At 42.4% G+C, this 232625-nt stretch overlaps 14 protein-coding genes across 23 annotated transcripts; 10 read left to right on the top strand and 4 right to left on the bottom strand.

Annotated features, from left to right (window-relative positions):
• The first annotated feature begins 9068 nt into the window (after positions 1–9068).
• On the top strand, positions 9069–60993 carry flrt1a (fibronectin leucine rich transmembrane protein 1a). Its single transcript, XM_053847606.1, has 3 exons — positions 9069–9433; positions 46211–46366; positions 53558–60993. The coding sequence occupies exon 3, from the start codon at positions 53620–53622 to the stop codon at positions 55666–55668; it is 2049 nt and encodes a 682-aa protein (XP_053703581.1). The 5' UTR covers positions 9069–9433; positions 46211–46366; positions 53558–53619; the 3' UTR covers positions 55669–60993.
• Positions 60994–65930: 4937 nt separating this feature from the next.
• zfpl1 (zinc finger protein-like 1) lies at positions 65931–72090 on the top strand. The gene is made up of 8 exons (XM_053847347.1): positions 65931–66205; positions 66874–66991; positions 67070–67181; positions 67605–67798; positions 69832–69907; positions 69981–70154; positions 70684–70807; positions 71484–72090. Exons 2-8 carry the CDS (start codon positions 66890–66892, stop codon positions 71668–71670), a joined length of 969 nt encoding a protein of 322 aa, XP_053703322.1. The 5' UTR covers positions 65931–66205; positions 66874–66889; the 3' UTR covers positions 71671–72090.
• Positions 72091–74342: 2252 nt separating this feature from the next.
• Positions 74343–80096, top strand: si:dkey-273o13.3 (LIM domain-containing protein A). The gene is made up of 8 exons (XM_053847449.1): positions 74343–74380; positions 74587–74796; positions 74957–77522; positions 77600–77628; positions 77744–77905; positions 77984–78050; positions 78142–78246; positions 78681–80096. Exons 2-8 carry the CDS (start codon positions 74600–74602, stop codon positions 79464–79466), a joined length of 3912 nt encoding a protein of 1303 aa, XP_053703424.1. The 5' UTR covers positions 74343–74380; positions 74587–74599; the 3' UTR covers positions 79467–80096.
• A 1146-nt stretch (positions 80097–81242) lies between these two features.
• rom1a (retinal outer segment membrane protein 1a) lies at positions 81243–84749 on the top strand. The gene is made up of 5 exons (XM_053847363.1): positions 81243–81373; positions 81543–81773; positions 82882–83312; positions 83577–83823; positions 84240–84749. Exons 2-5 carry the CDS (start codon positions 81624–81626, stop codon positions 84441–84443), a joined length of 1032 nt encoding a protein of 343 aa, XP_053703338.1. The 5' UTR covers positions 81243–81373; positions 81543–81623; the 3' UTR covers positions 84444–84749.
• Positions 84750–86683: 1934 nt separating this feature from the next.
• Positions 86684–95519, top strand: frmd8 (FERM domain containing 8). Its single transcript, XM_053848045.1, has 11 exons — positions 86684–86960; positions 87489–87587; positions 87657–87824; positions 87921–88022; positions 88750–88808; positions 90033–90199; positions 91116–91331; positions 91820–91943; positions 92039–92188; positions 93525–93753; positions 93823–95519. Exons 2-11 carry the CDS (start codon positions 87497–87499, stop codon positions 93933–93935), a joined length of 1419 nt encoding a protein of 472 aa, XP_053704020.1. The 5' UTR covers positions 86684–86960; positions 87489–87496; the 3' UTR covers positions 93936–95519.
• A 579-nt stretch (positions 95520–96098) lies between these two features.
• Positions 96099–102742, top strand: vps51 (VPS51 subunit of GARP complex). Its single transcript, XM_053847147.1, has 12 exons — positions 96099–96174; positions 96272–96483; positions 97570–97699; positions 97774–97920; positions 98017–98236; positions 98534–99434; positions 99763–99978; positions 101057–101140; positions 101220–101354; positions 101429–101550; positions 101615–101702; positions 102002–102742. The coding sequence occupies exons 2-12, from the start codon at positions 96310–96312 to the stop codon at positions 102260–102262; spliced, it is 2478 nt and encodes an 825-aa protein (XP_053703122.1). The 5' UTR covers positions 96099–96174; positions 96272–96309; the 3' UTR covers positions 102263–102742.
• Positions 102743–103008: 266 nt separating this feature from the next.
• Positions 103009–112253, top strand: tm7sf2 (transmembrane 7 superfamily member 2). The gene is made up of 11 exons (XM_053848076.1): positions 103009–103061; positions 103130–103212; positions 103642–103838; positions 104173–104227; positions 104816–105010; positions 105748–105851; positions 106482–106601; positions 107179–107347; positions 107418–107498; positions 108659–108781; positions 109412–112253. The coding sequence occupies exons 2-11, from the start codon at positions 103140–103142 to the stop codon at positions 109570–109572; spliced, it is 1278 nt and encodes a 425-aa protein (XP_053704051.1). The 5' UTR covers positions 103009–103061; positions 103130–103139; the 3' UTR covers positions 109573–112253.
• A 2023-nt stretch (positions 112254–114276) lies between these two features.
• cnih2 (cornichon family AMPA receptor auxiliary protein 2) lies at positions 114277–129140 on the bottom strand. Of its 2 annotated transcripts, XM_053848010.1 has the most exons (7): positions 128814–129140; positions 128186–128484; positions 123611–123679; positions 121032–121079; positions 119650–119762; positions 119430–119573; positions 114277–119354 (listed from the first exon to the last, which is right to left on the bottom strand). In XM_053848010.1, exons 2-7 carry the CDS (start codon positions 128264–128266, stop codon positions 119327–119329), a joined length of 483 nt encoding a protein of 160 aa, XP_053703985.1. In that variant the 5' UTR covers positions 128267–128484; positions 128814–129140; the 3' UTR covers positions 114277–119326. The 2 variants fall into 2 exon arrangements, with proteins under 2 accessions (XP_053703985.1, XP_053703984.1); XM_053848009.1 differs by having other exon boundaries at positions 128186–129140.
• Positions 129141–138051: 8911 nt separating this feature from the next.
• Positions 138052–166089, top strand: slc8a4a (solute carrier family 8 member 4a). The gene is made up of 9 exons (XM_053847491.1): positions 138052–138813; positions 139018–139086; positions 145265–146668; positions 146806–147323; positions 158692–158798; positions 158918–159036; positions 161967–162066; positions 163227–163499; positions 164698–166089. The coding sequence occupies exons 3-9, from the start codon at positions 145325–145327 to the stop codon at positions 165075–165077; spliced, it is 2841 nt and encodes a 946-aa protein (XP_053703466.1). The 5' UTR covers positions 138052–138813; positions 139018–139086; positions 145265–145324; the 3' UTR covers positions 165078–166089.
• Positions 166090–176068: 9979 nt separating this feature from the next.
• si:dkey-175m17.7 (uncharacterized) lies at positions 176069–201794 on the top strand. Of its 6 annotated transcripts, none has more exons than XM_053846726.1 (5): positions 176069–176379; positions 187908–187995; positions 190449–192532; positions 193916–194218; positions 195628–201794. In XM_053846726.1, the coding sequence occupies exons 3-5, from the start codon at positions 190465–190467 to the stop codon at positions 195891–195893; spliced, it is 2637 nt and encodes an 878-aa protein (XP_053702701.1). In that variant the 5' UTR covers positions 176069–176379; positions 187908–187995; positions 190449–190464; the 3' UTR covers positions 195894–201794. The 6 variants fall into 6 exon arrangements, with proteins under 6 accessions (XP_053702701.1, XP_053702698.1, XP_053702700.1 ...); XM_053846725.1 differs by lacking the exon at positions 176069–176379 and adding an exon at positions 177722–183408 and having other exon boundaries at positions 183565–188179; XM_053846727.1 differs by lacking the exon at positions 176069–176379 and adding an exon at positions 188095–188179 and having other exon boundaries at positions 183343–187995.
• A 5678-nt stretch (positions 201795–207472) lies between these two features.
• Positions 207473–210573, top strand: gng3 (guanine nucleotide binding protein (G protein), gamma 3). The gene is made up of 3 exons (XM_053846731.1): positions 207473–207702; positions 208093–208192; positions 209105–210573. The coding sequence occupies exons 2-3, from the start codon at positions 208094–208096 to the stop codon at positions 209231–209233; spliced, it is 228 nt and encodes a 75-aa protein (XP_053702706.1). The 5' UTR covers positions 207473–207702; position 208093; the 3' UTR covers positions 209234–210573.
• Positions 210490–213379, bottom strand: banf1 (BAF nuclear assembly factor 1). 2 transcript variants are annotated; one of them, XM_053846730.1, is made up of 3 exons: positions 213237–213379; positions 211638–211803; positions 210490–210741 (listed from the first exon to the last, which is right to left on the bottom strand). In XM_053846730.1, exons 2-3 carry the CDS (start codon positions 211761–211763, stop codon positions 210595–210597), a joined length of 273 nt encoding a protein of 90 aa, XP_053702705.1. In that variant the 5' UTR covers positions 211764–211803; positions 213237–213379; the 3' UTR covers positions 210490–210594. The 2 variants fall into 2 exon arrangements, with proteins under 2 accessions (XP_053702705.1, XP_053702704.1); XM_053846729.1 differs by lacking the exon at positions 213237–213379 and adding an exon at positions 212061–212157.
• A 734-nt stretch (positions 213380–214113) lies between these two features.
• prdx5 (peroxiredoxin 5) lies at positions 214114–219004 on the bottom strand. The gene is made up of 6 exons (XM_053846932.1): positions 218687–219004; positions 217837–217971; positions 217623–217754; positions 215913–215951; positions 215780–215844; positions 214114–214415 (listed from the first exon to the last, which is right to left on the bottom strand). The coding sequence occupies exons 1-6, from the start codon at positions 218783–218785 to the stop codon at positions 214310–214312; spliced, it is 576 nt and encodes a 191-aa protein (XP_053702907.1). The 5' UTR covers positions 218786–219004; the 3' UTR covers positions 214114–214309.
• Positions 219005–219704: 700 nt separating this feature from the next.
• esrra (estrogen-related receptor alpha) lies at positions 219705–231250 on the bottom strand. Of its 3 annotated transcripts, XM_053846928.1 has the most exons (9): positions 230865–231250; positions 229634–229715; positions 226714–227101; positions 225670–225786; positions 224805–224918; positions 224670–224735; positions 224325–224492; positions 223841–224110; positions 219705–222433 (listed from the first exon to the last, which is right to left on the bottom strand). In XM_053846928.1, exons 3-9 carry the CDS (start codon positions 227090–227092, stop codon positions 222180–222182), a joined length of 1368 nt encoding a protein of 455 aa, XP_053702903.1. In that variant the 5' UTR covers positions 227093–227101; positions 229634–229715; positions 230865–231250; the 3' UTR covers positions 219705–222179. The 3 variants fall into 3 exon arrangements, with proteins under 3 accessions (XP_053702903.1, XP_053702904.1, XP_053702905.1); XM_053846929.1 differs by lacking the exons at positions 229634–229715; positions 230865–231250 and adding an exon at positions 228783–228941; XM_053846930.1 differs by lacking the exon at positions 224670–224735 and having other exon boundaries at positions 219707–222433; positions 230865–231248.
• Between the last annotated feature and the right edge of the window lie 1375 nt (positions 231251–232625).

Here is a 232625-nt window from a genome sequence, read left to right as displayed (position 1 = left end):
AAGAGGAGATTGATGGAGGTGGTGAAGGAAGGAGGACATGAGGTTTGTAGGTTTGAGAGAAGAGGAAGCAGAGGACAGGGTGAGATGGAAGAGGATGATCCGCTGTGGTGACCCCTGTAGGGAGAAGCACTCATGTGAAAACCAATAGCTATTCCCAGTGACATGCGGTGACGTTTATGGCTGGTGAGGCCCCTGCTCACCTGCCTCCCCTGACTGCACGTCACTGGCTATGCCTCAGGAACCTTTCGTTGTCATATACCAGCATACCCATGTGATAGTCACGGCCGAGGGATTCTAGCACACCTCTTGGTGGCTACAGGACGTTGGCTCACCTGATGCTTATGACTTATATTTTCCTGAATTAAATCACAGCTGCTGTCAGGCTGTTCACGTACTGCAGTCATGATCTGGACTTCACTGGAATGGAGCTTGCTCTGTCTGCTCTTCGCTCCCAAAGTTCATCTGCTATAAGCCCCTCTGTGTTTTGACCCATGCCCCCCCTGCACAAGTGCACCTGGATCCAGGCTTGATCTTAAAGTGACCTGCACGCTTTTTTCCCTTGTTCTGGAGCTTCTGCATGCCCGGTCAATTGACCCCGCTGAGAGGTGCAAGTAGCCGTAACATCGATTGTGTGTTGACCTTCATCAAACATGGCGGTTAACCTGAATTTCTTCATGGTGACACACCACCTCTCTGGCTGTACAGTCAACGCAGAAGTCAGTTTGAGTCATTCCACTTTTGTTGCATTGCAGCCGTCCGTCCCTCAGATGCATGCAGTGATGCTGACCTGGATTGGTCTGATGACCTAAACCATATACAGTGGTACCTCGGTTTTCGAACTTCCCAGACTTTGACAAATCGGAGTTTGAACAAAAATTTTGAGATTTTTTTGCTTCGGATTTCGAACGAAAATCCAGAACGCCCCCGAAAAAACCCGGAAAAAACATGATGTGCGCGGACCGATCAGCTGACCCACGATGCGCTTTGTAATTGTGTATAACGCAGCCTCTGTATGCAGACGTTGTCTCCGCACTGGACCGTGGTAGAGTGTCACAGGGGAGGTGCTCGCTCTCCACACCTCCGAGGCTGGAGCGCACTCCAGGGTTTGATGTCCTGTTGTGGGCTGGAGCTGGGACAGGGATGAGGCGAGTCTGGGACAGAGCGTGACTTGGTTTATGACTTTGTCACAGCCAAACTGCACAGAAGCGCACATTCAGAGCTGGACACGCACCGGGCACCTCTTCACTTCTGGAGAGACGCCACTCACTCGGCAACCCCTCCCACATGCAGCGGCCACACACATAGAGGAACAGCGCACCTGCAGCAGACACTCTACATTCACTCCTACAAAAGTCTATTTCAAGGCTTGGAACGCATTATTTCTTTTTCCATTCATTGTAACGGGAAAAATCGATTCAGATTTCAAGCAAATCGCTTCTCCAACGGCCGTCTGGAACGGATTGTGGTCGAGAACCGAGGTACCACTGTACTCCAGATAGCAGCAGTTTGTATTCCACAACAGTTTGCACTGCCTAGATGGCTGAGAAGTCTTGTCTTCTTTTGCCTCAGGTAATGACTCATTTCCATTTCCTTGGAAAATGATGGACTTCACCGTCCCGTTGCCAGGGAGACAATAGCCTTTTAATGAAACGTAATTGTGGGGATACTGTGATCATTTAGACAACCTTGCCTCAATACTTGGGGACGTCCATGCTAACTCAGAAGGTCATGCTTGTTCACTGGCAATACAGGAAAAATAATAAGTACAGACCTTTAGCTGCTTTTTTTAAATCAGACTAGAAAGACTCAACTTCCAAGTAATTGAAATACAAGCAGAAAAATAGTCAAATGAATCACCTGATACTCACACGTCCGCCCCCTGTTCTCGGGAGCATCAAAGCAGGATCTCTAGGTATTTTCATCTCTCTAAACATTGAAGCACACGACCAGGACGGCGCATGTGTCTATGGAAGCTTAACAGTGTCAACGCTCACCTCCCACAAGACTGTCGCTGAATACCGCACTAAAAAAATGAGATTCTTTTTTGAATGAACTTGAACATTGTGAAGAACATGATCTCCCATTTAAGTTATTCCCAAAAACATTCAAGGTAGCCTGGAGTCAAACCTAGAATGTTCTGATCCATAGTCCGACATGCCATCCATTGTGCCCACAAATGGCGTGACACAGCTTCAGCGGGAACAAAAAGTCACACAGCCCTTTTAAAGTTGGCCGATGCTGTCTCACCAGTTCTTCTTTTCCAACTCATGAGTAAATGCAGTGAAAGTCAATTATTTGAAGCACCTTAACATTGCAATGCATATGATTCACGGCATGTTAGACCACACAGAACAACTGTTCGCTGTCTGATCTGGTGCAGGGTGCAGTGAGGCAAGACTCAGGAAGCAGTTTTGAACGATGAAGTCTTGTTTACCTTGGCATCACAGTCATTGCAAATATGAAGGTGAACCTTGGGAAAATTCCAGACCACTGCTACTGAAAAAAGCAAGGCACTCGCTAGTCACAACTAGCCACACTTTTGCTGTCATTGTTTTGCCTCCCAGTGCAGTTAGAAGAGCTCACGAGTCATGCTTGTAAACGTCTCATGTGTCCTTAAGCATTTCGGTGAAATCCTGGCATTCTGATGTTATTTGTCATTATTGAAGGGAACAACACAGATATTAGATACAGTACTGGTGGGATGATATCAGCACACTTACCCTCTGTCCACCTCGCAGAAATTTGGATTCTGGAACATAAAGCCAACAATTGTGTGAACACTCAATCATGATTCTCTATAATGGATTTGGATCTGAAACGAGTCAATATCGGTCTGGTGTGAAACGTCAGTGAGAATTTCTTTTGTTACAATACAAGTCGTACGCCGTACAAGATTTGAAATTGTAAAAAAAACGTATAGAATATGGGGAAAACGTTTCAGTTGACCGGTATAGCTGATATATATGAATATCAAGGAGGAGGAAATGCACAGATGCAAAAGGAAACTCTGTTTGGAAAAACATTCTGGCTGTCAGATTGCAAATGTCCTCTATATCATCCAGCACAGAGCCTTATAATAAAACCAGAAACAGGAACAACAAAACAGTGTTAAAGTGTCTAACATGACAATTGTGTTGGACTCACTGGACTATTTTGTTTTGACTAAGATTTTTTTTGATTGAGCTAAAAAAAATAACCCAAACAAAATTCAAGTCAAGCACCTTGAGAAAATGTAGTGGCCCATTTATGGTATGTGGACTCATTCTTAAGTTCTAAGTCAATAAGAAACACTGGAGGTGGAGAGTTGTTGTGGCCGTGTGACTGTAATCCATACTGCTTATGTCAACATGGTTCAAGGAGATTTGAATTTGAGGGGATATCGACGCCTGGCCTTGAACAACTGCAACATTATGCAGAGAAAAAGACAATATTCGACTCCTGATACTGTGATACCCATTTTAGAAGGCCAGTAAGTGAATTGACAGCCCTCGCTGCCATTCAGTTGTTCATACAGGCACACAGATGTCATCTCTTTGGGCAGTTTAGATTTAATGCTCATGAAAAGAAAACACTTTTTTTGCGGACTGTTCACTGACAGTTCAGTAACAACAAATGAACCTGACTGAACGTGCCACCTTCCTGCTCCTTCAGACATATTTCAGTCATAAACAGTGCTGTATCCACGTCATCTGCCCCCTTTCTCCTGGTCACCATTGCTGGAGCTCTGGTTACGTTATTATTAAAATAAACAAAGGTTTAGAAAACATGACTGTGAGGATATTTTCCCATAGTGGCTAATCCGGATGGTCTCCCCTCCAAGGTAAACCATATTCTTTAATTAATTCATTTAAATATATTTTAATAATTCTGATTTAATTGGCTATATGGCTGTTCTTTTTATGAATTAAACTTGATGTAATTACTTTATCTTATATATTTTTGTCATTATTTCATTTTTTTTTGTTTTACCTATAGGAAAGGGTAGCAGAAAAAGCAAGGAAACACAACAAGAAGACGCTGGTTCCGTTATTCCTGCCCATCCTTTAGGCTTCCCTCCACACCTCCTCCACCCCCTGGTTGGACGCAGACACAGAGCAAGGTAACAACACACTACAGTTAAGACATTATTTATTACTATTTAGACTTAAATACTGAAGACTGACTGGTAAAAAAATGCAGAACTGCAAACCCATCTTATCCTGGCCTCGCTACATTGGCCTCCAGTGGGCGCTATAGAGTGCTAAGTTGTTGGGCTCAAACCGCTTCTTTCCTTGGGCCACAGTTGAACTGAGCTGTCAAGAAAATTCTCCAGCTGCAAATTCACAAATGGCATTGACCACGTGGACAAGTTGCATTATGAAGAATACTTGGCACTAAGGAGTCGCCCACACGTGTCCATCAACAGCAACATATGCTGCCTCTTCCATTCACACTGCTCTTCGCCTTTTCACACTGGCTGTCGGGGCTGTAAATTAAAGTGAGGGAATTACAGCTAACTGTTGGAATAAATGAAAGTGCTTCTGCATCTGTAAACACGGTCTTACTGTGTAATTACACACCAATTCCTCTGAGGCTCGCAGAGAGACGGGATGCGGATGGGAAGAGAAGAGATTAGGTGCAGGAAATGTCAGGTTAATGCATGATCTTAACTCTGTTTCATCTGTGTAACATCAGAATCACCAATACAGCAATGACAAAATATGTTTTATGGTGAGACAATAAAATGAATTTTGTATCGGCCGAGAAACAGTCCCACATCTTTTTTTGAATTTTGCCACCTCTGATTAAGACCAGCATCTCCTAAACAAGAATATAGAAGGTGTCTTAGTGGTTAGCTGGTGAATTTTAGAGAGTCGCACTCTTGTCCAATGTGCACACACTTGCACTGGATCGATCCATGTCGAGCACTTAAAGTGTGAACATGCTTGAGACCTATGTCACAGTGGTCTTCTGACATCATCACACCAATCTCCTCCCCAATACAACCTTGACTTGGTCCAGAGATGGTTTACACAGGTTTGGGAGACAAAGCTTTTTTCTCATAACAAGCAACAGGCAGACTTTATATTTCATGTGTGGCATCTCTGACAGATGCCACCTATGTGTAAGCAACAGTCAAAAAAAAGAAAAAAAGGAAAGAAGTCGACCTTATTTTCTGTGTTGTATTGATGATGGTAGAAATCTCTAAAGTCGTTGTTCATTTTCTCATGGTCAGTTGTCATCCCTGATGAAGTTTGACCTGAGGCCGACATCTGCCAGCAATTTACTGGCCCTATCTCCACACTCAGAACTGTCCAAGTTTTAGGAAAAAAAAGTTTTAAAAAAATCTTAATAGCCTTGTCTTTGGATTCTACGTCAAATTTACTTTTTAGGGAAAAACACTCCTTGTAAAATGGCAAGTGGAAAGGGTGCACAGGTGGACTCCAGCTGTGTGATGTGTGTTAGTCACTTTTATTCCATTTAATCTTTCTCTCACAGGACGAGTGGGAGATTAATCCATGAGGGCCGTCAGTATTTCCCACTGCACTGAAGCGGACACTTCTGTTGTCTTATTATCAAAGAAACCTACTAGTCTTGAGTTAACCTACCTACTCACTGTTTGGTTGTGATTCAAGTGCCACAGGCAGAACTATTATCAACAAGAAAATGATCTCTCTGTGTGACTGTACGCTGGAATTTGACTGCTCCTTACAGACAGATTGTGAAAGTGCGAAGGGTCAGCCATCGCAGGGGAGTCCCAGTCAGCATAGAGTCATTTTGATATCTGCATACACATCTGTATGATACGGATATTGGGTTATTTAGGGGCACCATTGATGTTCTTCACTTCTGTTGGATCAACTACTTTCATGAAACGTGTGCTCTCCACGAACCTTGCTGTCTAACTTCTTTTATTCGATTAACAAATAATATGAACAATCTGTGAATGAATGATTTCTTACTGGGGTTTTAAGGTCTGTGTTGTTACCGCTGCTGAAAAAGACCCCAACATAGAGAGGACTGTGTTCACTAGACACAAAGGAACCCTTCTCTTCCGTTTCTGTGAGGGATGCTGAAGAGATCAGAGACCAAATGTGGATGTTGAAAAAACAACAGGCAACAAGGAACAAAGTTCAACAACTTTAGGACAAAGCTCCAAAATACAGAATCACAATTCAAAAACACTGAATCCAAAAAAAGCACAAAGTCCTCTAAACCAAAATTTCCTCCAACCTAGGGATAAAACAGAATTAAGTGCAGCGGAAGATCTGAAAGAACTAACACCACATGCAGAACTCCAAGTCCATTTATGCAGAAGAAAAAGGCAAAAGGAGAAGGGAAGTGTGCGTACAAAATAAAATGAAAATTAAAGCACATCATGACAGTTTCCGTCACCTTATTTAGGGCCCCACATTATCCTCTTTCTTATCTTTTTTTTCTAAATTCTGTTTTTTGTTTTAATTTTGGGGACTCCTGTTTTAATAACTGTCACATATTTCAGCACAAAATGGTGTTTAAAGTAATTGAGGCGAGAATATAAACAACATTATTCCTCAATACTGATTCATGCAGCAGATGAACATTCAACCATTTTGAACTCCTTCAAAAGTAACTGAATCGGGTTATTTTTAGCTACAATAGTTGCGAGTCTTTGCGAGCTACTCTTGTCTTTAGGCTTTAATACAAATTCTAGTCATATCTCATGAGATCCTTTAGAGAAGACGTCATGTCTTTGATTATGAAACGTCTATCCTTGAGCACTCTGTGTCCCCAGAGTGTGGTGCAACATGTTGTATGACACAAGGAGCGCTATGCTTGTTCTCACCTGCTGGTTCAGCTGCAGCCAGCTGTCAGTGTGTTTGGCGAAGAGTGAGAAGTCCTCTGGGTGGCGGGTAGGCAATGAAAATATATATCTATCACCAATGGTCATCCATCGCAGCCATTTGAAATGTACTACATCGACACATCCAGCATCAATTGCATGCATCTGAAGGCCAAACTTTGACTTACCTTGTAGGAACTAACACTATAGGTAGATTTATAACTAGTTACCATTTCTGTATTCACAAACCTTCACTTTAAGTTGTGTCTATAAGATGGATAAGCAACAAGACTTTTATAAGGCGCTCTCTCCGTCTCCTGTTGCTGACACATTGCAGTAATGCAAAAATGGATGGCTATCAAAGTATTTGCATTGTTGTACAGACTGAATTTGTAATTGTATCTGTAATTTTGTACCACACACATATTTTATATGCTAATGCTTTCACCGTGCGATAACACGAACGGCCCATTTGTGCTCAATGTTCCATACGGATCCGGATACGGAGCGAGAAGTCCGAATGTCTGCACGTGTACACATGGCAGAAACTCTCCTCCAGTCCTCCAGTCACAATGTTACTAACGGAAACAACGCAGAAAGCTTGCATGAACGCAACCACAGACTCACATCCTCCTCACATGAGCATCCACTCCTTCACTATCCTTTGCTTAAAAAATGTTCATCTGTTGATAGATATATGTGGATAGATATAGATGGATGGATATACATACAGAAGCAGCAGAGTGCATCAGCTGCAGTCTTTCAACAACGTGCTGAATCATTAATGCAACACTCTCAAGTGCTGCATCCCATAATAGCACCCGTTTATCTCTCTTGGCTTTTCATATTTTTGCATGTAGTTTTTTTCCGGAAATAAAATGCATACATTTTTTTTCTGTGACACCTCACCTCACATCGTATTTCATTGCACATATGTTTGGACAGAATGGCAGCGCAGCAAACCAAATATCCTATTCAGGAAGGATCAGGCAGACAAGCGCTGGTTCTTGATGCACAGCTGAGACGTAAGCATCTGGTGTGGGCTCCGGCTCACCGTTGGGAGCTTCTTCACTGTGGGCCATGCTCCAAATCACACTGGGGACTGAAGCAGATGTCCAACCAAACTGAGGGCCACAATACCCTGTCGAACGTGGGCACACAGCCCTGTGATTGGACGGAAGCGCTACCTGGCGCTGGTCTGCTCAAACAGCCTTTTTCATTAGATGACTGTATTTGGCAACATCTGAAACCCAGGAGAATGGAAAACTGACATCCCAATAAAAAATATGAGTGTTAGGCCCTGTCCCTGTGAAAAAGGTTTGAAATGGTTAGCTTTATCTCGAGCAACATACTGCCCTGTAAAAGACCAACCTGCTTTTGTCACAGCCCCGAGTCAGAGAATTTCTGACCTGCGTTTCTGACTTCAGATTTACACTGACTTATCATCTTATTCTGTTCGCTCGGTCCCTGCAACCGACCTTATCTTCCGTACGCAGCACTGACTCAGTTTCTGGACCTCGTACCATCTTCTTCTGCTTGGTCTTGGTCATTGCAACATAATGTATATACAGCATAGTATATATTTCAAGGGGCAGTGAAACAAAGAGTACTGTAAATGTTTTCAACACAGATGCTAGTGAAACACTGCTACAAAAGGAAGCAGATGTTTGTTGCCAGATGAACATTATAGTACAATGTGATCTTATCAAAAGTATCAAATAAAAACTTTTGAGGGCTCAAGAATGTGCTATACTGCTCTGGGGGTGGAAACACATGACTAGTCTGGCGGCCCCTGGAGGTTGCTGTTAGACGGCGCGAGTAGACAAGTCTCTGAGAGGTGGACTGATGGCACCCACATTGTCTGGCAGTAATCCAACCAGACCTGGAGCATTCCCCTGGTGACAATCTTGGCTTTGTTAAACATCTTCACCGAAGAAAGTACTGTGGAAATGAGAACTGCAGATTGTCTTTTATTATACCCCTCACTGGCACATTTTCAACTTCAACCTCCAACTGAGTGGTGTTAATGATAAAGATTCTTTCTGACATTTTTGTTTGTTTTTTTTTCTCTCGGAGAAAACAGAACATTCATTTGATTGATGAAAGGTGTAGCAAGACTATATCTAATAGTGCACCAACAGCAGCTATGTTTGCCACCGAGATGGAAGGTTGTGCTTATAAAGGATCATGTACGTGAGTCAACTGAACAGGGACAATGTTCAAGCGCTCATGGAGTGACGTAGTTGAGAAGAAGCTTTGACAAACGCGCTCCAGCCTCCTCCTCTAATCCCCTCTGTCCTCCCCACTCTTCCTCCTCCTCGTCCTCAACCGCATCCTCTCCGATAAAAGGCACATCGGGGCGTATCTGGCTGACGAATAGCCATCTGACGGGCACCATATTGGCTTGGAGGTACGCGGATCAGCGTCCACGACTCTGCTCGCGGACACAAGTTGCCCACTGCTGATGGTGCGATTGAGGAGCAGCCAGTGACGCAGCGGGGAGAGGGAGCGCGTCCACGGAGGCGCTTTCTTTGGGAATATAGCGAGGCGAGATCGCGGTCTCACCTGGTTCACGACTGGACCTGATCGGACGAAAGGTTCGCACCAGCCCACTGGGAGGACTGGGAGGAGGTGAGTGCCGATTGATGTGCGCTGACTGTCAATATGCCGCTCATCATCGCCGCTGTCCGCATCACCGTCTCATTGACATTTAACACACACTCCCACACACTCTCGCACACACATCCGCGCTCCGTTTGCATTCGTGCTCGACTGTGACTGAGACTGAGAATGCGGGCAAAAGCAAGGTGGCTCTGTACAGTCAGTCGGCTCGAGTTCGAAGGCCCAAAATGGACACGGTTACTGAAAATAAAATAAAATAAAATAAAGCTGCATTCAAAGCAAATATAAATACATAGAAGAAACAAGCGTTTTGCAGGCTGTCTTTGTGCTGTGCGGTTGAGCGGCGCGTAACTGGACGAAGAACAAAAGGTTCGTCCGGTGATCATCTTCAGGGTTCGATTTCCAGACTTGTGTTGCGGTGAATACGAGTACTTGTGTCGTCCAGGTATATTTTGCAGGAGACCACTCCCCCATCATCAGGTATAAGGATTGATTTTGTAGATTGGATCAGCAGGAGGTGATCATTAATATTCATGAGGCTCAACCATTAACAGTTTGTGCTCCGTTACAGCGGATGAAAGGACAGTGTTCCGTTCTATCGCGTTGAAAAGGGAGGCACAGATATACTCTTCAGGACACCCAACTGGGTACCAGCATGTTTGAGTGAAATAGAAATATATGCGTTTGTGAAAGACATTTTTTTTTGTCCTCAGCCTTTTTTTGAATTATTGTTCTTTTATTCTGTCAATTCGAAGACACATGTCACGTGTTTTCCTCTCCTGTCTAGTTCCTAGCGTAGAATATTTTTTATTTTAGTCTGCGTAAGTTACCTTTTTCAAGTCTGTCTAGCAACACACAAAACAGGGTACCAGCCCTCTCATTTGTTATGGCATTGATTGTGATAGATTCTCCGTCGATTGTTGTTTTAACAGTGATTATTCAAAGTTAAAAAAAATGTCTGCGTCTAGGGTAAATTCATTACTCAAGGCCTGCACTGCTGACCTAAACGTAATCAGAAGCACTGACCTGCGTTTACGCTATAAACTCTTATATGTGTTCTGTTAAACTGGATGGAGTGTTTCCCTCCGGTTTCTGCTCTGATTCCCGTCTGTGTGTTTATGTGGCTGTGCACAGTCGTGCTGCTGTGTGGATTAATAGCAATAGCAATGAGACTGGTCCTCTGACCTATCAGAGTTCAGATTCACCTCACAGCACCTTCACTGCGTCATTATTCTCCCATCCCCTGGTTGGCTGCCCTCGTACGAGGCAGGTTTGATTCTCGAAACACGTCCGAGGCAATCTGCTCTCATTTAGTTGGATTCTTTTATGGCCACTGCAGCTGAGCGTGGAATAGAAGTGGAGTTGGTTAAGAGCATAATCAAAAATCCATCTTCCAGATGGGGACAGTTGGGTATCGTGAGGACCGGTTCCCTTAGCTGGTTAGCTTGACTCGGTCCAGCCTCGGTCTAAGCTGTGGAGGCCGAAATCTCCCTGCACTAAGAAATGATGTTGATTTCGTCGGCATCATCAGTGCAGTGCAAAAAAAAAAATGTTTCAATGCCACTTAACAGATCACTGACAGGATGTGATGGAAAATATTGAGAAAGTCTCTCATGCACTCACACACACCTAAGACGAATACAATTCCAGTCATTGTCGGCATTTACATCACTCACTGGTTTTTCACTGTTTGTTATTCTATTTGCAAATATGTGTGTGTGGTTAAGTACATTCATCATTTAATACAAAAATCACTTAATACTGAATGGTATAATATTTCTATGATTTCAGTCATGAATGAGTGGCGATCACACTGTTCGCTCCTTTGTTGATCCTCTCCATCTCTTGTTGACACCTTGTCATCAGACACTGTTGATTCTCATGATGTACGTGGTAACACAAGGCTTTGTTTCACTGTGCTTTTGCTGTAGAGCTGATGTTCGCTGTTTTTGGGACATGATAGTGGGGTTTTCGAGAAGTTTGGTCTCCAGTAATGACCCAGGTGCCAGATGCTAAAAACCCACTTCAGCATGAAATGTGCCGGGAGACCTTTGAGGAGTTCTCGCTGAATCCACAGATCCGTGAGCGGGATGCCTGTCTTTGTCCTGGGAAAGGGCTGATATCCATAAGTCCAACCTGAGGGGGGAAACAGGAGAAAATCATAAACAGTGATATCCTAAAATGGATGGTTGACAATCAAAATGTCATTTTTTTAATTTAGAAAAACAAAACAAAAACACAACATCCAAGTTTATAAGGACATCCGTGTTCAGTTACCACCTTGGTTTTGCTAATGTCTGGATAGATTGGGGACAGAATACCAGATTTATGTTTCATAATTTCAGACAAAACTAAAAACATGGCTCTATATTCTTGTCGAAAGCTTCTGTGGAGAAAGAAGCTTGTGCGATGCACCGGGAGTGAGAATGTGCTGGCGATTCATGCAGCTCTTGCCTCATAAATATTAATATTCCTCCAGTTTGAGCCAATATAACATTTAGTATTCATCCAGTCATGTGACAATGATAGCGGAGTGGGTTGACTACGGCGCCTGTCAGGCTTCCACCATGAGTTCACATGAAATTATCATTAGGCTGGTTCATCTGCAGGGGTTTCAACGCTTGAAATAAATAATGCAAGAAGAGAAAAATGCTCATCGATAAACCCCTGAGCTCATCTCACAACTGTTTAAAAAATGTACAAAATGATTTGCAAGACAGCACTGTCCGTCCTTCTTTACGCTCACATGATGATGCTGTTAGAGAAGGTGTAGCAGAAGCTGAACTGCTGCACCATGATAGACAAGCAGATGGCGTCTCCAAAGGACTTCATCTTGGGAGTGTTGGAAAGGATTTTCTTGAATGCCCTTCCGACTCACTGGCACAGACGCTAGTGTCTGGCAGCATGTTGGTCATCACTGTGATTGCTTTTTGTTTCTAAAATATATTGTTTTAAAACTTACAAAAATGATGTAATTTCCAGGCGACTGAGTTCGTCCTGAATATAAGCCACACCCACTAGATTAAGAATTTTTTTTTTACATCCATAGTCACACTGATCTGTAGACCACAGCGGTATGCATGCAGGCCAATGAAATTACTGGTGTTTTATTGACATTAAAGGGCTCAATGAGGATTCCACGGTGCAGCTGAGACAGGCTGTGCAGGCGGAGCCACTGAAGTCGCAGGGTTCAGAGTGTCAGACAGAAGTAGTCCAGAAATGACTGTATTGTACATTCAATAAAAGGTTTTAGTTACTTGTATTGAACACTACAGCAACCACAATTATTAAACAAATAAGTGTCAATGTCCTGTGCTTTATAAGATAGCACATTGTAATAACATGAGACATTTGTAAGACAGTTACGTTATTGATACTTTACATACAGTACAGTTTAATTTAAACTGCGCGGCATTAAGTAACCAATTAAACATAATTCTTTTGTGACAATACATCAACAACACGTGAACTACAAATATAGAAAAATCTAATGGCACACTCTAACAACAAGGCAAATATAAAAAGTAAATAGAATACTGTAATAATATTATAGAGGGTTGGGTAAATGCCAAGAACTTCACATTACGATATGTCAATTACGGGCCGTGCGTTTTACACCTTGGCCTTCAGTCAAGTCCATCCCCCACACATACATACATATATATATATATATATATATATATATATATATATATATATACACAATTTTTGAAAAAGAGCTATTCAGGAAGTGATACAGAAACAGAGTTTTGTCACTGACTGAATTGGAGACAGCAAAGAAACAGTTTTTTATTGAGTAAACCTGTCGCCAAACAGCAGCAGTCCCTCTGCTCATATGTCCGGCCGGAATCCGCGACTTGAGTTCTGCCAGCAACAGACTTCAGTTTTCTTTCCTCTGGGATTTTTTTCGCGAATAACACGCAAAGGCCAACACGTTCAAGACCACCTCTTTGATGTTTCCACTTTGTTTTAATACATGTGATCATGTGAGATTTCAACATTAAAAAGAGATCCGTTTTCTGATGGCGTGGTGGCTCTCATGTAAGCTGTGCCGCACTGCTAGGCTACTTTTTAAATGGCGGAAGCACTGTTGTACTCTCATTTACCAGAGTAGAATCACACAGCTGCGCCAGTGCGGCCTGTCATTACCTTGTCAAACGTGAACAAACGTCTGCACTCACCAAGCTAAGTCTGTGGTGGCCACTTGATTGGAAGTGGCAAACTTTCTCTGCCTGGTTATCTCGTCGGTGTAGATGCGGGGGAACAACAGGGGCGGAGAATGTCACCAAACATCTGTGGTTTCATTGCTCTGACGCTAGTTTGCCCATAAATGTCCTCATATGTTTAAGCCACAGGCTTCTGAGAGCGAAAAACGAGTAGCCAGTTAGTCCTTAAATGACGGTATGAGTATCCAATCACAGGACGCGTACAAGTCACGTGAAGTCAGCTTGAATGCCTCGCTGTCCCCAACTCGTGATATGCAACTATCCATCAACTATATGTGTCCGTTCCTCTCAGGGCACCTGCACCTGCACTGTTGCTGCTGAAGGCCTTGGACATGACGACACAAGCTCGCTGAATTCTCATTGGACGAAAAGTCTAACCTGGAAAAACAACACTGGGATATACTATGACATATACTATATATAAAATACATAACAATGAAATTCACATTTGTCATAAATACGCTCATGATTTCGGGTTATGTTGGGCCAGCAGAGAAGGCCTTGCTGTCCCTGACGGCCTTCCACTGCGATATACAGTATATTGCGATACATGGCCTTCAAGGCGATACCTATCCCAATATCCACATTACATCTACATTTACCGACATTTTTAAGTAAACTGACATACATTTATCCAGAAGATGGCTTTATTGGAGGGGATAACTTAAATAAACATGGTATTCTTGCGTTCTTCACAGGAGAGTGACGTGGCACAGATCACAGGTCGAGGTTCTAAGAAACGCTGTAGCATGTCACACACGCCGTTCCATCTGCTTGGTACGTCCGTCCTTAGTTTGTTCTCAGGTAGGTTAAGAAGCTTTTGCTATTCCTGGAGGATATGGCTGGTGTGTGTGTAAGGAAACAGTCAGGCGAATCCTTCCCAACAGCTTGAAAACTGTGGTGGTCTTCAGGGCTCGTTGCTCTCCTAGATTAAGCGTATGAGCAAAGCATCTCACATACATTAATTTAGCAAGCTGTGCTGCTATAGCCATATTTGCCTTGTCGTCGGTGTGAACCTCCCGCTCAACAAGAACCTCCTGCAGTACCTCCGCTGTGGCTGATCCAGCGTGGCTGTCACACATAACTGTGGAACTGGAGTACGTATGAAACCGCTTCCCATTCTGAAGAAGTGTGGTGGGATGTTCGCGTTACGTAGGACTTCGTCGCCCTCGATATCCACGAGTCACAAGTAATGGCGACTGTGCTTGCTTCTGAAATGGAATCGTTTACATGATGTTTGACATCAGCATGTAAACAAGGCACAGCTGTTTCTGTAATGAAGGGTAGGAAACAGCAGCGTGGCTCACATTCCAGCAATCGCTTACCGAACCCTTCGTTTTCAACACAGCTGTACGGGCGTAATTCTTCGCAAACGTAAGAGACAACCACTGCAGTCTACTACTGTCAGGCTTGTTTGTTTTGCTGCCGAACCACTTTTAGCATTCCCTGCGAGCGGCACCTCAGTGCGATGTTAGGTGAGGCGCAGATTTGCCGACTCCCCGCTGTACTTAGCTTTGTTCTGCAGTGCGTGCATACTGCAAATGTCATGTCATTTTCCAATTTTCCAAGTACTTTAAGAAATCCATAGTGCTTCTGACTGCCTTGAATATCGCTGGCTGCAAAACTAGCTTTTCATCGCAGCCGTGCTCCCATATGGATATTTTGAACATACCCCTACTTTGCATGCAGATGTCATCGGAACAGGGTGACTAATGATAATCTATTTATTAACTGAGATCGATAAATCGCCGAGCTCCACCCTAGTTCAATAGATCCCAAGCAATAGATAGACAGTGCTATATATGTCCGACAGTGGGGAAATTTGATGCCACATCCGAAACAGTAAAGACATAAAGACATTAAAGACACAGAATAAACACCAAAGATGTACACAAAACATCAGCATACATAAAAACACAAAGCCACCCCTCATTGCACATTGACACAAATTCAATAAATAAATACATTTTGACAACAATAAGTCAACAATGAGGCAAAGTTGCAATGAGGCGGCTGCAGGTAGGGCCAAGCATCAGTAACCTTCAGCTAAGATGCCTTTACTTCTAACTGCGCCTCAGCTGTGGTGAAAACAGTTTGAAAGTGTGGCATTTAGAAGTGGCATTCTTGATGTTGTTGTTTTCTTGCTCTTTGAGCAGAATACATGCTGATTTATTTTTAGACCTCTATTTTGTTGGTGGCTGTCAGAGATTCTTGTGTAGATTAGGTTATTAGAAAATAACCAAAAGTTTGGTTTACCTCAGGATTTTGAAACAGGGCGTCCATAGCCACGCCCACATTCCCCGCCCCCAACACATTCCCCTCCACGGCACACCAGGATGACTGTTGTCCAGTAACATAACTTGCTGTGTAAAAAAAAAAGACTCACATATATTTGTACGAAAGTAACTTATAATTTTATAAAACCAAACATATTGCATTAAATATCATAAATGCCACACTAACAAATTCATAATACAGAAAGGCCTGGGTGTCTGGAGGTATATTTCTCAAGCAGCTGCAAAATCAAAATCAGCAAATCCACTTGTTCTTCTTTCGTGGTGATGGAGCCTCTTCTTCGCTCTCCTGATCTGATGAAGGGATGGGACTCTCTCCTTCACATAACTGACCCTGATGAATTCCAAATAATATAATTATTTCCCTTACTACATGCTATCTCATCAACAGTTTTGTTCTTCTTCCTTCATATAGTGATGCAAGACAAGCACAGAGTTATATCAGCTGTGAATCTGTGATGGTTTTCTGAACTTTCACTCATTTAAACATTCAAACAAGAATTTTTTCACACAAAGATTTGGTTTGGAAAAATGTTTTGTAGCCTTTACATTAAAAAGGGATCGCAACAACTGTATATTTCTATATATAATATGTACACGTTGTTCATGCGTTGTTCGGCAACCGCTGCATGCAGTTCTCACAGGAGTTCATGTGGCGCTGTCACCATGAGGCTCGTCCGATCAAAACACTTTCAGTTTGTTTTGTAAAGTTTTGAACTTACCTGGCCGTGCCGTGTCAACCAATGAAAACGTGTCGCAAATCACGAGATGTGAATAATAAGACGCAGGAAATTTATCATATTCAGCGAAAATAGTGCGCGGAAACTTCCTTTTCACTGAAGTATGATGAAACTATGATTGAGGCATTACGTCCACGGGACGCCCAGACGCCCCTCTCACACCTTCTGTCTTGGCACATATGTTGCACAGGGGAGAAGAATCAGTTCCTTTGGCTTTGTATGGCACATGAAGAGTTTGGTGTCCACCATTGTTGCTTACTTTCTCTAATGTCCTGTTAGTCTAACTTGGCAACCTAAAAAAGATCCGAGACTGATACTGCCAGCAGGAAACCCATCCAAACGCATTAGTACTCATTTCAGTTGGCTGTGCAAAGTAAGATGACTTACCTGCATTTGACTCATTGATGCTATTGATTTGTGCCTCATGCTCAGATCATCATATTGTGACCCACAATGGATTTTTATATTGCTACATGTGACATCTCTGCTGACCCGAAGAGGATGAAGTGAAAAAAGGTTTAATGGTAGAATTATATATATATATACATATATATATATATATATATATATATATATAAAGTGCTATAAAAAATAAAGGGAACACGATGTAACTCCACGTCAACCACACTTCTATGAAATCAATGATGTTTTGGTCACTTTTGAATGCTGGCCGTTTTTGCACAAGTCTACAACAAACACAATTGGCTCAGGTAGTGCAGCTCATCCAGGATGGCACATCAATGCCAGCATGTGTCTGCTCAAACAGTGACAAACAGACTCCATGAGGGTGGTTTGAGGGCCCGGCGTTGACAGGAAGGGGTGGTGCTTACAGCCAAACACAGTGCAGGACGTTCGCCACTGGTGCCCTGTGCTCTTCACAGATGCGCAAGTTCAGACTGAGTACATGTCACAGACGTGACAGAGTCTGGAGATGCCGTGGAGAGTGTTCTGCTGCCTGCAACATCCTCCAGCATGACCAGTTTGGCAGTATGTCAGTAATGGTGTGGGGTGGCATTTCTTCGGAGGGCCGCACAGCCCTCCATGTCCTCGCCAGAGGTAGCCAGATGAGATCTTCAGACCCCTTGTGAGACCATATGCTGGTGCGGTTGGCCCTGGGTTCCTCCTAATGCAAGACAACGCTAGACCGCAAGTGGAGTGTGTCAGCATTTCCTGCAGCACGAAGGCATTGATGTTATGGACTGGCCCGCCCGTCCACATCTGGGACATCATGTCTCGCTCCGTCCACCAACGCCAAGTTGTCCAGGAGTTGGTGGATGCTTTAGTCCAGGTCTGGGAGGAGATCCCTCAGGAGAACATGAGGAGCATACAGTATATATATATATATATATATATATATATATATATATATATATATATATATATATATATATATATATATATATATATATATATAAATGCCTCGCTGTTTTTAAAATTCTATCTGATACAAAGTGTAATATTAGTTAACATGGAGATGATGGATGATGAAGATGAAATTAAAAACAACACAGATCTCAACCAAACCAAAATATACAGTAGTGTAAATGACACAGGTTAACTGGAGTCTGGGGCTGACTGCTTATGTGATGTGTTACAATTCTGCCTGTAACATGAAACAGAGCAGCCATTATACTGATGACAGCGCAGTCATCACAAATGACAGCTGCTTTAACCATTCTTGCTATTACAGCAGAAATGGATGGCTTCTGGAGCTGCAGACAGCAAGGGGGTTGGAAGAGTGGCTCAAATAAGCCACGTCCTCCAGCAAAAATGGCAGTCACTTTATATCAATTGTAAGGATGTTCTTTAAGCTAATAATGTTAAAAAAAAAACTTATTACGGGTTTGAAAAAAAAAAGTGCCGAAAACAGCAGGAATATTTCGGGGGTAGCCTCCACCATCACAGGCGTCGGTCTCAAACTATCAGCTGTACATTTGAGCAAATGGCACAGTGAGCCACGGTGGACAAATGTGAGGCCCACTGGGCCAGTCAGCTGACTAGCACATGAGCAACATGGCCTTTCAAGTCCTTGGCTGTGGACTGCCTCCGCCTCTTCACCCCAGAGCGTCAGCTCCACCTCACGGAAACCAATTACCCCAATTTTCCTCTTGTAAATTCCTTCTCTCCCAGATGGTAAACGTCCGTTATCATATTATTCACATGCAAATCGGGCGGTTGCATCACCTGTGTATTGCTTTTCATGTAGCTATTACTGTCTTTCCTCGCAGCCTCATTGGCAACAGTGTCTTTCTTGGATTTATTCAGACATTTATTGCAAACTTGCTGCCATCCTGTGCATCGGATGCTTGAATTTTACGAGTCTTGGTTATTTGGCAGAGTGGGAGCAGCGATAAAAGTCGATACACTCCAAACCCATATCTTTCCAAGGCATATAAAACTCCAAGACAGGGAATGGGCTTTTCCAATTGTCCCTTAATTGCTGTCGATGGATTTCAAAGCCAGTTGAAATATGATGTCATCAGTAGTTAAAATGGAGTTTACCAAGGGTATGTATTAATGAAGATATATATATATATATATATATATATATATATATATATATATATATATATATATATATATATATATATATATATATATATATAGTTGTATGACATGGCTGCATTATTACATACAATTCAGTCAATATTTCGTCTTACATTACACAGAGATTGAAAAAGAACAAGATGATTTGCGTCAACATACAACACTGCTGCCTTTGGCGTCAGTATAGGACGCAAAAGTCCACTTCCCCAACATCAATATATTACACCATGACAGTGAGGATGGGTTGGCCAGAGACCAATGTTTCTCAATGTTTTCAATGCTTTTAGCTGCTCTGTGGTGACCTGCTACATGCTGCATCAACACTTGTTTGGATTTCAATTCCATACGTTCTTGTTACCTAGATTAGATTAGGTAATATTTTTGACTGTGCTGGTTTGTCTGTTTTCAAAATTCAACAACCTGAGACACGCACAGAAAAGTTTGGTATCTCCTGTCACGTTATGTGCCTTTGTCAAAATATATTTTTCATCGTGCGGATATGGCGTTAACATTTAATCACCCACGACGCCAGAGAGAACAGATACACAGTTTGTGTGAATTCTGAATTATTCAGAGAAAATAACAAATAAAAATGTCTGACTGTGAATCATGATGTCACACACAAGGAGCATAGTGTGCAGTCGTGCACACACACATATCCATTGAAGTGTGTCGGATAAAAACAAATAACTATAATCCATTATATATATCACATATGTTATATATATTTATTTGTTTTTTTGTTTTTTTGACGACTAAAACTTGAACTAAGTCTAAAACAATGTAGATAGCAAATTGGAGACTAAAACAAAATTGCATTTTAGTGGAAAAGACTTCAGTCAAAGAAAAGGGTCACTGGTGATGGGGGTGGCCAAACTACCGCTGTCAGTACAAAGGGCTGGATGAGGCATGAATGTAGAGCCAGTCTTGCAACCTGAATGTTTTAACACATAAAATGATGCTTACCATAATACCAGCGATATCTTATTCAAAGGTGTTTTTTTTTAGATCAGCTGTGACCAACACACAAATACCATATTCATCTTCTCGGGTGAGACAACAATGAGCACATACTCCACTCCATCTCATCTCAGCCGCTCGAGTTGCTGCAAAATAGGTCCATTCTGTCATTTTTAAAGGGGAGGACACTGTTTACAGAGTTGCCGTAAAACCATCTCATACTGTTGCCCCAGCTTAAACCGTCTGTGGTGGCTATCATAAAAGCATGTCTTGGTGCTGTATGTCGCAAATCACGTCATAGTTTATGGAATTTCTGTTTGACCTACACAACTTTGCCCTAACTGTAAACCAACATTTCACTGTTGTTGTCTAGCTCTTCGGCTACAATGTGCTGACACTTCAGACCTTGGATGAAAAAGGACTCTGGGCCTCGTAAGTGACAAAGATGCTCCAAATAACCAGGATAGCAGCCGCAAGATGCCTAAACATCACTGTCAACACAATCGCTGGTCTCATGTTGGTGTGTTCATGGCACTTCAGGGTTTGTATAAGTGAGAGTGAAGTCAAAGCAGGTGTGTTGCTGCTCCATCCAGGTACCATGCTCTAGTGCCACTTGGTTAGCTAAGCTTGCAGCAAGCAAAGGCAAAGTCGACCATCTCCGTTTGATCATCTGACATTATTTTGGAGTTCAATTCATTTTTTTTAACATTGCAGGTTCATGACATGTTTAAATCAAACCCTGTGCTATGCTGCTTCACAAGTATCACGTATATAGGACAGATCGAGGCAGCAAATAGAGGCAGAAGTCAATCATCTCTCTTCACTCAGGAGATTTATTTTGAGTTTAAAACAAGGTTTCAATCCCAATTTCACCAAAATAGGTGTTTGTGCTGTTTCATAGCATCGCTCAAAGGTGGCGCCGACCACGTCTGTTCATTCATTTTGCATTGCATCGTAGCTCACCTTCATTTCCGTCAATTTCTCTAAACTTTTCAAGGTACTCAGCCTTTGGACTTTTCCTTGCATCGATGGATGAGTCTCTCACAGCGCTGCATTCAACAATGTCTGTTGACCGTAAACATGGTGACCACGGCCAACTATGCCTTGCAATATCATGTGACTTTTTGATCTCTGTGGGTTACAGCCATGATTCTGATTCTGCTTATCTATTCTCGCGTGTGAATACACTCACATACAATGAATAATAAGTCTTTTCAGGTGGTGACGCATGAAGCGGACATTAAAAAACTACAAGCACAACAAATGATTTTATTCATTATTTAGCTTGAGCTCACTGGTTGCATGTGTTTTTGTAGCACAGAAGTGTAAATCAGCCCCTCAGTTTTGGGCATGGTCCAGTGGCTTCAAATGTGGCTGCAGAATAAATCTGCTCGATTTCCCCCCCCCCCCACTCGCAGTAAATGAGGGAACTTCAAAAACATCATGCGGTGTTTGTTTGTCCATAAATGTGGACATGAACACGAATCGTCTGTGTTTGCCATCAGTGTAATTGGCTTCAGCCCCTGATGACCCGCAACAGTCCAGAGGAGCCAGATGAATAGAACTGAAGGCAAATGAGCGAGTCGCAACAAGAAGCAGCGCTTTTAAAGACTTTTAATGGGATGGCAGAGTATCAGGCTAACTCCCATTATGACGGTGGATATCCTGATTCAAGTAATAAGTACACAAACACTGAGGTATTCTGCTGTTTTGCTCTGGCTGAGTGTTTTCTTTCCATCCTGTGTGTGTGTGCTCTTCTATTTCCACCTCTTCAGGCGCTGTCACAGCTGATCAGCCATCTGCTATTTTCATTTTCAGGCATTTGGCTTGATGCCCTTCCTGACACCTTTGCTGACCTTGGCAAGGAATGATGTTACTGCTCTGCCTATCACTTACATTTAATACCACGTTACGCTAGTATTTGAGTTAAACACTAATGCTGGGAAGACAGATTTCAACTAGGGGTGGGATTCAATTAAAAAAAAATAATCTAGTTCATTTGAGAATTTATGATTAATTCAACTAAATTAATCACAGTTTAATGGTTTAAGAATATTTGCCACAAGAAGCCACAATTTTCAATTTGAATGAATTTGGTACTGAATCAAATGATGGACCAATACATACATTTAAACAACACAATATTGTTTATTTTGCATCAGTTTGACAACGGCACAATAAATCACGATGGTGGCTAAATTCAAGTTTTTTTATCACCTTATTTAAACTAAAGCTCTTTTAATGTCCTGAAAGTATTTGTATAAGAATTTCAGTGTTATAAGAATTTCAAGAACATTCAGAGTAGTGGAAACCCTGGCCATTGTGTAGCAAAAAACATCCCTGAACAAAAGCAAACAGATGTTTTGTTTGCTTTTGTTCAGGGATTCCTCCATGTTTGTTGTTGTTGTTATCATCCTAGCTGTGTGCATCAGTGGACCAGGAACTCCTGCACTTGCAAACGTTCTGTGTTGTCTGGAGAGCAAACTGTTCAATTAAATTAAATTAAATTAAATTAAATGCTTTATTTTTCTAATTAATTAATCGTCATTAACTCATTAAAGTCCCACCACTAATTTTAACATATTGATGAATTGAGTTTTAAACAATTCACCTGATGAAAGGGGCAGTTTTACATTTGTGTGTAGTTTTGGTTAACATAGTGTAACAATGCACGCAGGTATCAGGCATGTTGGAATGCCATGGGTTCACAACATGAAAGAAAGCCTGGGAATATTTGCTCGAATTTTTCTCTTTGATTAAGTGAATCCTTAAGAATGATGTCTTCAATTTGGTTCCCATGGATACAAAAAAAATCCACACAGTAGAAGTTAAATATTTGAGAGTCTACCTGTGCAAACTCCTTCGACACGCTCCAGGCCGGTGAACGGAAAAGTATCATCTCTATTTCGCATTCACTCAGAAAGTGAAAAAAAAACCAAAATGTCAAATTAAATATTTTATTTGAAAGTGTTATGGTATATATCTCCTGCCAGGCTTTTCTGGAAAATGTATGTGAATGAGTCCACCAAGTTCTCTCCTCCTGCTCCAGTCATGATGCTTCCATATAGTGCATTGTCCTGCATTCATTTTGTTTATATCTGCCATTTTGAATGAATAGATCTCTCTGTTTAGTTTGTTCCCGACAGACTGTGACAGACATGGTCGCTGTATTTACTATTTTTGATCTATTTTAATGTGCTTTGGTCCGTGCTCGGGCGAAAGCTGCTCAAGATGAAAGGGCATGGGACAATAATCAGCTCCGACACCTCTCAATATCTTGCTCGGCTTTTGAAAGTGCTGTTCACTAAAACGCATGTCCGAACTTGGAATATTGGTAGTTATGCAAGCAGGCAGTAATAGCTCGAAGCTGCGGGTGAAAACTGAAATCAAACCACAGTGTATTTCTCTCCAATCTGGCCATGTTGGTGGCTCTGTCATTGCAACACAGAATGGAATTGTAACACAGGCCTGGAGTGCTGTGTGGTAATCGTGGCTGTCTCACACAGCCACCAATAAAGTTCAAATGCAAAACAACGGAAGTTAATTATGATTGCCTTAATGGCGTTTAAGCTTAAGCACTGCAGGCTCTCAGAGAGGCAGCGATGTGAGCGTTTGTTTGGAGCTCACTTCACTTAAGTCGCAGATTGTGTCTCCCATTAACGTCCTGATCTGCTAAGTTGTTGGTGTTTATTGCATTCAAGCTGCAGCCGCTATTTGATTTTACGCACGCACACACACACACACACACACGTTTGTATTGCCTTCCCTGTGGGGACATTGTGAGGTTTCTCATTGCCATATTGCTCTCCCCAACCTCTCCCCCTTAACCTAACCCTCCAAAACACACGGCTGACCTTAACCAGGACTCTGAACCTAACTGAAACACAGTTATAATCTCCTCTTTATTTTAGTCTTCCTCCTCAAATTGAGGTTTGGACCTGTGGGGACTGGCAAAAGGTCCCCACAAAGACATAAGGTCCCCACGAGGATAGTGTTTTGTCAAGTATTGGTCCCCCACGAGGCAGTATAAACAAGCCCCCCTCCACACATACGCACACACACACACAGTCGTGTCTCACTATTTTTGTGAGGACCTCTTATTCAAATAATGCTTGCCCCAGTCTGTCACCCTTCACTCAACCATCCCAAACACATGGCTAAACTTAATCCAGAGTCTGAACCAAACCTGCACCCAATTGTAATAAACTATAAAAAAAAACTAGTACTACTGCAGTTTCAATCCTCTAAACCTTGTGAGGACAAGCCAAAATCTCCTCAATGGCTTGTGAAGACTTGGTACTCCCAAGTATGGCAAAACATGCCCCCCCCTCACACACACACGGGCACACACATACACTCACTGGACACTGTGGCTTAACACTCTTTCCCCTGAGCAGAAATTTGAACATGGTCCATGTAGGTCCTTGCTGTGTCGTACAAAAGAAATCTATTAATCTGTAAATCCGTAGCAGCAGAGCAAAGACAATCATGCAGCTTCATGTTAAATCCACGGTCCACTGTGTGTGTTCATAGGCAGCACTTTCGCTGAAAAACCCGAGCTGCTGACGCTTCTCAAAAAAAAAGCAAGCCAAAATTCAGCACTGTGACTCCATTGATTGATGGTCCTAAAGGGAGTGAGAAGTCATGACATCAGATTTTGTGTGCGGTGTTGTTCTCGCAGCTTGGTGCACTTTCACCAAAGTCTGTATTCATCACAAAAAGGGAAGCCTTTTTTTGGTTTGTTTTTCCACTGAGCCATCATTTGCCACTATCAGCATTGCAAGGAAACCTCACAAGGACCTTGTGAGTCCTGGAGTTGGCAGCTCACAATGTTTACCATAAAAAAAAAATAGTAATAATGACAATAAATAAAAAAAACTGTTGGAAAGTAATTCCACATAGTTGCACAACTTAAAGTACAAATGAATTTGAAATAAATAAATAGCTTTTTGTGATGGCGACCATGACTTGTTAAATACACGTCCGGATAAGCTCCATGAGCAAGACTAAAGAAATCGTGTTCAAAGACAATCATCCTGCCCGGTGGATATTTTAATCACCAGTCCCTTTCCATTTTCATGAGCAGAGACTTTTTGCACAGAAATAAATTGTCTCCCCGTCTGTCCTAATTACACGGAGGAGTGCTGTAATAAATACTGCTGCAGGCCGTGGGTAAACCTGTCAGCAGAGAACGTGAAGCAGAGTTTGCATAAAGTAGCACCTTGTTGTGTGCGGTTAGCGCCGTGCAGAAGAGTAATGCAAGAGGAATCCCAGTGCTGTAGCTTTAATATTTAGCCATTTTGGGCCATCAACATGAGGAATGGTTCCATTTATTTCCCACCTCATGATCAGCAACGTTTTTTTCTTTTTCCCCAACCTGATGTTGTTTGTCATTGTCAGGGAGACATATGCAGAAAGTACAGGGAGGAAATCTGTGCATCATCCCCACTGCCTTTATCTGCTTCTGCTCCCCTTTTGTTCTTCATTCTCCATCTTTACGTAATCCTGAATGACAGCTGGCAGTCAGTGCGCATGCCAACCCGAGTTGAGATATTTGCCAAGCGAATTGAGAAAAATTCCCATTTGTGACTGACTCATGCATCTCTTCTTGATGCTCTTTGTTCTCAAGCTGCTACACATGCGGCGCACATTTGACTCCCTGCCCACAGAGCTCATTAAGACATGCAACAATAAGTTCATGTGCAGACTACAAACGAATTCATGGGGAGAACCCGAAGCTAGATATCAGATCAAGTGGCAAGGCATTGACTGATAACTTTAGGTAGCGTACCTTAGGATGCCTTCCAAATATTTGTGTCTGAAACCAGTCTCATGTGAGCAACATATTCACACTGGTGATGCGTAAAGTACTGACAAACGTCAAGTAAGATTTCGCAACAGCCAGCCTTCGGCGTTGGACTTGATGCACAAGTGTTGCAACTGAATAAAATAAAATTTATTTTTTGAAAAGGAACTTGGAGTTACCCCTAACTCACACCAAATCCACTTTGTTGTGGAGCGTTCTTTTGCTGTGCTGCAAATATTCACGCCATTGAGAGAAGTGGTAGCGTGTCCAGCCTCATCCACACTCAACTGGAACAAACCTCATGGGGATTTGAGTTAGGATGTGGGTGTGTCAACCATGAGCCACTATTGTTGTGATATTACTTGGTTTATACAGCACTACATGTGTCAATGACATGAGTCAAGCTCATGATCACTTGAGGTACTCCTGTATACTGTATGTACCAAGTGGCATTCAATTGTGTTCAGAGAGTGGAAGCTTAAGGTGTGTTACCTCACGTCTTTAGCCTGAACCCCAACCTTGGTTTTTAACCCTTTCAAATGAATCAAATACATAACATATTTATTTGATTCACCTGAATGCCTAATGCGTCAACATGGAAGTCTGGGACACTAAAGTCCTCGTGACAATCCTCAGTATGTTTGTGAAGATGTGTTAAAGGTCGACTTCTCTGTATAGAAGAACTTTCTTTTTCCTTTGAAAAAGTCTCATTTGGCGACACAGAGGTTTTTCCATTTCCTTGCAATAATGAGTTGCTCAGTGCAGGGTACAACCTCAGCACTAATGTGTCACTGATAAAGTACAAATGTTTTATTTTGAGAGGAATGTTGTCTTGGTCATCACATTCTGCTTCAGGGCCGTGAGTAATAGCATCGAGTCAGTGCAGCAGCTCAAGCCATCGCTGACAATGGTCACATGAAATCCAACAGAACAGAAACTCATTCACAATGAGTGAGCTGGAGTCTGCTGCCTGATGGCTGCCGCATATTAGCAGGCCTGTGCTGGGTGTCCGTGATGGAGGAAAACAGCAGACGTTGTTGGCCTTGGAATCAGCAATGCAGCCGGAAAGAAGCGCTTCTACTCAGGAGGGGTGAGAAAACATGCTGCTATTATACAAGCAGGAATATTGCAGACTCATTGTGGTCCTCCCTTTGGGACTGAGAAGTTCTGATCAAAACAAAAGCTAGACACAAGTAACAATAACAGCATAATAATAATAATATTTTAGACACAGAAATGTAGTGAAGTGAATAGTTATTTATATGCCATGTGCATTGGTTGATGATTTCGTGATGGAAGCTTAAAGGAAATAGTGTCCAGAAACAGACAGTCGGGCTTGTTTCTCACTCTCAATTAGCCCTGGGTGTGAATGTGTGAGTGAAATGTTTTCTTGTGGGCCTGCAATATGTCCAGGTCATCCCCCATCTCTTGCCCAGGGACAGCAGGGGTCTGCTGCAGAGCCAACGGACATGCCAGCATGGCTTGGGCCGGACTGAATGAATGACCGTGAGCAGCAGGCTAAAGCGGGGAATACACACGAGGAGTTTCAGGATGTTTGGACACGTTTTATCTCGCAGAGACTCCACACATGAAGATTAAAAAAATCTGGTGTTGATTTCTGTGTGTGCCACCCGATAATCTCAACACAGCAACACGTCACAATTCTGTCCCGGCCAGAAATCTTGCCTGACCACTCATGATAATACAAAGTGGAAACATCAAACAGCCTGAAACCACAGCATGCTCCGTGGAAGTGGACAGTTGAAGTGTTGTCCAGACACCTGAGGGGGCGGACCAGGTGAAGATGACTGCGGATGGGAAAAGATAGCAGTTTCATTCATTTTATTATTAGTAGAACATCAACTTGCTTTTCTGTTCCCGTCACTGTCAGGAGATTTTTGAACATGTTACAACCATTTCATTCACGACCAACATACCCCTGACCACAGGATTATTTGACAAGAGATAAGATAGTTGGACCACCCTTAGTCGGCTCGGCTGGGGGCCAAATCGGGACAAAACCACCCCAGTTAGTGTAATATAGCTACCCCTCTGGAGTAAAGACTGAATTCATTGGTTTCATTGATTTAAAACCAATCGTATTGAACTGCATCTACTGATAGTTCTTCTCATTGAAATGAATGTAGACTCAGAGCAGTGGCGCTACCTTTTACTAGGGATGCACCAATCCCAAGCCTGGTATCAGGTATCCACCCGATCCAGCCTCTTCAGGTATCGGTGAAAAAGGGCCTGTCTGGGAAGCCAATCTTGGCATTAAAACTTGATGCTTTGTGCTCAGGTTGACATCACATGTGGCACCGACCAGAATGCTAACATGGCAGCAGCTAACAGCAGATCCTCAGGTTTGTGGATACTGTCACCCTCCTTACACTGACACCTTCAACGGCGACATGTCCAAGTGGACGTTTCAGGTTCTGGGAGTGACCCCAGATGGTTCACCACCAACAACTTAATTTAGCACCTTAAGAACCACAGTGCCATATTTACATACGTTATGTTTGCCTTTTACTCAAAGCACGACAAGTGTTGTCCATAGCACGGCTAGAAGATTCATACTTTAACACTGGCATCGGTGTCAGTCGATAACCAAAGGTCTCAGCATTGGTAACGGGTCCATAAAAGTTGGATAGGAGCACCCCTTCCTTTTGCAAATCTTTTGAAGACATCTTTTATGTCTTCACCCATTTTTTGAGAAGTGGTGGTCATGAGATTCTTTGACCTGTAACATGTCACGGCTGTTGTTCCTTTGCATCTGCTATTCATGTTTAAACCAAAATCCATACCTGGATTTAGCGTACAGGTTTTCTTGGTGCTGGAGTTATATATAAGTATATTTATATATAAGTGACTGTCTTCCATTGGGCAAACCTAACAAATAGAAAAGCAACACCAGTTAATGTGATACGTATCTCATTTAAGTCTCATTTAGGCTTCATTGACTAGAATTCCATTTCACGCGTCCACTGAGCAGAATGGCCTTTAAACTGTCAGTTGGCCTCAATGGAATCATGTCATTATATCACTGAAGTACCGTATTTTCCGGACTACAGAGCGCACCGGAATATTAGCCGCACCCACCAAATCCAAGAAGGAAAATGGATTTTGTTCATACATAAGCCGCACCGCTCTATAAGCCGCGGGTGCACCGTTGCTGTCTGCGCCACAGAAAATGCATGAGGATCACTTCTAGCGATCCTAGTTTTGAAAACGGGGTCCAGTGTCGAGACTGACTCATGAAACAATCTTGCCAATGTTCTGAACTCCAGTCATGAACTCCTCACATCTAAAGTGTTCAGAAAGCGCTGTTTTCACCCTCCAGTACATCGTCTGTGTCAGCAGAGCTGCGGACACGCGGGCGAAAACAGCGCAATTTGAGCCCTTTAAAGGTAAATAAAACGCCCGTGATGTCATCGGTTTGATGTGACGAAGCTCAATATTTTTGCCAGCAAAGAGCATGCTCATTAGACTGTAAAAACTCGGGATGCTCCGAGAGACAGGGAGAGCACTCAGCTGAAGCAGCTGTCTTCAACCTCTTTCATGAAAGTTCTCACTCTGGACGGTTGCAAACGTTTCAGATTCACCGCGAACGCTGCATCTGACACGCACAAGACTGCAGCGGATTTGGTCCCGGTTGATTCCGTCTTAAAACGACACCTGAGAAAGGCTGCTCATCTGGCGCGGTGAAATTAATGATTATTTCTCGGGCAATATGCTTCGCGTTCTGGACGTCACGCTCAGACCGGCGAGTGTCGCGAGTGACCGCTGGTTCGTTAGTTTCACTTTCATGAGCACCAGAAAACTCTCTGTGCTCCGTCAAGTGCTGGTGTTTTAAATATCGTATTGAATTCGTGGCGTTGACGCCTTTTAACGTGCATGTGCTGCAGGATGCAAACTTGACATGACAGACTGAAAAGAGCTTCCGCGATAGACACGCCGTTGCCAAGCGAGTGGCGAGTCGGGAGGGAGGAGCAGACGCATCACAAACCGCGGGCGGTGCCTCATCAGAACGGCTGCTGTCACATGTGATCGGATTTTGTGACCAGCAATGACAGGCAGTGGTCGGCTTTCACAGATCACAACGAGTTCAGCCTTTCATAATCGGTGGCCGATTGATTGGAATATCCCTGTAAAAATCAATATATTAGCCGCATCGTTTTATAAGCCGCAGGGTTCAGACCTCGAGAAAAAAGTAGCGGCTTATAGTCCGGAAATTACGGTACTCGCGAAGTCTGTGTGTGTGTGTATACGTTTGTGTGGCCGATGTGCTGGAGCTGCCAGTGACTGGTCAACGGCCAAACGGATTTGCAGCAAACATGAGAAAATTGAATGGTAGATTAGAGGCTGATTGTCTTGTCTTTGTGCGAGCAGCAAAAAAAATGATTGGAGAACAGATATCGAGGTCAAAAGAGTAACATTCACCCAAGGGTTTAAGTCTCGGACCATGTAATTCCGATGATTCGGGTGTGACTGTCCACCCCGGGCCATGGTTAAGCCGATTAGTCCATTAAGTTTTTTTTTTTGTTTTTTTAACTACCCACGTCAAAAAGGGAGAAGAGGAAAGAGACTGGGGTGATTCTGCACTCAATCGATAGGATGCAGTTTTCTCTTTATTTCATTGTAGTGGACTTTCCAAGGCCTCAGTTTACATTCGTTCTGTGCATGTGTCAACATATTGCACGTTGCGTACGGAAGGCTGCCTTTGGCATCAGTATAGGACGCTAAAATCCACCTCCAACATCAATATATTAGGCCATGAGCGTGAAGGTGGGTTGACTATTTCTCTGAAAGTTTCATTTTTTAGGTGTGGTTTCATTTCATACTTTGATTTTTGACTTGAGTATCTAATCAGATATACAGCTTTTTTTTATAACTCTGAGACCAAAAGCAGAGCTTCAGGAGCCACATTAATGTCCTTCTTGTATTAAAAACCAGGCAAAAACAATACGAACAAGGGGCTGTATTACGTAGAAGGCATAATATTTTATTTTTATGTGAGATGTGTCACATGTAAACTGCCTTGTATGATTCTTTCCATTACATATTATATCATAATTAAAAAAAAAATTGTATTCAACAAATGTGACACTGCTCCACAAATAACTGAATTTGAAAAATGTACAATGGAGTGTCAAACTCCTGTTTCAAGAGAGAGTAAAAAGGCTGAGAGAAAGGTATGTAAAGGAGACCAAACACATATAGATTTTTTAAATCTCAACCGTTCTTCGTCTGTCAGTGACCCCACCCATGAAAAAATGTGGTGTCTCTGGTACACCCCGATAATCTCAAGCCAGGACACCTCACTTATCAAGATTCTGTCCCACGGAAATCCTGGTTTACCAAGTACATGTACAGTACGTTTTCCAAACTCAATAGCATGCCTTTGTATAATGAAAATAAAATTGCATTTTTTTTATTGAGAGTACTTATTGAGCACAGCCATACTCTCACTGTATTTAGTACCATTGTGCAATTCATTGTCGTGAGGAGGAGTGGTTTCGAAATTGCCCTTGTCACAATACAGTTATGATGGATGAACTGAAAGTTCTGTGGCCAATAAGTCAGCACTCAAAGTTTTATTTTTATAGGAACCAGCATATTAACACCCATGCTAATTTATACCTATAGTAGATGCAATCCATTTCAAACCATCTTAAAAAAACACATGGTACAATATGTTCCATAGTGTTGGGCATAGAGCCTGTTTTAGGAAATCAAACCCAAAGCCCACAAAACAGCTGATCCTGCACTCTGAAGAGCTACCTGCAGCGATGAAACGTTCTTCCTCCCCGATCTTTTATCAGCTCACCAAATGATTGTTTTCATTTTCTTTTCTCCCGTTGCTGTTGTCTGTTATTTCCCTGTCAGTGTTGTGCATCTCTGTCTAGAGTATGTAAATGAAACAATTAGTTGCACCACCTGTGCCTGGCATCTGGGCTCTTGTGTGTCTCTTTCAACCTGCTGCAGGTCTGCCGTGAGGGAAACCTCTGATGTTGACATGGTTTCTTTCTTCTGTGACTGTGGAATCATGTTTGTCGACTCTCCAGCTTGCACCTAAACGAATCGCTGTCACTGCGAGTGCGAGGAGCATTGGTATATACGTAAAGCCCTTGACAAGGATGAGCTGGATCTCTCCATTTTTTTCTGTAAATGAAAAAAGGACCCAACACAGACACACACAATTGCACACAAAGACTGTTCTGAAAGACAGGGAAAGTAGGAATATGGGGCAGACATTATAAGATCTGCCCTTCACTTGACTCATTTTCAATCTGAGATGAAATATGGACTGAATTATATGCAACAATTAGGAATCCATGTGATGTAATAGTTGTAAATGTAATACAAATATAATCTTAATTCTACACACTAGGTTTCTCTGAATTGAAGTTGCTCACAAAATAGTGAATTAACAGTTAATACTGATGTTTTGTTTGTTTGTTTTGTTGTTTACGTCCTGCAGTGAAGTCACTTTTGGCTTTTAAAGGACTTTCCATTTCTTCATTTCATAAATCTGTGTTACAAAACACAATATCATTCCTTGCAACAGGCCAACGAAAGCATCTAAACAATTTAAAAATCGCTTCTCAAATACAGAATCTGCATGAGACCAGATCACATAATGGCACATTGGCGAGCGGCGTACAGTGCGGATGCCCCGCTAGGGTGCGATAACCAGCCACCCACACAGATGGGGCACAGATGGACACGTTTACTGTTTCTGATTCCACCCTCCAGTCCTTTATTCGCCTACGCCGACTTGTCTCTCCTTTCTTTAGGGCCCGAGCGTTCTGAAATAGTTGCTAAAATTATTTGAGCTGAAAATTTCTCTCAAGGTTTCAAGTGGATCTGCATGTCCCAGGCCTAGCTCTTGAATTTTTAAAATTTCCTGTGCACTAGAAGACAGATGACTTCTCTTTAGGGCACCGCCGGTGGCAAGTCGATTCTTGTGGTGCTAAATATTACAGAAGATAGTTGTTAAATATATAAACACGCTGTATTATATAATTTACATACGACTGCATCTGTGCTTCTTTTGTGCGGGAAGAGGACGATCCACCGCCTTCACTTCATGTCATTTGGCTTTCCATCACATGCTCTCTGTCAAGTGAAAAATATTCAGTCAAATATGCAAAACATAAAAATGGCTGATCGGTTCGGAAGCAGAAAGAAGTTTATGAGCTTTTTAGAGGAGACAAAGGAAGGTAATTTGATTTTGAATGATAAAATCTGCCAGAGAGCTAATGAAGTATTATACTGCGGTCAATGAGGTAGAGCAGCACACAGTGAGAGTTCTCATGGAGGTGCTAGAGGTGTGTGTACGTGTGGGGCTCCATTATCTGTTTGTTTGTCACAAGGTGATAATGCTGCCACTAGATAGTGTTTCAAGGTAGATTGAGCAGAAATAATTTGCAGGAAACCACAGACTCCAGATTTTACATTCTCAGTGTCGGCAAATACTTACTCGTATTTAGCTTAGGCTTAAGTATAATATCTCTTGATGGCAAGAGAGTCTAACTCCATGTAAACAGGGAGAGCTTCTCTCTCACTGACAGGCAGAACTCCGTGCAGGACTAAGTACAGCAGGCTATGCCTTCAAGAGGAGCTTCCCTCCTCACAATTTTCCCCGAAAACACTTCCCTTCTCCAACAGTACAACATTCACATTATGTCAAATTCCATTTAATTGAATTTAATGTACGTAATTGCATTAGATGTGCAAAGACAGGAGCGTCAATATTTGCCTCTGAATTTTTTCCGCAATTTCAGGGCGTTTATTCACGTTGCCTTCAGTGTGCAAGGACCTTTAAACTGGCGATTTGGGTGAATAGTGATGACTAGTCTCTGAATTCTGCCATGAATTGGCGGTGCATAAACTCTGACTCCAACACAGGATCACAGTGTGCTAGGATCATGGGGTCAGGACTAGTGGTCGAAGAACGAACTATTCTAATGTTTATGGTATTTCTGATCTGTCATCTTCAGATACACTTCATTCATGGGGCTTGAATCCTCAACGTATCTCAGTGAGAAACAAATGACCTGGGCTTACAGGCTTTATTCATTAATGCCACACATTTATATATCTGAGCACTTTTTAACCTGGGCACTTCAGTGTCTTGATGATCTTTAGACAACTGCCTAAGCTGTTTGCACTGCTGTTTGAGCGCATAATGATTGCTTACTGAGCAGTATCTTTGCTCTAAAATGGCTACTAAAAACACATTTGACCCGGTTTGGAAAAGCCACTGGATGCCTTTGGGGGCTAAGTCAAAATGACATGTAGTTTTCTACTGATGATTTTCCTTCACTGTCACTCTTGACAGACTAAAAGTTCAGGCTACTTTCTGAATCCAGTGGAGAAACCTGCACCATGAGACCTGAACAATGGGCCATAAATGTCCAATGGGCTTGAACTGAAAAGCCTGTGTTAGGCCATCATGCTTGTTTCCATGTGCTGGCGAGTGATGGTCTGTGATCTTCTAGCTCTTATACCCACGCAACCTTCTGCAGGCATTGTTTTTATTATTTTATTAGTCATCTTAAACCATCATGTCTGGCTGTGCTAAGAATACTACACAGAACAATGGGTTTTTGGATGGAAAATAGACATGGAACAGCTGAAGAGCTCATGGTGCAAATCAGCTGTGGATTGGAGATTTTCCACGAGTGGGATGTTAAAATGCTAGTTAAAGTTGGTTGGTGAAGGGAAAATAGCTTGTAGCACATTTGTTTCAAACACCATTGTGACTAGTTGTGGGATTACATTGACGTTACCAGCAGACAAAGATGCTTTTTTTCACCATAAAGTTACATGTCATGTCAGCTTTGACTTTAAAGTAGTGTCAAAACTCATCTTTCATTATCTGTCTGCGGTATCTTAAAACTATCAACAATTTGGGTTTTTTATTCTCTTCCTTTACTTGTGTGTCTGCGTGCATCACAAATGTTATCGGATCCTTTTCCATGCTGCTTTAATAAAACTAAGCAAAAAAAAACAACTTCCATTATCATAAAGTTGTGATGCCTCTTCTCAGCACTGACAAAAAGTCACCTCTTTCCCGTGGGACATGAACTCATGCACACGTAGCTTGTGCCTTCTGCTGCTTTGCAATAGTTTCGATCTTATCATTTATGCTTCTGCTATTACACTTAGAGTATAGATGTAAGAGCAGCCCATGGGACATGTCAACGTGCAGGACTCTTAAACTATTAGACCTCTTTTATTATTAAGGTGACGGCACACACAACCGGCCTGTCTTCTAATATTCATGCTGCACGAGTGGTCCAAGTGTGAGCACAGTTGTGGAGGATCTGATGAATGTGGTTGCAAAATAAGGCAGCGGATGATGAGGCAGGTTTTTTTCTTAACATCCTTTCATTCAGTAGTCCATTTACCGTTTAAAAGGAAACATTTCTCTGTTCAACAGTTCAAGGTTTTTAAAACTGTGAAAGCAGTGATGACTGGGATACATGAATGGATACATTTCAAGTTCTCATCGATCATGTTCTTCCTTGGTTGCTGTGTTTACATGGGCCCCTCTCATCGCATCAACTGTCTGATCTGAATGAAAATGCTTCATAGAAATGTGTCTTTCAAGCTTGTTCATGCTGATTGTCGGGCTTCCGCCTCTTATGGTTGTGTGGCCACGCGTCACGGCTTACATGAGAGCTGCCACGGCATTATGATCATGATCTCTTTGTAAAGATGAAGTCACACCTGATCAAACATATTAAAAGAAAGTGGAAACATCAAAACAATCAGATAACACGTAACACATCATGGAGGTGGACATGAACAACACAGATTGTTCCTGAAAGAAACATCATAATGTCTGAAGTCCGTTGCCTGCAGAACTCAAGTCACATTCTGGCCAGACAAATGAAGAGACGGACCGCGTGAGGATGACGTGGATTCGAGAGAGATTTACTTCTCATGAGTTCACAAATTCAATAAATGACAAAACGTTCCCCTCTTTTTCTCTGTCACTTCTGGATCGGCTTTTTTGTATCACTGTGCATGTGCTCCTTTCTCTCACCTCCTTCACTGAGAACAGAGCTGGAGCTGAAGCTCTTAACCATTCTGTCCAGTGTACAAGGTGATGTTTTTTTTTTTTAAAACTGACACTAATTTGTTTCGGTAAGTAGAATCATAAATCTACCATGCAGCACCTTTAAAGCCTGGCATCTACTGACACTACCATCCAGGCAGGAAGTCATTCCCCTCCCTGCACACTCCTCATGTGACGGCGAGCGCAGGAGTGACTGATAAAGGAAAGCGCTCTGTGGCGAGCAATTGCTGCGTCCTCATGGGACGGTGACGTGTCATTTAATAAGCCGTTCAGACCTGAGTCATCTGTGACATTAGTCACTGTTTTCAGTTTGTTCCGTCCTATTCTTGCGTGATTTTCCCTCACGTGGCTGTTTTCCTCGCTAGCTTGTTGACCTTGTCGCATGGCGCCAGCGTTTTCGATTATGAGATGGTCCACCATGTTTTGGTCTAGTGTGTGTGTGTTATGGTGGGACAAAGAGTAAAGCCAAAAGTGGGCGGAAGCAGCGGAGAGTGGAGGAAAGAGAGGGAGAGCAGCGAGGTGTCCAGCACTTAAATTGCCTGTTTATTTCCGGCCATTGCACACGTGACATTGCGAGCTTTCGTATAAGTGTGTCTGCATGTGTTTGTGTAATGTGAATGTAGGAAGGAAATATAAAGTATGACATTGAATTATTGCGCTTTTGTCTTTCAAATCTGTCCTTAAACCAGCGCACACAGACGCCTGTCAGCAGGGGCTGCTGGAGCTGGATTCCGATTAGGAACTCTATATAAGAGGGGTGCACAGTGGAGTGTGAAGGAGGCTACAGTGGTGTGTCTGCAAGGCTGCATGGTGGTGTTTGCGAGTGGCTGCTCTTAGATCAAGACTCTCTTGGGGGAGAGGGGCGTGTCTGTGACGGGCCTTATTGATTACTGGAGCTGGCAGAATTTATCAGACGCGGCTTGGGCCATGAACCATTTTGGCTTGTGACGCTGCACTTTGGCTCCTGTTCTCCCAGCATTACATGTGCGGACAAATCTGAAGGCAGATTAACAGATGTTCCCCACAAATTGTGGGGAACAAATGAATAAACACACAGATCTATCTGGTCAGGTCTTTGTGCTCTCTAAAGTATTTTCAGTTGGTGGTTTTGAAACATCACCCCACCAACCTTTTCCAGAAGCTTTTGTCCCCACGTGTCCATCATACCCAGATGTTGGGGTGAAAAGACGACCGAACTACATTGGTTGGAGGCACTCATTTATTTATAAAAACACAAAAATAAAAATAATCTCCAGTCTGTAAAACAGTAAGGAACAATCAATTCAACAATTCAGTCGAATATCTATATATTAATATCTGGTGCGGGTAGGCACAGTGAATACCAACCAATTCACAAGTCTAGAAACATGTAAAGACTCTTAAAATGTATTTCATTCATTTTATTTGTTTGTTAATGGAGGTGAGTTGCTCTCCAGATCACACAGAAGCCCAGAATTAGAGCCTGAATTCACTTTCACTCGAGTTCCCACACTCAACATGAACAGGATAGGATCAGTGATAGAACTTCAAATGGAAAGTTTCCTCTGTTTCTTCTTACAATCGTGAAGTTCAATTTTCACCTGTGCTGCATCTCATTCAAATTCAGTGACCACTGAAGGCTGCAGACGGATGATAGTATCAGAACCACAGAGTCCGCCATTATCTGAGCTGCAGTGCGAGAAAACCCTTAACTAAAGTCTTAAAATGATTCAACTACACCTCTCAATAAGGTTTTTTCTGCCAACTTCCATCTTTAATTTTAAAGAACACACACACAACTACAATGATGTTTTTTCTCTATACATATTATTTCTTGTAAACAATCAGTTGAATTATCAACCTCTAGCCCTGATATTTAAAAGATAACAAAGATGGATGATCACTAAAATTGTGGCCAATAAAACATTTAGAAGCACTGCATACTTTACTTTAATTCATTTGTGTTTAGTCAGCTGGTCAACACGCTCATTACTGACAAGTGTGGGGAATGATGACAGATTTAGTGTCTGTTCCTGCTCCTCTAGGATGCATGCAAGCTTTCTATGGGAAGAGAAACAATTCATCACAGGGTAATTCATCAGGGGATAACTTTTAATTCATGTTCAAACTTGCAGAGATTTATGTGCATGATGGCAGCACTGTTTGTCATCTGAGCATCCTCAACTCCCCTTCCCTTTTTTTGGAGCGCATCATCCATGCTGTGACATTACAAGGACTTCCAGAGAGAAAATATTGCCACAACCACACGTGTACATTCTGTGGACTGCTGGCCTACCCATTATCAGAGGCACTGTCCGACAGTATAAATCCAAATACTGAGATTCAGGCAGCTGCTTACTTACAGGGGTTGGACAAAATAATGGAAACACCTTAAAACTTTTTTAGGTTTAAGGTGTTTCCATTATTTTGTCCAACTCCTGTATCTGCTGTTGACTGGAAAAGCAATGAGTATGTTTATTTGACCAGAGTTCAGAGTGCTGCGATACAATGACACAACTATCCGTCCTAAGATCGGTTATTCAAGTTCTATGTTACATCTCCTATCATTATCATGTTCAAGATGTATTTTTTTATTCCCAGCTTTTGGAGGAGAAGAGGGAAATGACTTTTATCTGACCTGCTTAATATTAATTGAACTGTCAGTGTTCAAAATAACTTGAAAAGTTATGACATTTTTGGGAAATCTGTGGTACAGGGACAAGTTAAAAAAAACAAACGGTGAAATCAGTTAAAACTGATTTTCAGTAAAAAGTGTTTGAAATGGTTTGTGTCTCTGTTGAGGTTGAAGATGCAGCTCACACCATGACGGCTGGTCTGATGCAGCTCATCTACTGTACAAGTGATGTCATGACATTGCACTGCACAAATGTATTGAAACAAAGTGGAAACACTGAAACAAGTGGGAAACACAGAACACATCATGGAAGTGGACATGTGTTTAACGGAAACGTCCCAAGAGAAACATCATAATAACTGAACTCCGGGACTGGCGGAACTCAAGTTGCGCATCCAGCCGGACAAATGAAGAGATGAACCTGGTGGTGGGTGTAAAGACTGATTGTGTGGACTGTTGCTAACTTGTACAAATGTGAATTAAATGAGGCTATGTTTCTGATGTTTTAACAACATATATTTGACTGATAAAATGCAAAAAAATGTACGGCAAGTGAGGGACAGCATTACAGACACAAAAGCCGACACCAGCACAGAGGAGCAGCATCGCCCAAACACCCAGCGGCAGGCACTAGTCTTTGTGTTGTAATAATAAAAAAGCACTTTATTAAACATATATTGGGTCTGTTGTAATGCATCGCTCCGCTGAAGTCACACACTGACCTGAGTGGTCTGGCATTTATTTAACCAGAATGAAACAGAAAATCACTGATGAACACAATGTAACCACTGCTCCGCCCTCAGACGAAAACAAGTCACCTGAGTTATTGGTAAATTCAGTGGCCGTGCATTTAAAACCAAGGCCTTCAGTTTGATCTCATGTAAGCCGTGTCACATCGCCAGGCTAGTTTTTACGTGGCAGAAGCCCTGTCGTACACTCATTTGCAAAGTCGCAGTTTCGTATCAGAAAGACTCGGCAACAGAAACATGTCAGAGTAGAATCGCACAGCTTTCTCCGCCTGGTTATCTCGCCGGTGTAGATGCAGGGGAAATGAAGGGGTGGAGAGCAGTGTGATACACACAACATCTGTGGTTTCATTGCTCTGAAGCTAGTTTGCCCATAAATGTCCTCATATGTTTAAGCCATAGGCTTCTGAGAGTCCTGAAATGACGGTATGAGTATACAATCACAGGAGGCGTACAAGTCACGTTCAACGTGAAGTCAGCTAGAATGCCTCGCTGTCCCCAACTCATGATCTGATTGGCTATGGCAACTATCCATCAACTGTATGTGTCCGTTCCTCTGAGGGCACCCACGCCTGCACTGTTGCTGCTGAAGGGCTTAGCCCTGACCGTCTGCCACTGGGAAAATAGAGATGTGAGTGTTCTCTGAAAGACGCAGTATTACTAACCATGAAAAATGTTGTCACTCATATATCATTCATTGTGGTAACAGTTACATCCCTATGGCCAAGTAATAAATCATTCAATTTCAGGAGTAGTCTGGATCACCTGGTTCTGGATCCAGGATTTTGTTTTAAAGGATTGTGCGATGTGAGTGCTTTTCTAGTTTTGCTTTGGCGTTGCATTGATGGTTCCTTTTGGGGAGGAATCAAGTCCTACAGGTCCCCACTGAAGGCTATTCGTTGATGGTTCATCTGCTGATACTGCTCCTGTGGAAGTTCAAACACTTCTTATTCCACTGAGCTGGATTGGCTCTTTGCTCTGCAGAGCATCTTTCTTCGCCTCACCATTGGAGTGGGGTTATGCACTTTCTGAGCCAGTATGGTGTCTTCCTCTCCATGTTGTACATTACACTGAACGTCACAGAAAATGTTTCAGTGGTGAGTTCAGCTTTGCATCTTTTAAAATTGTTGCACATTATATAACGTGATCATAACTTACCTGAAATTGAACCTTACTTAAGTGGTATGTTAAATGAAGTAATGGTAGGAAGCATTTGTCAAGGTGACGTTGAGCTAGACTTGAACTAACTCCTCTGATGTAGCCTACACTCTGGCCGCTTTGAGCACAGCTAAAAGTGGCACTAGACAAGGTTCAATTTTTGAAACTCACTTTCCTGGCTCATCCAACCCTGTGTGGAAGACAGTCTCCACAGCAGGAATCCCGAGGACCTGAAGTGGTTCATGGGAGCAACACGGACCACATGGCACCTGAGTGTTCATCATCTCAACCACTGCAGACCTGAGGCACTCTCAACACTTCTTGCTAACTGCCTGGGGAGACTGATGCTGTGACACATCAGGAAGATCACGCCAGGCTCTTTCATCCCACACCAGTTGGCCTCCTGGGGAAACAGATCCTGACTTGTGTCAAGGAGAGTGGGCGTGTCCAATGTGAAACAGACATCAAGGCCTACAATTTCACTGGACAAAGTCAAATGAGGCTTCATTTTCAGGAGCCTGTCTGACTGTCTCATTGAATGACTTGAGTCACTCAATACGTTTTGTCTGAGTCTGAGGATTGTGACGTTATTAGAGGAAAGAGAAGTACAAATACTTGCATTCCATACTCTAGAGGTCAGGAGCAGGGATCGAGTCGGCCACCACTCAGTCACAGGCCGACCACTATACGATCTGAGCTATGTCACCCCTCTAACTAGGCACCGCAGTGAGAATAAGAGGCACAAGTTAGTTTCCATGTTCAAGCAATATTGGTATAAATTGACTGCAATATCCCAAACCAAAATAAAGTTAAATCAGTCTTCCACGGAAAGAGCACTGTGGGAGATAGAAAGTGTGTCAACCAACTCACACAGAACAGCAGTCCGTGACAATAAAGGAAACATCTAAGAGCAGTGACATGACCTGACCCTTGTGACACTGTGACACACACTTACAGATGGATGGAGAGCATGAGACAATGAGAAGGAGTTGGTGGCCATAGTGGACGGAACTCATTTAATACTTTATGTAAAATTAATGCAGGTGTCAAGTGCGTCTATTTCCCTGAAGGGAGTCATCTATCAGAATTTATTTCACGCTTTTGATGTTATGAGACTTAGTTTGCTTAGTGGAAAAGCTGGCAGTGCACATTCATAGCAAAGTTGGGAATGACCGTAGCTTGGTGTCTTGCAGGAGAGTAGATGACGTTTCGGATGATGAATAATATTTTGGAGGCTTGATAGGACACAAAGTCGAGTGTTTAAATGGGAGCAGTGTAGATATAGAAGTGTGGTGTTCATTTGTTTAGCTGCCTGCCTTCATTTTACCACTATCTTGTTTGGCTGTTTCTGGTTTCTTCTTCACTCACTATTCCGTCACTGTTTACATTTCTTTCCCTGGCAAGAAAATGCTCTTCACTCTGTGCCAATATTTGTGTTATGGTGAGAGCCGTCACCTAATTCCTGCATTTTATCATCCTCACATCCGCTCATACAACCTCATTCATTTTCCAATGCCACTCTCTCCATCTCCTTCCATCAAGCACGAGTATCCGAGCTGAGATTTCAAATGGCTGAATACTGAAGTGCTGGAGAGGAGGAAGCAATCTTAGACGCCCGAACACAAACGTGATGCACTGGTTGTATTGTAGAGGCTGTAACAACAAGACTGAATGAAATGGAAAGAAAAATGCTTATGGCCAGTGAGACATTACATAGCAGTCGTGACATACACTTAAAAAAGAGGTAATTACAATGGGAAAACAAAACTCTTCAGTTAGAAATTTGCTAAATCGGCAAAGATTAAAGGAGAAATTATACCACACTATACTGCAGTGAAAACAGCTGGTGGATATTAATATAATGAAGAAAAGTCTGTTCTCATTTATTGCAGTGTACTCGCTGCTCTCGTCTCTATTATGTGTCATCTTTGTCATGAGAGTCGAAAGTGCCTTCAGCTCAATCGCCGTCGCTGAATGGACATAATGTGCTGCTGCATTAGCAGTCTGATCACGTCACAGGAGATCTGTGTTTTGCAGGAGCTGCTGTGTGCAGGAGAAGCGTGTGCAGACCTCCGTTGAAATTGTTTCAGCTCGCACTCTTTCCCTTCGCCATCCTGACCTTTGTGGTTTGAAATGAATGAAAGAAATTAGGTCAATAAGGAGAACGATGCACGATTCAGTGTTCATTCTTTCAATCTTCAACACCAAACATGTATTTACACTCCATATGAAACACAATGCAAGTAAGATCAACTGCTTCATTCACATTCATATCAGTCTTTTGGTCCCGATCCCACTTGATTTATCAGGCTTCATGTAAAGGCATTAGAGTGATGGAATCTAGGCAAAAAGAAGAATGAAATACAACAAGAAGGGGGCAGATATTTTAAGATTTTATCTTTGTGAAATCTCAATTACTCAAAATTGAAGAGTTATTAACTGTATGTTGTTATGTGTTAAATGTGTGCTCAGAAACCAACCTGCTCTGGATTGTTTTGAGCCCACACACATCAATCAATGGAAAGAGCATACGCCGCAGGAACCTGAGGTGTAATAGATACGCCTCCAGTGAATGTCAAACTTGTGAGTTTAACAACTCTTGGATGTTTAGATCTCATTACGACACCTTGGGTAGGAGCATTGCTTTGCATGCTAACACTGTTTCCGAGCCTTTGCCATCTTGTCAAGCTTGCAAGACAAACCTTGTGGCACCTGTCTGAATTGTGTTAGCATAAGCAGGGGCACTTTTTCCTGGTCCTACAGACGTCTTTTCTCACCATCAGAACACACATATTGTGTCACGTGCAACAAAGCCAAGTAATTTCAACGAGAAAAACTTTATACATTGCAGTGTACATTATTAGAGTGTATTCTTCTATTTTGTAATAACAAAGACAGTTGACTGTGGAACATTTAGGAGCGAGGAATTCACTGAGCTCCTGAGAGCAGGGCGAGCAAATACTTTTGGACATATAGTGTAGGTGTCTGCCTTGGTAAGATTGTGACGTATTTCACATCATCATATTTATGTATAAGTCTGCTTGTGCATCAACATCTGACTCAGCAGATTTTTTGCACACTGCCACAGCATTTTGCCACTATGAAATTATTAAATGACAGTGAGAACCAAAGTGCTTGCCTTTTGATTGACGGCTCTTGTTAGGGAGCAGGACGTCTCTATTGGAGAGCAGCAGGTTATTTCATTCAGACAAAGTGAGGCTTGGAGCCCACTAGGAGATGGGCCACTCAAAAGGTCAGTTCAAGTGTCACTGTGATGATGGAAAGAGAAATGGGACGTGGAGATGCCATCGGCACGGAAAAAAATATATACTATAGCTGCAGTCAGGTTAAAAGTTTCTTTCTGTTAACAATTTCATGGGTACAGAGTTGAAACCAAGACATCTGTTAAGTATATATATATATATATATATATATATATATATATATATATATATATATATATATATATATATATATATATATATATATATATATATATATATATATATATATATATATATACACACACACACACACACACACACAGTGTCCTCGACCACAATCCGTTCCGGAACGCCGTTCGAGAAGTGATTTGTTCGAAATCTGAATGGATTTTTCCCATTACAATGAATGTAAAAAGAAATTATGCATTCCAAGCCTTAAAATAGACTTTTGTAGGAGTGAATGTAGAGTGTCTGCTGCAGGTGCGCTGTTCCTCTATGTGTGTGGCCGCTGCATGTGGGAGGGGTTGCCGAGTGAGTGACGTCTCTCCAGAAGTGAAGAGGTGCCCGGTGCGTGTCCAGCTCTGAATGTGCGCTTCTGTGCAGTTTGGCTGTGACAAAGTCATAAACCAAGTCACGCTCTGTCCCAGACTCGCCTCATCCCTGTCCCAGCTCCAGCCCACAACAGGACATCAAACCCTGTAGTGCGCGCTCCAGCCTCGGAGGTGTGGAGAGTGAGCACCTGTGACACTCTACCACGGTCCAGTGAGGAGACAGGAAAGGTTTTACACCTCAATATGAAGAAAAAACAGTCAGTAAATGTAGGTAACGGGACACGTCTGCGTCTAGAGGCTGCGTTATACACAATAACAGTATAACAATAAAGTGCGTCGTGGGTCAGCTGATCGATCCGCACATCTTATCGATCCGCACATCTTATGTTTTTTCCGGCTTTTTTGGGGGGCATTCGAGTTCTGGATTTTTGTTCAAAATCCGAAGCAAAAAAATCTCAAAATTTTTGTTCGAACTCCGATTTGTTCGAATTCCGAAAAAATTTGCTGTTCGAAAACCGAGGTACCACTGTGTGTGTATATATATATATATATATATATATATATATATATATATACATATCACAAGAACAATACCAATAGATGTCATATGAATGAAAAATTATGATACTTGACAAATTATAAATGATATCTAAATCAAAGTTTTGGTGAAGATAAGTGGCATGGAGGTATGCGTTGTCCAGACTGTATTTTACTATGGAAGAGCATTCCACTAAAAGTTCACCATAAGAAAACACCAAAATAACTGACCATTCATTGGAAATAACCGACTAGTTGTTTATTTTATTAAGGTTTCTCTGTTTCTAAGGTTCCGTGACAGCATCCAGTGGTAGTATAATGACTAATGCATGACAGTATACATTACACACTGATAAAGGGCAGAATATACAGTTCAAACTTTTTGCATGATAGAACCGGTTTGATTCCATTAAGGGTTTGTGGCTGTGATGAAGCCTCAGGCTCACTTGTCTCAAGTTGGGACATAAGCAGAGGCAACTGATGAAAAAGATATAAGTTGACTGCTGTGGTGTGTTTCAGAAGAAACAGTCATATGTATGGCTGTATTTAGGATACTCTTGTGTTTTTATGTGAATTTCAGCTCTGACTTAGTTGAAACTGGCAAATGAATTTCATCACAAAGAGATGACATGGTGTCAAAAGGAGTAAATGGCAAGGCTAAGGTCAGTGTATCTTGTGCACCTGGTCATGTGACATTCCAGCCATTATTTGTCATAAGGAAAATCTAAGAGAGTCTGTTAAATTGATGTTGTCCATCAGTATACACAAAAACTCAGATCAACAAGTGGAATGGTGGAATGACACGTGAACTGTTTGGTGCTGATGAACGTGTCGGATCATTTAGAGGGTGTGAGGCCAGATGCTCATGCCAGGTTCCGTTTGATGGATCGGCTGATGAGAAAACTTAATCTCTTCAGGTGAGATGAGAAGGGAGCCGTGTCATGTGCCTCTTGAGAATTACCATTAAATGAGGAGGAAAGAGGAAAAGATGGCGAGAAGACTTGAATTTGTGGTTTGGCAGCAAGTGGCGTGGAGGTTTTTACATTTTCAGATACTTGCTTCAAATATTCGCTCGATGAATAACAGATCTACATCTGAAGACTGTTGGCGTATTATGGACACGTCCAGATGGGAAAGCAGCGATCAGAACATCGGTAGTAATGGAGCACATGCCAGCACTCACAACACACCATCTCCAACGCTGCTGAATCTTCATCCGTGAGATACGACTGGATGGATGACTGACACTGTCATTTCACTGTGGGATGATGACCTGTCATGTTTCTCCCACAGACGCCGGATCTGAAACCAGCATGCGATCCACATAAGAACCCCACAGCTCCCCATGCAGTGTTGAAAGCAGTATCACTGGGAGGTGAAAAGGAGTTGATTGCCAAACGTAGACACCATGAACACGGAACTCCTCGTGTGGCAGCTCCTCTCTGAACGGTCAGTTGTTTTCCTGACCTCTGTGACCAATGCTACATATTTTTTTCACTGTTTTAAATGTGTTGATGTCAATTAGACCATGACATATTACACTGGTGTTGTATTACTGCAGGCTTCCTTTTCCTTTTTCTGTCAAAAAAAGTACTCTATCATATTGCGATTAACATACATTAGTTCTGTTTGAATGACTTCCACACTACAGCTCTTACCTTAAAACATGACCTTCAAAATTATTACAAAGACGGTGACAAGTGTATTCCAGGTGTCACCAACCCACAGGATGATGTAGTGGAATACAAGTATACAAATGTGCAGCTTTAGGCTTGTTCAGACACGAAGTCCTGTACAGAAAAGTTGTACTTTCAAATTCAAGTCAAGACCTCACCTTTTTTGCCAAGATTAAAACAAAAAGGTGTAAACATGCAATTTTGTATCCTCTTTTTCTTTAGTTCCCATGACATTTGACACAGTAGATTATGGCATACTGACCCCAAAGCTGGTGGTGATGGTATCAAATGCCCATCACCGGGGCAAGAAGCTACTCGCAGGAGGCAACAGTAAATGGAAGTACAACATTTTTGTCACAGAAAAGTAACAAAGCTGTAGCCAAGTGCAGGCAGTTGTTGGAATCAAGGACACTGCAGGATGCATTTTAGATTATATTAGACTGCCTTTATTCATACCACATTTATTAAACAGGTATGGTACAAACAGATGCACAATATGTAATCGTAACTATGAGAAATGCCAAGGGCGTCACCAGGCTCAGAAAGCAAACACGGACATGAAATGCAAAACACACTGCAGTCAAAAACACAGTCGTGGAAATTAGAAATAATATGAAGTCAGGAGCAAAAAGATCACAGCAATAGGCTCATGGACATCAGAACATAGACACTGCAGAACAGCAAACATACTCAAATAAAACTCAGAGAGATCGCAGGAGAAAAGATACCGGGGACACCGGAGACGCCACTTTACCAGTGTGGAAACATGGACCAGCCGCCACAGCTGACTAGAACGTTTCAGCAGAGCAGCAGGTGTGATCTGTGTCCCCTACAGATCCATGCAGCCGTGGAGCAAGAGAACACGAAGGGAGAGGCAAGGAAGGGAGCTAACAAAATAAAACTACACTCATGTGCTGTTTGCAGATGACACAAACTGTATTGACAGTTTGGTCAATTTATTTTTTTTCATGCCACAGTTTAGTTTTAAAATTTTGGCGCGTGACGGACCCAGTTTCTCCCACAACTCGGAGAGTGTGAGCAGGATCCACATCTTCAGCTGGTCACTCTGTGTTGACACACGCACAGAGACAACAACAACTTGGTAACTTTGTCGATACGCCTGGCAATTTTCCAAACCCACTTGGGTCCTTTGATTGTGGAAAAAGGACTTTCTGTGAAAAGGCTTCAGCTATGAGCTGCTTCCTCAACCCAGAGCACTCGCAGTTGGCCAGTCTCACTCACAGACGGCACTGCTACACCTGCAGGCTCTAAAGGAGTCACGCATGTGCAAAGGCAATTTTGCGAATTAGGTGGTGACGTCATAGAGCAAGGTCCAGCAACTTTTGGCACAGCCAATGGCGACTGTCCTTACTGAGGCGTTGACAAGACTGAGACAGGCCTGTTGTCCTGATGGAGATGAGAGAGAGATGCTGGGGGAGCCGCCATCATGGAGAGCAGCGTGACAGGTGGCAATTTTAATATCAACTGGCCATTCTTATATAATGTGTGATTGTCAATGTTTGGAGTTTGTTTATAATACTGGCGATCACATGGATGAAAGTCAGGCTGTAGCAACCGTGTCCAGAGGAAACTAGGCCACCAGTTTGTTCACTAACTTCACTATCCAAGGTTTTTTCTTTTTCAACTTTTACCACATTTCTCCCTGAGACATCTTAGGAATCAAAGGAACTTTTTGAGAGCATCTGAACATGCTAACTCCTACAGATTATGTTTTATACAGAAGGAACCCACACACAAGTCAACATAGTAGAGGGAGACGCACAAACCACGGAGGCGGTGCATGTCTATTTGTTTGAATTCAGATCATCAGATTTTATCAAGACGGTATCATGCTGATACTGTTTTACTCTTAGGTCTACTAACTAAACACACAGTTTATTAGACAAGTTCAAACTAGTTTAGTTTTTTTTCAATTATTTTCAATGCAAAATAAGAAGACAACAGTGAATTTAATGGTATATTTTCCGCATGTATTTTTGTGTGGCGTTCCATGATGAACTCCTTTAACTCCTAATACAGCGGCTCATTCATGTTCCAACAACAAAGCAATAAAACTGTCCAGTAACAGGGTGTTTGTCCTTTCCATCTCCATCCTGGCCATTAAGAGCTCATTTTCTTTCAGCTTAGGTTTTAATATTTGATACAATGACGTGAAATAAAGACAGGACAACACTTTTCAAAACAACTAACTTCCTCCTCAATCCAAGCGTGAGCGTCCTTTCAGAGTTCTTTAGTGCATGCGTTTGTAGTGTAATATCGAGTTAACTATAAATATATATATCTATTATATTTTATTATATTAGGGCTGTCAATTGACGCAAAGATGAAAAATGGATTTTAAAAATAACATAGTTTTAAAGTCATTGCATACAAGTGATTAAAACAACCGATGGAAGTATGTGTTTCTCTGAAATTCATTCTAAAAGTCTCAGTTAAATGAAAACCAAAACTCATCAAGATAACAAACCTTCTTCTCATATTTTGGATAAATCAGATCTCCGTCTGGACCGTGACTGACATAACTCTGTTTTCACATGAGCTCATCACAGGTTTTCCTCCCATGCTTAAGGTGGAGGAGACTTTCTTACTGTAGCACAGGAAAGAGAGGAGGATGTGGAAGTCCTTGAAGCTTTGACACTGGCTTCTCTGGACAAAAGGAGCGAAGTAATTGATTGTGGAGGCCAGTGAGTCAGTGATCAAAGACTGTAGTATGACTGCTGACGCACATGCATACATACTTATATGGTTTGTCTGCTGGCTGCTCTGACACTCTCATGCAATCTCACGAAGTGGACCTGCCAATATGAAGAGAAACAGTCATTTCCACTTTGACCGGCCCCACACATTGACCAAAGTATATTTAACATTATTACTCTGCTGCTATATAAAACCAAGCAATCGCTAAAGTTCTAATGTGTCCCACTGGCTGCATTGTGATTGTATGACGTGTATTTAGAGTCTTGCTGGTGAGTGGAAATATATCTTTGCAGGCTTTGCTGCTTTTAGTCCCCTTGCAACCTCTAGAGTTAATAACTGGGTCACAACTGAAAGAAGTGGATGAGATTAGTCAAAAAAAACATCCCTAAAATTCCATGGTAACATGTGTCCGCCAATCTAATAATTTGAATTATGAAAATTTACATTCATATTTGTCATGTCTTGGGTTAGACTGCCCTCACGCACCTGTAGGAGCGACATTTTAAACCAATCGCCCTGTTACCACATCAGATTTGTTCCTGGGATCAGGAGCCGCAGCATGTTGTTGCAGAGAAGCTGCTGTTCTCTTGTTAATGCTTAAAGGATATAACTATAATCGCTCATTCTCATGGAAGAGCATGGAGCAGAGTGAATTCAGGGGCAAAAGAACTTGTAGAGCTGCACAGGGACGACAAGACATCCAGTCCTGTCTGCGCAAAATTATTTATTTTCACAAATCCACTTCAATACAGTGAGTATACCAGCAGATTTGGCAGGTTGAAAGCAAATTAAATGGCGGCATTATGTTTTAAATGGAGCTTTAGATGATGGCTGCCGTCTGTGTGTTAATGGACTGCAGTTCCAGTGGAGCTTCAAAACGGTTGAGCAGGAAATTTTGTTTTCTTCAGCTCCTCACATCTCCCAGATAGTATCCAAACCTCATGTGTCAAATCTTATTTGATTTATTGAATGTATAAGCTCATTTAAAGGTACAAACCATATGTGGCACCACCTACTTTCTCCAACGTAATATTTTAACGTCTGCACTCGCATCACTGTTTTGGTCCCTGTAATTAAAGGATTGCAACTCTTTGTTTGGAATATTATTCTGTATCTAATCCATCAAGGGAGGCAACAGAGCCCACAGACCTTTTTCATTTCAGTGTGCGAGCACAGGAAACACAAATCTTTATAAAAGTCAGGGAGCCGAGGCCTTTGTGTCAGCAGCCGAGATGAGAAACGGCTGCAAAATAAATGAGTTTGTATTCTGGGAACTATTTCTTATTTTGCTGTTAAAGTGTTGCTATTCAATCTGCCTCTATTCCTGCCTTTTCAAAGCAAAGAAGCTTCAAAAGAAATAAAGGATGTACACGTTGAAAATCGAGTGCAGTTGACTACCTCTGATGAATGAATCGGTTGACAAGGCAACAGATAATGTTTTAAGTACGTCTGAGGTAAAAATGTGAAGTTTGTTTCCTCAATTTGGTGACATTGATCACCCTGCAACTATAAGAATACTGCACCTGTGGATATTCCTTATTGGCATGAGCATGCAGGAACAGTAACATGGAAGTTACAGTTCAAGTCAATCGAATCGATCTCTTATTTGTTGCTGCAGTGTTTAAATATTTTGTCTTGTTAAACAGCTAAAATGCCGGATGACCTTTAGAAGTTCAATAGATTTCTGGAAAGAAAGAGGCTCCAGCATAATTGTGTTTTCCCCTCTCCCAAGCTCATTCTTTTAATTCTGTTATCATCTTGACCGTCATGTTTCTCTTCCTCCTCTCCACATATCTCTTAATGAAAAAGTGATCCATTGACATGGCATCTAAGATAAACAGGAGGTCGCTATCATCTTATGTCTGCCCTCAGTATTGCAGCTCTTCAGATATATCAGCGGCCTCTGTGCTGATCAAAAATCCTGCCGACCAGATTTCCCACTCTGAAATACCTCAGGAAATGGATGGCCTTTTTTTCAAATGTCTTGCTGTCACAACTTCTGTTTTTTTCCACACTAGTAAACTGATCCAGTCTGGGGTTCAAGTGCCAGATTGGGGGTTGTTGTGGGCCTTGTATTCTCCCTGAGGCGACTGTCTGTCTGACAAACCCATTACCCCACATCCCTGGATGTGCAACCCCCCTGACACGCCACTGAAATCTAGACAAAACCAATAGAGACATATGGGCTAATTTTACCAACATGGCAGCGTATGGCTGGACAGTGTCCTACATGAACATTGTTTTCCTGCAGTTCTTTGCAGTTTAATCCTAAGAGTCGGTGCCCAATATGTTCCATTAATCCTCAGGAATCTCTGCCACTTCAATCTCATTCTATGTTCTTTTTTGTTTTTAACAGGTTGACCCAAATACTCCGGCAGTCTAGTGGGAATGGCGGGGATTCGAAAGTAATTTGTTTTTTAGTGTATCAATGTACAGTATACAGATCCGCCCCAGAGGCTTGCAGTAAATACATCTTCATCCAACCCATCCTCACAGTGTTTGCAAGTAGAGTTTTTGTCATATGTTTAGGCTGAAGTCAGCCTGATAGTTTTTTGCGTGATGATGCGTAGGCGTTCCAATGCAGTGAAAAGTCAGCGATGACGTAAACATAACCTCCTTTAGGTAAATTTGAGTGACCACAGAAGACTCACTTGTGTAACAGATTCATGTTAAATAAACCGCAAAAATCATTTTTTAAATATCTTGCACATTAAAGCCACTCCAACGTGTACTGAAGTGGAGAGTTTCCCAAATGAGGCTCCCGCTTAAATCTCGCTGAGCTGATTCCACACAAGTCTAACAACAGACATCCAAAGAAAGGCAGTGATGTGTGTCATGCTATTTTGCTAACCATCGCTCCAGTGTATTCACGTTCTAGAACTATGTGGAGCACCTCTCCCGTGTGAATCACATTGTCAAAGCGTCATGAAAATGATGACCTGTTGTTGTCCCTGCTACTATCTGAACACCCGGTAAATACAAATGCAACTTTCTGTTAATGAATAGATGGAAGCTGATGGAAAATATGTGACGTGTTCTAATGGCTTATTCTCCTCCAGCCATCGTGTAAATTGCGCTCAGCTGCTGTGCTCTCAGACATTCAGTTCTCTCTGTATGTCATCTAGCCTCAGAGCTCTTCTCCCCTGGCTTACTACTTCCTGCCTCCTTAATTAAAGACATTTATTTGACTCAGGAGAGAAACACTTAGCCGCTCATTTCTCGGATAACTCCATATACCATGCGGACTGACTCATGATAGACGGAAAATGGATTTCTAAGGCACAAGATGATGACATCTTGCTATGCGAAATATATATATATAGGAAAGACCAATCCCAGAAGAGCTGACTTACATGTGGTTCATTTTCTGACGCCTCTTGACTACTACAGTCGGCTTTGGAGAACACTATCTCTGTCAGATCACCTTGGATTCGTGAGGAAATCAATACCTCTGTCTGAATGGCCTCAGCTGCTGGGTGGCAGCTGTTTGACTAATTTTCTTGCACAGTCCAAACCACAGTGGACTCAGTTTGTCTCAGATGTGTAACCATTAACTGGTATTAAAATCCTGTCAAATGACTCTTGTCTCATTAAAGCAAAGTCACCCTAGTTTGTGTTTTGATAAATGATGTGGGAAAGAAGTAGAAGTAGTGAACTAAGTAACCAATCGATTTCAGTCAAACCCTGATATGCTTCTAAGAGATGAGTTTACTTGTAGAATTGAATCATTAAAAGCAAACCCAACTGTCTGCCTACCCCGTAGTGGTTGTTGGAAAAAGGGTGACTGGTTGAAGACGAGCACAGTCAACCCTGAATTTAAAGCTTGTATGATCTCAACAAGCTGTGATCTCCGTCGCCATCTGGTTTGATGGAAAGTGGATGGACAGAGATTGATCGAAAAAAATACTGTTTTAAGTATAAAATGCAGTATACATTGCACTGTTGCACATTTTTAGTGCATCGAAAAATCTGCTGATTAAAAAAAAAAATAAATGAGTCGACAATATCTGGACTTGAACAACTTATTGGAGGAAGATGTTGTAATGGTTCTGCCTTCATTTAAAATGAACCAAGACAAATTGAAACTTTTGAAAGTGGATAAATGGTGTTTGGTGTATTTGGTATAAAGTCACCATATTGTAGCTTCTAGTACTGTCGTAGTTATTTTAGGTGCTGCAGTTGTCAGGTTTGAATAAATGAGAACAAAAACTAACTGAAATATTATTCTGTTTTTGTCCATTTCTAGGTTGGAGGTCAAGGTATTCCCTAACCATTTATGGAGAACCACTCCCCTGTAAGACAGAGACAATGCTAGTGTTCAACATCATGGATAAACTGCTGGCTCAACTCCACTTCCTGCTGCTCTGCCTAACTCTTTGTGCTGGAATACTTCAGTTCACTGCTGCCACGATACAGGGCTACATCAGTGACAGGGACATCATTTGCCCGTCTGTTTGCAGATGTGACGAGGATTTCATTTACTGTAATGACCGTGGCCTGAGCTTCATTCCGTCACTGCCTCCGACTGCTTCTGTTCTCTACCTGCAAAACAACCAGATTAACAATCCGGGATTGCCCACCTCATTGGAGCATCAACTAACAGTCCGTGTTGTTTACCTTTATGACAACGAGCTGGATGAATTCCCCCTTCACCTCCCTCCATCTGTCCGGGAATTGCATTTACAGGATAACAATATCCGCACGATTCCTCGTAGTGCGCTTGCTAGAATGCCTTTGCTGGAGAAACTCCACCTGGATGACAATTCAATATCTACTGTCAGTATTGAGGATCAAGCTTTTGCTGATAATCCCAGATTGCGCCTGCTGTTTCTCTCACGAAACCATCTATCTAGTATACCCTCAGGCTTGCCTGCGTCCCTGGAGGAGCTCCGTCTGGATGACAACAGAATCTCCACCATCCCCACTCATGCTTTCCGAGGCCTCGCTTCACTGAGATGCCTTGTCCTGGATGGAAATCTTTTAGCCAATCAACGCATAGCAGATGACACGTTCTCCCGTCTCTCCAACTTGACTGAGCTGTCCCTCGTCCGTAACTCACTCCAGACTCCACCTGTCAACCTTCCCAAAGCTCATCTGCAGCGTCTGTCGCTTCAGGAAAACGCCCTGACTCACATGCCCCGTGGTTCTTTGGACGGAATGCACCGGTTGCAGAGGCTGGACTTATCAGGAAATAATCTTACCACCCTCCCAAGGGGGCTGTTTAAAGACCTGGATAACTTGGGTCAGCTGCTGGTGCGGGGTAACCCTTGGCACTGTGGCTGTAACTTGCGGTGGCTCTACGACTGGTTGCATTCACGAGGTAACGCGATCACTGTCAGGGGTCTCACTTGCCATGGGCCTGATAGAGTGCGAGACATGGCTTTGAAAGATCTGAGCAGTGAGATGGAAGACTGTGAAGTTGTAAAACCTGCATTACCAAGAGATAAATTGGGTGGGAGTGTCGTTGATAGCTCCACCACCAACACCCCTCCACAGGGCTCCCTCTTTACTCTTCGCTCGAAAAAACCTGGCTTTGGCCTCCCTGACTCTGCCGTGGACTACACTCTTAGCAGCAGTGGTGTGGGGAAAAGTCTCGCCCTCAATGTGAAGGCTCTCTCTCACAATAGCGTTCGTGTGACATGGAGTGTGGCCCAGCCCAGCTCCTCCTTTAGGCTGAGTTGGCTACGTTTAGGTCCAGGGAATGCAATGGGGTCAATGACGGAGACGTTGGTCCGTGGGGACAGGCGAGAATACCTGTTGACGTCCTTGCAACCGCAATCCAGCTACATCATCTGCATGGTGCCACTGGCTGCAAGTTCAGAAAACAAAGGAATGATTTCTTCAGACGCAGATTCTGAGGATGCTCTCGTCTGTGCCAAAGCTGAGACGTCAGATCCAAGCACAACTGAGGAGGAGGAGGATCAAGATTCACAGCCTATGACAGTGCTGCCCCTTGCGGGGATTATTGGAGGAGCCACTGCAATTGTGTCACTGGCTCTAATTTTTGGCATCTTCTGCTGGTACGGCCACAGAAGTGGCCATTTCTGTTCTCGTGACCACTACACCCGCAACAGCTCGAGAAAAAGCAAAAGTTATGATGACTACATTGAGTCTGGTACCAAGAAGGACAATACCATCCTGGAGATCCGAGGGCCAGGATTCCAGATGACACCAATGGTGGCTTGTCCACCAATGCAACCTAAACCCCTCCAGGAGGATTACATAATCCACACCATATACCCTTCGAATGGCACTGGCCTTTATAAGGGGGTCAACCATGTTTCTAATGCAGCGCAAGGCACCAACCGAGGTTACAGAGAAGGAGGAATCCCAGATGTAGACTACTGCTACACATGATGTACTGAACCACATCCTGTTCACAGTGAACTGTATAGATGCACAATTTCCGTTCGCATGGACACGACTGAAGCACCCCACTGTGCCTTCTTCTTCTGGTCTCCCATTCCAAACGATCTGCTGTTCACAATACGATCAACGTATACGTATAAGACTGCGCGAGAACAGGTCTTTGCAAGATCAGCCCGTTGTGCAGAAGTAAATGCACAGCTGACAGTTTCTTCACCATCTTAGTAATGGTTCATTTTCCTTTCTGCTCTCCCAAGAGACTCCTGAGCAAAGAATGTATCCACTGTGGAGAGGCCGTACGAAAAGGAAGCGCAGACAGGAGCCACGATTCAAAATATGATCGACAATTGATGAGAAGAAACACGTTTCCAGTGACAATGTCATGCTTGCAACTCATGTGAAGCTCTGTCATCTTGCTCCAAATGCCTCAACTATATTCATGTGCCCTACCAAGTTATCAGGGAAAGGGCTTTGTAATGCTGTGAATTGTTTGATTTCCGATGACCCAATAACCACCTGTCTTAAGGTTGAACTAAGCTTGTTCTTGCATTGTTCAGTAGTTGGTAAGCTGACCAGCCTTGGTTATACCTCGCTAGAACTTTGACCTGATTTCAGTATTGTAGTGGTACATCTGAATTAATGCAGCCTAAGTGTGTAGATAATTTCCTTGGATGCCAATTGTTTGGTTGTTTTTTGTTTTTTTAAACAATGCTTTATATTTGGTTTGTTCGTGTCAATCCATGCATCCGTATTTATTTTATTTTTTAATGTGGTGTTTTGTTGTTGTTGTGGTTGCTGACTTTCTTTTTCACTCCACCGTAGTCTTATCCGACTATTCATCATTACTGATAAGACCCCGCTCTATTGAGACGACAAATTTATTTATCCAAAAAAAAACAACAAAGTAATGAGAAGTAATGACAGTATAATTATTCCCAGGCTTGTGTTTGTTTGAAGTCATTCAAATGAATTCCTGCGTGAAACTGTTTTAACGTGTGTTTTTCAAAAGAGAACCCACCCAAAGACGAGCATGTGAGTCCACTGAGGCAGTCTAAGCAACCTCAGCCCCCTTTTTCTTATCCTGTGCCTGTGTTTACTAAACCTGTGACTCCATCTGGTGACTTATGGTTATAAACCTTTTTCTAAAAGTGATTCCTCGACAGCTAGAGCTGGGACAAACTGATCTGGATCATGTTGTGTCACATGGAGAACCTGGAAGTTAGGGAATGAACTCTGAGGAGACTGGAACGGTGCTGTGTGTGGCAGTCACACTGTGGGTGGGTGGATGGACAGATTGGGGGGGTGCGGTGGTGAGGTTCCTCCTCCGTGAGTGACATTTAATTGATGTTTGTTTTAGCAACAGTAAAAAATGCCATTCGTCCCTCCTCTTTTATTACTGGGCAGCAGAGAAAATGTAAATGTTCTAGCACTTAACAGAATGGGGATACACATAACAAGAGTCATGGGGGGCGGAGAACCAGGGAACAAAGATGCAGAATTGATAGCTCTGCCCTGATGGCGTTCACACATTCATAAATCTGTTTGTCATCCCCAGACTCTCCTCTTGGGTGTAATATTGTCCAGCAGCTGTTTACCACTGTGTTGCTTCCTAAAAGCGGAAACCAATTGTGCTTCCTTGACTGTTCTGCCTGCCAGAGTTTCTCACTGGTTCCAGATAACACGTCAGTGGAATGTATATTTATTTTTGCAACCTGAATCACTGGCTGAGACAACCGACAATACCTTTCTGTCTTGAATTCTGTTTTCCAGTGAGGACTGACATGGGTGAAACACACATATTTCCTTGTCATTTGTATAAATAAAACCATGGCAACATTTTATTTTTTTCAGTCAAATCATAGAAAAAGTATTGTGCCATAACTTTGCATAAAAAAAAATATGTGAAATTGACATCTTTGTGAAACGTGCTTTTTAATTTAATCTTAAGGGATCAAATAAAAGTTTTATAATCTTGTAGTTACTGCAACACATCAGTGCATACAAGGGTTAGTGATTGATTCAGAGTCACCAAAGCTGAGAGGTAGTCCATGTGTAAAATGTGACCCCTAACATGGTCAGTCAACAACATCTCTGGTGATCGATGCTAGTCAGGTTTTCTGTGAGAGAAATGAAAAAACAAACTAGATCATCATGGACTTTGTCAAGATCCAAGACATTTCAGGTGTCATCAAAAGGGTCATCATCATGCATCTTTCCAAAAGGGAAACGTTGAATTCACCTCAGATTAATCCGTGTCAAAACAACAGATGAGTAAAGTAATGTTTACCACATTCTTCTTGTCACTCTCTGCCACCAGGTCATTTATCAAGCCATTGTCCTCAGCACAGTGAGTACCACTCACACTACTTACTGTACTGTATGTCTCTGGTGGTTTTGAAAATTCACTCTTGTTCCATCACTTTTCATGGTGAGTGCATTCACAATTCAAATAGCGGTGACCTGGATATTGGACGATAACCCACTTCTTGCCACTCGTAGATGATTTAAAACCAACCACTATAAATTTTAATGTTCACTGAGTGGAAACGTGGAGAGAGGTGAAGTAAGAGACAAACAACACTGAAAGTGAGGAGAATGGAACGCCACACAGAGAGAACAGGCCGATAGTTGAACACTGAATTGTTGTAAAAAGCAACAGCTCTGGTGATGATATATCAAAAGCACTCTGGGTAAAAAGTATTTATTTTGCTTGTTGATTCTACCGGCGCTGAATGGTCACCTTCTTGCATTGTTTCCATGGCAATGCCGATGCTTCAAAGCTTCTCTTTGTGGAGTACGGATTTGTCTGTTGATATTGACCCGCTTCAACAGGAGAGGTGAGTGACAGCTTCAAACTGGATCTCGACATAATCTCCATCCCCAAGAGAAGCTGCTGAGCTTTAACTACTGAAGCTGGTGATGCGACAGTTTTCAGGACAGGAGTGCCTCACTGTACTTTTGCATTTTCACTGGTCCCATTACAGCATTCTTTGCTGCCTTGGCAGGTTACATTATCACCTCAGGAGAGCACATCGTGGAGTAATGAAGCACTGATGTGTAGTAATGCACACACCTCATAGTAGGGCAAACTCCAAATGTGTCAATGCTGTTGAATCACTTCTGCTTTTCTTTGCTTCATTGTTTGAACCTATTGAATACAGAGCTCGGAGTCTATTCATTCCAACATTTGACATAAAATCTTCCTTTGGCAGTTGTTAAACCACTGCAGACATATTGGAGACTACACACGTGCATCAGCAATGTTATCTCATGTCTGTGTTGAGATGGAATTGACTGGATATCAACAGCATTTGTCGTGTCCTGTTGCAGCCAGAGAGCTTGATGATGTACAGTATGAAAATATGACATATGACACATGTGTCTTCATTCATCCACAACACCTCCGCAAGGTGAGGAGCCTGATGTGGGGCTCAACACTATAGGGAGCGGACGTAAACAAACATGGCTGACCGCCATGCTATTTCTGACATTATACAGCCCGACTCTGTGGAACATGTCAGCAGTTACTATTTTAATCACCTATATTAATCGGCCGCTGAACAATTCCAGTCACACACACACAAACATTCCCCACCTTTATCTCTCGGACTCTGCCTATCCAAACATCCATCAGTCTCCGCCCTTGTGAGGAGCTCCATTACAAAACAAAGAACACACTTTACGCTGTCAGCCTTGAAACTACTCACAGAACATAATGCTAAAAGATGTGCATATTTTATCACAATTTTTTAAGTTTATTTTGTGTGTGTTTGGCACACTTGAAATACTCATTGCTAGCAAATAAAGTATATATTGTTAAAATATCTCACAGCCTTTTTGTAGGCTAAAAACTGACAATATTTTATTTTTACAAGCTAATTTACAAAAGTCCTTATTTCAAGTCATGTTGTTCTTGAACCATAAATGATCCCAACCTTCACTACATTTTTTTTATAATGTATTTGGCCCCCCAAAAAATTCCAGGAAATTCTGGAGGGACTGACTTGTTAAAAATAAATATAGGTCATGGTAAAAGAGGGATCATTTTGTTCTCAAACAAATTCACAACTAATTCACCAGTCACCTTGAAAGACAGTAGAATGTGTCTTATTGATGTTTTAATTGCTGATATTTTGGACAATTTGTTTAAAATGCATCCTCAAGGTCAATCCTTTTTAAAATGATCAATTGACTTGAAATGTCAGCTGTCCTCTCACGAGACAAGACGTCTGTGCAGAACATACAATTGCACTATTGTACAATACAATTGAACGGCATGTTTCTGTAAAATGTGATCCCGTTGTGGTCATGTACGATTACCAACCCTAACTCTTCCTGAAATGTGACCACGATGGGATGGTAACCTCTCGCAGCGGGTGGCCGGCCAGTCGGCTGTGCTGAGGGAAGAAAACCCTTTTATGTTTCTCACCTTGCCGTTGAGTCTAACATGACCATATTTTGGCTCCACAGTGTAAGAGTTTTCATGTCCGTGCTTACGTTCACCTTTCTCCTCCCAGTTTTGCACATTCTTTTTTTTCCCTCTCACTGATTCCACCACATAACTGTGTGACGAAACAAGATGAGAGGACACATGGTGCTGGTAAGCAGAAACAGTGATTGATTTATTTGTCCTTTTACGGTTACAAATTCATCCTTTGGTCTCTTTATTCGCCACATTTCCCACCCACGTCCAAACACCTGCCATGTCCTGCTTTGAGTAAGTATGTCGGAAATGTTTTCCAGCACTCGAATAATTGGCAACAGAGAGGTCTGACAGACTTCATGGTGGTGGAGAGCGAGAGAGAGTTGGAATTGTAAATGAAGAATGGTGAATGCAGGACACAATGCCAGACAGATCACCTCAATTATTGTTTTTTGCTTTTCCTTCAAAGAAGTCTCATGCTACAGACACCTCAATGACGCTGAATGCAACTGACTAAACCTAGGCTTAAATTGTCCCTGCAAAGGCTCTGTACAGCAGATGGTGTATGCTGCCAAAGCTACAGGAGTTCAGGATGATGTGTTCACTGGGCACATGAAGTGTGTTTTGACATGGAATGGTTAAGTACAATTTGAACCCAGGTAAACTGGGTCACACCGAGCCATCGGGGGAGGTGACTCACACACTCCTGTTTGTGATATGAGGCAAGTGGGCTGCTATGTCTGCTCACTGCCAACAACTCTTGAGAGTAATTTGTCAGTTGGGCGAGTCGACACTGCATCAAGAGCAGCAAGGCTGTCAGCTAGGGAGGCCTTTGAATTAACTTACCACAGGGTTTGATTCTAAATCAAGCAATGAAAGAATCCATCCAATCCAAAAACGATAACTAAGTGATTGACAGCAATTACATTTCATAATAAAAATAGGATCAACCCAGGCAGGTTCCACATGGACACGCTCATCCATCCCTCAAAGAGGGCCAAGCATATATATATATATATATATATATATATATATTTTTTTTTTTTTATATATCTTGAAAATATTTGTATAAGAATGTCAATTTTAAAAGAATTTCAACTGCATTCAGAGTAGTGGAAACCCTGGACATTGTGTAGTGAAAAATATCCCTGAACAAAACCAACTTGTAAGCAGATTGCTTTTGATTGCTTTTGTTCAGGGTTTGTTGTTGTTGTTATCATCCATTATTTTTTTTCATTGTAATAATCTTGATTTACTTGAACTCCACACTGCAATTCCAACAATTCTTGTTATTTCCACATATTGTTGGCCTCCAGAAAAGCTATTCTCATTCTCATGGAAGCACATCAGGGACCCATGTGTGTACCCATTCAACAGTCATAACACACTAATATTCCCCTCAAAATATTTGTTGAGCTCGTTATATTGATCAATAACTGTAGAATTTTCATATAGGTCAATACATGATTAGTTCAAGAAATGAGGTATTTGAACATCAGTTATTATGTTTCCCCTCGACTGAGTCTTGTTCTGCCATCTGTTTGTTGAAAAACAAAACAAAACAACAATCAGTTTCACAAGTTTATCCAAAAACCGACCAGCTTCACGCCCTCTTGATTTGACCCAACTGCTTAAACTGTTTAGACACGAACATATGTCTGGACACCACATGGAGTATCTGACCCACGACACAACTACAGCTGGAGAAATGCAATATTGTGTCTCTGCCTTCCAGTGATGGAAGACTTTCGTCAATCATCAAGCAGCATTTGTTATGAATTCACAAAAGATGTCCGGCAGGGAGAACAGCCTCGCTTGCTGTCTGCTGCAGAGAACTTCAAAGAAGTGATTGGTGAGCCCATCTGGTCATTACGCGTGCTGGATTTGAATATTGCCTTGCCTCAGAATCCCTCTAATTGGCTGAAATCTTCTCACATTGCAAGAGGGTGGCTGAGAGGGAGCGAATCCTGAGTGAATTGTTGCACATTTAAGATGATGAATAGTGAGGCGGTGGAAAATGCAGTCGTAAAACCGTTACATCACTTTGTGAAATTGTTTTTAAAACATTACGGTGTTGATGCAGGAACAGGAAAGTCCCATTCACCGGGTGGTGGATGCTTCCTTTCCCCTCACTTTCCCCTCATTTCATTTGAATAAAATAAATCACATCTAAAATAGATGTGTGCACGGGCTGTAAGGGCAGTGCAGAGTCAGACAGGGACTGGTAATGTCACAGTGTCACTGATCTTTATTAAGAATGACAGAGACGGAGCAGAGCACAACACAGACTTAAGTGCACACACAAACACAGGTCAGCCTACACACAGAGATACACACACGCAAAGTGGTGTATTGATTAGTCGGAGAAAACGGTCGAGGTCAGCAGGCATACGTCTGAATTTCTTTCCCTCTGTCTCTCACACTCCATTTGTCTTTGTCTGATTCAATACTCTCCTTCCCTCATCTGGGGGCCACGCTCCCTCCATATATTTCTGGCTCCCTCCCCTGACCTGCCGCTACTCTCCGCTTTCTTTCGGCCTCCGCTTTGCCCTTCACTCAACGTCCATAAATCAATCACTCAATCCAATTTGGTTCGGAGCAAAGCCTGATGGGTTTTTGTCTCCGAGCCGCAGTCCTGATAAAGTTTCGGCACGTAATTAAGGCCCAAAATTAGATGATGTGCTTATGACCGCCAATTTTCTTTCGGGTCATTGGCAGTGATCTCATGAAAAATAACAAGATAAGCAGGGGAAAGCAAACGCACAACAGCACATGTCCCTTTTGAAAATAACAGCAGTCTGTTTTAGTGTGTGCGTCGACGGACCTTGTGCACTCTTGTGAAATGTTACATAAGTAACTACAATGTGATGCCGTATTACAGACATCTCAGCTGCAGCATTAAAAGCATGACATGGAGAAAAGTCACAATACAGCCCAATGAAATCAATGTCTGCTGGTTCATTTGTTGTTGTCATTGTTTTCAGTTTTCAGTTGTTTTTAGCAAGGGTGACACAAAAAAACAGAAGGAAACAGAAGACAGTACAATATATTAGAATTAGTTTATTTTAATTTGCCTGAATGTGTCCTAACTGTACTGAACATATTTTTAGTATAACCAAAGATGGTGTCCTTGTGTTTTGATGAACCTTACATTCAGGACCTCCGACAGCACTCCAGAAAAATGCAATGAATGCAGAGCAATAGCAGTATACAAGTAACATCCGACTTAACACTGGGATTGGTTCCGACGAACCGGTTGTAAGTCGGATCGGACGTAAGTTGAAGGCCATTCAAAATAGATGCGAGGGTTATAGGTAGTACTGTAGTGGTAGATGGCTGTGTGAGAGTGAGATGCTGGGATACTGTGCTGCCGTAACTGTTGCATGTGTTGCCAGGCTGCTACGTGCTGCAGCGCCAGACATTGAATAAAAAATAAATAAATATGCATCAGTTGGCCGCGGTCGTAAGCACGGGTGGACGTAAGTAGAGCAGGTAATAAGTCGGATGTTACTTGTAATATGGAAATTAGCTCTACTTTCTTATTTCTTCCTGCAATCATTGATATTTCATTCTTGACTAGACTGCATGCTCATATGGCAACATGTACAGTACAGTCCTTCCCCTCCCCAGAATACGAAATGAATAAGGTACAAGGCAAATAATTCACACTCTCTGCCAAGTGTTCAGTTTGATGACCACACAAAGAGTCCTGGCTGATGTATCCATCCATTTTTCTTCAGTTTAGAAAGTCCTCAGGTACAAAACAAGTCTGTTTGATGTACAAGACGGGCCAAAAGGATGAAATATAAAACAACAAAATACATCCCTGACAGCAGTAGAGTGCGAGGAAGTGAGAACCAATGGATAGAAATCTTACTCTCTGTCTTTCTCTGCATCTGTCTTCTATTATTCATATGTAGAAGGTTTGTGGTGAGAAAACACAGGAAAATTGCTGGTGAAGGTTCTGTGTTTCCAGGGAGAGCCACACATTATTTAGCTTGTCAGCACCTTCTCTGATTTAAAGCCCTTTACTGTACCATCAGGGAAGCCATTTATTAAAGCAACTGCGCCTGCATCTCAATGCTTTACCTCACCGATCGAGCTGATAGGGGATCAATAGTTGCCAGACTCAATCAGTCAGTGCCCCCCTCCGACTCCCGCCAATACAACCTCTCCAGCAGCAGTTTCACGCCCAGCTGCCACAGCTCCAGGCCTCATTTGTCCTTTTGCCTTGCTGTCATCTGTCTCTGGACTTCCTTTCCATCTGATAGGTCCACTGCTTTTCAGATGCCCTTTCCACTTGCCTGTGTCCCCTTTAATGATTTATGTTAGCGTGGTTGTTGCAGAGGACATTTCAAGTTCATGCTCATTTGCCCAAAATCATCAGACCATACGACAACTGTGAGGATTTGTCATTGAAGGCTATGTTGGAGCCATGTCGTTCTTCAGAAGTTGCATCTCTGTCTGCGTCAAAACCTCAAGTAAAAACACTGCAGTGTAAGGTCACAAAGTCGGATGTTTTTTACCCATTCAGGGACCAAGCAGCACAGTTGGGTTAATGCCTGTGGACCTTCTGCAGCACCGCTGTGTCTGCATGCTTTGTGTGTGTTCTTGTACTGCTATCTTTGTGAGAACCTGTTTGGGGACATTTTGTCTCTCACTTTGTCAAGCCTCATTTTGAGGGGTAAAATTACACAATAGCTAGGTTGTTATAAATGGGTTTTAGTTTGGTTCGGAGGAAAGGTTTTGTTTCAGATGGTCAGGTTTAGGACGAGAGGCTGAGGAAAGCATTACGTCAGTGATGTTCCTCACTAAGACTGGAAGACAAACGTCAGTGTGTGTGGATTCCTACATTACATTGTACACTGGCCTTCTCCATGGCATGGTTGAGGGATATCAGCACGTAGCTCATACAGATTTCATTGCCATGCCGAAAGACCACAACAAACAAACAAAACAACATCAGCAAAAACAACAAAACACTCTTCAGTCGGATTGTCGACAGAATGAGTCATATCCACTACATTTCCCTCCATAAAATGTCATATTTATTTTATTTTATTTATTCGTTATATGCATTTATATTCATTATTTCACTTATATTCGTTAGTAGTCATTTTAAAATGGTTTAACGATAAGCAGTTTTTCTCCAAACACCTCACAATGTTTCATGGTGGGTTATGTTTATGAAATCAATCTGAATATGTGATGGGTATATCATAATATTATGTCACCATAGCATAAACATTGTTATACCCAGTCGCATAAAATACATGTGTTCAGTCATCTTACAACATCTGTCAATCAGTCATTGTAATTCTGATTAAAATAACCCATGAAATGTTCTGTATGTTTCGTGAATATTGATTTTCAGTTCATCAGGATACATTCATTGCTATGAAAAAACAATTATATGTCATGCTTGAAGTTTAAAATGAAAATAATTACATAAATAAAAATTTATGAATGATACTGAATTCAAACATTTAGGGAACGCTCCAAAACTTAATGTGAGGTTTAACACCACCCGCTGGCTGAATATGAGAACTGCATTTTAATGAAAATGCCTTGAATAAATTAAACTTTCCTTTAGTTTGACAGAAATTAAATTCATCAAAATAATAATAATAATAATAATAATAATAATAACAACAACAACAATAATAATAATAATAATAATAATAATAAAACGGAAAGTTTTCTTCATAGTTGTTTATATATTTTTTTACATTGTAGTACTATTTTTCTTATACCGATAAAAATACTGATTTGTTTGGACTCTTCACTTTGAATACAACATATTTTGATGTCAAGATGAATTAGTTAAAATGGACAACAGAAACGCAGCGATTACATGTCAAGTGCTCCATCACGATTGGTTGTTGCAGTAAGACCTCCTTGTCAGCAGGGGCTGTATGCGTGGTAAATTACACCGATGGTGGTTGTCGACATAACCGGAAGCGACGTGGCACATAAACACTGGGAAGGAAGGAAGCGTCTCCTACCAGTAGGACCTGTTTCTGTCAGTCCTCTCATGTGAATTTGACAAGAGAGCCTCCATGAAAGCCAGGCATCTTCAATCCACACCGACGGAACTCTTATAAGGTGTGTTTCACGCGTTCCATCCAAATGTTGACGTCAAAACTTGAGCACATAGTCCGAGCAACTCAAACGTGCTAAGTCGTTTCCTCATCTCCCTTGTGCTGAATGTGTCATCTATGGCAACGTTTTAGTTACGTGGGTGAGTCAACAGCCTGGAAAATAAATACTGTAATGATGCAAGCGTCCGCCAAACTGTTGTCATGGCCGTTTTACTGAAGTTAATGAACTGGGATCAATGGATCAAAACGGTACTTCATTGAGTTGGTGTTCCACAGTTCTATAAGTATCAACTTATAGAACGATTGTTTGACAGGAGTGTTACCTTCTGCAGTTGACTGTTGTCAGAAAGAACAGTGACAGTGGAACATCTAGCAAAAATGTAAACGATTATTCAGACAAAACCAAAGGAAATGACATGAAGGGACATGCAATGATGGATATTTACAATATGTACAGACCTGTGCAATATACAGGACATAGTCTCTGTGCGATAGTGCGTTGCCCATTCTTTTATTTTCAAAGAATCTAAGGATGTACATATCATTTTAATGGGCGTTGTGCGATGTGAAGTAGATGATGAACCGAGTAGGCGACGAGATTGAGAGATTTTTCATAAATAAACACGCCATACACTGTTTTAGTTGTGGTTTAACTTGTATACTGTTTTTCAGTTTTCAAGTTGTGGCTATGGGTCTGTGCAAGTGCCCCAAGAGAAAGGTCACCAACTTATTCTGCTTTGAACATCGTGTGAATGTGTGTGAGCACTGTCTTGTCTCCAATCACAACAAGGTCAGTGGACCGGCCGGATAGAAGCATGTGTAAACAGAGGACCTTTCTTTGTTTTAAAGTCTTTTTTCCCCTCTGCAGTGTATTGTGCAGTCTTATCTGCAGTGGCTTCAGGACAGCGACTACAATCCAAACTGTTTACTCTGCAACACCCCTCTGATTGATCAGGACACTATCAGACTGGTCTGCTACGGTAAGAGGGTTTCCTTTGTTTGGGCAATTCTTAAATATATGCATTGTTAAATTAGACACTACATAGGTTGAGAAGCAAAGAAAATATTTGTCATTGTTAACTTGCCCCAAGAATGTGTGTTTATTTGTGCGTGTGTGTGTGTCTGTTTCATTCTTCCTTGTGAAGACCCCACAAATCCAAGGCTCAATTTGAAGATGAAGACATCAAAATACTGAGGTCATTAGAAATAGGTTTAAGTTTGATTCAGAGTCATGGTTATGGTTAGCCATTTGTTTTGGATGGTTCAGTTTAGGCTGAGGGGATGGGGAAAGCATTATGGCAATGATAGGTCCCCTCAAAGAAAGAAAGACAGACAAACGTGTGTGTGTGTGTGTGTGTTTTTTTTTTTTTTTTAAGCAATTGGTGTTTTTCCTCCTCCGTCAGATGTGTTCCACTGGTCCTGTCTCAATAACCTGGCATCTCGACTGCCTCTGCACACGGCTCCAGCAGGCTACCAATGCCCCAGCTGTCAGGGTCCCGTGTTCCCCCCTTCAAATCTGGCAAGCCCGGTCGCTGACGTTCTAAAAGAGCAATTGTCTTCTGTCAACTGGGCTCGAGCTGGCTTAGGACTACCCCTGGTAAAGATCCTCAACACCACTATTTGGATAGGTTTTTTTCTTCACATTCATTATACTGCAGCATTTTAACCCTTTCCGTATCTTTTTCTCTTGTTCTTTACAACAACTGTTGTTCAATGTCACATAGTTTATATTACCAGATTAGTCATGGTCCATGGGGCTCAATGACAACCACAAATGGTTAAAGAACCAAGTTTGTTTTAATGGTTTTAATCAAAATTAACAAGTAAGATCCGACTTATGACCTGCTCCACTTACGACCACCCGTACTTACGACCTCGGCCAGCAGATTCTCGTTTTTTATTCAATGTCTGGCACCGTAGCACGTAGCATCTCACTCTCACACAGAGATCTACCACTACAGTAGCACCTATAACCCTCGCGTCGGCTATTTTGAATGGCATTCCACTTACGTCCAATCTGTCTTACAACCATATGATATGCGATATGATGACAGTAGCTGGAGCGAACAAGCTGTTCAAAAGCTTTTTCTCAAGTTGTTTTTTAAGTTGATCCACCTCTAGATTGACCGCCAACTTTCGCAGCAGAATGATTAAGTCTATATTGCATGAACCATGATGCCAAATGGCCCATTTATGCTCAACGTTACATATGGGTCCGGAGACGGACGGCGCCGTCTGCCCGTTCTCTTCTTTCATGCTGCACGTTTCCACAAAGTTTACAGCTATGGGCCTAGTGTTGCTGTTACTACCCGATACGTAGCTTTAATGAGAGATGAAGAAGAGTGTTCAATGGAGGAAATTCTCCATCTTTCAGTGACAATATAACAGCTTCACTGACCACCGCCGCCTACAATGCTGCTTCCGTTTTCCTCTTTGGTGGTAGAGGTACATTATTAATACTCCTTCCACAGTTGCCATGTTGGTTTGGGAGTTTGTCGTTGACTCTGGGCCTAAAAACTGTGCCGTAGAGCCAACAGATGACATGATGCTATTAATATCCACAAATGTTTCATCAAGGTTGTTTGATGGTTAAAACTAAATGCAGAACCAAATAAATGGCCTCCAAAATGTGAACTAGCAAAGAATAATTGTTGTTATAAAGTGTGTTGAGATATTCATTATCTCAACACACTTTTTTGTTTTGCATGCTTTGTATGGCCAGTTGAAGTTCTAGAAGGAGATTCATATTCTAAAATATGTGAGATACAATGAGCTCACATTTAGGTTTGATATTTTCTCTTCAAATGTGTCCCACTAATCTATAAGCGATAACATCAATTGCTGAAGTTTTGTTTGACCTGTTTCAATAAGTTATTTAGTGTCTTGTTTTCTTCAATCTTGTGAAAATGGCTGTGTTTGTCAGTGATCTTTTGACACGTTCCATGTGTATTGAAAGTGGCCCTTCCGGAGTGGTCTTTTTTTCTTTTTTTTTTTGCGACTAGCACGCCAACATTGCCGATTGTTAGTCGTTCACAAATTTTCACTCCGATCCAGCCGCCTGTCTCGGCTCTGGACTCACTCCACAGAACGACTGCGGTATATTTGCCAACTTCAACTCTCTGAACGGCAGGGGGTGCACTAACGCAAGACACGACTCCCCAGAAGCGAGCATTAGTAGAGTCCACTGTCTAAAAATACTTGGCGAGATTGAGTTCAACACATTTTAATTTCAAATTCTATAAGGAACAGACACAGCAGCTTGTTAAAATGTTGATTGTGGGGTCTGTGTAGTTTCTAGGGTGACAATGTGGTGGCTGTTTTATTTCCTGTTTGGCTTGTGTTGATTTAGGTACACGTTTGTGACATTCCCTTGATCCCACCTTTTCTAGACTTGCATGACTGAGGATTCAAATTCAGAAAACCGTTTTATTCCCTGTAGTTCTCACTTTGAAGTTTGTCATTTAGTTACATTTGTATCACTTTTTTTCATAGAGAGTTGATATCTTACTGCATGTTTTGAGCGATTTGAGCATAAGTAAAACTGTCTTTGTGTGAAAATCTATTATTTAAAATAATAGGAAATTTATTGTAGAACAAGAAAACTTTTTAATGAAAATTTCTGACTGATAGATTGAAGAGTCGGTGTCCATTCTCCAAGAGACCTCGGCTGATGTTACGGACTACACAGACTGGTCGGCCTTTGATGGTAAGGTTTTGCGTATAATTTTAGTCATATTCTCCAATGACCATTTCTTTGTTTTTCTTTTTTCAACTTCCAGCCCAGGATCCTGTTCATTCTTATGACACTAGCCATAGCCATGCAACAAATTTCGCTCCTCCTTTAAAACAAGACGAACACCCAAGTGCACGCAAAAATGGGGATGTTGACTCACAGGCACATTCTGTCATCAACCTTCCTGCCACGACCAGTGACACGGTCACTTTACATGCAGGTAAGCACACTTGCAGTCTGTTGCTTCCTCCAGTCGTAGTAGTATTTCATGTTTAGTTATTTGTGTTATGTACACCATATAGGATGTTATCACCAATCAGGCGCTTGTTTCAGCTGAAACCTAATTTCCTAAACTGTATGTGCTTGATCGGTTGGGACAAAAACCTGCACCACCCCGGCCCTTTGAGGACCGGCTTGCTCACCCATGGTTCTTACATCATCTGTGCCACTTCCAGTTTATTCCTTGCCCCAGTTGCAAAGCTACACTTGTCCAAGCTGAACTTACTGGCGACAGCCTCTTAAGGACTCACTCATCAAAATAACTCATGAAAAGATGGTGATAGTCTTCTGGACATAAGCTAAGATGACTGTGATAGATTTGATGTTTTTTCGGCTTCCAGTCACAGCACAGTGCAGTTTAAGATTTAGCAATTAGATTTAGTACTAGACTAGTATAAATGTCATCTGCTGAAATGAGCTTTGTTGATGAGAAAGATTCCAAAATGAAACTAAACAATTTCTCTTTACAGCTTCATCTCCCCGAAAGATCTACGACACACGGGACGTTGGGCCTTCATCTGTCACACAGATGGACTTTGACGATGACAAATACCGACGACGACCTGCTATGAATTGGTTTGCTCAGCTTCTCAAGTAAGTTCTATCCTTTGAATTTGGCTCGCTTCTGGTCTAGCTTGTCATATTTGAAATAGTTATTACTCTGGTCATGTCTCTGGACAGAACCAGAATCTGGTGTGATAGGAATCATAGGAATTTGGACTGCCTCCAACTCGTTGCAGAATTATGGAACCACCAGTCGCAGAGGGTAGAGCAGAATTTAAGATTTGTATTAGAAATTTCCCATAAAGATAAATTTGAACCCCTGAGAGTATTTGAATGGAGTACATACATAAGCATTGTAAAAAGTTATTCTACAAGGTTGATGGTAAAAAGCCAACCCATCCACATACATTGGCATTGACTTGACATGTTACATGCAATAAACTTAGTCCGATTATTAAAAGAGGCTTCATCAAATACTGAGTAAATAGATGGTGATATTTGCTTGTAAATTCAAAACATTGTAGACTGAGGACCAGGTGCATTTAATTGAGATCGACTCTGGCTGGCTAAGCGATGTGGTGGATCCTCTGGAAGAGATTGAAAATGGAAAGGTTGCATGCTCTATTACCTATGAGGCAAAAGGGAAACAGGAAAGGGCATATAAAAGGCCCTCATTGTACTGACTTGGTTCTTCTCTGTGAATCTATATGCGTTGAAAGCAACACTGGTTTTCACCACCAGCAATGAGAGCATGACTGTATTTCAGGAATCGCACCGGAGGAAAGCGCACAACCTTTTCCTGGAAGCAGCGGGTCTTCATGCTCCTTCTTGTCGGCGTTCTGGGATTCTTCACTTTGATCATCATCATGGCTAAACTTGGACGTGCATCAGCTGGTTCTGATCCCAACTTGGATCCCTTGCTGAACCCCAACATCCGTATTGGAAAAAGCTGAATTGGACTGGAATTAAATTAAGATGTTTTTATTGTTGTTGATGGTATTATTCCTTTTGTGTTGCACAATATTAAGAACAGGACTGTAGAGAGACTGCTGCACCAGACTGGATTTAAGTTTGTGTTTGGTTTTATCCTATTCAGTGACATATCACAGAATATTTCTGAATATGTCCTCATACACGATATCCATAGTACCATGCAGTTTTTATTCAGAAGGGGAAGAAATGATTTTACTAACAGGTAATTATTGTTTGCTTATTGGAGTTAAGACAATTTTCCTGATGGCTTTGCTGTAAAATTTGATATTCATTCCAACTGAGTTGCTTTAAGACTGACCATTAATACTGAACGTGGATCATTCTGCCTTCTGTCTCTATTAAAAAGAAGTACTCAAAATGTTGGGTGTTTTGTCAGTGAGTGAAACCGGGGATGTTTTCTGCAGACTGATAGACCAACTGATAGATTTGGAGCTCAGGGTGCAGCTCCAGGGACAGTCAGTTGGTCAGTGCGGCGTCTGTAATGCCCGCTTTAGCTCCCCTGCTGATCCTCCACGTCATTAAGTAGTGTACGCCAAGGTCTGTTTGACTGGAAGTTGACTTGAAGGAAGTGCTCAGCCTTACACCTTTTCTTTTTGTAACCCGTTTGAGAATCTGTTGTCCTTGCTAGTAGAAACAAAGAATCATGTAGAAATCCAAAGTGTCTTTCGGAAACAGACTAACCCTCTTTGTGAGTGTGTATAACTTTGTAGAACAAGGTTATTATAGTCAACAAAAACTAACAACGAACACTGTACTGTCTTCCATGTGGCCTCAAGTGGCATTGACCCCCTTTTTTATTTCCTCTTCAACCAACAAGTTCACCAAATGAGTGAAATCCAATGGTCCAACTTAGACCCAGACCACACCTAGATAGTGAGTATGCAAAAGACCCTGTCCTGCTGGTTTCACGTGCTTTTGAAATGGTGTTGGATCCCAGTGGAGCACTGTATGTCCTGATGGCTTTTACTAATATACTCAATACATCTCTGCTCTATATGGCACAGATTTAGCTTTACACGACACTAGTCTGAGTAGCCATTAGCTTTCCCCGAGTGATGTGACTGGTCATTCTTTTTACTGAAACGATTTTTCTGAACAATTCTATGTGGCGTATACTCACATCTCAGATCGCTGTTTCACATTTCCCTCGAGGTGCTTTGCTAGAACACATGAAGGTGAATACTGGCAGTGGTCAGTTCCGTGACCCCTCTGCCACACCAAAAGACCATTCCCCACAGCACTCACTGCTCTGTTTCGTATGGTCCTCATTTTGCCTTCCTAGGCTTTCCAGTAAGAGTTTAGAGACCGCAATGAAGTGTGTGCGAGGTTTGCCTGCAAACATTTACACAGATACAAGTCATTCTTTGTTTCAAGCACCTCAAACATGGACTGAAGACATGACTAATGGGTGCTGACAGGAGAGCCAACCGCGTTCCCTCCTGCAGCCGTCATTGCAACCGCCAACAGCTGCTCAATGACTCAAGAATATTGAAATAAATGGGCACATTTCTTTGCTCCACTTTGGGCTAGAATGGAAAAACAATGGCTTTATGGAAATAGAATTGGGAAAAGCTTTAGCTAATAATAAAGTATATGTACACCAGATCAGTGTAGTGAGTACAGTACAGTACACCTATTGCTCTTTCTGCTGGGGCATTATTTACAATGTGGATTCGATGTTTCACCACATTAAACTCCTAACTAAATAAATGCTTTGCTTTACAGTGGAATATTTTTGTTTTTGTTACATGGATATGGAAGTGTTTACGGGCACAGATGAGAGCATCTATTTCATGACTTTTTTCCTCTGTTAGTGCTTCCATGGATAACAACTTTATCCTTCACTTTTCGCTTCTTTGATGGCCATTGCGTGGCATCTTCCAAGTTTCCATTGTGTCAAAGCCATGGGAGGCTGTCAGTGACCGTAGATGTACATTGACGCAGGCAAAGCAGCCGCTGGCACTGAATTTTTCCAGAATTATAGATTAAAAGACAAACCGGATGCTAATCTTGATCCACTCTTAAAACTACCGCCTGCATGCTTTTTTGTTGAACGTGTTTTATGACATCTTATACATCGGAGCGTTGCCTTTTTCACTCAATGGCGTTGAACGTATTTCTCATTAAGTTTGAGTTATTAGTTTGCCAGTGGTGCTGACATAATCAGGGCATCCTGATCAATACCTGGATGCTTTGTAGTTAACACGCACACTGTAAATGGCACGGCTCAGCCACATTACCAGCCTGTACAGCAGTAAAACATGAAAGGTTTCCCCCGTCCTCAAATATAATACAGATAAAACCTATGATTTTACAGTGGCAACCACTTTATTTACGCATTGCATTGTGAATTGTGAATTATTATTCAATGGGTTGGAAAAAAACAAAAGACTGATCACTGAAATCAAGTTTATACTGTGTATCCTTCACTTTGACAAGCGTTTTTGTTCAGGTACAAAAGGGTGTTTGTTGTTATTTTTGTTTGGTTTGTCATTCAGGATTCTGCCAGATTGTTTAGCTGACATCCAGTTCACATTGATCAGTGTGAGTGTGTGTGTGTGTGTGTGTGTGTTTGCTACACGAAAGGGTCCATCCCCCTGGGAGTTGTTTCTAGTACAAAGCATCAACAGCCTCTGTCAGCGTCCTCTCTACTGAGGACTCTTCAAGGGCGTAAGTACAACACTCTATCACTTTGGAAAAATGTGTCTGAGTTCATGTTGTTCAGTTCGAGCTGTTGGCTTCTGACTGCTTGTAAATGGATGTAACTGTCCCACTGACAGTGCTGATCGAACTGTCAGGGGGTTTGGACAATGTTAATGCCTGCAACAGATGTTGGGAAACCTTTCGTCCGTTTCTGACAGTGAGTTTGTCCGCAGGAGTTGTTCTTTGATGAAGAAATATTTTACACCTTCGAGTTCTGATCAGGACAGAATGGTCAAAGGACAAAAGTCTGAGGTGAGCGATCGCAGACGTGGAATGTCGGATGGTAAATCAGAGCAGACCAAACGCCACCCACCACCTCCTCAAGTCCACCACCACAACCCTCAGCAGCGCCACAAGCACCAGTCCGATGACGACAGCCTGAAGTGAGTTGTTTTTCTTCATGTTGCTCACATCCTTAACATCTTTAGCTTTGTCCTTACGTACCTAAATATTTACTGAATTTCACGTGCAAATATTCATCCATCCATTTCAAAGTTTGCATAATGTGAATCACTGGAGATCCGTGTTTTTTCCCCCCAATAGCACTCAGTCAACAGCCGAGGACAGCATTTTCACAGAGAACTACCCAGACCATGTGCGTTGTGACGCCAGCAAAACATCTTCTCTCAAATATCGCCGCAAGACAAATCATCGTCAACAAACTCTGTCAGAAACTTCTTTCAGTTCTTCAACCACCTCTTCATCTCCCAGCTCATCGTCATCCTTCTCATCTTCTTTCTCTTACTCGTCTTCCACCTTCTCTTCCTCAACTTCGGAGTCTAACACTAGCTTGTCGTCACACAGCAGCGCAGAGTGTTTGGCTAAAGACTCGCTGCAGAAGGCCCAACATTCGCAGTCCTGCAATGACATTTCCAGGAAGCACAAGTATTTCGATGATGATGATGATATGACCCCTTTAATAAATGATGACAGCCAAACGTATAAAAGCCCGGTCAAAGAGAAAAAAAGCAAAGGGCATCCGTCCGGCTATTCCTCAGCACATGGCACTCTGAGAAACACACAGAGGAGAGCGCCAGGCTTGGAGAGTAATGGAAACGTCCGCAAAGCTAAATCAATGGAGGCCCTCACTAGTCCCACAGATGGAGACAGACACGAGGTGGAAGATGAGGAAGAGCAGGAGAAAAGGAAAAAAGATGCGCGGGAGAAGTTGATGAAGGAGAAAAGGAAGTTTTCCGCATTTCTCAATGAGATCACTCGCCAGGTTCTCAGCCCAATGAGACTCACCACTCTTGGGGTGACAGATGCTCAAAGACCAAGCAGCCCTAGGTCACCCTCGGTGCGGTCGAGGAAGGAGGAGAACTGCACCAAGAAGCAGCAGGCGCATCGAACAGCGAGTGCCGACTCGGTTTGCTCCAGCAAGACTTCCTACTCCACCGTCCTTTCTCACTCCAGATCTTTCCACAACCATCCTAGCTATCTGTCAGAAGATTCCCACCACTTGCCCCGCAAACCAAGAAGCTGCAATGATATTACTTGCTTGAAAAGACATGGCTCCTGCTCACAAAATTCGAAAAAACGCTCCTGCTCACCTTTGTACAAGCATTGTTACCAGTGCAACCAAGGTGAACATCAGACTCACCGTCAGCCCCGGAGGAGCTGCCACAGCCCAGCTCATCGTCGCAAGTACATTCAGAGCCCAGTACGGCAGCATCATCGTGGACGCTGGCGCAGCCCCGATGACCATCACGTGCACAGAGATCAGGAGGACTACTATTATGACTATACCTATCATCCTCATCACCATAACAGAAAAGGCCACAGTGACCATTACAGACCAGGACATCATCACCTCCAAAGAGATCACCACGACCATGATCTTGTTCAGCAGCATGAATTCCATCGTGGTCATGGTCCTCGCCACGTAAGAGCTCTTTCTGAAAGGGGGCCGCGTTGCAGGCCAGCACATCACCAGCACAGTCATGGAAGTGCTGCACATCACCACGGAGACAGCACCTCAGGTCAGCATCACAGCAACCGCCCAAACATGCGTCAAAGACACCTCAGCCAAGGCTCTGAGAACAGAGATCAGCACTGTGCTGTCCGCCACTCCGGTTCTGCTCACCAGTTTCTCCACAAGGACCATCAGGTTGACCATGAAGCGCATCACAAAAAAGGACTTCGGCACCACAACAGAGAGCACGCGAGACAATCACATCCTCATAAAGACCACCATAGTTCACGTCATCCCAGCTGCCACAAAGAGTATTACATGAAAGAAGAACGTCCTCACCAAAGTCGTCCTCATCAAAACCATCGTAGTTCACCCGCTCAAACCAAAGCTGGTGACCAGCACAGTCCATCTCAACCGCAACATCATGAGCAGCATCAACATGCAAGTCATAATAAGCATCAACACGCAGACCATCATGGTTCAGATCACAGGCCTCACCATCGAGGGCACCATAGCACGGGCCATCAGCATCATGACGCCGATCTGCACGTCCCGATCCATTCGCATCTCCAGGGAGACCAGCAAAGTCCTGGTCATCACGAACACCACCATAGACAAGGTCATCAACATCACCACGGAGAGAACCTTAGTTCAGGTCATCGGCGTGACGACCACCATGGCGCAGAACAGCACCACCATCAGGAAAACAATTCCGGGGCTGCTCCTCAGCACCATGGAGACCATCAACATCACCAAGACAACCATCACAGCCCAGGTCCACACCACCACGGAAGAAAACATGTCCCAGACCATCAGCCAAACTCCGATGTGAGCCACGATGGGGTGCACCACCAGCACAGAGACCATCGTAGCCAGTCCCATCATCACAAACAAAGTGATGTGAATCCTCACCAGCATGGGGACGGTCAGACCCATCAGCACCTCCATGGAGACCATCTCATCGTAGATAATCAGCGTGAGGACACCAAACACCGTCAGCCTGACTTACATGGCGAAAAGTCCCACCACCACAACCCTGAGGACAGCTTTGTCAACCCTCAGACTCACTCTGTGAGGCGCCCAGACAGTCCGCCTCCAAAAAGGCAGATGGAGTACTTGTCCAGTCAGCCAGAGTCACTGAGCCTCACTGTTCTGGAGGAGGAGCAGACCAGCTTCACCAGTGCGTCCTTGTACCAAGTAGGTACCTTTCTTTCTTAAGGACAGCAATACATACCTGCTTAACGCTGCTCCATTTTCTTTTTCTTGTAAATAAGGAGAAGACTCTTGAGTTGGACAAAATTATGTAAGTTTCTTGGTTAATTCAAGCATTTAATTTCCCACAATCCATTCACTCTTGAATTGGTTAAAGGCTCTTGTGTAGAGGTGGATCCACACGGCTTTTGTCTTGTTCTTTAAAGGGTCTTACCAGGGCAGAACGAGGGTCTGCACCAAAGTTTGTTGAAGACCGCCGTTAGAATGGAGTGTCTGGGAGAGGAGGTCATCAACAGCCAGAAGCTTTTGGAAGCGGAACTCCAGAGGACGCGTGTTGAACTGAGCGGCCTCACGGAGCGGTTCAAGAGGTGCTGAATGTTGAACGTGAATCATATCCAGAGCCACTTCTGCACCTTCACCATTAACAAATGCTTAACTCTCCCCAGACTTCATGACAATTGCTCGACCACGCAGCAGACAAACACCCTTCTGGAGCAAAAGCTTCAATCTGTGGTGAGAACACAATAGTGTTGTACTTGTCTGCTTCACAGGTTCATCCTCAATTATATTGATTTAAAAAAATAAAAAAATCTCTGCCTGGCAGGCTCAGAACATGGAGGCAGAGCGTGAGCGGCTGAATCGAAGAATATCCGCACTGACGGAAAAACTGGCTGATGTTAAACTCGCCAACAGCCGAAAAAACTGTGACGTAAGTCTTATCTTTCATCATTGTTTACAGTCTTACCACTGCAACATTTAGGAAATCATTAGGGGAAAACTAGTCATATTAGTTAATATTAATAGCATCTTATATATTACTAACTTCCAGATGACACATTTTATGTTCATTTAGGAATACTGTTTTTATTCGTTAAAACGTATAATGTTCAAGGAGGCATTTTTATTACTTTCTCCAGTGTCAGAAGTTGACACACTAAATTTTATTCATTCTTAAACAAGCAGGATAGTACTGTAACTACTGTAAGCTGTCTTGCTCACTTATGTGTCATCGGTTCTGCCTGTTTGTTTTTTAGTAGCATTTGATCTTTACAAATCCTCGCAGACTGTGTGCAATGGTCTGTTAAAAAGTCTGTTAAAATAAATCACATATTAAGACTAGCTCATCTTTTTTCTGGACCTTAGGTGCCACAGAAAAGTGATTTACTGACGTGTGACGACATGAGTCAGGTCCTCCTGCCCATCACCCCACCTCCAGCTCAGTTCATGGATGAGCAGAGCTTTGGGATGGCCAAAGCTCCAGGCCAGGATCAATGCCTGGGCTCAGTTCCAGAGGAAGAGGAATCTGATTGGTCGGAAATGGGAGAGGAGACTCCAAGATTGATCCTGACTGGTTTTAACAGGAATCAGACATGGGTGCGCGTGGAAGAGGACCATAAGCTGGAAATGGAGGGGATTGTCAGATGCCCATCCCCACGACCCATGCAGATCCCCCAACTTCAGTTCACAGTCCACAATGAGATCTTTCCTCCTCCTCCTCCCACGACGTCTTGTCCTCCCAGCTTGAATAACATGTCCTTCGGCATGACGTGTGAGGACGCGTACACATTTGGTCCCAGCTTGAGTTCCAGCATTCTGGTCAGATCGGCTAGCCTGGAAGAACTTCCAATGGCACTTCATCAACTGCAGTCAGAGCTCAGAGGCACTGAGGCCATCATGGACCTCCACAACCCTGGAGATGAAGGAATAGAGATTTCCGACAATGAGATCATCCATCACTGGAGAAGCAGCAACAACATGGACATTGTGACGTCAGAAGGGGAGAGCAGTCTGGAGTCAGCTGAGCAGAGGTTCAGCCACTTCTTGTTCAGCCAGCATGGAGAGGGAAAAGGTCTGAGCAGGGGCGAGGTGCACGGGTGGACAGGAGGGATTCCAGACGAGGTCCTGAATGGGGAACGTACTGAGCTGTGATTCTCTTCTCGTGTGAATTCCTTGCTGGTTCTTTTATGAGGATTAAACATGAATCAACCCTCCATTTCTTTGTTAGCCAGCAAGCTAGTTTCTTATTTAGCTAGCTAGTCTACTGAGGATGTGTGAGGAAATGATGTACTTCTACTTACTACACTTGTGCCGAGACCATGTCAAAGCACACGTTGGAAATCTATTTATGAAATGGAATGGATGTATTACTCCAGGCCTACAGGTAACTAAGGGAGATATACACTGAGAAAGCTGATGGAAAAGTGAGATGGATGTATTGATTCACATTCACCACCAGTGCATCACATGTCAGTATATACTGTATATTGAAATATTATATGATACAACCCTCTTATGTCTCTCTACCTTGCAACAACAGTTGTGAAAGAATTACTTTGTTCGGTTGCTTGTTTTAAAAATCCCGATAAATTATTATTTTTCTTATATATATTGTTTAGTGGTACTGTAATGTGGTTATTTGGCTGGTTAAAACAGCCACATGTGTCCTTATTTTTGTCTTGTGATCACTGTATGCTTAATAGTAAGAAATATAATTTACCTTGATAGAAAATGCTTTTATCCGTATCATAACCTATTCATTTCCAACCATGTGACTTATGCAGTTAGAAATAAAGATACATTTTAACATTGATTTCAGTGTTCTCGTTTTTATGAGTGTATCTGTGTATGTGTGTTTGTGGTCCTTGTATAGCTATACTCATATGGGCAAATTCTTGGAACCTACTTGTGGGGAACGTTTGCTGGTTCCCATGAGTTTAAGCCTCATATTTGACTATTTATTATTCAAAATAACTGGGTCATTTAAATTGGGTTTAAGTTGGGTTTAGGTCCAGGTTAAGGTTAGCCATGTGTTTTGGGTGGTTATGTTTAGGGTGAGAGGCGACCTACTTGTGTGGACTTGTTTTGGCCTGTCATCACAAGGTTCAGGGGGTTAAAACTTTATCATAATTGTGTTCATATTCTTTGTGGCAGCTGCGATGACGTGACCCATGGGGGTCTTTATGAGAATGTTTAAAAGTTTGGTCCTGGTCCTGAGTCCTGGTTAAGGTTACCCACTAATTTTGGATGGTCAAGTTAAGGGTGGGAGGCTGGGGAAAACATTACAGCAATGAGAGGTCCTCACAGAAATTGCAAAACATCACAGAAATTTCCATCATCTATCCTAGTGAGGACCAATTTTTGGGAAAACACAGGTCAAACAAGGTCATTATGATTAGGTACAAGTATAGTCAGGAGTCCTGGTTAGGTTTAGCCATTTGTTTTGGATGGTTGCAGTAGGTTTGGGATGAGAGGCCGGGGAAAGGGTTATGGCAAAGAGCGGACCCCGCCAAGATAGGGCGACAAACCTGTGTGTGAGTGTGAGTAATTCATTTTTCTTTTTCATTCATTTGACTCAAAACTGCACTTTTGAAAGGTGAAGCAAAAAATGTCAACACCACCACCTTTGTATTGAGTTCTAGTCTTCTTTGTTCACATGTGAATTTCGTAATTTCATTATGAAAAAAAAAGCCTTACAAGTATGAACACACTGTCTGTTGTGACACTGTCTATTTGTTTGCATTCAACACTAATGCTTTTAATTTGCTTGATTTAGGTCATTCATTTCACTCTAGTGATGCCATGTGGATGTGTGTTGGTCACATAATGCTCTTTACATCCATCAACCTGTCAGATCTAATTTGCCATGCTCTCCTCCTGCATAAGTGATGGCTGCTGAGCAGACAATGGCCTGAATTCATGGTCAACTTTAATAGGATATGCAGGTATTACTGATAAGATGCTTCCATCATCCAGGGAGCCAAATCCACTCTGTGGCACACTGGGAAGTTCACAGAAGTTACCTGAACTTTTTTCACCAATTACTGGTCTCAAATAAGGTAAATATGGCTTGGTTTTTTATTCACTTTTTAGCATAGTTGTTCACAGATTATCTACTTTGGTATCAATCTAAATGTCATCCTACTTTTCAGTCGTAAGATGTTATATTTCCTATCAGATTTTGTTCCCTTTAAAGCTTGTTCCAACTTGTCTCCTCTTCCTCCACAGAGGTGACAACATTGCCCTTGTGGCCTCATAACGCTTCATCCCCTGCTCCCCTCGTAACACTCAGAGTTTATTGCTGCAAACATGGTGGTGATGAAGATAAAGCTTCCCTTCCAGAAAAGGGTGAAGTTGGCTCAAGGGCTGTGGCTCTTGTCATGGTGTGCAGCGGTGGCTGGGGCCATTACCTTCACCCTGGGTTGCATCCTAAAGACAGAGCTACGCAGGAGGGCGGAGGTACGAGAGAAAGTGGTTGTGATAGTAGCTATATATTTTAGCAAGAGCATTTCAAATGTATTATATACACTGCAATATAATATTGGAATCACAAGTCCATAAGACAATGCAAAGCTAAACAAGTGCCACTGTAAGAAAGCCTTTGATATCGTGAGTGTCCCTTGCAAGCTATGGGTAACATACAAACATAAACCATTTAGTCTTTAAGAGTTGAAGATTTAAGATGATTTGATCAAATACCGTGCCTTGCATTTCAGCTCTTTCTTTCCAAAACTGACTTTGTCTTTAATCAGCTTAGTCATTGTGGAGTACAGTTAATCATTTGCGACGGAGGAAGGTCATGCTGGACGTAGACTAGCTTATCATGGGCTACAAGATAAGGCGCTTCAACATGCAGCCACATTTTCCATGATTTGTCTGCCGGCATGAACGAAAATATTGCATCAATTTAATTCTGATGGGTCATATTTTTGTAATTTCAGCAAGTAGAAATATTTTTCACTCAATATATAGCACTACTTGTGTAAGCGCGTAGTAATATGTCACTAGGGTTAGAGTGAGCTACGTGGTGGACAGAACCAGCATTGCATGAAAAGGCTCGATGAAGTCTCACTTGTAACTGTGTGCACTTCATGTGCGCCAGTGTCATGTCCTTTATCATGTGTTGTGTGTTACAGTCTGTCAGCTGCTTTTGATCTTTGAAATATGTTCAGATTCATCTTGAAGTTTCTGTGTCAGATTCATTTCCTTCCATTTTCAGCCCATTTATCAGTGAGTTTTCGTCCACTAGCATATGGTTGGTAGAAGTTCCCTCTTCTTCTCTGCTCCTCTTCATCAGGAGTTACTTTAAACAAAGATCCAGTAGCAGTCCATTTCTGGCTCTAAACATGACTAACTGTGTTTGTCTCTACCAGCTCAGGGTATTTCAGTACAGTTCATTTGTATGTGCTCCGTAATCTGCCTTAGACATTATTCTTTTTCTGTAGCGGACAAAAGCCTCTCAGAATAATATACTCTTCTAGGTTCGCTACATGGAATAAGATACATAGCATTCTGCGATGTATGTGACCAAAAGAAATCGTAGCCGTTTTATTTTGTTTGCATGCAGGCAATGGATAATGGTGACATACACATCGTACCCAACACCCTCATGATCGTTGGTCTGGCCTCTCTGGGCATCAACTACTGTGCCTCCAAGGTTTGTCAAGATGCTCTGGATGCAGGCAGATTTCCTCGCTGGAAGAACTTTTTGAAGCCCTACTTTGCGGTGTCGTGTTTCTTCACCGTGCTCATGCTGCTGGCTGTGATCATGAGCTTCGTGATGAAGGGCAGTCTGGAGTCTTCTCTGAAAGTTGGCCTCAAGAATGGCATTCGCTTCTATAAGGACACTGACACACCAGGCCGCTGCTTCCAGAAGCAGAACATTGACCGGCTGCAGATGGATTTCCAATGTTGTGGAAACAACGACCACCGGGACTGGTTTGAGGTGCAGTGGATCAGCAATCGCTACTTGGATTTTAGCTCTAAGGAGGTGAAGGAGTAAGTCCCAAAAATAAATGGTGCTTTTCTTGCCCCCTCCACCATAAGCGACCTTGATGATCCTCCCTGGTCACACCTCTACTTCACCCCATATTCCTCTCTAAGTTTTCTACATGAGTTGTCCCTCTGATGCACTTGTCTCTCATCTTGTACTTCCTACTCTCTCCCTGTCCTGAGCATCCTCATATCAGCTTCTTGTCTTAACCAAACACCAGCTCTCACCAGGGTGAGTTAGATCAGTCATCTCTCTACTCTCCTTTACAGCCGAATCAAAAGCAACGTGGATGGGCGGTATTTGTTGGATGGAGTGCCATTCAGCTGCTGCAACCCCAGTTCTCCACGGCCCTGCATCCAGTATCAGCTCACCAACAACTCAGCACACTACAACTATGACTATCAGACAGAGGAACTCAACATCTACCTGCGAGGCTGTCGGGAGGCTCTTCTGAACTACTTCATGGGCCTGATGAACACCATTGGAGCAGGGGTCCTCTCTGTCTTCCTCCTACAGGTTCAGAATCATTATTTTCATTGTTACCTGCTGAAGGCATTGTGTCTTTCGTGGAGCTGGGTGAAGTCACAGGGTTGCTAATGTGAGAATAACTAAGAGGTGGTGTGTTGCAGTTGTGACGGAGCAATGAAGTAAGGTCAATAGCGATGCTCTTCAGATTGCAATAGTGATGGAAATGTTAATGATGGTGACAGCAATGCTGGTAATGACTGTGTGAATGGTCATTGTAAAATCAATAGTAATATAATTCCAAATATTTTGTTGGTAAAAATGTTGTGATCTCTTGGATTGGATGGCAGTGATGTACGTGAAGTATTTAGTTAACAATGAGAAGAAGATGAGAAGAACTGAAACAAAATGAATGGTCTTTCTAATGATCTTCTCATTTTGATGATGATGATGATCACTCTCCCCAGGGCTCTGTGCTGGTGAGTCTGCGCTTCCTGCAGACATCCATGGAGGCAGTAGTGGGTAATGAAAACACGGAAATCGAGACGGAAGGCTACCTGCTGGAGAGAGGAGTGAAGGAAACAGTCATGGAGTATCTCACCCCTGTCATGGCGTTCTTCCTGCTGACCAACCAGGTGGAGGAGGGGAGTGCGGCTCCAGCACCTGCCTAACTCCATGACATGTCCATATATGTAAATACGTTTTAGTGTAACTAAACACCCAATAAAAATGCATGCAATTTAAGATAGACATTTTATTCCCAAATGATCATCACATGTGCTGTTGTACATTTTAATGGTGAATTGCGAGGCTTTTGTACGAATGTTAAAGACCGTTGAGTCCCATCATCCCAATGTGTTGTTTTGAAACTAAATCTGTGTACATCACTGGTTTATACATACATACAATGAAATGCATTCCGTTTAGGTGATATTTTAATCTCCGATGATCATCAATGTCTTGATACTAAAATGTTTAATAAAGTTTTAAATTACACTTTTTGTGGAGTTGAGACAAATATCTACTTTGAGTGTATGTGACCAATATAGAAACCCTTATTTTATGCAGGCTTTTCTCTACTAACTCGAAGCAAGAGGATTGAACCATGTTATTAAGGCAGTGGACTATTCTGTCGAGTGTGTCCTCTGTTCTGACACCTTTGTTTAAGCCGTTAATCTCATTTGTCGAGGCGCGACCTGCTGCCCTTGCGCTTGTACACGTTTATCATGGAGAGGAGAAATGGAGTAGGAACATCTCTAATGCCTCAAAAATCACCTCAGATGAAGCTGCAGCACTGGCAGTTGCTTTACTCAAAACCAAGTGAAAATCATCATAAACAGACCCCAGATCGTGTTGAAAACTCATGGATGCTGTTTAGTGCAGGAATATGATTCATTCATTATCACTCCTATTGAACCAGAGGTTGAAGGTGGTGGTCCACAATTTGAACGCCACACATCTAACTTTCACTTTAAGAGTCATTCCATAGTCAGAATAGAAAACTCCTTTTATTTTGATTTCCCCCTTTTTTCTGGTCGCTGCAGCCTCTTACCTCAGCCACACTGGTCATGACCTTAGACAGTGTATACAAGTCTCACAAGGCTCTGAATGTGTGTTCTTCTTGATATTCTTTTGCAGCTGTAACAGTTCCCACAAGTGAAAAATCATGCGAATGAAAATGATGGAAAGTGTGTGAACGTCCTTTAAGCCGTTCTGTCGGTAATTAATCAGTGACTAACTATTTATTTATGTCATAAAATGAAGGGTGAACCAAGGAAAATATTGCATGAATCCAGGCATAAGCAAAATCGGGACAGAAATAGGCCGGTGATCGTTGCGTGTGCGCCTGTAACAACACTGCCATCTAGTGGCAGTGACTGTGTAGTGTATGTGAATCGGTAGGCTGTTAGCGGATCTCCAGTGGGCGGTACCACAACTTTGAGCTCCGCCCCGCTCTCCAAGCTGCAGCCGAGGGCTTCTCGACCTGTCTGCGTTTGTGGAGTTCACAAAAATACGCCACAGAGGAAAGCGGCGAATGCGTGTAACTGCATCCACAAATCCGGGCCTCCTTCCACAAACAGAAATTTCAGTTTTACATATATATATATATATATATATATATATATATATATATATATATATATATATATATATATATATATATATATATATATATATATATATATATATATATATATATATATATATATATATATATATAAGTGGTCGTTTTATTTATTTTATACGTTATTTTTGTTGAATAACAAACAACAAGGTTTATAACAAAACGCATGTCATGACATTGTGAACTTAATATTAGAAGTTAAATGTTTGTTATCAAATTAGAGAGAATGCAGATTCTTGAATGCTGGTTCATTTTGTTTGACCCCATATTCATCTCAGCTACATCTTTGCATCTATTCAATAATGCATTTCCCTGACTTAAATCTGTAACATGGACTGGACACACAGACACTGGTTTTGCACTATGGCAAACTTTTTATACAGAAAGTTACTTTAAAAGGGAATTCTGATACTGAATTTACGTTTACGTTAGTTGGCAATTTTGTCTGTGTTCGTTCAAACATGTGAAATAGTGCAGTACACGTGGCTTGTACAAGTGTACAAGCAGTACAAGTGACTGAAGATCACCAGTTTAGAAAACAACCGCCTGAGCTCAAAATTGTTACCGTTAACAGAGCCGCAATAAAAGCAACGACGCAATGACGTCACTGATGCTTACGTACAGTTGAGCCCTTCAGTCCGTTTGTAGGATCTTGCCATTTTAACCACTGTCTAAGGCGTTCTACCTTATCCATACAGTTATCTCATCGACACTCTATGGATTCTTGCGGCTACCTGCAGCGATCACAACCATCGCTGTATATCAAGCACCACGATGAACGGTTCAGTTTCATGTTGAGAACTGGACAGTCAACCATGGCGGTCACGCCCCAGTTAGTTGTGATTCGGGAGACACAGGTCGTTCAAATGTCCCACAACCGCATCTGCCCGGAAAAGGGGTTTGTGGTCGCTGTGTGGACGAGCATGACAAGACTCATCGAACAATATTTAGTGTTTGACTGACGAAAAGTGCGTGACTATTCTAGTACGGTATCATACTGGACAGAGGTGGTTATTTCGTCTCTGGGGCGGAGGAAAAAAAACATTTATTTCTGTTCCTGGCGGTAAGCGACATATTGTGCGAACGTTTTCTTGTCCTTTTTAAACACAGTTTGCTTCCCAATGTTAACTAAACCAGCGCCCACATGACTCCTGAGCTTGGTAACTAAGACTGAAATAGCTACAGTATCGTGAAGTGACGTTAGCTTGCGGGTTAGCTCAGTAGCTAACATCGACAAGTCCTCGTCCACTTTTGAAAACTTACTGAAAAGAACGGTTTATTTCCATGTTTATGTTCCATATGCTTCTCTTTAAAACGCTACACCAAGTTAGGCTTCTAAGGGGTTGTTTTTGTTTATGTTGCTGTTCGTATTATTCTTCGTCGAGTTGCCGGATGTTTGCAAGTTCTTACCACACGATGTCGCTGGTAAACGCGAAATACGTGAGCTAATTTGCTTAAAATATGTTGCATACGGTCCATATATAACGGAAAAAAGGTTGCAGCACCGGTGCTGTGGAATACATCGATCAGATTTTAATGTTTAAAATGTTTTCGTGTGTGTCATAAACCTGTGTTGTGTGAATGGGTTTAGGAGAAGAGATGGAGGGAGATGATTCCGCTTTTCCTCAAGACTCATTAGATGACCTTTCACAGAGAGGAAGCGTTGCGTCTTCCGCAACACTTTCCCGTGGTATGCCGAAATCCTTGTTATTTTAATAGAGCTTGCTTTGTAAAATGTGGACTCGTGTTTGTCTCTCAGCTCAGGATGTACTTATTTACCTGTTTGGGGAAAGTGCGGTACATTTAACCCTGGAAGGACTCGGAAGTGCCAATGTGCAGGAGTTGGGTCGTACTGTCCGGGAGGCCCTTCATATTCCAGAGACTACGCAGGATGCTTTTGCCTTCTGGCTGACTTCTCCTTTGCTTGGTGAGGAAATATACGTGCTTTTCAGGCCACAGATACACAAACAAATGATGCAGAACTGATTTTGTAGGTTTAGATTCAAGTTATTCTCTTTTCCAGAGCTGCAGTTGAAGTCGAGGCATCAACCATACAAGTTGTGTCGTCAGTGGCAAGATTTGCTCTATCGCTTTACTGAAGCGTCACAAGAAGACATTTCCCAAGGTAGGCTGAAGCTGAGAAACGCCTTTACTGTGTCTGCAACAGTGGTGGATTAATCTTCCATTAAGTAGAATAGAAATGCTAAGACAGTCATTCATTCATTCAGAGATAGATTCTGGTAAGACATGACTACTTTCTCACTCACTATTATGTTTGTTGCACCATCTCACCACTCTGTAAAGAGGGTGGCTTATCTAGTGAGGGGTTGGACTCCCACAGAAGAGGTGAGAAAACTCTTGGTCTCTTTACTTCAGCATATTCCTCCATGACCTGAGCCCAAGTCAAGAGGGTAAAAATGGACCAATAGTGTTCATTATTCAATAGATTTGGCAATCTTTTAGACCTTCCTCTGACCAATAAAATGTTATCCCACTATAAAAATGTTCTTTTGCTGCTCTTGAAATTTGTTCAAATTATGATGGGTGGGCATTCACTGTACACTGCAAAGGAACATACAATCTGCGCATCAAAATCATTTACAAATGATTCCTTTGCCATTTGTTCTTTTCTGTTCCTGATGAAGGCAAAAGAAAGATAGTGCTGAAAATGACAGAGTAGCTTCAGTTCGTGGTGTGGGCAGTGCCTCTGGCATAAGAGATTGAGGAGCTGGTGTCTGGAGTGCTTTGTGTGGGCGGTTTGCTGTTAGCTCACTCCTCCACTCTGTCTGATTGCTGCCACTGAGGACTGTGGGGAAAAAAAGATGGTCTCACGTCTCTACTCTGCTCCTCAGATGAACCTTGTCTCCAGTACCGGAGGAATGTGTTTTATCAGAAATCAAAAGAGCTGCAGGTAAATTTATACCCACATATTGTATGACAGTCAAGCATAACTGTGAGATTTAAGGCATTGTGGTGGTGTTTGTTTAGTCGACGAGAAAAATAAATATTATCTGGTTATGATGTGGCTGGTGGGCACCACTACTGTTATAGTTGTATATTATTACTGTATTATTTTAGTACTGAAGTTAAAAAACTCCAAACTACATGGCTGAGCCAGATGATAGCAGTTGTGGATTAAAAGCTGTGTATTTGCCTTTATGTTGTTCACGCAAGCCCTGACATGATTTAATTCATTTTACCTTTTCAAAGTCCACCATTTATTTGTATTTCACGGTTTCATGTAGATTTTTTGAGGCCAAGGTGGTGACACTGTCACATTGCCTCCACTACTTCCACACCCTCCCTAAAAGAACCCTCCTAATAATAATAATAATAATAATAATAATAAAAGAGTTTTTGTATTTCAATATTCTTTTGCACCAGTCAACAAATAAACAACCTCGAGATGCCCAGCAGCTCCTTGCTTTGCCCATGCGCCTTCATCTGTGCCCTCAGTCATTTTTGGCAAAGTGCATTCCTGAGTTCCATGATACTGCTTCAAGTTGGAGTTGAAAGGATCATTCATACAGGAAAACTGTTTGTGAAAAGTAACGTGGATCAAGAAAATCTTCATAATATTTCACTCTGTGTGTAGACATTTTACTGTGAAAGAGCATGATAAACAATACATAACACTCCCTTCACAACATGTGAATGTGTGTAACACCGAAGGCTGGAGGACTTACAAGAGGGTGCGTTTTGGAGGTTGAGGATTAAGGAAGGAATTGGATTTCGCCCATCAACGTAGTTAATCTTGTGTGTTGTATTAGTCCATGTCAGTTGTTATCAGTTCTGCTGAGAGCATAACATTTTGGCAATGTGGCAATCCAAGTATGATCAAGTGAATGGCAAAATAATCTGCTCCACTTCTGATGGACATCTAAACCTTAGAGCCAGTCTGATCTCAACTCACTGAACGCAGAACTGCCACGGACTAAAGTTGCAAATCCCTGGATACATAAAGGCATGTTCAAATAATACAATTTACAGCTGCAAGATCTTTAAAAAATAATAATAATCACAATTTTGCAGGTATTCCAGCTTTTATTTAGTCATGGCTGTGCAACACGATTGTTTACATGTGGCTTAAACCTTGCGTTGTCTCCTTCCTGATCAATGCTTTGCTATTGTGCAGATAACGGATGATGCAGTGTTGAGGCTTTTATATGAGGAAGCCAAAAACAACATCCTCATTGGTAGATACCCCTGTGACCGCGAGCACTGGGCCACTCTGGGAGCACTGTCTCTTGCCCTGGAAGAAGGAGCTGGGCTGGAAGGCCAGCAATTAACCTCTGTCATCCGGTATGTGAATGACATCTTTCACTGTTTTTGCAAAATAAAAATCACAATTATCAGTTAGATAAAGGACAGATCTCGCATTTAGCTGTCATGTAACTTTTTTTCTGTAGCAAGAAATCTAGCATTTCCAAACCAGCCGCAAAATCATACAGTATTACAGTTACCTACCCAAGTCTCAAAAATGTGCTTTCACCTATTGCTTGATTCCAAGTACGGTACAAATTGCCTTTTCATGAAGAATTAAACAACAACAGCAAAATGCCAAGCCATTTCCAACTGGAAATTTATGCAAATTAGTGCAAATTAATTGGCATTAATTTCCACTGTTAACACTTTTTGCTGGCAATGACAAGTCATAACCCTGGTTTGCATGTAGAAACTGCTCTAACAGGTTGGCGAACTGGGGCATGGAAGCAGGAGTTGCAAACAACACTGCACACTCTGACACGCTTATTCACATCTTCACTGATCGGCAATGTGACTCCAAAATAAAATTGACAGAACGCAGTTACTCATGTTCTGTAGAGCTCAGTCTTGACTGTGTTACAGAACCACTACATTATCAACGTAGCCTGTGTCACACAGAGGTCTCGCACATTGTTGTCTCCAGTTTAGGCATGTTGTTGCTGGGTCATTGGGTCATACACATTTATTTAATATAGATATGTCATTCAGATCAGCTCTCTAGTTGATGGCTTTCACTTAATTTTGGACGCATGTATTCAATCTTCAAGGATGTAAAGGCATTGAAAACGAAAAATGTCTGCACCAAATTTGTCCCATTTAGTTGGAGAAACATACAGCCTTTCATGGAGATCTGTATTCATGAAAGTTGAAGTTGCATATGTGTTGTTTAACTTTTAAAAATAGATAAAAATGTTTCAAGCCAACACTAATCTCTGCCATCTGCTCATTACAGAGAGAGGAAACTGACCTCTTTTCTGCCAGAACATGTTGTGATGGGGAGTGGAGGACTGTTCTCCACTCTAAAAGGAAGGTCCAGTCGACATGCAGGACTGGAGCAGAGCCTTGTTGAGGAGTACAGGAAGATCGGCGCATCTGCAGGAAGCTCAGCAGAGCCCGTGGACCTTCTACACCAGTACCTCAGAACTTGTCACAGTCTGCCTTATTACGGGTATGATGCTTGTGTTTTCATAAAATAACAAAGATGAGATATGAATTATTGCAAAACAAATAGTTTATTCTTGTTTATTAACTGTTAAGTAACAGTAATTAGGTTGTTGTTTCTGAGTGGCTATTGTCCAGGTACAGTGTAGTAATGCTGAACAGATGCTGAAGCCTTTGATAATGAATAACTGCCTCATTGTCTCAGTGAAAGCACATGATGGCTGTCTAATAGTTTGCTCCACATGACAGTCCACATATCAGTTTGACTAGTTGATCTCCAGTTCAAAGTGAGACTGTTGCACGAATCAGTTATTCATTGAACTTAAATGATTCATAAACCAGGGAATTGCTGGACAAAATTGGTCAGAGCTCGAGCAATTATTGTTGATGCACCAGTCCGACCCGGGATTGAACACTCAACCTTTTTGCTCCAATGCGCCGTGTGGCTGCACTTGACCATTGTAATTTTTTTGTTTAAATTTTTTGATCGCACAGGTGCGGCTTCTTTGATGGTGAAATTGAAAAACAAACACAAGGACTGCTGCAGAGGTCAAAACGCAAGGCTGTCAATGTTGGAATCTGCCTGGATGGAGTTTATGTAATGGATGTCAAAGAAAAGGTCAGCACTATGTTGAAATTTCATTTCCACCATATACATATGAATGCGTGTGCCTAGCAATTTCAGTTTATTTATACTTGTGCTTTCTTGAACAGCATGTTCTGCTCGGCCTTCATTTCAATGAGCTTTCGTGGGACCACAGTTACCCTGAGGAGGAGGGGGATTCACACATTCTGTGGCTAGAGTTTGATGGAGAGGAGGATGGAACTGCTGTCAACAAGTTGTTGAAGATCTACTCTAAACAGGTTAAGTGGAATCCTCGAGTATGAGGGTGAACATTGTTAACATAAATGAATAAGTGAACCGGGTTTTGCCTGCGGACTTGATCCTGCATCGAGAGCTGCACCATGTCCCGGGGAGTGCTAGATGCCGGAAACTGCGTATACAGTGCGACTCCACACCAACATAAATGCAGAGCAGTCGAGGGTCTGATCACTGTCCCTAAGCCCCTTAACCTGCACCCACTACATTTTAAAGTTGACCAATTGTGCAGTGTGTCATTCTGTGTCAGTTTACATTGACTACTGAGAACAACTGTAATTTCCAGGCTTTAAGCCGCTACTTTTATCTTAGACTCTTGCTTAAATGATGCAGCTAATATATGGACTTTTACAGGTAAACCAACTTCACAAGCTTCATGAGTCAAAATGTTTTGCCTCAGACCATAAATCGCCTGTAATGTTATTGGTCTGATGTGACAAGGCTGAATGTATTGGCACATTAGAGCTCTTAAGCATGTAAAAATCCATTTATTAACTGCATTGTTCTTCAACTTCATTGTTTATGGTAGTGTCAAAAAGCATGCAAAAAGCATAGCAAGTTATAGTCTTTAGTTATAGAGTTATAGTTATAGTCTATAGAAATATAGTATTATTATCAATATTATTATTATTATTATTATTTATTAAGCATTGAACACAAGCACCTGGTCGCTTGGCTTGACATGTAGTTGAAGATGAAAATATTTTTTTCTTTTCTGGAGAAAAGGGTGAAGTCCTTTTGTTCGTGAAGAAAACCCTGACATTAATGTTCATGTAACTGCAATAAGTGCAGTAAAAATGACACACACTGCTCCATGTTTTTTGTAGAACGTTTTACTCGTTGGAACTGAAACTAAATGTTTTCACTTTACAATGGCCAACTTTTGACGCATTTATGTGGTAATATACAATGTGATGGATATGATCAGGAGCTTTATTCTGAAAGTGACGATAGAATCGCATGAAACTTCCCTGTGTGTTTTCAGGTCATTCTACTGTTTTATGGCGGCCACACTAGTTTTGTTTTAATCACTTGTTTATATATTTCTAGAGTGTGGGACATGAGAAATGTGTGCGTTTTGACAAATTTGTTTGTTTTTAGTAGCGCAATATTTGAGTCATAGAACAGTGTATAACCCAGCTGTTCGGGGTGCACGTTTTACTCGTAGGAACTGGTAAGCTGTTTTCTGCTAAATGTTTTCACATTACAATGGCCAACTTTTGACACATTCACATTCTTGATCCAGGTTTCCACAGTTGTTTGAAGCAATTTGTTCCGTCTCCATAGTAACATGCTTCTTCCTACTCATGTTCTTTTCAGGCTGAGCTGATGAGTGGCTTCATTGAGTTCTGCGTGGAGCTTTCATCCGTTACCGAGGGTGCTGCAGCAGCTGAAGGCGGCAGCAGCAGGACCGATTTGTCAGGACAGTGTGCTAGACAAGATGAACACAGCAGTAACAGCCGTGGACGACGTGGCAAATTGCGTAGACAAAGTAGTGTTGTGTGCAGTCGGGTGCATTCACTGAATACCATCTGCTACGTGGACAATGGTAAGTCTCATGGTCTCTGTTTAAAAGTGATGGTGTCAGTTCCATTACATTGCTGATGTTGTCTCACAGGAAAGGAAATCAAACGATTAAAGCCCAAAAGAGCAGCATCATTTTTCACCCGACAGCCTTCAGCACTGAGTTACTCTGCAGTCCAAGTGGCTGAGAGTCTGGAACAAGGCTGAACTCAGTGCTCCGCCCGATTGCCTCCAAAGACCAAACGTGACCATTCTACTTGGATAATGAGACCTGATTCCACCTCAGTGATTCAAATGGACCAAGTGAGGGAATAGTTAGGGATGTAGTTTATCTATTCAAGCGTGTGTATCAAAAGGCCGTGTCTAACAAAAGATGATTCATAGCTTTGCTTAAAGATCAAACAGGACAAACTTAGATGAGTTCATTGTTTTCACACAGCCTGCTACAGGAACGAGATATATTAATTGGAATAATACTAATGACTTAATATATTTTAAAACCTTTCTCAGCATCAAGAAAAGTGAAAAGGAAGAGCTCTACACTACTGAACAGTCTACATGAGACAAAGGATTTGGTGTGTTTCTACTTTGCTGTTTCAATAACCAGTGCCTTGTTTTGAGGGAAGTCTACTTTGTATGCATCAAGTCTGTCTGAAACAAAACCCACTGTTGACGATTTTAGCTCAATGTTGTTTATTGAAGGCAAAGCAAACTTCGCCATAGTTAAACGTAGCACATTCTGGAGGCTAGTTGCAGTTCTCTTAATTTGGTGTAATCTTTACAAACAACATCCTCAAATGAACTTAATTCTTTTCCAGGAGATGTTTATTTATGCTTAGCTTTTTATGTAAGGGAAACACAAATTAAAGTGGGCCCGAACTTTACCATTGTATAAGTGGTCAGTCCAACAATGCCCTCTCGGTAGATTTGGTTCCATAAGACTGGGTAAATTGCAAAACGAAGCACATTTTAAAGCTTCAGAAATTGTGTGTATAATTCGCTATGTGTTTAATATAAGCACTTTACTAAATTCATCTGCATACAATGAAATGAATCGATGCCCACAATAAGCATGATTATGCAATGGAATGAATGAACTGCTGCTGAAGTTGTTGTCAACCTCCCCTCCACCATGCACCATATCACCAAACCATGTTTAACCTCTTGGTGTTTTATTTTGTGACCAGGTGTTGCTTGCTGTAGGGACATCCATGACATAAAAAAAATGACATTTTGGGATGCTAATGTTTAGATCTGTTTAAAAATGTTTATGCTCCGGTTCCTGTGGTGTCAGGCTCAGAAACACTTTCACGTCTTTGTCATCATTGGTTGATTAAACTTAAAAGGAAACCTTTGTTTGAACAACTGAATTCATTCTAACCTGTTAAGCACAACTGCATCTGCCTTCAGTCCAGAACAAGCAACCTGTGAAATGTTCTTGGTGATAACCATTGCAATGATCATGGTATGTACTGGTCTATGCTGACTATGCATGTCCCATTGTAAAATAGCATTCCAACATGTTAAAATCATGCACTATCAAGCCACAAACTCCTTTGTGTCACTAACTTTTGAAATAATCGGTGGATGTTACAGAATGCCTGCTTTGTACCGTCAAATGATGCGTGTCTTTCTCAGAGTGCATGTCAAAAGGTCATTCATGGTGGAACACACTGCTAAGTGCCTGTATGTAAGGTTTGCATCAGAAAAATGTATTTGCCACTGTAAACTTTAGAAGACATATTTAATATTATGGTTCAAATAAATGTTTTTTGTATTGTGTTTTAAGAATGTTGCTTTTGTTGTGTGTGTTTGTGTGGGCATTTCAGTAGTGGGACTCATTTGTATTGATCTATGTGTGGATGATCGACTTCCTCCAACAGTCCATGCACTTCATGTTGTCCCATTTTAGTCCTATGTAGTCTGTTGGAAATAATCTGTTTCCTGTTTCTCAATACCTGTATGAAGAGATGTTTCTTATGAAAAAGCAATATACAAAGATGGGCTTAATCAGTATTTTAATATCCAACTCTTTTTCCGCTTATTCGCGTTTGTCTCGAGTTGTACTGGGGTGGTGGTAGTATACAATGTGATGAATATGATGGTTTTCAAAGGAGCTTTATTCTGAAAGTGACGATAGAATCGCATGAAACTTCCTGTTTCTTAATCAGGTATTCTACTGTCAGTTTTATGGCGGTCAAACTAGTTTTGATCACTTGTTTATATATTTCAAGATTGTGGGACACGAGAAATGCGCTTTTTGAAAAATGAGTTTATTTTTTTAATTAATAGCGCTATATTTGAGTCATAGAGCAGTGCATAACGCTGCTGTTCGGGGGGCATGCGCAGTAGGGTACTTCCGATGTCTTTCCAAACAAATACTTGACGTCACGTGAACCCGGATGCCGCGACCCCGGTAGTAAACTGCTCCTGCACCAGCTGACTGGTAAGTAAGCCTGGATAGTATTTGTGCTTTTACGAGTCGGGGCACATATACTAGAACCTAAGACGTAACTGCCTGCATATTTTGGGATACCTACCAGCTGGAGGTCGAACTATTGTCGGAGAACAAGTGTTCGTGATGGGTGACACTACCCCACCGGAGGACGCCGGGAGGAGACGCAGGGTGCACGGAATGCTGAAGCTGTATTACGGGCTGAACGAAGAAGGAAAGGCCGCCGAACAGGAGCAGCAGTGGCTGGATCCCTGCGACATCAACGGCCCGCATTTTGAACCGGAAGAGTACCTCAACAAGGTGACAGATCCATTCTGCGTCGGAATTGTTGGCAGGGAAATCGTACTTATAAAATAAGCTTGGAACATTCATCAGATATAGCATCGTCATTTACGTAAACTTCTTTGTAAATTCTCATCAGCTGCAAAACAGCGTTTATGTGAGTTCTTTAAAAAAAAAAGGTCTTTTTGGTTTTGTTAAAATCTATGATGAACAGTGGGTATGCAGAAGGTTAACCTTAAATTGACAGCAGAACTGCAGTGGAGCAAAACGCACTAGTCGGCTGGGTCTAAATAAGAGAAGCATAACATCCTGTACAATTAAAAAAGAACTAAATTCATGGTCTTTACAAATTGAAGTGGACGGCACCTGGTCCTTACTACTGTTGGTGTCAGTATAGACGAGCAGTACGCATGGAAATGGCACATAAAAAGAGCTGTGAAAATAGAAAAAGTAAAAGTGTCTTATCTATGGAGTGTGGTGTGGGTGTCTTCTGCTACAGAACAAGGCTATTGGAAGGATGTCTGAGCCATATTACACAGAACTCACTGACAAAGGAAGTGAAAAACCTGAAGGTTTTCAAGAAAATGTGTCTGACACCGAAACTGCTCGATTGCTCTGGAGAAGAGACTACAGAGATCAGAAGTAACTCACTGTCAGCAACACAGAGATTGCACACAAGCGCTGTTTGGACCAATAAGGAAAGTGGGAATACGGGGCAGAAAGTAACCAAACCTTTCTTCACTCTGCTTCTATTCAATCTCTGGGAAATACAAGAAGAAATCTTGACTGAATTGTGTGTAATGTAACATTAATCTAGCCGTATCATGGCCATGCAGATGTTATATAATGTGTAATGTAAGGTATTTACAATGTGATAGAAGAGAGTGAAATATTCAACATCATCAAAATACACTACTGTGGTTAATGATACAAAGGAAACAAATTATGTTCTCTGCTATAGTTCCCAAAAAAGCTGTGATGCAAATACATGACTGGCTGCATTTCTACCCCATAGACAACATTTATGTATTTAATAGACATATGCTTTCTGTTTCAGTTTCTATTTTTCTAAACAAGTGCTGTGCTTTCATTCTCCCACCTCAGCTGAGACGAGAGTGTAGTCTGGCAGAGCTTATGGACCAGGAAGCCTGTATGGTCAAGCAGATCCGTTCACTGGACAGTGACATGCAGACACTGGTTTATGAAAATTACAACAAGTTCATTTCTGCCACAGGTGAGCTCTTTCTTTCAAACAAAGACACCTAAACAACTCAAACCACATTTTGTTTTTTTTGTTTTTTTTTCCAGACACTATAAGAAAGATGAAAAATGATTTCAAAAAGATGGAAGATGAAATGGACTGTCTGTCAGCTAACATGGCTGCCATCACCGACTTCAGTGCTGGCATTAGTGGCACCCTTCAGGACCAGCACGCTCAGATCACAAAACTCTCTGGTGAGACTATGTTTATGTGGGCATTCTACTGAAGTCCTTCATATGTGAGAAAGTTATTCACAAGAGTTTACAGTTCTCTCTTCTGTTTGTCTCCAGGGGTCCACACTTTGTTAAGAAAACTACAGTTTCTGTTTGAACTGCCAGCCAGGCTCAACAAGTGTCTGGAGCTGCAGGCCTACTCCCAGGCTGTGAGCTCCCACCGACGTGCCCGCTGTGTCCTGCAGCAGTACAGTCACCTCCCGTCCTTCAAGGGAATCCAAGACGACTGCCACGCCATCATGGACAAACTGGCGCAGGAGCTGCGGCAGAAGTTCAGGTCTGGCTGTCATCCGTTATCGTGATATTTACTGAACTGAGGGCAGTCTGACAGAGTGCAGTCATAAATTTGCAAATGGACTCACAAGACGGGTCCAAACACACTCGATACTCAGTGATAGCTTGTTAAGTAGCCACTGCATGAATTGAAGCGCGAGTAGCCTTGATGCAGTAAATTCAGGGCGCCTTCTGTTGCCTTTCTAGTATAATGTAAATATTGTGCCCTTTTCAGCAAATGAATGGGTCTAGTAAATGTTTCAATTCACTGCATTTATGTTTATATTTCACTCCCTCACAGGGATGGTGGGACCAGCGCCAAAGATTTATCCGAGTGCGTGGAGCTTCTGCTGCAGCTGGATGAACCGGCTGAGGAGCTTTGTGAAAAATTCCTCAGCCATGCACGATCTCGGTTGGAGTCGGACCTTCAGAGCCTGGAAGAGGAGATTAGAGCCTCTGCACCGTCAAGTGTGAAAGATGTTTCCGCCCCAAAATCCACTTCAGCTGCTAGTTCGCCGACAGAAGACGCTCCCAAAGCGATGACGCTAGCTTCCCCCGCTGTCAACACTGACATCCTGGAGTTTATCGACCGAGGCTGCAACGAGTTTGTCAGCAGTTTATGTTTAGTCATAACGTCTTACCAAGAATTGTTCATCAACCATGCTCAGGCGGGTGAGCTTGCCTCCAAAAAGATCCCAGAAATGGCCAATCGAAAGCTGCATGAGTTTGTCGAGGATCTGGCGGCCAGGTATTTCTCACTGGTGGAGCGACGGATTCAGGAAGAGAAAGGTGTTGGAGATAACTCGCTTCTGGTGCGAGCACTGGACCGCTTTTACCGCAGGCTACAGGCGGTGACCAAACTTCTTCCAGGCTCCTCTGTTCCTCAGCAGGGCACTGAGATAGTGATCAGAGCAGCGACTGAGCGTGTGAAGCAGTATCTGGCTGCTCTTCAGAGCTTCTACATGGACAGTTTGACAGACGTGAGGCAGGCCCTGGCCACCCCACGGATCTCTGGGGCCAGTGTGTCCGGGGCTGGAGCACATCTGGCTGGATCAGCGTCTGCCAGAGAGGGTCCAACCAGCCTTCCAGATCTGCTCTCCTCACTCTCCTCTTCCATCCTCAACCAGATCAAGTCAGTGCTGACTTCGGTGCATCTCTTCACAGCTAAAGACATCACGTTCTCCAACAAGCCCTATTTCAAGGTAAATATTGCCAAGTCATGTAAATCCAGCTGTTGCTACTGAGATCAGTGTATACATGCACACATTGCAGTACCAATGAAACTCTGCTTAGAATGAAGGTACCAATTCAAGGTGTGGAAAGTGTCTTTGGATATTCATTGTCTTAATCATTTTTATGTCATCATAAATTGTGTTTCTCTCAGTTTCTCGTAGCTCATGCAAATGTTCTGACCAATAAACTATGGATTGGTATGAATTGTTTGCTCCCTAATGTCTTTAAAATTGTAAATAAAACCTCGTATTACCTGCCTTTTGTTTGACACTATTTGTCTGTCTGTCTCTCTGACAGGGTGAGTTCTGCAGCCAGGGTGTTCGCGAGAGCCTTGTGGTGAACTTCATCAAATTTATTTGTCAGTGCTCGCGCCAGTTTTGTGAAAGCGTGGGCGACAAAGGAGGCTCCACCCCTCCTGCACTTCTGCTGCTTCTTTCACGTCTCTGTCTGGACTACGAAACCTCCACCATTTCGTACATCCTCACACTCACAGATGAGCAGTTCCTTGTTCAGGTAACTTTTTAAATCACCCAGAATAATATTTATATTATATTCATCAGCTTTGACTCATGTCATGTTTTCTTTCCTCATTTATTCATCTATCCTCTCAATTCATATCTTATCACTTGAAAACTTTCAGAGTAGAGTCAGTGAAGAGGAAAACAACAGAAATGTCCACTTATATTTCAATGCCTCTTAAAAAGTTGCTACTACTTCTTTGATCAAAAACGGCAATAGCTGCGCACTAGGGTTGGAACGATATGGACAAAAAAAGTTATTGCGATAAATGTTATCATTTCGGTGATAATGATAATTATCATGATAAATGCTTTTTCATTCAATTCCATGTGTTGGACACTACAGTCTCTCTTGAAACTGTTTTATGATGAAACGTATTCGTAGAGTTTGTCTCCAACATCAGTGTAGAGATGAGAAATTCAATGTTTCATGTCTCTGGTAGAAACCGCTCCTGTATACACAGGCTGCTCTGCCAGCTTTATTTAGGGGTTAAATTTAGCTGCCTACAAAGACCTTTTCACAATTCTCTCTCCTAAAATGGTTGTTTTCCATTGCCTTATTGAAGAGTTCACTAATACTTTGACAACTTTAGAATTTGTTGATGGTCCCTAGCTGACGCCGGGTGGTAGCACTCGCACTGCCTGTGAGAGTGTGTCCACAATCATTGAACCCTAATGGGGACACAGAAGAGGATGTCGCCGCCAATACTGGAGCGGAGCTTCGTCCAATATCCAACTATTTTCACCACGGCGTTTGGCCGAGGCACCAGCGCAGCGAGAGACTCTGCATGTGCTGATATGAACCAAGGCAGTCGACCAGAGGCTCAGTCGACCAGTGTCATTATCAAAGGTTCCCTGTATAAAAAAATAAGTTTAAAACTACCATCGTGAACCAAAGGCCACCACACTTTCCATAACTGTCGAGACCACAACTGGCTGTCAAACGCCACGGAGCTGGAGAGTGTTGGAAATGTGAATAACTTCAGTGTATTTTGGGTTGCACGCGCACAACCAACGAAACACGTGACTTGCTCGAGTTAGAATGACTGACTTGAATGTTGTTTTTCCTTCAGCACCACAGTCCAGTGACGCCTGTGACTGCTCTGTGTGCCGAGGCCAGAGAGGCCGCGCAGAAGCTTCTCAATAATTATGTCAAGGTAGATTTCCTTTTGAACAGTTGCTCACCGTCCTGTGCAGCGCAGAGTACTTCACTGCATCACTGGTTTGTTTGCACAGGTCCAGGGCCTCATCATCTCCCAAATGCTGAGGAAGAGTGTGGAAACACGAGACTGGGTCAACACCATCGAACCCCGCAACGTGCGTGCTGTGATGAAGAGAGTGGTGGAGGACACGACGTCCATAGATGTGCAGGTTAGATGTCTTGACTGGCTGCTTTCATCAGTAAACATTTGCATTTGTACATGATTTTGCTCCTTTTACTGTAGGTGGGTCTGCTGTATGAAGAGGGAGTGAGGAAAGCACACAGCAGTGACTCCAGCAAGAGGACGTTCTCAGTCTACAGCAGCTCACGGCAGCCAACTCGATACGCTGCCAGCTACACCCCAAGGTACAAACACATAGTAACCTCTCTGTTATCTCAAAAGTGATGATGTGTCTCTTCCTCCTTCCAGCGCTCCAATGGACACCAATCTGCTTAGCAACATCCACAAACTGTTCTCTGAAAGGATCGACATCTTCAGCTCAGTGGAGTTTAACAAAGTGAGTTCCAGTCATTTCTGTGTATGATATCAGCTGTGTTTTTCACGGACAACAATCCAAGCTGCTTTCATTTTGCAATAGCTCAACAAGCAAATGAAATGAAATGAAATCCGAATTTCAGAAATGTATCCTAAAGTAAGTTCTGAATTATTATTATAAATGAAGTCATGTTATGAGTTATACAATATTAACCTTATTACCACATCAAAGACTTGTTTTGCCATACTGTAATATTGAACTCAGTCTAACTACTGTGTGTTGAATTAAAATGGGCTTGGTCTTTCCATCATCTGTCCCAGGTCTCTGTGATGACCGGGATCATCAAAATTAGCCTGAAGACCTTCCTGGAGTGCGTTCGCTTGCGTACCTTCGGCCGCTACGGTCTGCAGCAGATTCAGGTGGACTGCCACTACCTGCAGATGTACTTGTGGCGGTTTGTCTCGGATGAAAACCTGGTGCACTTCCTGCTGGACGAGATAGTGGGAAGTTCCGCCCACCGCTGTTTGGATCCAGCCCCGATGGAACAGAGTGTTATAGAGGTCATCTGTGAGCGAGGTTGAAAAGTGACCCTGAGCAACGGACTGATCCCATTGTATCACAGCTCGAACAGTCATTGTGTCTTTAACCTGCTGATGAAGTCCTTCACGCGACATGTTATTGTGTAAACATTCATGGAACGTTTATGTCTAAGTGACAAAGGTCTGACTACGTTTTCATTTGTTCAAGTTGAACTGCAGTATATAACTACATTCCTATTCATGGACAGAAGTGGAGCGATGATGAAAAACAAATCTGTCGCTCCTGTGTAAGAATAGTCTCCTGTTTGAATTGGGTGTCATTCACAACTTGTCAATATGTACTGGCTAAATATTCTTGAATGAAATGACAAGACCTGATATATCATAAAAATGCTTGTAATATAATCAACAATTTGTAGTCCTGAAAAGCGAAATAAACCCAACTGTGACTCACGTTTGTTTAGTTTCGTTTCTGTGCGCCTTTTCACAGATTAATAACTGCCTTACCATGATGTGCATTTCTGTATTTCCAATAAAAAATCATATCAAACGTGCTTTATTTTTTTACTTCACTAATGACTGCTTTGCAATTATTATATAAATAATAAAATTAAATGAATACTACTTGAGTAATACGCAGGATTTCACAACCACATAGCTCTTACCGGAGTTCACTGTCGCCACCCTTCTACCGCATCTGATTGGACGAGAGGCACTGTCCCCGCCCTCTTCTGATGGTCACAGAAGGTGATGATTGGCTGGGCAGCTTTCAGGGGCGTATCCTCAGCGGGCCTTCCGATGGCTGCGCGAGCGCTGGACGTCACCTTATCCCACTACACAGGTAAGAACAGTGCGCGGTGCGAACGCACTAACCATGTAACCGTAACTGTCATTTTTCCATTTTGTCAGATGAACCACCATGAGGGCGAACGGTCAATCGAACAGACAAAAACCGTCATTTGACACAGAGCTGGAATTTGGAGGAGTTTTGGGTGAGTTAGGGCGCCAACTCTGACACACACGTCACACTGTTCGATCAGTTCGATCAGCGGAATAAATCTGACCAGCTGGATGGCGTTGTCTTCATTCTTCTCTTTTCCTAATGTGATGTTGATTTTTGTCCAGAAATGCGTCTGTATAAATGACATTCCAATGCTACATTCACCCACAATCGCAAGTTCTGTTGTCTCAAATAACCTCAGGTCCTTGTGTAAATACGACTGTTGAGCAGTGAGTTGTAGTCAGTGTTACAAGTTGACTCACTTGTTATTGATTCACTGTCAAGTTAAACAGATTAAATACACCTGTGCAAAGACGTTCTGCTTTTTCAAAGTATACAGTCCGCCTCATATGTTGCTCTTCCATCGCTGGTTGAGCAGCACCAGACACCTGTGACTGTAGCACTGCCATTCTTGTTTCAGGGTCACTATGCATTATCATCTTCCTTCCACTGACGGTGCTCTTCCTGATCAGCGTGAGTCAAACTCCCGAGGCCGGGCTTCTCCAGTGGCCTCCTGCGTTGCCCTCTACAGAGCAGTTGTGGGACCCTTTGGCACCGTTGCTCCTGACTGGATGGCTGGTTTTTCACGCTGTCCTCTATTTCCTTCCCGTTGGAAAGGTAGATATAGTGGATGTTCATGTTCACTTGCGGAGCAGACAGTTGAGTGAAGCAACATGCTTCCTTAAAAACAGGATCCACTTGTTTTTCCTGGACACATTTTGCTTCAAGGCCCCTTCCCACTCATGCTAATTCAGTTACACTTCAGCTTAAGGATCATATATTACCATAAAATAAGATACTCATTCACATGTAGTTATTCATTATAAAGTAGTGATCAGCATGGTGTTAACCTTGACTGCAAGTTTGTGTCGATGTCCGAGATCAGGCCATTGTTTGTTTTGTTCCTTTGGTTTGCTTTTTTAAACTTTATCTGGACTCACTCTGGATGCAGGTCTCAGAGGGGTTGGTGCTGAGAGATGGATCCCGCCTCAAGTACCCAATAAATGGTACGGCCTGTCATAAAAAAAATCCTGTTTGAGTTTCTACTGCAGGCAATACACAGTTTTATTTAAAGACGAAAGCATGTTCTGCTCAGCCTTTACTTTTCTAACACTATTCATACCATTGAATCCTCTTCTTCTTGTGTCTGAAGTTTCATTTCTATTTGATCTAAAGCCTGTGTTTTTTGAAGCGCTGTCTCTCCCTGTTACATTGATTTTATGTTTTAGTATACTATGTCTCAGTTATTTATCATTTGCCTTGGAAACGTGAGAAATGTGAAAATGTATGGGCTCAGCAGCAGACATGCATCAAACTGGTGGAAAAGAGGGAGAAGCAAAAATGATATTATGAGAATATAATAAAATGTAAAATGACATGTCATAGTACTAATACTTGTAAGGACTATCAAGAAAAGTGCCAGTCTCCCTTTGGATGTTTGGCAACTTTCTGTGTCCCACTTTCTAATCTTGCTCTGACCTGTGGAGGTTCATGTTCCAAAGCTGTCTGCTCATGCAGCCTTCACAGGTTCAGAAGTCGTCTAAATGTGTCTTTCCTCTCCAGGCAACAACAATGTCTTTGTTTTGGTCTCTTAGGTTTCCATGGCTGCTGCATCTCAGCTGTACTGCTGGTGCTCATGCTGGGACTCGGAGCTCCTCTGGGCTACTTGTATGAGCTGCAGCTGCCTCTAGCCACGTCTGCCATACTGGCCTCCGCGCTGCTGTCGCTCTACCTCTACATCCGCTCCTTCTGGGCTCCTGCTCACGCTCTGGCACTGGGAGGCAACACAGGTGAGATTAGTGAAGTGAAAGACTGGAGGCAGAAGCTTAGCGCGTTTGTGATGCAGTGGCAGCACGTCTCTTTATCTGCACTGTAGCCAGCGGGTGTCACATGGACGCACAGGTTGGTCGACTGGCCTCTTCACTTCTGCCACACGTGGTGACAGAACCAGAACATCCTGAGAGCACTCAGCTCCTGCTGCTGGCTGCTGATAACAGGAACATGTGCAATGGCATGGGAGAATATCATGGAGGCGCCGCAACCCCAGGGCTGATGTTTAATGGATTCTTACCATGAATGTGTATTTTGTTGACAGCCTAAACCTCACCTGAAATATCAAGGCTTTTTGGAAAGACAGCATGAATATTTATGAGTGAACTCCTGGCTGAAATATTAATGAGTCTTCTCTCACCACTTGCTCCAAAGCAAGTTCACCAAGTACGGCACGTTGGCAACAGGACAACTCAGAAAGTGTGCCATGGATTGACGTCAAGTGACAGTATGTTTTCATGCAAAATAAGATGGCAAAGAGAACGAACCAAATTTGGTGAATTTAGGTACGATTTGTCTGTGATGTTTGTGAGAGTGCGCAGTTATCCGGGTCATCACGCAGCAAAGGTTTGAATCAGGTCAACCGGACTAGTCATAGTCAAAGACTGTATTGACTACATTAACTATATTGGCTATTGCTAGTCCGATTTGTCTGTTATTTTGATTTCCCCCTAACAAAATCCCTTTTTTCATTTAGGCAATCCGGTGTACGATTTCTTCATCGGAAGAGAGCTCAACCCTCGGATTGGAAATTTTGACCTTAAATATTTCTGTGAACTCAGACCTGGACTTATAGGCTGGGTGAGTGTCGCTCATCCTGAATTTTAAGTTAAATGTGACTTATCCGTTTCTGAAGTGTTGTATGCGTGTGAGTTTATGTCCAGCAGGTGGCGATGTTTTATTAAGTTACGGATTAATGAACTGAGAAAAACGAACTTTTCTTGAGAGCTGAATTGATTTATGTTACTCTGAATGTTGAACGTGTGGAATACAATACGTTTTGTTAAAGAACGTATTATATATATATCTATATCTATATCTATCTATATATATATGGCCAGGGTTTCCACTACTCTGAATGTACTTGAATTTCTTATACAAATACTTTCAAGACATTAAAAGAGCTTTAGTTTAAATAAGGTGATATAAAAACTTGAATATAGCCACCATCGATTTATTGCGCTATTGTCAAACTGATGCAAGATGAACAATATTTTGTTGTTTAAATGCATGTATGGGTCCATCATTTGATTCACTAATATGCCAAATGCCAGTGATATTGTTGGTGTTTTTTTGTTCATTTAATAGTGAACCAATCACACATAAATGTTTTATGTATTATAGTTAAAAGATGCTATGCTATTTTCCAGCAATGACATTGTCATTTTAAGACTTCTCATGTGTGGTTGTCCTCCACTGGTTCTTGATCAGGTGCTGATAAACCTTGGAATGTTGGTGAAAGAGGTGGAGCTCCGTGGATCCCCGTCGCTCGCCATGATACTGGTCAACTGTTTCCAGCTCCTGTATGTGGTGGACGGCCTGTGGAATGAGGCAAGGCGCAGCTCACAGCTTGAACCGGATGATCGAACCCAGTTGAAGTATCGCTAAAGCGTCACGCTCACAGTTACATCTGTCAAAATCTCACCTAGTTCACCAGCTCGCTTGTATAATCTTTGAATTGGGTGACAGTTCTTCTGCATTGGAGTCTGTTAAGAGATCCAGTAATTCAAGGTCATTCACAAATGACTGTGACTGACACGCATCTGAAAATACTCCTGAAGGAGCTTGACACCCTCCTGCCACCGTCACTCAGTCAAGGGAAGAAGAACGATGTATTTAAAACAACCAGAACTGATACTGAATGATCTGTAGAAATTGCTTGATTTGCTGAGCTGCCAAGTCAGCATACATATAGATGGATGTTATCGTCCAGTGTCAGCAATATAGCGGGAAAAATCTATAGTTACCATCATCTCACCATCATCGGTTTCACTGTCTGGTAGATGACTCTTTTCAGAACCACTTTTTTTTAGCTGGGATGATAATACAAGAGTTATGTCAGACAGGAAAAAGCAGACTGTCATGAACGTTCTCTTGTATCTCATTCTCTCTGTGACTTTCTCTACAGGAGGCTGTTCTGACCACGGTGGACATCGTCCATGATGGTTTTGGCTTCATGCTTGTGTTTGGAGATCTAGCCTGGGTCCCTTTCACTTACAGTCTGCAGGCGGCCTTCCTGGTGGAACACCCGCAGACGCTGACTTTACTGCGAGCTGCTGCTATCGTGGTTCTTAATGGTAGAGATATTGCATTGGTATTCGTTGTCTTTTACATCTGTGGATGTTAACTTCTATCTTTTTCCTTCAGGTATTGGATATTATATATTCAGAAAATCAAACTCTCAGAAAAATCAGTTCAGGAGAGATCCCACACACGCTAGTGTTTCAAGTGAGTATTTTTTTTTATTGCTCATAGTCATCGTAAATCGTCACTGTCAAAGGGGATGTATGTCATCAGGAGTTGAATCTGACCATCCTTTTTTTCATTGTTATAGTCCTCTTTTTGTTCTTCTCTTTTTGCATAAATCATGTACATTTTTTCTTACTAATTCTCTCTTAGACTTTGACACAGTTACAACATTATGTACATGGAAAATATGGACTTCTGGCTTCACCAATTTTCTGCTTCACCATTTAAATCGCACATACTGATATAGAAACTTTGCCTCAAAATAGCATTTTGAATTCAAAGTAGTTGTAGTATTAACAGGTTAAAATTTTACTTTGTTCTTAACACTCCACATACATTAAGTAAGGCAGACGAGGATGACAAGGAACCTCACAGATGGTCCTCGTGAGTCCCTTCTGTTTCCAACTGATCACAAATCGTTCATAAAAACAAAACTGACCCCTGTGTCATGTGCTCTGTTAATGTGTGCAGATCTTCTCTTTTTCCCTCTCTAAATATGTTTGTCCTCATTCTTCTCGAAGACACACTTTTATCCATCCAAAAGGAGGTTATTGGTGTTTTAGAACGTGGCCAAATTATAGCTGTCAGTTCAGCAACAGCCGCTCCTTTGAAGAGATTCACGGAGCCATCAAAGTTCAGACCCGGGACAGGTCTTTGAAAGGCTCCTTATTGAACATGAGTCTCAACCGGTCATTTCTGTCAAACGGTCCATGCTCTGATAATGGACCAGGGAGACTGCTGCTCCTGGATTCTGCTGCCTCTGTTGCATCTTCAAAAGCAAACTTTTGGAATGTTCTTCTCCCTCACAACTAGTGATGTGTAGATGAGGTTTCATGACATAGTATTGAAGGGTTGATGAAGTTTCATGATACAGTGTCCTGATTTTCAGAGGCCACCAGATGGCACTGTCTGCTGCAAAATGTTTAGACTTCAACAACTAAGTGTAAGAAACCTCACATCCTTTCTAAACAAAGAGCGCCATCTAGTGGCCTATGAAAATGAGGACACTGTTTCATCAACCCTCTAACACTGTGTCATGACACCTCCTCTACCCATCACTACTCACAAACATAATGATGCACACCCAGTCCTGCTTCTTCCTGAAGTGATCCACCGATTCACTTAGCGTTTTCCTCCAGGACTAGAGACCATCGCCACCCCGACTGGCAAGCGGCTGCTGGTGTCTGGCTGGTGGGGACTTGTCCGTCATCCCAATTATCTGGGCGATGTTCTCATGGCGCTGGCCTGGTCGCTGCCCTGTGGTAAGACAATCTGCCGGTCAACGTGTGTCTGGCAAACTGACCTCAAACATACTTCGAGAAGAGCAGAGTAAAATGGAAAAAGGGATTTTAGAAAACAGCTTTCCTCTGCTTTCACATCCTGCCATTGTGTTTTTGCTCTTTGTTTCGTGGACTTTCCTCATTGTCCTTATTAGGTAATTACGCCGTGTGTACAGAGACGGGCACAATCTGCTCTCTTTGTTCCTCAGTAAGCTGCCTTATGTTCCCGTCGAAAATGGAGACTCAGTGTCTGTATTTCTTCAGCTGACACACAGCTCATTGTTATTCAAACTTCATGTGACTCACGACTGTAGTCGCTTTTGTGATGCCGGAGGATAATGTTAGCAGCCGCCGTTGCTGCGTCAGAAGCCTCAAACTGCAAACACAAACATTGACAAAGCACTCAGGATGGAGAGAGCTGAGTTCAATACAGTTTCTGTCTTTTTTTCTGGACGCCATTGTGAGGCTCCTCTTCCAAGTCCTGCTGTATAATTGAGTTTTTTTTTTCTTAAACTTGATCACGGCTTAGCTGTCATGTCATTCACATCAACAGAAGTTGTTTTTCCATCATGTAAGTTTACTGATGCTCATGCTCCGTCTTCTCTTTCACAGGCTTCTCCCACATCCTGCCTTACTTCTATGTGCTTTATTTCACTGTGCTGATAATACACAGAGAGGCCCGTGATGAGCGGCAGTGTCGAGCAAAGTATGGACCAGCGTGGGACACGTACTGTCGACGTGTTCCTTACAGGATCTTCCCCTACATCTACTGACATGAAACTGTAGAACCCAGATCTCACTTCTCTTACCTTTGAAGCCCTGTGTCGGTTTGTTTTTGAAACTTGTTTTTTTTTTGCTTTCATAACAGCCACAAGTTATGTTTTGTAAGTATTTGCTTGTTGTTCATATTCATTCAGAGTAGGTTGGCTGTTAGCAAGCAGCTGAGCATGCAGTACCCACATGGGAAGGAGTGCCACAGAACACTGATGTTCTCTGATGATATAGGGATTTATTGGCAGAATATAGGTGGAGGTGAAGATGGATATTTGTCTGCAGGAGCTACGCAGAATTCATGTGTTGTGGAATTTGGAGTCAGTTCTTCGGAGTTGTGCTCTGAGATCAAGGGAGGTGAAGAAGAGAGTGCAGACAGCGTGGAAAGTGGACAGTTGGAAGTGGAGGAAGTTGTGGAGCAAAGTGAGGAAGCTGGACATAAATACCAAAGGTTGATAGAAATTGTACTTTTCTATCAAATGAGCTGAAGTTTGATAAAGTTGCATGACCGCTATGAAGCAGGTCATTTTAATGTTTCTTACAGTCACCATGAAGGTCCTGTTTCTTGACTGTGTTTTTTTCTTTTCTATTCATGTTTACATTCAAGTGCTGTCACTGTATCAGAAACAGGAAACATACTAAAGCAACAGTGAACAAAATATTGACTGCTTTGGGGTTTTTTTTAATACTGTGACCACAGTAATACGATAACAATTTCAAATGCATCACAAGTGTCGTGGACTGCTCATCTCACGCCTGGATGCAGTGGTTTTCCCCTGATGCTTGGGTGAGCTCAGATATTGGGTAGTGCCTATTTTCCTGCTGCAGTGGCGAGAGTGTGGTCTTAAAGTTGGAAAAAATGTCATCTTGAAGATAGAACCAAAATGCTACCCCCTTCATTTTATACTCCTTTTGTACTTGATGAGCAGAGGTCCGTCTGCCAGTAATGCATGTGTGTGGCCCGAAACTTTGACCCCAGCGACGTCATCATCTTAAGATGACCTATTAAAAAGTTTACGTTAATGGCTCGACAAAATAATTCAGTATTGCGCCTTGTTCTCCTCAGCGTTATTTGTCAGTTATTGGAGCGAAATGTCTTCTCTCACCTGCGCAAATGACTTAAGAACATTTGTGTCCTGGTTATGTGTCTGTCAGATTTCAATGTCCCAACTATTCTCCCAGAACAAAGATGTGGGGTAGCTTATTATGAGCTGTCAGTGCTTTCAGTCCCAGCATGTGGACTCTCTGAAGATGGAGCGTCATTTAGCAAATCACTTGGAAGAAGTTCTTTTGTCTTCTGAGCTGTGACTGTGTGGAGCTGTGGAAACTCTGCAATAAACCAGATAAATGAGCTGGTGCTGGAACACAGCTGGTGTGAACCTCCATTTGTCACCTTTCAGTCCATTTACTGTCGACCCCCAACTTCGCCTACACAGCTCTCGAGCTGTAATGCTGTTTCTCAAATGCACAGTGATAATTACACGCCCCGCTGGCCCTGTTTGGTTGAATGTGGCAGAAATAACCCCAGGTTGGTGGTTATGATTTTATGACACTGCAGTGATACATGTCTTGCACACGACACTTTTTCATTAATGTTACTAAGTGTCTTCTACTACTGTTAAGATCAAGAAGTTTGTCTTTTTAAAGCAGGATTTACACCTCAAATATGCTCAACGTTCTATTGGCAAAGTAGTTCTTGATCTATTCAATCTGGTGGCACAGTCAATTTTCAAAAACATGTAATGTTCCTTCTTTATTAGTTGCAGTAAGGGGGAAGGGAACATGACATTTATTGAAGAATCTGATTGGCTGAGTATTACGTCCGCTTTTGTTTGATATTCAGAGCTGAAACTGACATTCCTCTCCTGATGCTCGTATCAGAAGAGATGTAAACTCAGATGAAAGCTTTAACACCAACAGTCAGAAACTCAAAGTAGGGATATGATGTGAATCAAGTTAAAATACTGGCTGCATCAGGTCTGAAAAACATAAACATTCAAGTGATAAAGTAAAGAATTCATTCATTCCATGTGTGAGTGTTACATTCTTATTCTTATTCTTATTCTTGTAACATGCACACACACACAAAAATCACTCAGACACAAATTCACACGCAGTTACACACAACACCTGATACATTTCAATGAATATGATTCGGGAGAGACACATCACCTGCTCATGTATTTCCCTGTCACATTCTATTTTTGTGTTGTCATACTGAAGACCAGGCGGACTCAAGACCACATTTCCAAGGTTTTGGCTTTGTCTCACATATGGGCTCGGTCTTGTCTCGGTCATGCTGGACTCTGTCATGCTGGAGTCTTCATCTGTATATTTGTAAATAGAACTCTAAAAACAGATTAACTCATTTCAGTAAAACTTCCATGGTCATCTGAAAGAAGCTGGTCTTGAAGGGACTTGATTTTGATGGTCCTCCACAGGTATGTTTGGATGTACGATGGAAATCATTCTGTTTTGTTCAGTATTCCGTATGGTGCCTTGGTTTTGCCCCTTTGTTCTGTCTGTTCTTGGTCTTGACTCAGTGTCAGGTGAAGTGGTCTCCACTATAACACTACATTTTCTTCTGAAGTCACACCTGGCTCAGTTTACATCTAGTAATGTGCCACCACAGAAATCACAATACGGCTTGCAATTTAGAGATGGAAAACACTTTTCATTGTTAGTCCCGCTGTGTTTGCGTTTAATGTTGCCCAGTGCCAAACAACAAGACCATTTACATTAAAAAAAAAAAAAAGTTTTGGCTGTGATTTTGTATTTTCTTTTCCATCTTTTTATCCATCCTTTTTACCCAACAGCAATTCTGCTTTGGTTGCTTTATGTTCCATGAAAAGTAACCACACAAACCCCCCATTTGCATGTAGACCTTCTCCAATGTGCTTTATGTAATAAGTGACCAGCAGCTGTGAGCATATTCCGATGTGTGGCCATGCACTCACCAATTGTGCAAGTCAATCTTGAGGTTTCAAGCCCATCAGTTGTAGCCAGTTTCCATGGTAACGTCCCTCCGAGAGCACAGACGTGGGAGAGAGGGGAAAGGAGCTGAGACAATTATGGCGCTGGAGAGTGCTAGAATAGGAAGAGCCCGGCATCGCTGGCGTGAAAAGCTGAAGCACAGATGTGCGTGTCCAAGAACCTTTCACTGAATGTCTGCATTTGTAATGCGGGCGAGCAGTCATCGTCCATGGCGAACGGTTTTGCAGTTTAAAAACCATGCTGCTGAGATGGGACACAGCACACCTGAATTGAAATATTCTTTGTTTGTTTTTTGGTTGTTTTTTTATGTGAAAGCCTGAGGGGGACTTAACAGGAATTTGTAATACAATTTAGTTTCCATGGCGACTGAGAGGACTGATGTGTTCCTTGCACACAGCAGGGAATGCTTTGAGTTTTTTTTTTTTTTTTGCTCTGTTTCTGAATCATTATTTAAACAGGTGATATCAGGCAAACCTTCGAGACCTGACAAACAGATTCTGGCTCGCACAGATCCAGACACACACAGGTTTTCTTCAGACTAACTGGGGGATTCCAAAGCTGGTTCTGAGTTCCATCACCGCAGCCATTGCAAATCAAATTATGCAAAAGTCACTTTTCATGTGTCCGGAAAGGTCAAGTATTGCTCATCAATCTTGTCCTTTTTGCAGAATGTCTTATAAAGCAATCTGCTTTCAGCACGTGTCAAACTGGCTGAACATGGAAGTGAATGTGCGGTCACCCCACAGCACATAATGCTACAACAAGTTTTCGCAACCGGAGCATGGAATAGCAAATATTTTCAAGTGGACTTCTGTGTCCTACACTAAAGTCAGCGTTGCATGTTTCCACATGGGTTGTCATTACAGACTTCGAAAAACACCACCCCCAACGCCAGTCTTTCTTTTGTGTGATGTGCTGTCCATGGCGTGAGGATATGCCACCGGCCACCAACTGAACGCCTAATACATCAGCCTTCAGTGTGGACGGCTACTTCACACTTTGGGAAAGACAATGTGTTGGTTGATGTCATGCCATGTCGTTCCATAGAAAGCAGAGGTTATTCATGCATGTGACCGGGGCATTGGACTGTGTTTAAAATCATCGCTCCAAGCATCAGTGGGATATAAGTATTGGTCTCAACATCCTACCTTAACACCATTTCATTTAAGACCAAAGCTAAACGCGGACTGAACTTGAGCCAGTCCAGGGGTGCCACAACAAACCATCCCTAGCCAGGACTGGTGCCTGGGGTCCCTCCATGTTGTTACTGCTTGCATGTATCGCATCACACTTTCGCCATGTTCAACCACGTTCTCATTGCCACAGCACACTTCAAACTAGATGCACCACTTTACCTGCACGACAGCCCTTTTCTGGAAGAGTCTTCGGCATGCCCACGTAGTTTTGAGGATCAAATACCAAAACAGTGTAGTAGCTCTGGCAACGCGATCATGGAAATACATATGTCCTCATAACATTGAAATGCCAATAAGAAAAGCAATTGCAAAAGCTCCAATGCTTCTTTCAGTTGACCTCCAGAGACATCATGTTCTCCACTGAGTAGACTAGTGAAGGCCAGTTTCCAGTACACTAAAAGAGAGTCTGTGATCGAGGCATTTGCTGTATATTTATTTCACCATCATCCTTCACTCAAGCTGCAACCAGATAATGTTCATCGCTGAAACAATGCAATGAAAACAAGAAGAAACCAATGATGCGATAATGTTTTATTGGAATACACAAGTTGGTTATGAAGTGCTCATAATTATGTAGTCAATAAAAAGTAATCCACCGAACAGAACAATAGTTTACAGTTATCCTAAATATAAAAAAAGACAGATCCAAATAGATTCACTGAATACATGTCTATCTAAAATGCTTTGTTCTGAGCATCTATACAGTGACATTCATCAGGGAGTCTTGGTTTTGCCTCCATCTCCTCACTCGGAGAATGATTGTCCGATCTGCACACTCTCGCATTGTTGGTGGAGTTGTGAGTCCTGGGATGGGAACTTCTTTCATTTGGCACAGCATGAACAGCCTGTTGTATTTCCTGCCGCCAGCTTCACACAATTAAAGAACACTGACAAACTATTCAAGTAAATATTGCTGTTTCCTCCCAGACTCCACCAGTGAGACCAAAGTGACACATCAATGATTCCGCCTTCTCAACAGAAGGCTGATGTACAGGTGCAGGGGCTGATCTGCTAAAGTTATGCGTGTATTTAAACAGGAGCGAAGTCAGAAAGTGCAGAATAACTTCTTTTTCAAGTGAGCGTGCCTTCGCCGGCTGCAGTGAACACTCACTTTCTGGAAAAAACTAATTTATTCATCATAAATAATCTGATCCATCAAGCCTAATAACAACTTTGCTTGACATTTAAAAGTAAAAGTGCTGTTGCGTATTTTTCAAGAGCGCTGTCCCAGGTTCTAAATGCTGTTGTGGCTTAAATCAAGTCCTGTATCATTTTCCACGTGTCACCTAACCAATTGAAACAGTCACATCCCCAACATTGTGCACATGTTCCACACAAGCAGTTCTGAGATACGTGTGCAGTAGGATATAAAAGAGTACAAACTGGGATCTTAGTAAATCAGCCCCATACTCTCCAAGAACTAGGGATGTCCCGATATCGATTCCAGTATTGGCACTCGCACCAATACTTGGCTATTTTGCTCGTTCTTCGTACTTGTACTGGTCCAATACTCACTCATGACAGCCCTGAATACCTACTACTGCAGTGTTATCTCGCTATATTCTGAAGATTCAGTGCATTGCAGGTTTTTACCCATCGCAGGTAGGTAGGTAAATACTCCCCGATGCGCACCGATGACTGTCGCCGGGCAGAGGTCCGCAGACCGTTCTATTTTTTACGGAGCTCCGTGCCGCTGAGGTTTATTCAGACACGAAATAAGTCGTGAAAACTGACGTGAACCTTGGAAATTGTCACAATAAAACTCTAACAACATGGACTGCGACTCCATGCTGTGTGACAAAACAGCTCATGATCGTAGTTTGAATTGTACTTTTAGCAGGAGAAACTCAACAGTTCACCCACCCATGCATCTGCACCGATGAGACTTTGATCAGCTGCTGCAAGAGAAATGGCTCTGACACTCGAGGATTTTGTCATGATTGTAGTTTTAAGCCTTCGATAATGACATTAGTAGTTACAGAGACTCTGATTTGATCTGATGATCTGCACAAACCCGCGCTATCCTGAGATTTCATTAGGCTGCTTCTACAATACTTCTCTTCACTATGGCGCTTCAACTGTCGCGCGTGTTCCCGGAACATCACCCCTCTGATAAGCGAGGGAACACTGTGTACATAAACCAGTTGGCAGTACCAGGATCTTCTATATTGTACTGCAGCACATGCACAGACTACCCAGGCTAAACTTGAAATGTTAAAGTGGCAGTTGTGTCATGTTCGTTCATTCTTTTATTATTGCCGTAATTTCCGGACTATAAGCCGCGGTCTGAACCCTGAGGCTTGTACAACTGCGCGGCTGATATATGGATTTTTACAGGCTGAAATCAGATGAACTCAGAAGCAATGAAATCTATGAAATTGGATTTACCCATAAAGCACTCAAAATGCGCTGTTTTCACCCATATGTCCACAGCTCCGGCAGCAGAGCCGATCTCCTAAAGGTCGGGTATCGAGAAGCAGCCGCTGATACCGGCAGTGCTGTCGGAACTTTGGGCATGCGGGCGAAAACAGCGCATTTTGAGTTATTTAATGCGAATAAAAGATGTGAGACGCTGTCTCAAGATGAAGCGCTTTCGGCTCAAAAGTCCGACATGAACACAAGCAAGTCGGGTTTTGACCACTGACTTGATCCCGGCTGGAGAGCTGCACCTTGTCTATAGTGAGAGCAGCGTGGAAAAATCAAGACACTCCGTATTTACACAGCTTGTTTCCGCTATTTCCTCACTCTGGATGCTGGACCCTGTTTTCAAAACTAGTTTTGATGCTGAGTGCACCACTGACCTGTCTACAGTGCAGACAGCACCACTGAACCTGCGGCTTATAGACCGGTGCGGCTTACGTATGAACAAGATAGTGGGTGTGGCTAATATTCCGGTGCGCTCTATAGTCTCGAAATTACGGTATTTAAATTAGTATTATTAAGTACTACTCAGTATTCAATATCTGCAAGTAGTCAAATGTCAGTACTCGTACTCGCTCAGCAAAAAAGTGATATCGGGACATCCCTACCAAGAACACAATATGCAGAGAGATTCGTGTGTTCTGGGTTGATGAAACGTGATCCCTTTTTAAATAGCAGTCTGTATGAATAACAGTCCATATGCAGAGGTCCGGAAATGGTTGATCCCGAGGTTTCTATAGATCCCACTGTCCACCACTGGGAAAGGAGTGATGATGAAGGATGCAGGATTATTAACGCGTGTGATTGGTAGCTTAGCTACATTAGCACAAACTGGGTGTTTATAATTCAAAAGCAATGTAACCGGATGTATGTAACCGGATTCAAAATATTCCATGTATAACTTATTTTATATGCTTAATTTTTCAACATCTATGAGTCAATTCTCGAGAGATCATTTCAGATCCAAACTGGGTGGTGAGTATCAATGTGACCCTCACAGGCAACATGACCAGATAAAAAAAAAAAAGATAGCGTGAATGAATATGGACTTTATTTTATTCAAGACTTTTCAAATAAATCTCCACTGATGTTTAAAAATCTGTCGAGCGGGTCAATGATAGCTGGTGTGTGGGGTGAAAGAAAACGGATGAATGGATGCTTACTTCTTTAAACAACTAGCGAAAATAAAATTCCCTGTCGTATCAAAAAATATCCATCAGTACAGAGTTGATGGCGCCACAGTTTATATGACTATACAGCGACCTACTTGTCTGTGATGCACTTCAAAAGGCTGCAGTTTGTTCCGAAGCGTTATGTAACAAGAGCATTCATTAAAACTAACTAAACTAAACTAACATTTTCCTTCCATTGCCGATAATAATTATTTACCACAAATGGATCAAACTAGTGAACACAGAGACCTCGGTGAGAAGCCAAGCCTGTGGGTTCTGATAGTTTACCACAGGAAAAACCTTCCACATTGCTTGTGTGACTTGAATTGCTTTTCTACACAAAGTCATTGACTCCAATAGAATAAATATGCCTCACTGAATGTGTGTAAAAAAGCTGATGAACATCACTTGGAAACAGGAATAATGTTACGAAGTACATAGTTTGGTTAAAAAAGAAAAAAAGACTATTGTTTAACACAGAATATGTCTTCCATTCATCTGAGTTACATATTTTTGGCACATTGCTTTTCAGACTTCATGTGTTGTATTTTCAAGCATGAAAGTAGCACAGATAGGTCCTTATAACTACAGACGTTTTTAAATGCCCACAGATCACCAACATGGAGCGCAGAAGTCAGAGGGAAGAAAAGGGACGCACTCCCTGTTTGCCCCTGCAAATGCCTTCCGGCTTGGCTTTTGGTTGGGCAAAGATGATGTGAGTGAGCTTCGATACAGTCCCCAAAGACGTGGAAAATCAATTTTGGGCCGAACCATCTCAGGCGGTCGAGTGAGCAGACTGTGACTGATGGATGTCAGGGTTGTCCCTTACTTCCAGATTGATTCTGGCTCAGCGACAACTGCCATCTGCCGCCACGTGACTGGTGGACAGTTGTTTGTTGCTTGCTAAAAATCACGTAGCATTTTAATTTACATTGTATCTTGAAGATAAATTGTTTTGGTGCCAAGTACAGAGAGGAGGAAACGCATAGAAATAATATTCAACTGATTCAATTACATTTTAGTAAGGGTTTGTAACTGCCTGAAACTGAAAGTTCAACAAGGCCGAACTAACTGAAGATGGGAAAAGCTCACATGACCCGCCGCTGTCAATTCATGGATCAGCTTTGAGTGCTTCTCAGTTGATTTTAGCCTCTTGTTGGAACAGTCAAACTGCGGCGAGAAGGTAAGGCGGTAGTTTTTCTGGAGGCACGCACCGTCAGTTTGAAAGATGCTCTTATCAGCCTACTCAAAAACATCTCCCTCCCACCTGGCTGCAGCTGAAAGCACAGCAAGGATCGTGTCCACCGGTGCTTTCAACAGCATCCACTTTATTCAGGAGGCAAGACTGAGCATGGCGTGTACTTTTACCATGTAATCCATGTACGACACAGCTGCCTGACCAAAGACGGTGTGCATGAATTAATTCCTCATCCTGTCATTGAACCAGTGTGGAGAACCCTCAGTCAATGACTTTAGCTTGATGAAAGGTGGGACATCTATCCAGGCCACTTTGTTAGCCCATTTATACATGCGATCTGTGGCATAAGTGCTCGTATTGGTGTGCGAAACATTTGTCACGCTCTCTAAAGAGCATGCTATAATAACACTTTATTGTTAGAATACAAATTCAACAGATTTCTATTCAACTCAGTTTTTCCTGCCCCAAAAGTGTTTGGAGATTCACAGTGAGTGGCCAGACTGGATCAATAAGAGCAGCGATGGGTGAGTCCAGCCCTTCAGAGATATTCATAAATAATATCATGGATTAAAGGCAACACAAAGAACTTCGGTGTCTCAGATTTTAGACCCTCGATGACTGAGACGGAGCAGTGACCAAACACCTTTACATTCACATCATCGCTCACATTGGTCTTGTTGGTTCCGACTGCTGTGAATACAAGCCAGTGATGGGATGGATACAAGGAGGCAGGGAGAGCTGATGTCTTCTTCTGTGAGCCTTTCCTCCTGCTGTGTTAGAAGCTCACCAAGGCATACACCATACTACAGAGAAACAAAATGTGTGACAGTATTGGATTAAAGAAAGACTGAAGAAAGTAGGATTTGAATGCAGCTCACCTGTAGAGATAGTAGAAGAAAGACAGCAGGTAAAATCCAAGTTTACACCAGGACTCCTTTTGGCAATAGTTTAGAATGTCTGCATTCATCACACTGACAGGATCATACATGACCTCTGACCCATCAGCTGGCCGGTGGAAAAACCTGAGCGACGCGTCAAGAAGAGGAGTCAGACCAGACAGACTCATGATGCATCTGCTGTGGGAGACGGCATCAGTACCTCCACAGATGGTAGAAGAGCAAAGGGATATTGAGACCAAGCGTGACCCACTCTCCAGCACACATGAACATCAGACAGAAGAGTCCATGGATGGAGTACTCCGGGACCACCAGCTAATCCAGGACACACACACACACACACAAGAAGTCAGCTGACACAACCCCGTCCCCACACACTTACAAATTCTCACTGAATTCGTTCGGCAGAACATGAAAGAAAAATCACGCTGCATACACTTTCACACCGAATGTGGTGATGACTCACTGCTGTGACAAGTGCACAGTGATTTCAGGAAGTTGCGAGCTGGCGAAAGTTGCTGATTGGCAACTTATTCTTCACACTCACTGACAGGACAAAGAATCGAACATTTAAACACCTTTGTCGCCCGTGAATGAGCCAAATGGAGTCGTTCTTGGATGATGTGTGTAGAATTCATCTGCTATCTTTGGATATGAAACAAGCCTCTCAGCCACACCAGTTCAATTCTCCCTTCTTCTAGCACATTGGAGGCAACACTATATAGCTAGTGAGATTTCCACTCTGCATGTCGAACTCGATCGGGGACAAATTCAACAATGTCATGTTCAAGCTTTGCCGTTTGGCAGGTCAGCAAGTGAGGATTATAAATGTCAACAATTGTTCTGGAAAGTTCCTAAAAACAGATGCAGTTACGGAGGAAATGAAGAGTAAGGGGCGTTGATATCAGGTTCTATCAAAACAACTCTTAATAAATACCATTGAATGGATATGGATTTTGATGTGTGTGGCCCCAGCACGATTGAGTCTGATGCTGCAGACCACTTGAACCACCGTGAAGGAGCACACGATCAAAGGGCCCCGATTCACCTCTTAAAACCTGAGCTTATCTATAGTTTCACTTTTCAGAAGGGATAGGAATCACTTAGGAGTAAAGTTGTTTTTGCAAAGAAGAACCTTGTTAGTGGACAGCCATTATTTACAATGCTGACAAAACAATTGTATTATAGTTTCCATGTCACATGAAGCTGGAAACTTTCTTCTCAAAACTGTTTTCATTGTTGTTGCAGTCTTTTTTCTTACTGAAATGGCTGTAATGTGGTTGTATCGCTACATGATGGTGCTAGCAATGTCTCTAAATGTGTCTAGTTGACCATCATATAAAGTAAAAAAGTACCATGGCAGTGAAAGACAAAAATATACATGTGTTGACGGGGGGACCTTGGGGTCGACTGGGTAAATCATTACATGAGTTAAGAAGATTCCACTAAAGGACTCCACTACTTTGAGAAAATAGGTTCATCGGGACATATTATCTGATCATTGTCGATAGCACTGACTGACTGACAAAGACAAGTGAAGTATCCAGGAGCAGTGGCAGCATGTGGTGCAGTTCTGTTACTCACTCTGCGGAGAAGGTTGCAGATTCGCTCAATGTTGAGAATCCTTTCTCTCTGGGACAAAAAGACAGAGAAAGACAAATCAATCCAAATGTTGACTTTGAGACTTGTAGAGCTACTTCCCTTTCTTCCTCATCCCCAATTTTGTGAACCCCACTTGCCCTCATGGCCAGCCTCCAGCATAGTTTTAACGCTGGACTTGTCTTTTTGGGTGTACTTTTTGGTATTTGAACTTTGTGGATAACGTCTGAGAGTTCCTCCACTCTTGGGGCTAAACCTGGCCTCCATGCTTCCTTTTATCTATGACACGTGTCAAGTTTTGATGCCTTTTGAGTGTGAATAGAGATTTTTGGTTTCATATTTGAAACACTTCTGCTGGTATTCCTGCCATCTTGTTCTCCCTACAGTGAGCTCAGACATTCTGTAGAGGGGCAGAATTGTGCTAAAAGATTTAAGATTTAAAAGGGAGACTGGTGTTCCGTAATGTTACAGCGAATATGTTACAGGTAATATTACAGTTGTCGTTGCCGTTCTATGAACATATATTTGGTTTGACCCTCAACTTAAAGTCCTTGACCCTTGTGCAATTGAGTTTGACAGCCCTGACGCCAAGATTGAAATGTAATGGGACAAAAAAAATCCAAACATTAGTGTCAAGACTAATGTTTGGATTTTTTTGTCCCATTACATTCTGTCCCTGTGGCTCAAGATATATCTGTTTCAACACATAACATCATATGGAACAAGCTTAACTACAAATGTTATTCAACTTGAATATGAAAAATCCCTCTCACTCTGTAAAACCAAAGCCAGAATAATTCCAGATTTTTGCATTGCGTATTTATAGTTGGGGAAGCTAGTTCTGCTGGCCAGTAGTTTTACAATCATCCTGTACTTGTGCCATATGAGCAGTGTGGTGTAGCACCACGAGAGTTGCCTTATGTTCTCCTGAGGCCACCGTAGCTGAGCTTTGTGAAGTCTCCTCCTGCTTCAAGTGTTCCACTATTATCCCAGCATCACATGAGGACAGACCAGTCACTCAGACTTCTGAAGTCTTTTGAACGCCTGGTGTACCTACCACCTTCTGACCCATGAGCTGCTACACTTCTGCATTGCTCCTCTGAGGCAAAGCTCCACTGTGTTCTGACAGAAATGTGATGTAAGCTGTGAGGCCAAGAAGAGACTCTCCTTTAGATAGGACGGCTTGAGATGACCTCTTAGAAAAAGAGCAACTCCTATAGTCACAAAAACAGCAAGTCCCTGCTGCCTATGCAGCCTATACGTTAAGCACACTTGCGCTTATAGTCTCCCCACCACTCAGCTGTTTTTATTTCAGCTCTACTGTATTGGAGCTGCGTTCTATTTCGCAGGTGTTTCAGTGAGAGCATCCACCCCCTGGAGCTGGCAGGCCTCCACACTCCCACGGTCTGTTTTCACAGTTTCCTCTCCCACAACTTGCCACTCTTCCTTCAGAGTTCAGATGCAGGTTCACATGCTTGCAAGGACATTTGCTGCTGCCGCTCATTAATCACAGCAGTGTTTTGACCACTATTTACTGTACATGTGCTGCGAAGAGACTATCAGATGATCAGAGCTCAGGTCGTGTTCTCACTCCAGCGATTTGCATCAACTACTTGAGTTAACTGGAATGAGTGGCTGAGATGTCTGGAGTGAAGCCTGCATATAAATGAGCTGAGGTAAACATGACATGGCTATAGTGGCAGGGACAGTCAGATGAGAGCTTGTAGCGAAGTCATCTCCTGGTAGAATGAAGCACACGCTGGCTGTAAAGACATTCAAAAGGCCTTTCATCGATAAAGGTTGTCGCAACAGTGCCATGGACAAAAGAAAGATGAACCCTGATTCACTGGTTTTGGACTCTAGAAAGAATTCTCTTGGAGAGTTGGCAAGCATGTCCAACAGCCGAGGTTAGATGAAGGTGTTTTATCTCCTCTCTGAGTTATGATTGTACTCTCTGTCTGGGATTGAGGTGACCAAGCAAAAAAAATTCACTGGCTACTCTGGAGAACTGTTTGATGTTCATTTACAGTATCACTACAATGATGGGGATATATGTAAACTCTCAGTCACAGGGCTAGTTTTTGAAAATGCTGAGCAGTAGTAGTGATGTCTCAATGATGCTTCATGAAACAGTGTCCTTGTTTTCAGAGGCCACTAGATGGCACACAGTGCGGCATAATATTTCCCTTTTGGACAACTATTTCAGTGAAACCTCACATTATTTTTATACCAAGAGCGCCACCTACTGAGCTCTAAATATTAGGACGCTGTTTCACTGAAGCCTCATCAACCCATCACTGCTGAGCGGCATTATCGCTGTGCTAACACCATGACACCAAGACTCTGTCACACAGTTAGAGGGGAAAAACACAATAGTCTAGATTAGATTAGATGGGATTCCAAAAACAGCTGTGTTCATTCAAAAACATGTGACGTAAAATGACATTTGTTGACATATGCCTCACTCAGCAAGATTTCAAATCTCTTCAGCCTTGTGTCTTTGTTCACATGTAGCGATTTCCTGGTTGCCCAGAGATTTAGAGGTGAGAGGAGCTCGTTCTTACCGCTCTGGTGGGATTGCTCTGATCGATGGGGTTCTTGAAATCTGTCCGGAGCTCATCGAATGCAATGATCTGCAAAAAAATAAAAACACACATTGATTCAAAAGTTCATTAAATCAATGATATATCAGTGCTCTATGATAATGTATGCAGCGTGTTTATGGTAGATGACCTTGATGCCACTTACTTTTAACATGAGCTCAACAAATGGAGGTAGAAAAGCACCTTTTTATTGACGGGACTTTTGTCAAGTAGCTTTTGATTCTCATTTCATCCGTCATATCTTGAGATTCATAAATCGAAAACATGTGGGAACAGCAGGATGAGCGACAGTTTCAAAGAGTTAAGTAAATTTCGACATTTTTGGGACACTGCCTGTGCCCCCTTGTCGTGTCATAGCAAATATGGCACCCCTCTCAGTAAAAGTTCGACAGCAGGAATCTCATCAAAACTTCTAAAATAGCTTTCCATTCAAAACAGTGTGTCCAGATTCAACCATAAACACACTACAATTCTTTAGTTGTTATGATCTGTAATTTGTCTTTATGTTTCACGTGCACACGATTGTGGTGACATTTTGGTTTAGAGACCAGCATTTACAATGTCTTTGAAATTGCACAGGTATTGCCAAATGCATACAAGACTCTACTGGAATAAGAAAAAATATTGAGCTCATGGTACGAAAAAGAAAAACAAACAGCCCTGATGCAAAAACAAAAATAACTTTACTGGCAGTGTCATCGATTTTAGACACAGCTCAGAATTATTATTCATAACAAATGATCGGAGCTGTAGACCAGAGGAGAAAACTCATGTTCTTCTGGCCTGGATAGAAATTCCTGAGGAAACCCATGCAGCCCAATAACTAATAAACTACCCTTCACTTAATACATTTCAACAGGAATGTGGGAGATTTATGCCTCCTCCATGACTATATATATATATATAAATCAAATTAGGCAGCTATAACCCTGGGACGAAGGGTCCTGTCATTAGAAACATCCATCCTTCAATTCCATGACTCAGAGAGAATCATAGCAAAAAGGCATCTTTCTGTGACAATGTGTCATGAATGATTGACGGCTTGGAAACATCTCTTGTCACAGTGGTATTTTCCCGATGTGAGGCGATATGGCTCCCCCATCTTTCACACTCTTATAAACAGATACAGTTTCCATAGCAACACAGGGCACCCATCATTGGGCTCCATGGTTACTATGGCAGTGAAGAAGACCATGTGATTGGTCGGGGACCCAGTGAAGTGGGGTTCTCTACCCATAAGCAGACTAAGGGAAGGAAGGGAGCCAAATCAGAGTTGCTTAAGCCTTCACATGTTGGAGTGGCGAAGCAGACACATGGTCATTTGCTGCGTGCTTCACGCAGACACGCCGCCTGACTCATATGGAGTCTCACCCGCTTCGTCAACAGCGCTGTTAGTCACTTCAAGTCTCATCTTCGTAATGATGTATTTTCAGTATCACATCAGCGCTACCTGCATGGTTGGAAGGTTAGAGGTGAGAGATAAAAGCCTCTGTGTTTGCTGAGCCTCTCATTGTGTAACCAGATGAGTGCATCAGTCGCCGGTGAAATCTATGTCGATTCCAAATGAAAAACAGGATGCACAAGCATCAAAGTTCTGGCACATTTTTGGCGCAAAAAACAGAGGCAAAAGAGAGAGTTTTCCATACTGCCGAGGGAGGTGTTTGTGTCTTTATAAATCGTATTATTTAGTCAATACACCAAGCAGTTTTTGTCCAATAACAAAGTCACCTGTCACTAGAGTGGTAAAACTGCAATGTGCAAGAACACCTTCTGTCAGAAACGCTTTGGGGCTAAATTGTTTCAGTGATAGAAGAGAGCCTGTGTCATCACAGAGCTCAGCTTTGATTCAACAGAAGAAAACGCTGCAGGATTCAATGACCAAGGTCCAACTGAGCTCTACACCCCAGTGTGACCCTCGGCCAAGTTAATCCAGCAACCTCAGAGGGGCGATACTGAGCAGCTGTGTTAGCATCTACTTGGATCGGGTTTTATTAGTATTGAGAAAAATAATAAACCTGTGTTTTTGTTTATCTGCTATTATTGAGCATGTTTCTGAACTCATGCAAGAGACTCATTCAAGAGACTCCCCTTCTGTTCCACACACAGATATGATGTCATGTCATTCCCGCCCATCAAAATGTGAATAGAAGGTCGAATAATACTACTGCCTGAGCATATTTCTTCACACCAATTTCTACATGTTCACTTTCATTCCCATTTTCTCCTCTCTAAACTGTGAATAAACACCCCAAATTCCATTCTTACCGTTGCAAAATTAATCAAATTTGCCCCTTTGAAAGATGAAAAGTGTGAAGTCATCACCATTGTCATAGTCCCTTGCATACTGTCGTCATTATTATTATCATTTTCTTTCACCTTGACATCAGTGCAGGGGATTTAGCTTGGGTGTTGCATTCCTGAGGGAAAGAGTAATGTGCATCCACCCTCTCAAGGGCTCACCTCCTGCAGGATTCACAAACCAGTGAGGTTGTGTGGTGTTTTGCACCAGTCGAGGCCAAAGGCTTGGGAAGTCCAACCCCCAGATTCATGACAGCTGTTGTAAGAAATAGACTGCTAAGACTGGTATGTGCGTGTGGGGTTGGTGGGCAAAGGGTGGCGCCGCCTAACTCAACTAGCACACACTCAACTAGCTCTGTGAACACTCTTATCAGTTGGTTGTCTGGTGTTGCTTGCTTCACCTAGGTTGAAACTGTGTATGCTTGACTGGCTGGAACAAAAACCTCCACTACTCAAGCCATTTGAGGACCGATTTCCCATCATTGGATTGGACTCTCATCCTCTCAGGAGTTGCCTTGGGTCATGAGCATGTGTGGCTTGCTGAACACCCCCTGACTCAGAGGTTGTACGTTGGGATTCTCTTCTTTTATGAACTAAAAGGCAGCTCCCAGTACAGTACAAAACAGTACAAGTGTTCTGCAGCTTACATCTTGAACAGGCGGAACAGACACATTCTTTCCTGTGTATTGTTCTCTGGCAAACTCAATTTTCACCAAAGAGTGATCGGATATTAAAACAGTTGAGAGGAGAGTACCACTCCAGAAAGCGTCCATTGTTCTGCTGTAAGGTAGATTTGGCAGGTCCAAATATTTGGTTAGGGTCTTCTGATAATGTCCTGTCAGAAAGACCCAACTGTAGCAACTGGGCAATTGAGTAGGAAAACAATTTTATTTTGGTGAGAAGGCGAGTTTGGGATTGTTGTTTCATATTTGTGCGAGTCTGACTCAAAACCATGTTTCGGTCAGTTACAGAGAAGATCACCAGGGTGCTTATTGTTGCCACCTGGTCAAGTTTAAAAAACATTGCTCTCATGAAGTGGCTGAAAAACAATAAAAATCCAGAAGAGGAAATGTATTACTGTCAATATATAGAGTAGTTGGCAGTTTAGATTAATCTTGTGAGCTTGTTTAATGTTCTTACCATGTTTCCCTTCAAACATTTAGTTGCAGATCTTTTTTTCCATTTAAACTGATGTTTAACAGGTATGGCTCTTGATATTTTTGCAGTTGTTTCGAGGGCTGTAGCACAGCATGTCGCCTTATCAAATGAATGGCCCTTTGACTTGTTGAAAAAAAAAACATTTGATGCACTTTCAGATTTGTATTTGAAAATATCTAATTGTGAAAAACACATGATGTATTCAACGGCAAAGAGCTTTCGATAAGTTGTGTTCCAAGTTAAGATGCTGTGATGCTGCTAATACTACTATGCAGTGATGGGTAGATGAGGTTTCATGACACAGTGTCGAAGGGTTGATGATACAGCGTCCTGATTTTCAGAGGCTGCCATATTGCACTGTCTGCTGCAAAATGTTTAGACTTCAACAACTGAGTCTCAAAAACCATACGTCCTTTCTAAACCAAGAGCGCCATCTAGTGGCCTCTGAAAATTAGGACACTGTTTCATCAACCCTGTAATACTGTTTCATGACACCTCATCTGTCAATCACTACTAGTATGGTATACAGTTTTCCTTTTGTGACTGAATTTTTGGGTGGAATACAGCAAACAGCAAATATCACAAACGTGTCACTGCATTTTTGTGTTTTGGTGGACATTCCACAACATACATTGCCTGAAATGGGACAGCAACATCTGGACAGCTATCAGTCAAGAGGACAAAGATAAGGAAGGGAAGACTGACATTGTAGAAAAAGCAGGTGATGTGAAAGCAGAACCATAAGTATTCTGTGTTATGCTGCCATTTCAACACTGCACTACTACTACTACTACTACTACTACTACTACAACTACTACTAATAATAATAATAATAATAATAATAATAATAATAATAAGTGATACTACTTAGTTGTGAATGAACCATCTCATTTATTTATTATTGGACTCAGTAGCCTCCATGAATGATGACACAAAATACTTTTACACTTTGTGGTTTTTTTTTTCTTTGATGTCAGATATTTCTTTGTGTGATGCGTTTGCTGTTGCTTGCTGTTCATGCAGTGTTTGAACCTGAGCACTGATGTGCGGTGTTGTGTTTGTGTGACGGCGAAAACCCACCTGCCAAATGACGAAGAAGATGAGGGCGGCACACAGAACCAGGGTGAGCATGTAGCAGAAGGCCGCAAAGGTGAACGCCATGGCTGAGCCGGCCAGCCTGATGGTGGGTAGGGTCGAGAGAGAGAAAGGGAATGTCCCCTGTTCTCTGCCTCTCTTTGGCGATTGCCCCCCGCTGAGTGGAGGTTGCTGTCTTTTATCTGACCCCCTAGGGTGTTTCTGGACTGGCCTACCTGGCCAACTTTTTCTTGTCCACTACCTCCTCTTGTTGGATTTATGGAAGCCCGATTCTGCTCCTTGTGCTTCAGTCAGAGTCCACAAGGTAGAATGTCAGTCTCCTCCTGCTCCTCATATTTTATTTTAAGTTGGACTTTCAAACTCAACATGTGTGTTCACGCACAGCAAAGCACCACAAAAGGGAGCATGGCTTGAAGCGGTTTAGTAGTCGCTCTATGGCTTTCAGATGACTCTACACATTCACCTACTTGAGAGCAAAACTCACATCCACATGAGCTCTCCTAAAGTATATTACAAGAAGAGTGGCAGTGGTAATTATAAACAGAGAGTTACAAACGATAACAGTTTCAGGCAGCGCGGACCGATATCATGACTGGTATTTAGAAGAATATACCTGGCTCTGCTCGGAGATGCATCTGCCAAAGAAAAGTCCGCTCTGTCCTCGTCTCGTTCAATTTGGGTCGACACCATGTTAGAGAAGTGTGCCGAGCATTTTTCTCTCAGATTTCTCCATGAGCATGCAAGCTTGAGTGAGGAGCAACCACCTGCAGAACATCTATCTAGGTGGTGAGCTGCATCTGCACTGACAGTGAGATCTGTCAGATAATCCCTTTGAAAGTTGTTTGGTCCTCTCTGTTGTTCTCCTGAACACACCAGACCTGAATTGGATTCCTGAGTCTACAGTTGCCGTCTACCTCCTTCTCTTTCTCAGGGAGGGAAAAAAATTCTATCACGCTTGATGTCTTAACCATCGACCAATAGCATTGTAGCTTCTCCCTCTCTCACCCTCTCTCTTCTCTCTCATTTGCTTTCCCTCGTCTCCTGCCTGCCCCTCTCTCACTTTCACATTCATGCATTTCCATAATGCCTTGTTCCCCAATGATTTACGAGGGGGCAGGGCAGGATACAAATGTTTGCCTTTTGTCTGCCTCTCCACCAAATATCCTTTCAGTCGAGCCATTAGTGACTTCAGACATTTTTCCATCCACTTTACAGCCATACTCACAGTCAGCACACGCTGTGCTCTTTTCATCTGCTGGGTGTCATTTCTTCGACCCCACTGATCTCCAGCACCAGCGACTGGATGTGTCGAGCTGAGCTGAGAGCTATCCGAAGATCGTGAGGAACGTGTTTGAAAAGGGACGATTCAAAAGTCTTTGACCTGTAGCCCAGGCGGCTGTATCATGAAGTGACAGGATTTCTTCACCTTGATCTCATTTAGATGATTTAGAACACAATGTAGAATTGATAAAGAGAAACAACAGACAAGAATTTATAGAGAATTTGACCCTGAGTTTGGCTGAGTGTTAGATGTCATCCACATATAAATTTAATTTCAGTGATTGTTTGACCTGCTTTCAAGGTTTGAAAGTGACAGACTGTGCATAGATTGTTCTATTGCCAGAAATACTGCGTAGTGTTTTACAGATGGTTTCATTTTTACAGTTGAAGTATGAGTTATCCTGAATTTCCATGAGGTACGGTGGAGGAGGGCGGCGCACTTTTCCACCGAGCATGGCTCTCTGTCATGCGAGAATCGTCGATCATGTTTGCACTGCTCTTTCACAGTAAAATGCGAATAACATCTACACATAGGGATCGATGTTATGCCAGAAATGGCAAGGAATAATTAGGGCCAGTCCAGGGAATTTGGGGGCCGTCGGCAAAAATAGAATAGTTAAGAATGTTAGCCTTTCGCATCATGCTATTAAACATGATAGAAAGTGAATGATCTGCATTTTCTCTATTCTGTTAATAATATAATATCAAGGATGTACAGAAATGTGTGGACGAAGCCGAATAAAACGCCTGAACAAACACTGAATATGAAATGCAGCTACAGTTTTCACTTTTATTTATTTATTTAATACTGCAGAAATAATTTGAAAAACATTTTGTGACGAAGTAGACTGTATTTTGACGTTTTGGTTTGCAAACAAAGCACAAAAAAGTTTTTCTTTTATATTTTAAACATGCATTCTAAAAAAAAACAAAAACAAAAGTGGATTAAAGTAGACAACAAATGAATTATTAGAATTAGAAAGAGAATAAAATACCTGGCTAACTTCAATGTTCAACACTGTGTGCAGACAGAGAATAACATTTTACGTTGAAGCGTCACCATGACGACGGAGCACATTGCGCTTGATAAGTCTAGCAAAGTGGTCAAATAAGAAGCAAACACGCCAGTTCACTTCTCAGTGTTGAGCAAGGTATCTGAACTGTTGAAGAGTCATTGTTACCGTTATTGTTCTGAAGACAATGGCAGGCCATTGGTCCTACTACTGAAATTTTCGGCTCTGTGTTTGTGTTTGTCCAAGCCAAGCACTCACATAGTGCACCCAGATGGAATGGACGGAGCGGTGTGGGAGACAGGAACTGGAGCAGCGTTAGATCCGGTTGCAGCCTCCAATGTCTTTTCTGGAACCAAACAACAAGTTATTATCCGACCAGCTGCAGGCACTCAATGAAAAATCCATTTGCAATGAAACCAAAGATACATTCTCTTAGGTGGACACGCATGTTACAAACAGCGGCAAACTTTGGGTCAATATTGAACGATGACTCCTGTTTTATTACAGAGTAATAACACTGCACAGACTGTAGCATAGCAGAAGCTAAGATTAATTTCCTTTGTCTTCATGAGAAAGTCAACATTATCCCGCACAATTCCACCTGAACAAATGTTACTTTTCATGTCATGTGTCAGGGTCATGTTTAGAGCCGCCTGTAGATGTTTGTGTGGAGTTCTAGCATCTTAAGGAAGGTTTGACTTTGAGGCGATGACTCTTAGAAATCTGGGTCAGTGTGTTTGCTGGGCTATTTTAGTTAACTATAAAGCATTTGGGGATTTCCCACATTCCAGCAAAACCGTGTTGGCATGACAGAGTTTTGACAGTCCGTCGTAAGCAACAAGGTTATTTTTTTTCCCTCTGAAGAAGATTCTATGTAGAGATGTGACACGTGTGTTGATGAAACATGTGATCTGTCTACCTTGTTTTGAATAGAAAAGCTTTGTTGTGTGCGTTTATTCAAGTCACCTGTAGGAGATTGATTCCAGATGCTGTGAGTTTCAGCTTCCTTGCCGTCCATGTAAGATAACAGACATGGAAGGCAGCACTGCACAGATGCTGTCTGGCGGAGGAGGGCAGCTTCAGTTGTACTGTTGGAAAGCTATACTGTGGCACAGCTGTGCAGTCTGAATGTGATCAATGAATCAGAACCCAGCGGGAATAAGCTGAGCGAAAGTCCAATTAGGTCGTGTGATGCCATTTGTGTCAAACTGTATTTGTGGCAGCAATTTCAGCTGCTCAAGATGTTGGAGTCACAGGAGACTGCGAAGATCGCAAAGTTCAGGTGTCTTAATTTATCTCCATGGCGGACCTTAAATGAGAATACTATCTTTATTGTTACCTGCTCAGAATGCCCCCCCACCTCCTCCTGCCCCAGGGAATAAAAAGAAGAGAATTATGTTATATAGAAATATATTTTGTGATGATGTGTTTTTTCCTCCATCTAGCTCTGTTACTCAATTACTCTATTGCAGGACTTGCCTCGATTTAAACACCTAACCTCTTCTTGGTGGTTAGACTTTTGACTTTTGAATTGAATTTTGCATTTGTGACTGATAGGACCTAGAATCCAACCGGCTTATTCAACATATGTATTAAAAAAAAAAAAAAAGGCAGACACTTTAACAGTTTAGTATAAAAAAAAAGGGGAAGAAGGAAAGGAAAAAGGAAAATTCTTCATAGAAATGTTTAATAAGAGCCGAATGACTAAAAAAGAAAAAATCTTTCTCATTTCTAGTGCCACACTGTCCACTAGTGGAGGTAGATATTACAGCACATTTCTTGTTGAAATACTATAGGACTCTTCACAGTTTTCTTCGCTTTTGTACATTTCTCAAATCTCCCTTGCTAGTAGTAAAACAGTGAGCTCATTTCTCAAAAATGGCAAAACTTCATGGATTATCCGCAAAATCCCTTCTCCTCTACAAAACCCTTAGTTCTCCCCTGAGAAGTAAATATTAGTGTTAAAGAAGATGCCAGTGCCGTCAGAATGTCGAGACCTCTGCTTGACAAATGATCAACCAGTTTGCATAGAAAGACTTGTGAGATGAACTAAATAAAGCCGCAGAGAAGTGTGGAGAGGGATTTGCATTGGATGTACTGACTTGCAAAAATTTCAATGGTCCAAACTGTGAAAATCCTTAACAAAATTCTCCACAAGATGGAGACATAGTAGAGACAGTGGCATTTTTCTTCACCTCTGATACAGTTCATTCATCATTTTTATGTTGTTTAATATGATCATTTAATACACTCCATAATAATAATAATAATAATAATAATAATAATAATATATTCGTATAAATTGATTAAACAAATTGAAAGGTATGATTTCAAGGTAACTAGTGTCTCACTGAGGTTTGACTCACTGGAAAATGATGGTATTTTTCTTTTTTGTGAGGTAATTTAGAGTCCATTCTAAATTCTAGTAAGAATAATATGATCATTATTCATCATTCATCATATGAAGACGCAGAACAACACTAAAGAATTGAGAGGGCGCAGATCATTCACAGACAGAGACACCAAGAGGAAATGGTACCTTTAGTTTACAGCATGTTAGTGAACAGGGTTCAGGTGGAGGTGACCACACGGTCCAAAACCACACCAGTAATAATACCAACATACAATGTCTGGGTGAGTGTGTGTTTGACATTCATCTGTACCAGCAACAATAAGGCCCAGTCATTGACCGTGGAAATGCACCGTGTGACACAAATGACAAAACGGCTTGTACAGGTACAAGGTACGACTTGTGACCATGTCGCCATCATCTCCTTACATGCCACTGTCTATCACCATGGCAACTGCATTGACTAAACCGACTGACTGTTCAGTGACTGTACACCTTTCCACTGAACTCCATCTTCTTTGTCTTTCTGCATCACCTTAACCTTTCCTGATCATCACCCCTCTTCTTCATGTCCTCCATCAAATCCATGAACCTCAATGGCTGTCTTTCCCACCTTCCTTTGCTCTGAACTTCTATTTCTTGTATTCCTGATCTCCCCGTGTGTCCAAACCATCTCAGTCTGGCCTCCCTAACTTTGTCTCCAAACCTCTGATATACTTGTTTCTTCAACCTGGACTCATCCTCTTCTACTCTTCTTCCGATCATTGTGTCAGAGCTACTCTCTCTGAACCATACAGAGCTTCCCTCTCACTCTTGCTGTTCCAGACACCATCCGTCTCCACCTGTTCCACCGCTCTTGTCTCATGTCGACACTGATCTGTGGATGACTGCAGGCCTTCTTCCACTGTACTGCAGCTGTGGCGACCAGTCAACATAATGCACCTCTTTCGGCCCTGCTCCGTTGGCTCTGAATGACTTCTCAATAGCAAAATATATCAATATTCCTGGAGATTATTCTTGATCTATCATACAGAGCTGCTCATCGTTCAGCATCACCGTTCTTGTTTTAGCTAATTGTGTTGAATTATTTATGAGCTGGCTGTTGCCTGTTGGCAAACAATTGCTGCTGAAACCAGTCACCTTTTTATTTTTCCACTGAAAAAAATGGCTATTTCTAGAAAAGTATGACATGCGCATTAGTGTCAAGGAGAAGACACAACATTTTCGTCTCTGAAAGTTTCAGTTTCATGACTATCCTGCTAGTCAGTCGCTGTTTGTGATAGTTTAGATGGATGGATGCATAGATTCCACTGCACAAGACTGCCTTTCTTCTGCTGCTCCTCTCTGCACTGCTGCCTGTCCTGCAGGTCTCATTCTAGTCTCTTTTATTAAACATGATAGTTTATAATACCACTCCTCTGTCTAGAGGATCCTCCCTCATTACTGCCTGCAGGCTCACAACCGATTACCAAATATTAATTTAGTCCAAATGCTTTGTTGTTGGCTTGGGTCCGTGACCCTCGGGACAGCTGCACTTTTGTGTCTGTCAGTGATTCGGCACTTGAAGAGTCAACAATTATCAGAGTCATATTGTCCTCTAGGGACAGTTTCCAGCTGTATTGGTGACCAGCTAACAGATCACTGTCGTTGACAGGACATTGGTGCAAAAGCTGTATGGTAATGGTTCCAAGGGCCAAGCATCCATTTCAGCAGATCGCACTGGGACCATAAAATCCGAGGAGGATGTGCGCTCTAAAAAATGCTGGGTTGTGTTCCTAACCCCTTACCTAACCCAAGGTTGAGCAAATTATTTTGACTAAGACGATTGGGACGCTTCTATCTGGCTTGACAGATGACGCTGACTGCCATTTTGTCCACAGCCATTCATTCATTTTAGCTCAGAGGGACACGAGAGAGACTGACAGTTGTCAGAGCTTCAACACACCATCGAATACTTACTGTGCTTTTACGCATGCTCAGTTTCCTGGCCAATAAAATGTTTGGAAGTGCATTTCTGTCACCAATAGTCATTAATAGTCCTTTATATACAATTACTATGTTGTGATGTTATTGTGTTGGTTTACTCTGGTTTCCTCCCACTGTCCGAATAGGGGAAAAAGCATTAGAAGATCAATGAATTTTTGAAAATGTTGGCAGTACAACTAGATTAGATGTCTTTTACTTGTAGGCACTGCTCTATTATATATTTCCTGTTCACTATAAACTATCAGCATGAGTAGTTTTACCCCTTAGTTGTGTCAAAATATTTTCAGAGCATCAAATTCTCAACCAATGTGCTGGGTATAAATAACCTGACATGGGCTCTGTCCCTCTTGGACTCAGCACTGGGTTAGCTTTTGACCCTATTTGGGTTACTTTAAACCCGACAGTTTTAAGTGTCCAGATGTCTTTCGTGGCTCATTGGTTCACAGTCTCTTTGGAAATTGGACTCAGATCATGATCCTACATTGCAGCCTAGGTAAATGTGACCTGTGAATTTCGGTTCTGTAGGAAGCTGTTGTTGCAGAAACCCCAGAAGTCGCGTGGGAAATCTTTTCAGTTTGTTGATTCTGACCAGAACAGATGTAGCGGCATCTGATGATGACAAAACTTCACAATCTTCAGTTGTCAATCCTGAATTTGTAATGTTCTTACAGTCAATCGAAATGTGTTTTCAACCTAGGTACTCAAACAAATACACCGTGCTGTGTATTCAACCTTTTGAAGGACAGCCACGTGTGACATGTTTTGCATGTTCTTTCTCTCTGTCTGAGAAAATCTGAACTACAACTGAGACGACCTTGAGGCTCTTATCATGGTGACACCTCCTTGTTCCTGCCCGTAGATTTTTTTTCCCTTTTTTTTTTTAGTGAAATAGTCTGGCATTTGATGATAAAGTCAGGGCTTGAACACACTGATATCACAATCATATAAAAGTATTTTATTTGGTGTAAACAACACGGCTTGTTCCCTCTGTGAACATGGGACCTGTGCAGCTGCAGTCTTTATATCATCATTTACAAATTCAATTTCTAATAAAAAAAGGAAAAATATAAACCTGTGACAATAATGGGAACATTCTCTGTGGAATCTATATTTTCCATTTGAGATGAGTTTTAAAGTGTGTGCATAAAGACATATCTGCAGCAGCCCGCACCTACCCACTGCATTGAATGATTGTATTGGTAAGTCCTAGTTCATGATCTTTGTCAATTTGAATATCAGGATTTTTTCTCAGAAACTTCTATTGTTGCGTAGTAAGGGAACAGATGGGATCGGATTTGGTGTTGATTTTGTAATTCTATTCTCATTTTGCATTTCCTAGTTTGCAGTGACAAACTCCCACCTTGCGGCTTATAATTTTCTGGCTGAAAAATAATGTTTGTGAGCCCTTGACAAATCCAAAAACAAGGTAGCTGTTTCCTCAGTGCTATGGACCAGTCGCTGTAGACCCAAACTACAGGGACTGAACCCAGTGAGACCTTAAACAACACTCCATGTCTCATGTTTCCATGTCCTCCCAGTAGAGTTGCAAGAATCAATTGTTCCATAACCAGGATGGACAATTGCTTCTCTCATTCTCTGAATGTACCCTCACCCACTGTTTGGTAAAAAAAACAAATGTCTTAAGTTTCTACTGTTCCTAACAGTAAAGCTTTAATGATCAAGAAGAGTGATGACACTAACCCATCTGGAGGTCATTATGCAGGGAAATGTGCCTACGTGGCAGAAAACAGCAGCAGGTGGAACTGCAGAATATGCTTCGGCAAATAAAATTCAATTGTCAGAAAACTCTGAGCGCTAGCTGAATCTTAAGAGATATGCGTGGCTTTGTCGCCATGGCAACCGCTCTTACTGAACCTATTGGAAACTAATTATAGCTAGAAATTCTGCTACGTGTGATGCTGGGACGCGCTACATGAGAGCATTGGAGTCATCCTTGTGGTGTAATGAGCCTTTTATTGCTAATAGCAATATCTAGTATCTGAGATGAGGCAGCCAGTGAGGTGAGGCAGAGAAAAGCCTCAGGGTGGGACATGTTCAGACGACTGTCAAGGGTGCTGAGTGACTGAAAGATCTAGAGGGAAATAAAGGACAGGAGTGAGATCTGCCATGGTGTACGCTTTAGCTCTGACACTAAAACAGGAAGTCGAGCTGGAAGTGGCAGAGATGAAGACGTTCAGGTTTTCTTAGGGAGTGATGAGAAAGGACAAGGTAAAATAGAGGGACAGCTCATGTTGAGAAGTTAGGAGACAAAGTCAAGGAGGACTGATGGGTTGGACATGTGGAGTGGAGCATCAGACGCTAAGAATCTGAGGTACAGGGTAAAAGAAAGAGGGGGAACATTGAGGTTCATGGAAATACAACCTAGTACTTAGGTGGTTCCTAACCCTGAATGCCCTGTAGGATCATCAATGTCGTTTCAGATGTCACTTTACACAGACATAAAACTAACTCAGCTGTATCAAGCGGCACTCTCAAAACACGCCTAAAATCTCTGCAGTGTTGGACTCCTATGTTCCTTAAGGTTTCCTCCAAAGACATATGCACCATTACTGGTAGCTACGCAGTCGATAGATGTGAGAGCATGCTGAAGTGGCAACATTTACAAGTTCCTTGACTCTATACCTGTGTGATTCTCTCCAGCCACCTGCTGCTGTGGCGTGGAGTACCAGGGATAGATGCAAGAAAGCGGAGGAATTCATGTGAATAGTTTGGCCAGCTCTCCAAATACAGTCAGCGGGGATGATACTACTGCTGGGATTCTTGGGTTCAGTTTGCTGTCTGAACAATGGTGGTTCACGCATTATACAGCCCTGAACAAAGGTAATCAAAATACATATTGATCTGCACAAAACTCGTTCCTATTGGATCTTCAACTGTGGTCGTCCTCCTCTCCGTGGCTGGTCCTCGGTGTGGACTCCACCATGCTGCTGTTCAACATATAGAGATCCAACAGGCTGAAATATAAATAGCATTAGATGTGTCCGATTAAATACCACAACCTTACATGCTGTGTTCTGCCACGTACTTTATGTTGTAACTGCATGTGCTTGTAAAGTGCACAAAGACAATGATAGGGTGCATATATGGCTCAGTTGCTTTTTTTTTTTTTTTTTTTTTTGACACAGTAAATTGTCAACTCCACTCCACAAACCTATATATATTTCCAATTTGACTAGTAGTGTAACCCCGCCTCTATTTGTACTGCAACATTGCAGCTTCTTCTGTGGTCCAAAGTGAATGCTGAATTTGAAAGAAAAACGGGAGGATTCTGGAGTGGACTGGACATTCATCTTGAATCCTGATGCGCAGTGGAGTGTGTTTAGGATCGTCTCCTCCCCTGTTTCTGCAGTCAACACCGCTTTTCCCAGCGCTCATCGCCAACGCTGCCCAAGATAAGAAGACTTCCATGAACACCGCTCTTTTCGTTGTCAAGCAGCCGCTTCAGCTTCATCTCCAGCAGCTTGTGATGTGAGCAGCTCAGGTCCGTCCATTCACGCCGAACCTCGTGGGGCTTATTGGATTTGACTGCGTTAACGTAGACGGCACATCTGTTTCTTCAGATAAATACACCTCAACTCCTTGATCCCAAGCGGACTCGTTCAGCGGAGACCAGTCTGGACGCGGTCAGACATTAATTTTTTTTTGTTGTATTTTTTATTTTCTGCATCAACGTTCGCGGGCTGAGGATGGAGCTGGAGACGCATCCTGGTGTGTGAGGAGCACTTGAGGCTTGCAGAAGGTGTCGCTGCCGTTCCATGCTGGGGTTTTTAATGCGAGGACCTCATCAGAGTGTGTTAAGTTTGCTGAGGCAAGAGAACCTGTCTGGAGCTGGAGGAAGGAGCGACTGGTAGAAGCCCTAACAGCAGCGCAACAAGCCGCCGCCGCCGCCGCCGCCGCCGCCGCTGTGAGACCAGCGGGGTCTGTCTCCGCTGGAGCTGATGCTCGGTCCACTTCCCAGATCTGTGAGTATCCCGCAGTCTACACGCTCATTGATGCTTTGGTTCCGTCCTCCCGAACTAGGTTTGCTACAAGTCACCGCGTTAGCGCTTCATTTTGACCCACATTTGATCTGCGATGTAAACAAACTGAGGGGCCAAACTACCAACTCAGGGACGCAGACGCGTCCAATAACCACCGTGAAAATCTTTTTCACTTTTCCTCTGTAGAGCACTGAGCCGAGACACAAGGATCGGAAGGCTCCACTCCTCAACTGCACCTACAACTTTAAAATTCAGGTGAGAGCCACTGCAGAGCATGTGTGATGGCAGAGACGCGATGTAATGTGTTGCAGCTGCTTGTTGGTTGTGTTTCTCGTGTTGATCCGTCTTACCTGCTTCACTGCTGATCGGCTGTTCATCTCAAACAATCGATGTCTGTCAGTTTGTTCACAGGTTGTTTCCATTTTATTATCATTCCCTTGAGAGCAGAAGCCTCCGCAGACTAAATAGATTTGTGTGTTACTGTGTGCTGTGATCGACTCACAAAGCACGCATTTTGAAAGCCTCAGCATAGTCTTTTTTTATTTATTTAAAAACGTTTGAATATTCAAATTGAGTTTGTGATTTCAGACTGAAACTGCAGCTTAGTATTGAATATTCAGATTTTCTTAACATCAATGCTCAGACTGACTTCACCATAACATCACAAGAAACAGTTTTGCAATGACATACTTTGGAGAACGTTTGTAACAACAAGCGCATTCCACTCGTTCTTGGAGGTCAGTGTGGGAGAGCTCAGACAGCTCACCTGCAACTGTCCTTCTAGTTGAAACTCAACTGGTTATGAGGTTGTCATGGATGCTTTGCTTAAGCGTCTTTCTGACTTAGGACACCTCCAGTATCTCCACAACTACGCCACATATGGGGAAAAAAAACTGTATTTTTGCTTCATAGAGTGGGGTTCAATGTTCAGCTATTTTTAAAAGCTGCTTTTCAATGCGTTAAATGAGTTCAAGTTTAGAGCACTGTGTTAAGACAAAAAAAGATCTTGTTCATACGCAAGTCGCAGCGGTCTGCAAGCCTCAGGTGCCGTGGTGCTGTCTGCATCGCAGAAAGGTGCACCCGGCTTGAAAACGCATTTCAAAACTAGTATCGAAAACGGGGTCCAGCATTGAGACTGACTCATGAAACTCACAAGTCTCTGACTCATGAACTCCTCGCATCTTTTCTACACATCAAAGCGTTCAAAATTCACTGTTTTCGCTCGAGTGCCCGAAGTTCTGACACCACTGCCGGTCTCAGCGGCTGCTTCTTGATTCCAGACCTCCAGGAGATCGGCTCTGTTGCTGGAGCTGTGGACACGTGGGCAAAAACAGTGTATTTTGAACAGTTTAAGGGTTAAAAAAAAGCCTCTGTTTTCAGCTGATTTCAGCCTGTAAAACTTGCACGGTTCAGACTGCGAGAAAAAAGTAGTGGTTTATAGTCCGGAAATTACGGTAGCATAAAAGAATGAAATAAATCCATTATGAATACATGTCATATACATGACACATATACAACAACACATGTCAATACATGTGTCGTTGTATATTATTCATGGTCTTGTGTGGGAATTGAACCTGTAACATTCGGAACAGTAAGTTATGACGGAAGAAGAAGAAAAGAGGATTTTTAAGCTGATCTATAAACAGGAGAATGAGTCCCTGACTGGGCTTTTACACTGACCTTGTTGTCCTATTGGCAGTATGGTTTGGGTCAATTGTCGAGGGCTCTGAAGCGGCGAAGAACCCAAACACATGGCAGGTCGTAAGGGACCAGCAGTTCATACGCGCGAGGGGATGAACAATGCCAGAGTATTGATCCAAACCAGGCATAGGTATCCAGACAGAGATGAGGCACAAGGCAAGGTCATATTCAGAATTTCAAATGACAGGATAACAAACGCGGCAGAACAGGGCAGGATGGTGACTAGATAATCTGGCTGGGAGTGAGCGAACAGGGCGATGAATAAAAGGACCTGGAGAATCAGCAAGCAGGACACAGGTGTGCGAATGATGAGGAGAGTGGAGATGGAATGGGCATCGATGGCCGATCTAAAGATGTGACATCATTAGTCAGAGGTTTAGCTCCTGACTGAACGACCCTACAACAGCAGCTGGCACCAGCATCGAGATGGTGTTCTGAGATTTCCCACTCTTTCCTCTGAATGTAACAATGGCCATTTGTCATGTGACAAAGCCCATGTTGCTCCAGAATTGTCTCTGTGACAGGCTTTTGCACCAAAGCATATTCATGTCTGAGACGCAGAAACCAGGTGCTGAGATGGCTGGACATTGCTGTGGTGTTTATGCTTGGATACAATACTTTATCAAGCTGGAAGGGGGCAATGGTTGTCAATAATAATCTGGACTCTCCCTGATAGCTTGGCTGATGATTTTCGACTTTCCAATGTCAGACACACTCAAGCATGTGTCGGTGAATTGTGTGTGTGACTGAAGCGACTCTGAAGCAATCATTTTTGATGCATAAAATTACTGATAACCTTTTCATGTTTCATGTTTTTTGTTTTTCATGTTTTTGTTCTGTGGAAACCAAACTTTCTAAACAGCTTGCTGTTCGAATCATTATTTTATTTTTATTGGGTCGTCCTCTGAACTAGTCCTCTGTTATACCAGAACTCACTAGTCTAAATAAACACACACTGAATAAGTCAGAAAAAAAGAGAAATCTCCTTTCGACAACTGACAAAACTTTGTGCTCATGATCCTTAAGATGGAAACTAGATTTTTCATCCATCAGCCTTACAATAGTGTTTCTGCCACTCAAGTCAGGCTGTAAAAGGCTTGCTGTGAGGAGGACACTGTGGGTCAGCGAGCTGCTCCTGTGTGGCGAACTTGAAACACGATTTGTTCGGGAGTCATTACCATGGCTATTGAAGTTTTAAGTTACACAGGCCGTGCTGGTGCTGCAGGCAGATTACAGGCGCTGACTGCTGTCAGAGAAGGGAATAAATTCAAATTTCTTGAATTAAATATGAGAGTTTAGAGGGTCAGTGCCTCAGATAATGTTTAGGCCAACAGCGGAGGCACTGCAGACCTTCATGGCACTTGACTGTAAAAAAACATGTCGCAACATATTTCATTTATTTTTTAGTGTTTCTGTGTTGGAACCCACAGGAGACTCATAATGAAGCCAGTTAATATCATCTAAAGTGGCTTCTCTCAAACTCATCTTGTACCAAGCCGAGTCAAGCATCTTTATTTATATCCAGATGATACTGTTGCTACCAGGCACAAATCAATGCGCGTCTTGAAAGAGTTGATGGTGAGAGCTGTGTAGGTGTACTGGTGTGAATCTGGGAGCCATTCAAAGGTTTCAGCCAAGAGTGAAACTACAGACTGATAGAACCTGCTGCACCTTGTAGAGAGCCGCAAGCGTTATGTCCTTAAAAACCACAGGAGATAAAACAACCGTTGTTTCTATTGTGGAGGGAAAAAAAAATGTTACCAGTTGGCGCCTTTACTTTTACCATAGAAATGTCACCCACACAAAATTTGTGCTCTGCTGACTGCCAGAAAGAGATCTTGCGGGTATTGTGGAATGTAATGTCGACCGTGTGCGTGATGTTGAAGTCTCTTGTTCTTTCAGTAAAGAAAGAATTGTATCTCAAACACCCGGTGAGCATAGTTTGTATCATGTTCTTGCCTTAAACACAACTACTCACACCAAACACACATGCTCTCGCACAAATGAACTATTAAGGTTTCAGGTGAAAAGTACCCCACAGAATCAGTACACTGTAACTATAAAAACTGAACTACACCTCAGACTAAACACAGTGTTTGATATTTTACAGTTGTAGAAAACTGTTCAACAGTCACTAGGAATGCTTTCATCTTTTGTTAGCATACTAAAAACAAGAAATATATTATATATATATTGTTATTTGAGAGGAAACACAAGTTAGCTCGACACAAGTTAAATGTGTACCGTATATATATAATATACATATATATGCATATTCGTATATATTATTATTTAATATATAATATTATATATAATTGTTTTACATGTTAATATAATAATAATAATAATAGTAATAATAATAATAATATGTAATTGAATTTTTAATCCACAAAGAAGCAGTGTTGAAATTCCGCATATCACTGTGGAGAATCAAATGAACCATGTGACTGAGTATTTGGAATTTCAATCTTTCCCAGGCTCACCATTTATTGGTGAGGCTTGCTGGCTGAGGAATCTTGAAGCTTTATTCTACACATTGGTGGATCTCCAAAAGGCCACTGTGGCTGTGTGTTGGTTCTGTTAAATAATAAGGGGCTAAAGATGTGTTCACTAAAAGTCTACATATAAGAAACCCCTCCCCACCCCCTCTACCCCCCACTGCCAGCAGCTGGAGTCCCTGTCCATGGTGCTGATCCCGGGATGTTCCCATCAGTTTCACCAGCAGACCATGGTGACTTCCTGTCCTAATGCTTGTTGCTCAAGAACAGGCAGTTAATTGTGGCAACAAAAACACTTTCCTTGGTGTTTCTTCTCGCTGAATTCTAAGCACGGCGTGGACCTGCGTCCCTGCTGTTATGCAGGTCAGAGAGGAGAATGCAGCGTATCCCAGCTGCATGTCAATGACAGCACATTGTAAGAACGCTCCCGCCCGCTCTAGGTAGACAACCTATTTTTGTAGCTGCTCTTAAAATTTTAATCAGGAAGTGAAATATTACATTCCTCAATGTTTCCTTTCTGTATTTTTTTTTCTTAAATGATGCAGATGTTCCTCTGGTGAACAGCTGCTGTGAGCAGCCCTCGATTGTTCACTCTCATTTAGACGTGATGATGACTGAACACACGGCATGAATTCATCCAGCCTCTCTTTTTCTTTGTGGCAGTCCTGTCTTGTGAGCTGTGGTGAATGTCCAGGATGTCCCCGGACGGCACTCAGCAGCCTCCTAAATCTGAGAACTAGGAGTTAATAGCTCAAGGATCTTAAATGCTTAGGAGACGGCTCTCTTGTTGATGCTCAACTTAAAGCTCCCGCCTTGTGTGTTGGTGCATGCTCTTAAATTTTACGTGAAATGTATCTTGTGGCACAGCGACTGCACTTATGGACGCCACACCATGTACACCATATATTACTTCTTGTCGGGAACGAAACCAAAAACAATATGGAGGGGGAAAAAAATGAACAAGTGTATTGTATGCGATCAAATGGAAGTTTTTTTATTTATTTATTTTATTTATTTAAATGTACCCCCATTTTTATGTGGTGAGAAGTATGTTGACAAAAACATTACAAAGCGTAATGGCTGTGTAAATAGGATGAATTAATTGTTCATCGTTTGAGGAATGCGAAGAAACACAGAACTTTTTCACATTTTTTGAAGCCAGTGAATCAGTTTATCTAATTGAGATATTCACAGATATCGGCAGGACATCAGTAGCAGGTCTGTTTTCTGACCCAGAGGAACCTGGACCATCAGACTTCCGTATAAATGGTTCAAGAAGCAAAAGTCTGAAATACTAACAGAGTCACTTCACAGCAAAATGATATTATAATTCACATTCACATGTAGTCATCATGACTGCGCATTTTGAAAGTTGTTCAAACCTCTCAAGGTTTGTGCTAGTATTTTTCTTTTCCTTTCAAACTGCACATCGTGGATTGGATGAAAGTGAAGAGTCAATTCCAAGGTATCAGGCTTTTCGGAAAAGAGACTGAGGCCGCTATCAGGGAAGTCAGTGAGTCCTTTTTTCGGTGACATCATGAAGACATGCTAAAGCTGCTACAACGTCTGGAAAATGCTAAGACGAAGAATAGCTCGATAAATCTGTGCGCCTTGTGTGAAAGATGGAAAGGAGTGTTGTGACGCTGGATGATTTGGCCAAAAAGTACATAGCTTGTAGAAGGGACCTAAAATAGAGCCCTGTGTTACTCCATCGGTAATTTAGGCTATGGATGAAATGATGACCTTGTGTGTGACTGAAGGTGTATGACCCGTGTCTTTGATTCCCACCTAGGAATAGAAACAGTCCTCATACTCAATACAACAAGACTAACATGCAGAAAAGGACTAAAATGTTTTCACTTTATGGCTTTTTTTTATTGTACTTGTAACTTCTTTGCGACATTCAATATTTCCATTTCTGCGACACCATCACCACTGCTGCTGCGATAATGAGACCAGAAAGACAGATTATCACTCCCTTTTACCTCTCAGTATCTCTATCTTTATCTCTTTAAATGACTTTTATACCTGCCAGAGTGGTTCAGCAATAATGACTCACCAGTCAGTAGGTGCCAATGTTTCAAGCCCGTGACTCGCCCAAATGTTATATCCCACGCCATTTTCATACAAAAGGACTTTCCTGATAAAAGGCTTCGCCTCGCATAGGTTTTTTTTTGTTATCTCAACCTCCATCCACACTGTAACTTCTTCCTTTGCCTGTTCTCTTTCAGAACCAACCCATGTGATGAGGCTTGAGCTCCAGCATTCTGAGTCACAGACCTAACACCACCATGTACCTGCACAGGATCATCCTCAACCACAATCCCTCTTTCACCACTTGTGTGTTGATTTCCATTCTGCTAGTTCTGCTCCCGGGAGTCACTCAGCTCTCACACGGCAGCTCCAGCCAGAACTTGAGTAACAGTGGCTCTGCTAACTGCTCCAGCGATGATAACTGCTCGAATGGGGTTCTGCTGCCCATGTGGAACCCCCAGAACCCTGCGGTGGGGGATAAAGTGGCCCGTGCTATTGTTTACTTTGCTGCCCTCATATACATGTTCCTGGGCATGTCCATCATAGCAGACCGGTTCATGTCTTCCATTGAGGTCATCACCTCACAGGAGAAGGAGATCACGATCAAGAAGCCGAATGGTGAGACCACAACCACTACAGTGCGCATTTGGAATGAGACGGTCTCAAATCTGACCCTCATGGCACTGGGATCATCTGCACCAGAGATTCTGTTGTCGGTCATCGAAGTGGTGGGTCATGATTTCGATTCTGGCTCTCTGGGACCCAGCACCATCGTGGGCAGTGCGGCTTTCAACATGTTCATCATCATCGCCATCTGTGTTTATGTGGTGCCAGAAAATGAAACGCGCAAGATCAAACACCTGCGGGTTTTCTTCGTCACTGCTGCCTGGAGCATCTTTGCCTACATTTGGCTCTACCTCATCTTGTCGGTGTTCAGTCCGGGAGAGGTAGAGCTTTGGGAAGCCATCCTCACCTTCCTCTTCTTCCCTCTTTGTGTCCTCCAAGCCTGGATTGCAGATCGACGTCTGCTCTTCTACAAGTACGTGAATAAACGATACCGTGCCGACAAGAACCGTGGAATCATCATTGAGTCAGAGGGAGACGCCATGTTCACCAAAATGGACTTAGAGATGGATGGCCAAGGAACCAACTCTCATGCTCACCACAAGGAGGCGCTTGACGGGATGCTGGAGTCGGTGGAGGAAGGCGGTGGGATGAGCGCTGAGCAGGACCAAGAGGAAGAAGCCCGGCGTGAGATGGCTCGCACCCTCAAGGAACTGAAACAGCGGCATCCAGAGAAAGACATGGAGCAGCTCATTGAGATGGCAAACTACCAGGTTCTTGTCCAGCAACAAAAGAGCCGTGCCTTCTATCGCATTCAAGCCACACGTATGATGATCGGAGCCGGAAACATCTTGAAGAAACATGCTGCCGACCAGGCCAGGAAGGTAGTGAGCTGCCATGAGGCCACTGGGCAGGAAGAGGATCCAAACACCATCTACCTCCAGTTTGACCCGTCTCACTACCAGTGTTTTGAGAATTGTGGCTCCTTGAAGCTCTCAGTCAGCCGCCATGGAGGTGAAGGTGGCTGCACTGTGAAGGTAAGCAGCACAATAATAAGAGAATTGAGTCATGGTCAATCTAAAGTCGCTGTGGCTTAGCTTTATACTAAACATTAATAATTTAGCATTTTATTGCAACTTCAGTATCATGAATATTTCATTGGTTTGCCTTGCAGGTGGACTACCGCACAGAAGATGGCACCGCCAACGCCGGTTCAGACTATGAGTTCGCTGAGGGCACGCTGGTCTTCAAGCCAGGTGAGACCACCAAAGAGTTCACCGTGGGTGTAATCGACGATGACATCTTTGAAGAAGACGAACACTTCTATGTAAGGCTCAGCAATCCCAGAATAGTCCACCGAGCTGAGGTCTCCATCCTGGAGCCCAACTCCATCACCTCCAGCAACAGCACCGTTGGAATCAACTCCCACGTCCCCCCGAAGGCAGCGCTAGGAAGTGCCCACACTGCCACCGTCACCATCTATGACGATGACCACGCTGGAATTTTCACATTCGAGAGTAACTCCACCCGGGTCAGTGAGAGCATCGGCAACATGCAGGTCAAAGTTCACAGGACGTCTGGAGCCAGAGGAAAGGTGGCAGTGCCTTACCACACGGTCGAGGGCACCGCCAAGGCTGGGGAGGACTACGACGAAGTGTCCGGCAAGCTGGAGTTCCAAAATGACGAGACCATGTAAGTCGTGACAGGTTTGATACTAAGAGATAGTGTTGAACTATTGAAAGGCAATGTGTTTGCTGAGCAGCAAACCTTCTCTAAGGCACAAACCATTCGGCTGCCATTTCGTGTTGAATCCATCAGTCATAGCGCAGATGCTGACACCACAGTAAAGGGTGTTGGACAGCAGAGGGTGGAGGGAGGGTTTGACACAACATATTCTGAATCTCCGTCAGCAACAGCCTCATTATCTTTCTCCTGATCATGGTGTTGCACAGCAATACTCCATCATCCCGCCATTAAACAAATATTGATTGCCTTTGGTTTTCTGCTCTCCAAGAAAAGACTTTTTTATGAGTCACCATCACTGTGGAAACGGGTCCTTTATAGCAGTGTGAGAGGAAGCCGAGCTAGAATTGCATGTAAAGACGGTGTCTGATGTGAAGAGAATGAGATTCCTGTGAATGAACATTAACGTGCAAATCTCAGCAGCGTGGTGCGACTAAACTGTGACTATGACTTAATGGCTTCTTCTTTGTCGGCAGTGTACAGTAAAACTGACACTGAAATGTGTGAAACATAAATAGTCGCTGAAAACCACTAAAAAGTTTAATGATGACTTTGTTTAATAATCAGATTCAATGTTTACATCCTACGTCATGCACACGTCAGAAAATGTGCATTATTATCAACATATTTACAAACCTCTCGAGCTGCATTGTACATACAAGAGACCGAATCCGTGATACAGTAAAAGTGCAGACATTTTGTGAAATTTATTTTGTCAAAATGGCCGAAACCAGGATAAAAAAAAAAAACATTGTAGAAATGCTGAGTCACTACGTTCCAGCCAGGACCCTCAGACCCTGCCTTAATGCTGCGTTCCACTCGTCTTCCGGAATAGGAAATTGCAAGCTCCACCTCCAAATGACGTCTCTTGACATCAGATTTCCTGGTCAAAAGGTGGGAGAATTGTCATCACCCCGTCTTCGCAATCCAAGATGGCTTCATCGAACGTAGACAGGACACAGAAGCTTAGAATAAATGAAGTACACTAAAGGAAACAAACACACTTTCCTCTTAATCTGGAGGGTTTTCTTGTTGTAAACAGAAGGAATTGGAACTGGAACTGGAAAGCAGCATGAGTCCAGATTTAAATCTAGAAGTAACTTTTCTGTCTGGGTTCCTCGGCTCTGGAACAGTCAACCAAAGGAGATCAGAAATGCAACATCCTCCTCATTTAAAACACTGCTACTCATTTCTATAGACTTGCAATTTGTACCTTCTAGTTGGCTGAGACGCTCGCCGAATGTTTGCACAAGATGTTAAACTACGATACTTTTACAGATTTTAAGTAACTCTCAAAGCTAGCAGAATTTGCCACATGCACTATGTGCAGTGTGAAAGGAAAAGAAAAATATGAGCATAACATTGAGAGATTTGAACAACTTTCAAAATGAGTGAACTGTATGTCACACTGTATGTAAGTACACGTTTAAGCTTAAAAAGAAATAGTTGCGAAAAAAGAACGTTTCTATGACAATGAAACGTCAAATGCAGCTTTTATTAGTCATTGTACTGGAATTAGTGTCCACTTCTTCATAGACAGGTCAAATTTCAAAGGTCTAAATTTGATTCCCAATGAGTGTGCTGTCTGGTTTTGACATTTTTTCCTCATGAGCCTGTGTTGCAAATGGATTGCAACAATGCCGAGCGTAGGTTAAGGTGGAGATAAAAAAGTTATTGACTGTTACGTTTTTGTGGTTATAAATTTAGTTGTTTATTTTCGTTTGACGTTGACTTTACTCAAACATCATATTTATTATGATGCTGGTATTGGGAGGCTCTGCCCATACATGCTCATCGACCAGGAAGTAGCCTGGAAAGATTCCAGCTGTTGTAAATAAAGATACCTTCCTCTGTGCTTAGTTGTCTGTTGAGAAGTGGATACTGATGTTTGTGTTTGTGACAAAACAAAAGCTATATAAACAAAAGCAATCCGTTCAACAAGGCTCTTCTTCTGATGATGTAGATGTTTCTTTTATCTTTTTCTCAAACCCTTTATCTGAAGCTTCATTTGCTCATACAAAAGCTTTTGCTAAACAGATGGTAACATTAGAAACATCCCACAGGCGCACGCATTTGAGTACTGTTCACCGACACTGCCTCCTGAACCCCGTTCCTTTGATCTCACTGACCTTAGCCCCTTGTTCCAACTATGGTCAAAGATAAAAGTCACAGCCTTTGTTAGTCATTTTTTCCCAAATAAAGACTAAAATGCAGTAGGAGGAGCAATGACAGGAGTGATGGTTCCATCAACAGCATCCCTGGATGCACCACCGAGGGGTGAGGCCAGCAGGCTGCAGGGAGAACAGTGGAAGAGATGTTCTGCCAGTTTTTCATGTAGTGCTTGGCCGTTTGACAAGTACACTTGGATGGTGGTTGGCACTTTGTTTTCTGCACAACGTGAACAAAGGGGGCGATTATTTTCTTTTGTAATCGTCTATTCAAGCTCACCCCAAAACTGTTAGCAGCACCAGCTATAATAACAAAGACAATAGGAATTTGTGGAAAGCAAAAAAACATCAAAATGAAGCTGTGTGAGATGTAATTCTGTGCTCTTGTGTGGGTGTGTTGAGTAGGTCGGCTGAGTGGGAGAGAGCCAGGTGAACACAGTGTCAACAGAAAGCACAACTCCTTTTTTTGTCTCGGTTGAAACGTTAAAACATTTACCAGCGCTGCCTCTGTATGTTGGCTGACTTTTCTATATTCTTCCATGTGCACTTCTCCAAGGTGCGTGCGCGTGCGTGCGTGCGTGGGATTTGATTTCACTTCATAGCAAGTAAAATGCTGTTGTGGAGCTGTGGTGTAAGCTAAAGAGATCTCCTGAGCACCTAAAGTGATTAAAGGAAGCGAGGAGCAGTTCACCGAGTCCCAAAAGTTCTCCCAGTGGTGCAGGCAGCTACTGAGGCAGCAGTTAATGAGACAATATTGTACAACACTCTGAGATGGAAGGTAGGCAGCTGGCTCCGCCACAGAAATGGAGACAACATCGACAACACGCTCACTCGCTGAGGTGACAGCCAACGGATTCTAGCAAGTTGAGAGTGACAGAGGCATCTCTGTGTCATGTATGATCCAGAGTCATAATAATAAAATGCAAGAAAAGAAGCATGTGAAAAGAAAAGAAGCAGAGAACGGCAGAGGCAGTTGAGAGGGGAAGGCGTTTGAGATACGCCAGGATAAACCCTGGCTTCTGCGCCACTGCCTTCTTTTCATTTTTGCTGAAGTCAATCCCAGCTGCCTCTGGGAGGAACGGGGCAGACAAATGACAGACTTGAAGGCCTGTGACTGACAATACGTGACCTACATCTGTGGAAAAGTAGGAATGCCCAAATCCAGATATTTATTTGGGAATAAAAGAAGGAAGAATAAATGGTAGGAAATGTTTAAATAGAAATGGTCCTAAATATATCATGGCACATGCACAGATTTTTGACTAAAATGCAAATTCTAGCCCCAATTTTGTCATCTAAATTGTTTGTCTTTTTTAGTCATTTTAGTCGACAAAATATCATAAGGTTATAGTCAACGAAACTATAATGAAGCATTTGATAGTCTTCTGTAGCTGTGATTAAGATGAAGATTCCATGTGACACCAACACTGGTATCAGAATTTGTTTTTATTTCAGACACTTCAGGTGGATGTGTGTGTGACGTCATGTCACGCGGAAGATTCAGGGTCAAGAGTTGCATTATTTGCTCTCAATAATTCAGAGCGTTTGTATGTGTGTTCTCTCTGACATCATTGATGATTAAATGTTAATGTCGTATTCGCACTATTGAAAATGCATTTGATAAACACACGTAACTAGGCAGGAGATTGCGAACACTTTGCTGCATGTCTGAGGTTGACAGAGCGCTGCCACACAGATTGAAGTGTGGGGATGCCAAGTCTCTCAGAACTTCGACAGTGGTGATAGACCGATGTGAAAAAGTACAAACGCATGTACATTTCCCGTCAAATTTCAGCGAAATGTGCGATGAACTAAAAGGTTCAAATACACCGTTGACTCTCCACAGGCTGGTTTATCAAAGCCTTGTATTGCAAAAAATGCACATGGCGGTGGAGTATTGGCAAAACAGCTGGAGAGTGAGCACACTAGCAGGTTATATAAACTTCATGATTGATAAGAGTGGTACTTGAATTATTTATATTTACCTGCTCATGCACTTCAGGATCACTCGACTCTAAATGTCTCTGCAATTTGGCAGTGTTTTTGCCTCACACAACGCAGTTGTTGTTTTCCTTCTGCGTACATTACTCGCGGGCACAGCCTCAAACTGTGTATGTGACGTCCTTGCTGCGTTGGTGGTAGGTTCTCCTGTCTAACTCCTGCAGCCAGGATTTCATTTAGTCTCTGACGGACATTTTGGTCTCCTTCCTTTCATTGATGAAAATGTCAGCACATTTCATCATCATCTTTGTGAAAGGATTTTTATTTGCATATCGTCTCATCTTAGTCAATAATAAAAGGTCGTTGACAATAACTATGATAAGATTTTTCGTCGACAAAATGAACACTGTGTGGCCCTTTTTCCCTGCATGTGAAAAGTGACCTTTTTCCTTCTCCGTTCAGGAATTTGTCTTTTAACAAAGTTCACTTCTTGTGAGAACGTTCCTTTACCTGCACCATGGGGCTGACACCCCCCTATTGAGGCCCTGTCCACTCCACAGCAGTTACACATCTCTTCTGACCTGCAGCACCAGACTGGAAAAACAGTTTTTCTTCAGTCCCCCTCTGTTTTAATATGTTTTATTCAGGGGGGACAAGAAGAAAAAGAAGAAGACATGACAAATTGTATTAATATATTCACTATGCCCTTTTTTCTGGCTTGGCCACCTTCCTTCAGACCTTTCTGTGCCGCACCTGAATACATCCAATTTTATTTCAACATATTTTTCTGTATTTATCGCCATTTTTTTCCCCAACTATGACACCCTTATCTTTTGGAATTACCAGCACACAAAAGATTATTTTAACCCATATGTAATCTGTAACAATAAAGCAGTAGTCTACACCTCCATAAAACTATGAAATGAAAGGAAACATATTTGATTGTGAAAATTGTAATATACAAATTTTTGAATTGGTATTTGCTTAAATTGCATGTTTGTTCTTTCCTTTTTACATTTAGTTTTAAAGAAATCCACCTAAAACTTGTTAGGTTGTCAGGGCTGCCATAAACATCATGATACAAAAAGATGGAAGGATGAATAAGAAACCATCTTTGCCTTAACGCTTATGCAAATTCTTGCCGTTGTTCCAGTCATGCAGCCGGATGGTTTGTTTAGATGGACATGCCTCTAACGTGCTTCTCCCAGCTATTCTGGGAAGCTTCTTGCAGCGAGGCAGGCTGAGGAGGGAATTATTTAAATGGAAGCGCAGCTCATTTGGACTTGCTCTTTGGGGGAATTTTTAATTTTTCAGTGTTAGAGGTCACTTGAAATCTGCATGTCCATTTTAATGCTTTTGTCATGGAATAGAAGCACGTTGAGGTCCCGTTTGCTCTCTTCAAAATTCGGTTCTCTTGCCTCTTATATGCTTGAGTCACGCTGAAATTTTCATGAACCCATTTAATTTGGTGCATTCGCTCAGTCCTGTTTAAAGATGCAAGTGGAACCTCATCATGAATGCTTTGCTTTTGGGCTCCCACTAGATGAGCCTGCACATGCTTTGTGTTGCACATCTTTAGCAGGCTGCTGAAGTTCATTGTTCGACAGGGGTGTGATTTTCGTGCGAGAGTGTTTCACTTGACGTTCAGGGTGAAGAGCTGACACCAGGCAGCCTGGCTGCAGGCAGATTCCTGTGTGTGTGTGTTTGTGAGTGTCTAGGTTGATGTCTGCACCTGTCTTGGTGTTTGAGGATGCAGAGGAGCGAGAGACAAGCCAGCCAAAATTGTAATCTTCAGACACAGAACCAGGCGCCATCCCTTAAAATCACACTGTGGAGAGAAATGGCAGTTTTGCATCTTAATTCTGCAACGCTGGAAATAGATCATACTGACACAAACCTATGAGGCAGAAGGAAACATGAACAGGCTTGACTCCAAGTGCAGTGTGCGTTCTGTTGATGGATAGGTGGTAGATCTGCACAAATCCTTTCATGGCGGTGCAGTACTTCTTCCTGCATTTCTTTTTGTGCAGCGCTCCCGAGGCTGTAGTGAGGAGCAGGGACCGTTGCATAAAATGGGATTAAGATGATTCAGATCAGTGAGGAAACCAGAATCAATTTCATGCAATTCTTTATCTCTAACACTCGATGCATTCAGATCAATGACTTCCTGAAGTGGCTAAAAAACAACATCGCAGTCAGCAGTTGGAAAGAGCAAATTCAGCATTCAGGATGTTTCCTAGAAACCTCCACACTTGTCAAGCAAGTCTCTATCTCATGTTAAACATCCCACTTCATTTGTTCACTTTCTTGTATCGATCAGAAAAAAAAGGTCTATGGAATGTCGCCACAAAATGTTTCGGACTGAGAGTTCATCCAGTGAGAAACTTTGTTTTTTCCATTAGGATAGTGGCACTCAATCACCAGTCTTTATTGCTGGGGGTTTCACATGTATTCACACCCCTCACCAAAACTCAATTTCTCAGAACAGAAGAAGGAAAAGGTCCGTTTCACCTACTTATATGAAAGGAAATATACTACAAAACAATCCATCACTATTTCTCTTTGTAAACTCTACTGCAGTGCTGTCTTTCTACGGAGCCCCGGATGACATGCATGTGTTTATTTTTTTGGATGTCACACGCTTGACTTTATTTTTTTCATCCCGATAACAGTTATCTCAGATCATTTTTATCTCTAAATACAATCGTAAATGTCAGTGCATGCGTAACTGCCTCTCTGGCAAAGCATTTTGTATACATCCACCTGTAGCCACTATGTGTGTGTGTGTATATATATATATATATATATATATATATATATATATATATATATATATATATATATACAGTATACAGTGGTACCTCGGTTCTCGACCACAATCCGTTCCAGACGGCCGTTCGAATTTATGTTTCCTATTACAATGAATGGAAAAAGAAATAATGCGTTCCAAGCCTTAAAATAGTCTTTTGTAGGAGTGAATGTAGAGTGTCTGCTGCAGGTGCGCTGTTCCTCTATGTGTGTGGCCGCTGCATGTGGGAGGGGTTGCTGAGTGAGTGACGTCTCTCCAGAAGTGAAGAGGTGCCCGGTGCATGTCCAGCTCTGAATGTGCGCTTCTGTGCAGTTTGGCTGTGACAAAGTCATAAACCAAGTAACTTAGCTCTGTCCCAGACTCGCCTCATCCCTGTCCCAGCTCCAGCCCACAACAGGACATCAAACCCTGGAGTGTGAGCTCCAGCCTCGGAGGTGTGGAGAGCGAGCACCTCCCCTGTGACACTCTACCACGGTCCAGTGTGGAGACAGGAAAGGTTTTACACCTCAATATGAAGAAAAAACAGTCAGTAAATGTAGCTAACGGGACACGTCTGCATACAGAGGCTGCGTTATACACAATAACAAAGTACTGTACTATGTGTATATATAAAAATAATCTAAAGATAACTCTTATCTCAGGATAAAGAAAATAAAGAATAAAGCCATGCATGTCACATCCAGGGCTCCGTATCTTTGAGATGTTGGTAGTGTGCCTAACAAGCCTTGAGCACTCTCTGCTAACCACTACTTTTGCCTTGTTTTGGTCTGAGAAATTGGTTTGGTTTAAGGTGTGAATACTACATCCAGGTTACTATCAGGATCAAGTGTTCAACTGAGCAGGTCTTGTGTGTATCATGAAAAATACTGACCTGCATGTATTGTGTGTGTAATGTTTGTATAGCATAAGGAACCCGTAGGCATATGTACAGAGAGTCAGCTTTGTATTTGAGTCTGGTGGACAGTGAGCAGCACCACACAGTAAAGGTTCAAAGTTTCTGCAGAGGCAGAATAAGAGATGAGTTATAAACACTGCTATCTTGGGGCAACTTGGAATCTCTGATACAGAACATGCACTTGTGGGAGGAAACGCTCGCATCTCCAGTAAGAGATGAAATGTGATAAGTTGAGGTGGAAACTCCATGTCCAAAAATAAAATATAAGCACAGCTACTTTTGAAAACACTTGAAGGTGAGGTTCAGCAAAAGTCATGTGAGATTGAAAGTTTAATGCTTCCTGGCCTCCTTATTGCAGGGGCTTTCAAAAATGGAAGCCAGCAGAGCACAGTAGTCATAGTCTGGGCTCAGTGTCTGTTTCAGCATCCAGTTCTGTCATGTTATTTCATCTTTCTGTGATTGTTTTTGTTTTTGTCTGAGTTTTGTGGTCTTCACACAGTAAGATTAGGGTGTTTTTGATTACATTTTTGCATGAATAATTTTAATTCCAAACGATTTTGAATGAATTGAATTTGATTTTTTTTCACAAGAAGCAGCACACAGCTGAAGCACTTTCATTGGAGGGAGGGATCCAATTGATCAGATTAATTGATTAACAACATTATTATATTTAGTATTGCATTAACATGGTGGCAGCAAACAGCAATGCTTGTGAAACCTACAGTATGGAACAACACAGCAAAAAAAAAAGAAAGCCTGGTTGCAGGTAGCTCTCTGGGCTATGGGGGGTCCTGCCCATGTCGCCTCATGGGAATTAAGTTCACCAAAATCTGAACAGAAGTCAGTGGAGAGATGAAAGTTATTTTCTGATCTAGCTTGAAATATGCCATAGACCTTGCATATAATAAGATTTCTCTGTAATCTTTGATGCTGCCTTTGGGAGTTCGAACAAAAATTTCTAGATTTTTTTGCTTCGGATTTCGAACGAAAATCCAGAACTCGAATGCCCCCGGAAAAAAACTTAACGTGCACGGACCGATCAGCTGACCCACGACGCGCTTTGTTATTGTGTATAACGCAGCCTCTGTATGCAGACGTGTCCCGTTAGCTACATTTACTGACTGTTTTCTCTTCATATTGAGGTGTAAAACCTTTCCTGTCTCCACACTGGACCGTGGTAGAGTGTCACAGGGGAGGTGCTCGCTCTCCACACCTCCGAGGCTGGAGCGCTCACTCCAGGGTTTGATGTCCTGTTGTGGGCTGGAGCTGGGACAGGGATGAGGCGAGTCTGGGACAGAGCTAAGTTACTTGGTTTATGACTTTGTCACAGCCAAACTGCACAGAAGCGCACATTCAGAGCTGGACACGCACCGGGCACCTCTTCACTTCTGGAGAGACGTCACTCACTCGGCAACCCCTCCCACATGCAGCGGTCACACACATAGAGGAACAGCGCACCTGCAGCGGACACTCTACGTTCTACAATGCATTATTTCTTTTTCCATTCATTGTAATGGGAAAAATGTATTCAGATTTCAAACGAATGGACGAAGACTAGGCTCCTTATACAGAGGCTTTCTATTTGATGGAATCTACAGTGTCTACTGAAGTGTACTGGTCGATGGATGACAGTAGCAGCACAGTTTTAAAATGACTCGCAGCACCCACTTCCTCATTAGTCAAAACCAGCTGACGTTCTACCAGCATCTGTGTCACTGCATTTCTAACATCTATGCCTGTCCAACACTTCCTCGTCTCCATTGCTCCCTTCACCTACACAGCCATTGAAGTGCGATCCAGTCAACTGACATCCTTCCTCGGGTGTCTGCACAGACTACATTCATCATGACTCCATGGTCTTGCTTGTATTTCCTGTGCTACCTGGCATCAGCAGGAGGTGGACTGTCACGGGGATTTTTGAATTGCTCTCATTTGGAGGCTCATTCTTTTGTGCACCAAAAACTCCATGTATCCTTGACTCTGCTGCATGGAAACTGTCCACAGAAACTGAAGCGGTGAGGTTCAAGCGTTATGTTTCGGTAATAAGTCAAGTGTTTTTGTGCACTTGATCTAACAGTGCATTTAAAAACACGAACTCCTTTGTTTGTGTTGTACTGCGCCTGGAGACTGTGCTTTTCTCTCGCTGGCTTGACTTCCTCTAGCGTCAGATGACGTATCACTTGTGTTTAAAATAAAACTTCTATTCTTCAGCGATTGAAAGCTCTCACTCCGTGTTGTCGAATCCTGAGTGTATATGTGTGGATAGAAATAGGCAGCCACCCACATATCATTAGGGAGATGGAGGGAGAGAAAGACTGTGGCTGTGACAGTGTAGGAGCAATAAGCGCGCGGCGGAAAATATGTCGGTCACAGTTTGACACAGCTTTCTGTATTTTTGTTGCTCTCACATTTAACTAAGTGTATTTTTGAAATGGAAAGGTCCTCAGAGTTTGCTATAACCAGAGCGGTTTGGTGGAGCGAGCACTTACATTCCCAAAGACATTATGATGATCATCCAGTTTCATATTACTCATTGGGTGAGTGGGAAGAGCGTAGGCTGTTTCACTATAATTCCACCGCTACTTTGATAGGATGGAACAGCGGAACAGAAGGAGTTCACCCCTTGTGAGGTGAAGGGGAGACCAGTCATCAGAAATGTATGGGAGGTGGGGTAACATGTTGCAACATCCCATCCCAAAAATGTAAAAGCATTTGTACCCATGATTCATTGTGGAGGCTGTTGCAAATACAGATCCGGTGTAGGTACCAAATGTGTCCGCTTTCCAAATATGTCCTACCTGCCGCGGAGTGATGACGTCACACCCGGTGTATACGATATCTTTTAATGTTTTAATGAGCCAGAGGAAATTGAAATAAAGGATTTGAAGTCAATTTCTACCACATACGTAGCATTTATTTCCACAAAATCGTTTGCGAAGCTTATGTCCGTTCTTCTCCGCAGTCTGCGGAACAACGCGTCGTGATTGGCTGACATGTACGGAGCTTTGTTTTTCTTTGATATCGCACAGGAAATCACAGTAGACTTCACAGTAGGCACTTAAACACATCCAGATACATTTTTATTCATTTACCAGGGAAAATATGCATCTATGAAGGAGTTTTCATCTCTACCAAATCGGTGCTACCACTACCGCGTTAGCCGAAAGACGTACATGTCAGCAAATCATGACGCGTTGTTCCGCAGACTGCGGAGAAGAACGGACATAAACTTCGTAAGCGATTGGATGACGTGTCGTATTTTGTGGAAATAAATGCTACGCATGTGGTAGAAAAGGCCTTGAAATCCATTATTTCAATTTCCTCTTGCTCATGAAAACATAAAAAAAAAGATCTTGTATATGCCAGATGTGACGTCACCACTCCGCGGCAGGGAGGACACATTTGGCATCTACACTGGAAATTTGTATAGAAGAGAGAAGCTGATGCTTCCACCACACACAAGCTGAAAACAAATCTTACGCACTGTATCTTTGATTCTTTTAGGAAGCTGTTGAATGTGAAGATCATTGATGATGAGGAGTATGAGAAGAACAAGACTTTCACCATTATTTTGGAGGAGCCCATCTTGCTGGAGGTTGGACAGAGACATGGTAGGTCCTCCTTTAAAATCCCGGTGGCCTCCTTTACTGCCATGACTGAGGCCTTACAAGCCAGCCAAACCTTTGAAAAGACGTTTTTCAGGCTTATACGCCTTTGTCCATCCTAACAGGGGACACCAACGACAACAAGGGCCCTGCGGGGTCTGAGGACGTGACAAAGATGGGCTGCCCTTGTCTGGGAGAGCACACCAAGCTGGAAGTGGTCATCGAAGAGTCATATGAATTCAAGGTATGAGAGGATGAGAGGATGATAATGTAGTACCATAAATCATTTTGATGGTACTACATTATGATGTAGTACAATAAAGTGATAGTGGGCTGGTGGTCTACTCACTAGTGACTGTGTAGTTGCCATTTTTTTAACAGGATGAGAACAAGCAATGTGCAAGCAATTTATTACTTTTGTTCCTAATGTTATTAAAATGCTATTAACTGTTATCATTATTATCGAAAATCAAATTACAAGTAGAACACAAATGCATATAGTGTAATGAAAATGTGGGAGACGACTCATACTGAAGCTGAATGTATGTCTCAGTTCCTATTAAACAAGATGTCAGATGTTCTTAAGTTTGTTAAAACACGTCAATGCCACATAAAGAGTTAGTGGAGTATACAGTGGTGGAAAATACATTTTTACCCCCTACATTGTATGGTGAGCTACTGGCGAGACTACTGACTATTAATTTGATAGTTACTGATTTTATCTGATGGTTTACTGATTTTTTTTTTTATCAGATTTGAAATTCGGTCGTGAACTGATGATACTCAGTTTGTTGGTTTTTTTTGTGAAACTTAAACCAAAAAATTGTTTGTGTCTGCATAATGCAATCACACCTTTGGAAACAAAGATTTTCCTAGATTTCTTATGATAATATTTGCGATAGCGTCAAATGTTAAGGGTGTGCAAAAATATATTTTCCACCCTGTTGGTGTGCTTGTGAGCACATCACAGGCTCTTAACCCATTAGTTTTTTTCAATGACGTCACTATTTCAAAAGGATGTAGCTTAAAATGGGTAGTGATGAAGGTATAATGTAAATTATACTGTAAATCTTCAGCTTATGACCTTAATTTTTCATATATTTTCGGATGATCTAGCTCAGGGGTCTCAAACTGATTCACAAATGGGCTGCAGTGGATGCATGGTTCCAACCAAACAATGTGAAGATGAAACAAACAGCACAGACTGACACACTACTGATAACAGTCTTCATACATTGGTGAGAAGGTGAGTGGCTGGAACAATAACCTGCACCCACTTTGGCCCCTTCAGGACCAGTTTGAGACTCCTGATCTAGATTATCAACCATCACCCTGTTTCTCGAATGAACACAGACTCGCTGGCTACTTGACAGTGTTGTCACAGTTACTTTGAAAAAGTAGTCTGACTACTGATTACTCCCTCAAAAAGTAACTAGTTACTTTACTGATCACTTGAATTCAAAAGTAACTCAGTTAGATTACAAGTTACTTGTCAAGTTACATTTGGAAGCCAATGACAGCTCTCATTGCCTAAACAATATCTTTTATGTCAATTTTGAGGTATTAGTTCTTGGGGCTCCAGTGTTTTTCCACGTTTGGGGTCTTTTTTTTTTTTAGCACAATCTCAGTTATATAAATGTACAGTCAATGTTTTGCTCTCTCACCCATTGGACCAAAAATCACACACAAAAAGCAACAAGTATGAAAAACAAAACAAAGTGATATATTGACATTCAAATAATAAAATGTAGGGAATGCCCCATTATTTTTGTTATTATTTTCCTTTTCTGCTTTTTTAAAGTTTAGTAAGTCTCAGAGTGTCATGTTACCTGTTGGCCACCTGGAGGCAGTAGTTGGACTTAAGTGGCTGCTGTTACTCGCCTCTACGCTCCATTGCCGCCGATCAGAATTTTATTTCTGAATTTCGAGGGAAAACCCAACATCAGTACATCCTGCACCAAAGAACAAATAAATAAAAGTCTAAAAATATGTGATATAAGAGTAATGTGTTACTAAGTAACGCAGTACTGGCATACACTTCTCCTGGCTAGCATTAGCCACCAAGCAAACCAGGATTCAACACAGGACAAAAAGCTTATTCTTATGCTATTCTAATTATTTCATTTTACTTACCTTGTTGTTAGACAGTGTACTGTTATATTTTCCCATATTTGTGGTGTGTGTGTACTGTAGTGTAGCATCACTGCTGCTGCCAACGTTACTCAAAACCGATCATTGAAAACATAAGCATGAGACAGCAGTGTTTACGCTCTATGCATTACTGGAATCGGTATTCAAATGTAATGAAGAATGTTCTTGAGTTCAATACTGGTTAACTGACAGAGACATGGCTCAGTTCTGTGTATCTGTCTCACCTCCACGTTTGTCTGTGATGACAAACAAATTGCTCCAAACTAAATCAGTGACCATTTCACCCACGTGTGTTGTTCTCTCGCACACACGTCCAACACATTATTTACTTAATGAATTCATATCACAACAATTTCGCTGAACTAGAATCACACATTACATCTCTCATCTGGTCCAGTGGAGACATGTCTCTTCTACACACCGCGAAATAATTTCAGTGAGAGACTACTGCATCATATCAGAATCCTTGCAGACTTGTACAAAGCAGGTGCCCTGTGGGAGGGGCTCAGGGAGTAAATGGCACCAAACCCACTAACAACATGCCTCCGTATGAGTCATGTCAGAGTGTGCTCTGCATGGTGTATAATAAAGCAATTGATTGGACTCCCTTTGCCAGAGACACTCACTCATGCTCACTAGCTTCATGAATTTCTTCGCGGCCCAGGAAAGGTGGAGAGGATTTTAGCTTTGGTGACCTTTTTGGCTAATAATGTGGTCCTGTTGGGAGCAACGGACCAGCACCATTGATGCACCTCAGCCAGTATGGATGCCTCCAGAGAAAATTATAATGCTGTCATTCCCTTTTTCCTGCTGCTTTCCCTCCTTCATAATGGGATTATCCTCATTTCCCTGAGTCCTGACATCCACTAATATATCTTCCGGTCGCTCTGTCTGATCTCATACATCAATCCTTGACTGATGCGTGTGTTTAATGAGCTAATATTTCATCTGTTGACAAATTTCCTATAGGACTGATATGATTGACTGTAGCAATAACCTGACCTTTCAACTCTGTCTCCGCAGAGCACGGTGGACAAGCTGATCAAGAAGACGAACCTGGCGCTGGTGGTGGGCAGCAGCAGCTGGAGAGAGCAGTTTGTTAGTGCTGTAACCGTCAGTGCAGGTGAGTCCTGCAGGGTCTCATCTGCTCCTCTGTCTTCATCCTGCTGCCGGAAGATGAAACCTGCAGGCGGATTTTGGGACCAGCAGCTGGTCCTCTCCGGCTTCAACTATGTACCAGCTCAGTCGTCACCGTTCGATCAAAAAAAAAAACTTCATTGAGCTGGTCCACAAGAAAACCATATCTCATACTGTGAACTGTCCCTCACACAACTCACATCCTGAACCCGACAGTCCTCATGATCATAAACTATTTTCCTTCCTATCTTTCAGGCACTCTCAAGTGCAGACGTCGCTTAAGTTAAAAGCAACAATGTATCATTCATTTTAGGTGCGCATTCCTCTTCCTGAGTGCACAGGCTGTGTCTAAATAAGAACGCTGGCCTCCTGCCACCAAACATTTAAGCGTCTGAGGGGTTGAGTCATTCCTCACTTTACTGATTCACTGTGATGATCTTAAAGGTGGGCACCGACGTGTTTGCTGTTCTGTTGGGTGCAGATATGTTCCACAAACTCAATGAAACTCAGCTCAAACAACCAACTTATCGCGGTTATGTTCTGTCTTTTATCATTGAAGAAGTTTAGAAGACGTTACCTGTTTGTTTTAGTTAACAACATAAGCACCAACCGTTAGCATGCTTGCTAAGCTAGCGATCAAAACGTGTGACTCTGTGCTTTAGATTTCTGGTAATACAAACAGCGTCTCCTGAATATTGAATTTTATCCAGAAACTTAGTTTAATCCAGATATCTGCTGAAGGAAGCGTGTTGACACCAGCTCCATGACAGGGACGGCGGTTGCTTCGAAGCGCTGATTCTGGCTCTTAAGTTAAACTAGTTGATCGGTCAGCACTTTGCATTGCTTTGTATGGCTCCTTGCTACAATACTATACAGTCTAAAAGACTGAAGGTAAAGCATGTAGAAGAGAAACAGGATGAGTGTGTTCTTCAATGTAGGAACACAATGTCAAAATGCCATTAGGGAACATTGGTTAGAAGGGAGCACATTGTGGTGTTCTACATGTTCACTGGTTAAATCCTCCTCTTTTATCGTGATTCATAAATGCACATACAAACAGCAATCTGCAGAAGGTGCTGCTGTATTCATTATTGATCAGTATCAAGGCAGTCTGTCAGTCCCTTATTCGTCCCTTGTTCTCCCCAGGTGATGATGATGAGGAGGAGAGCGGGGAGGAGCGCTTGCCTTCCTGCTTTGACTACATTATGCATTTTCTGACGGTTTTCTGGAAAGTCCTCTTTGCGTTTGTTCCGCCCACTGAGTACTGGAACGGCTGGGCCTGCTTCTTCGTCTCCATATCGCTGATCGGTGTCCTGACAGCTGTGACTGGAGACTTGGCCTCTCATTTCGGCTGCACCGTAGGTCTGAAGGATTCCGTCACTGCGGTGGTGTTTGTGGCCCTCGGCACATCGGTTCCAGGTGGGTGTTGTTATATCTGTCAGCTCTTAGTTGGTGAGTAGGGAGCAGCTGCTGGAGGACAGGCCTTACCTTCAGTAGCTGCTGTCACACTGACGCACCTGAGTGCTGGATCATTATAGGGCCTGTCCAATGTTCCCATCTCTTCTGACTCGTGTATATGTTGGAATAGTTGAACTCTATTTCTACACAAGATGTCAGAGCCACATTCAGATGTGCTGATCTAACCAGTTACGACAAATTAGGTGTGTTCATCGGAGGAGAACACCTACTCCAAGGACATTATAAAAATAGCAGATTTGCTGTGATGTTTTTTATATTTTATTTTTTTTTTAATCCACAGAGCACCACTAGAATCTATTGCCATTTCAAACTCATAGAATAAGGATTTATAACAAGACTAGAAAAGCACTCAGAGAGTACAAACAGCCAAACACCTCCAACGCAATCACCCGATGACAAATAACTTTGAAAAGCAAAACATTCCTGGATCCAGACGATGATCTGGAACACTCCCAAAAGTCACATTTCACATTCAGTATTTCCTCGTCCGAATCCGTCCACAACTTTTCCATTGAAAACACAACCTCCTTTGTGGAGGTGAAAATATGCTTTTGGTACTTTAATTTATGAGTTAGCTAGCTCCTATTCTCCTTATGTAAAACACATGTAACATATGAATCAGAGACTTTATCTGCTGTGGTCATACAGATATTGTTCATCTATGGTAAAAGTTGTTTCATGTTTTACTGCAAATAAAAAATTTAACTGAAGTCAGCTAACTCAAAGTTGCTTTGGAATTCCATAGCTCAAACCACATCATTGGGACACAAGGGTGCGACGAGTTTCCAGATACTAGAAGGAAAAAGCAAAACAAAAGTTCTGAGTGTACTCAGGGTTCTGTCAACTTTAGTCAAAAACCTTTTTCATTTCTCTGTATGAAAGCGGGTTCTCTTTGTGGTTTTTGTAAGCATTTACAATAATTTATTCTGGAACTTTTTCTTGCTGCAAGTAAAAAATGTAAACAGCACTCCTCTTGCCTTCCTGTCGAGAAGTCATTGGAGAATGTGAGGAACTACTTCCTCGACAAGCTAAACAGATGCGGCTTTCAATGCAAATGTGTGTTATATTTTGGTGAGCGTGGGCATTTGTCAGAAGTCACTTAAAGCCTTCCTCTCCTGCTTATGTCTTCCCTCCACAGACACATTTGCCAGTAAAGTGGCTGCCATCCAGGATCAATATGCGGATGCCTCCATTGGCAACGTGACGGGCAGCAATGCAGTCAACGTCTTCCTGGGCATCGGGGTGGCATGGACCATCGCGGCAGTGTACTGGCACAGCAAGGGCAAGGTGTTTAAGGTGGAGCCCGGTTCGCTGGCCTTCTCTGTTACCCTCTTCACCATTATGGCACTGCTGTGTGTCATGGTGCTGCTCTACCGCCGCCGGTCCAGTGTATCCGGAGGGGAGCTCGGTGGCCCACGGACAGCCAAGCTCCTTACCTTCTTCCTTTTCCTCTCTTTGTGGTTCATCTACATCATGTTGGCCTCTCTGGAGGCCTACTGCCATGTGCCTGGCTTCTGAGCTGGAGGAAGCAGTGACACCACCAGCTGCACATGTTTCTATGATCTCCTCTTCATGTCACTTTTCTTACTGTTGGTACCATTACCTCTTAGGTCACAGACTTTACTAGAGCACAATCCTTTGCTGTGATGGACAGCTGAAGCTATTGGAACACAGCTTTTTTTTGTACCCTGAAACACTGATCCAGCAACTGTGTGTGCCATCTCTGAATGTGAGTACATTAGAATGACATGTAGGTTGACATGATGGCCATAAGAGAAAAGTCTTGATGTTTATAACCCAAACTTTACATTTAATATTCATCTGTGAACGATGGACACTATCGTATTTGAGGTCTGTAACCGAGTTTTTGTGTTTACTTTTGCACGTTTTTAATGACAATATATTGGTGATACATTTTTAATTACCCTGTGAAATGTTGACTTGACGTGTTCCTGTACATGTGAAGCTCACTGCCTGAAGCACTTCCTCCCTTTTGGTTTTCCTTGAACCACAGTGGTGTTTGACTCAGTCAGGGGTCAAAGTGTATTTTTTTCCAGTGTTTGATGGTGGAGGAGAGTTACTGCTATTAGTCGTAACACGTGTTTCTCAAAGCACATTTTCATAGGGGTGTGTGGTGTCTATGTGTGAGGCTTTTCCTTGAGATGTGATCCCATTTTTTTAATGTGAAGATGTCCTAATAACAAAGAGAGCGACTGACGTACATACAACTTCCACACACCTTGGGAAGATTTTCCTAGAGAAGCACAGAGGAAGGTCAAAGATTCGGAACATATGATTGGGATTTGAGTATTTGATGTGCTGAAATTGAAGTGTGCCCCCTAGTGTCCCAACAGTTGATATTGAAATGTGTTTTTTTTTTGTTTTGTTTTGTTTTTGTTTTATTTAACCAATGTAGAGCCATATTTATTGTAATAGTGCTGCAGTTAAAAGTATTTCTATGATATACTCTACTTTGATTGATATGCACGGTTACTGTATAAAAAGTGGAAATAAATGTTGCTATATGACAGTTTGAGCTCATTTTCATTCATCTAAATTGGAAAAAAAACGGTATAGACCTCAGGCCCGATTGGAACAAGTCGATAGCAGAATCATCTTTATTGGACGTTGCATGTCTTTACTCTAGTTACATTTGCTTTCAAGGTGACGCAAACAAAGTGACGTGTACAAAAGTCACGCCACAGTAATGCAAATTTCAGATTGTTGTTTTGTCTGAATAGTGTATTTAATATTATAAATTTAGCCATGTAAATGGATCAGATGTGACAGCCTAGAAGCACTCGGGTGTGTTCTGTAAACTCACAGCTTCCATGTACTGGGGGGATGTTCTACTGTCTGAGTGTCTCTCGGGGGCTCACTCCACTATTTGGGAGGCATGGAGGAATGCAACCCTGAAGCTTCTTCTGGATGCAAACCGTCAAAGTTCAAAAAGTTTCATGACTTCGTGTCTCATTACATTCTGTGAAGGAGGCACAAGCAACTTACGCAGGTGACTCAACCTTCACGGCACAGCTTTCAGGACCTGGGACAGCTCTTCTTAAAAAACGCAACGAGTCATTGCTGTATGATCCCAGTTCTTGATGTTACGGTGAAGACGACTCAGCCGTGCCACAAATGAGCAACTGTGAAACGAAACACATGCACAAATCAAAAAAAGAAACAAGGAAAAGGAAAGTTAAAAAGTAAAGTAAAGGTAGTGTACACCGCCAGTGCGCCATATGTGCCGTTTTGTTGCCAGACGAGAAAGTATATCAGTCACACAATCATATCAAGCTCATCGTCTTACTTTTCCATGTAAGCGCTTTAAATAGCACATATTATGTCAATAACTACTACTGCCCTCCAGTGGTCAAGACTATGTCCTGCTTTTAGTCGTAACCAACTATGGACTGTTTCAGAACACGTACTGTATCTTCATATGGAATAAGGTGAATTAGATTAACCACGAAAATATCCTCCTATATTCGAACTATATGCATTTATAAAGTCCAATCTTGGCCCATCTAACAGTGGAGTGTGATGAAGACAGAATGCAATGGTAACACGCTGGGGAATCTGGTGATGAAGAACAAAATACCTGTTCGACCCGAGGTTTGAGTCTGTCAAAGATAGTGCCTGAGAAGCCTGTGGACGCTGCATCGTATCTTATTGCAGAGGCGTTGAATACACCCTGCTCCAGAGGGCAAAAAGGTTTCATGGAATTAGTTCCAGGATCCTGCTGCATGAACTGTACATAGACAAACATCTAAGTCCTTACACTGCGAAAAGCTGCTAATGTTTCTTCAATAAACACAATACATTTCTGCAAGTTGTTACTGTGACTCTGAGGTACTCTTGATTTAGTAGATCACCGTGCAGATGAGTTTTCCGATATCTAGTATGACTTGAATGATCAATGACATTTCATTGAGCTAGTTCAGCCTTTGACGTTGTCATTATGTTATAATGATAATGTTGCTCAAGAGACATATACATAAACGTACACTCACTGCTGCTGAGACTCAAATATAAAAGTGAGTCCATAGTCTGTGATTGAATACTAAACTATTGTGTTATGGTAGACAAGAGGATGAAATCTGTGATCTGTCCCCCACGTCACAGGGAGGCGAGCTTGGGACGATTGTTTTGTAACAATACTTACTTAACTTATGGAGACAGAGTCATTCTTCATTGATGTTGGTGACAGATTCCTGTCAGTGATAGTTTGGTGCACGTGTCTCTGCGCTCCTGTAGAGCGACAGTGAGATCACCCATCCCAACAGTGATGAGTAGATGATATGTCACTGATACAGTATTGAAATGTATAGATACAGTGTCCTCATTTTCATCCGCCACTAGATGGCGCTCTTCGTTTAGAAATGATGTGAGGTTTCTTTGGCTTAGTTGTTCAAGTCCTAACATTTTGCAGCAGACAGCGCCATCTGGTGGCCACTGTTTTATGAAACCCTTAAATACTGCGTCATGAAACCTCATCTACCCATCACTACGTCATAAGAGAACTTTCTGCTTATTTGCGTTCAACTCATCATAATTCTAGAAGTTCAAATAAAGTGCACTTTTTTAATTAAAAAAAACCAAAACATAATTGAGACGTTCCATTTTAGTGCTGGGAAGGTACTCATGAGAAAACATTCTACCGTTGCAGCTCAGTAATTCACCTGAGAGGCAGTAATGCTGCACATACATCTTCAGTTAACCAGCACTTAGTCCTGGTCAGGGATGCGGGGAGTGTTGGAGCCTATCCCAGTGGTCATTGGGCAGGAGGCAGGAATACACCCTGGACAGTTCGCCAGTCCATCACACACACACACACACATATCTAGTGAGCACAGCTGTGGGCTGTGGGGGAAACTGGAGTACCCAGAGAAAACCCACGTGCATACAGGGGAACATGCTAACTCCGTAAAGGAAGGCCACCGGTCCAATCCGGGAGTTGAACCTGTAACTTTCTTGCTGGAAGGCAACAGTGATAACCACTAGTGCTAATCAAACACACAATATTTACATTTTTTCTTTTATTTTTTTTTAACGTTTGTAAAATTCAGTAATTCATATTATTGATATTGTTACCTTATTGTGTCTATATTATTGTTATTATTTTTATTTATTTATTTTTTTTTACTTTTTGAACTCCTTTGAACTTTTCTTGGACTGGTTCACTTTATATTCAAGTCAACTAAACATGTTCAGACAACAGCTCTCACGAAAGGTGATTTGGCGCCAGTGTGACATGTGCTGTGTACCGTCCAGTGTGAGTGACTATCCTGTATATATACATGAGAATGAGGGCTTTCTGACTTCAGAGCTTATGTTGAAGAAAGCACTTAAAGGAGGAGTAATGAGAAGTTTAACCACTCCCCACCACAAAGAGCAATCATTCGTTTAACTGAGGTCTAATTAAAAGATCTCAAATGTAAATGTTACTATGGGAAACAAACATCTTGAGAGAACTGTGGAAACTTGACACAAAAGCTCCACAAAAAGGGCCAGTGTGGCGACAGGATTTGGTTGCAACCAACCGGAGCTAGCGCGGAGTGCAGTAGACTACAATCGTGCTATAAGTGAAAAAAATCCAAACAAAAATCATGCACCCCCATTTTTTTTTTTTTTATTACTCCCTCAAAAAGTAACTTAGTTACTTTACTGATTACCTGAATTTCAAAGTAACTAAGTTACATTACAAGTTACTTGTCAAGTTACAAGTCATCCTCCTTCACTTTACAGGTTAACATATGTAAACAATGTATTAGTACTTCTAATGCAGTCGAATGTTGAGAATGATCGTTGGTTAGTGATTGTGTGGGAGACGGTTTGGATGACTTTCAACAGTCAACAGTTTGAGCTTCCTGATAAAGCTAATTCAGTACCTTGCACTCCTCAACAATACAAGGTGGAGAGCGTGTGTGTGAGTGCAACTATGATTATACTGTAAAAATGTGTACGAATGTGTGAATCGAATTGTTTGCTTTTAGAGTTTTTAGACTTGAGTTCATGTCATTTGGTTGTGTACTTTTTGAAGTGCAGTTTTTGTTGTTTGCACTGCTGAATTTTGTAGCTGCAACTTTACTTGTGGCACATTCAGCTTTGTTTGTTTGGCAAAAGAGCACTAAATTGCTGCTGGCTTCATAGTCTTCTGCTACCGTCCAGATACCTCTGGGGCGGAGGCTGGTAACACTAGCCACAGCTAAAGCAAAAGGAGCAACATGCAGTAAGGAACAAATGAATCGGAGATTTATTGACCTCTGAAGTCACCACAACATCTATAACTATCATGGCACACGCACAGTGGTATCGACAGCATTGCAAATTTACTGTGTATCTGGATACAGTGTTTTAGTATGAATCCTTTTCGGAGTATCAATATTTTTGACAACCTCACCAGCAGGCTGTGTCCTCGAGCCTGAGACATGTTTTGGAAACTTGTTTCAACTACATTTCACCTTGGGCTACGTTCAGATTTGGGGTCAAATCAGTGCTTTATGTCAGCCAGTATTTGTTTTGTGTGTTTCTCCAGCAGTCAGTACCATGCGCCACCGTGGTGAAGTCGGTGGATATTGGATAGTCGACGGATATTTGATCCTGTTCCAGTGGTTCCAGTTCATCCTCCACTGCATCCCCAAGTAGAACTCACTGATCTTGGCCAGACTAGAAGCTCTAGATTTTATGTTTTTGTTTTGCTTCAATGGCTTCCAGGAAATGTGAACAAATGAGTCCATAGTGTTGACACTCTTTACTTTTATCAGCCGAGAAACTAAATCCTTTTAGTTGGATCAATACTTGTATAGCAGACTAACTGTGGATCAATAAGGGGAGTTACAGCAATATTTTTTTCAATTTAAAATGCTGGGTGAAGTACTGACAGGAGATGCAACATAAATACAGGTTCCAAATATGTCCTATCTGCCGTGGGATGATAACGTCACATCCAGTATATACTATATACTTTTTTGTTGTAATGAGCCAGAGAAAATTTAAATTAGGGATTTGATGTCGCTTTCTATCACATGCTTGACATTATTTCCACAAAATATGATGTTTGTTTTGTCTGTTCTTCTCCACAGTCTACAGAACAAAGCGTCGTGATGGGCAGATATGTGCGGAGTGTTGTTTATATTTGATATCACACAAAAATAAAAAAAAACTGATGTGCCACAGCAGTCTTTGTTCTGATGAAAAGTTATGTTTTTAGTGACAGAGTGAAGATTGTTTGTTCTTTCAGCAGTTGCACTTGTTCTGACTGCGCTGTAATCCTAGAAATAAATGTTAAATAAAGGTCATAAATAAATGTGACTGAAATACACTGTTCTTTTTGAGAGAACATAAGAGAAGTGTTTTGTTTAGAAGTGTCAGTGCGGCATGAATATTTTCATAAATTTTTGAATGGTTTATTATTTGCAGTGTGCATACTTATTTTACAATGCATTGGTTTTTGGGAGTTAAGCTCTTAGCCATAAATACTAATACTAAGTACTAATAGATATAATCATTCTTTTGGTGTTTTGGCTATGTCAATTGCAGTTTCAGCCAAGACTTCATTTCAGAGCATCCCTAGCATTGACTCATGATGGTTTCTTGCTCCTTTCTTGATCGTCTTGAGAGCATTTACAGGTGCAATATGTGAGAGAGCTGATGAAAACACTGATCATTTTGATGGGAAGATGTCACAATAGAAGGCTGATGTAGCGCGAGGATCTTCTTCTTCCTCCCAGACCTCTTAAGCACCACAGAGAAATCTGCCTCAGATATGAGCCTTGCAGCAATGCCTCCTCCACAGAGGATCATGAGCTGGATTTAGTTCACCTGATTCAATTAAATACTGATGTGTAACTCCTTGGATAATTTAATATCCTGGTCTGCCATCCATCTCTGTGAGCGTGACACTTTAATTGCTCCCACTGCTAAATTTAGGAACTGCTGCCTTCTTCTTCTCTTCAAGAGGTTTTTACTCCATAAGATGCTCTTCTTCTGGTTATCAAGACACTTTTCAAGCAGGATGTTTACCTGCTGCATGACTTTAAATGTGGTCGGAAATAGTGAGGGGGCAAAATATTATAATAATATACAATAAAAAGTATATATAATAATAGAAAGTGCAGTTTTGTAGCGGGTACAACTAGCAGCTTCTCATTAGAGCCACGTATCGGCAAACCTGACTGGCCCACATCCATCCTAGTCTCCCAGACTGCTGCAGCAGATGCCACGCCTCCCCACGTGGTTTGTCTGCTCTTCTCTGTCAAACTACAGGAACAACTATTATTCCTCTCTTTCTGTGAAAATGTCTCCATTCACCAGTAATAAGATGGATGTTTCTGCTTTTTTCATATCTGCTGTGCCATCTGCTTTTACGGTGGAAATCGAACAGGGCTCCAGTGTGCTCTTAGTGGCGATACTATGTCCTTTTTGAAATTCGGGAAAATCACCGTACACAGTGAGAGGCAACTCTGGGAAGTTTATTTCTCACATTCTTTAATTCTCTGTAATCTCTACCAACTGACTGATATGGATCCATCACTGTTTTTCCTTCCATTTTCTCTTTATGTGAAATATATATATATATATAAAATTCTAATGTGCTGGAATGAGTTTTACTGTAACATTGTGTCAATAAAAAAACAGAAATACAGATGAAAATGAACACAGTGCATGAGCAGCACGGACTGAATGTAAGAGCAGATATGCACCTTTTAAGTGAAGAGTAAATCCAATTCCTAAAGAGAGTTCCGAAGGTGAGATCTGTGAAGAGTGGGGAAGAGAACTTTTAATGGGTTTGAGAGTCGCAGAGGACAAAATGGCCGATTGAAGAAGCAGAAAAGATCTTATTCAATGAAGCACCTGAGATGGGATCGTGCAGGAAGCATGTTTGGGGTCGAGGTCAATAGAGATGAACCTACTTCTCTGACCCAACTCCAAAATGCCATAAAAATCCCCTGAACTGAAGGTTATCACAGACATGGATGAAAGCTGAACCATTTCACCCTTGTTCCAAATTGAAACGATGAAAGTGCAAAAATGACCACAGTGGCAATGAAAGCAACAACAAGCAACACTCTGATCGCTGTTTGTCTGCTCCTTATTGAAATACATGACAGTCATGATGCAATGAAGCGAGAGGAAAAACGCTGCTCCTTATTATTTTTATTATTCTGTAAATGCTGTAAACGACGGTGAGGCACATCCACGGCTGTGGCGATGAACATGACGGTTTTCTGCATGTTTTTCACGCACGAATCCTGTAAGAAACATCACATTGACTGATGTCTGTTGTTTGTGGAACTGTAGTGCATTCCACCCGGACATGTGAAGGAGATGGACCAGTGATAACAGCTGCAACTTACACATTTATTTCTCATAACTAAAAGACAGCGGATTGTTGTCACCAAATCATTAAATGTTCAAACTTCCCCCTTTGCTTCATTCTGAAATATGCAGTCAAAATAAAGTGTTATAATCTGGGTCCGTCGGTCTTGCGGCTGCTTCCGCCTCTCGCTGGATCCTGCCTCTCCTCACTGGTTGCATGACGGAGCTCCATCTCTGATGTTGAAGGATAGATGCTTCCAGAGTTGTCTTTGCAAGTATAAGCTGGACAGTGTTGTGTATATTGCCATCTCTGATGACATTTTTCGCCACTGTCTTTCCTCATAAACAAATCAATGTGGGACTGGGGGCGAGACCTGAGAACCAGCTTTACGACAGCTTGCAATTACACTCATTTTCCTGTGGCGCCGCCAAAAGCAAATATTCTCAAACTACGCACAGTCACTTTAATATAAGCACTATCACAATACGTTTCCCCACATTTTCTTTGATAATTCTTACAATTACACAGCCTACATAAGAATACATCCTGTGATCTGAGGGTCTGTCTTTCACCCATTACCACCAAAAGCTTAAATTCTTTTTCTAGCTTTTACGATCGACCAGCCACAGCTTTTGAAATGATGACTCATACCTAGCGACCAGGATCAACCACACCTCATCACTGTTCCACACCTTGCTCAGAGTTTTCTGAGAGTGTTCTGGACTCTCCTAAACTCCTTTGCAGGAATTTATTCTCATTAGGAATATGGGTCCTGTAGGGGGACCCATCCTTAGCACTTTCTTTTAGGGATCAGACAGGACTTGGCGAACACATTTGAAAAGACCAGAACTCCTCGAAAGTTGTTGCTATTCATTATTGTAGGACCCATGACTGAAGGACTGCTAAACACAGAAGGCGCACGTCTTATAAACACAACTATAAAGCAGAACTTTCTTTGATTTACAAATATATGTATGTGTTGTGCTTTATATCTGTCAATCTTGCTCTGGAAGTTGATACTCAGTGAGTCCTATTCCACCATCTACAGAGCTAGCAAGATGTCGCTTCACCTTAATATATGGTGAAGGGAGAAAAATGATGTTCATCCATTATTCAGTTTGAAAACAAAGCCTATACAATGTGTTGCATTCAGCGCACTTCTTCGGCTTCAACATCATGAAGAATCCTTCATGCATCCCACAAAGGATCATGGGATCAATGACTGTACTGCATAAATAATGCCACTGAAGAACTTCATGGAGCATGGAGTAGTCGTTGGTTGTCTGACAAGTGTGTTTTCTGGCTGTGAGGGACACAAGCATGTATTTTTTTTTCATCCAAACCACATGTGGGCAATTAAAAAAAAATTCTCAGGGGACCGCCCCGACATGTGACTGTTATCAAAGACAGGTGAAGTCTTAAATTTAAGTTGAATGTTGTGACTATAGAGTCATAAAACAAGGATAAAATAGGTCAAATTTTAATTATTCTGTGATCTTTTATGCTTAAAATGTTACAATGTGTATAGTTTAATTCTATGCAAAGATTCTCAATATAAATCATAAAAGCATTTCTCCCACTTTTTAAAAAACTATATAAGATTATATAATTATAATCTTTTTCTGGAGTAATATTTAATAGATAATTTAACATTTCAGTACAATTATTATTAGCCACTGGGAAGGAAATTTAAGCAATAAATGCTTTAAAGAAAACAAAGAAAAAAATGAACATTTCTTGTCATTTCGATCTGGTTTTATGAGGGTTGCATTCAGATGCTGCAGCTGGAGTCTCCTAAGGCAGCACCACAATCAATGCTGCACACAAAATCTATGAATCCATCTTTCTCCAGAGTTGGTGTCAGTGATTTTGCCATACGCAGAAATATCAATAAATTGAACATAGTGTTGTCCACGACAAGAATGATGACAAACGTGAACCGAGGGAGAAAGGACATGGGTGTTGAAATGGTGCACTAACATCTTGCCAACATCACACTTTAGTTTTGTTTTTTATAGCAACGGGATTGTGTAAGCTGCTTTCAATGCTTCTGTGATCAATATTTTTGATAAGTTGAAACCAGAATGCAATTGCAAGCACAGCACATCACCCATTTCTGTAGTGCTGGTTGCTCATATGCAAATGCAAATGCAAACAACATTTGTAGTTTGATGCAAACCTACTCTAAACTCGCCACTCAAATCTACAGAGTCTTCGGATTAGCCCAAGTATAATACGCAGAGAGGTTTGGAGGTTTGGAGGTTGCCAGGGGAACAGTACATTTCGGACAGCACTGTGCCAAGTGTGAAATGTGGTGGAGGAGGAATGATGGTGTGGGGTTGAGTTGGGCTTGGCCCCTTAGTTCCAGTGAAAGGAACTTTGAATGTTTCAGGATACCAAAACATTTTGGACAAGCCCATGCTCCCAACCTTGTGGGAACAGTTTGGAGCATCTCCTTCCTCTTCCAAAATGACTGTGCACTAGTGCACAAAGCAAGGTCCATGAAGACATGGATGGCAGAGTCTGGTGTGGATTAACTTGACAGGCCTGCACAGAGTTCTTTGGGATGGCCTTCTCCACCAACATCACCTGACCAATGTGTTTCTGGAAGAATGGTCAAAAATTCCTATATACACACTTATCAACCTTGAGGACAGCCTTCCCAGGACAGTTGAAGCTTTAGTAGCTGCATATTGAACCCTGTGGGTTAGGAATGGGGCGGCACTTAAGTTCATATGTGAGTCAAGGCAGGTGAGCAAATACTTACTGGTAATATAGTGTATTCTGTTTAATTTGCTCAGACAAGTTCCGGCTACTTCTCATACAAGTACTACTAATACCTTAGGAAATATAAGAAGGCAATCTTGGGTTTACATTTCTTCAAACCTGGAGAAGAAACATTTTCATGATCATCCATATGCATATATGCACAACCACCCAGATAAATGGAAGCCTATTGGGAGTCAGGCCTTAGTGATATAGGTTTGGTTAGAAGAGAAGGGGGGGAAAATAACAGGAAAATTGTATAGTGACGCGGGGGCGTGAACTTCTATTAATAGTTCCAGTCTGACATCTCCTCCCCCACCGCCAGCACGTGCGGCGTGCGCGTCCCCGTGTGTCTTATCTGACGTGCATGGCCGTGATCGAGGATGATGTCATACTGAACGAGAACAATAGAGCCCACCTCCTCGCCAGTGTGTCCACGCACACAAACACACATCGCGGCACTGAACCGGTGACAGACAGCTGAGTGGGCCACACACTCTGATGTCACCACTTCATCTCTGCTTCTGTCATCCGTCTCTCAATGTAGCTGAGCGTCTTTAGCCCCCAAAACGTTGCCGCTGGTTCGCTCTTCAGATGCGTGCGTCCGTGAAGAGCGCAGCATGCGGGGAAGCTGCTCCACATCTGGATGATCCCGTCAGCTTCGGAACCGGTGCAGGAATGAGGGCTGCGCGTGGGTAGAGATGACGAGGACACAACGGGACTGCTTCTCTTGACGTGAGTGATGCTTCCTGGAGGTTTGGCAAAGTGGTCGCAGGGGTCGGACTTTGGTGCGTCCTGGTGCCTTTATGTTTCACATCTCTGTTGCTGTTGCGCCACGTATTCGCGCCCCGTCAGGCTCCTGCATCCCGGCGTCACGCACCGCTGCGTGGTGTCTGCGGCAGCTGCGAGCGCGGGACTGGACGCTCGAGCTCCGACTACTATTGCACGACGCGGGTGTGAGCGCGTGTGGTTAACACCAAGTTAGAGGGTTGTTACATTTTAGAGTCACTGACCGAGTCGTTCGTTCAGTCTCTAGGTTGGAATTGAGCAGATCAAGCTTCATGACGTGGTCGTCAGGTTTAAAGAGTTTAGATAAACCAGAACATTATGACCACATGAATTCTCTCATCTAAGTCCTGAGGTGCTGCCTAACATATTCACAGTGAAGTGCTGGTTGGCTCAGGGTCATGGGACATCAAGAGTGATGGTGAAGGTCCCTGATAGAAGGGTGACAGACCCACACAGCTCTACTTTAGTTATTGATGATCACACCTCTTCCTCCCTCCAAATCCAACCAAACAACACCACCAAAGTCAAAGTCTAGTTTGTCTTATTGGTAGACCAAACCCTCCTGAAACAAGTCCAGATCAGCGCCTATCTCGAGTTCTTTGTCAGATATGATGGCCAGTCATGAGGCGTTCACTGACCTGACCTCTACCAAAAGCACCAAAGCCAGACACGAGGAACATGAAAGGAAGCACACCAACAGTACCTCGGTTTTGGTTCAACTGTCATCACGATGTAAGCTACTATCAGTCACAACAGTGACTTCACCAACTATAACTTTTCAGACTGTCAAATCCATTGATGCTGGAGTCCCTGATATGCTGTGAGCATATGCATGTTAGCTTTCCTTATATATATTATTATATATTATAGAACCGTTGTGCTATACATTATATATATACAGATTGCATGACAAAGAAGAAACAGAAAGATAGATAGATGCAGAGGGGAGGATTGCTTCTAGAAAATGTTGAGGGAAAGAGCAGAGCAGAATCGCTCATCTATTATTGCCTTGACTTGTGATAATCCGCGCAGATGTATTTGACTGCAGGGATAGAGAAAGGTTTGGTCGTCCTTCCTTAAGTCAAGTGATAACAACCTTTCTGTGTATATCACTCAAACACAAAACTCAACTTTCTAATCTAATGATCTATTAAGAATTGAGCAAGTGTAAAGTGTAAAACGTCCAGTCATTCACTCGTGTTAAAATTTAATGCACTTGACTTAAAAAAAAAAAAAAAAAAAAAAAAAAAAAAACTAAATACTTGTCCTAGAAGTTAATTCTTCAATACAACAAATTTGGTTGTTTTTTTTTTTTTTTCATGTTTTATTATTTGGAGCACCATGACTTATATTTCATTATCATCCATCATTTGGTGATAGCACATAAAAACTTGGTCCATCTGCAACTTTCACATCATGAGCCCAGCTGAACAGCCTAGGCAAGTAAATCTGTTGGGGATGTCATATGAGCAACTACATACTTTTTTTTTTTTTTTTTTTCTGGAGGATTTCATTCACTATTTTTTTGTAATCGAGCATTGGTTCGATATTCACATTGTCCCATACCATTCACAAAGAATATGAAATAGCAACAGTTCATAACACATTTGGGATACGCAGAATATTCAGCCACTTAGTCGAGCAACCCAATCCACCATTTGCGAAGTCCACCGCTTCAGCAGTGACAGCACCGTTTGCTGTGTAATGTTTTCAGGGGAGGATCAGCGATGATGATGTTATTGGGAATATGTTAGTAACATGACCACTTACCAGCAGAGCGACTGAGCTGACGGCAATGGCTTGACGACAGTGATATTGAGTGTAACATTTTACTTTGCACCAATATACTGTGCAACAGTTTTACAGCCCGTTACATGGTAATTCAGTTGTATTCACCATGATTTTATGTACGGTTTAAAGATGTTGATGCTGCTATACAGATGTCATTGTCAGCTTCAGGGACACATTTTGCTCCAAGATTATTAAACTGTAATGTCAATAAATCATCCTTTTGGTTAATGATTATTTCCTCTCCATCCACTGTGACTGATGTCACCAGAAGCCAACCAACTTATAACCTAACTTACATGAATCCTGGTTCTGTTGTAAATCATAAATGCAGGTTACAAGTTTGCCTCAGAGTGTTCAGACCGCTGAAGTCACACTCACCAAACTGAGCGGTCTCAGCCTTTATTTAACCAGGGATTAAACACAGATTTGCTCTTTATTGACCACAGACACATTCGAATGATGAAGACAACAAACACTCGCTCACTATTGTACATTTGTTGTGTGAGTCTCAGCGATCGTGCAATGCGATCCATCGACATACTGAACCCAGCCCTTCTATCTCCATGGTGACAAGAGAAGTCGACTCAGCTACGCCATTGTTCTACCTTTGGTATCAGTCTGTTCAGCTCAGTGCAGGAACGTGCTAACTAGGCATGTCCCGATATCGATACCAGCATCTCACACAGATACTGGTCTATTACAAGTACAGCGTGACAGCACCCCATGTCCACTACAGTGTGCCCTCGCTTTATTCTGCAGATTCAGTGCATCACAGGTTTTTACAGGGCTGTCCACTTTCACGCCGATGAGGGTGGCTGCAGACTTGCCCTTTCTCATTTGACAAATACAGTCCCCAGTGCATGGCGTGCCTCTGCCCTGCTTTAAAACGCCAATTTTTTACTGTGCTCCACTCAGCACTAAGGATCTCTCAGACTGGAAATATCCCAAGAAAAGTAATGTGAATTGGACATTATTCGCATTTTACTGTGAAAGAGATCCACCTGTGAGATTGCTGACTGATTCATGGCCCGCTTCAGCTTTGACAGAAAGGACTCTTTTTTTTTTTTTTTCGTGATCATGGTTTTAAATATGTTTATTTCAAGAAAACACTCCATCATGACCTGAGTAGTAACAGAGACTCTGATTTTGTTGTTCTGTGTTATGAGGCTTCAGAGCACACCACACACAATGGGGCAACCTTACGTATTAGATCAAGAATAAAGAAGGGAAAATTGTACATGTTAAACCAGTAGGTAGTACCAGGATCTTCTGTGTTATATATATATAAGCATATGCAGAGATGGCACAGGCTAAACCTGAAATGTTGAAAGTGAAATTTATTCAGGGAACATGTACTGAACAAAACAAAACAAAACAAAACAGTTGAAGCACTTGTATCTGCAAGTACTAGTACTTACAATAGTACTCGTACTCAGTCAGCCAAAAAGTGCTGTCAGCACGTCCCTAGTGCTATCGATGCTGTACTGTTGCTGCATGGGCGTCGAGTGAGTCACTTGACATTCCACTAACAAGCTAGGAACCATGCACATTGTGATGTCATTCACATCACACTCTTGACATATTTTCTAGGCCATATTTATTCTCGGGGTTCATCTTTTGTGGATGTACTTGTTTTTAGTAAGGGTGGGATTCGATTAAAAAAATTAATCTAGTTAATTAGAGAATTTGAGATTAATTAATCTCAATTAATCGCAGTTTAATGGTTTAAGAATATTTGCACCAAGAAGCTACATTTTTCAATTTGAGTGAATTTGGTATATTACTGAATCAAATGATGGACCCATACATACAGTTATACAACAAAATATTGTTTATTTTGCATCAGTTTGACAATAGCACAATAAATCACAATTGTGGCTATATTCAAGTTTTTATATCACCTTATTTAAACTAAAGCTCTTTTAAAGTCTTGAAAATATTTGGATAAGAATTTCAATTTTATAAGAATTTCAAGTACATTCAGAGTAGTGGAAACCCGGGCCATTGTGTAGTGAAAAACCTCCCTGCTTTCGTTTACTTTTGTTCAGGGATTCCTCCATGTTTGTTGTTGTTGTTATCATCCTAGCTGCCACGTGTCTTGTGCATCAGTGGGATCAGTGGACCAGGAACTCCTGCACTTACAAAGGTTCCCTGTTGTCTGGAGAGCAAACTGTTCAATTAAATTAAATTATGTTTTGTTATTGTTGGTGTTGTACTTAATTAATCGTAATAATGTTGTAATTAATTAATCGTAATGAACTTGCTAAAGGCCCACCACTAGTATTTAGTTTACTATAAAAAATAAAGAAGAATGAAAACAGAAAACCTCCATTTGAAACTGCGTAGCAACAGCATCAGAAGGTGTCGGCCTTGACTCATTCTATTGTTGCCTAGCTACATGATTAAACTTAACATAACAAGGTTCTCCAGACATTTTTTACACATTGCAGACTACTAAACAATGTGATGTATTAATTATGCAACCATCACAATTACTGTCTGCTTCCTGCATTAATAAAGAACATTTATTTGAAACACTTGTATCCAAAATTGTCTGCTCCCACAGATACTTTTGAACAAGCCTGTAGCTGGTGGGGGTTATTTTTTGCTGAAAAGTACTAAGAAGTACCTTTGCACTTTGCTAGTCCGGATCATCTGTCCTGTCTTATTTGTGCTTTTTGTTTTTTTCATACTTGTGAACAGTGTTGAGCTGTTAGAAACTTCCCATGTTAGCAGCTCATGCATCCAAAAACAGAGAAACACACTATGGTGTGAATGAAGCAGTTCTGTGAGCTTGGTGAAAAAAGAAGTCAAACACTCTGAGATTGACGTGTGATCACAAGATTTCATGCCAACCACTGACCATGGCAGTGTGCTTTTTTAAACCCCCTCACTTCATCCTTTAAAGCTCTCCTCTTATCTTTATCCGTCCGACGCCTCAAATCTTTTCTTCTAGCTGCTTTTGTCAGCCTCTATTCTTAGCAGTCAGTCTTTTTTTAGCGTTTATCCTCGTTCCATGGTCTCCTTCATTCAGATCTGCCTGAACATTTCAGTCGTGAGTCTTTAATTTGTGACTAGATGGAAGCAGTTCACAGCATCTTTTACTGTGAGTCCTTGAATTATGTGACCCTCTGCAAGAATCGTGGAGTTACTCGAAATAAACATGCATAATTGCATAATGCCTTTGCCCTTGGAGATGTGGATTATGGATTATATGTATTCTCACGGTCATATCTGCTGTCATGTGGAGAGACGAAGTGTCTCCACGTTCACCATCATGCTGCTCCGTGATTGGCCTGCTCACGTTGTCGCCTCCATCACGTTCTGTCTGCTGACTGTGGAAAACAAGTGATGTGATGGTTTTGACCTCCTTGCAGTTGCCTGCAGTGTGATGAGACAAAGCAGAGAGCAAGAAACAGCCACCAACACCCATGGCATCATTCCGGATTCAAAGAAAATGTTGAAGCGAGAAGCTCAACCCTCCACGTTAAGTAACCCAAGTCCAGCAGTGTAATTCAGACACCGCACTACTGAGCTTGTTTATGAGAACCGAAGACGCATCATTGATCCTACAAGGAAATTCACTTGTGAAGAGTGTTGCAGCACATGAAGGAAACTACTGTATATAGGTCAAATTGCCTTTTACCAGAAAAGTTTGTGATTACTTTTCAAAACAATTGTAATTTAACTCCAGGAAATCAAATTAAAATAAGTGTTTACCCACAGTTTGGTTGGTATAAAAGAGAGCAAGAGCTCTTAAAAAAGAGCAAGATACTTTTAAAAAATGTAGTATCATTGCTTTGTCTGTCACTGTCACACTTTCACTTGTTCCTTGATCCATATCTGGCCTTCAAATAGAAGTCGCCATGTGTAAAGGAGGCTGTAGTTACTCCTCTGCCTCCCACAGGTCTGATGTCAGTGTTAAGCGACACCACAGTGGGTTTGTTGTTGTTATTTGCCTTGTTTCACTCTGAAGTCAAATCCTGATGAACCTGATACCTCGTGCTGCTCAGCTCGCGGATTTGCCTCGATATCAGCAGCAGAGGCTGAAAATGCTTTCATCTTGTAAACACAAAAGCGGGCGTCATCAGTTCCAGTGAAGGGTAGGATTGACAGAGGTGGTCAGTGGGTCGTGCAGTCCAATCCTGCTCAACAACGAAAACACAACCAGAATAGCGCTGTCCGATGCGTCGATATAATAATAGTATTGTCAATATTGATCCCTACAGGAGCTCTTTTATTTATCATTTGTGCTGAATTACCTTGTTCTAACCCGTGTTTTAAAGCAAGCCGCCAATGCTCTGCAGCCATCAAATGTATTACCTGTATGATTCCTATGTTCACAAACTAAAGTGTAGAAAATATTTTTTATATATTGTGCAGTATTCACCATTAATAAAGGTGCCAGCTTTGACTTACTACTTTTATTTTAAGGGTGCTCCAGCAGGATCTATGGTATAATGCATTGTGGCAAACCCTCATTACTCCAAAGAAAAGCATAAATGCATTATTACTGTTGTTGTTCGATTTCATGCATTGAAGCATTATCAAGGCTAAGGAAAAATGTTGAGAAATACATATTGTACATCATGGCACATCCTAAAAATATGGATGTATCGATGACATGCCATATGTTGCTAAAATGTGGGTTTTGTATTTGGTTCCTCCTACTCCTGAGCCATGTTAAGGTTTACCAGAATATTTCGTTTCTCAGGATTCGTCCTACTCAGGTATTGTGGCTTTGACTTCAGATGTATAAAGTGACGATGAAAATTGTTTTCAACAATCTTAACTCTCCTTTAAATCTACCACATTTTGTCATTGAGGGATTAACTAGGAGGACCTGATTTGAGATACTTTTCAAAAGTCATAAAAAATAAGTCATTGATTTTTGTATACTCATGAGAATATGTTTCATTTTTGTGCGTCTCAAAACATATATCGCTCCTCAAACAGAAACCTTCAGATTCTCTGGTACCAACAGGGGAGACGTCTTTCCACACGAAACAGGGTTGTTCGTCTTGGAACTGGCCTCTTTCTCATCTCTGTTCTTGGAGCAGCACTGGATTAGCGCCTTTTGATCAGGTCAGCTCTCGCCTTTCTGTAGGATCTGTCTCTTGCCCTCATTACTGAATCCCTGCCGCAGCGTAGAGCCCAGGCACTGCTGTTAAACCAGGGTTAATGGTACAGACCAAGCTGTCAGGTTCCTCGAAGAGATGTCTTATGGAGTCCTCAGGAACAGCTCAGATGTTTGCATGGCCTGCCAGCTGTTGTCATGCAGTTTGTCTCCATTTTTGTTGTTTTAGGCATTTTGCATTTACACCATAGGTGGCAGTCAAGGGACAGTGGATAGAAAATAGCTTGGAACCCCTGGTTCATGCAGCCGACTTGTTTGCCTGCTGCAGACCTCTTGCCACCAATGGTCTGTTCTTGTTGGTGTTTCTTTTCCGGGTACAAATCAGACCGTCGCTGTTTAAGTCTGATAACTTTGGTGGATTTATCAATGAAATTTGGAAGGTATCATCTGTCATGTGAGTTCGGAGACATTTTACTGCCTAGTTTTCTATTGTAACTTGTTCTGTGGTTCGCAATAAAATGTAATGAAGCCACAGCCACTACTGGCCGGCCAAACCAATTTTACTTTAGTGGACTTGTAGGAGTACTCATCCTCAAATGAGACCTGGATTATAGGTTTTACATTTGTGTTAGATTGGAGCCTGATTTATGTAGAGATGTTCAATTGCCATTTATTTTAAGCATGACTAACTTTGAGCCTTTGGTTTTCATGGAACGTTTGTCCAAGAAATAATAATAATAACCACTCAGATTTGCTTTCATTCTTTTTTTGTTTGCACAGTAAAACACCACATGCTCACACACCCATTTTTGCAGTCAAATAATTTTGTTTACAAAAGTACTGAGGTGAAATTGTTTTTTTTGTTACATATTCTTTACACCTACAGGGTCTAAAGTAACTGAATTGACTCTTTTACAACAGACTGTATCTGTTTAATTTGAATTTATTGCTCACGAACAGGATTATCATGAAGATACAGTTTAAAACTGTTTTATTGAAATAAAAACAACATTAATTTGACAGTATATTGTATACTTTATCAACTTTTTTGAGACTTAGCTGATTAAATGAACAGCCACTCTTTAACAATAACTGGACATGCAGACGTGCAGCACACACACAAAAAGACAGAAATCTAGAAGTTCGTTATTTAAAAAAATATATATAACAATAATAATGCTCCAATTAATGTCCCTTCGTCTACTGAAAATGTATTCAACTAAAGCTTTCAAGCTGAGAACTGTACTGGACCTTAGTTCTGTGTACTAGTATTAGAAGTTGGAATTGTACTCATAGTCAGTATGGAGTCAGCTCTACATGCAAACCCCATGTTGACTCTCATCTTTGTAATCTCTCCTGTCATTTCCAACATGGACATGCTGCCAAAACAAAGCATGCTGACATGTTTAACGACAACCAAGTTTTTTTCCTGTTGGTCCTTGTTCCAACTCCCCACTGCACTGTTTTAGTTGCAACCCATTCTCACTCCTCAGGCATCAAATAGCAACAATCCTCAAGTGACTTTTGCGTCCAATGCTGAGGCCAATGTTAGCTGTCCCTGTTGCATGAAAAACAATCGGGAACTCATCACTGCTTCAATTTTTATGTCACTTGGTATATATAGCACCTCATGTGGCTCTTCTCCTTATTGATGTGCCGTGACTGAAATGCACATTTGTTGTTTGAGGTGCTCTATATACCAAGTGAACATGCACTAGGCCCAGCCTCTGGCTCTGTTTTATACATGATGCACTGCCCACGGCGTCAGGCTATGTTGCAGAAGGTGGAACACGTGGTTCACTTGAAAGCCTAATGCATCAACAAGTAACGCTTAAAGCTGACTTCAGTGTCAACATAGGACACAAAAGTCACTTGAAGTCAGTCACCATTTCATGCCTTGAGAGTGAGAATTCCTGACAATCGCTGTGTTTCTCAAGTGGCTGTCTGGTTTTGCCTGGAAGGCTTCAGGACCAACTATCAGTTTGCATGTAAGGTAGAGTTTCCTTTGAGATTAGCGTTATTTATTGAGGTTGTCTTCTTAAAACAAAGCGTCACATAACGTGATTTAGACAAGTTGCTCTTATTTGAGTGACAGGGGATGAACATGAGGTATCAAAAATGTTCTGTTGTGTTCGACGTGTGCACTCCAGAGGTTGAAGGCTACTTGGTGTTATATAAACAATGAATAATTCATTAATGTTGCTTGCAAACCTAAGCCGACACTTTGAGTATGTTCAGTGAAAATTGGTGATTTATGTTGCTGCCCTAACTGGGCCACTGAGACAACGGATTTGCAGTCTGTCTTCTGTATCTTTAATGTTTGTACTGACTGCAGGAGGATGAAAGTACCTGCTTTTGCTCCACTCAGAAGACAAAACAAGAAGCCAAACTAGAATGAAGTAAAACATAGCGATATGAATATATGTCAAAAAATATAAAAGCCGCATTTGTTGTTTATTCAATAAACTAATAACTCCATAAGCAACAACCATTCATTGCTGTGACAGTTTTTGAATTTGTTTGATGGCAGCACATGAATAATGGCCCTATTAGGCGGCCACATTGAAGTTAGGGAGGCTGCTACCTTGGAAGGCACATGAATGACGGTTTGTTCTCTTCATTTGCATTTCTTTGTTTTCCAACCTCATGCCATTTGTTCTCCCCTTAGATCTTCAGGACCACACTACAATGATGATATAGTGTTTCCCCATCCATGAACCAGTCCAAAAGAAAAACATCAGTAGGTGCTCAATATGTACTAACTATATATCTATATCTATATCTACATATAGATATAGATTTATAAATAAAACGCAGCCATACAAGAAGTGATAGAGAAGCAGAAGGGAATGTTCTGTCATTCACTTTGAATTGGTGACATCAAAAAGCCGTGCCGCACCACCAGGCTAGTTCATATGGAAACCCTGTCATACGCTTGTCAAAGTCTCAGTTTCGTATTAGAAAGACTCCAACCAGACGGCCACAGTTTGGTTAGTCCTGAAATGACAGTATGAGTATCCAATCACAGGACGCGTACAAGTCACGTTCAACGCCAGCTAGAAGGTCTCGCTTTCCCTAACTCGTGATCCAACTGGCTGTCGCAACTATCCGTCAACTGTATGTGTCCGTTCCTCTGAGGGCACCTGCGCCTGCACTGTTGCTGCTGAAGGCCGTGACGACAGCTGAATTCTGATTGGATAAAAACTCTAACCTGGAAAAACAACACTGGGATATACTATGACATGAGTATGATTATTATATATACTATATATAATATATATTTTGGAAAAATACATTAAAAATGAAATTCACTTTTGTCATTACAGGCCAACCTCTCATTCAATGTGTTTTCTTCATTTCAATGACACCGATTTACATTGTACATTTTCACTGAAGGCATTAAAACTATGAATGAATTAACACATATGGAATTATACAGTAAACAAAGAAGTGTCCTTTTTTTTCTTTGCTACATAATTCCATATATCCTGTGTCATATATGTATCTACAATGCAGAAAATAGTGGAAATAACAAAAAAAAAAAAAAACAGAATCAGAAGGTGTGTGTTAAGAATGAGAATATTTGCCACAAGAAACCACATTTTTCAATTTGAATGAACTTGGTATATTACTGAACCAAATGATGGATCCTACATACATTTAAACAACAAAATATTGTTGATTTTGTTGTCAGTTTGACAATAGCACAATAAATCACGATGGTGACTATATTCAAGTTTTTATATCACCTTATTTAAACTAAAGCTCTTTTCATGTCTAGAAAATATTTGTATAAGAATTTCAATTTGATAAGAATGTCAAGTACATTCAGAGTAGTGGAAACCCTGGCCATTGTGTAGTGAAAAACATCCATGAACTAAAGCAAACAGATGCTTTTGTTTGCTTTTGTTCAGGGATTTCTCCATGTTTGTTGTTATCATCCTAGCTGCCACGTGTCTTGAGAACAAACTGTTAAATTAAAGTAAATTAAAAAATTAAAATTAAAAAAAGAAAATACGAGAAAAGTTCATGGTTAGTCTGCAGTGGTTAAAATGTATCATGAAAATAGTTAAATTAAATTAAATAATGAAAATAATTGGTAAAACTCAAATCGCTCGATTAATGTATCCCAATCATTGCAGCAGAAAACGCCTTCTCTTTGATTAAACAAGAAAACCAATACAATACCAAATGAAAATGTGGATGGATGGGCTGAATGTAAACATCTAATCACGTGAAAAAGAGAAAACTACTGTTGAGCACCTGTATAAGGCTCCTCCGCCTCTTGTTCTTGTGTGGGGTCATGGAGTGCCTCTCTCTACACGGGGTCTTGGTTTGGTTCTGGTTTACAATGTGGCCTTCTCCTATGAATGTATTTCCATGTGTTCCCATTTTTTAAGGTCACATGATACGATCTGTGTTGTCAAAAGAGCTCCTCAATGATTCAAGTACAGTTGGTTGGCAAAGCAAGTGAGTGAGTGAGTGAGTGGAATGGCCACTGGCCGCCCTTCAGTTTACAGTGTGTGAAAGAAAAAATGATCAGAGTGATAGTGACTTCCACCATGATAAATCTGGGTCAATGTAACCCCCACCCCCTCCACCACAGGCAAGGCTGAACCAGGAAAAAAGAGACCAGGACAGCATCAGCAGATTCAAGCATGGGGACATTTAAGAACAATTTGCCTTTTTTCTGGGTCGGTATCACTGTTGTGTTGGGACTGTAGGCTTCCCCCCATGTTTATTGTAACGTCTTTCTATCTTCCCGTGTGGTTGGTATTCTTGCCCACCATCAGTGTCCCCAGGTCCCAACCCTGCTAGTCTCCTCTCTCTGTCGTCTACAGTGAAACTACGAAGGATGTAGTTAATCTGCAAGTGCAAGTAATGTGCAAATGATATACCGGTTGGTCATACAGTGGAGTCCATTTTACTGTTTTTCATGTGCCGTGTTGAGGAACCCTCTTGTATGGAATGTGCCGACTTTGTGTTTATACCATGGCCTACGCAAATACATTCATATTGAGCTTGGACTTCATGGAAACATCCCTGGTTGGTATATATGTCGCACATCAGTCATGAACTCCACAGCTGCTTGATGAATTGACATCAGCAGGAAAGCTTGTTAACAGCGATGACTCCTCAGGGGACAGAGGCTTGTCAAAGTTCATTTGGTGCAGCATTTAGAAAGGAGCTTTTAAGAAACTGTGTCGCCTGGAGGGTCGACTGGGATGTTGCCGCATCATCAGCCAACTCTTAAACATCTGCATCATGAATTTTAGATGGGAACAGAATGAGACTGGAAATGCGACTGGGGCCCTGGTATAAACCGGTGAAAAGGCTGCATGTGTTGTTTTTGATATGGGATTGTTTTTTCGCAGATGTTTTGTTGGAACAAAGTCACCATGATGATGACTTTAGAAAAGAAACAAAACATGAGCGTGTTGAACTTGTGCTGTTGTGATGTGGTATTGTGCAATTCATGAATAAATGATCACTGTTGTGGAACAAAAACGCTCATGTGCTGTAAATATTTAAAGGGGGCGTCGATGTATACACGTCCTTCACATTTAACTGACATTCCAAGACTCCGGTAGTTGCCCTTTGGACAGGAATTATATTAATAGACTTCTGGCCAACAATACAGCTCAGTGGAACAGGACACAGCAACATACTCAGAGTAGCTTTGAAACATTTATTATCGATGACTTTTGTCTGCGTCCTCTGTCCTTAGCTGTCAAAACACTAGTTTTTATCATTTGGTCATTTGCTCATGCACATGCACACAACCCAAAATCCCCAAAACACTGTTGCATTTTTTAGTGAGGGTTCTGTTTCTCTTTAAAAAAAAATCTCAAATCAGGTCACATACCACAAATACAAAGTTAATCTTAATTTTAAAGTATTAATTCAAATTAATTCATGAGCAATTGGACTGCAAATACAGTAATGACATCTGCAGAGCTTTTAGATTTCATGTTTATTTTGCAGTAATGGCATGTGCTGCTGGACTCATGTACATGCTTCCACTTGCCAGAACTCCTGCTCAGAACTGGCACGTCTGTTATTATTTGTCTTTACTGGTTGTGAAAACCATGAATTTTCGTCACGTGTCACAGGGGTAGGCCTGTGAGAGAGCACAATTTTTAAAATGTAATTCCGTGACAGCAATATTAATTCCAAGTACAACCAAATGGAACAGGAAGCTTAACAATTTTAGACTATTACAAGACTGACCATTTTATTGTGATTTAAGTTAATGGTGACTTAAATATGGTTTGGAAGAAATTAAATAGTGTTTGCAGATCCAGCAGTGCAGAGTAGAAAGCAAAGTTGACAAGCAGCGCACTACTTCCCTGACCACAGTCCTGCTTGGTTGTAGAGTTGCGACATTAGCTTTATATGGAGTAGCATGGTGCCATCACTCGAAACAACAAACTCAGGAACGTTGACTTGAAACTAAACAGTTCCCATGATGCTCCGGAATCCAGTCAACGAATATCAATGGTTGATAACTACAACATGGCTCCGCCTCCACAGCCGGTCAGATGAGCTGCTCAGGAGCTCGGTATTCCCAAAACAAAAGAGAATAAAGTCAGTAAATACATGTAGAAGAAAACAGCACGTTTTTTGTCCGATGTGATGAGGCTCAAGCTTAGCAGCTTGAAGCTTGTTTACCCATAAAGATTGCTTGTTGAGAGTGATACTAATAGCAGTCGAACAAAATGGATAAACTAGATAGAAGTTAGGGATCTGCTGTCAACCAAAACTAACAAGTAACATCTGGGTAGAAGGATGAACAACAAGCAAAGTTGTTGCACAGGTTTGTCATGCAGGTTAAGAATATTGAACAAACCACCATTCCTCTTCTGGGGAGACGAGTGGAATGATAACTGTGGTGTTAGCACGTATACCTCTTTATTGTTCAGTCAAAGGTGTTTGGTCATGTAAAAGGCACATCAGCCCTGCAAACAAAACACTTTGAACGCTATACCACAACTTTCATGACCACTTGAACACCTTAGCTGTCATGAGCTCACGGAGCTACTGTGATCACTTCTGTGCCCCCATCCTCCTAAATCATTCAGAACTATTTGTATAAAGTTTTTTGTTTGCAATATTCTGACTCTTCTCTGAACTTTTTCTTTGACAGCTTTGCATAAACCCAGATGCCTCCCCTCCCTCTTGACGAGCGCATCGTGGTCATTCAGCGCCCCAAAAATCTCAGCCTATGCGAGACCTCCCCTCAAGGTGCCCCGCAGCACTCTTCACAAATTTCAACATCTTCCAATGGACAAGTGGCCCGCGCTGCTCATTTCCATGCACCGTCGTCCCACTTCTACTCGCCCGCCACCAAATCTCTCAGTTTGGAATGTAAGCGGCGGTCCCTCCGTGCCCACAGACCCCCGGCCGAGACGCTGGTTCCCCCCGCCGGGGTCAGACATACGCCTAGCCACTGCCACAGCAATGGAACTGTGACATTAGGGCCACGACTGCCTTCCCACACACATAATATCGATATCAGGGTTTCAGTGGACAGAGGGGGTCGAGTACGGGGGTTCAGCAACTCACTTGGGCGAGGTGGGACTGCGAAAGCTGGAAGGGACAGATGTACTTACTCACAGTTTGACCAAGGACTTCATGAGAGAAGAAGTGTATCAGCAGGAAGACCATCCGGGCCAGAGCACAAGACACAAAAAAGTCGATTCAGTCAGCCATTGTCTTCTCCTTCTGGGATTCTGCAGTTTGTACCACCGCAGGTGCAGCAGTACAAGCTATGGGGTGACAAGGAGAAGGAGAACACAGGTTTCGCTAACAAAAGTGACAGTGAATTTGCCTCATTGAGTCAAAGGAAGCATTCTAAACTGGGACCATCTTTTCAAAGCCATACCTCTCACAGTGTTCCCTTCAACCAAACCTCACTTCCTGTCCCGCATGCTGCTATCCTAAACTCTAGCTACCCCTCCCCACCAAAACCGAATCCCTCACATGTTCCTGTAGCATTTCAGAGTCTTGACCAACCTCGTCCATCTCGTCCCAGGGATCAGCGTCCACACGTCCTCCATGGTCTGCCTTTGTCCCCTTGTACCTCTCACACGGGACGTTTCCCCAGCCCAGACCACACCTGCACAGTGGACTGCAGTAGCCCACTGGGCTGCGGTTGCTGGAGGTTGGTGAGATGCAAAAGCAGTAAGAGCCAGTCAGCTAGCTACCACGGAGGAAGCTCTTTCAACAAAGATTCCTGTTCTCGCAATGCTGCAGCATTAAAGAGAGGAGGCAAAGAGATGGGCCTGAGGAATCTGGGCGGGTGTCTCTCCACCACCTCCACCACCAACACCTCCTCCTCTAACAGCACTGTGTCTGACTGCCGTGCCACTCTCTTTAAACCCCTGCGCTGCGCCTCCTGCTCTGGTGATGCTGGTAACTTTGAAAGCCCCACTGTTCTTCGTAAGCGACTTGTTGGCGGATGTCTTCCATGCACACCTCTGTCCTCCTCTGCCCCTCTACAGGCTATACAGAGTTGTGTTTCTGGCTGTAATCCTAAAGCATCCCAGACCAGCAGCTCTACCTGCAGCTACTGCAGCAGTGACCCAATTGTGGTGACCTTTAACCCTCGCAGGGTCAAGACCCCTGGCAGGAGTGGCACTCATTCAATGGGTATGTTTCAAGCTGATGACGACGACTACAGTGTAAGAACTATCTGGCCTGAAGAACTGGCAAAGAAGATGAGCCTATCAGAATCCCAGAAGAATCACTGTGCAGGGATCGGGATGGGAGTCGGTAAAACGTCAGCTCTTCAGGCCCCAAATGGCAACAGTTTCTTGCTAGACTGTCAGACCCTCCAACACTACACCCCGTCACAGCTAATGGACCATGCAGGTCGAAGGCGGCTTCAACAAGGCAAAATGGCTGCCCTGGATTTCATGGGCTGCAAATCCGGTTACAGCGACGGTCGCAACTCACTACAGAGGCTGTTGAATAAAGCTGAGCATTCAGGAATCAGTGATCCTCTTGAGCAAAACAGAGAGGCTTCATATCGGCGTTCCCCGTCACCAGGCACCGCCTCGCCCCCATCACCTGTATCATTTTCACCCCCACCGTCTGCGCCGACTACACTCATCAAGCCCAAACCATGGCAGAGGGACAGAGACGGGGGTCATTCCCTGCCCTCCGCACAGTCGCTGCACCTGGCGCTGAACTCGCTTAACAGAGATCAGGATGAAGAGAAGAGTCGAAGTAAGAATCCGTCATATGATCTAGAGATTGTGCTCCTGATAGTGAATGATTGTATGAAAAGATTCAAGTTAGTTTGTTATGTTACAAATATCCACTAACTGCTGAGTCATATTTTGGCATGGTTAGCAGCAACGAGCCAATGCTAGCAGGTCTAAATGTTACTTTTCCACTGTTTTTACCACATGAGATGCTCTTTTTTTGTCCACCATTTTCTTGTAATCTTTCCCCCAAAATCCCGGTTTTTATAATTTGTTTTATACTTGACTGTTTTGTTCATCTCATGCTTTAAAGGTCTAGTTCTTTGTCTTCTTTTGTCAAAAACTACGAGACCACTGTCTGTGTCTTCTCTAAGGCCAAACAGAAGTCATGAAAGGGAAAAAAACACAACACTGATTTTTTTTTTTTTGTGAGAGCTATATACTTTTATCAGAACAAGTGTTCGAGGTGCTGACCATTTCTTATTATTTATTTAGTACTATGAATTTACCCTGTTTTAGGCAGCATAAGCAGTAACAACTGATAATGTGAGCCACAAGTCTCAGAGAATATAGTTTAATTCTGTTGTCACTCTCAGATATCTAGTTTATATAGCGGTAGAAAACGGTTTAAGTGTTATATTCCCCACAAAGTTAAGTGAGTTAGCTCTCCATATTTAAAAAAAACATCCAGCTCAGTGCCTCCTTTTGAAGAATGTGTTTGGAAGAGAAAATAGTTGCAAGCTTTCCCTGCAGATGAAACCATTTGAATAGAAGAGAAAGAGTTTTCACCCTGTGCTCAAACATCGGTCATATTGGTGATCAGCACGTGATTTCAAGTTAGTTTAAATCTTTCACAGTAAGTTGATCAATTGCCACAACATCCAAGTCACTGCACTCTTTTCAACTGACCCACACACTTTGGGATATGAACACAAAATACTCTCAGTTCCTTAACAGTTTTCACACTCTGACAGACACATGCTGGACCACAGACTAGTTGCCACAGGGTCTGTGTATGGAGCGAGAGGAGAAAAAAGCGGATTTGTACTGAACATCATTTCAGTTTCATGAAGCGCTCACCATGTAACACTTTCTGTGAGGAGTCTGATGCTTCTATTATAGACGGGTTCTGGAAGAAGTCAGTTTAATTTGTGATCGGAGAGCTGAGTTGCTGTAGAAAGCCAGTGTTTTTTCCACCTCCATGGCTCCTTCCAACATGTTTTCTTCTTCCGAACACAATGCTTTCAAACAAACAACAAATGCTAGGCCTGTAAATGATCATTTTCTACATTTCATAATTTCGTAATATTCCTTTTTTTGGTTGCTTATATGTAAATGTAATTATTCTATGCTCACTACTGACTAATGTCTTTGTCCAAATCTTCTCTTGCCGATGTTTTGCCAGTGCACCTCTCGTTGCCGCTGTCTTCTTCGTTGCCTGCGTCTCTTTCCGACGAGTCTTTGATGACCCCTGATGCCGAGAACGCTGTGGTCAGTCCTATCCTGCCCTTCCTCTATTTGGGAAATGAGAGAGACGCCCAAGACCTGGACCTACTGAGGCACCTCAACATAGGCTATGTTGTCAATGTGACGACGCATCTGCCGCTCTACCATGTCAAGTCTGGACTGCGATACAAGCGACTGCCTGCTACTGACAACAGCAAGCAAAATCTTCGACAGTACTTTGAGGAAGTGTTCGAGTTTATAGGTGAGTCCTCAATGACTCTGCTGCAATGTAAGTCACCATGCTTAATAGATTCCAAATATGGAGAATTGTTTTGTGCGTCTATCACATTTTACTTCTACTCTCACTTTCAGAATATCTGGAGTTATTGTAGTGATTTATTGGAGGGTTACGATGGAGGATTAGGGCCAAACTCAAACAAAATGATAAAAATAACATTATGTAATTAAAGTAATATTATAACTTTAATCACGTACTGTTACTTTGACAGTAATCTCATTATATTACAAGATTAGACTGACCACTACCATCAAGCTCTTCTTCCACAAAAGAGAGAACTTCTTCCAAGTCTGTGTGGTTCTTTCTGCGGAATAGACCCAGTGGTTTGCATAGTCTTTTCTACGTCCATATACAAATTATTATTTGTTGTTGATGGGCCAAAAGATTAAGGATTTCCTTATTTGTAAAACCTTTATTGGAGAACAGCTTCAGAAGGCGCTCTGCGTTCACTTTGTCGGAGGCAGCGCAGTGTCAGACTCTTTTACCGTCAGACATTACTCACATAATATTACGAGATTAATCTTGTAGTAATGGTATGTGATTAAAGTCACTATTTTTACAGGATTCATCTCATAATATTACAAGATTAATGCTACAAATATTAAATGATTAACCATTGTCGATTTAACTTTTTTTTTTGCGTGAAATTGTCGCCAAAATGACACCCGGACAACCTTGATATGTTGAGGTTTCATTGAATGCCAATAATGGTATTTTTCCCCTTCCCCAGACGTCAAATAACAACTATCCTCATGTGATTTTTGTGGGCTACGTCACCAAAGTCAGCCTTCCGTATTGCTTGTTGACACACAAGTGTTTCAAATTCAAAAATCTTGGATGATCATTTCTCATTTATGGAGTGAATGGCACGCCATCCGATAAACGCAACAACAACCTGTCTGTCTGTGATGCGCTGCTCATGGCATCAGGATGAGTGAGGCCATTAAATATATAATGGAGAATGGAGACTTTAATGTGCTATGGCATCCCATTGTTATGTCTTGTGTCTCAATAGATTCCGGTGGTACAGTTCCCATGGCCCATATCCGTCAGCTTTGTGGAAACATGCAGAAATAAACTGGATCCGTATGTAACATAGAGCATAAATGGGCCTTAATCCAGCAACCCGCTGAAGGCTGACATCGCTGTTTCATGCTTTAAGAGCAAGAATGTGTTGCTTTCTTGATTTTGATTCCAAATGATTCATTCCTTATCTACATTACAGTACATTTACCCCAATAATACCATTGTAGTTATATGTAAACTGTTAAAAAAATCTACTTCAAATGGCAGTTTTTTTTTTAGCTGTGTAGCTTCAGCAGCAAATATGGCTCTATTGTAAAAGTCTCATGGTGTTTCATTGCTTTCTGCAGAGGAGGCATATCAGAGTGGAAAGGGGGTGCTGGTGCACTGCCAGGCCGGTGTTTCCCGTTCTGCCACCATCGTCATCGCCTACTTGATGAAGCACACACTCATGACAATGACAGATGCCTACAAATACGTCCGGAGCCGCCGTCCAGTGGTTTCTCCCAACCTCAACTTCATGGGCCAGCTGCTGGAATTCGAGCGCGACCTCAACTCTGGGGTGACCCCTCGTATCCTCATGCCTAAACTTAGCGGTGTGGAAACACAAGTGTGACCGTACTCGTGGGAGCAGAAGTGGGGTTTACTGTGTTTCTCGTGGAACTGCAGGATTTGATCTTTATCCCCGAAAGAATAACGTGCCAATATTTGTATAGAAGTTATCGTACTCTGATGCCTCTTTTCCCTTTTGTACCCTTGCAGTCAGACATACTGTCTGTGTCAAAAGCGACACAGGTTTTCCGGACACGTAGCAACTCACGGGTTAATGCTATGCACTTTACTGCCCATGCATTTAATGACTCTACTGTGTAAATCTGCCATGAGCTCCAGAAGTCAGTAGTTTCTTTTTGTACTGATCATCGTTTGCGACTTGAATATTCACATGGTTAGAAGTTTTGGTGAGTTCATTTTCTTTTAAAAACTTATGGAGGTTATTCCTCATGTTACAAAACAGTCCCAAAACGTTCCTTCCAACCCACTCACTGTGTTCTTCTATAGGTAGGTCGGCCTTCTGAATTCCTAACCCATTTGGTGATCTCATTGTTGAACGTTGGCAGGTTGTTCGGAAAATACATCGTCTGAGAATCCTAGACTTCCCTTTCGCCAGCAACTTTATCCATTTCTCAAAATATTTCTCATCTCAAGAAGAAGTTTATTTCAATCCAACGTAGTACATTCAACATCTCTTCCATTTCACCCTGATCTGAGGAATCGAAAAGAAGCAACGAAAAATACATCCAATAATCGCTGCCCGTTTTTATATGCTTTTTTTCCCCCTTTTTAGGTGTTTCCAGAGTCCTGTTACTAAACTTAAGTGTAGATTATGAGATGGAGGAATTGTACACATGCTGATCATGCTTTAACAATCAGAGTGAATAGTTCCGCTATTTCACTCTGACATTACAATTCTTTGTTTCTTATGTGTTGACTCCAGAAGGTCTCTGAAGTCATTACTCATTCTTGCTCATCTTCCAGTGGTCGACTGGTGGGCCTGAAATTCAGGTAGAGTTCCACATTACCATCTTGAAACCGACCTCTCAGCCTCACAGGGAAGAGAATACATGCATCGGGCTTCATTTCTGGGAACTTTCTAATTTCTCATCGCCGTGGTCTTGTTCCCCGTCTTGCTGAGTCGATAACAAATTCCTCTTTGGATCCAACCTCCTCCTTGATAAGGCTGTCTGTGAAGAGCCGGAGATCTTCAGCCTCCATGTCTTCTGGCATTGAATCATGTTGTTGGCTTCCAAGCAGGCGATTCTCAGCTGATGAGTTCTTTTTTTTTTTCAAATTTGGACCCTTGACATTTGTTTGTGGACGCATTGTTTCTTCATTTTTTGTTCTTAAATTCCAGTTCTTCCATTGCTTTTACTTAAGGTCTGGTGAGATCTCTACTCAGAGGTCTTTTTTAAATTCACACCTGTGTTTTGGCGTCTTCCTCCCGTTGTCTCTTCTCTGACTCAATGCTTACTTGAGAACTTCCCTGTGGTCTGACATTGTAGCCTTTATTCGCATTTCTTCCTCAGTTTCATCAATTTGAAATCGAATGAATTTCTCCAAACCCTCTATTTTTGCTGTGATACACTTCATTACCTCGGACTCAATGGTTTCGCCCAACTGACTTCCTGCTCTCGGCAGTGTCTTTGATGTTTTTGTGCTTTTTCAGCATACTTACGATGACTCATTATTCTCTGCTCAGCCGATTCTGTTCTTCGGAGTTTCAAGCAGTCCCTCCTACCTCAGTTTCTGAATGGTTGTGCCCGTTCTTTTTGGGCAGTATGCCTGGTTTTTCCATTCAGGAGCTCTGGCTTTTCGTTGCCTGGTACCTTTGACACTGTGTCGCTTACGTTTTTCCACAAGGACCTAGTTATTTTTATTATTATGATTATTATTATTACCTACGACTCCTACTTGGAGTGAGATCTTGACAGACAGAGCAGACAGAGTGGTGAACGTTCTCACCTGACCTCCAACCCTGGTCATCTGTGGAGAACATTCTGACCCACTATGGAACCCTTCATCCTATTGGACATTACACATTAAACCATCCATTTCCATCATCTCAGATCTCTCTGGACATTTATATGACACACACCTCCCTTGGAGTTCCATCTTACCATGTGCTGTGCTGTTTCATAAGTAGGATCAATTTACCCATTCATTTTGAGTTTACGTCGTATTTCACCTCAGTTCCATCAATTTCTCTAAAATTTTCAATGTTCCAAGCCTTTGGATTTCCAGTTCCTCCTGGTATAGTATTTAAAGATCATGAGCACGGCCCACAATGCATTGTGACATCATGTGATCTTTAGAGCCCTAGGAGCAGTGAACACTCCAAAACTCACTGTTAGACAGCTAATACCATTTTACTCTCTGTCACATTGTAGTTTATGACAAACCTGTTAAGAGTCGTATCTTGTAAAAAGAGAACAACCAGTAGTTAATCTTGAAATGCGTCCTTGCTAATAAGACTGTCAATCCTTTGCCTGTGAGCCCTTAAGCAGTCTGACTGTCCCCTCTTGACTATGCATGCTTATCGAAGACTCCATTTGGAAAGATTCACTGTGAGCTCCTTCACTATTGTTGAACCTAACGAGGCCTTCAATCCATTTTAGCACCTGTTGACCCAAAACCCAAATGCTTTTGTACAAAGTAGAGAAGTTTTCGAGTCCATATTTCTTTATTTCCATGCATTTTATAGGGAGATCACTTCATTATTATGTTCCACGGAACGTGTTTTTTAGAGAGGTTGGAGACAAACAACAGATTGTGATCTGCGCAATTTGCCCCAAATGGAGTTTAACTGAAGTACAAGGAGATTTGTCGATGAGCTAGAACCACGATTCTCTCTTAGCAACTCACCAAGTCTCATGGGAAGGCTACAGTAAAGATGTGGCATGGATCTATTCAGATCTGGCCAGAAGGAAGACGTAGATCTGCTCAGATTTAGACGGGAAGAACCTCAAATATTAGCAAGCATTTATTACATTTGCAAGCTTCAGTCTTATTAATTTCACTTCAAATGACCAAGAGAAAACGAATATTCAATCCACCGTATATTTAGTGGCAAATTTTCTCAGTATTTTTAGTCATACATTTTATTTTATTCCATCTTATGGGAGGGAATGTTCCAGAGCAGTCAAATCAGAATCCAGATGTTGAGATGGAAAGCTATTGATGAAAAACTGGACAGGAAGTCAAACAGAGATTTGGACAACAAAATTGAATCTGAACCTTTCTTTCTTAGTTTTGTTAAAATAAAGTCACAAGAAAGCACTAAACAGTAATGATACATTTCACTGAACACATTTTCTTCGGACCGCGTGTTAAGAAATGGTTGTTGTCTTCCATCTTGGCAACAGTGCTTCATTGCTGACACGCTCACTGTCACTGTATCAACCTCAGCGTACAGCAGTCCCTCCTTTACCTCTCACCTTTCATTTGACTGCCGAGCCTTAAACCTGCTGTACAGTCCCTGTCTCACTGTGAACCCGTCACCATGGAAACCAAGGAACATTGCCTGTTGACTTTTATGCAAAATGGAACGCGTCGCAGCTGACCTCGCGGAATCGAGTGGCTATTGCTTCAGCAGAACACCTGTGTGATCAGAAACTCCTGCTTGTGTTTTTGCAGAGACTTGGGAGGACTTGTCTATAATGTTCTATTCTTTTTTCTGGGATTGTCAATATCTGTGTATTACTAATGTGTGGGAAACAAAATGTAACCAGGTTTTTTAATCAGTGTGCTATTTATTGTTACCAAAAATGAGGCCGAGTGAGAGAGATGACGCCGTGGTAATGGGGTGTGAATCTTCCGGTCGGACCATCATTGTAACAATGTGCTGTTGGAACCATGCACTGCTTCCTAAACTCTCCTTTTTTTGGTTCTTCACCAAAGTGATATGTTCCTATTGTTGCATCTGGTTCTTGTGTTTAGGCAATGTTTGAACTTTTCCGTGCCGACTGTACTCTTTTGAGATGCGCTGTGACTCACACAATGCTGCTATATCACTCAGACTTTCATGAATTTGTCACGTTTATCAGTGTGACTCTGAATAGGCTGATATTGTGAACGTGCATTCGAGGCGTCAGGCTTATCTATTCTCACAGCTGTGGACTTGCTCCGTCAAAAAAAATAGAGACAATAGTAGCGCTGAGGTTTTTCAGGGCCCATTTTAATTACGTTCCTGCTGCTTCCATTCAAAACCTGAATTGCGTCCTTTGCTTCGTGAAGAGCTTTGTTTCTGACAGATGTGAGGAATGAGGAGCGTCATTCAGCACCACAATTATTATAAGCCATAAGCGCAACACTTACCTGAGAAGGAGAGGCATGTGTTTACTCTGCACATTGTTTATCTTACTGCACTCAGTTGCTTGGCTTCTAACAGAAAACTTGCTTTTTCACGCAAATTCCTGCAGTTGAGCTAACAGACACAACTGGTGAAAATAAATCATACAATTCAGGCTGAAAGGTGGTGCACCATTTCTGCAGAACAACAGGAACATGTTTGTGTTTCTGTCCGGTCACGTTTGTCAAATCTGTCCATGTTATACCTGGAGTTATGTAAGTGGTCTCATAGCGATTGAAATAGAGTGAAACAATTTCTGCGTTTTTAAAGCATTAGTTTGAATATAATATGACACAACTGCGAGTTGAGCTAGTTCAACTGTACTTTTTTCAAACATATATTCCAATTCGGAGGTTTACATTTTCAGATAAGTTGCTAATTTCTGATGCCAACTTATATATTTGGGTCTCAAAACGCTACCTGCATCTTAGTTGAGCTCTGTAACTTCTCCGACTCAGTCCAACAGCCCCTGTAGCAGGACGGTTCTCTGTCATGCGTGAAGTTGACCCTGTTACATGGCGGGTGCTGATCTACTGAAGTTCTTCAATGCGCAAAACACGTGCTAATTTGGTCATGCATCAATTTTGCTCATGAAAACGCACAAAATGATTAATCAAAGGTTTTTGTCTTTCATGTATTTTACAAATCCTGCGAAGTGTGCTGCTATGAATATACAATTTGTGGTGTTGAAGAAAGACATTCATTTCTATAGCACGCTAATCCGATAGCTAAATCAACATTCTATTCCTTTCAAAACAAATGTCCAAGGTTCATTTTGTGTTGTGTAAAAAAAAAAAAAAACAATGAAAGATAATGTGGAGATAACTTTATTTTCACCCTTGTTTTAAAGTATTTTTTTGTCAACAGATGTGTGGGTTAATGAGAGCCCCCGCAAATAATGCTAGTTTGCTGCATCAGTTGTGACATGGAGTTTTAGCAAATCTCATAGCTATAATCTCACAGGCCAAATTATAATCTCTGGTTGATATCTAATTAACCAACCACTATTGGTCTATTGATTTTTCAGGATTGTTATTGTAAAAAAAAAGGGTCATGAACTTGCAGCTCATGACTGGAGCTCTGTGTTTATTTCAAACTATGACTGTGTATATTTTCAAACAGATCTAACCGAGGCCTTTAAGTCAGCAAACTTTTGTATGAAGTAGCATTTAGGATACAACTCAATATAATCCGATCATGCAGCGCCACTCACTGTATTTTATAAATCATGTAGCACAACATCTGTTATGCAAAGTTTCAATCCTAAAATTGCTTTAAGTTTGAGCTTCCATCGCTTCCCAGTGTAAAGCTGTTGCTGGCCTCCCATGTGGGCGGAGACATGTTGACTATATATGCGTGTAAATGGATTGCTGGTGAAACACACAGTTCCGTGGAAACTCGGCAGAAACTGCAGTGGATGGATAGAGCTGGACTTCTCTGCCAATGTGGCAGGTACAGAAAACACACTGCTCTCTGGCCGCGGCGGCCGTGTCACATGGTGTTACCATGGTAACAGCTGACTATTATGCTTCTGAAGGCTGGATGACGATTCTGTTCTTCACATGAACTGTAAACTGCAGTCACTGGTTCTTTGGACAAATAAAGCATTTCAAAGCGTTTGGGTTGTTGCTCCTGTGTCAATGAAACATCTGTGTTGGAGCTTCCAGGCTTCAGCCATCAGCAGCCTGTGTGGAACGTATTGACCCGCAGCGCCACTGTCAATAGAAAGAGCCAACTGCCATTGATGATTCAGATGATCGCCCAATCAGATCTGCTGAGTTCACCATTGCGTAAGAGATAGAATCGCAGCTGAGCGACCGATCGATCGCCGGCCTTTAAAACAAACTCACTCTCTGGCGGTGTTTAAGTGCCGCAGGTTCAGTCAACGCATGAGACGCTTCAACAACTCACTGTTCCATTTTTCAACTCACCAGTGACAATGCAAAACTGACCCACAACTGCTTTACAAGTGTAACATCCAAGTAAGGTCAGACTCGGACCTTTGCCGAGTCCCAAGTGCACTGCAAACATTTATATAAGTAGGCTATGCTCCTGAGGCAGATGGGAAATAAAAGTGCTTGGTTTTGTCCCTTAAAGACTTCAGTTGCCTGCCTGAGGAGGGAACTTGAGATGTCTCCTGGAGAGAGTCACACCTGCAAGTCCTCAGAGGCAGTGCAGCCAGTCACCTTCTCCACAGTAGTGGCTGAATACCGCGCAGTGGCAGAGGAGGTGATGGCGACTCTACCATGGAGGTGGAGATCTGAATACTGTTCCTGAGCTGACACAGGAAATACATCTGCATCTGGCTCTTATTCACAAGCCAGCTGAGGCTCATCTCCCTCTTCAGGTCTCAGATGAAAATGGGGTTCTGGATACGGTTGGGGTGGTTGCTACAATGTCCACTGTCAACCACGCATGGTTACGGTGGTCATACGCCTGGTGTTGGAGCGGACAGTGGAGCTTCTTTAATAATTCATGCTAGATCTGCCCCAGCCTTGTACCAGATGCCTATTTCTCCCCTGTTTGAGGATGTAGCATATCATCCAATGTGTAATGATTTCAGCGGAAAAACTGAAGGCATCACCGAAACGGGAGGTCAGGAGCGAGGAATCTGAAAATACAAAAACAAAATGATCCGGAAACAACAAAATCACGAACGCGGTCATCAGGACAAACTCACGAGGGATAAAAGAAATATAAAGGGAATAAGGAAAAGGAATAAAAAAGGAAATAGGAAACAAATGGTGATTGGAAACAAACAAAGATGAGGAACAACACTAACTCTAGCAGCAGGGGATCAGAAAACACGAGAGCGAGCGGACGAAGAGAAGGATATGCGGAAGTTACCTAAGAATGAGTAGATACGGCACCCAGTGCTGGAACCCCACTGTTTAAGAGGGTGAATGATGATCTGTAGATCAGTTCCAGCTGTCTGCCATACACAAGGTGAAGCTCAAATCAGGGAAGGAGAAGGAGGCGAAAACGGAAGTGGTGCAAAATAAAAGCCATGTTTGCTCAAAAGAACGATGGGTAAAAAACATGACTGGCTGAGAGTGATCGGTCGCCCCTGGTTGAAAAGTTCCTTTCAACTTGCCAAACAGTGCCATAGTAAGGCAGCCATCATTCATCCACAATGGTCAAAAGAACTCTCTAATTTATTGCTAAAGGAAGCAATGCGCCTTGAATTGTCTCTTGATACAATGCGACTGGAATAAGAGGTGATCTGCAGGTCCATCTTCCCGTCTTCCACCTTTTTTTTTCCAAGGAGTAACACCACCTCAAGATAAAATAGAACCCACTGCATGGCTTTTTAGGTGGATTTCTGCTTGAGTTAAACTCACTCTAAATTCAGAACCTGGTCCAGCAGGGGATTGTGCAAGTCTGGACGCTGACACATGAAAACACACGCCATGATGAATGATGGTGAAATGGTCAGCAGCTGATGAAATATAATTCCACTTGCAGGGAACTGTGCTGAGGAATCGCTCACATCCCAGCAACAGAACAGTTGCAATGGTGCTTCCAACAGCAGCCATGATGTCACACAGCCACAGAAGGCGGCTGTAAAGTCTCCTGTTTCTCCTTATCTGTGGCTGAAGGTCGTTGATTGTATTTCCTCATGAGCAGCATTGACTCGGTTGTTTATTACCATGTTTATTACCATGGTTTCACTCATGCTCAGGCCAGCTTGTCAGTACTGTTAGCAGCAGAATATTCTCTGACGCATGTGAGTTCTCATAACATTTTGTCTCACCTGTCATTTCTTTCTTGCCCTTGGACTGTTCCCTCAACATGTCTTCATCACTCAGCCTTGAGCTGACACTATCTCCTTCCATGTTTAAAACTGAATTGAAAACAGAAAGGGAGAAAGAATCTTTGAAAATAAATACATAAACTTAGTTTGAGAACAACGTATATGTCACAACTGCAATATAGCTACTTTCCGCAGCAAAAAAATCAATTTCCACCATTTTTAAATAAAGATTTTTTTAGATTTTGGCGCTCTAGGATTCCATCCCCTACACTTCAAAAGTAATCTGTGCCCTGTGGCCTGATGAAAACACGGGTCACCGGGACACGTGGAAGTGAGTCATCTGCGGTCGGTGTCGAGGTGGAAACAGTCTCATGACTGATGACAGGACACACACTGCCGTCACTAAATAAAGACAAAAACTCATGTCAGGGGAATTCAAAGAGCTGACAAAGTCAAATGCAGATCATGAGTAATTCTACCAAAAAAATCAGACTAGGTCCTCAAAGATATCTTTGCTAACCTGAGTCCCAAAAAATCAAGGAATGGATTCCACAAATGGCGAAAAACAGAAACTTTGGGACTATAGTAAGAAGATCCATCACAATCTTGATCCATTCTGATATTGTCAGAGTCTTATTGGAGATCCATTTGAGCAAAATACTTTTTCAAGCTGCATGAGCCAGAATGTTAAAAAGTCTTTGGTTATTCTTGTTTTTCATTTGTGGTGGAGGAAATCCAAGAAATGCTAAGTTACCTAAATGTAACTTCAGTTCTATGAAAATGTGCAATGACTTTAACAGGCTTCTCTATTGGTTACCTCCACTTCGAGGCCCCGCCTCATGCCTGAGAGCTATTGATTGGCTCTCCACCCAGGAAGGCTCTCCCCATAAGACCCCATGTTGGCAACAACTTCTCCATAGTTGGTAACTGTCACAGATTTTGCAGCTGTCATGTCAATTCAGTGACTCACTACTGCCACCTTACGTGGCTAATGTATTAAAACGTAGTCCGCATGGCGGTCCTCGTGGTCCACAAGTGTAAAACAAAGAAACTTTCAGCGGCCCTCTGGGAGGCGCCCGTGGTCCAACCATGGTTAAGAATCACTGCGTTAGAGGATAGAGCACGTATGCCATAGAAGTATAAATGGGTTTCCGTCCAAGTTTTCATGAGGAAATACCACTTTAGAATCAAACTGACTGACACCAGTCGTGAGTCCACCAACATCGGCCAGGCAAAAAAACGCACAACAGACTCAAAATAAACAGTAAGTAGAAGGACACAATAAAAACGATTTGGATTTTCAGGATTTTCCTAACATTGGGGGAAATCCAAGTCCACATCTATGAACCTCAGCCTTCCCAAACAACCTTATAGCTTATAGTGACATCAAGCACTAGTCAGTGGAGGTGGTGGAGGCTGGACTCTGGAGCTGCGGGAGCTGTATGTTGGTAGACAACACATTCTCACTCCTAAGGCATGACATTTTGACATTCCTCCAGTGGACCTCTGCATCCCAGGCTGACACACAAGTCAGCATTGCAATGGTAAATAGCTGGAGCAACTGCTGACACATGCAGAGTAACAGACGATGAGCTGGAGATGCTGAGAAATGACTGCAGCGCTACCAGATCTTTGGTTCTTTGATCCAGGAGCCTTGAGCTCTGAGCTAGCCAGATGTGATGAGTCAATACTGAGGAGGACTCAGATACGTCATAGATACTAACCAACATTGGCAATGGTAAAGCCAGAACATATCCCATTAGAAAAACTAATAAAAACAAAATATTAAGTGCAACTGAACCAACAGACACTGAACAAAGCATGTCTTAAAGCAAAGCAGGAGGCGACAGGAATCACACCAGCAAAACTAAATAAAGAGTCACATCTGGAAACACTGCTGACAACAGATGGGAATTTACAGCTAGTAGAAAATGAAAGTGATGTGGAACAAGAAGCAGCATGCTTGGTGACAAAATAGTTTCATCTGTGACATGACGCACAGTAAGAGGGGGAGACTCAAAGTGATGTCTCCTGCCGCACACCTGAACTTCAGTCTGACTCAAAAGTGGAAAAATAAAATAAAGCAAATGAATGAGGAGCGTGACAACACCAGAAACTAAGCACACTACAGTGGTCAAGGTATCTTGAATGAGACATATTTTTCACAATGAATATACACGCAGACATAGAGAAACTCATTTTAGACGTCAGGATACAGTGTGGAATGAAAAGGTGCCAGATTATTCTGAACCATAACATTCCACAATACATACACGTCAGTCAGCATCAGACCTGACGCTCGATGAAACCGTTCCCCACAGTTCTCCTAAACCACCAGCAGGTGGCGGTATGTAGCGAGGTCACTAAAATGACTCTCGAATACATACGACAGCTGGTCGAATACTAATGCTTGCAGTATGTAACATTGTCACTCACGTCTCTCACGAGTTCGTTTATGATCGCATATGGAAATTACCTCTCCCATCGGAGATCAGCTACTTTACTTCCCTCCTGTGACAATAAAATAACAAGCGGTAATAAATATGACGTGATGCCTAGACACAAATATCGGGTGAAATCAACAGGGAATGTAGTTTTGCTCTTTCATTTACGTCAAGGAGGGGAAAAATCGATGACGTCAGCGAGCGGACGGAAGCTACCTACGGACACATCTAACGCAGCACCGTCATGTGACCTCAACCGCACGAGCCAAATTCTTCTGATCATTAGGCAAGTGCCTTATATTAGATGGATGGAAGTGCGCAGACACGAGACACAAGGAGTGGACTTGTCCAGCAACGAGCACAGAATGCACGTGACCACAGATGGACGGCAGCTGCAAAGGACAAAGGTGACGAGAGTCGAAGCCAAAGACTACATGAACAAGAGGGTCATCCCCCATTGACGGAGAGGAACGTCTTAAAGCCGTGTCGAATTGCGAATAAACCATCTGTCGAATTGCGATGAAACCTTTCATACCTCACTTATTTTGTGTGAATATCAGCTTCTTGCCTTGTGTTGTGTGAAAATACAACTAAAATATATGCCGTTTTAGCGTCACGTATTCGAGGGTACGCACGGACGCAGCGCTGGATCCATACCGATTGTGCTCCTGTCATATTGTATCTTTGGAAGGAGGGAAACGTAGCGGCTTTTCCTATTAAAATATAAAATATACATATACTCTAAGTTCTACCTTAGACCCCACTAAGGTAAGTATATTTACGTCTGTGAGTTTACGTTTAAAAATAGAGGCGCAACATCTCAATCATATGTGATGCAAGCCAGACTGCAGCAGTCCCCATAGCAACGGAGACGGTGGTGGGCATCGCGAATAATCTATTCAGAACTGATGGAATTTCTTTCATGTGATTTAATCGGCAATGGACATGTGATTGAACACAGTGTTTTTTCCCCCTGCTAGACTTGTACAGCCCATTTCGATGGGTCCCAAACTCGACCTCCTGTGCTGCGAGGTGGTAGATTCCAGACGATGGCTGAAACCATGACTATTGGTGGACCCTCCGCCTGAGTCTGGCAGGTACCACTCGGCGCAGAGGGGACATCCCACCACAGACCCCCCTAGCTCACCGAGGCAGAATTGCAGCGCGCTGGTCTTGGAAAAGCAGGCTGCTGTGTGTGAGGGGTGGGGTCCGGTTTTGCTGATACCACCGAGCTGCCAGGGACGCTCAGATCCAGGCAAGAAAAAAAGGAAGCCAGGGAGCAGAGGAGGGAAGAGCGCACCCAAAGGAGAATATTCAAAGGGTAAGGAGAAGTGGGCGCTGGATAAAGGGAGGGGGGCGGAGGAAACACAATGGGGAAAGGTCCAGAAAGAATGGAATACATTGTCATGTCGCTCATCCCATTCTGATACGTCTGTTGCACGAGTGTTTCCGTTACGCTCATCTGCATTTGTCTCCACCGCTGCATGAGGTTTATGCATCCACCATATGATAGTGTTGTTGTGCTAAGATGGACATCCACACATGTGCCAGCTGAACCATCATTTACGGTGACCTGATACAGCGTGCAGGTCATATTTGTGTCACTGTTTAAACAGTTATGCTTCACAGGTTGGTGACTGAGCGGAAACTACAGAAAGGCTTTTACATATGTTCTTATTATCGATCAAACTGTGGTGCTTTTTTTGGGCAGCATGAAAGGAGACACCCCAGTGAACAGCACCATGAGCGTCGGCCAGGCCAGAAAGCTGGTGGAGCAACTGAAGATTGAGGCTAGTTTCTGCAGGATAAAGGTGAGATCATCTCAGTCCACTCGTTCATCTCCTTTGAACAGTGAGTCTGAGTCTGGTGTGTTTTGAAACTCATCAGCGTCATGTGCATATTCTGTATCATTTCATTTTTACATGGAAATCTAGCCCATTTCTTGGCATCCATTCCTCACCCTGTTAAAACAGAGGAAATCGTGTGGGCCGATCGATACTGAAGGAGCTTGCTCCTCCACATCCACTCATCCAGTGTCACATCCACTGACACCGACACAACCACTCAGTTAATTATTAAAGTGCTGTCAGCCACTGATTCCTGTGGAAGACATCATGAAATGCATGTAGAGAGGGAGAGAAGTGGATCCTGTGGAACGGCACCTGTCACTCTCCAAACACGTGCACAAACACAGAGAATTATATGACTCTTAACAAAGAAATTCGCGTCTGTTTCACTGCAAAAAAAAAAAAAGAAGCTGAGCCAGAGGGCAAGCAGTTTTCAATGTCGATAGCCTAGAAACTGTGCCAAGTCAGATGAAATCTGTGTTGTAGAGATGGGACCGGTGAGACTGTGTTTGAGGAAGGAGAGAGAGAAGCTCATTCAAGCAGAGCTAGTCTGAGACGAGGAAAAGCTGGTATAACCACGACTGCTTCTCAAGCTTTCCACAGCTGTCGTCAAAGGGCCGGGGTGGTGCAGGTTTTTCATCCGGATGAACCAGTCAAACAGTGCGCGCATGACTGGTTGGATCAAAGACCTGCATCAACCCGGCCCTTTGAAGCATGACTCGCCAGGTATGGAAAGAGGCCTGTAGTAAAATCAGTGTGTGGACACCTCTTTTCTGAAGTTGTTGCCCTCAGGGTACCGGCTAGTTTTAAAAAATGACATAAAAATAGGCAGACACTTTTTTTCTGAAAGACATGACCCCTTTACCGTCTTTACAGGTATCGAAGGCAGCAGCGGACCTCATGGCCTACTGCGATGCACACGCCTGCGACGACCCCCTCATCACCCCCGTGCCCACTTCAGAGAACCCCTTCAGGGAGAAAAAGTTTTTCTGCACTCTGCTTTGAGGCCCTTCAGGGATTGTTATGACAAAACATGCACTTCCTACCCAATTTTGACACCAATGTCGGTCCATTTGCATAAAAGACCAAATTAATGAATCAACCAACACTGTACGAGGACCTTTGTTAATTTAAAACGGCAAGATACATGGGGGTTGGAGACAACAGCTAAGTAAGAGAGTTTGTATGGGTGACAACAAAAAGCAGCCTCGGGAGTGGGATTATTTGCATTAGACGTTTGGATGATAATGGTGCTACACGACAGCCCCTGTGTGCTTTCATTCAGAGACGCATATGACTGAGGCCTCACCTCCATCAGCCATGTTCTGTAAAGTTGTATCCATATTTTCCTTATTCCTGTTTACTGGCCTTTCTTTACTTGGTAGAACTTCTCAGCAGGCTAAACACACCAGAGCATCTTTCTCATTTTGATACCGCTCGAGTGCAGATGTAACTGCGTGTATAGGTTCTACTGTCAAATTCTGCTTCTGCTCATTGTTCCGCCCCGATTTTTATAGCTTGATAGCACAAACATCCTTGGAAGGCATTGGAGGAGGTATAAGAGAATATAATCTTGAACAACATCTGATGTGTGAATATGAACTTTATTTATTGTATCAGCTAAAATGCGAAGAAGTTAGAGCTCCAGAACTTTGTACTCAACAGCTACATGCCGATGTCGGCATCTCCGTTTTCAGTCAGCTGTTATTTGGTTACTTTCAGTTGTACGTCAAATAGACAAGACTGTTTAGAGGTGTTTGACCTGCAGCTGTGTGACACGATCTAAAATGACTTTTCTGCTTTTCTTTTTAATTCAACTGTGCTGCGTTCATTGGTCTGCTATTAAGGAGTTTTGGAGGGAGTGAAAAAAACAACCGAGAAGTAAAAATAAGTTTCCCTGTCATGTTCTGATGCTTGGTTGTGTAACAACAACATTTACGACACCACGGTCCACATCCCAATGATATGAAGATTGTCAATCACTTTTTGAACTAACATTGCTCTTGAACAGTCAATGGTTGAATCATTGCAGCCAAGAACAAATGAAGCAAAACAAGAATACCCTGTTGAGGCAGTCGCGCCACACAAAGTCGGTACGGAACAGACTGCATTAATAATTGCTTTACCCCAGTTATTCTCAACAGGCAGGCGGCAACCCACAGATGGGTTGCAGAACATGGACAAGTGTCATTGAGGGGTGATGGTGGGCTGCTGGTACCTTGATGAATGGGATAAAGCCAAAGAAAGAAATGGCAAGCGCATTGGTGTTTGTCCATGTTCACAGACAGTTAAAACTGCATTTTATTGAATGATTTCAAAATAGTCACAATTAACCGGCATCTACAAAAATAAAAGACAACAGGGATTTACAAGAAGGCGTCACACCACTCTTTCAGACAAGTGTAGCAGTCTTGTTGCTGTTTAATGTTGGCTCCACTGATCTCCTTCAGCCAGTCCCGGAAAAGCTCCTCATCCTTTTTCAGCACTAGAAACTGCCCAAGGACAACATATGCCTGCAGACAAGAGGGAGGACCAAGATTGAAAAGAAACAAACAAACAAAAACAAAAAAACAAAACTATATATATATATATATATATATATATATATATATATATATATTGAGCAGTGTGTCTGCTGTATCTCATGTCCCTTAACAGTTTACTTAAACTATGGACCCTCTGGACACATTTTCTAGATGCTATTGAACAATTATTAGAAATAAATATGAATAAATGATAATTTAGTCATATTCTATTCATTAATCATATTCTATTCTCCAAATCAGTATACAAACTGTCCTTTGTGTTGTGTGATGAAAAACCTTTTCACAATTCACTCTCCTAAAATGGTTGTTCCATTGCCTTATTGAAGATTTTGCTAATACTTTATATGGTTTTAGAAGTTGCTGATGGTCCCTAACTGATGCCGGGTTGTAGCATTAGCGGAGCATATCGGAGTGGATGCCTGTCCAATATCCAACTATTTTCACCATAGGTGTTTCGCTGAGGCGCCTGCATGTGTTGACATTATCAGACAAACACCGGTCCAAAATGTCAACCAGGGTCATCAAAAGTTTCCTGTATTAAAAATGAGTTTAAAACTACAATTGTGAACCAAAGTCCACCAAACTCTGCACAGCTGTCACACGCCAGTGTCGGTTGTCAAACAGCGCGGAGCTGGAGAGCAGTGCGCTGTGTTTTTTGTATTTATTGTGATATTCAGATTTCTTATCGCGGATATCGTTTTTGGCGGAATATGGTGCACGCTAAGCTTTTGCCCATATGAGTGCCCGTGTTTGGATGCAGCTCCTACTGGATGCCTTTACTGCAGCTGCCACGTTTGGCCCAGATTCAAGCCAAAGTCAATGCAACGCCGTCCCTCCCCTCACTGACACTGACAGCACTATACCTTGTCAAAACCTTTGGACTCCAATCGTTTGCCGAGGACGTCTCCAATGCCAGCAAGAGCATTGACAGATTTCTCACCCATGGGTTCTGCCACAAAGTTTCTATGTTTTTGAGACGTTGATGACATGGCTGGTAGTGGTGATCATCCAAGTTCACCAAGAAGAAAACTGCAAAACAAGAATCGGCAGGTTACAAAAAGTTTTTTTTCTTTTTTGTGAGGTTTTCAGAAGAAGAACAATATAATGGCAACAAGTTAACTTTGTACAACTCAGTCTTATAAAGCAATATTTGCTGAAGGTAATGTCCTTGTTTGTCGACGGCTTATAACAGACAGGTGCTTGAATGTGACTAACTGGTCAAAAATGTAAAAACAGCATGGTGCTGAATATGTGGCTGGAAGGGTCTTGATACCCTGGACACCTACCTATTTGTCTAGGTTTTTAGTATCGTATGAGTCCACCCAAAAGTAATTTGTGGCTTCTATTGTGTTGGCAAGAAATGCAGCGCTCCTTTTGTTGAAAGATTCTACAAAAGCAGAGCTCCTTTTAAATAAGAGATCAGCCAACAAGGGAAAGACAAAAGGCTAAAGCCACCAAAGAAAGACCACCAGTGATCTTTTCCGTGCATTCATAAATAAGTCATCAATTTCCTCATTATCAGCGTCAAGTTAAGAATATTATGACACAACAAAACAGTCGCGCATTCAGATAGTGGATAGTAATGAACTGTTGAATAGAACCAATTTTCTTTTATGCGCACTTTTGAGCCCAATAGTGCTATTTCAGCTTTGAGAAGCCAATATTGCTGCACCCAGGTTTAGTAGCTACCACCATGAAGACAGTGCAGCTGTATGACTAAACTAAAGACAGCAAAGATGACAACCACTACTGAACAGTCACCATATCCCAATCCAGTAGAATGAATGAATAATTCAGGTGATGGAAGCATGTAGGCTTTCAACTACATATTTGCTAAGCAGATCACATGTGGTGACCAGTAAAAAAAAGCGATTTCTCTATCACGTGAACAGCAGTACCCATAACCCCAGTCAGTGTTGTGTCTTGCTGAAAACAGAAACCGAAGGACTGGGAGCGCCATGACTGGACCACTTTAACGGGCCATGGCGTGTGTGGGACTAAATCTGTTCCGTACACCCGCGTTGTTCAATACAGACTGATTATAATGACAAAATGCAGGTGGCCGTAGTTAGGTTGTAAAAACGACACGAGAATCAGACGTTACTGTAGTGTTCAATCGGAACGGTTGCGTCCTGTAACAGCGAGGCTGTTGAATTGCGCGGGCAAACAGTGCTAGTTGTAGCACAGTTCGCTACCTCTGCGAGCATCTCATATTTACAGTCGCAAACACCAATTTCTGACTAAGCCGCGTTTTGTGAATCTGTAGACACATATATAATGAGCTCAACCTTATACAACAGGTATTTTTAGGCATATACGCACAGCAACCTGAACTACACAACTTACTGACTCAACGCTTCTAATGTTTAAGGCGAATTAGCAGTGCAGCCGTGCACCCAAACTACGAATTTCACAAGACAGCGTCACGTTGTGAAGCAATGAATTTGTTCATTATAACATACCTTGTTCTGTATATTAGTGTCAGCCCGATAAGCTTGAAAACTGCGAGCTCACTGGAGCACCAGGGTTACAGGAATGCTATGGCTACGTGTTGCTTCTTTTGAGATTTATTGACGCCCGACAACGAAACATATGCGCGTTTCTGCCACCTACTGACTGGGAGACTGTATGGCAGAGGGGAACACGGGACCCGGCGATGTTCGAACTCGCTCTCTTTAGCCTTGTATTTAGCATTGTTCAGATGATGTATGTGTTATTAAAATCATTCTATCTATTCATCTATTGTTTCCGTTTTTTATAGGACACCCCCAAGTGAGCGCGGAGGAGGCCGGGGTCTCCAGATATAGAGGGTTTTATATAGATTAACATTATTTAATGTGTAGATTCACCCGCAAATTCACGTTGAACTCGTCATCATATATCGTATGGTGGAAAACTGATATGAATGTGAAGGCTAAATGGAAATAAAATTACAACAGGACCTATTAAACGTCTTTTGGCTCCGTCTAGTGGTAATTTGGGAAAAAAAAAGTTTAACAAGGCCAACTAGAAAAATACTGTGACTCAGCCACAAACCAGAAACTTAACAGTTTGTTAAAAAATGAAACTGAATATAAGAGGAATAACATGGCAATAATAAAACACATGCAGTGGCATCTCGATGGTCTTTATATTGATTGAAATAGAAATCCAAACTGTCACAACTTGAAAAGAAAAATGGAGCAACATACAGCGAGGCTGATGCCATTTAAGTCTACCATCTTTGGCGGCAGGTCAAAAGAATAAACATGTCTCTCTTTACCATCTTTATTTGTCACCCAAATAAAGATAGCAGTCTGCTAAAAACAGCTCATGAGGTTATAAATGAGGAAGACAACCTTTGTAACTAGATCAGTTTTATTCCTTCAAACATTTAGAGCGTGACTGTCAGGTGGGAACATTCACAAAGCTCTGGATTGTGTAGGGTACACAAACATCAACACCACTTTGGTTCCAGAAAGGCAAGAGGCGGGTTCAACTGACCAACAGTGCATCGTAGACTACAGTTTATCTACGCTAATGAAGGAGAGAGGCTTTACAGCTTAGTGAGAATACTGGAGGCAAGACTGCAGGTCAGTCCTGTGCCATCAGGCTCCACGTCTATGTTCTTCACCACTCCATCCTCCACCACCATGACATATCTGAAACACAAGGACACAGCTTGGTTTCCAAACCCTGCATGCTTGTCGAAGGTCACAGATGAAGAAGTTCTAAAAACTGTCATCAATGGGAACTGTGCATTTTTTATACAATATTAATATTGTTGGAATTGCTTGAGCTACTAATAAAGAAGTTATTCACAGACGGAGGAATGCTGAATGACTGAGGACAGTGTGGTTGAGCGTTTGTGAGAAAGAGAGAAGTGACAGTTGGAGTACAATGGTGGGAGTCGGGCAGACACTGGAGGCCTGAGCAGATATTGTAACTTGTTGGCGGGTCCAAGGTCAAGACGGAGGAGGCTGGAAAGTACCAGCTTCTCCAGGGCTGGATGGAGCTGGTCACGATGAGAGCTACCTGGGTCCGAAGGAGGGGAGCGTGTCTTGTGATCGTTGGCCTGGTTACGAGGGAGCCAGCGACCAGCACTGGGGTCAATCAGATGAGGGCAGAGCCCATGTGTATAAAGGGGTCAAGACCTCAGATAGTCGCTCTACCGGAGTACTACTAAGGCTTAGTCAGGTGTAGCTGCTGACCCAGAAATCCGCATATGTATTTGACTTCTCTGTCAGGGAACACATTTCTTGGATATAACTTGGTTTCCTGGTAGTCATTCTCATGAGTGAACGGACGCACAGAGATACATGGGAGGTGTAAGTGGAGTTAAGCAATAAAGTGAAACGGTGAGGTCAAGAGGTGTAATCTTGCTAGAGAGAGAACATGTGCCTGTTTTCACTCTGTGACTGTCAACACAAGGAACAACAGCGGTGGAAAATAGATTTTCAAAACTCTGCATCCTACACACAGTTCTAATCTGATCAAGCCACAGCGTTCCACTTCTCCAAGCCCCTGAAATTGGAATGAGCACACAACACATCCCTTCATCAGGACCCACTCAAGGACAAGTCTGGCTGCTGTAAATAGAAATTAAAGCACCAGGCAAAAGAAGAGAAGGACAAGCAGTGAGGTGCTTGGAGGACATGAAGAGGGGAGATGTGAGTAAGGAGGATAGTGAGTTGAGGTGGAGGAGACATTTATGGACCCAGGTACTGACACACCTACACATTTGTGAAACTGATGACACAATTGTGACACTAAAGCTAGAATAATGAGTCCACAAAGCAACACCTGACGGGTTGCTGAAAGTAGAGGTGAGAGAGCTTGGAGTCGGACTTCACAAGATCAAGCTGCAGGTGCCAGGTGTTTCTCCACGCTCTTAGCAATTTAAAGTAGCCAGACAAAACAACAAAGTCCAGCACAGATACAAGTGTCAATCTCTCTGCAAGGATCCCAACACGGGAAACAGAGAGACTGTCTGCATTCATTTGAGACGAGAGGGATTTGGCCTCACCTTTTTGATCTCTTGTTTCCAAGTACAGCCGCAATTTCCTCACTGTCAAGGAGTAAGTCTACTGCCTGTGAGGTGGAAGGAAACGATGAGCACAACCTATGAGATCGACTTAATAGCTTAATACCAGGCTTACCTTTGTGAAAGCTCCAGTTGGGTCAGCGAGCATTCGAATCTGGTACAGAGAGAAGACATGACTAGCAGGACAATTGAAATAAATCCATTCCTTTAGAAATAGGTCGCACCCAATGGCTCCACTTCCTGATCCTAAGCCTCCAATTCAGTGGAACAGACATTTGGAAAACAGTGTTTTTATTCCACTTCATGGCCACATAAGCAATAGCTGCTCCTTCCTTATAAATCATGGTTAATGACAGTTGTGGATGTCTAAGCTATGTCGCCATCTTGCCCAATAAAATGTAAGTGTTGACACATGAGCAGGAGGAGGGAATAATCATCAAGCATGTCAACATTTTGTTCAATCTTTATGCACATGACAAACAGACAGTCTTGAGGACATATGAGAACAGAATATACTGTACAGGTAGTCTCTGTTAAACCTGGTTTTAACAGATAAGTGCGCCATTACATGGGTTATTTCAGAAGTCACACTTGAGCCCTTTCACACCGGCACAGTGCAGGTTCTGGAGTCGGTGCCGGTCGGGATTCTCAGAACCTCTGTGCTTTCCATGGAACCAGCTCGCATTCAGGATGGTTCACAAGAGGAAGTGGAACACAAGAGGGAGACGCTAAACAGCGTGACTAGCACACAGGCAAAATGACAAGTCCCTCCAATGTCCTAAAAGCATTTGTTGCTTTACAGGGACAAATGTTTTTTTTATCTGATAATCCAGCATGAGACGACTGTGTCACACCTGGCATGTAGCAGGTGCAAGTGTATATATAGGTCACTGTGTTGGACATGACTGTTGTCTCATTCAGAGCAAAGAAAGGATATACAGTGGTACCTCGGTTTTCGAACAAATCAGAATTCGAACAAAAATTTCAAGTTTTTTTTGCTTCGGATTTCGAACGAAAATCCAGAACTCGAACGCGCCCGAAAAAAAACATAATGTGCGCGGACCGATCAGCTGACCCATGACGCACTTTGTTATTGTGTATAACGCAGCCTCTGTATGCAGACGTGTCCCGTTAGCTACATTTACTGACTGTTTTTTCTTCATATTGAGGTGTAAAACCTTTCCTGTCTCCACACTGGACCATGGTAGAGTGTCACAGGGGAGCTGCTCACTCTCCACACCTCCGAGGCTGGAGTGCACACTCCAGGGTTTGATGTCCTGTTGTGGGCTGGAGCTGGGACAGGGATGAGGCGAGTCTGGGACAGAGCGTTACTTGGTTTATGACTTTGTCACAGCCAAACTGCACAGAAGCGCACATTCAGAGCTGGACACGCACCGGGCACCTCTTCACTTCTGGAGAGACGTCACTCACTCGGCAACCCCTCCCACATGCAGCGGCCACACACATAGAGGAACAGCGCACCTGCAGCAGACACTCTACATTCACTCCTACAAAAGACTATTTTAAGGCTTGGCGTCTTTTTCCATTAATTGTATTGGGAAAAATCGATTCAGATTTCGAACAATTCGCTTCTCAAACGGCTGTCTGGAACAAATTGCGGTCGAGAACCGAGGTACCACTGTAGTTAGTTATTGTAAAACAGCTTCCACTCCACCCTCCATTTCCACAGTTCATTTAGGTAATGGAACTGGTAAGGAGCCGTGCCGGTGTGAAACGGCTTATTTTGACCATAATAGCTGGACACTTTCAGTCATTTCAGGCATCATTAAACACTGCAAAATACAGTTCAAGATAGTGGCCTTACTTTGCCCTCAGCACCATGCTCTCTGCCCCAGGCAGCCATAACAAATGCATCATTGACCGAAATACAGGCCACCTCTTCGACACCTTTGCTCTTCAAATCCTCGACCAGCTGCACAAACCCTGGGAGATGAGTCTGAGAAGGACAAAGAGTGTCAAACATTCCACATCCACAGATCATCTAGCAGAAGATGGTAGAGCGTTTAGTGAGGTGTCACCTTGGAGCAGCCAGGAGTAAAGGCTCCCGGCACAGCAAAGAGAACACCCTTCTTCCCTTTGAAGAGTTGGTTCATCGCCACCTTGTTTTTGGGCTCCCCCTCCTGTACCTCAACTGCCGGAAGACTATCACCCACCTAACACGAGCAAAAATGAATAGCGAAGTGAAAAACAAAGCAGACAAAACCTGATCGCAATCGTTACACAACCAACGTTTCGTGAACTCAAGAGCGTCCCGTTAAGTCTAAGTAAATACAAAGGTTATGTGTGTTAGCATTGAGAATAATACGTCACCATTAAATGCAACTGCTGTTATTTTTGGGTTCCAGGGTGGTTGGAACTGAATGCTAATGGACAAAACTGGAAGTCGGTGATTTAAATTCAAAAGAAAAACTCTATTAACAGAGGACAATGTGACGCATTTGGTTCTGACTGTTCACCAAAGTCTCACTACTCAACAGAACTAGGGCAGCACCAAACAGAATTTATGCACGGCACAAACATAAATACATGTTTTCAAACAAAGTATAATCCAAAATAAAAGGGTCATTGTGTGACACGCGCGCCGCCCTAATTTAGACTAATCTTATATGTGCGTCACTAAAGTGTATCGCCGCGTATATAAACATATAAACAAAAATCATTCAGCCGAATCAAATAAAACTGCAGGACTAAATATAAAGCGAGCTAATTCAGCTGCTCGGCTCCCGACAGGACAGTCGACATGTTAGCATACTTAGCTAGCAGAGGACGCTGGTTTAGTTTGCCCTTGTTACGCAAGAATGAATTTAACATTCGGCGATAATCCATATTGAAACTGCACAAAACGAGCGCCGTCTGCATTAACGTTACCTGAATTGGCATCTTGGCGACCGCAGAGGAGTGCAGCACACGGCTCCACTGAACACCGCTGGTGCGTTTAAGTACTGCCGCTGCGAGGAGGTGAAACATCACCGAGAGTCTCTCCGGAACAGGCTCCTGTGACGCTCGCTCCAGTCACACTGGCGCGATCCTTCAATTCACTTTAGAGGAGGCCCGCTGGCCTCGTTTTATTCTGTAGTTCGGAATTAACGTGGCTTTGAGCTTCGTCGTCTGAACCACCTGCCACTCCGCAGCCTAGATTCTTGAATGGCTGCAGGCAGAACACCTTTGTCGGCGACGCATAGGAGGGAGGTCCTTGAATGGGGTCCTTCAAAATGACTTCCATAAGACATGTAAAGTGATGGGTCAACTTGGTTAAGCCATCAGGATCCCGCCCACTGTCCCACGGCCAGGACAGATGCAACACATGCAGTATCATCAGGTGCTTTGGATCCAACAAAGGCAACATCCTGATGGGGCTTAGATGTCCACACAGGTGCTCAAGTGTTTCAACCCAACCAGATCTGCAGCATCCACAGCCCCACGGTACTTGAGTTAGATGGGCCCAGCCACCATTCAGCTTTTTAACCATCCTAGTCTGGTGTCTTCAGCCCCTGGCAACATGGAGTGCTGCATCCTCCAACAAAGTGGAGCCAGTGTGGTTTGATAAATTCAAAGATGCAGCCTTTTTATGCTGACTTTTGTCATAACATTGCTTTGCATGTTCTTGACTTTGCATACGAGAATTCCAGTTATATCATATGATTTACATTACAGTTAACTACTAACATCAAATTTCCATTTTTATTTCTAGTCAGTATTTAAACCTGCGATTCACTTTACATTCAAATCTAAGAGGTGTTTCCAGTGACTGGGTGCCATGGCTCAGATGAACAAGCACTTATTCATGAAACATTCCTGCAACACCTGCGCTTCAGGTGACAGCACTAGAAAAGTTCATTCGTATCACAAGAGAACACAGTTCTGAACACAGTGACACAACATGAACAGGCAGACATGTGAGTAGTGGTATGTGGTGGTGTGTCTGTTTATTACACAACACAAAGCACCTACAATGACCCACTTCCGATGCAGCAGACAGTGGAAGATATCACTTTTTCTTCACAGTGACTTTTCATGTGGACATGTTTAGACAAGGACATCAAACTGTTATCTAAATGAAAACAAAACAAACAAACTACACATACACACACTGCCGGTATCACACAAAAAAAATAAAGCAGTGTCAACAAACAACAGTAAATTGAGTAAAAAATAGAATTTAATCATTTAAATATTCTTTAAAAGTACAAACATTGATTTGAACCTTTAAATAATATGTTATGTAGCTATGTCTCATAACTGGCAATAGTAAATGTACACTAGCTATACAAGGAAATGTGTGAGGTTTGGTAATTTATCGTATTGCTCATTTAATTTGATATAGAAACTACAATACAGTGACACTGCACAATCAACCCCGCCCCCACCCAAACCTAGAACATATTTCTATGCTAATGTTAAACTATTTCTGCATCAATGATCGCTTGACTGCTTAAACTGTTAACACCTTCCTTTAAGTAGCTTCACATTGTAGGCTGTGTTTAAAGTACATTGGAAATGGGACCGATGCTTTGATACATATAAAGCCTTATATAATATGGTTTGGATGGATTTTAATCTAAGACAAATCCGTTGTCTTCATCTAACAGGTGAGCTTCATTCCAAAGTTGTTTCTACCCTTAAAATGTCTTTCAGCACTGACAGCTCAAGTTACAGCCTTTAATGTCCATAAAAGATAAGCTACATTGGAGCACAGAAAAGGAATTCAAAACCCCTGTACAGAGAAAAACGCACGTCTGAATGCTGGAAGCTGCACAGATAGTGTCACCATCCGGGGGCTTGATGACGTTTGCTGGCTTTTTCTTTATAAAATGCACATCTTTGTACATTTAAATGGTACACGTTTATAACACCAACAATGGCCCTTTGGCCAATAAATATTGTCATTGAGAGCTGATTTTGACATCAGTGATTTGAGCAGTGCAATGTATGTGAGGCAGAAAATCACTGATTCAGCAGCAGGTGCGGAACCCACTGAACGATAGCGAGGGCATCAAAGTTACTTATAACCACAGGGAAGGTGTTGCATATTTTGCATTTCTTGTTGCCCTGAGCCCACTACGGCACATAGAATCAAAACAGACGTACACGTGCCCACAAATGCGGGATCTCAAAATGAAATAAAGTGAGATCTTTTACCAAGCGGCCCTCAACACTGCGACCATCTCTTCTTGCACACCTAACAAAACGGAAATCACACAAAAACAACGGGGCGGACTATATACCCCACAGATCAAACACGGCTGACAGGTCAGACCAGTCTTCAGCACAGCTGCAGAAAGACGTCGAATCAGTAGTTTGAGTGGTTGGCAGGACATAAGAAAACAAAATCAAAAAGCAGATGAGGCAAAAAACATTTCTTTTCCATCCATTGTGTTGCCACATGGACGGTACTGTCATAGTGTTCATCCCTGAACTCAAGGTAGCTCATTGGTTTTGACTGCATACAGACACACAAATGAATGTTGAATGGAAGCCATATTTCTGTGTATTAACAAGCTGTTACAAGCCGTCTCTCTGTAAATGGTTTGCACTCAACCTTCTCTTGTTCTGACCGTCAATCATCACTTGTACCTTAAACAGAATATTGTCATAAAAATGCAGCCTTCCTCTGTCCCCAGTACCTTGAATCCACGCAACCATAAACCACAAAGAACAAGTCATGTTTAAAACTAAATCTGTACTTTAGCCAGGTGAGAGAAGCTCGTACACACAAGTACACCCACACACAATAACATGTATTTTCAATTTCTGGCCATTTTTATCCACATTTTCAATGTGACAGAAGAGTTATGTTATGATATTGCTTTTACATATTGCAATTAATTCCTACAAATCTTCCTAAAACTGCACATTAAACAAGATTAAATACAAGCGCCCCATGTGCATGTCAAATATGACACGTTGCTGGACCCTTCAGGTATCGCTTCGATATGTTTTTATGGCTTTCATGAGTTAGGTTAGGTCTTTTTTTTCCCCAACAGTTCAGAAGCCACATCTGTCAGTTTCAGGTGGTGATGAGACTGCATGTCGAGCTGTGAAAGAGCATGAAAATGGTTGACAAAGAGTTCTGAAGCAACTTGGCATTTGTGTTATGTCTTAGTTCCTCGTCACCATTTCCAAAACGCTGCACTTGAGTTTTGTAGTTACCAAAGTTTGGCAGGCTCATGTGTCTTAAATGAACAAATTCCCATTTGGGAAAATAATTATTTAGGCCTCTTATGTTCATGAACGTCTTCCCCTTTCTGGGGAAGGGGCCATTGCTTCTGCATTAAATCCTCTATCGAATCCTTTTGTTCTCCCTTTAATTCACTTCAGCCGCCTCCGTCTCTCTCGGCGTCACGTCTTCTTTCAGTCCCCTCTAGGGCGAGTCCATCATGGCCTCCAGCATCTCCAAAAATAGTTTGTGCATGGGTATACCACCACGGGTCTTGATGCTGTAAAAGGTTGTAAGAGCCCGGCCAGCAGTTTGTCGGAGGAGAGGCAATGTTAGAAGGAGACGTCCTGCCCGTTGAGGGTCGTCGGGGCGGCGCTGGCACTCTAGCTCCAGCAGAGCCTGGTGGAGAAGGTCCCGCAACTTCTGCACAGCTTCCATGTCCTCGATGTAAACAGAGTCTGGGGAGAAACCGGGAAGAATTGATGAGTTTTTCATACTGAGCAAGTAATATTTGTCCAAGAGCACGATCCGAACTGTCGCAGTACAGTCATATACTGTCGTACCGATAGATGTCTACTCCACTTGAATGACACAAGAAACAAGAAATGTAAAAAATATATCAGCATACCAAAATAACCATTAAAACAATCACTGGTTAGTTGCCATCAGAAGCAACATGTCATTGTCTCCAGCCACCTTTATACTTCAGTAAAACTACCAGGATAAGTAGGTCAACATGACAACAGTGTGTAGTATGATTGTGTCATCTCTGTATTTGAACCTACGTCTAACAGCTCTGTTATAGAGTGACACAGGTATTTATCAGGATCAGCCTTGGCCTCAGGGCGCCACAGCTCCTTCTGACATCTAATGTCCCCGACATCTGCACTCTCACGCATTGCCGGATGTGTTCAGAAGGTGGTCACAGACGCACCATGCAGGAGTTTGTTTGACTTGATCAAGCTTGCCATCAGTCTACACTCAGTTTGAACGCAAAAATAAGTGATTCATTTGTCACATCACATGCGCCAGCCTTCACAGTTTTAGCTGTGCAAACGCTGAAGAGGAGTCATTACATTAGTCAAATATATGTCGCTGAAACACTCAATCACAACAGGAATAGAGAGCATAAAGTGGACCTTTCTTTTGCCGTCATTCTGTCCCGTACTTCATCACTCTGTAGACAGAGTGAGGAGGGGGAGCAGCCGAGCAGGATGTCAACTACAGTAGTGTGTGCAGAATATCAGTGAAGACAATTGGTCTTCGGTACTAATATATCTACTACTTTGGCTGCCAAATGTTCTTGGGATAATTGGTGCCACAGTATGTGGAAAAACCCCGACACCACTAAACCAATGACCCTCTCCACTGTGGTTATACCGAGAAATCCTTGGTCCAGGCCACGTGTCAGGCCCAAAATGCAGACTGAATCCTCACACAAGCTACAGTGGGACAGAATGGAGGTCAGCAGATGGACTCACAAGAAAATGTAGTCCTACAGCTGTCTGCGGTGGAGGACATGAAGAATTTTTTGCTGGAACCTCACCACTTACCGCAACTCCTCTATCACTACAAGACTCAGCACACCATTAACACACCATGACAGCTGAGCTCCTAGTTCATCTGAGTGTCAAAGACATGAAGCTGCTAATCTGGTGAACTCTTAAAGTGGATCACCAGACTGCATTCAAGGGAGTCTTGGATCCACATGCACGTATGGATATTGTGATGATCAAACTTGGCGTTATGTCATGGATGAACTGTGGCAAGCGCAGAAGCAGAAAAACAAATGACGAACGAATAAAATGTCAATGATTTCACTGGTGAAGAAACAACCACAACCTTCTAGAGTCACACAAAAGTACCTGAGTTTGTGAGAGCGATGGCTTTCAGCATGACAAATTCCTCCCGGTCCACATTAAGCGTCCGAAAACGGCGGGCCAGTTGACTGATTGCCGCGTTAAGTTCCGTCAGTCCAGCAACACGAGACATTTCCTCATCAAGGACAAAATCCTCAGCAAAAACGACCTCATCTTCACAGCCAAGGGAGCGGTATGCTACACCCAGCACCAGCACCTCCAGCCACACGGACTGCAGCACTGACATCTGGTCAGCCAGTGAGAGAGACAGAAAGCCTGCAGGCAGATGAATAGAGAGAAGAATAAAACAAAACATCAGTAGACATAAAAATATATATATATAAAGAAAAGCCATTTTTGAATGAGTCAATAACCTACTATTGCATCTAAAATGTCAAGAACCCAACAAGGTTCTTCCCGGTGAACAAGATATTGGATCATTGCCAGCGGTCATGCGCTCCCATGCCGGCTTGACAAACCCATCACTCACCAGGAATGTGCTTAGCCCAGCCAATGATGACCACCAGCTCTCGATCAGCAAGGTCGCACAGTGTGGTGAGGGTGCGCTGGGCTGTGTCTGGCTGCAGAGGGTCAGGCATAGCAAAGAGCTTCTCAGGCTCGGCCACAAGAAGGTGTGACACGATGATGTTGGAGGACCCTTTGAGACAGAAAGAAAGCACATTATTCTTTTTTTTTAAAGCACGGACCACCAAATATGACAAGAAGACGATTCAAATATTGCTCCTGTGTATATCAAAAATGAAAAGGCAATAGTTGAGCAAAACAGGTCAAACGTTGACAATGCGCATTATGTGCAGTAGGGGGCGATGTTTACCTGTAATTGGTATGTTGAAGCTCCCACCAGGTCTCTTATCTGAGGTTTTGGTTAGGCTTATTAAAACTTAAAAATGCGCAAAACAAAAAACATAAGTGATGAGAAACAAATAAACAAAGAGCACAGGACACTCACCTTTTTCATTCTCCTTTGTCAGGGGAAGGGGGGCAGTCTGGTATGTAGCATTCTCCACCTCAGGGCGCCTCTTGTACTTCTGTCTACCTCCCCGGACACGGTCAAGACGGACACCTGCAGCAGAGCCACAACATTAGAAGCTAGATATGTTACTGAGGAGATGAAAGCTACTACAACTTTTCATTTTGTTGCATTTAGACTTTGACTTATTTCAATCATTTGACCAGTAAAAACTAGGCCATTGCTTCAAGGATATTTGACATGTTTATCAATTTCTAAAGAGCAATAGCAGGGAAATGCTTTATTAGAGGAAGGAATGAGGAAAAACATGAGGCGTATATCAATGCATTTGTGTTATATGAGGCACTTTTGCAGCAGAAAATTTGAATGCTAATGCTCATCATTCATTGCCCCTCGCATGTCATGTTCAGAGGTGACAGCAGCTGACGAGACTCACTTTAATCCGTACGAGAATCTGTCACTGGCATGTGTGTGCGAGGGTAGACAGACTTGTAGTTACTTGAAAATAACTCCAGCTTCGACAGCTAATAGTCTTGATTCATGATAATGATAATCAATAAATAGCAATATCGACAGAATACATGAATCATAAAACCTGTCGCCTGGTATGCAACCTTCTCGGTTCCCTAGTTCCACCACAAAAACAACTGTAAATGCGGATGGAATATAGCAATAGTAATGGATTTAGATGGCAAGATGAATACTTAACACAAACTGAACTTATGGCTGTTGCATTTTGTAAAAAAAACAAAATCTAAAAATGAACACATTCATTCATGTACAGAAGAGAAGCAGATTATGACATGTTAGTTTCAGCGGTAACAGCTACCAGAAGAGCACTCACCCTCCTTTAGCATGCCAACTTTGAGGCACTTGGTGAAGCGACAGGCCTGGCAAGCCTTCCTGCGCCTTTTGGTGATCTCACACTCATTAGACGCAGGGCAGCTGTATTCAATATTACCTGCAAATGAAATTTGTTTGGTTACAATTTAAAAGACGAAAGGAGTTGCAATAGTAAACGTGCATCCATCGAAAATATCTAGCACAACAGAACTCCTGAGGATATGCTAACACGACGATATTAGAACTATTGTAGCTCCATCATGTGTCACTGGTTTCATTCTTTGTTCAGAGTGACAAAGTAGAAGTCTGGACCCTGCAATGGATGTACGTTGAACCACAAACAACATATTGTGCGGCAGTCAAGTGAAAACAATGATATTTAAAGATGTGTACATAACATAATGACAACAACAGTTTAGTACTTTAAGAGATTTGACTTCCGATGAATTATTTACTGACAAATATCAGTCGCATATAGGGGACACCAATTGCATCGCATTATACTGTGTGATATCATATCAAAAACATTCATCACGAAGGAAATCAAATGTGACTGTGCTGACAGATGGAATTTAAGTTTAAAGAAAAACTTCAGGTGTAAAGCAAAAAAGATGTCCTGTGCAATTTATGCTAGTGTTGGAGTCAAGACTGTGTTAAGACCAGAGCATTCAAGACCAATGAGGAGGGACAGAACAAGACAGACACCAAACTGACTCCAGAAACCAGGAGGAGCAGGTTTGTCATATAGACACACGCATATATCTGTAACAGCAAAAGAAACTGTCATTTTTGTTAAAATAAATCAAGAACTGAAATGCATTCATTAGAACTCGTAGTTAATTTCTTATTCACTTTGGTCTCTGTCTCCTTATAAGTCTCTGCATGGCTCTGGCCTTGAGCACAACACTACTACAACTACTTCATCAATACAGAACTTCCAACCCTGATGTTTAAGCTTATGAGTGGATATTCAACTTTGAGCATTCGACTACATATAAACTGTATCATTTACCTTAAAAGAGATGGCATTTCTGACATTACTCACCTTGAATGGTCCTTTTGAAAAAGGCTTTGCAGGCCTCACATGACGCCACACCATAGTGGTAACCGGAAGCAACGTCGCCACAGACCAAGCACAGCCTCTTTGGAAGTGTGCTGAGGGCATACTTGCATCTGCCAGCTCCATTTCCAGCGGAGCCCTCATCAGCCACATCGCCAACCTCATCTTTGAAGTGGCAGCGTAAGGCTGGCGTGTAGAGGGGTGGAGAGTAGCGTTTCGGTCCATCACCCCGGGTCCCGCCACCGCCGCTGTGAGAGGAGTCTGAGGAGGCACCTCCAGGACTGGTGCGACCTCCGCCACCTCCCTCTGGACTGCTTGGTTCCGCCTTGATGTAGATATCGGGCCGACGCTCCCTAGAAGACATGATGTCTGCCTGAAAAAGGCAAATGGATATCATCAGTAACGTGGCTACATGTGAGATGGACAGATATAGAACATAACATTGCTGCTTGGTCCAACTAACAACCTCGGGAGAGGAACTTAACATTTGTTCTAGCATGACGGCACCAGGCTAGTCTATTTTGTTTCCTTGTTTGTACTACGATATCTGTGACTGTCTAGTTCCGGGTCTAAATTCATGTCTTGCACTACCAAGGAGGACACATTACTCCCTGAATACCTCATATTAAGACAAAGACTGCAGTTGGACCAATGGGCTTAATCGAGCTAGTGCCTCAGTCTGACTACCCTGTGCTAGTAAACATGCTCTTTTCAATTCCATTCCACAAAAACAAATAGCACCAACTAGGTGAAGGATGTCTTGCCTCTAGTGTTTCTTTGAAAGAAGCAAATGACAACTTACAAGCCGAAGTAGCAAGTACATTTTGATGGAAATTTAATAGCCGTTCACCATGATACTAAGTATAGTTCTGAAGTTTGAAATGCTTTCTCAATTCTCAAAAAACTAGCCAGCAAAGTACTCTTTCAGCTCCCGTCCGTCAGTTGATACCGTCTATTTGCACAGTGTTGAAATGGTTTACGTTGAACCAGAGCTGCCCAGTATTACACACTATCAGACTGCATCAACTTGCACTTACTAGAAACACATACAATTAGAACTGGATTAAAGCTAAATTAACTATTCATAATTACAGTTACAGTATGATAAGAAAATGAATGTTCATCTCAATCTCCTCTAATACATGTTAAATGTGTTACACGTCATTTGTGTCACTTATATTGTTACATTACATACAATTCAGTCAACAATTAGTCGTAGATTTTACTGAGATTGACAGGAGCATAATGAAGAACAATTCTTGGACTGCCTCCAATTTCCACTTTCCCCTATTTTTATTCTAATATTGGATATTCAAAGGTCAAATTTCATGAAATGTATTAATCCCAAAGAATGCTAGACGTCAGTTAACTGTTCCACCTCTTTGTCATTTAGGGAAAATGTCCCAGATTTGGATCCATGTTGTAGTGAAACTGTCAGTTCAAAGTAACCCTCTGTCGTAGAATGGCATTAATTGCAGATCATACACCTTTATCAAGCGTTGCCTTTATCATATTGTTATGGTGTAGTAAATCAACTGGACAAGGTTGGCAGGGCAGACTTTCTCTGGAGTTTGAACCTATGTACCTAGCGCAACACGATGAAGCAAGCAACCAGGTCCACTGCAAACAAGCAGAAAGTTTATCTCAGTAAGTTAACAATCTATATATGAAACTCCTCTGCACGCTTGACCATACCAGATGGTGATACAGCTTCACGTGGTCTGGTCAATACGTGTCGTAAGAAAACACGTTTTTGGTGAAGACACTAAAGAAATCCAACAACAACGACAGACTGCGAGTGTCCTGTCGAACAGGTTAGGTGGTGTTTAGCGACACTGGTTTGACATTCACGCTTTTGTTTTTGGCTAAACTCTCCTGAAGCACACGGTGTGTACAGTAAACCAGTGTGTTGCTTGTAGCATTAGCATTAGCTTTGACTCGAGCAATAGTATTTAAACCTGCGTTAGCCGCGGAGAGCTAATCCCTGCTAGCTTGTTATCTTTCTCCAGCCTTCTCGGGTTTATTTCTGTCCCTCTCTCTCTCAGACATCTTACCCGGTAGCGGAGACAGTGAAAGCGTTTAATCCTGTGTGCAATGTGCCAACATAGCACAGTTTTACGGGGGAAACTCGGTTCGTTGCAGTCAGGCTTCTGATGCAGCTCACTGGTGAAGGGCTGTGTGATGGGCCGGGCTAATGTCGGCTGCACTTCCAACAGCTGCCCAACATTGCATGTCAAGTCAATGTACAGATTAACAGCCTCATCGTCCACTTACCAAAAAACTGCTCTCTATTGCACTGATTGCTTGGTTTAAATCGATCCACCAGTTTGCATTTAAACCTACCAGTTGTCATCCTAAATCACATGATGACTGGCAAACCATTTGGGAGTCTTGCTGCATTGTCCAGCAAAGAGCTGCTTCATCCTTGAACATTTCAGCCAGGTCTTCCTCAGCCATATTAGCTGGAGAGGAACTATTTCCCCGATGGCATCGGTTTACATGACTCATTTCTGTTGAACTATCCTCTGAGATCAAACCATCGACAAACGCAAAGAATAATCTTTCGGTTGTTCTCCAGCAAACCCACATTTCCTTAGCATCTGCTGTACACTATCATCTTGATGTCTAACTTTATATCTTGTTAAAGCTTCAATAATGTGACCACAACCTTAGATTAACCATTCATCATGCTATAAGATGTAAACATTTTAACATGTATTCATCATGGCATGATCATCTATATTATATTTCTCTTGAAATATAAATGTTCTCACTCAGTCAAGCTTTCTTTAAGAAACTTCTTGATCTATTTAGGCAATGTGCTCTCACTCTTAAATCTAGAACTTATTGCACAGCACTTCAGGCTGGACACACGTTTACAGTGTAATAGTGATGCCATAATTACCTTTCGCCCAGGACTTAATCGGTTGGTGCTGGTGAAACTAAGTGTTATTGCTTGGAACTGCCGACCACGGATACCAGGAAACCTGAAAAGTCAGATACAAAGTGTCAAAGCAGCAACTCAATTCACAGAACTGTTCCGTACAAACTCACCACCATTTTTTTCACAGCATGTTTTGTGTAAAATAAGTGATAACTCAACCTTTGCTAAAGAATATCCCTTTTAATAATGCCCCCGCGCCACCCCACCCCCAGTGCTGCGTGACACTCCAAAGGTCAGTCACACAATTACTTGAAGGACAGGGAGTAAAAGCCAACACCTTGTCTCTCACTGAAGTTTGGTGGCAACTTTTGTGAATAAGTAAGTCAACTATATTAGCATTTAAATGACATTACTTCCTGCACTCGTACTGTCAGCAACTATTTCACTTGAGAGTTGAGAGGTATAGTTCTTTGAAGCCACTTAAAAGTATGATGTGATAAGACAACGTTGGTTAAAAAAAAGTTTTAACCACCTAAACGGAGTGCATTCAACGCGGACTCAGCTTCAAATGCTGTAGTGAGCAGTAGAGCAGTTGCAGGTACAACGCTCGGTGAAGTTCATTTTAACGCGTCTGAGCCACCAGAGAGATTTTACGGCTCTTTCTTTTGTGGTGGTCACCGATAACGCGTGCTGAAGCGCGACAGAAATAAATGCGGCGCGCGGTGGGGACGGCGAGAACAGCACCTAGGGGTGACCTTGCCTACTGATCCCGGACCGGCGAAAGGTTAATTGTCAAAGTGGATTATGCCTTGAGATCAGTGATCCCAATCCTGGTCAGGCAGGTTTGGGTACCTGCAAAGGTCTGTGTGTTAAGACGTAAAGAATAAGATCACAGATGAGTTGATGGGACAGTTCGGAAAGAGTTGATTCCACTCTCGAGTTTCCCCTTCTCACGCTCACGGAGCGGTATGTTGACATGCGTTTATTTCTTTATTGGAGGCGTTTGGATCGGATGCTTTGTGAGCTCTTCGAGATGCTGCCTCAGTAAATGATAAGCTACCGTCAAGCTCACTTAATATTTATCCAGCTGCTCGCACCCCCTGCCCCCAATAACGTGTGTCCAAGCGAACTTCGCTCAGCCGGGCATGCAAATCAGGCTCCCGTTAGATCAGCGGAGCTCACACAAAAACCCACACCATAACACCCGTTTATATGATTCATCTGTGCAGTGCATGCAGACCGAGGTACTTACAGGGAATGGGATATAACATCACGGGGGATAGTGTTTATTCGGAAGCCAATAAACTGTTAGCGCCTGGTAGGTCCACTGTCGTCGGAGTATTCTTCACGTCGCGTCACAACCAGTCCGCAGAATATAGCAACACGGTCCGTCTTATGCCTCTGGTCTGACCCGTACCCTGGTGTTATAAATCCCCGTCTTCCACGGCGACCACAGCTGAGGCTGTTCATGGACCCGTCGCTTCAAAACGAGAACACCGCATTTCCGGTGTCGTCAACATTTCACAATTAAACCGCGTTGTCGCGGATTCCGTGGTCTCGTGGACTAAAAAAACGATACAAAACTATCTCTATTCGGTTAGAATAGGCAATGCTGTCGTTGTAATAAGTCATACAACTCTTGAATTATGGCTACTTTGACAACAGCAGAAATATTTATCGATCACAACTCTTATTTTTCGTGTGACCAGACGGAAACGGCTTTGATATTTTGCAAGCCATAGTCGGGCTTTACAGCAGGCAGTGACGTAGGCCAGTGTCTCGTGCCTCTCCCCCTCCCTCGCTTGAACATTTGCGTCTGCTATGTCTCCGTTGCGTCAACACGCATCAGCCAATACCGTCGGCGGCTTTGTAACGGGGGGTCTGCGATCATGTGCAGAGGAAGAGTCAGGCTAATGTTGTACAGGTCTATTTTTCCAAGGGGTAAATTTGGATCCCTTCGATGCGAAGTGTAAAAGCGAAAACGTGGTCGATGGGACACGTAATAACGTGGGCTCCTCTGCAGTGACATCGGCTCCGCTCATTCACTGTTTTAACTCAACACCAGGGAACTCCGAAGAACATGATCGATATTTTCCATATGTATCCTAGCACAACCAAACGCACGTGCGATTTTCCGACTGCTTTTCAGTGTTATGTAATGTCTTGAAAGTGTGCCAGTTTCTCGCCAGTCTTGACTGGAGTGCTGCAGACAGCGCAGCATACGTCATGACCACGCACCTCCATGGAAAATGTAGTCATGCTGCTGGTCTTGTGACACTGACCCAGCTCACTAACGACACCATCTGAACCGAAGCCCAGAGGAATCATGTTCAGGAGACGACAGACCAAGACAAGCCAAGCATATTTCAGGCGCTTACGCAAATAATGTATCGAGGGGGAAACGCATTTTCATCGTCCGTCTTAAGTGCAGTGCCGTTATTTAATTCTGAGTGTGTCGCGCGAGCTTGCCTGGCAACAGGGTTGTAACGTATAGTCATGTACAATAAAATGGAGATTCAAATCGCCGTGTAGTGGTGACTTACACAAGTTATAGATGTCAGTCGTTTTTTTTTTCCAACACATTGACATGAACAGTGCGGTAGCTGGCTGTGTGAAGTGTGTGGCTGTGATCACTCATGCGGCAGGACCGTGGACTGTCGTGGTGCACATGAGTGGAACCACTGACGGCAGTGTCACAGCGACCTTGAAGCAAGGTCATTCTGTCTCTGCTGCAGACACTGCAATTCTGCATCATCCTGGTGCAGAGTATGTGTTTCCTCCTGACGGCGAAGAGAACACGGGCACCCAAAGCCACGTGACTCCAAACATGTTCCCCCTTGCATCAACGGGGTACTAGATCTTAATATTTTTTATTAATAAGATGTTTATCAACAGAGTAGAATCAATGTAATCTGTTACACCTCAACCAGGGATCTCCGAGAGAACCCCCTTTTACGTGCGTATTCTTAAAAGCACCCTGAAATAAAACGTAAATCTAGTGACCTCTGGGCAG

This window comes from Synchiropus splendidus, chromosome 17 (assembly GCF_027744825.2).
Source record: "Synchiropus splendidus isolate RoL2022-P1 chromosome 17, RoL_Sspl_1.0, whole genome shotgun sequence".
In the NCBI taxonomy this organism is placed as follows: domain Eukaryota; kingdom Metazoa; phylum Chordata; class Actinopteri; order Syngnathiformes; family Callionymidae; genus Synchiropus; species Synchiropus splendidus.
Note: the sequence above shows the minus strand (reverse complement) of the source record. Positions and strands in the feature narration are given on the sequence as shown.

What these genes read in the sequence shown, in the direction of transcription:
- flrt1a (XM_053847606.1), top strand. Translation starts at nt 53,620, where the DNA reads ATGCTAGTGTTCAACATCATGGATAAACTGCTGGCTCAACTCCACTTC.
- zfpl1 (XM_053847347.1), top strand. Translation starts at nt 66,890, where the DNA reads ATGGGTCTGTGCAAGTGCCCCAAGAGAAAGGTCACCAACTTATTCTGC. An exon ending in TTGTCTCCAATCACAACAAG is followed by an intron (nt 66,992 to 67,069) that starts GTCAGTGGACCG and finishes TCCCCTCTGCAG; the next exon opens with TGTATTGTGCAGTCTTATCT. An exon ending in CACGGTCACTTTACATGCAG is followed by an intron (nt 70,155 to 70,683) that starts GTAAGCACACTT and finishes TTCTCTTTACAG; the next exon opens with CTTCATCTCCCCGAAAGATC.
- si:dkey-273o13.3 (XM_053847449.1), top strand. Translation starts at nt 74,600, where the DNA reads ATGAAGAAATATTTTACACCTTCGAGTTCTGATCAGGACAGAATGGTC. An exon ending in CCAGTGCGTCCTTGTACCAA is followed by an intron (nt 77,523 to 77,599) that starts GTAGGTACCTTT and finishes CTTGTAAATAAG; the next exon opens with GAGAAGACTCTTGAGTTGGA. An exon ending in CTCACGGAGCGGTTCAAGAG is followed by an intron (nt 77,906 to 77,983) that starts GTGCTGAATGTT and finishes AACTCTCCCCAG; the next exon opens with ACTTCATGACAATTGCTCGA.
- rom1a (XM_053847363.1), top strand. Translation starts at nt 81,624, where the DNA reads ATGGTGGTGATGAAGATAAAGCTTCCCTTCCAGAAAAGGGTGAAGTTG. An exon ending in AGCTCTAAGGAGGTGAAGGA is followed by an intron (nt 83,313 to 83,576) that starts GTAAGTCCCAAA and finishes TCTCCTTTACAG; the next exon opens with CCGAATCAAAAGCAACGTGG. An exon ending in TCTCTGTCTTCCTCCTACAG is followed by an intron (nt 83,824 to 84,239) that starts GTTCAGAATCAT and finishes CACTCTCCCCAG; the next exon opens with GGCTCTGTGCTGGTGAGTCT.
- frmd8 (XM_053848045.1), top strand. Translation starts at nt 87,497, where the DNA reads ATGGAGGGAGATGATTCCGCTTTTCCTCAAGACTCATTAGATGACCTT. An exon ending in TTCCGCAACACTTTCCCGTG is followed by an intron (nt 87,588 to 87,656) that starts GTATGCCGAAAT and finishes TTTGTCTCTCAG; the next exon opens with CTCAGGATGTACTTATTTAC. An exon ending in CAATTAACCTCTGTCATCCG is followed by an intron (nt 90,200 to 91,115) that starts GTATGTGAATGA and finishes TGCTCATTACAG; the next exon opens with AGAGAGGAAACTGACCTCTT.
- vps51 (XM_053847147.1), top strand. Translation starts at nt 96,310, where the DNA reads ATGGGTGACACTACCCCACCGGAGGACGCCGGGAGGAGACGCAGGGTG. An exon ending in ATGAGCAGTTCCTTGTTCAG is followed by an intron (nt 99,979 to 101,056) that starts GTAACTTTTTAA and finishes TTTTTCCTTCAG; the next exon opens with CACCACAGTCCAGTGACGCC. An exon ending in GCTGCCAGCTACACCCCAAG is followed by an intron (nt 101,551 to 101,614) that starts GTACAAACACAT and finishes TCCTCCTTCCAG; the next exon opens with CGCTCCAATGGACACCAATC.
- tm7sf2 (XM_053848076.1), top strand. Translation starts at nt 103,140, where the DNA reads ATGAGGGCGAACGGTCAATCGAACAGACAAAAACCGTCATTTGACACA. An exon ending in GGAATTTGGAGGAGTTTTGG is followed by an intron (nt 103,213 to 103,641) that starts GTGAGTTAGGGC and finishes TTCTTGTTTCAG; the next exon opens with GGTCACTATGCATTATCATC. An exon ending in CCTCAAGTACCCAATAAATG is followed by an intron (nt 104,228 to 104,815) that starts GTACGGCCTGTC and finishes TTGGTCTCTTAG; the next exon opens with GTTTCCATGGCTGCTGCATC.
- cnih2 (XM_053848009.1), bottom strand. Translation starts at nt 128,266, where the DNA reads ATGGCGTTCACCTTTGCGGCCTTCTGCTACATGCTCACCCTGGTTCTG. An exon ending in CTCTTCTACCATCTGTGGAG is followed by an intron (nt 119,574 to 119,649) that starts GTACTGATGCCG and finishes CGCGTCGCTCAG; the next exon opens with GTTTTTCCACCGGCCAGCTG. An exon ending in TTCTTCTACTATCTCTACAG is followed by an intron (nt 119,355 to 119,429) that starts GTGAGCTGCATT and finishes GTTTCTCTGTAG; the next exon opens with TATGGTGTATGCCTTGGTGA.
- slc8a4a (XM_053847491.1), top strand. Translation starts at nt 145,325, where the DNA reads ATGTACCTGCACAGGATCATCCTCAACCACAATCCCTCTTTCACCACT. An exon ending in AAGGTGGCTGCACTGTGAAG is followed by an intron (nt 146,669 to 146,805) that starts GTAAGCAGCACA and finishes TTTGCCTTGCAG; the next exon opens with GTGGACTACCGCACAGAAGA. An exon ending in AAGAGTCATATGAATTCAAG is followed by an intron (nt 159,037 to 161,966) that starts GTATGAGAGGAT and finishes CTGTCTCCGCAG; the next exon opens with AGCACGGTGGACAAGCTGAT.
- si:dkey-175m17.7 (XM_053846726.1), top strand. Translation starts at nt 190,465, where the DNA reads ATGCCTCCCCTCCCTCTTGACGAGCGCATCGTGGTCATTCAGCGCCCC. An exon ending in GGATGAAGAGAAGAGTCGAA is followed by an intron (nt 192,533 to 193,915) that starts GTAAGAATCCGT and finishes ATGTTTTGCCAG; the next exon opens with TGCACCTCTCGTTGCCGCTG. An exon ending in GGAAGTGTTCGAGTTTATAG is followed by an intron (nt 194,219 to 195,627) that starts GTGAGTCCTCAA and finishes TGCTTTCTGCAG; the next exon opens with AGGAGGCATATCAGAGTGGA.
- gng3 (XM_053846731.1), top strand. Translation starts at nt 208,094, where the DNA reads ATGAAAGGAGACACCCCAGTGAACAGCACCATGAGCGTCGGCCAGGCC. An exon ending in CTAGTTTCTGCAGGATAAAG is followed by an intron (nt 208,193 to 209,104) that starts GTGAGATCATCT and finishes CCGTCTTTACAG; the next exon opens with GTATCGAAGGCAGCAGCGGA.
- banf1 (XM_053846730.1), bottom strand. Translation starts at nt 211,763, where the DNA reads ATGTCATCAACGTCTCAAAAACATAGAAACTTTGTGGCAGAACCCATG. An exon ending in AGTCCAAAGGTTTTGACAAG is followed by an intron (nt 210,742 to 211,637) that starts GTATAGTGCTGT and finishes TCTTGTCTGCAG; the next exon opens with GCATATGTTGTCCTTGGGCA.
- prdx5 (XM_053846932.1), bottom strand. Translation starts at nt 218,785, where the DNA reads ATGTTTCACCTCCTCGCAGCGGCAGTACTTAAACGCACCAGCGGTGTT. An exon ending in AGCATGGTGCTGAGGGCAAA is followed by an intron (nt 215,952 to 217,622) that starts GTAAGGCCACTA and finishes TCTCTGTACCAG; the next exon opens with ATTCGAATGCTCGCTGACCC. An exon ending in CAACTGGAGCTTTCACAAAG is followed by an intron (nt 215,845 to 215,912) that starts GTAAGCCTGGTA and finishes TCCACCTCACAG; the next exon opens with GCAGTAGACTTACTCCTTGA.
- esrra (XM_053846928.1), bottom strand. Translation starts at nt 227,092, where the DNA reads ATGTCTTCTAGGGAGCGTCGGCCCGATATCTACATCAAGGCGGAACCA. An exon ending in TTTCAAAAGGACCATTCAAG is followed by an intron (nt 225,787 to 226,713) that starts GTGAGTAATGTC and finishes TTTCATTTGCAG; the next exon opens with GTAATATTGAATACAGCTGC. An exon ending in CTTCAACATACCAATTACAG is followed by an intron (nt 224,493 to 224,669) that starts GTAAACATCGCC and finishes TCTGTCTCAAAG; the next exon opens with GGTCCTCCAACATCATCGTG.